This window comes from Hemitrygon akajei, chromosome 5, assembly GCF_048418815.1.
Source record: "Hemitrygon akajei chromosome 5, sHemAka1.3, whole genome shotgun sequence".
NCBI lineage: Eukaryota > Metazoa > Chordata > Chondrichthyes > Myliobatiformes > Dasyatidae > Hemitrygon > Hemitrygon akajei.
Window position 1 is genome coordinate 38,109,961 of NC_133128.1, and position 223,888 is coordinate 38,333,848.

Here is a 223,888-nt window from a genome sequence, read left to right on the forward strand (position 1 = left end):
GATTGGACAAGATAGAGGCAGGAAATATGTTCCAGATGCTGGGAGAGTCCAGTACCAGAGGGCATGGTTTGAGAATAAGGGGTAGGTCATTTAGGACAGAGTTAAGGAAAATCTTCTTCTCCCAGAGAATTGTGGGGGTCTGGAATGAACTGCCTCAGAAGGCAGTGGGGGCCAATTCTCTGGATGCTTTCAAGAAGGAGCTAGATAGGTATCTTATGGATAGGGGAATCAAGGGATATGGGGACAAGGCAGGAACCAGGTATTGATAGTAGATGATCAGCCATGATCTCAGAATGGCGTTGCAGGCTCGAAGGGCCGAATGGTCTACTTCTGCACCTATTGTCTATCTGATCCACATACCTTGTCATACTGAAACCAAACATCGCTTGTTATTCTGATTGACAATAATTTCCTGTTTCTTTTTAATTTCTGTAGTCTTCTGTCATGGCTGGATAAGTGGGCAGTGAGGTGAAGAGGAGGGATCTGTCCCAGCAAGGCTCTAATTTGTCCTAAATGGAAGCAAACAACCTCTACAATGTTTCATTTGGGTACAGAAGCCTGAAGGCACAGACTCAGTGATTCAGTAACAGCTTCTTCCCCTCTGCCATCTGATTCCTAAATGGACATTGAACCCTTGTACGCTACCTCACTTTTTAAATATATATTATTTCTGGCTATTTTGTATGATCTTTCATCTATTAAATATACATGTACTGTAATTGATTTCCTTGTGGTTTTTTTTCTCTTATTTATTATTTATTGTGTTATGTACCCGTGACACGTGACGGTGGTACCCTTGTCACGTGACTGGGGTTGAAGTTATACTGGACTTGAGGTAATGGTTTTGTGATGGTGGAGTGATGTCATTTTTCCGCCAGTAGAGGTCATGTGACAGGTTTTTTTTTTACAGGGTATAAAAGGAAGACCCACCCTGTCAGGTGGGGCAGTTCGTGGCTAGATTTGCCAAGATGACTTCATGTCACTGCGTGATTTAATGTGATGACGCAGTTTAGTTGGAAAATGAAGTTTTATGTAATGCCTAAAGTTTAAAAGGTCATTGCCAGCGGTTTCTTTGCTGATGGAGAGTGAAGATAAAAGTTTGGAAGATAAAAATCGAGGAGAAATCGATTTTCGACGGTGGATTGGTTACGACCTTATTTGATCCTCATTCGGAGGGATTTCGTTGACTATTCTTGCTGTTAATCCCTGGGTTTGACCAGAAAGGATTTGAGAATAGTGTGGAAGGAAGGTCAGTACCTTTAAGCTGTTATATTTTATAAAATTCTTCGTGGGAAAGTTCGACGCCGGGGAATCGAAGGACAACGACGTGGAAGAGAATTTAAATCGCTTTAAAAAGTCTCTCCTTTTAAAAGGACTGTGAGCTTTTGAACTTTCGGCATACCGCTTTAAAGAACTGTTTTTTTTCAATACTGCTTTAAGGACTGTTTGGATTGCAACGCTATTAAGAACTGTTTAAACAGCCGCACAGTAGCTGTTTTCCGGTCACGTTTGAGTTTGTTTACTTTTGAGGGGGTTTGTTTTCAGTGTTTAATAAATGTGTTATTTGTTATAAAAATCCTTGCCTAACTCATATATATTTATTGTTGCCTGAATACGTAACATAATTATGGGGTCTACATCCGGAATTGGATCGTTTGAGTTTAAAATGCTTTTTGAATTTTGAGTGGGTGTTTTGGTAACGGGGAATACTCGATTCTTTTGTTTGATTGGCTTGTGAGTGGTATTCGGCAACGATGAATATTGATGAGTTTCTGGATTCGCCAGCCGCGGATTTGTTAGCGAAGGCGGAAAAAACTGAAGTATCAGATTGCTAATAGATTGCAACTTAAAGGTATTTTGACGACTACATCAAAAGCTGTAATACAGAGAAAAATCGCATCACATTTTGTGGCTTCGGGTGATTTTGATGAATCGATTTTAGAATCGTTTCCAATAAGTAATCTGGAGATGCAGTTGCAAATCGAACAAATGATGTTAGAGAGGTGTAAATTGGAAATTGAACAGAAGCAGAGAGATTTTGAATATGCAATGGCGAAATTAAGGTCTGGGAATCAGTCTTCTGATTCTAAAAAACTGTTTGTTGCTAGCCAAGAAATTAAATTGGTCCCTCCATTTAGTGAAACAGAAGTGGAAAGATATTTTCAATATTTTGAAACTATTGCTCGGATGTCAGACTGGCCGAAAGATAAATGGTCAGTGTTGTTACAGAGTGTGATTAAAGGCAAAGCACAGCAAGTTTACACAGCTTTAACTGCTGCGCAAGCATTAGATTATGATATTGTGAAAACGAATATTCTCAAAGCATATGAATTGGTCCTAGAAGCGTATAGGGAAAGATTCAGAAGTTTGAAAAAGTCTGTGGAAAAGACATGTGGAATTTGCCTATGATAAAGCTATGTGTTTTGAGAGATGGGTTTCTTCTAAAAATGTAAATGAGGACTATGAGACTTTGAGAGAGCTGATTTTAATGGAGGAATTTAAAAGAAGCATTCCTGTTGAAGTAAGGACCTACTTAAATGAGAGGGATACTGATAAATTGCAGGACTGTGCTAGATTAGCTGATGAGTATGTTTTAATCCATAAGAATAAATTTCCTCAGGGTAGAATTTTTAAGAGGAAAAATAATATGGAGACTCAAGGTAAATCAGAAATTAAATCAGAGGTTAATGAGAAAGGTAAGGAGGAAGGAAAACCTGTGAAGGAAAGACAGTTTGGTCTTATTTGTAACTATTGTAAGAAGCCTGGCCATGTAATAGCTAACTGTTTCAAATTGAAAAAGAAAGAGAAGGAAGCAGTTCCAGATGCTTGTGTGCAACATACTGAAGCACCTGTAAAGTTACAGGGTTTGGTAAACACAAATGAGGATTTGTTAGAGTCTGACCAAGTTAGAAAGGGATATGATCATTTTATAACTGAAGGGTTTGTATCCTTGAAAGAAGGATCTACTCTGGTGCCAATAAAAATCCTTAGGGATACTGGAGCTTCTCAATCACTGATGTTAGATAGTGTGTTGAAGTTTAATGAAGAGAGTGATACTGGTGAGGTAAATTACATAAGAGGTGTTGGAAGTGATTTTATGCCTGTACATTTACATCAAGTAAATTTAAAGTCAGGGTTAGTTACAGGATTTGTTAAAGTAGGATTACAGCATAGCTTACCTATGAAGGGTATTTCTTTATTGTTAGGTAATGACTTGGCAGGTGGACAAGTTTTTCCTGAAGTGCATTTGACAATGGAGTCAGAGGAACCAGAGGTGAATTCTAACACAGATTCTTCCTGTGTTGTGACTAGAGCTATGGCTAAAAAAATTGATGTGCAGAATGAGGTTGTTACTCATGACTGTTCAACTCAGGATTCGAGTTTTGAGGATGTGTCAGAGACTTTCTTACCTTCGTTGTTTGAACAAGATTCTGGGAGTAAGTCTGACTATGAAGATTTATCTCTGTCTCGGAAGGAGATGATAGCAGAGCAGAATAGAGACCCTGAGATTATAAAATTAAGGGAACAAGCTTTACTAGGTAGTGAAATTGAGAAGGTGTCAGTAGGATATTATTTGGAAAAAGGAGTGTTGATGAGGAAGTGGAGGTCACCTACAATTCCTGCAAGTGAGGAATGGAATGTTGTTTATCAGGTGGTTGTGCCTAAAGTTTATCGGAATGAAATTTTGACTTTAGCTCATAGTGTGCCTTTAGGTGGACATCAAGGGGTAAGGAAAACTGTGGACAAGATTTTAAAACATTTTTACTGGCCTGGTCTAAGAAAAGATGTGGCGATGTTTTGTAAGACGTGCCATACTTGTCAAATTGTGGGTAAACCAAATCAGGTTACACCAGTAGCTCCATTACAACCTATTCCAGCATTCGGTGAACCGTTTTCTAAAGTTATTGTAGATTGTGTTGGTCCATTACCAAAGACAAAAACTGGTTATCAGTATTTGTTGACTATCATGTGTACTTCGTCTAGGTTTCCAGAGGCAGTACCACTTAGGAATATAAAAGCTAAAACTGTGATGAAGGCTCTTATAAAATTCTTTACTTATTTTGGATTGCCTAAGGAAATACAAACTGATCAAGGCAGTAATTTTATGTCTGGATTGTTTCAACAGATAGTTTATAAATTGGGAGCTAAGCAAATCACTTCGTCTGCATACCATCCAGAATCGCAAGGTGCCTTGGAGAGGTTTCATTCTACTCTCAAGAATATGATTAGGACATATTGTGTGGAAAATGAAAGTGACTGGGATGAGAGTATAAACTTACTTTTATTTGCAGTAAGGGAATCAGTACAGGAATCTTTAGGTTTTAGTCCATTTGAACTTGTGTTTGGGCATAGAGTTAGAGGACCTTTAGCTTTATTGAAAGAACAGTGGATTAGTAAATAAGTGCATACTAATTTGTTGGACTATGTTTTGAAATTTAAGGACAGGTTACATAAAGCTTGTAGTTTAGCCAGGGAAAATTTAAGGTTGGCTGAGGAGAAAATGAAAACTTGGTATGATAAAGAAGCTAGGATGAGGATGTTTAAGCCTGGAGATAAGGTGTTGGTTTTTTTCCCAGTGCAGACAAATCCTTTACAAGCTAGATTTCATGGTCCTTATGAAATTGTGTCTAGAATCAATGATGTGGATTATGTAATAAAAACTCCAGATCGTAGAAGGTCAACACAACTTTGCCACATAAATATGATTAAACCATATTTTGAGAAACAATCTGATACTGTGACTGCTGTGGTTAGTGAGAATGAGTTTGATGTAACTGGGAACATGATAGATGATTCATCTGACTTTCATTCTAAATCTAACATTGTTTCTGTTAGGTTACCTAATTCGACCATTTTGGAAAATATGGATGAGAAATTAGCACATTTACAGCTAGAGCAGAAACAACAGATGAAGGAATTGATTTTTAAGTATAAGGATTTGTTTCCAGATGTTCCGAGAAGGACTACTATAGCTTCACATGATGTAGATGTTGGAGATGCCAAACCTATTAAACAACATCCATATAGGATGAACATGGAAAAATGTGAACTTGCTGAGAAAGAAATTGAATACATGTTAGAGAATGATATTATTAGACATTCTAACTTGAATTGGAGTTCGCCATGTGTTATGGTGCCAAAACCTGATGGTAGTATTAGGTTTTGTATGGACTATAGGAAGGTGAATACTGTAACAAAAACAGATGCATATCCAATTCCTAGAGTAGATGATTGTGTAGATAAGGTTGGAAAAGCAAAGTTCCTTACAAAGATTGATTTATTGAAAGGGTATTGGTGTGTTCCATTAACGGACAGAGGTAGAGAGATTTCTGCATTTGTAACTCCATCTGGGTTATATGAGTATAATGTTCTTCCATTTGGGATGAAGAATGCCCCAGGTACTTTCCAGAGGATGATTAATTCTGTGATTCAGGGATTGAAAGATACTGATGCTTATATTGATGATTTAGTGACAGGAAATGATACTTGGGAAGCACACATAATTGCGGTGGAGAAATTGTTTGAAAAGCTTTCAAAAGCTAACTTAACTATTAATTTAGCCAAGAGTGAATTTGGACATGCCACTCTGACTTACCTTGGTTATGTTGTAGGTCAAGGTAAGGTAGCTCCTGTTCAGGCAAAAGTTCAGGCAATTTTAGAGATTCCCACTCCAATGGCGAAAAAAACTCTCAGAAGATTTTTGGGAATGGTAGGATATTATCGAAAATTTTGTAAGAATTTTGCTAATGTTGCCCTTCCATTAACTAACCTTTTGCAGAAGAATGTGAAGTTTGTGTGGACAGTGCCTTGTCAGGAAGCATTTGAAAAATTGAAAACAATGATATGTCAACAACCTGTGCTTAAGGCACCTGACTTTGGAAAACCTTTTTCATTAGCTGTAGATGCTAGTGATGAAGCTGCAGGAGCAGTATTGATGCAAAGGAATGAGGGTGATGAGGTTGATCATCCAGTAGCTTACTTTTCTAAGAAATTTAATAAGCATCAAAGAAACTATTCGACAATAGAGAAGGAATTGTTATCTCTTGTTTTAGCTTTGGAATATTTTGAGGTATATGTTGGTACAACTCAAAAACCACTTATTGTTTACGCTGATCATAATCCGTTAGTTTTTCTGAGTAAGATGAAAAACAAAAACAGAAGATTGTTAAATTGGAGTTTGATGTTACAAGAGTACAATATTGTGATAACTCATATTAAAGGTAAAGATAATGTGGTTGCTGATTGTCTATCTCGATGTTGAATGTACAATGTAATTTTTTTGGGGGGAGTGGTTTTTTTTATTGTAACACTCCTACTGTATTGTATATTGTGTGTGTTATATAATTTATACATTTGTTTTTCTTGTAAGTAATTGTTAAAATTTTTGTTCTTGTCAGACCAAAAATGTTTTTTTTTGGAGGGAGGTGTTACGTACCCGTGACACATGACGGTGGTACCCTTGTCACGTGACTGGGGTTGAAGTTATACTGGACTTGAGGTAATGGTTTTGTGATGGTGGAGTGACGTCATTTTCCCGCCAGTAGAGGTCATGTGACAGGTTTTTTTTACAGGGTATAAAAGGAAGACCCACCCTGTCAGGTGGGGCAGTTCGTGGCTAGATTTACCAAGATGACTTCATGTCACTGCGTGATTTAATGTGATGACGCAGTTTAGTTGGAAAATGAAGTTTTATGTAATGCCTAAAGTTTAAAAGGTCATTGCCAGTGGTTTCTTTGCTGATGGAGAGTGAAGATAAAAGTTTGGAAGATAAAAATCGAGGAGAAATCGATTTTCGACGGTGGATTGGTTACGACCTTATTTGATCCTCATTCGGAGGGATTTCGTTGACTATTCTTGCTGTTAATCCCTGGGTTTGACCAGAAAGGATTTGAGAATAGTGTGGAAGGAAGGTCAGTACCTTTAAGCCGTTATATTTTATAAAATTCTTCGTGGGAAAGTTCGACGCCGGGAAATCGAAGGACAACGACGTGGAAGAGAATTTAAATCGCTTTAAAAAGTCTCTCCTTTTAAAAGGACTGTGAGCTTTTGAACTTTCGGCATACTGCTTTAAAGAACTGGTTTTTTTCAATACCGCTTTAAGGACTGTTTGGATTGCAACGCTATTAAGAACTGTTTAAACAGCCGCACAGCAGCTGTTTTCCGGTCACGTTTGAGTTTGTTTACTTTTGAGGAGGATTGTTTTCAGTGTTTAATAAACATGTTATTTGCTATAAAAACCCTTGCCTAACTCATATATATTTATTGTTGCCTGAATACGTAACAATTGCATTGCACTGCTGCAGCTAAGTTAACAAATTTCTCGACTCATGCTGGTGATAATAAACCTGATTCTGATTCTGAGAATTGATATTTCTCTAATTCTGTTTCTTTCTAATTGCCTATGGTTGGTTGCCATCCGTCTGTCTCAAAGGACAATGAGTGATGGTGATCATCATCACAAGCCTAGGTGGAAAGTATGGAGATCCTGAGATCTCCACTCATCAAGATCTCTCTCTTGGTCTCACCAGTGCAGCCCAAAGGAAATCTGATGAAGCAAAATGTTTGGCACCAGCTTGGCCGCAAGAGCTGCCAGAAGGATGTTTAGCCGCTTTAGGGGTTCTACTCTGGATTTACTGTCTTGGTTTACTCCCATAGATTTTGTCTTCCCCGAGGGGGTCCTCAAGTCAATTGCATATATACGTGCATTTCTCAGTGAATATTCTACTAAATATGGTAAAATTGCTTCTGTACTTTTCTAGAAATTCATAGTTTCAGTGGAAGGTGTCACACTTTTGACATTTCTTTCATTTTTGAGAAGTACGGTCTGCTTTATGTACAGAGGGAGTTCACTGCAATTATGTTGGTAGCTGTATGTATCACACTCCCCACCAATCCTCCCACCCCAACACAGCAGCTAAAGTTGACGAGGAACTACATGAGATCTACAGTACCATCAGTGACTTTCAAAGAGAACTGGTGATCTTGATCATGCGAACCTAAAGACAGTTCTACCTAAATTCCACCAGCATGTTGATTTAGCTACCAGATGTGAAAATACACCAGACCTGGTTTACACTAACATATTAGCTGATAGGAAATAGTCCCCCAACCCCACATTGGAATCTCAGATCACTGATCTGTAGCGTTATCATTCAAACTGGCGCTGCGTACGGCTGTCGTATTGCGATCTCGTTTCCAACTTTACAATGTATCGCTAATTTCTGCGATTTCCTTCGCATTTCTTGTTCAAGTAGCTGATAGTCACATCTGCTATCATAAGCTGACTCTTTTGAACATCAGGAAGACGCCATGTGATGCGTTTTATGCACTGGGATCCCTGCTTGCGTGATCAATGGCAGGCTAAGTTATTACACAGCCACCACCTTGGAATTGGCGTCGGAGATGATGGAGAATGTCCGGCGTCCTGTTGAGGTTGAGATGGTATGCTAAATGTCGGTTTACTCCTCCATCCAGCCGCTGCCGAAGTACAGGCAGAAGTTGAAACAAGAAGCATCCACAGTTAAAACCGTTCACTGTTGGTCCAACCAATCCGCCTCCATGCTGCAGGTCTACTTTGATGACATCGACTGGAATGTCTTCCATGATGCGGACGTCTCTGAAATCACGGAAGGGGTCTCGAGTTTCATCCAGAAGTGCATCGAGAAAGTTGTCCCCCAGAATTCGGTCAGTGTCTATCTAAACCAAAAACACTGGATCAACATTTACGTGTGAGCAGCGCTTATCGAACGACACAGAGCCTACATTGTCAGAAACCAACAGGAACTCAAGAAATACAGCTACGATCTGCGCAATGTCATCAAGGCAGTGAAACAACAATACAGGGACAAGATCCTGACACAACTCTCCACCAACAGCGCACACAGCTTATGGCAGAGTCTGAACACCATCGCAGTCTTCAAAGCTAAACACATTGGAGTTTCAAAAACCACTGCCTCTTTCCCAGATGAGCTAAATCTCTTTTGTGCTTAATTCGATATTGCCAACACTGAGCCCCTGCGGGGAGCCGCTGAAGTCACCTGCAGCTTAGACATCTCTGCTGAAGTATGCAGGTATTTCCAACGAGTAGACAGTCACAATGCTATGGGAACAAATGGCAATCCAGGGCAGGTACTCAGGATGTTCGCGGCATAAATGGCAGATGTGTTTATAGACATTTTCTATCCCTCCGTCAGAGAAAGCTATTATGTCTGAGCGCCTGGTGTTCTGTTACATTCACCTCAATAATAAGCAAATGTTTTGAGATTACATCTGCAGCCCGCGAACCCACACTGGACTCCCTACAATTCAACATAACCGATCAACAGATGAAACAATAGCCTTCTTATTCTTCTTCTTCAGTTGTCTATCGGAATCCGATGACGACGTCCACTCATTTAACAGCGAGACCTTTAATAACTATACAGTCTTATCCTGGACCGAAAAGTTCTACTGCAAGTGTATGTGTATATGCTGTATGTATATGTGTGTGTATGTATATATACTGTATGTATATACTGCATATATATGTGGTAGTGGTTCTAGTGATGGCAACCATGCCAACATTTCTCCTGACTCTCTTATGCTGTCTTCTGGTTGTTCTTTTCATCTCCAGAAGACGAACCGCGTCCCTACACAGCTGTCGCCAAGTGTTACGGTCAGCAGCAACATCCTCCAGGTCCCCGGGTCTGATCCTGCACTTCGTGAAAGCATTCTTCATCTAATCCCTATAGCGATTCTTCCGCGCACCAGCTGAGCATCAACCATGATGTAACTGTATAACACTCTGTGGGGTAGCCGACATGGGGACAGCCATATATCGTGCCCCACCCACTGCAACTGACGCTGGGTGATCATGGCCTCAATACTTCTGCAGTTGGTCTTTACAGGTATTTCAGTGTGAGGCACCCGCTCACGCCAGGTAATTCCCAGGATGTGCTGAAGGCAGCTTATGTGGAAGCGCACCAGGGACTTGACGTGACGGATGTAGGTTACCAAAGCTTCACAGCTATAAAGGAAGGCAGTTACACAAACTGGAGGGACAACGCCAAAGTCTCCCAAAGGCAGCTGATGCCTGGTTAATGCGGCTTTGAATGTCGTTGTCAATGCCGCTATCCTCAAGAGAATGCTCCCCAGATATTTGATAGATGGCACTACTGGCAGCTTTTCATCACCAATAGTGAAGGCAGGTAGGGTGGGTGGGACACTAGTACTCCATTGGCAAACCACTTCTGTCTTGGTGGTATTGACAGTCAGCCCCATCCTGCTGTGCGCTCTTACCGCAACGGCAAACACAGTCTGAAGATCCTCCGGAGTGTGGGCCACAAGAGCACAGTCGTCTGCATGCTGCAGCTCCAGGACCCGCTCTCTACGGAATTTGTTGGATGTGTGTAGCCTTCCTGATCTTAAAGAGGTTGCCGTCTAATCTGACTTCCAGTGCCACACAGCTGCTGTACTCAATCTCGTTGTGGAGAAGCTTGGTAACCCAAAAGAGGATGATGTTAAAGTGCAATGGCTCTAGCACACAACCCTGCCTCACCCCTGTGCATTCAATGAAGGGCTCGGACTCTTGTCCTCCTATGGTCACCCAAGCAGTCATCCCTTCGTGGAAATGGCGGAGGATGGGAACAAAGTTATTGGGACAGCCAACCCTGGGGAGGACATCCCGTAAGAGCTCTCTTTGCACATGTCGAATGCTTTAGAGAGGTTGTCAAAGACCATAAACAGGTCTTGATGTTATTCCCGGCACTTTTCCTGAAGCTGCCGGGCAGTGAAGATCATGTCAATCGTGCTCCTGTTTTTCCTAATCCACACTGCCATTCAGGCAGCATTGACTCGGTGACGTTGATGATCAGCCTCTGAAGCATCACCTTAGCCAGGACCTTTCCAGCAACAGAATGGAGTGATATGCCACTTCTATTTCCGCAGATGGGTTTGTCACCCATGTTCTTAAAGTGACAACGATGTTTGCATTTCTCCATTGCTGTGAGATGTTCTCATCAGTCCAGGCCTTAGTGATGTACTGGTAGAGGTGAAAAGTACAATAGCCACTGTTCTACACACCATACTTACACATCTGGAGAAGAAGAATGCTTATGTGGGAATGCTGTTCTTGGACTACAGTTCAGCAATCAACACCATAATTCCCTTTAGACTCCACAAGAAGTTCAGAGACCTCAGCCTTCACTCTACCTCGGTAGCTGGATCCGGGACTACCTGTCAGATTACCAGCAGGTTGTAAGAGTGCGTTTGCTCAACTCTGCCCCTCTGACTCTCAAATCAGTTGCCCCTCAGGGCTGGTCCTAAGACCCATCCTTTACTGTCTGTTTACCCATGACTATATCTCCACTCACAGCTCCAATCTGCTAATCAAGTTTGCAGATAATACTACATTGATTGGTCTTATCTCAGTTAATAACGAAGCAGCCTACAGGGAAGAAGTCATCACCCTGACACAGTGGTGTCAAGAAAACAACCTCTCCCTCAAAGTCGCAAAAACAAAGGAGCTGGTTGTGGACTACAGGAGGAACTGAGACGGGCTAATTCCTATTGACATCAATGGATCTGGGGTTGAGAGGGTGAACAGCTTCAAGTTCCTTGCAATACACATCACCGAGGATCTCATGTAGGTTTGTACATACTGCTTGTGTGGTGAAATAAGGAGAACAGCACTTCGTTCAACTCAGGCATTAGAAGAAGTTTGGTACAGGCCCCCAAATTCTAAGAACTTTCAGCTGGGACACAGTTGAGAGCATCCTGACATGGCTGCATCACTGCCTGTTATAAGACCCGTACCTCCGTTAATCGCAGGACTCTGCAGAGAGTGGTGTGGACAGCCAAGCACATCTCCAGTTCTGAACTTCACGTCACTCGGAACATTTACAAAAACAGGTGTGTACAAAGTATCTTTGTGGACCCAACTCACCCAAACCACATACTGTTCCAGCTGCTACCACCCCATAAACAGTACCACAGCATAAAATCCAGGAATAACAGGCTCTGGGACAGCATCTTACACCAGGCCATCAGACTGATTAATTCATGCTGATACAACGGTATTTCTCTGTTATATTAACTGTCCTGTTGTAATATTATTTATTATAAATTGCAAATTAAACATTTAGATGGAGATGTAACGTCACGATTTTTACTCCTCTTTCACATGAAGGATGTAAGTAATTAAGTCAATTCAATTCAATAATTCCAGCATACAAACCAGTGGTCAAATGGGTCAACCTGGTTCTACAGCTGGTGAAAACCTGGCCTGAGGGTGTATGCACTGACTAGTCTCTGCACTGCAGGACAGCGTCGATAATATCAACTGGAGAATATTCAGAGAGCATGTTATATAAGGCAACCTTGTTAACATCGAATAATATGTGGATTCTGTGACCAGCCTCATAGAGACGTTTACTGAGGATTTTACCATCACAAAACAAACACGAGTGATGGCAAATCAGAAACCATGGTCTACTGCAGGGGTCTGTGCACGGCTGAGGGATCGTGATGTTGCTTTCAGACTGGGAGATGCGACATCTCTCAGGGAAGCAAGAATTGTGCGTTCCCGCTCCATGAGGAAGGCAAAATGGCAGCATTCTCAGAGAACTTACAACCACTTCTGCAATACTAGAGTCTCGTGTGACACGTGGCACGGAATTCACAGGATTACGGACTACAAGTCTACTCTGCGCGCCAGTGACCAGGAAGTTTCAGTCGCTGAAAGTCTGCGTGCCTTCTACGCCCGGTTTGATGTACAGAACAAAGTGCTGGCGAGGAAGGCACCCCTTCCCCAGGGGAGCAGAAATTCTGTGCGGCTGCAGCTGAGGTGAGGAAGACCCTGGCCAGTGTCAACTCTCGCAAAGCTGCGGGTCCGTAAATATACCAGGTTGGGTTCTGAAAGACTGCGCACAGCAGCCGACGGATATATTTAAAATCTCTCTAAAACAATCCATTGCCCCTCGGTTTTCAAAGCAGTAAGCATCATTCCAGTGCCAAAGAAGGAGACAGTAACCTGCCTAAATGACCGTCGTTCAGTCACATTAACAACAACCATTATGAAATGCTTTGACCGGCTGGTCACAGAGCACAATAAAGCTTCACTCATGGCTACACTGGGCCCTTACCTCTGCCTCTGCCTCTGCCGTCCATTTACCCTGTCCCACTTGGAAAATGGGGTCTCATATGCCAGACTGCTGTTTATAGAATAGAGTTCAGTGGTCAACACCATCATACCCCAGAACCCAGTGGGGAAACTGTCTTCGCTGGGTCTCAACAGCTCACTCTGCAATTAGATATTGAACTTCTCAACAGTAAGACCACAGTCCATCCTTGTGGGCAGCAATGTCGCTTGTCCCTTTACGCTGAGCACTGGCGGCATTTCCCCAAGGCTGTGTGCTCAGCCCACTGCTGTTCACACTGCTGACGCGTGACTGTGCTACAGGATTCAGCTCAAACCGTGAAATCAAGTTTATGGATACCGCAACGGTGGTTGGCCTCATTAAGAACGTTGACGGGGTGGAGTAGATAGAGGAAGTAAAGCGGCTGGTGGATTGGTGCGAGAAGATTGGCCAAATCCTCAATATGGAGAAAACAAAATAAATCATTGTGGACTTCAGGAAGGTGAAGATAATCCATCCACCTCCGTGGAGAGATTTAAGTGCACCAGGTTCCTGAGAGTTCATATCATGGATTACCTCACCAAATCCCTTAATATCACCTTCATACCATCGCAAGACTCTGGAAACTACACCCCAATGTGTTCATTACAGTATCGGGAGACTTCAACCATGTCTCTGTTTCAACAACACTACCCACATTACATCAGATTATCGAGTGTTATACAAGAGGAAATAAAACTCCTGTTCTCTTGTATGCAAATACTGAAGATGCATAGAGCACCACATCCCCGCCCCCCCCCCCCCCCCCACAACTGAAAGATCAGATCACATTCCGGTTCTCTTCATACCCTTGTATAAGCCTGAAGTACACCAACTGCTACCTATTATCAAGGTAGTAAAGAAATGGTCTCCAGAGGCAATCAAGTCCTTGAAGGGCTGCTTTGAGGTTTCTGTCTGGAATGTGCTTTGTGAACCTTATCCAGAGGACACTAATGGACATAAACGGACTTACTGATTGCATCACTGGCTACATGAACTTCTCTATGGACACTGAAATAACATCAAGGTCTGTTTGCTGCTTCCCCAACAACAAACCATGTGTCAGTAGTGCTCTGAAGGCTCTTCTCAATGACAAAAAAGAGCTTTTAGATCAAGAGCGAGGGAGGGATTGAAACGTGTAGGGAGAGTTGAAGGAGAAGATTAAAGTGACTAACAATCAATACAGGAGAGAGCTGGAGACCACGCTTGGACATAGTAGCAAGGAAAATGTGTGGTTGTGGGTAGCCGTAAACAAAGATCAGCCTTCCCTTTCCTACCCAGCCCCTATCCGATCCACATACCTTGTCATACTGAAACCAAACATCGTTTGTTATTCTGATTGACAGTAATTTCCCGGTTTCTTTTCATTTCTGTACTCTTCTGTCATGGCTGGATAAGTATGCAGTGAGGTGAAGAAGGGGGATCTGTATCAGCAAGAGTCTAATTTGTCCTAAATAGAAGCAAACAACCAATCAAACAATGTTTGATTTGGGTACAGCAACCTTAAGGCACAAACTCAGCGATTCAGAAACAGCTTCTTCCCCGCTGCCGTCTGATTCCTAAACGGACATTGAACCCTTGAATACTACCTCACCTTTTAAATATATATTATTTTATCTATCATCTTTCATCTATTACATGTACGTGTTCTGGAACTGATTTCCTTGTTTTTTATTTGGGTTTTTTCTCTTCTTTATTAAGCATTCTATTGCACTGCGCTGCTTAATTAACAAATTTCACGACTAATACTAGTGATAATAAACCTGATACTGATTCTGAAAATTGATATTTTTCTTCTAACTTAACTTCCCTACGATTGCTTCTGTTTCTTTCTAATTGCATATGTTTGGTTGGCATCCGTCTGTCTCAAAGGAGAATGAGTGATGACAATCATCATCACAAGCCTGGGTGAAAGGTATGGAGATCCTGAGGTACCCAATCGTCAAGATCCCTCTCTCACTGTCTCACCCGTGTAGTCCAAAGGAAACCTTTTGAAGCAATACGTTTGGCACCAGCTTGGCCGCAGGAGCTGCCGGAAGGACGTTTAGCCACTTTAGGGGTTCCACTCCAGATTTACTGTCTTTGTTTACTCCCATCGCCTTCATCTCTCCTGAGGCTGTCCACAAGGCAATTACATATATACGTCAATTTTAAGTGAATATTCCACTAATTATGGCACAATTGCTTCTGGATTTTTCAAGAAAGTCATACTTTCAGTGGAAAGTGTCGGACATTTGACATTTCTTTAATTTTTGTGAAGTACGAGCGGTTGTATGTACAGAGGGAGTTCATTGCAATTATGTTGTTAGCTGTATATATCACCCTCTCCAACCCGCCACACCCCCCCCCCCCCCGCAAATGCTGACGAGACACTGCATGAGGTCTACAGTGCCATCAAAGACTTTCAAAGAAGACTGGATTTTAACCATGCGAATCCAAAGACAGTACTGCCTAAATTCGCAAATTTCTGCGATTTGTTTCGCATTTCTTGATCAGGAAACTGATAGTTACATCGGATATCATAAACTGAATCTTCCAAACATCAGGAAGACGGCATTTACCCACCATGTGATGCATTTTCTTCACTGGGATCCCCACTTGCGCGATCAATGGGAGGCTCAGTTATCACAACGCCACAACCTTGGAATCGGCGTCGGAGGCGAGGGAGAAGGATCGGCGTCCTGGTTAGGTTGGGGTGGCGTGTTAATGGGCTGCCTCTCCCCAGCCTACTCCTGGCTTACATTCATGCCCTGGACAATTATTTGCGCGAACTGAGAGCCAGAATCTCCCATCAGTGGGAAATAAAAGAATATAAAATGATGTACTTCGTGGAGACCTGACTGATGGATGAGATATCTGATCAAGCCACGAGTCCTCTGGGTTTATCCTGTTCCGGGCAGCCAAGTCAAAAAAACCTTTCTCGGAAGAGTAAAGGAGGTGGGGTATGTTTCCTGGTCAATAATGCTTGGTGTGACCCTCAGAACTTGCATGCCCTCAAATCGTTTCTTCCCTGGATCTTCAGTACCTTATGCTACTGTGTAGATAGACCTTTCAGGCTGCCTAGGGAGTTCTCGGCTGTTATTATCACAGCTGTGTACATTCCACAACATGCTGATACTGACATGGTTCTCATGGAACTGTACAAGACCAGCGGCACCCTGAAGACTGCACACCCGGAGGCTGGAATGTCTTCCATGATGGGAATGTCTCTGAGTGCACGGAAGGGGTCACGAGTTTCACACAGAAGTGCATCGAGGATGTTGTCCCCTAGAAATCGTTCAGGGTCGATCCAAACCAAAAACTATGGTTTCACATTTACGTGTGAGCAGCACTTATCGCACGACACGGAGCCTACATTGTCAGTAACCAACAGGAACTCAAGAAATGCAGCTACGATGTGCGCAATGTCATCAAGGCACTGAAACAACAATACAGGCACAAGATCCAGACACAACTCTCCAACAACAGCACACGCAGCTTATGGCAGGGTCTGAACACCGTCGCAGTCTTCAAAGCTAAACGAAGTGGCGTTTCAAAAACTATTGCCTCTTTGCGAGATGAGCTAAATCTCTTTTGTGCTCAATTCGATATTGCCAACACTGAAACCCCGCGGGGAGCCGCTGGAGACACCTGCAGCTTATCCATCTCTGAGGCTAAAGTACGCAGGTGCTTCCAACGAGTAGACAGTCACAAGGCTACTGTTACATTCACCTCAATAATAAGCAAATGCTTTCAGCTTACACCTGCAGCATGCTACGCCACGCTGGACTCCCTACAATTCAACACAACCGATCAACAGAAGACACAATAGCTTCTTCTTCTTCTTCTTCTTCTTCTTCTTCTTCTTCTTCTTCTTCTTCTTCTTCTTCTTCTTCTTCTTCTTCTTCTTCTTCTTCTTCTTCTTCTTCTTCTTCTTCTTCTTCTTCTTCTTTCCATCGGAATTCGATGACAACGTCCACTTATTTAACGGTGAGACCTTTGATGACTATCCAGTCCTATCCTCGACCCACAAGTTCTATTGTAGGTGGGGCATGTATATGTGGTAGTGGTGGTGGTGATGGTAACTCTGGCGGCATTTCTCCTGGCTCTCTTTTGCTGTCTTCTGGTTGTTCTTTCCATTTCCAGAATACGAACTCCGTCCCGACACAGCTGTCGCCAAGTGTTACGGTCGGCAGCAACATCCTCCAGGTCCTCAGGTCTGATCTTGCACTTCCTTAAAGCATTCTTCATCTGATCCTTATAGCGCTTCTTCCGCCCTGCTGCTGAGCGTCGACCGTGATGTAGCGGGACGTATAACACTGCGGGGTAGCCGACATGGGGGCATCCATATCTCCTGCCCCACCCACTGCAGCTGACGCTGGATGATCATGGCCTAAATACTTCTGCAGTTGGTCTTTACAAGTATTTCCGTGTGAGGGACCCGCTCACGCCAGGTAATTCCCAGGATGTGCTCAAGGCAGCTTATGTGGAAGCGCTGCAAGGACTGGATGTGACGACTGTAGGTTACCCAAGCTCCACAGCTATAAAGGAAGGTGGTGACACAGACGCTTAGTATACAAAGACCTTTGTGGAGGGACGAAGTCTTCCTGTTTTGAAAGACTCTACGCCGAAGTTTCCCAAAGGCGGCTGTTTAATGCGGCTTCGGATGTCGTTGTCAATGCCGATATCCTCAAGAGAATGCTCCCCAGATATTTGATAGATGGCACTACTGATAGCTTTTCATCACCAAGTGAAGGCAGGTAGGGTGGGTGGGACACTAGTACTCCATTGGCAAACCATTTCTGTCTTGGTGGTATTGACAGTCAGCCCCATCCTGCTGTGCGCTCTCAACGCCACGGCAAGCACAGTCTGAAGATCCTCCGGAGTATGGACCGCAAAGATCAGTCATCTGCATACTGCAGCTCCAGAACCCGCTCATTACGGGGTTTGGTGGTTGTGTGCAGCCTCCTGATGTTAAAGAGGCTGCCATCTAATCTGACGTCCACTGCCATTCCGCTGCTGTACTCAATCTCGTTGTGGAGAAGCTTGGTAACCCTCACGAGGAAGATGTTATAGAGCAATGGCGCTAGCACACACGCCTGCCTCACCCCTGTACGTACAAACAAGGGCTCGGACTCTTGTCCTCCTATGGTCACCCGAGCAGTCATCCTATCTTGGAACAGGCGGAGGATGGAAACAAATTTATTGGGACAGCCAAACCTGAGGTGGACATCTTATAACAGCTCTCTTTGCACAGTGTCGAATGCTTTGGATAGGTCGACAAAGGCCATAAACAGGTCTTGATGTAACTCCCAGCACTTTTCCGGAAGCCGACGGGCAGTGGAAATCATGTCGATCGTGCTCCTGTTTTTCCTAATTCACACTGCTATTCAGGCAGCATTGACTCGGTGATGTTGATGATGAGCCTCTGAAGCATCACCTTAGTCTGGATCTTTCCAGCAACAGAAAGAAGTGATATGCCCCTACTATTTCTGCAGATGGCTTTGTCACCCATGTTCTTAAAGTGACAATTATGTTTGCATTTCTCCATTGCTGTGGGATGTTCTCATCAGTCCAATATTATTTATTATAAATTGCAAATTAAACATTTAGGTAGAGACGTAACGTCAGGATTTTTACTCCTCTTTCATATGATGGATGTAAGTAATAATGTCAATTCAATTCAATAATTCCAGAATACAAACCAGTGGTCAAATGGATCAACCTAGTTCTAAAGCTGGTGAAAACCTGGCCTGAGGGTACAGCCTCTGCACTGCAGGAATGTTTCAATAATATCAACTGCAGAATATTCAGAGAGCATGTTATATAAGGCAACCTTGTTAACATCGAGCAATATGTGGATTCTGTGACCAGCCTCATAGAGAGGTTTACTGAGGATTTTACCATCACAAAACAAACACGAGTGAGGGCAAATCAGAAACCATGGTTTACTGCAGGGGTCTGTGCATAGCTGAGGAATTGTGATGTTGCTTTCAGACTGGGAGATGCGACATCTCTCAGGGAAGCAAGAATTGTGCGTTCCCGTTCCATCAGGAAGGCAAAATGGCAGCATTCTCAGAGAACTTACAGCCACTTCTGCAATACCAGAGTCTCGTGTGACACGTGGCAGGGAATTCACAGGATTACGGACTACAAGTCTATTCTGCACGCCAGTGACCAGGAAGTTTCAGCTCAAACCGTGTCATCAAGTTTGTGGATGCCGCAACGGTGGTTGGCCTTATCAAGAACGTTGACCGGGTGGAGTAGAGAGAGGAAGTAGAGCGGCTGGTGGATTGGTGCGAGAAGATTGGCCAAATCCTCAATATGGAGAAAACAAAATAAATCATTCTGGACTTCAGGAAGGTGAAGATAATCCATCCACCTCTGTGAGTACATGGCTCCTCAGTGGAGAGAGTTAAGTGCACCAAGTTCCTGAGAGTTCACCTCATGGATTACCTCACCAAATCCCTTAATATCACCTTCATACCATCGCAAGACTCTGGAAACTACACCCCAATGTGTTCATTACAGTATCGGGAGACTTCAACCATGTCTCTGTTTCAACAACCCTACCCACATTTCATCAGATTGTCGAGTGTTATACAAGAGGAAATAAAGCACCTGCTCTCTTGTATGCAAATGCTGAAGATGCATAGAACACCACATCCCCGTCCCCCTACAACTGAAACATCAGATCACATTCCGGTTCTCTTCATGCCCTTGTATAAGCCCGAAGTACACCAACTGCTACCTACTATCAAAGGTAGTAAATAAATGGTCTGCAGTGGCAATCAAGGCCTTGAAGCGCTGCTTTGAGATTGCTGACTGGTATGTGCTTTCTGAACCTTATCCGGAGGACCCCAGTGAATATTAATGGACTTACTGATTGCATCCCTGGCTACATAAATTTCTCTCTGGACACTGAAATACCATTAAGGTCTGTTTGCTGCTTCCCCAACAATAAATCATGGGTCAGCTGTGATCGGAAGGCTGTTCTCAATTACTAAAAACCTTTAGATCACGAGACAGGGGAGGAGTTGAAGCATGTGCAGTGAGAGTTGAAGGAGAAGATTAAAGTGGCTAAAAATCAATACAGGAGAGAGCTGGAGACCACTCTTGGACAGAGTAGCAAGGACAATGTGTGGTTGTGGGTAGCCGTAACCAAAGACCAGCCTTACCTTTCCTACACAACCCCTATCTGATCCACATACCTTGTCATACTGAAACCAAACATCGCTTGTTATTCTCATTGACAGTAATTTCCGTTTTTTTTTTCCATTTCTGTACTCTTCTGTCATGGCTGGATAAGTATGCAGTGAGGTGACGAAGGGGGATCTGTATCAGCAAGAGTCTAATTTGCCCTAAATAGAAGCAAACAACCACTATAATGTTTGATTTGGGTACAGCAACCTGAAGGCACAAACTCAGCGATTCAGAAACAGCTTCTTCCCCGCTGCTGTCTGATTCCTTAATGGACATTAAACCCTTGAATACTACCTCACTTTTTAAATATATATTATTTCTGTTTTTTTTGCATGATCATTCCTCTATTACACGTACGTGTCTGGAACTGATTTCCTTGTTTTTTATTGTTTTTTTCTCTTCTTTATTACGCATTCTGTTGCACTGCGCTGCTTAGTTAACAAATTTCACGACTAATGCTAGTGATAATAAACCTGATTCTGATTCTGAGAATTGATATTTTTCTTCTAACAACTTCCCCACGATTGCTTCTGTTTCTTTCTAATTGCACATGTTTGGTTGGCATCCGTCTGTCTCAAAGGAGAATGAGTGATGACGATCATCATCACAAGCCTGGGTGAAAGGTATGGAGATCTTGAGGTACCCAATCGTCAAGATCCCTCTCTCACTGTCTCACCCGTGCAGTTCAAAGGAAAGCTTATGAAGCAATACGTTTGGCACCAGCTTGGCCGCAGGAGCTGCCGGAAGGATGTTTATCCTCTTTAGGGGTTCCACTCCAGGTTTACTGTCTTGAAATACTCCCATCGCCTTCGTCTCTCCCGAGGCTGTCCACAAGGCAATTGCATATATACGTCAATTTTAAGTGAATATTCCACTAATTATGGCACAATTGCTTCTGGATTTTTCAAGGAAGTCATACATTCAGTGGAAGCTGTCGGACTTTTGACATTTCTTTAATTTTTGTGAAGTACGAGCTGTTTTATGTACAGAGGGAGTTCTTAGCAATTATGTTGTTAGCTGTATATATCACCCTCTCCAACCCGCCACCGCCCCGCTAGGGCTGACGAGACACTGCATGAGGTCTACAGTGCCATCAAAGACTTTCAAAGAAGACTGTTGATTTTAACCATGCGAACCCAAACACAGTTCTGCCTAAATTCGCAAATTTCTGCGATTTCTTTCGCATTTCTTGATCAGGAAACTGATCGTCACATCAGTTATCATAAACTGAATCTTCCGAACATCAGGAAGACGGCATTTACCCACCATGTGATGCCTTTTCTACACTGGGATCCCCACTTGCGCGATCAATGGGAGGCTCAGTTATTAGACCGCCACAACCTTGGAAGCGGCGTCGGAGGCGAGGGAGAAGGGCGGCGTCCTGGTGAGGTTGGGTTGGCGTGCTAATGGGCTGCCGCTCCCCAGCCTACTCCTGGCTTACGTTCACTCCCTGGACAATTATTTGTGCAAACTGAAAACCAGAATCTCCCATCAGTGGGAAATAAAAGAATGTAAAATGTTGTGCTTCGTGGAGGCCTGACTGATGGATGAGATATCTGATCAAGCCACGAGTCCTCTGGGTTCATCATGTTCCGGGCAACCAGGTCAAAAAAACCTTTCTGGGAAGAATAAAGGACTGCACACCCGGAGGCTGGAAGGTCTTCCATGATGAGGATGTCTCTGAGTGCACGGAAGGGGTCACGAGTTTCATCCAGAAGTGCATCGAGGATATTGTCCCCCAGAAATCGGTCACGGTCTATCCAAACCAGAAACCCTGGATCAACATTTACGTGTGAGCAGCACTTATCGAACGACACGGAGCCTACATTGTCAGTAACCAACAGGAACTCAAGAAATGCAGCTACGATCTGCGCAAAGTCATCAAGGCACTGAAACAACAATACAGGGACAAGACCCAGACACAACTCTCCACCGACAGCGCACACAGCTTATGGCAGGTTCTGAACACCATCGCAGCCTTCAAAGCTAAATACATTGGAGTTTCAAAAACCACTGCCTCTTTCCCAGATGAGCTAAATCTCTTTGGTGCTCAATCGGATATTGCCAACGCTGAGCCCCAGTGCAGAGCCACTGAAGACACCTGCTGCTTAGTCATCTCTGAGGCTGAGGTACGCAGGAGTATCCAACGAGTAGACAGTCACAACTCTATGGGATCAGACGGCATCCCAGGGCAGGTACTCAGGATGTTCGCGGCACAAATGGTAGATGTGCTTACAGACATTTTTATTCTCTCCGCCTCCCAGTGTAGAGTGCGCTCCTGCTTCAAAACTTCCACAATTGCTCCTCTTCCTAAAAAATGCAAGGTATTGCCTTTGAGCGTCTGGCGTACTGTGGTACTCCACCTCAATAATAAGCAAATGGTTTCAGATTACATCTGCAGCATGCAACCACCCACACTGGACTCCCAACAATTCAACACAACTGATCAACAGATGACAGGTTTCAGGTTCTTCGGTTGTCCTTCGGAATCCGAAGACGACGTCCACTCCTTTAACGATGAGACCTTTGATGACTATCCAGTCCTATCCTCGACCCACAAGTTCTATTGCAGGTGGGACATATGTGGTAGTGGTGGTGGTGATGGTAACTCTGGCGTCATTTCTCCTGGCTCTCTTTTGTTGTCTTCTGGTTGTTCTTTCCATCTCCAGAATACGAAGTCCGTCCGCACACAGCTTTCCCCAAGTGTTATGGTCGGCAGCAACATCCTCCAGGTCCTCGGATCTGATCTTGCACTCCCTTAAAGCAGTCTTCATCTGATCCTCATAGCGCTTCTTCCGCCATCCAGCTGAGCGTGGACCATAATGTAGCTGGCCGTATAACACTCTACGGGGTAGCCGGCATGCGGGGGTGGGGGGGGGGGGGTGGGAGGGGCATCCTTATCACGTGCCCTAGCCACTACAGCTGACGCTGGGTGATCATGGCCTCAATACATCTGAAGTTGGTCTTTACAAGCATTTCAGTATGAAGCAATCGCTCACGGCAGTTAATACCCAGGATGGGCTGAAGGTAGCTTATGTGGACGCGCACCAAGGACTTGACGTGACGGCTGTAGGTTACCAAAGCTTCACAGCTATAAAGGAAGGCGGTGACACAGACCACTTGGTATACGGCGTTCTTTCTGGAGGGAACATGGCTTCTGTTCTGAAAGACACTACGCCGAAATCTCCCAAAGGCAGCTGATGCCTGTTTAATGCGGCTTTGAATGTCTTTCTCCTCAGAGAGAATGCTCCCCAGATATTCGGAAGATGGCACTACTGACAGCTTTTCATCACCAACAGTGAAGGCAAGTAGGGTGGGTGGGACACTAGTACTCCATTGGCAAACCATCTCTGTCTTGGTGGTATTGACAGTCAGCCCCATCCTGCTGTACGCTCTCACCACCACAGCAAGGACAGTCTGAAGATCCTCTGCAATATTGGCCACAAGTGGGCCATACTGCAGCTCCAGGACCCGTTCTCTATGGCGTTTGGTGCTTGTGTTGAGCATCCTGATATTAAAGAGGTTGCCATCTAATCTGACGTCCAGTGACATACTCAATCTCTTTGTAGTAACACACAAGCGGAAGACGTTAAATAAACTGGCACTAGCACAGACCCCTGCCTCACCCTTGTGCGTACAATAAAGGGCTCGGACTCTTGTCCTCCTATAGTCACCCGAGCAGTCATCCCATTGTGGAACTGGCGGAGGATGGTAACAAATTTAATGGCACAGCCAAACCTGAGGAGGACATCCCATAAGAGCTCTCTTTGCACAGTGTCGAATGCTTTGGAGATGTCGACAAAGGCGGAAAATAGGTCTTGATATGACTCTGGGCACTTTTTCTGAAGTACCCGGTCTGTGAAGACCATGTCGATAGTGCTCCTGTTCTTCCTAAATCCACACTGCTATTCAGGTAGCATTGACTCGGTGATGTTGATGATGACCCCCTGAAGCATCACCTTAGCCAGGACCTTTCCAACAGCAGAAAGGAGCGATATGCCACTACTATTGCCACAAATGGCCTTGTCACCATTGTTCTTTTAATTGACAACGATGTTTGCATCCAACGATGTGGGATGTTCTCATCAGTACAGGCCTTGGTGATGTACTGGTAGAGGTTAAAAGTACAATAGCCACAGTTCTACACACCATACTTACACATCTGGAGAAGAAGAATGCTTATGTGAGAATGCTGTTCTTGGACTACAGTTCAGCATTCAACACCATAATTCCCTCTAGACTCCACATGAAGCTCAGAGACCTCAGCCGTCTCCCTGCTTTGGGCAGCTGGATCCGAGACTACCTGTCAGATTGCCAGCAGGTGGTAAGAGTGGGCTTCCTCAACTCTGCCCCTCTGACTCTCAAAATAGTTGCCCTTCAGGGCTGTGTCCTAAGCCCCATCCTTTACTTTCTGTATACCCATCACTGTGTCGCCACACACAGCACCAATCTGCTAATTAAATTTTCAAATGATACTACATCGATTAGACTTATCTCAATTAATAACGAGGCAGCCTACACAAAAGAAGTGATTGCCCTGTGACAGCAGTGTCAAGAAATCAACCTCTCCCTCAAATTCGCAAAAACAAAGGAGCTGATTGTGGACTACAGGAGGAATGGAGACATGCTAATTCCTATCGACATCAATGGATCTGGGATTGAGAGCGTGAGAAGCTTTAAGTTCCTTGATATACACATCATCGAGGATCTCGTGATTTACACATACTGGCTGTGAGGTGAAAAAAGTACAACAGCACTTCTTTCAACGCCGGCATTTGAAGAAGTTTGGTATGGGTCACCAAATTCTAAGAACTTTCTGCAGGGGTACAGTTGACAGTATCCTGACATGGCTGTATCACTGCCTGGTATGAGAACTGTACCTCCGTTAATCGCAGGACTCTGCAGAGAATGGTGCGGAGAGCCCAACGCATCTGTAGTTGTGAACGTTCCATAATACAGGACATTTGGAAAGACAGGTGTGTAACAAGTATCAACGGGGACGCAAATCAACTCAACTACAAACTGTTCCAGCTGATACCATCCCGAAAACAGTACCGCAGCATAACATCCAGGACCAACATGCTCCGGGACAGCTTCTTCCACCAGGCCATCAGAATGATTAACTCATGCTGATACAACAATATTTCTCTGTTATATTGACTGGTGTAATATTATTTATTATAAATTGCACATTGCATAGGTAAATGGAGATGTAACGACAAGATTTTTACTCGTCCTGTATATGAAGTATGTAAGTAATATAGTGAATTCAATTCAATAATTCCAGCATACAAACCAGTGATCAATGGTTCAAACTAGTTCTAAAGGAGGTGAAAACCTGCCCTGAGGGTGCAGTCTCTGCACTGCAGGACTGCGTCGATAATATCAACTGGAGAATATTCAGGGAGGCTGTTTCCTTTGGCAACCTTGTTAACATCGAGGAATATGTGATTCTCTGACCAGGTACATACAGAAATGTACTGAGAATGTTACCATCACCAAATGCAGACGGGTGAGCGCAAATCAAAACCATGGCTTACTGCAGGGGTCTGTGCATGTCTGAGGGATCGTGTTGTTGCTTTTAGACTGGGATATACGACATCTCTCAGGTAAGCAAGAACTGTGCTTTCCCGCTCCATCAGGAAGGCAAAATGGGAGAATTCCCAGAGAAATTACAACCACTTCTGCAATACCAGTATCTCGTGTGGCACGTGGCAGGGAATTCACAGGATTACGGACTACATGTCTACTCTGCGCGCCAGTGTCCAGTAAGTTTCACTCGCTGAAAGGCTGAGTGTCTTCCACACCCGGTTTGATGTACAGAACAAAGTGCTGGAGAGGAAGGCACCCCTTCCCCAGGGGAGCAGAGATTCTGTCCGGCTGAAGCTGAGGTGAGGAAGACCCTGGCCAGAGACATCCCTCGCAAAGCTGCGGGGCCGATAATATACCAGGTTGGGTTCTGAAAGACGGCGCACCGCAGCTGACATCTCTCTGAAATAGTCCATTGTCCCCGCGGTTTTCAAAGCTTCTCATTCCAGTGCCAAATAAGAGGACAGTAACCTGCCTAAATGATCATCGTTCAGTGGCATTAACATCAACCATTATGAAATGCTTTGACCGGCTGGTCATGGAGCACACATTAAAGCTTTTCTCCTGGCTACACTGGACCCTTACCAATTCGCCTATCACTCAAATTGATCCCCTGATGATGCAATAGCCTCTCCCCTCCATTTTGTGCTGTCCGAGCTGGAAAATGGTGTCTTATAAGCCAGAATGCTGTTTATAGCCTTATGTTCAGCATTCAACTTTATTATCATAGATGATTTTAACCATGCAAACCAAAAGAGAGTTCGGCCTAATTTCCACCAGCATGTAGATTATGATACCAGAGATGAAAATACACTCGACCTGGTTTACAGGAACATACCAAGAGATCGAAAATAGTCTCCCAATCCCCTATCTGTATCTCGGATCATTATCTCTAAATTCCACCACACAAACCAGTAGTCAAACCATTTCTAAAAGTGCTTGATGATATGAACTGAAGCATGTTCAGGGAGGCTGCCGGCTTTGGCAACAATTATAAAATGGAGGGATATATAGATTCTGTGACCAGCTGCATAGAGAAGTGTACGGAGGACGTTACCATCATGAAACACAAATGGCTGAGACCAAATCAGATATATTAAATATCTCTCTGAATCAATGCATTGTCCCCTCGGTTTTCAAAGCAGCGAACATCATTCCACTGTCGAAGAAGGAAAGAGGAGAAAGCTCTCTTTGCACAGTGCCAAATGCTTTGGAGAGGTTGACAAAGGCCATAAACAGGTCTTGACGTTGCTCACGGCATTTCTCCTGAAGGTGCCGGGCTGTGAAGATCATGTTGATCGTGCTCCTGTTCTTCCTAAATCCACACTGCCATTTAAGGCAGTATTGACTCGGTGAGGTTGATAATGAGCCTGTGAAGCATCACCTTCGCCAGGACCTTTCCAGCAAGAGAAAGGAGTGATATGCCCCTACTTTTGTCGCAGATGGGTTTGTCACCCTTTTTCTTAAAATGACAACGATATTTGCATTTCTCCATTGCTGTGGGATGTTCTCATCAGTCCAGGCCTTGGTGATGTACTGGTCGAGGTTAAAAGTACAATAGCCACTGCTCTACACACCATACTTACACATCTGGAGAAGAAGAATGCTTATGTGAGAATGCTGTTCTTGGACTACAGTCCAGCATTCAACACCATAATTCCCTCTAGACTCCACAAGAAGCTCAGGGACCTCAGCCTTCACCCTGCCTTGGGCAGCTGGATCCAGAACTACCTGTCAGATTGCCAACACGTGTTAAGAGTGGGCTTCCTCAACTCTGCCCCTCTGACTCTCAAAATAGTTACCCCTCAGGGCTGTGTCCTAAGCCCCATCCTTTACTCTCTGTATACCCATGACTGTGTCACCACTCACAGCTCCAATCTGCTAATTAAATTGCAGATGATACTACTTTAATTGGTCTGATCTCAATTAATAACGAGGCAGCCTACAGAGAAGAAGTTATCACCCTGACACAGCGGTGTCAAGAAAACAACCTCTCCGTTGATGTCGCAAAAACAAAAGGAGCTGGTTGTGGACTACAGGAGGAATGGAGACAAGCTAATTCCTATTGACATCAGTGGATCTGGGGTTGAGAGGGTGAACAGCTTTAAGTTCCTTGGTATACACATCACCGAGGACCTCGTAATTCGCACATAGTGGCTGTGGTGAAAAAAGTACAACAACACTTCTTTCAACTCAGGCATTTGAAGAATTTGGTACGGGCCACAAAATTCTAAGAACTCTCTGCTGGGGCACAGTTGAGAACATCCTGACATGGCTGTATCACTGCCTGGTATGAGAACTGTACCTCCCTTAATCGCAGGGCTCTGCAGAGAGTGGTGCGGACAGCCCAACACATCTGTAGTTGTGAATGTCCCATGATTCAGGACATTTACAAAGACAGGTGTGTAAAAATTATCTTTGGGAACACATGTCACCCCAGCCACAACCCGTTCCAGCTACTACCACCGTGGAAACAGTACCGCAGCATAATATCCAGGTCCAACAGGATCTGGGGCAGCTTCTTCCACCAGGCTATCAGACTGATTAATTCATGCTGATACAACAATATTTCTCTGTTATATTGACTGTCCTGTTGTAATAGAATTTATTATAAATTGCACATTGCACATTTAGAGGGAGATGTAACTTAAAGATCTTTACTCCTCTTGAATATGAAGGATGTAAGTAATAAAGTCAATTCAATTCAATCATTCCAGCATACAAACCAGTGGTCAAATGGGTCAAATGAGTTCTAAAGGAGCTGAAAACCTGGCCTGAGGGTGCAGTCTCTGCACTGCAGGACAGCGTCGATAATATCAACTGGGGAATATTCAGGGAGGCTGCAACCTTGTTAACATCGAGGAATATGTGATTCTGTTACCCGCTACATAGAGAAGTGTACTGTGGATGCTACCATCACAAAACGCACATGGGTGAGCACAAATTAAAAACCATGGTTTACTGCAGGGGTCTGTGCATGTCTGAGAGATCGTAATGTTGCTGTTAGACTGGTGTTACGTAACCCCGTAACCAGGTAACTTACCAGCAAAGATAGATGGATCAGCTGAGTCGGATGCTACTATTTTCAAACGTTTTATTCAACAAGGGCACAAACGTATGGTTAATACAAAACATTCAGATCATATACATCGTCCAAACTCAATCTAAAACACCGGTGTAACCATAATCAATCAGAAATAAGCTCTACAGTTGTCTAGGGGTAATACTGAGTCCAATTGAAATATAAAGAGTCACTCAGAAGTTTGCAGGCTTTTCCCTTTTGGGAACCGCTGGGGTTTTCACGTTGTAGAGAGAGAGAGTTGATTTAGAAAGGATAAACACTTGCCTGTCGTCTTGGCAGAGCAAATCCTTGGAATCAAGGGAGTAGACTTCCCCGTTGTTAGTTAAAAGCAGTCTTTCGTTGGTTCTAGCCACAGATTCGAAATTCGGAATCTAACGCACGTGGCTTCCTTCAAAATGGCTTCCCGCTCCCACGGGAATCGATATCGTGCTTCCTTGGTGTTTCCTGGGTGCGTCTGAGGGTTCCCCCTCCCCCCAGACCCTCCTTTATACTTCTTCACAGGATCGCAGGTGTCAATCAAGTTGCAGGTAATGCGATCTCTCTCTCAACCAGCCCACTTTGCCCAAGGGCTTTTCACGTGGTCTCCATGAGACAATAGTCAATGTCGCCTTTATTCTGCTTCTTGGGAGAACGTGGTCTCTCTCTCTCTCCCCCATTTTCCTGTGTCTATTCAGCAAGTCTCTTCCTCTTTTGCGTCAGCTGACCCCCCCTTGACTAGGGTTCTTGAGATTCTCACAAATGAGGGGGCCGACGGCATAACACTGGGTTATGCGACATCTCTCATTGAAGGAAGAACTGTGCTTTCCCGCTCCATCAGGAAGGCAAAATGGGAGAATTCCCAGAGAATTTACAACCACTTCTGCAATACCAGAGTCTCGTGTGGCACGGGGCAGGGAATTCACAGGATTATGGACTACAAGTCTGCTCTGCGCGCCAGTGACCAGGCAGTTTCACTCGCTGAAAGTCTGAGTGTCTTCCACGCCCGGTTTGATGTACAGAACAAAGTGCTGGTGAGGAAGGCACCCCTTCCCCAGGTCAGCAGAGATTCTGTCCGGCTGAAGCTGAGGTGAGGAAGACCCTGGCCAGAGACATCCCTCGCAAAGCTGCGGGGCCGATAATATACCAGGTTGGGTTCTGAAAGACTGCGCACTGCAGTTGATGGATAAATTTCACATCTCTCTGAAACAGACCATTGTCCCACACTTTTCAAAGCAGCAACCTTCATTCCAGTGCCAATGAAGGAGACAGTAACCTGCCTAAATGACTGTCGTCCAGTGGCATTAACGTCAACCATTATCAATTACTTTGACCGGCTGGTCATGGAGCACATTAAAGCTTTTGTCCTGGCTACACTGGACCCTTACAAGTTCGCCTATGGCTCAGATTGATCCCCTGAAAATGCAGTAGCCTCTGCCCTCCATTTGTCCTGTCCCACTTGGAAAATGGGGTCTCATATGCCAGGCTGCTGTTTATAGACTAGAGTTTACTGGTCAACACCATCATACGCCAGAAACCGGTGGGGACAATGCCTTCGCTGGGTCTCAACACCCTCCCCCCCGCCCCCCGTGCAATTAGATACTGAACTTCTTAACAGTAAGACCACAGTCCATCCTTGTGGGCAGCAATGTCTCTTGTTCCTTTACGCTGAGCACTGGCGGCATTTCCCCAAGGCTGTGTGCTCAGCCCACTGCTGTTCACACTGCTGACGCGTGACTGTGTCACAGGATTCAGTTCAAACCGTGTCATCAAGTTTGTGGATGCCACAACAGTGGTTGGCCTTATCAAGAACGTTGACGGGGTGGAGTAGAAAGAGGAAGTAGAGCGGCTGGTGGATTGGTGCGAGAAGAATAACTAAATCCTGAATATGGAGAAAACAAAAAAATCATTGTGGACTTCAGGAAGGTGCAGATAATCCATCCACCTCTGTGAGTACATGGCTCCTCCGTGGAGAGAGTTAAGTGCACCAATTTCCTGAGAGTTCACCTCATGGATTACGTCACCAAATCCCTTAATATCACCTTCATACCATCGCAAGACTCTGGAAACTAAACCCCACTGTGTTCATTGCAGTATCAGGAGACTTCAACCATGTCTCTCTTACAACAACCCTACCCACATTCCATCAGATTGTTGAATGTTATACAAAAGGAAATAAAACATCTGCTCTCTTGTATGCAATTCTAAAGATGCATAGAGCACCAGAATCCTCCCATAACTGAAAGATCAGATCTCATTCTGGTTCTCTTCATGCCTTTGCATAAGCCCGAAGTACACCAACTGCTACCTACTATCAAAGGTAGTAAAGAAATGGTCTCCAGAGGCAATCCAGGCGTTGAAGGGCTGCTTTGAGGTTGCTGACTGGAATGTGTTTTGTGAACCTTATCCAGAGGACACCAATGGACATAAACGCACTTACTGATTGCATCCCTGGCTACATGAACTTCTCTTTGGACACTGAAATACCATCAAGGGCTGTTTGCTGCTTCCCCAACAACAAACCATGGGTCAGCAGTGATCTGAAGGCTCTTTTCAATCACAAAAAAAAAGCCTTTTGATCAAGAGCAAACACGAGGAAATATGCAGATGCTGGAAATTCAAGCAACACAGAAAAAATGCTGGTGGAATGCAGCAGACCAGAGAGCATCTATGAAGAGAAGCACTGTCGAAGTTTCAGCCCGAAATGTCGACAGTGCTTCTCCCTATAGATGCTCTCTGGCCTGCTGTGTTCCACCAGCATTTTTTCTGTTTTGCTTTAGATCAAGAGACAGGGAGGAATTGAAACATGTGCATGGAGAGTTGAAGGAGAAGATTAAAGTGGCTAAAAATCAATACAGGAGAGATCTAGAGAACACGCTTGGACAGAGTAGCAAGGAAAATATGCGGTTGTGGGTAGCTGTTAACAAAGACAGGCTTCCCTATCCTACCCAGCCCCTATCTGATCCACATACCTTGTCATTCTGAAACCAAACATCACTTGTTATTCCGATTGACAGTAATTTCCTGTTTCCTTCATCTCTGCAGTCTTCTGTCATGGCTGGATCAGTGGGCAGTGAGGTGAAGGGGAAGGATCTGTACCTGCAAGAGTCTAATTTGTCCTAAATGGAAGCAACTAACCTCTACAATGTTTGATTTGGGTACAGAAGCCAGAAGACACAGACTCTGCGATTCAGGAATATCTTCTTCTCCTCTGCCGTCTGATTCCTAATTGGAATTCCTAACCTAACTTCCCTACGATTGCTTGTGTTTCTTTCTAATTGCATATGTTTGGTTGGCATCTGTCTGTCTCAAAGGAGAATGAGTGATGACGATCATCATCACAAGCCTGGGTGGAAGGTATGGAGATCCTGTGATCCCCACTCGTCAAGATCCCTCTCTCTAAGTCTCACCGGTGTAGTCCAAAGGAAAGCTTATGAAGCAATACGTTTGGCACCAGCTTGGCCGCAGGAGCTGCCGGAAGAACGTTTAGCCACCTTAGGGGTTCCACTCCAGATTTACTGTCTTGGTTTACTCCCATAGCTTTCGTCTCTCCTGAGACTGTCCACAAGACAATTGCATATATACCTGAATTTTTCAGTGAATATTCCAGTAATTATGGTACAGTTGCTTCTGTATTTTTTATTAGAAATTCTTAGTTTTAGTGGAAGGTGTCACACTTTCGACATTTTTTTATGTTTGTGAAGTACAAAGGGAGTTCACTGCAATTATGTTGGTAGCTGTATATATCACCCTCCCCCCACCCCGCACCCCCCCCCCCCCGCTAATGCTGACGAGGCACTGCATGAGGTCTACGGTGCCATCAGTGACTTTCAAATAAAACTGGTGATTTTAACCATGCAAACCTAAAGACAGTTCTGCCTAAATTCCACCAGCATGTTGATTTTGCTACCAGAGGTGAAAATACACTACACCTGGTTTACACTGATATACTAGGTGATAGGAAACAGTCTCCCAACCCCACATTGGAATCTCAAATCACTGATCTGTAACGTTATCATTCAAGATGGCGCTGCGTACGGTGGTCGTATTGCGAGCCCGGTTCCAACTTTACAGTGTACGCTAATTTCTGCGATTTCCTTCGCATTTCCTATTCAGGTAGCTGATAGTCACATCAGATATCATAAACTGACTTTTCTGAACATCAGGAAGACGGCATTTACCCACCATGTGATGCGTTTTCTACACTGGGATCCCTGCTTGCGTGATCAATGGGAAGCTCAGTTACTACACCGCCACCACCTTGGAATCAGCGCCGGAGGCAAGGGAGAAAGTCCGGCGTCCTGGTGAGGTTCAGGTGGCGTGCTAATTGGCTGTGGCTCCTCAGCCTACTCCTGGCTAACGTTCACTCCCTGGACAATAATATGTGCAAACCGAGAGCCGGAATCTCCCATCAGTGGGAAACAAAAGAAAGTAATGTTTTCTGCTTCATGGGGACCTGACTGATGGATGAGATCCCGGATCATGCCATCGAGTCCTCTGGGTTTTTCCTGTTCTGGGTAAGAAGATCTGAAAACCTTTCAGGGAAGAGTAAAGGAGGTGAGGTATGTTTCATGGTCCATACTGCTTGGTGTGACCCCCAGATGTGCATGCCCTCAAATCCTTTGTTCCCTGGATCTGGAGTACCTTCTGCTACTGTGTAGATAGACCTTTCTGGCTGCCTAGGGAGTTCTCGGCTGTTATTATCACAGCTGTGTACATTCCACCACATGCTGATACTGACATGGTTCTCACGAACCTGTAGGAGACCATCAGAACCCTGGAGACTGCACACCCAGAAGCTGCCTTCATCGTCGCTGGTGACTTTAAATGAGTGACCATAAAGTCTCTCTGAAGTTTTGCCAGCATATCCAGGTGAGAACACGGGGAGATAGCATACTTGAGCACTGCTACTCTCCCTTCCACAATGCTTTCAAAGCACTCCTCCACACACTGTTTGGAAAGTTGGATCACTCCTCCATCCGGCTGCTGCTGATGTACAGGCAGCAGTTGAAACAAGAGGCGGCCACAGTTAAAACCATTCACTGTTGGTCCAACCAATCAGCCTCCATGCTACAGGACTGCTTTGATGACATCGACTGGAATGTCTTCCATGATGCGGACGTCTCTGAGCTCACAGAAGGGGTCATGAGTTTCTTCCAGAAGTGCATCGAGGATGTTGTCCCCCAGAAATTGGTCAGGGTCTATCCAAACCAGAAACCCTGGATGAACAGTTATGTGTGAGCAGCACTTATCAAACGACACAGAGCTTACATTGTCAGTAACCAACAGGAACTCAAGGAATGCAGCTGCAATTGTCACAAAGTCATGAAGGCAGTGAAACAACAATACAGGGACAAGATCCAGACACAACTCTCCACCGACAACACACGCAGCTTATGACAGGGTCTGCACACCATCGCAGACTTCACAGCTCAATCCAGTGGAGTTTCAAACTCCACTGCCTTTTTCCCAGATGAGCTAAATCTCTTTCGTGCTCAATTCGATATTGCCAACACTGAGCTCCCGAGGAGAGCCGTTGAAGATACCTGCAGCTTAGTCATCTCTAAGGCTGAAGTATGCAGGTGTTTCCAACAAGTGGACAGTCACAAGTCACATTCCGGTTCTCTTCATGCCCTTGTATAAGCCCAAAGTACTGCAACTGCTAGCTGCTATCAAGGTAGTAAGGAAATGGTCTCCAGAGGCAATAGAGACCTTGAAGAGCTGCTTTAAGGTTACTGACTGGAATGTGCTTTGTGAACCTTATGGGGAGGACATTAATGGACTTACTGATTGCATCACTGGCTACATAAACTCATGTGTGGACACTGAAATGCCATTAAGGACTGTTTGCTGCTTTCCCAACAACAAACCATGGGTCAGCAGTGATCTGAAGGCTCTTCTCAATCACAAACAAAAGCCTTTAGATCAAGATAGATGGAGGAATTGAAATATGTGCAGGGAGTGTTGAAGGAGAAGATTAAAGTGGCTAAAAATCAATACAGGAGAGAGTTGGAGAACAAGCTTGTACAGAGTAGCACATGGGAAGCATGGAGAGGCATGAAGAACATCACTGTCATCAATCAACCTAGCTGTGGAGCCTCAGAATGCAGCATGAATGGGCTAGTGAATTAAACCAATTATTTAGTCGTTGCCCTCCTGTTCACACCTCCTCAGCACACCAGTCCTGGTGCTGAGGCACCCAATTCTCCCTTAGTACCAACACCTCCCCTCCTCCGTCAGTACCAACACTTCCCCTCCTCCCTCCTCCCACTTCCAGTTCAACACATGGATGCACAACACAGGGTACCACTGTCTACATCCCCTCCTTCCCCTGCACCTACCACCCACACCTCCACATACCAATTGCTATTGTCCCATTCTTCACCTCCCCAGCCCCCACCTTCTATCACCCCCCCTCCCCCCGGTCATCATGGACTCACTTTCACTACTAGCAGGTGAGAAGGGCTCTGGGGAAACTCAGACATGGCAAGGCATTGGGAGCAGATGATGTGAACCCCAAGGCTCTGAAGGAGTGTGCTGAGCAGCTGTGTGGAGTTCTCCAACTCATTCTCAATCTGAGTCCCAGCTGTGTGGAAAACATCATGTGTGATCCCAGTACCCAAGCAGGGCTGACCGAAAGTTTCGAATGACCACCATCCGGTGGGCTGACCTCACACATCATGAAGACCCTAGAGAGGCTGGTCCTGGCTGATCTCTGACCCCTGAGCAGATCAACCCTCGATCCCATTCACTTCGTCTACCAGGAGTACATTAGAGTCAACGATACTGTCATCTACCTGCTGAACAGAGCCTACTCCCGTTTGTATAAGCAGGACAGCACTGTGAGGATCATATTTTTTGGATCGTATATAAAGGGAGGACAGGAAGATGAATACAGGGCTCTGGCGCTGGACTTTGTCAAATGGTACAAGCTGAATCATCTGCAGCTCAGCATCAGTATGTCAAAGGAAGACTACGCCTGCCCTGCTCCCTGTTACTATCGATGGTGAGGACGATGATGTGGTGAGGACCTACAGGTACCTGAGGTGCACCTGTGAGCACCCCAGGTACTTGAGGTGATTTTTTTATCTGTTCTTCTTACTTCCCTTCTAATATTGTCTTCAGTGGCATGCAAAAGTTTGGGCACCGCTTGTCAAAATTTCTGTTACTGTGAATAGCTAAGTGAGTAAAAGATGACCTGATTTCCAAAAGGCATAAAATTAAAGATGACACATTTCTTTAATGTTTTAAGCAAGATTACTTTTTTTTTATTTCCATCTTTTACAGTTTCTGTTATGGTCCGGTCTGGAGCCTGCTTTCCAGGTCTTGATCTGGTCTGCGGACTCTGGACTCCGGGTATTGTAGCCGTCCCTCCTTTCAACCTTAAGCTCAGATAGGATCATCTTGGCTTAAGGAGGTGCACCTGAGACCTATCGGCTTGCAGGTGGATATAAGGGGCTCTGGGACTGAGTCTACTTGGGGGTTGTCCTGTACCCACTGTTCTGTCTGGTTTGCCTGGCTACCCTGTTTTGACCCTGGCTTGGAGTACCCACTGTTAATCAGCTAGTTCTGTAAGCCTGTTCTTGTAGTCACCCTGGACTGAGCTCCCTTCTGATCCCTTGTCTCTGTTGGGTAAGCAGGCAGGACTGCTGTTGCCTGGTGGGGGGACTCTGACACTTTCCTACCCCTCTCTTCTGATGGGTTGTGCACTGCATCCTACCCAGGCCCCTGTGTTCCTGCCTGAGAGGCTGGGCCCTGCCCAGATGTAATGTGGCCTACCCAGGGGGCTATCCTCCCAGCATTCCTTGTCCCATAGACCCATCCTTTAGCCTAGCCAGGGTCCTGCCTTTGCCATGAACCCTCTGAACCCCAGGAACACCTTTGCATGCTATGGTCTCCCCATCTTGTTCTATCCTTTAGTTGTTCCTGTCCTGCCCCTAGTACTTCAGTGCCTGTGTCCTGCATTTGGGTCCAGTCTCCATGTCCCCTTATTACAGTTTCAAAATAACAAGGGAAAAGAAGGGCCTGAGGCAAAAGCTTGGGCACCCTGCATAGTCAGTACTGTTACGTATTCAGGCAACAATAAATATAGATGAGTTAGGCAAGGGTTTTCATAACAAATAACACTTTTATTAAACACTGAAAACAAACCCCCTCAAAAGTAAACAAACTCAAACGTCACCGGAAAACAGCAGCTGTGCGGCTGTTTAAACAGTTCTTAATAGCGCTGCAATCCAAACAGTTCTTAAAGCGGTATTGAAAAAAAACAGTTCTTTAAAGCGGTATGCCGAAAGTAAGCAGTTCTTTAAAGCGGTATGCTGAAAGTTCAAAAGCTCACAGTCCTTTTAAAAGGAGAGACTTTTTAAAGCGATTTAAATTCTCTTCCACGTCATTGTCCTTCGATTCCCCGGCGTCGAACTTTCCAACGAAGAATTTTATAAAATATAACGGCTTAAAAGTACTGACCTTCTTCCACACTATTCTCAAATCCTTTCTGGTCATCCCAGGGATTAACAGCGAGAATAGTCAACAAAATCCTTCCGAATGAGGATCAAATAAGGTCGAACTTTTCTACCTTCGAAAATCGGTTCCCCTCGATTTTTACCTTCCAAACTTTTCTTCACTCTCCACCAGCAAAGAAACCGTTGGCAATGACCTTTTAAACTTTAGGCATTATATAGAACTTCATTTTTAACTAAACTGCGTCATCACATTAAATCACGCAGGGACATGAAGTCATCTTGGCAAATTCCGCCACGAACTGCCCCACCTGACAGGGTGGGTCTTCCTTTTATACCCTGTAAAAAAAACCTGTCACATGACCTCTACTGGCGGGAAAATGACATCACTCCACCATCACAAAACCATTACCTCATGTCCAGTATATCTTCAACCCCAGTCACGTGACAAGGGTACGTAACACCTCCCTCCAAAAAAAACATTTTTGGTCTGACAAGAACAAAAATTTTAACAATCACTTACAAGAAAAACAAATGTATAAATTATATAACATACACAATATACAATACAGTAGGAGTGTTACAATAAAAAAAACCACTCCAAAAAAAAAATTACATTGTACATTCAACATCGAGATAGACAATCAGCAACCACATTATCTTTACCTTTAATATGAGTTATCACAATATTGTACTCTTGTAACATCAAACTCCAATTTAACAATCTTCTGTTTTTGTTTTTCATTTTACTCAGAAAAACTAACGGATTATGATCAGTGTAAACAATAAGTGGTTTTTGAGTTGTACCAACATATACCTCAAAATATTCTAAAGCTAAAACAAGAGATAACAATTCTTTCTCTATTGTTGAATAGTTTCTTTGATGCTTATTAAATTTCTTAGAAAAGTAAGCTACTGGATGATCAACCTCATCACCCTCATTCCTTTGCATCAATACTGCTCCCGCAGCTTCATCACTAGCATCTACAGCTAATGAAAAAGGTTTTTCAAAGTCAGGTACCTTAAGCACAGGTTGTTGACATATCATTGTTTTCAATTTTTCAAATGCTTCCTGACAAGGCACTGTCCACACAAACTTTACATTCTTCTGCAGAAGGTTAGTTAATGGAAGGGCAACATTAGCAAAATTCTTACAAAATTTTCGATAATATCCTACCATTCCCAAAAATCTTCTGAGAGTTTTTTTCCCCGTCGGAGTGGGAATCTCTAAAATTGCCTGAACTTTTGCCTGAACAGGAGCTACCTTACCTTGACCCACAACATAACCAAGGTAAGTCACAATGGCATGTCCAAATTCACTCTTGGCTAAATTAATAGTCAAGTTAGCTTTTGAAAGCTTTTCAAACAATTTCTCCACCGCAATTATGTGTGCTTCCCAAGTATCATTTCCTGTCACTAAATCATCAATATAAGCATCAGTATCTTTCAATCCCTGAATCACAGAGTTAACCATCCTCTGGAAAGTACCTGGGGCATTCTTCATCCCAAATGGAAGAACATTATACTCATATAACCCAGATGGAGTTACAAATGCAGAAATCTCTCTACCTCTGTCCGTTAATGGAACACACCAATATCCTTTCAATAAATCAATCTTTGTAAGGAACTTTGCTTTTCCAACCTTATCTACACAATCATCTACTCTAGGAATTGGATATGCATCTGTTTTCATTACAGCATTCACCTTCCTATAGTCCGTACAAAACCTAATACTACCATCAGGTTTTGGCACCATAACACATGGCGAACTCCAATTCGAGTTAGAATGTCTAATAATATCATTCTCTAACATGTATTCAATTTCTTTCTCAGCAAGTTCACATTTTTCCATGTTCATCCTATATGGATGTTGTTTAATAGGTTTGGCATCTCCAACATCTACATCATGTGAAGCTATAGTAGTCCTTCTCGGAACATCTGGAAACAAATCCTTATACTTAAAAATCAATTCCTTCATCTGTTGTTTCTGCTCTAGCTGTCAATGTGCTAATTTTTCATCCATATTTTCCAAAATGGTCGAATTAGGTAACCTAACAGAAACAATGTTAGATTTAGAATGAAAGTCAGATGAATCATCTATCATGTTCCCAGTTAAATCAAACTCATTCTCACTAACCACAACAGTCACAGTATCAGATTGTTTCTCAAAATATGGTTTAATCATATTTATGTGGCAAAGTTGTGTTGACCTTCTGCGATCTGGAGTTTTTATTACGTAATCCACATCATTGATTCTAGACACAATTTCATAAGGACCATGAAATCTAGCTTGAAAAGGATTTGTCTGCACTGGGAAAAGAACCAACACCTTATCTCCAGGCTTAAACATCCTCATCCTAGCTTCCTTATCATACCAAGTTTTCATTTTCTCCTGAGCCAACTTTAAATTTTCCTTGGCTAAACTACAAGCTTTATGTAACCTGTCCTTAAATTTCAAAACATAGTCCAACAAATTAGTATGCACTTCCTTACTAATCCACTGTTCCTTCAATAAAGCTAAAGGTCCTCTAACTCTATGCCCAAACACAAGTTCAAATGGACTAAAACCTAAAGATTCCTGTACTGATTCCCTTACTGCAAATAAAAGTAAGTTTATACTCTCATCCCAGTCACTTTCATTTTCCACACAATATGTCCTAATCATATTCTTGAGAGTAGAATGAAACCTCTCCAAGGCACCTTGCGATTCTGGATGGTATGCAGACGAAGTGATTTGCTTAGCTCCCAATTTATAAACTATCTGTTGAAACAATCCAGACATAAAATTACTACCTTGATCAGTTTGTATTTCCTTAGGCAATCCAAAATAAGTAAAGAATTTTATAAGAGCCTTCGTCACAGTTTTAGCTTTTATATTCCTAAGTGGTACTGCCTCTGGAAACCTAGACGAAGTACACATGATAGTCAACAAATACTGATAACCAGTTTTTGTCTTTGGTAATGACCAACACAATCTACAATAACTTTAGAAAACGGTTCACCGAATGCTGGAATAGGTTGTAATGGAGCTACTGGTGTAACCTGATTTGGTTTACCCACAATTTGACAAGTATGGCACGTCTTACAAAACATCGCCACATCTTTTCTTAAACCAGGCCAGTAAAAATGTTTTCAAATCTTGTCCACAGTTTTCCTTACCCCTTGATGTCCACCTAAAGGCACACTATGAGCTAAAGTCAAAATCTCATTCCGATAAACTTTAGGAACAACCACCTGATAAACAACATTCCATTCCTCACTTGCAGGAATTGTAGGCGACCTCCACTTCCTCATCAACACTCCTTTTTCCAAGTAATATCCTACTGACACCTTCTCAATTTCACTACCTAGTAAAGCTTGTTCCCTTAATTTTATAATCTCAGGATCTCTATTCTGCTCTGCTATCATCTCCTTCCGAGACAGCGATAAATCTTCATAGTCAGACTTACTCCCAGAATCTTGTTCAAACAACGAAGGTAAGAAAGTCTCTGACACATCCTCAAAACTCAAATCCTGAGTCGAACAGTCATGAGTAACAACCTCATTCTGCACATCAATTTTTTTAGCCATAGCTCTAGTCACAACACAGGAAAAATCTGTGTTAGAATTCACCTCTGGTTCCTCTGATTCCATTGTCAAATGCACTTCAGGAAAAACTTGTCCACCTGCCAAGTCATTACCTAACAATAAAGAAATACCCTTCACAGGTAAGCTATGCTGTAATCCTACTTTAACAAATCCTGTAACTAACCCTGACTTTAAATTTACTTTATGTAAATGTACAGGCATAAAATCACTTCCAACACCTCTTATGTAATTTACCTCACCAGTATCACTCTCTTCATTAAACTTCAACACACTATCTAACATCAGTGATTGAGAAGCTCCAGTATCCCTAAGAATTTTTATTGGCACCAGAGTAGATCCTTCTTTCAAGGATACAAACCCTTCAGTTATAAAATGATCATATCCCTTTCTAACTTGGTCAGACTCTAACAAATCCTCATTTGTGTTTACCAAACCCTGTAACTTTACAGGTGCTTCAGTATGTTGCACACAAGCATCTGGAACTGCTTCCTTCTCTTTCTTTTTCAATTTGAAACAGTTAGCTATTACATGGCCAGGCTTCTTACAATAGTTACAAATAAGATCAAACTGTCTTTCCTTCACAGGTTTTCCTTCCTCCTTACCTCTCTCATTAACCTCTGATTTAATTTCTGATTTACCTTGAGTCTCCATATTATTTTTCCTCTTAAAAATTCTACCTTGAGGAAATTTATTCTTATGGATTAAAACATACTCATCAGCTAATCTAGCACAGTCCTGCAATTTATCAGTATCCCTCTCATTTAAGTAGGTCCTTACTTCAACAGGAATGCTTCTTTTAAATTCCTCCATTAAAATCAGCTCTCTCAATGTATCATAGTCCTCATTTACATTTTTAGAAGAAACCCATCTCTCAAAACACATAGCTTTATCATAGGCAAATTCCACATAAGTCTTTTCCACAGACTTTTTCAAACTCCTGAATCTTTCTCTATAAGCTTCTGGGACTAATTTGTATGCTTTGAGAATATTTGTTTTCACAATATCATAATCTAATGCTTGCGCAGCAGTTAAAGCTGTGTAAACTTGTTGTGCTTTGCCTTTAATCACACTCTGTAACAACACTGACCATTTATCTTTCGGCCAGTCTGACATCCGAGCAATAGTTTCAAAATGTTGAAAATATCTTTCCACTTCTGTTTCACTAAATGGAGGAACCAATTTAATTTCTTGGTTAGCAACAAACGGTTTTCTAGAATCAGAAGACTGATTCTCAGACCTTAAATTCTCCATTGCATATTCAAACTCTCTCTTTTTCTGGTCAGATTCCAATTTATAACGCTCCAACTCTGCTTTACTTTGTTCCAACTTCATTTGTTCAATTTGCAACTGCATCTCCAGATTACTTATTGGAAACGATTCTAAAATCGATTCATCAAAATGACCCGAAGCCACAAAATGTGATGCGATTTTTCTCTGTATTACAGCTTTTGATGTAGTCGCCAAAATACCTTTAAGTTGCAATCTCTTAGCAATCTCAGATACTTCAGTTTTTTTCGCCTTCGCTAACAAATCCGCGTCTGGCGAATCCAGAAACTCATCAATATTCATCGTTGCCGAATACCACTCACAAGCCAATCAAACAAAAGAATCGAGTATTCCCCGTTACCAAAACACCGATTCAAAATTCAAAAAGCATTTTAAACTCAAACGATCCAATTCCGGACGAGCCCCCATAATTAATGTTACGTATTCAGGCAACAATAAATATAGATGAGTTAGGCAAGGGTTTTCATAACAAATAACACTTTTATTAAACACTGAAAACAAACCCCCTCAAAAGTAAACAAACTCAAACGTCACCGGAAAACAGCAGCTGTGCGGCTGTTTAAACAGTTCTTAATAGCGCTGCAATTCAAACAGTTCTTAAAGCGGTATTGAAAAAAAAACAGTTCTTTAAAGCGATATGCCGAAAGTTCAAAAGCTCACAGTCCTTTTAAAAGGAGAGACTTTTTAAAGCGATTTAAATTCTCTTCCACGTCGTTGTCCTTCGATTCCCCGGCGTCAAACTTTCCCACGAAGAATTTTATAAAATATAACGGCTTAAAAGTACTGACCTTCTTCCACACTATTCTCAAATCCTTTCTGGTCATCCCAGGGATTAACAGTGAGAATAGTCAACGAAATCCTTCCGAATGAGGATCAAATAAGGTCGAACTTTTCCACCTTCGAAAATCAGTTCCCCTCGATTTTTACCTTCCAAACTTTTCTTCACTCTCCACCAGCAAAGAAACCATTGGCAATGACCTTTTAAACTTTAGGCATTATATAGAACTTCATTTTTAACTAAACTGCATCATCACATTAAATCACGCAGGGACATGAAGTCATCTTGGCAAATTCCGCCACGAACTGCCCCACCTGACAGGGTGGGTCTTCCTTTTATACCCTGTAAAAAAAAACTGTCACATGACCTCTACTGGCGGGAAAATAACATCACTCCACCATCACAAAACCATTACCTCATGTCCAGTATAACTTCAACCCCAGTCACGTGACAAGTGTACGTAACAGTACTTAGTAACACCCTCTTGCAAGTATCAGAGCTTGTAATCTCTTTTTGTAGCCAGCTGAGAGTCTTTTAACTCTTGTTTGGGGGATTTTTGCCCACTCTTCCTTGCAAAAGGCTTCTAGTGCTTTGTGATTCTTGGAGTGTCTTGCATGCACAGCTCTTTTGAGGTCTAGCCACAGATTTTCAATGATGTTTAGGTTGAGGGACTGTGAGGACCATGGTGAAACCTTCAGTTTGCACCTCTTGAGGTAGTCCATTGTGGATTTTGAGGTGTGTTTAGAATCATTATCCTGTTATAGAAGCCATCCTCTTTTTGTCATCTGCTTTTTTACAGATGATGTGATGTTTGCTTCCAGAATTTGCTGGTATTTAATTGAAGTCATTCTTCTCCTTACCAGTGAAATGTTCCCTGTGCCACTGGCTACAACACAAGCCCAAAGCATGATCGATCCACCCCTGTGCTTAACAGTTGGAGAGGTGTTCTCTTCATGAAATACTGCACCCTTTTTTCTCCAAACATACCTTGCTCATTGCCACCAAAATTCAGTGTCAGAAGTTTGCAAAGGAACATCTAGACAAGCCTGATACATTTTGGAAACAAGTCCTGTGGACTGATGAAGTTAAATTAGAATTTTTTGGCCACAATGAGCAATCAATTTCTCCAGCATCAATTTCCAGCAGTCCAATATCCATTCTCACCTTTCTTTTTTTATAATTAAAAAAACTTTTCATATCCCCTTTGATATTTTTGGCTAGCTTACCTTCATATTCCATCTTTTCTCTATAGGTTTTAGTTACATTCTGTTGGTTTTTAACAGCTTCCCAATTCTGTAATTTCCCATTAATTTTTGCTATATTGCAGTTCCTCTCTTTTAATTTTATGCTGTCTTTACTTCTCTTGTCACCCATGGTTGCCTCATGCTCTCTTTAGAATACTTCATCTTTGGGATGAATCTATCCTAAGCCTTCCAAGGTGTCTCCAGAAATTCCAGCCATTGCTGTTCTGCCATCACCTCCTACTAATGTACCCTTTCAATCAACTTTGGCCAGTTCTTCTATCCTACCTCTTTAATTCAATTTGCTCCACTGTAATACTGATACATCTGATTTTATCTTTTCTATCTTGAACTGCATTCTACTATATTACAATCACAGTCTCTCAAGAGTTCCTTTACTTGAAACTCCCTAATCAAATCTAGTTCATTGCACAACACCCAATCCAGAATTGCCTCTTCCTTGTGAGCTCAACCACAAGCTGCCCTAAAAAGCCATTTGAGAGACATTGCACAAATTCCCTCTCTTGCAATTCAGCATCTACCTGATTTTTCTCAAACTACCTGTGTATTTAAATCCCAATGACTACCATAATATTGCCCTTATTACATGCCTTTTCTTTTTCTCACTGAAATTTATATCCCAAATACTGGCTACTGTGGATTCTACATCTTCTGAGACAATGTCACCTCTTTCTATGGATTTGATTTCATTTTATGCCAACAGTGTCACCCCACCCCTTCTGCCAATCGGCCTGTCCTTGTATCCTTGGATGTTAAACTCCCAACTATTATCTTCTTTCGGTTATAATTCAATGATGCTCACAACACCATGCATTTCAATCTCTAACTGCACCACAAGTTCATCTACCTTATCCAAAAACTGCGTGCATTCATATATAACATGTTCAGTCCTGTATTCATCACGCTTTTTGAGTTTTCCCCCAGGTTACATTTTACCTCATCTCACTGACAACAATTTTGCCCTATTATCAGCCTGTCCATCCTCAGTCTTGCTACTCAATGCATATTTCCGATTGAGCAAACTTGCAACAATAATTTCCTTTCGGATAAATGAAGTTTTATCTTATCTACGTATAACATCTGCCCATCCTCAGCCCTATCCCTCCAGCTCCCATTCTCCTGTAAACTTAAATTTAAATCCTCCCCGATGGCTCCGGCAAACCTGCCCGCAACAATGTTGTTTCCCACCAGGTGTAACCCATCCATTTTGTACAGGTCATACTTTCCCCAGAAGAGATCCCAAATCTGAAACCCTGCTCTCTACACCACTTCCTCAGCCAAATATTTATTTGTACCATCATCCTGTTCCTGCTCTGACTAGCACATGACAGTGGGAATAAGCCAGAGATTACCACCATGGAGGTCCTGCTCTTCAGCCTCTTCCCTGACTCCCTATACTCACTGCGCAGGACCTCTTTCCCTTTTCTACCCATGCCATTGGTGCCAATCTGCATCATGGCCTCTTGAAATTCTCTGCAGCCACTCTGAGACATGCTGGACCCCAGCACCTGGGAGGCAACTGCCTTCTCATTCACAGCTGCAGAAACTCCTGTTCACTCCCCTAACTATCGAATCTCCTATCACTATTGTTTTGCCTGACTTTAGAACCATAGAACATTACAGCACAGAAACAGGCCTTCTGGCCCTTCTTGGCTGTGCTAAACCATTTTTCTTGGATTTTCACTTCTGTTATCTTTAAATAAACTGACAATTTGGTAGTTAAACATACTTTGAGGATCTGGTTACAATTTAGAAAATACTTCACATTATTGAGATTTTCTCTTTCTAGTCCCATTGTTTCTAATTGCTTTTTTAAACCTTCTATGACCGATGTAATTTTTAAAGAATGGGATAGATTGGGTATTAAATGCTTCCAGGATCTGTTTGTAGAGGAAGTCTCCTTTCTTTTGAGCAACTGTGAGCTAAATATAGCTTACCAAAAAATCCATTTTTTTCAATATCTACAAATTAGAGACTTTCTGCGATCTCAATTACATAGATTTCCTATGAGTCCTGTTAAGAACCTTTTAGATATAATTTCTAATTTAAAATCTTTTCACAAAGGCTCAATATCCAATATTTATGGTATGTTGTTGGGAATAAGAGAGGCTCCTTTAGACAAAACTAAAAATGCTTGGTTTACAGATTTACAGATTTCAATTTCTGAGGAGACTTGGAATGAATTTTTAAATTGGTTAATACTTCATCACTATGTGTTTGCCACTCCCTCCTACAATTTAAAGTGGTCCACAGAGCCCATATGTCCAAAGACAAGCTATCTTGTTTTTATCTGGATATATCTCCCTATTGCGATAGATGTAACAATGGAGAGGCTTCACTAATCCATATGTTTTGGACATACTCAAGTCTTGAAAAATACTGGAAGGAAGTATTCCAAACCTTTTCTGTACTTTTTAAAGTAAATTTTAAGCCTAACCCTTTGACTGCCTTGTTTGGTATTGTTGGAGAAAAAGGCATAACTTTGGAGACATCTGATTTGCATATATTGGCTTTTATTTCTCGTATAGCTAGGAGGTGGTGTTGCTTAATGGAAGGATGTTGCTCCGCCTACTCACTTTCAAACATTGTGGGGACTATTCTTGAACTACTTACAAAACCTTTGAGTTGGTGTTAAAGTACAAATGTTGTCTAACAACACAAGTCACTATGTGATAAGGATTTTTTTCTGTCTTTCTTTACCAAACAGCTTCGACTTTGGTAGTGAGTTTAGATTTTTTAATAATAAAATTATTACAATTCAAATTACAATTTAATTAATGTATGTGTTTGATTATTAATATAGGGTACTGCGATTGCAAGTGTGATTTAAATATAATGTATTTGGTACTATTTTTTAATTCATAATATATATTATGTACTCTATTATATGTGAAAATTAATAAAAATATTGAAAAAGAAAGAAAGAAAGGAGTGGTTCCGTTAGAAAGATGCAGCATGGATTCAGAAAGGGCAGGTCCTGTTTGACAAACTTACTCGAGTTCTGTGAGGACATAATGAGTGCAGTGGATAGAGGGGAATAGGTGGATGTCATATACTTGGATTTCCAGAAGGCATTGGATAAAGTGTCACACAAAAGACTTATAAATAAGATAAATAAAACACACTCAGGCAGTTTTAGATCTTAAATAACACTACTAAGGTTACAGACAGAATTTTGTTCAAGAGGGCTTTTACCCATTAGAGATTGCCAAAGGAGTCTAGAATCAGATCAAGCTCCTCACCTCACCACTCAGGTGATGCAAAATTTCTTGAAACTGTTTGGGTAAAAGGAAGTTCCCATATTCCTTATCGACCCCAATCCAGTGGAGTTGTTGATCAGATGAACAGGACTTTAAAGACAATGTTAGCTAAAATGGCTACACAGCACAGGACCACCGGAAAAGATAGAGTAACTGAGGGAGAATGGTCATTTTTATAGTATTTATCCTTGAATTTAAACTTTAAAATGGTATAATATTCCATCTATGTATATCTGCTTTTACCTTTGAAATTAATGGCCCATAATTTACCTGTGATAATGTTGAAAGATCCTTTGGCAGGGTTATTCCTAAATATTTTAATGATTTAGCTTCCCACTCAAGATCACATGTATCCTGCAGTTTTTTGGATACTGTAAAATTTAGGGACATAACCTGCATTTTCTTTACATTTATTTTATAACCTGATACTTTCCTGAACTCATCCAACAGTGTAAACAATCCTATAAATGATTTTTCTGGTTCACTCAGATAGACTAAAATGTCATCTGCGAATAACGCCACTTTCTGTTCAATCCCTGCCACCTTAATACCTTTTACAATTTCGCCCTGTCTTATTAGTTGGGCAAGTGGTTCAATGTATAGCGCAAAAAGGAGAGGAGAAATTGGGCATCCCTATTTAGTTCCTCTCTCTAAAATAAAGGAGTCAGAGAGGACCCCATTTGTCTTAATTCAAGCTGTGGGACTGTCATATAAAGTCTGGATTACTTTAATAAACTTTTCTTGAAAGCCAAATCTTCCTAACACTCTATATAGGAATGCCCAACTAACTGAATCAAAATCTTTCTTAGCGTCTAGCCCCACTATCATTGTCTCTGTCCCACTCTTAGTAACCTGTTCTAGTATGTGTAAAGTTCTCCTTATGTTGTCCTGAGTTTTTCTTTGTTGAATAAATCCAGTCTAGTCCAAGTGGATGAGGCCAGGTAAAAACCTTTCCAGTCTGTGCGCTAATATAGATGTAAATAATTTGTAATCCAAATTAAGAACGCTGACTGGCCGGTAATTGCCACATTCTAGTTTATCTTTACCCTCTTTAGGAATAACTGAAATAATCGCTTCTCTCCAGGAAGGTGGAACTTCTCCTCTCTGTAATATCCAATTAAAGGTGTTAAGTAGCAATGGGACTAACTGTGACTTCAGCGATTTGTACCACTCTGAGGTAAATGCATCAGAACCTGGAGACTTTCCGGTCTTTAATCTAGAGATGGCCACATTCAGTTCTTTGACAGTTACTGGTTCTAATAGGCATTTGTTTTGTAAATCTGTGAGCTTGAGTAGATCTAAAGAATTCAGTAAAATGTCTATATAGGGCTCATTTGAGGCCCGGGGTTCAGAGTACAGTTCTCGATAATATGTTTCCAAACTCTCTTGAATTTTCCTTATTGTGCTCTCCACCAGCTTTGTCTTTGGATTCTTTATTTTGTAAATTGTATTATCTGCTTGTTGTTTACGTAATTTATATGCTAACAATCCAGCTGATTTACCTCCTACTTCATAATTCTTTTGACTCAAATAAAGAAAATTTCTTTGAGCTTCCAATGTATAAATATCATCAATTTCACTTTGCAATTTCTTAATTTCCTGTTTTAAATTAGAATTAATTTTATTGCTATCTACAACTTGAAGTTGTTTTAATTTTCCTTGAAGGTCTGCTAATTATTGTGCATTGAATTTTTTCATGTGAGTGGTTATGGAAATAATTTTTCCTCTCAGTACAGCTTTTAATGCATCCCATAAAATCACTGGTGATGTTTCTCCCATGTCATTCAGGTCTAGGTATTCTTTAATTTCTCCCCTTAATCTCTCCATTACTTCCGGATTATTGAGTATATGTGAATTTAATCTCCATAGTGTTTACCTCATTGTCCTTTCCAGGATTAGGGACAGAGAGACTGGGCTATGATCCGACAAATCAATTGTTGCAATATTACAGTCTTTTATCCTGAGTCTATCTATGTTAAATATATAAAAAAGTATTTTCTTGAATAAACTGAATGAGAGAAAGAGTAATGTGTATAATCTTTATTAGTGGGGTGTAATTCCCTCCACACATCTATAATTCCCAACTTCTCTATCAATGAATTCACTTTCCTAGTCAGAGGTTTATTTTGAGTGACTATTCTTGAAGAATCTAATGCAGGATTTAACCTAATATTAAAATCCCCTCCACAGATTACTACTCCTTGAGAATTGACCATTAGGTCAAAAATGTGCCCAGAGAAGGACCATTCACAACCTGGTGGAGCATAAACATTCAGCAATGTTATTTCTGTACCTTCTATTCTTCCTGTAATTTTTACAAATCGTCCATCCTTGTCTTTAGTCTCTGAAATATGTTCAAAATTAAGAGCACTTGATATTAAAATTGCTACCCCTCTCTTGTGGCTCAATTTATATGATGAATAAAATACACGTTTAAAACCCATTCTTTTTAATTTTACATGTTCGGGTTGGCTCATGTGTGTTTCCTGAAGGAAAACTATTTGTGCCCTCTCTTTTTTCAATTTAGATATAATCTTATTTCTCTTAATTGGATTCAAAACCCCATTAACATTATAGGAAATTATTTTTACCAGTGCAGTTTGTATTTTTCTCTAATAAAAAAAATTCTCCTTTTATAACCAAACAGTAAGCAATCCCTTGTCAACAATAAACCAAAACATACAAACACACCCGAGACATTTTTGAACAAATAACATTTGAAATTTTTCCCGACTTCCAACAATGAGGCCTGAGCACCAACCCGCCTCAGTTCAGAGGGAATACCTCTATCTTCACCCTGTGTTAGAGGGCCCTCCGCAGTGTGAATAATCATAGAGAATTCTCTCTTTTTTATGTCTCGACCGTATTGCTATATTCAAGTTATTCCGTCTAGTTTATTTTTAGTTACCAACTTTCACTTTACCTTCAAGTCCGATTTACTCTTTTCTGTCATTTCTCTTAATTAATCTATATTCTCTGTACATTCGTGTCTGGATATTTGCAGCTTTTCCTTGTAATTTGACACTCTGGTTCTCGTGTAGCGTCCTCCCCGCGCTGGCTGCCATGACTTTTGCCGAATCCTCTCCAGTAACGACTCCGGTTGGGTGATAACTTTTATAGGTAGTCCTCAGTCCGCCATGTCCATCGTTGCCTCTTCTACTGTAGCGTAGGTTTTTATCCCTTCATTGTAAAAGACTCTTAACTGAGTGTGGTGAACTACATATACCTGTCTGGACACGCCCCCCTCTGCTGACTGCTCCTGTGGCTCCTCCCACAGACCCCTGTATAAAGGCGATTGGAGGCACTGCTCCTCCCTCAGTCTCCAGGATGTTGTGTGATGGTCTCTTGCTGCTGACAGTGCTCTCTTCCAGAAAAGAAAAGCCTATCTCTCGCCTCACGTCTCCGAGAGTTATTGATGGTGCATCAATTTTATTAGCTGGAATTTTAAAACATGGAGAATATTTTACATCCAGAAAAATTGGACATTGATCCTCAAGCTCCAGAAGTAGCAATTGCCTTTGAACTCTGGCTTGCATTCTTCCAATCGTATCTGGAAGAGATTCCCGTGACTGAGCCTGCTATCATGCACAAAATCCTCCTCTCCAAGGTCAGTCCGAGGGTATACTTCCTCATCAGAGACCTGCCAACCTACCAAGGGGCACTGGACGCCCTCAAAAGACAGTACCTTCGGCCAGTGAACACCGTCTATGCAAGACATCATTTAGCAACGTGGCGGCAGCGGGCCAGAGAGTTGAGCGCCGAGTTTGTCCGGGCCCTACAGACACTCATGCGGGCCTGTGACTGCAGGGGACTGATGGCGGAACAGCATGCGGAGCTCCTGGTACGAGACGCCTTCGTTACGGGGATCAGGTCAGTGTACGTGCACCAGCGGCTGCTGGAAAACGCCGACCTTACCTTACGCTCAGCAATCGAGCTGGCCGACACACTGGAGGCTGCTCTGCACAACACTGACACCGTCCAGCCGCGCGATATCCCACCGGCCCTGTGGACACCGCAGACCCCGTCACCCGGCCAATCGACCTCAGCTGCTGCCACTCATGAGCCTGTGAACTCCCCGCAACCTTCTGACGAATCGACCACAGCTGCTGCCAGTCACAAGTCCGCGCAGTGTTACTTCTGCGGACTCGAAAAGTACCCCCAAAAACACTGCCTGGCCCGAGAAGCTACCTACTCCAGCTGCAGAAAGAAGGGCCATTTCGCCAAGGTCTGTAAGTCTAAACCATGAGCGGGGTCGAGCAGCACCACATGCAAGGCATGGGGTCGCCATCTTAGTCGCCGCCATCTTGCCTGCCCGCCTCGTGCGAGGCATGGGGGCAGCCATCTTTGTCGGCGCCACCTCTCCCCGCCTCTAACCCATGGGTTCTTACCGGGCACAAAGACAGCGATTCAACTCTGGCCTCCATAACCCTCGACCAAAGCGCCCCACATCAGCTTGCAAGGTCAATGATGGACATCCGGGTGGAGGGGCACAGGACTAGCTGCCTGTTTGACACGGGCAGCACTGAGAGTTTTATTCACCCGGACAGAGTGCAATGCTGCAGACTCGTGACACAGCTGGTAAGCCAGGGGGTCACCATGGCTTCTGGGTCGCATTCCACAGGCACCCGGGGGAGGGGGGGTTGTGTAGCGACATTGGTGGTGCAGGACACAGAATATCGGGACTTTGCGCTACTGGTCATGCCTCAACTGTGTGCCCCTGTGCTATTGGGGCTCGACTTCCAGAGCCACCTAAAAAGTGTGACTATGGCATATGACGGGCCCCTCACACCAATCACTGTCAGAAATCCTCAGTTTTGTGAGGTTTCGTCATATACCCTGCTACTGACCACACACACACCGACCCGCACATCCCACCCAGCACCATGCCAACGGCCACGCTACTGACACCACTTGCAGCCTCTCCACCCTCAAGATCCCTCCCCCACTGCTATTCGCCAACCTGACCCCCGACTGTAAACCTGTGACATCTAAAACCAGGAGGTACAGCGCGGGGGACAGGGCCTTCATTCAGTTGAGGTGCAGCGGCTGCTCAGGGAGGGGATCACCGAGCCAAACACAAGTCCTTGGAGGGCCCAGGTGCTTGTTGTTCAGACAGGGCAGAAAAATAGGATGGTCGTGGACTATAGCCAGACCATCAATAGGTTCACCCAGCTTGACGCGTACCCCCTACCCCGCATCGTGGATATGGTCAATCAGATAGCTCAGTACAAGGTGTACTCAACCACAGATCTGAAATCCGCTTACCACCAGCTCCCCATCCGCCCAGAGGACCGCCCCTACACTGCCTTCGAGGCGGGCGGCAGGCTCTATCACTTCCTGCGCGTCCCTTTCAGTGTCACGAATGGTGTTTCTGTCTTCCAGAAGGAAATGGACCAGATAGTGGACCAATGCTAACTGAAGGCCACATTTCCATATCTGGATAACATCACCATCTGCGGTCATGACTGGCAGGATCACAACACCAACCTCCAATGATTTTTCCAAGTGGCCAAAGCTCTGAACCTTACCTATAACAGGGACAAGTGTGTGTTCGGAACCACCCGACTCGCTATCCTTGGGTATGTTGTGGAGAACGGGGTCATTGGCCCTGATCCCGACCGTATGCACCCCCTGTTAGAACTCCCTCTTCCTACCACCCTCAGAGCCCTCAGACGGTGCCTGGGCTTCTTTTCCTATTACGCCCAATGGGTCCCTCACTACACAGACAAGGCCCGCCCCCTGGTCAAGTCCACCGCATTTCCCCTCTCTGCTGAGTCCCGTGCGGCCTTCAGCCGCATTAAAGGTGACATTGCCAAAGCAACAATGCATGCGGTGGACGAGACCATTCCCTTCCAAGTAGAGAGTGATACCTCCGACTTCGCGCTGGCTGCTACCCTCAATCAGGCAGGAAGGCCGGTAGCATTCTTCTCTCATACCCTTCAGGGCCCTGAAATTTGGCACTCCGGGGTGGAGAAAGAAGCCCAGGCCATAGTGGAAGCTATTAGGCACTGGAGGCACTATCTCGCCAGCAAAAGGTTCACCTTGCTGACCGACCAGCGCTCAGTTGCGTTCATGTTTAGCAACCAACAGTGGGGCAAAATCAAAACTGATAAAATTTTGAGGTGGAGAATACAACTATGACATTCTGTACTGGCCTGGAAGGCTCAATGTGTCCCCTGTTGCCCTATCATGGGGAGCGTGTGCCAACGCGCAGCTCGACTGGCTGTACGCCCTCCATGCAGATCTTTGCCACCCAGGGGTCACCCGACTTTACCATTTCATGAAAGCCAGGAACCTGCCTTACTCCCTTGAGGACATCAGGTTAATGACCAGGGACTGCCAAGTCTGCGCTGAGTGCAAACCGCACTTCTACCGTCCTGAAAAGGCGCAACTTATCAAGGCCACCCGCCCCTTTGAGCGACTGAGTGTTGACTTTAAGGGCCCCCTTCCCTCCACTGACCGCAATGTCTAGTTTCTCAACATAATCGACGAGTACTCGCGGTTCCCCTTTGCCATCCCCTGCCCCGATACAACTGCCACGTCCGTCATAAAAGTCCTGCGCATGCTCTTCACTCTGTTTGGATATCCCTGCTATATCCACAGTGATAGAGGGTCCTCCTTTATGAGTGACGAGCTGCTGCAGTACCTGCTGGCTAGGGGCATTGCTACTAGTAGGACCACTATGAACCCTGTACCCACCGAGGTGTATACCCACCAGACACCGCGCACACCAAGCCCTACACAGACTCCTCACGACACTCCCATACTGGGCACCTCGCACACGCATGAGGGATCACTGACGCCTAGTGGGCTGACCCCTCCAGTTAGGCCGGAACCAGCACAACCACCGTCTCCGGTGCAATCACCACCATCACCTGTGCAATCACAGCCGGTGCTACGTAGATCGCAGCAACAGATTCGATCACCTGATAGACTTAACCTGTAAATATACTTGTAAGAAACTTCGCCCCATGGGGACTCTCTTTTAAAACAAAGGGGGGGGGTGAATGTGGTGAACTACATATACCTGTCTGGACACGCCCCCCCCCCCCGCTGACTGTCCCGTACCTCCTCCCACAGACCCCTGTATAAAGGCGATTGGAGGCACAGCTCCTCCCTCAGTCTCCAGGATGTTGTGTGATGGTCTCTTGCTGCTGACAGTGCTCTCTTCCAGCTAATAAAAGCCTATCTCTCACCTCACATCTCCGAGAGTTATTGATGGTGCATCACCGAGCTGGATGCAGGGTCTGGAATCTGATATTGTTTTCCTTCAGGACTCTCCGTGTTTGCGCATATTCCTTCCATCTGGCAAGGATCTCCGGTGTGTAATCGTCATCTAAACTGATTTTACAGTTGCTCAACATGAAACCTTTCTTTTGCCATGCACGTTTAAACACCTCTTCCTTCATTCTGTAGCTGAGGAATCTGACTACAATTGATCTGGGATGGGTGCCTGCTGGGGGCAGAGGAGCTAACGCATGGTGAGCCCTTTCTATCTGTAGGTCTTTTGCATCCGGTATATCAAGATTCTCTCTAAGCAGCTTCTCCACGAAGGGAATCATCAATCCGGGTTTACCCTCAGCTCCTTCGGGAACTCCGTAGATCCTCACATTTTCCCTTCTTGAGCGGCTTTCTTGGTCCCTTAGCTTCCACTGGAGCTGCTCTTGCAGCTTTAGCATTATTTCTATCACTTCCTCTGCTTTTTGCAGCCTCTCCTCAGTTGCTACAATCCTCGCTTCGGCTTCGTCTAACCTCAAATTAGTGTTTACTATTTCTCCTTTAATATCTCCCAACTGTTTGCTGTTATCTTGTCGGAACTCGCGAATCTCTTTGAGAATCAAAGTCAAATTCACTGATTCTTCCTTATTATCTCCGTCTAGGCTAGCCGTGGGGGAGCTAGGCCTGTCGTCTCGCTGCGCCTCTTTGTTTTTATCAACCTTCTGAGCGGACTTTTTACTCTTGTTCTTAGACAACATCCTTGCCCCTTTTATTAATATAGTTATTCAATTTTAAGTATTTGTCTAATTTCAGCTTTGGGGCAGTTTACCTTCTTTTTTGTCGAGAGACCTCTCCCTACACCGCCATTCCCTTGATGACCCGGAAGTCCAGGATCCTAAGTTTTTCTTAAATGTTAAAAGTGAGCCCGCATTTACCACTTCATCTGGCAGCTCATTCCACACTCCCACCACTCTCTCTGTGAAGAAGCCTCCCCTAATGTTCCCTTTAAACTTTTCCCCCTTCACCCTTAATGCATATCCTCTGGTTTTTTTCTACCCTAGCCTCAGTGGAAAAAGCCTGCTTGCATTCACTCTATCTATACCCATCATAATTTTATATACCTCTATCAAGTCTCCGCTCACTCTTCTATGCTCCGGGGAATAAAATCCTAACCTATTCAACCTTTCTCTGTAACCTAGTTTCTCAAGTCCCGGCAACATCCTTGTAAACGGTCTCTGCCTTCTTTCAAGCTTATTAATATCCTTCCTGTAATTCTGTGACCAAAACTGAACACAATACTTCAAATTCAGCCTCACCAATGCCTTATACAACCTCACCATGACACTCCAACTCTTATACTTAATACTTTGATTTATAAAGGCCAATGTATCAAAAGCCCTCTTTACTACTCAATCTACTACTCAATGTGACACCACTTTTAGGGAATTCTGTATCTGTATTCCTAGATCCCTCTGTTCTACTGCACTCCTCAGTGCCCCACCATTTACCTTGTAGGTTCTACCTTGGTTTTTCCTTCCAAAGTGCAATACCTCACACTTGTCTGTATTAAACACCATTTGCCATTTTTCAGCCCATTTTTCCAGCTGGTCCAGATCCCTCTGCAAGCTTTGAAAACCTTCTTCACTGTCCACTACATCTCCAATCTTGGTATCATCAGCAAATATGCTGATCCAATTTACCACATTATCATCCAGATCATTGATGCAGATGACAAATAACAATGGACCCAGCACTGATCCCTGTGGCACACCACTGGTCACCGGCTCCCACTCAGAGAAGCAATCCTCCACTACCACTCTCTGGCTTCTCCCATTGAGCCAATGTCTAATCCAATTTACTACCGCACCATGTATACCTAGCGACTGAATCTTCCTAACTAACCTCCCATGTGGGACCTTGTCAAAGACCTTACTGAAGTCCATGTAGACAACATCCACTGCCTTCCCTTCATCCACTTTCCTTGTAACCTCCTCAAAAAACTCTAATAGATTTGTTGAACATGACCTCCCACGCACAAAGCCGTATTGACTCTCCCTAATAAGTCCCTGTCTATCTAAATACTTGTAGATATTATCTCTTGGTACTCCTTCCAGTGATTTACCTACTACCGACGTCAAACTTGCCGGACTATAATTTCCCGGATTACTTTTAGAGCCTTTTTTAAACAACAGAACAACATGAGCTATCCTCCAATCCTCTGGCACCTCACCCGTGGATACCGACATTTTAAATATATCTGCCAGGGCCGCTGCAATTTCAACACTAGTCTCCTTCAAGGTCCGAGGGAATACCCTGTCAGGCCCTAGGGATTTATCTACTCTGATTTGCCTCAAGATACCAAGCACCTCTTCCTCCTCAATGTATAGGTTCCATGACCTCACTACTTATTTGCCTTATTTCCATAGACTCCATGCCAGTTTCCTTAGTAAGTAAAGACGCAAAAAAAAATTTAAGATCTCCCCCATTTCTTTTGGTTCCATACATAGCCGACCACTCTGATCTTCAAGAGGACCAATTTTATCCCTTACTACCCTTTTGCTCTTAATATACCTGTAGAAGCTCTTTAGATTATCCTTCACCTTGCCAGCCAAAGCTACCTCATGTCTTCTTTTAGCCCTCCTTATTTCTTTCTTAAGTATTTTTTGCACTTTTTATACTTCTCAAGAAACTTATTTGCTCCCTGTTTCCTATACATGTCATACATCTCTCTCTTCTTCTTTATCAGAGTTCCAATATCCCTCGAGAACCAAGGTTCCTTATTCTTATTCACTTTGCCTTTAATCCTGACAGGAACATGCAAACTTTGCACTGTCATGGGAAAACCTAGTTTGAAACGGGGTACAGAATAGACCCTATGAACTGTTCTGCTATTAAGAGAGAGAGAGGGAGGCATCCAGCGCAATGAGAGAGAGACAGACAGAAACTGCTCGAAAGATTGATGTTATGGTTTCTCTGCCAGTGTGTTTACCTTTTCCCCAAGGTCACTTGCCTGCTTGTTAAAGTTCCTGCAGAGAGAGCAGGGCGGAGCAGGTTGATGGACAGCTGGTGTCCAACATGGAGAGATAAAAGCCAGGTCTGGGATTACAGAGACAGACACACCACGAGACACACAGTTCAGACACTGAACGAGCTTTGTCGCACCCACCAAAAGGTGAGGGTTTTAGAAGATCGATTTGGGGAAATGGATCAGTGCCTCACAGTGTGAAAAGGTGCGACCGGTGGGGAATTATTCGTGTGTCCATCCTTGCCTGAGTGATAATTCCACCAGTGAAGAATGGTCGTATGTATCATGGTCATAGTCGGTGACCACAACAGGACTTTGGAAGACAACGGGAAGATCAACGGCATCACCTCTCACCTCTCTCTCTCCAACGTTACTCAACTGACTACCTCAAACTGAACTGAACTCTCTCCATTATTGTAAGACCTAGGTTTACCCCTAGGTTTGAAAGAGCCTAGCGTTGTTCCTATTTCCACACATATATATCTATATATCATTGCTAATCTGTTCAATATATTTGCATTTATATTACTGTATTGCTTAGTTACTAATAAACACTATTAGTTTATAGCAACACCAGACTCCAGTGTGTTTCCCATTTCAGCTCGTTCTTAAACCCGGTCATGGGGTACGTGACAGCGCTCTCAAAATTTCTCCTTTGAAGGCCTCCCACTTACCAACGACATCCTTGCCAGAGAACAACCTGTCCCAATCCACGCTATTTAGATCCTTTCTCATTTCTTCAAATTTGGCCTTTTTCTAGTTTAGAACCTCAGACATGTATAGACATGTGCCCTTGTTACTCAACTTTACCTCACTCCAAATTCCTAGCTGGAATGGAATAAGCCTCCAACATTTTCCAACATTTCCAACATTTTGTTATTGAACAGCTTAACCATTCTGAATTTATAACACGAGAGAGACAAAGAAGGGGGCTTATTAAACTTATGGGATTGGGTTACCCTGTAGGAGTTTGCACTGTAAATACACTAGATATTGTGGAGGTAAACGCTCAGTTGAATTCTCTGAGGCAAGAGATGAAAGAAATTGTAAATCAGGATCTTGAGGACAGGACCTTAGGTAAGCCACAAGAGAATGCAGTTTCAGATACGCTCCATATTTTACAACCCTTGGGAAATACGACAAACCAAATTATTGACAGAGTCAATAATGAAACTACTTGACATGCTAACATGCTGTTTGTACAATCTATACTTCCTGATTACGTTAACATGATACAATTAGAGAACCATACAGTTCCCCATTAGATTTCAGATGTCCAATTAAAGTAATAGGTTGGTACTAACACCAGGATGTCACATTCCGAAATTCATGTTGACAAATCACCTCCTAGGAAATTGTGAAAAAGGATTTTGACTATTGTATGTTGGAGCTGTTATTCCTATACCTTACCATAGTGACAACAGAATGTACACACTCTACATGGTTCATAATGTTGGGAAATATCAAGGAAATTGGATTTCACTTACTAATGCTATTGAGTGGCAAGGATCCACAAAGGGAATAAATTTGGCTTCCTGTCATCAGAAAGGAAAATATTGGGTTTGACTAGATGATTTAGTAAAGAATGTGTCAACACATTGTGAGTTTGTTTAGTTACATCTGGGCAGGGCCAGGAACAATGTCCTAGGGAGATTGTTTGCTAGTGCTGTTGGGGAGGCTTTAAACTAATATGGCAGGGGGATGGGAACCCACGCAGAAAAGAAGAGGGAAGTGATGCAGAGACCAAAGCTAGAGTTAGTGAAGAAAAAAGTAAAAGTATAGTTCACTAGATTCTAAAAGGACAATGAGTATAAGGGCATTTTATCTAAATGCTCGTAGTATTAGAAACAAGGTTAGTGAACTTGCAAATCAGATCAGTACCAAGGCATATGAATTAGTGGCCATTACAGAAACCTGATTGCAATGTGGAGCGGACTGGGAATTTAATATACAAGGGTTTCAGGTAATACGGAAAGATAGGCAGGAAGGCAAAGGAGGTGGGATGGTGCTTTTAATTAAGGATGAGCTCAGGGCCATTGTGATAGACTATTAGATCTACAGAGCAAAATGTTGAGTTCATGTGGGTAGAGATTAGGAAGAGTAAAGGGAAAAAATCACTGGTGGGAGTTGTCTATAGGCCACCTAATAAAAACATTGCAGTGGCAGAGGTGATTAATCAAGACATAACTGAGGCTTGTAAGAATGGAACGGCAGTTGTCATGAGGGATTTTAACTTCCACATAGATTGGGTGAATCAGGTTGGTCAAGGAAGTCTTGAGGAGGGCTTCATAGAATGCATCCATGATGGCTTTCTTGAGCAGCATGTTCGTGAACCTACAAGGGAAAATACTATCTTAGATCTAGTCCTGTGCAATGTAACAGGTAAGATGAATGATCTTGTAGCCAGGGATCCTTTTGGAAAGAGTGATCATAGTATGAATGAATCTTGCATACAGATAGAGAATGAAGTAGTTAGATCTAAAACTAGTGTATTATGCTTGAACAAGGGAGACTACAAAAGGATGAGTGAGGAATAGGCTAATGTGGAATGGGAGCACAGGCTATTTGGTAGGACATTTGAGGAACAGCGGAATACTTTCAAAGAGATTTTTCACAGTGCTCAACAGAAGTATATTCCAGTCATAAGTAAGGACAGTATGTGTGGGGAGAGCCAGCCTTGGATAACTAAGGAAATATAAGTTAGTATCAAATCAAAACCTCATGTGTACAAAGTCACAAAGAGTAGTGGGAGACTGGAGGATTTAGAAAACTTTAAAAAGCAACTAAGAACAACTAAATAAGAAATAATGAAAGGGAAGATAGAGTATGAAAGTAAATTAGCACAAAATATAAAAACAGAGAGCAAAAATTTTTATAAATACATAAAGCGGAAGAGGGTGGTTAAAGTCAACATAGGTCCCTTGGAAGACGAGAATGGGAAATTCATATTGGGTGATAAGGAAATGGCTGAGGCATTGAACAACTATTTTGTGTAGGTTTTCATGGTGGAGGACACGTCTAATATGCCAAAGAATGATGTTATGGACGAAATGGGAGGTGAGGACCTTGATAAAATCACTGTCACTAAAGAGATAGTGATGAGCAAACTAGAGGGCCTGAAGATAGATAAGTCCCCTGGTTCTGATGGAATGCATCCCAGGGTGCTGAGGGAATTGGCGGAGGTTATAGTAGACACGTTTGCAATCATTTACCAAAACTCTCTAGACTCTGGGCAGATCCCAGTGGATTGGAAGACAGCAAATGTCACGCCATTTTTTAAAAAAGGATGTAGGCAAAAGATGGGCAACTATAGGTCAGTTAGCTTAACATCTGTAGTCGGGAAAATGCTTGAAGCTGTCATTAAGGAAGAAATAGTGAAACATTTAGAAAGGAGTGGTTCCATTAGATAGATGCAGCATGAATTCAGAAAGGGAAGGTCCTGTTCGACAAACTTACTGGAATTCTGTGAGGACAGAATGAATACAGTGGATAGAGGGGAACAGGTGGATGTTATATACTTGGATTTCCAGAAGGCGTTCGATAAAGTGCCACACAAGAGACTTATAAATAGATACGGATGCATGGAGTCAGAGGAAGTGTATTGGCATGGATAGTGGATTGGTTAACCAATAGAAGGCAGAGAGTTGGTATAAATGGGTGTTTCTCTGGTTGGCAGTCAGTGGTGAGTGGGGTGCCACAGGGGTTGGTGCTGGGCCCACAGCTGTTTACCATTTACACTGATGATTTGGAAGAGAGGACTGAGTGTAGTGTAACAAAATTTGCTGACGACACTAAACTGAGTGGAAAAGCAAATTGTACAGAGGATGTGGAGAGTATGCTGAGGGATATAGATAGGTTAAGTGAGTGGGCCAAGGTCTGGCAGATGGAATACAATGTTGGTAAATGTGAGACCATCCACTTTGGAAGGAATAATAGAAAAGCAGATTATTATTTAAATAGTGAAAGATTGCAGCATGCTGTTGTGCAAGGGACTTGGGAGTGCTTGTTCAGGAATCGCTAAAAGTTAGCTTGCAGGTACAACAGGTTATTAAGAAGGCAAACAGAATGTTGGCCTTCATTGCTAGAGGGAATGAATTCAAGAGCAGGAAGGTTATGTTGCAACTATACAGGGTACTACTGAGGCTGCACCTGGAGTACTGTGTGCAATTCTGGTCTCCATACTTGAGGAAGGATATACTGGCTTTTTAGGCAGTGCAGAGGATGTTCTCCAGGTTGATTCCAGAGATGAAGGGATTAACCTATGAGGAGAGATTGAGTCGTCTAGGACTGTACTCTCTGGAATTCAGAAGAATAAGAGGAGATCTTATAGAAACATGCAACATTTTGAAAGGGATAGATAAGATAGAAATAGGAAAGTTGTTTCCATTGGTAGTTGAGACTAGAAATAGGGGACATTGCTTCAAGATTCAGGGGAAAAGATTTAGGATGAAGATGAGGAGAAACTGTTTTTCCCAGAGAGTGGTGAATCTGTGGAATTCTCTGCCCAGGGAAGCAGTTGAGGCTTCTTCACTAAATATATTTAAGATACAGTTAGAAAGGTTTTTATTTTATAGGTATCTATTTTGACTCTCAATAACAGGACATGCCTGGAATTTTATTTAGTAAGTATTATATTATGTATTACATTGCTAGTTGAAGCACATATTACAAGAATAGATCTTCAGTTTGCATTTTGATTAACTCTAATGCTGTGGATTCCAGTGTTTTGAGGAACTTAGCTTTAGCTGGGCAAGTATACCCAAACCAATTGTACAACCATCCAGTCAGATGAATGTATATATCAATGATACTGCTGAGGGCTTACTTATATATGTATCTCCTGCTCTTCCAACTGTCACCCATTTTACTGCACAGTGGGATAAAGTTATTAACCATAATAAAGCTATTTTTAGACAATGGGATCCAAGAAGTCATGGAGGGATTGTCTATGGAGTCTCTATGGGTGGAAGTTAGGAACAGGAAGGAGTCAATAACTCTATTGGGTGATTTTTATAGACCACCCAATAGTAACAGGGATATCAAGGAGCAGATAGGGAGATAGATTCTGGAAAGGATTGATAATAACAGGATTGTTGTGGTGGGAGATTTTAATTTCGCAAATATTGATTGGCATCTCCCTAGAGTGAGGGGTTTAGACAGGGTGGAGTTTGTTAGCTGTGTTCAGAAAGGTTTCTTGACACAATACGTAGATAAGCCTACAAGAGGAGAGGCTGTACATGATTTGGTATTGGGAAATGAACCTGGTCAGGTGTCATATCTCTCAGTGGGAGAGCATTTTGGAGATAATGATCGCAATTCTATCTCATTTACCATAGCAATGGAGAGGGATAGGAAGAGACAAGTTAGAAAAGCATTTAATTGCAGTAAGGGGAAATATGAGGCTATCAGGCAGGAACTTGGAAGCATAAATTGGGAACAGATGCTCTCGGAAATATACGGAAGAAATGTGGCAGACGTTCAGGGGATATTTGCATGGACTTCTGATGGACCTGTCAAGTGTGACGAACCAGAGGAAATAGCAGAGGTACTTAATGAATACTTTACTTCAATATTCACTATGGAAAAGGATCTTGGCGATTGTAGGGATGACTTACAGTGGACTGAAAAGCTTGAGCATATAGATATTAGGAAAGAGGATGCGCTGGAGCTTTTGGGAAGCATCAACTTGGATAAGTCACCCGGACCGGATAAGATGTACCCCAGGCTACTGTGGGAGGCAAAGGAGGAGATTGCTGAGCCTTTGGCGATGATTTTTGCATCATCAATGTGGATAGGAGAGGTTCGGGAGGATTGGAGGGTTAAGGATGTTGTTCCCTTATTCAAGAAAGTGAGTAGAGATAGTCCAGAAATTATAGGCCAGTGCATCTTACTTCAATGGTTGGTAAATTGATGGAAAAGATCCTGAGAGGCATGTTTTATGAACATTTGGAGAGGCATAATATGATTAAGAATAGTCAGCATGGCTTTATCAAAGGCAAGCCATGCTTTATGAGCCTGACTGAACTTTTTGAGAATGTAACTAAACACATTGATGAAGGTAGAACAGTAGATGTAGTGTATATGGATTTCAGCAAAGCATTTGGTGGGAGCTTAATATTAAAGGATATACTTTGTATTGAAAAGACAAGCAGGAAGGCATAGGCGCTGGTGTGTCTCTGTTGGTAAGAGGTAGAATTTCATCTTTAGAAAGCAGTAACAAAAGGCCAGAGAATGTCGAATCTTTGTGGGTGGAGTTAAGAAACTGCAAGGGTGAAAAAAACCTATATAGTCCTCCAAATAGTAGCCAAGATATGGGGTTAAGATTGCAAAGGGAGCTGTAACAGGGATATAATCAGGGTAATGATGCAATTGTAATGGGGGACTTCAATATGCAAGGGGATTGGGAAAATCAGATTGGTGTCAGATCACAAGAGAGGGAAATTGTTGAATGCCTATGAGATGGCTTTTTAGAGCAGCTTGTGTTTGAGCCTACTAAGGAAAAGGCCATCTCAGATTGAGTGTTGTGTAATAACCCAGGTCTTATTAGGGAGCTTAAGGTAAAGGAACCCTTGGAGTCAGTGTTCATGATATGATTGAGTTCATACTGCAATTTGAGAGGCAGAAGCATAAGTCACACGTATCAGTATCGCAATGGAATGAAGGGAATTACAGAGGCATGAGAGAGGAGCTTGCACAGGTTGATTGGAGGGGGATACTGGTGAGGATGATGGCAGAGCAAAGACGGCTGAAGTTTCTAGGAATAGTTCACAAGGCACAGGATAGGTATGTCCCATGGATGTCATAAGGGGACAGGAGGCTGGACCCAAGTGCAGGATGTGGGAACAACTAAACAATAGACAAGATGTGGTGACCGTGGTGTGTGTGAGGGACGAGACATTCAAGGTGGTTCTGGGGTTCTGGGAGAGTCTTAGAGTTCAGGGAAGGAAGGATCCCAGAGTTCAGGCAAGGCAGAATCCCAGAGTTCACTGGGCAGGCTCCCAGGCAGGAACACAGAGGCCTGGGCAGGTCACGGGACACCTGGGTAGGTAGTGGGGCACAACCCATCGACGACAAGAGATAGGTAGGTGCAGAGACCTCTGGGTGGGCGGCATAACTCCTAGGCATGGCCCAGACCTCCCAGGCAGGAACACAGGGGCCGGAGCAGGTCACAGGGCTCCTGGGTAGGTTGCAGGGCACAACCCATCAGCAGCAAGGGATGGAAAGGGGCAGAGTCCCCCACTGGGCAACAGCTGTCCAGCCAGGATTGCCCAACAGAGGCAAGGAATAGGAAGGGAACTAGGTCCAGGGTGACTGCCAGACTTACTCAAAGACCTCATCTTTAACAAGGAAAACTCCCCAACTCCACTCAGTCCCACAGCCAACACCACCAGCCGATGGGCATCAGGTGTGCCTCCTTGAGCCCCAACAAGCCATGATGATCCACAGGTGTGACTAATTGGGCTCAAGGGCGAAAGGAGGGATGGCTACAAGTCCCGGAGTCCAGAGTCCACGGACCGGATCAAGAGCTGGAATGCAGGCTCTGGACCGGACCATAACAATGGAAGTTCTCAACTGGCAGGGGACGACAACTATGGCTGACAAGGGAAGTTAAGGACTGCATAAAAACCAAGGGAAAAGCATATACAGTAGCAAAAGTGAGTGGGAAGTTTGATGATTGGGAAACTTTCAAAATCCAACAAAAGGTAACTTTAAAAAAGCTGTAAAAAGGAAGAAGATTAAATATGAGGGCAGACTAACCAATAATATTAAGCTGGATACTAAAAGTTTAGTTGCGTAAAGAGTAAAAGGAAGGTGAATGTTGATATTGGACCACTGGAAAATGATGCTGGTGAGGTAGTAACGGGGGTTCCACAATCCCACCACCCTTTGAGTGAGGAAGTTTCCCCCTTAAACATTTCACTTTGCACCCTTAACCTATGACCTCTAGTTCTAATCTCAACCAACCTCATTGGAAAAAGCCTGCTTACATTTACCCTATCTATACCCCTCATAATTTTGTATACCGCTATCAATTCTCCTCTTATACTTCTGCACTCTAGGGAATCGAGTCCTGACCTATTCAATCTTTCCCGATAACTCGTGCCCTCAAGTCCTGGCAACTTCCTTGTAAATTTCTCTGAAGTCCCATGCTCTGCAGGCACTTTTCTTTCTGGTCCTGCTGGCTCTTCCTCTCTCCAACCCCACACTTCATACACTTTTCCTTTTCTTACTTGCAAAGTATCAAATCCTAGAGCTACTTAAACCCGCTTCTTTCAAAGTCCATTTTACGCTTCATTCATTGCTTGCCTTGCTCTCCCCCCCCCCCCCCATGCCTGTCCACTTCCTTACGGATTGAGCTGTTCCTTCAATACTGCCCTTTCTACAACTTGTCTAGAATCTCTCACAAATGACATTTGCTTCAGCAAGCCAAGATGGGTTGCATCAGATTTGTTTATTATCATGGTGAGGTTAGAGGTGCAATGAAACTTGCTTACAGCAACATCACTGGCATGCTGGTTCAGACACCATAAGTTAAACATAAATTGTACAAGATAGTGAAGAGATAAAACATGTCCAAAACAAGACATTAATGCAAAAAGACTCAATCAAACTCAAGCCAATGATAGTGCAAGAGATACAGGTTTCCACTGCTGTGGTAGAATTTGGTTTATGCAGGATGATACAAGAACCAGGTGATTGTAGGGAAGTAGTTGTTCCTGAACCTGGTGGTGTGGGTCTCCAGTCTTCTGTACCTCCTGACTGATGGAAGCAACGGGAAGAGGTCATGACCCAGATGGTGGGGATCCTGGAGAGATGCTGCTGTCTTGAAATAGCACATCATGTAGATGCTGTCAGTGGTGGGGTGGGCTGTGCTTGTGATGTACTGGGCTTTGCCCACTACCTTCTGCAGCCTATTGTGTTCCTGTGCATTGGAATTGCCATACCAAGCCATGATTTAGTGAGTAAAGAGACTTGCATCAGTGCATCTGTTTTTGGTGTTTGGTATTTGGTGACATGCAAAATCATAAGCTTCTAAGAAAGTAGAGGCATGGCATGATTTCTTCGTGATAGCATCTGCTGGGCCCAGGACATGTGGTCCGAAATATTAATAGCCAGGAATTTGAAGCTGCTTACTCTCACCACCTCTGACCACCCCCCCAATGAGAAGTGGTTTCCTGACTTCCCCTTTCTGATGCCCACAATAATCTCCTTTATTTTCTTAAACTGAGTGTGAGGTTGTTATAGTAACACCACTCAACAACATGCTCCAACTTATTCCTGTACTCCAAAGGGCAACACACTGTTGCTCTTTGGCTGCCTCTATCTCTCCTGAGTTCTTGGCATCTCTTAATCAGTGTTCTGGCCCTGATATACTATGGTATATCCTTGGTAGATTTAATATAGATGTTCTCTGTAATTTAGATTTAGATTTTTTTTGAGGGTCTCCGTCAGTCAGAGTTGACCATGGATATTGCATCCCAGCTTTCCAGATATGCAAGCCAAGGTAGTACAATATGGAGCACAAGTTGTTGCCCATGTAGAAAGCTCCCCCTCTCCATGCATCTGATGAGCCCAAAGGAGCAGCAGAGATCGATACAGTTTGGTACCAGCAGCATCGCAGGAGTTGCCAGTCAGCGTTGAACTCGATGTAGGATTGTCTTAGGGACTCCAGCTCTGGATTTTTCCCTTGGGTTTACTCCTGAAGCTTTCCCCGTGAGTGGATATAGCCACAAGGCAGCGGGGGTTTAAGATCAGAGTTCTCCTACACCTAGATGAGCTGCCAACCAAGGGTAATGAGTCCCATCTGCCCAAATTTTAGTTTTAATGTCTACATTAATGCCCTGACTTTCATATTGATAACCAATTTGTTTTGGAGAAACAAGAAACTGTAGAAGCTGGAATCTAGAGCTACAAACAATTTACTGGAAATACTCAGTGGGTCGAGCAGCAGTTGTCAATGTTTCATTCAAGACCCTGAATCAGAATTCAGAGTAGAGAGCAAGATGGCCAGAATAAAAAGCAAAACGTGTACAGGTGGCCCCCGTTTTTCGAACGTTTGCTTTACGACAACCCACTGTTAGGAAAGACCTACATTAGTACCTGTTTTCACTAACCAAACAGGATTTTCACTTTTACGAAAAAAGGACGCCTGCTTTATACGTGTATTTACCCCGAGAAAGACTACCATGACCATGAAGCCTTGTACGGGCAATTGTGCACGCATGCATGTACATGCGTATCCGTGTACCTGCATAGGCGTGTACGTGCATATGCATGTATGTGCACATGCGTGTACGTGCTGACTTTTTTTCTCCAAATCGATTTTGGCTCGCTGTCTTCCCGATTTTGATAAGTGAAACTACACTGTACATACAATATTTCTACTTTATATAGGCTGTATATTTATCTATATACTATATGTTAGTGTTATTTTAGGTTTTATGTGCTATTTGGTATGATTTGGTAGGTTATTTTTTGGGTCTGGGAACGCTCAAAAAATTTTCCCATATTAATTAATGGTAATTGCTTCTTTGCTTTACGACATTTTGGCTTACAAATGGTTTCCAAGGAACGCACTACCTTCAGATAGCGGGGGGAACCTGTACATTATCCTTAATGTGTACCACACACTCCGTTTAAGAAAACCAGGAAGATAATTGTTGGTTTCAGAAAGGGGAAGTCAGGAAACCACTTCTCATTGGTGAGTCAGATGTGGAGAGAGTAAGCACGCTGATTGACATTATCTGCAAGATGGAAATAAAAACTTGTGTGGAACAGCATCTTAATTTCATTTTAGGGCAGCTTGCTAATGCAACATTAATAGGAAAAATATGTTAATGAAAGATACTAATAACATCTCAACAAGAGCAAACTGGAAAAAGTTCAGATTAAGCAGCAGCTTAACTATCACTTATAAGTAATTACTAAATAATTATGACTAAATGTAATTTGTTGTATTTAGGCACTTCATCTCTTGGTTGATTACCTTAAATTAATTTTACATTATTTTAGTCAAGAACTCATGCAAAGGTGATGAAACAATTGTAACACACTGGAAGGTTTCATGTTAAGGCTACTGTAATGGCTTCTATGTAATGTTCCACTGCTAAGGAAATGGTTTTGCTGTATCAGTATTGTTTGGGTTATGACTGAAGGTAACGGGGCTTTGGAATGCAGTGGTTAGCCAATCAGGAAATGTTGTTCTTTCTTGTGTGTCTGGAAGCCGGGTTTATCACGGGCCTTCGTTGGGGAGCGATGGAGAGAGAGGACACGAATGCAGAGGTTCGGAAGACCACCGGACGGCACGAACTGAGGAGCGAGGGTGTGAGGGCTGGCTATGCTTGGAGGTCGGTGACATTTGGAGGAGGTCGATGGTTGATGAGTAACCATATAAGAGAGCTCCAATGATGCACAATAGACCTTTTTTCTATAGATGTGTGGTGGAAAGTGTACTAACTTATGGGAAAACCAATGCCTTTAAGTGGAAAATCCTACAAAATGGAGTGGATTTGGCCCAATACATCATGAATAAAACCCTCTCAACAACTGAGCACTCTTACATGAAACGTTGCTGTAGAAAAGCAGCAAATCATCAAAATTCCTCATCACCCAGGCCATGCTGTTTTCTTGCTGCAGCCATCAGGTAGAAGGGACAAGAGATATAAGGACTCACACCACCAGGTTCAAGAACAGTTACTATCCCTCAACCATCAGGCTCTTGAACAAAAGGGGATAACTACATTCATTCTACATCTGGTGTTCCCACAATAGATGTTCTCACTTTAAGGATTTTTTAAAATCTTGCTACTTATTGCTGTTTATTTATGTTTTCAGTTGCACAGTTTGTTGTTCATTGATCCTGTTTACAGTTACTGTTCTATAGATTTGCAAAGTATGCCACAGGAAAAAGAGTCTTGGGGATGTATGTGGTGACATATATGTATTCCGATAATAAATTTTACTTTGAACAATGTAAGAAGTATCGTTCACTCCTTTTACTGGCATTGACTTCCCCCACCCCCACCTAAAAACCCACATCCTCCTTTCAAATCTCCTCCACACCGCAACATGTTCCCTCTCCCTCCCAGTCATACACATCATTCTATCCTATGTCACATACCAGTCTGTGGTAATACAGATAATTTATTTAGTGATTTGTACAATCCACACCAGGGTGAGTAAAAAGAACTGCTTTTTAATCAGGATGGCGATCCAGATTTTTAAGACAGAGTCTAACGGCTATTTCTCTGTGTTGAGGAACAACTAATCAGCAAAAGGCAGTCTGTAAAAAGAACTACCTTTCAGTCAGGTCCACGTTTAAAATTTAAAAAGCAGATCTTCAAGCCAGTTTCTTTTTTACCTCAGTTGGAAAATCCATAGCAGGGGTACATGAAAAGAGCTATTTTTTATCAGCCCGATGATCGGGATTTTAAAGGCAGAATTTTGTGGCAGTTTCTCTGTGTTGAGGAGTGACCAGTTGGCAAGAGGGATTCATTAGAACGGGCCAATAAAAATAATTCAAGTACAACCAGAGCGGCCATCCTTTCAGTGGTCATTCTCTACACGTACAACAAGCTGGAGGAACAAAGCAGGTCTGACTGCTTCCTGCACCCATGCTGAGCTTGTCAATTTCATCGACTTTGTCTCTAACTTCCACCCAGCCCTCAAATTCATTTGGTCCTTCCTGGACACTTCTCTCCCCTTTCTTGATCTCTCGGTCTACATCCCTGGAGACAGACTCCACTGACATCTTCTATAAACCCACTGACTCTCATAACTACCTCGACTATACCTCTTCCCACCCTGCCAAATACAAAAATGTTATTCCCTATTCCCAGTTCCTCCGTCTCCGCCGCATCTGCTCCCAGGATGAGGCTTTCTGTTCCAGGACATCTCAAATATCCTGTTTCTTTAAGGATCGTGGTTTCCTTTCTGCTGTCATCAATGATACCCTCACCCACATCTCCTCCATTTCCCGCACTTCAGCCATCACCCCATCCTCCCGTCACCACAACAGGGTCAGTGTTCCCCTTGTCCTCACCTACCACCCCACCAGCCTCCGGATCCAGCATATTATGCTTCGCAACTTCCGCCACCTTCGACAGGACCCCACCACTAAGCACATCTTTCCCTCTCTACCCCTCTCTGCTTTTTGCAGTGATTATTCCCTCCGCGACTGCCTGGTCCACATATCCCTCCCCACAGATCTCCCACCTGGTACTTATCCCCGCAAGCGTAAGTGCTACTCCTGTCCCTACACCTCCTCTCTTACCACCATTCAGGACTCCAGGCAGTCCTTCCAGGTGAGGCAACATTTCACTTGTGAGTCTGTTGGGGTAATCTATTGCATCCGGTGCTCACGGTGCGGCCTCCTCTACATCGGTGAGACCTGATGCAGATTGGCGGAGCACTTCGTCGAGCACCTCCGCTCTGTCCACCACAACCTACAGGATCTCGTGGTTGCCACCCACCAACTCTGCTTCACATTCCCACTCGGATATGTCCATACAATGCCTTCTCTACTGCCAATGATGAGGCCAAACTCAGGTTGGAGGAGCAATGCCTCATATACCGTCTGGATAGTCTCCAGCCCCTTGGCATCAACATTGAATTCTCCAACTTCTTGTAATTCCCTCCCTCTCCCTTTCCCCACACCAGTTTCACTCTGCCTCCTCCTCCACCTGTCAGCTTTCTCATGATTCTGCCTTCTTCTACTACCCATAGTGCTTTCCGCTTACATTCCTTCTTCACCTTTCCTGCCTATCCCCTCCCTGCTTCCCCTCCCCCGCCCATTGATCTTTCAATTTGATTGTTTTTTCACCTGGCACCTAACAGCCTTCTCCTTCTCACCCTGCCCCCTCCCTCTTCAGTCCTGACAAAGGGGGTCGGCCTGAAACGTTGACTGCTCATTTCCACGGATGCTGCCCGATCTGCTGAGTTCCTCCAGCATGTTGTAAGTGTTGATTTGACCACAGCATCTGCAGTGTACTTTGTGTTTACAGTGTTTTGTTCTGTGTGTGGGACTTGGGAAGAATGGGAAACACATCTGCACCAGGCGCACTGAGTTGCAGCTTCTGGGAGAACATATTAAGGAACTGGAGCTGCAGCTTGATGACCTTCGACCCATCAGGGAGAATGAGAAGATGATAGACAGGAGCTACAGGGAGGGAACTACCCTTAGATTGCAGGAGACAGATAACTGTGTGAGTATCAGGACAAAGAGGGGAAATGCACAACCAGAGCAGAATACATCTGTGGCCATTCTCCTCAGCATTGAGAGGGATAAGCAACCGGGGGGAGCAACAGTGACTGGATCTCTGGCACAGAGTATAGTGTTGTGGCACAGAAGAGCTGAGACGTGAAGAGGACTGCAGTGTTGATGGTGGATTCCTTAGTTACAGGATCAGAAATGATGTTCTGAGGGTGCAATAGAGATACAGGTGGTATGTGGATGGGTCATATACTGCATGGAGGTCAGTGACCAGTGGTGTGCCTCACAGATCTATTCTGGGACCCTTACTCTTCGTGATTTTTATAAATGACCTAGATGCAGAAGTGGAGGGATGGGTTAGTAAATTTGCTGATGACACAAGGGTTGGGGGTGTTGTGGATACTGTGGAGGGCTGTCAGAGGTTACAGAAGGACATCGATAGGATGCAAACTGAGCTGAGAAGTGGCAGATGGAGTTCAACCCAGATAAGTGTGAGGTGGTTCATTTGTGTAGGTCAAATATGATGACAGAATATAGTATTCATGGTAAGACTCTTGGCAGTGTGGAGAATCAGAGGGATCTTGGGGTCCAAGTCGATAGGACACTCAAAGCTGCTGCGTAGGTTGGCTCTGTGGTTAAGAAGGCATATGGTGCATTGGCCTTCAGCAATCGTGGGTCTGAGTTTAGGAGCTGAGAGGTAATGTTGCAGTTATATAGGACCCTGGTCAGACCCCACTTGGAGTACTGTACTCACTTCTGTTCGCCTCACTACAGGAAGGATGTGGAAGCCATAGAACGGGTGCAGAGGAGATTTACAAGGATGTTGCCTGGAATAGGGAGCATGCCTTATGATAATAGGTTAAGTGAACTCGGCCTTTTTTCCTTGGAGCAACGGAGGATGAGAGATGACCTGATAGAGGTGAACAAGATGATGAGAGGCATTGATTGTGTGGATAGTCAGAGGTTTTTTCCCAGGACTGAAATGGCTAGCACGAGAGGGCACGGTTTTAAGAAGCTTGGAAGCAGGTACAGAGGAGCTGTCAGGGTTAAGTTTTTTCACTCAGAGAGTGGTGTTTGCGTGGAATGGGCTGCCGCCGATGGTGGTAGAGGCGGATATGATAGTGTCTTTAAGAGACTCCTAGGATAGGTACATGGAGCATAGAAAAATAGATGTCCATGGCTAACCCTAGGTAATTTCTAAGGTAAGGAAATGTTTGGCACAGCTACATGGGCCAAACGGCCTGTATTGTGCTGTAGGTTTTCTATGTTCTATTAAAGATCATGCAAATTTAGCTAATGGGGTTTTGTAGAATCTGCCCTTTTAAAGTTTTTACCTGGGGTTTGAATGTTAGCATACATCCTTGGATCCATATTTTTGCACAGTATTATCGCTCTACTCTTTGTTCTAATGATTATCCAACGTATTTCCATCAGGAGAACTATCCTGCCCAGCATCCAGGACAGCTACAAGTAGCGAAACCTCAAAAAAGGCCGCATCCGTAACATGCCCTCTTTCTATTGCTGCCATCAGGAAGGAGGTACAGGAGCGTGTAGGCACACACTCAATGATTGAGGAATAGCTTTTACCCCTCTCCCATCAGATTTCTGAAAGGGCATTGAATCCATGGACACTCCCTCAGTACTTCTTTTTCTCTTTTTGCACTATTTAGTTAATTTAATGTTTTAGATATATATTGAATGTAATTTACAATTTTTATCATTATGTATTGCAATGTACTTTGAGTATTGTGTACATCAACTGCATTATATCTATTAATTGTTGTTAAATGTCCCAATATATGGCATGGAAATTAATATATTTTTATTGTTTCCATTGAATGCCTATGTACCAATAATACTTTTAAATATGTTGGTGTTTTCATTTTACCTTTTATCTCTGCTTTACAGTCTATGATATTATGTTAGTATCTTTATCAGCATTAATTGAAGTAGCCATGAATGCTGGTATTCCTTTTGTACTCTATTCACTCATACATATAAACAGTAGTATGATACCCAGAATTTTCTCTGGATCAAAAGGGGAAGATGCTGGCCATAAGGATTTAAAATATAGAAGAAAACATCAAACTCGAATGGTTCAAGGACAGTACAAGTAGACAAACCTGGTGTATTTGTTCCTGCCATGCCCTTGAAGGAATGGAGGCTGCCATTCACTTCTATCCCCTCCATCAAGATGGTCCTAAAGCTGTTGGCTTCTTTCTCATTAAAAGAATCACTCAACTCCCCTCCATCACCTCCCTTCTCTGTCAGGCAGAACTTGCCCTCATACTCAACATTTTTTCCTTCAGCTCCTCACACTTTCTGCAGACTCAGGGGTAGCCATGGACACCTACATGGGCCCCAGTTATGTCTGCCACTTCATTGCCTAAATACAAGAGTCCATGTTCCAACCTTCCTCCGTAATGTTCTCCAATTCACCCTTCACTACATTGATAACTGCAGTGACTATAAGACCGTAAGATACGGGAACAGAATTAGGTCATTTGGACCATCGTCTGCTCTGATATTTCATCATGGCTGAGGCACTTCTCCGTCTCAGCCCCAATCTCCTGCCTTCTCCTTGTATCCCTTCATCTCCCGACTAATCAGGAACCTATCAACCTCAGCCTTAAATATACCCAATGGCGTGGCCTCCCCGATACTACAGTGGTGTCAGCACTGGACCAATGGACCCAGTTTCAAATTCAGTCAGCTCCTTGAATGCTTTCCATCCATGCTGGGTTGAGCGTCAAGCTAGCAATTCAGTTTGGTTAAAAACAGACAAATGCTAAGAAAACAGCTAAAAATACTACCCAATGCACCACAAGACACAAAAAAAAGCACAACAATCTGACACCAAATTCACAACTCTCTGGCTAAAGAGATTCCTGCTTGTCTCCTTTCTAAATGGATACCATTCTATTCTGAACATGGGTCCTCTGGTCTTGGATACCCCCACATCCACTCTATTGAGGCCTTTTAACATTCAAAATGTTTCAAAGAGGTCCCCCATCATTTGTCTGAATTCAAGTGAGCACAGGCCCATAGCAATCAAATGCTTTTCATATGATTAGCGTTTGAAATGTCTCCTATGTCAGCACATCCTTTCTTACATAAGGGGCCCAGAACTGCTTGCAATATTCCAAGTGAGGTCTCACCAGTGTTTTATAAAGCCTAAACATTACATCCTTCCTTTCATATTCTGCTCCTTTTGAAATGAATGCAAACAGCACATTTACCTTCCTCACCACACACTCAACCTGAAAATTAACTTTTAAGGAAACTTGTACAAGGACTCCCAAGTCCCTTTGTACCTCAGATTTTTACATTTCCAATCCATTTAGAAAATAGTCTATTGTTATGAAGGATGAACAGTTCTGATGGGCAAAAGAGTGCAGAGTTGCCCATATCCTCCCCCCCCCCCTTCCCAGAGAATCACAAACCATTACTGTTGCTATGCTGCTCATGAGAGAGAGAGACGAAAAGAAAACATGCCAGAACATCTGCTACAGATAAGAGAGGGGAGAGAGTCTTGTTGATTTACCGTATTTTGACTTCTGCGAGGGTTATTTGTCTTATACTATCCTGTTCATTAACATTCCTCAGTGGACAGCCGGAGTGGGCTGGTTTGATGGACACAGCCATTCAAAACTGATTGACAACTGAGACCCCGTGAGTGGGGATAAAAGTCAGGTCTGGAGAGACACCCTTCAGACACACCAGGAGACAGACTAGTGGACACTGATTGAGTGTTGGAACCCAGGGGAAGCTGTGGGGCATCGGAGACCGGACCAGGAGACCGGTCAGTAAAGCTCACAGTGTTACAGCAGGGCCGGTGGGGACTTGTGTGTGTGTCCACTCATGCCAGAGTGACGAGTCCACCACAGAAGAACGGTCTAGCTGAAGGACAGAGGGTTCATAACTGAATGGCCACAACGACACGATGGATCAAGAACACAAAGGAAGGTTTGACTGCTGTAGCTGTTACTTCTCGCTCGCTCTCTCTCTCTCTCCAATGATTACAACACAACAACCAATATCTACCTCAGCACGCATGAACTGAACTGAACTTTATACTTTTCTATGACAATTCATTTACCCCTAGACATCGATAGAGCTTGTTTATTATTGATTATCATTATTCCTACACTTTTAGGTTTATTATTGCTAATGTGTGTTATCTATATATTTGCATTATTGATATTGATTTGCTTATTTTATTAATAAACACTTTTGAATATAGTAACACCAGACTCCAACAGATTCTTCTTTCTCTGCTGGTTAGACACCCAGTTACGGGGTACATAACACTATGTTTTTATTTCTTCTACCAAAGTGCCTGACCATACACTTCCTGACACTGTATTCCATCTGCTACTTCTTTGCCCATTCTCCTTATCTGTTTAAGTCCTTCTGTAGCCTCTCTACTTCCTCAGAATGACTTTCCACTCCACTTATCTACATATCATCCACAAAGCTGCCAGAATGCCATCAATTCTGTTATCCAAGTCATTAACATGTAAAGTAAAAAGAAGTCATCCCAAAACAGACCTCGCTAGAACACCGCTTGTCACTGGCAGCCAACCAAAAACAGGCTCCTTATATTCACACTCTGCCTCCTGCCAATCAGCCAATGCTTTATCCCATGCATGCTGTAATACCATGGACTCTTAACTTGTTCAGCGGTCTCATGTGTGGCACCTTGACAAAGGCCTTCTGAAAAATCCAAGTACACAACATCCACCAATTCTCCTTTCTTTATCCTGCTTGTTATTTCCTCAAAGAATTCCCACAGATTTCTCGGGCAAGATTTTCCCTATTTTATAATGTGCCTCCAAGTACCAGAGAAACCTTATTGTTAACAATTGACTTCAACATCTTCCCAACCTCTGAGGTCAGACCAACTGGCCAATAATTTCCTTTCTTCTGCCTCCCTCCCTTCTTGAAGAGTGAAGTGACGAGATTGAACCTGACAACACCGAACGTAGTGAACTGGATGGTGTCAAAGAGCCTCGAACTGTCAGACCAGAAGTGATTGAACAGCATGACACTGGACTTCTGAGGTTGGACAAGGATACTGGAAATGCAATTCTGCCTGACCAGTGAGAACAGAAATAATAAAGCTGGGTTCGAAGTATTTCCAGAACAGTGAGGGACAAATAACGCTCAATGAACAAAACTTGGTTCAAGCGGAAATTGGAAAATGGTTGTGGTGAGGAAGTGACTCGCTCATGGCTGGTCTATTCCCCTTCTAAAAAGTCTGCACTTTGTATCTGGTGTCTTCCCTATTCCCGGTCAGGCCATCAATCCTCATTGGGGCAGGAAACTGGATTCAACCAGTGGAAAGCACCTGAAAGGATTAGTGTTCATGAAAATGCCAAGAATCATCGGGAATGCTTCACACAGTGGAGAGAAATGGAAAGAAATTTAGCTGGAAACAGAGGAGTTATGGACACGGTATTTCAGTCACAGATTGAGAAGGAAAAGCAGAAGTGGCGTGATATCTTGATGAGAATCCTTCACTGCATAAAATTCCTTGCGACTCAGAACCTGGCTTTGCGAGGACACAGGGAGTCACTTCAGCTAGACAATGACTCCAATGTGAGAAATTTCCTTGGCTTACTGAAACTGCTGGCCATCTTCTCAGAGAAATGGACGAAAGGTTTGCTCGTTTGCACACCAAGTTTGGGTTCCTTTTCGATATTGAGGGACTGTGTTATGGCGCCGACAGTAACGACCTAAAGAAGAAGTGCGAACATCGTACAGCTCTGATGTTGATGGACAGCAGCTATATGAAGAAATTTTGGATTGCAGAATGTTGCTATCAAGGTGGGTCAACATGAAAATATCAAGACCTGAACAGCTTCTTGAATTTATTGTTCAGTATGGAGATGAGAGCGGCATTATAGACCAATTTGCATCAGTGAAAGCAAGAAAGGTGCAGTTATAATAAGTGCCATAATTTGTTAATTAAAAGATTAACGAGCTTGACTTGGATTTTTGAGCTGATATTATGGTAAAGTTATCTAAAAGATGAGTGTCAGATGTTTGGACGGGGACGTAATATCAGTGCTTGCCATAGACGCTATTTTCCGTAGATATGCCCCTGCAGGCAAGGATAAGTACCAAGAGGGAGATCAAGGGAGTGTACAAGGGCAAGGTAGACTTGTAGGAGCGCTTCACCCCTCCCCTTCTCCTGGCTTCATTCAGAACCTGCCACCTTGTATTTCTTCTCCAACCACTCCCCCTCCCCATTCTTACACTGACTGCGCCCCTCCCTTTCCAGTCCTGATGAAGGGTCTTGGCCTGAAATGTTAACTGTTTGCTTTTTTTTTCCATAGATGCTACCTGGCCTGTTGAGATTCTCCAGCATCTTGTGTGTGTTGCTTTGGATTCCCAACATCTGCAGATTTTCTCGTGTTTGTCATAAAAACAGAGCGGCAGTTCAGTGAGCGAAAATGCCTTGTTTTCAGTGAAGATTATGTAAACTGGTTCAAGTTGATAGGAAGGCAACAGTTACTCAACGAGGGAGGGAATTACCGGAAGTTGGAGAATTTGATGTTCAATCGGAAGTTGGAGAATTTGATGAACCATTGAATTTTCCAACTTCTGGTAATTCCCTCACTCTCCCTTCCCCTATCACACTTTCACTCTGCCTCCTCTTCTAGCTGCCTATCACCTCTATTGTTATGAGTGATGAACAGATCTGATGGACAATGAGGTGCAGAGTTACCCATCCTCCCCCCCCCCCCGAGAACCACGAACTATTGCTGTTTTTATGCTGCTCATGATAGGGAGAGACGAAACACAGGCAAGAACATTTGCTACAGATAAGAGGGGAGAGAGAGACTGTTGATTAACTGTATTATGACTCTTCCTGGATTATTTACCTTCCACTACAAGGACTTTACTTTGCTCATTAACATTCCTCAGGAGATAGTAGGAGTGGCCTGATTTGATGAACACTGTCATTCAGAGTTGATGGATAACTGAGACCCCGTGAGTGGGGATAAAAAGACAGGTCTAGAGAGACACCCTTCAGATACGCCAATGGACACTGACTGAGTGTTGGGAACCCACAGAAAGGTGGGGGCTTCGGAGACTGAACCAGGAGATCAGTCGGTAAAGCTCACAGTGTTACAGCAGGGCCGGTGGGAACTTGTGTGTGTGTCCACTCATGCCAGAGTGATGGGTCCACCACAGAAGGACAGTCTAGCTGAAGAACAGAGGGGTCATAACTAAATGACCACAACGATACGACGGATTAAGAAAGCAAAAGAAGGTTTGGCTGCTGTATCTGTTCCTCTCACTCGCTCTCTCTCTCTCTCTCTCTCTCTCTCTCTCTCTCTCTCCAATGATTTCAACACAACAACCATAACTACTTCAGCATTTATGAACTGAACTTTTATACTTTTCTATGACAATTCATTTACCCCTAGACATCGATAGAGCTTGTTTATTATTGATTATTATTATTCCTACACTTTTAGGTTTATTACTGCTAACTTGTTTTATATGTATATTTGCATTTTTGATATTGTATTGTGTAGTTTACTAATAAACACCTTTAGTTTGGTACCACCAGACTCCAACGGATACTTCTATCTTTGCTGCTCTGACACCCAGTTACGGGGTACGTAACACTATCATGATTCTGCCTTCTTCTACTACCCATAGTGCCATCCCCTCATATTCCTGCTTCACCTCTCCGGCCTATCTCCTCCCTTGCTTCCCCTCCCCCACCCCTTGATCTTTCCTCTGATTTGTTTTTCACCTGCGCCTTCCCCCTCCCCCACCTTCTTTATAGGGCCCCTGCCCCCTCCTTCTTCAGTCCTGACAAAGGGTCTTATTGAGAAATATACCTGACATAATCACTATATATACCTGAAATATAACCACTATGTACTAGCTATTTACTACACTATGTAATCACTCCTATGTACTGAATATAACTATGTATTATTTTACTAGACACATTTTGCTATGTATTGTTTTACTGGATACCTTGGATTCTCTTAGCTACATACTGTGGCAGTTAAAGAACACCTGTTTAGCTAGCAGCACTAATTAGCTGAAATGTACTCCATGTATTACACTCAGCCTTTGTTTATTTAGAGATAACGGCGGCGGACAGGATGGTACCAGCAGGAATGTAATGTGAGGGAGGTTAAGGAGGCTGACTGAGAAACAACCTTGGCCAGGAATGAGGCCCAAGATGTGAACTGGAAAGAAATACTGGTGGCGCACCGAGAGCTAGGCAAGAGCGATTGATTAGTTAATGTATAGATGATATGCAACTAAAAATTGATTGGGTATGCTGATGAAACCAAAATGTAACTGAGATAAGAAATTACTATAAAGAATGCTGTACACCGGAGCTCGGTGGGCTTTCGATGACAAGTTCATTGATTGCCTCAGCCTTTGTTTGCAAATAAAGGTTTAAACTTCTCAAAGAATTGTCTGCGTCTCCTGGTCATTTCAAGTAACCACGACAGTCTCGGCCCAAAACTTTGACTGCTCCTTTCAACGGATGCTGCCCGACCTGCTGAGTTCATCCAGCTTGTTTGTCAAGTCAAGTCAACTTTTATTGTCATTTCGACCATCACTGCTGGTACAGTACATAGTAGAAATGAGACAACGTTTTTCAGGACTATGGTGCCACATGACACAATACTAAAAACTAGACTGAACTACGTAATAAAAAAAAAAACACAGAGAAAGCTACATTGGACTACAGACCTACACTGGACTGCATAAAGTGCAGAAAACAGTGCAGGCATTACAATAAATAATAAACAGGACAGTACGTGTTGATTTGACCACAGCATCTGCAGCCTACTTTGTGTTTACTTTATAATCACTATTGTGCCCAGCCCACGACGTATAAGGGAGCTAAATTGATCTGACATTTATTTTAAACCAAATACACTTAGTTTTTTTTTATCTTTGGCAGCCAGTTATCTAAAATTACCCACAGCAGACTCTAGAAATTCCGATCCTCCTCTCCCTACAACTAGAGAGCGTGAAAGGTTGTCCACTGACAATCGCAATTCCTGCTCCCCGTCTTCAAACTCCTTCAGTGCTCTCTCGCATCCTTTGTTGAAAGTAGTTGGGGAAATGCCGAGTTTGCCCTCTCGATCCCGAAAGCAGTTGTCAAATAAAACAAGAAAATAAAAACCAACGAGCAGTTTCACACTAAGCAACACCCCCCATCCCACAGTCCCCTCTAGCGACCACGCCTTTCTAAGTCTGCAGTTTGTAAATTGTATGCCGCCACATTGCCGTCTTTCGATTTAAATTTCTCCAAACGAAACAAAGTTTTCAAAAACCATGCAGTGATATTTTGTAGCAATCTGACAAAATAGACGACTTCAAACTAGCGCAAACCATAAACGTAACAAAGCAATTGGCTCAAAGTGACAGCAAATAGGACTCTTTACCGCAGTGAATTTTGCACTTCCACGTTGGTTCGTCCAGTTCTGTAAGGCTGCCAGGCTGTAAATTGTAACGACGCAGCCGTCGCCGCTTTATTTTTGCTAGTCTTTTCGTTCTCCCGATCCATCCAAGTGTTACTATGTGAAAGAAGAAGTGACCTTTGGCGACAAGATCATCACGGAGGTATTTTGTTTCAACTTAATCCAGTGTTTGTTTTTTTTGTTATTATTGTTTGCTGTTGACAGTAACTTCTCAATGTCGCATCAAAGTACAATGAGACTTAGATATAGATCGAAACACAATTCCGTTTGAGAAAAGCCCTTCATGCGATATATGTTTTAGTTCTTCTGCTTATATGATTGTTGCTGCAAGTAATATTTAACTTTGATATATTATGGTTAGACCGGGTATTACTGGCACCACCCTTCCGGACTTCCATCGTTCTGATTTTGATTTTTGGGTCGAAAACAAAATCAAAAGTTTGCATGACCGCGGTTTAGACTCGAGAAACACCTTTAGACCATAAGACCATAAGGTATAGGAGCAGAATTAGATCATCGATTCTGTTCCGCCATTTCATCATGACTAATTCAATTTTCCTCTCAGCCCCAATCTCCTGCCTTCTCCCGATTTCCCTCAGTCCCTCGGTGAGAAATAGAATTGAAATGGGTGGCCACCGGTTGATCCCGCTTTTTGTGGCGGACGGAATGAAAGTGCTCGGGTCACGTCGATATACAGAGGCCATACCGGGAGCACAGGATACAGTAAATGACCCCAACAGACTCACATGGAACGACTGTTTAGGGACATGAATGGTAATGAGAGAGGCGGTAGCAGTGGCGCATCTAAGGTATGGCACGTGCCCTGGGCGCCACTGAGCAGTTACTATAAAAGTCAGACAAGCCATCCTGGGATAGTGAAAAATGTATATGATTTCTCTTTGATTATCATGGGTGAAAAACACTACGATGGCCTTATTTCAGAGCATTGTGTCTGAAGACCATGAAACGTTTCTTCACGAAGAAAAAGGAAAGTGGAGCTGAAGGATGGAAGAGACGAAAGTTGGGGGTGGAGGAAGCCAAAAAATCGAACAAGTTCTTAAATAGATTTTGGCAGTCCAACCTCCTTCCACTACCAGATGTTTCTCATCTACTCTCCTCTTTCAGAGATTGTTTCCTTTGGAATTTCTGGCTCACTTTTCTGTCTCTGCAATTACTCCTTGGTTTCTCAAATCATTTTGCATGCAATGCAACAGACACAAAATGCTGGAGGAACTCAGCAGGCCAGGCAGCATCTATGGAAAAGGGTAAATAGTCCACGTTTCATGTCAAGACCTTTCACAGACTGGAGAAAGAAAAGATGGGAAGTCAGAGTAAGAAGGTGGGAGGGTATGAGGAAGATACTTTTTCCATTTCAGCCATTTTTCAGTTATCTTAAGGAACCACTACTCTCTCCAGATGAAACTGCCATCCATCTGCATTGCTCAGATATATTGCATTCACTGCTCAGAACATGGTTTCCCACATAGTAATCAAAAAGTCAAGAAATAACCTTGAAAGCTTAAATATAAACAGTTTGGGAAGTACTCAACAGTCAGGCAACTTCTGTGGAGAGTATGAACTCAAGCATGCCCTCAATTTCTTGACCTTTCTTTAAATTTATGTATCTCCATTTTAAATACTTCCAGTGATCTTCTCTCTCCAATGACCTGAGGCGGAGAGTTAAACAGATTCACCACCCTTTGCAAAAAGATATTCCTGTATATCTCAGTTTTAAACAGATGCCTCTTTATCTTCTAGCTATGTCTCCTTGATATATCCAGATTTCTTGAGTTATTTGTCTCTAAGTTATGGAAACCAGTTGATAACTGTCCAACAGAACACCTCTGCTCAGTCTGCTATCACAAAGCTGAGCTTCCAGTTGTCATTCACTGTAAGTCACTACCCCATTCTCAAGCTGATTTCTGTGTTTGGCATCGTACACTGTTGCAACAAACTTCAATGTAAGCTCGAGCAGTAGTAGTTTCCATTTCTGAAAGACACATTATAGCCTTCCAAAACTAACAATGATTTCAACAAAATGCCATTCTAGTCAGCCTCTCACGTTGCCAGCATTCATTTTCACCCCATCTTCCCTCTGGTAATTTCAGTTTTATTCCTTTCCTCCTGTTTAAAGAATTGCAGAACTGTTTCTACTAACCTTTATTATCAAATAAGTACCCACTACATGTATTGTCTCCAATTATTCTTGAAATGAAATGAGCTAGAAATTCTGTAGTTACTGCACATAATGTGATTACACGTGACTGCAATTCTCTGAATTGGCGGACTTTACTTAGGGAAATTGATTAGGCTGGGCTTGTTTTTGCAGAGCAAAGGAAGCAGAGGGGTGACGTGGCAAATGTACATAAGATTATGAGAGGTATAGATAAGATGGGTAGTCAAATCATACTCCCTTTATAGGGGTATCAAAAACAAGATGATATAAGATTAAAGGTAGAGGAAAGAGATCTAAAGAGGATCTGAGGATGTTTTTTTTTTACACAGGGAGTGGTTTGAAAACTTAAATGTGCAATCAAAAAGGTATTGGAATCAGGTACAATTATTATGTTTAAGAAGCATTGAGGCAAATACTTAAATAGGTGAGTGATAAAAGAATACAGAACTGGTGTGAGCAAATTAGATTTGTGTAGATGAGCAAAAAGGTCAGCATTGATGTGGTGGCCTGACATTGAGCTATACAGCTGTACGACTCTTTAAGCATCTCTATTTAGGTTGTGAAGAAATGCACCAGCTGAAACATCATATGTATGGAAACTGCAAATGAACAAAGCCTTCACAGTCTATACATCTGAGTTCTGTTACATCTGCAAAGAGTTTGCTAGAGATAATACTCACATTATCTAACATTCTGCAAAATAGCTGTTCAAGAGACATATTTTCTTCTGAAGGTTTAATACAAACGGTTGATATTTTAGTTAAGGGAAGCTGAATGTACACTTCTATTGAGCACTTCTTAGTCTCCAGACAATCAGTACAATTACATGTAATTATCTGAACCTAAAATCAGATTTTTCCATAAACTTCCAGGCTCTGATTATCTGTACGCCCAAATAATAAGTGAAAACTGGTGTGATGTTGGCAGCAAATCCAATTTTGAATAATTGGATAGTTTGTTGTGAACACCATGTACATCATTTTGTAAATAACTCAGGTTTATACAAAATCAGCACATGTAATAAAATTGTAATATTAATTAAAACACAGGGAACAGTGCTGCATACTTTTGGATCCAGGTTTAACAGCATACCACAATATGCAGACAGTCAAGTAAGTCTCGATATATTTTATAAAGCAATTTATCATACTAATACTACACTTGCAAATATAATGATGCCTGTTCAATGCATTGACTAAATTTCTTTCTCTTTTTTTTGTACAATTGACACCTATAAAATGCCACCACATGTCATATCAAATAGGAAGTGAATGGTTCTTTATTTTGACCAAGTTATTTTGTATGAGTTCATTGCAGAAGGTCGCAACAAAGTAGATATGGAGGTAAAAAATGCTACAGCATATTTGTCTTCATCATTTGAGGTGTTGAGTATAAATGTTGGGAAGGCATCTAGCAGCTTTACGAAAGTTTGGTCACAACATTTAAAATATTGTGTGCAGCTCCGGTTTCCATGTTACAGGAAAGGGGTGGAGGTTTCAGAGGGAGTGCATGAAAAGTTCACCAGGATGTTGCCTGGATTAGAGACTACTCACAAAAAATGAAAGGTTGGGCAAGTGTGTATTGCTTTCTTGAGTCTCAGGGCTGAGATGGCAATCTGACAGAAGTATGTATATAATATTATGAGAAGCATAGATAAGGTATATAGGCAAAATTACCTCTTGCATAACATTTTTCAAAACCTCAGGACATACATACTAAGTTTTTTCACTGTTCATCTGAACAAATAAGTTGTGAACAGCAACATCTTGCAGAAACTAATAGTTTTGTGCAATGTTATCCCAAGAACAATATTAGGCAAAACTTCAGGGGGAGTTCCTGCTTTTTGAATAATAATAGACTTTTTTCCTCCTCCTCTTTAAAGGCTGTATGTAACCTTAGTTTAATGTTCAAAGTACATTTATTATCAAACCATGTATACATTATACAACACTGAGATTAGTCTCCTAACACAGTCACGAAACTAAGAAACCCAGAAGAACCTGTAAGAAAAACGACCATTCTGAACTGAACTCCACAAAGAGAGTCTGAGGTCCATAGTTCAATGCATAGCCGAGTAAACGTCATGGAGCTGCAAGCTGAACTGAACTGGCCCGTCCCTCGCCTCAGGCCCAGACACCCTGACATTTTTAATCTCGCCCAGCACATAAATTAACATCCAAATATCAGGTTCAGCTGCTTCGGTATGCTCTGGTGTCTGGACCCCGCTGCCTCTGTTCAACCTGTACCCAACCTTTACAATTCAGCCCAGTGCTTAAATCAATTGGACCTTGGGTCTTCCTCACTCTCAGCAACGGGTTGGTTGCCTCACCTTGCCTTAGTTCTGCCACATCGAATTGCCTCCCAGTTCAAATCCAAGGGGAAGCTACAGACTACTGCATGTGATAATCATTTGCCATAAGAAGAGTGAGTAACAAAGTATTCAGTTAAAAAAGGATCTAGTGCTTTCCCAATGTAAATGATGAATAAACTCATCTTGGGCTTTAAGCCGGGTAAAGGTATTGATTATAATCTAGGTTTCAATGACAAACTCTGCCATCTTCTTTAACACTGGTCCGTAAGCAACGTCAGGTGAGATCCACCTTGAGGAAAGTGAATGCGAGTAAGGCAGCTGGCCCAGACTGAGTGCCCGGCTGGGTACTGAAACATGTGCCGACCAGCTTGCTGAGGTGTTTACAAGTATATTTAACCTCTCACTGCAACAAGCTGCTGTTCCAACATGACTTAAAACCTCCACCATCATCACAGCACCCAAAAAATCAGCTGTGAAGTGCCTGAATGACTACCACCCTGTAGTGCGGACACCCATAGCCATGAAGTGCTTTGAGAGACTTGTGCTCTCACACATTAAGGGAATAATCCCACCTGATCTGGACAAACGCCAATCTGCCTACCGGGCAAACCGCTCTACAGAGGATGCAATCACAACAGCCCTCCATATGGCTCTGACTCACTTAGAGGAACCGAACACCTATGTGAGGATGTTATTTGTGGACTTCAGTTCAGCATTTAACACAGTCATCCCCCATAAACTGGTCAGCAAACTGAACACTCTTGGCCTTGGTTCCTCCCTGTGCTCATGGGTCATGGACTTTCTCACACAGTGACCACAGCTAATCAGAGTTGGTAAGCACACTTCCACTACCCTCAACTTAAAAATAGGCACCCCGCAGGGCTGTGTGCTGAGCCCTATGCTCTACACACTCTTCACACATGACTGCACCCCCATAATTTAATGCACTTCCAACTCCATAATTAAATTTGCAGACGATACCATAGTGGTTGGCCTGATCTCGGACGAGGATGAAACAGCCTACAGGCTTGAGGTAGATCATCTGACGGAGTGGTGTAAGGACAACGACCTGGTCCTTAACACTTCTGTAACAAAAGAGATGATCATTGACTTCTGGAGATCAAAGGACAGAGTACACAACCCCCTCCATGTACATGGAGAGGTAGTGGAAATTGTGGAAAACCTAAAGTTCCTTGGAGTTATGTTGTCAAAGCAGCTGACGTGGACCACCAACACCTCGCTGCTTGTAAAAAAGACACAATAAAGACTCTTCTTGCTCAGAAAGCTGAAACAAGCCAAACTCCCACAAAAGTGGTTGCTTGACTTCTACAGAAGCACAATTGAAACCACCCTGACCAACAGTGCCACAGTGTGGTATGCTAGCTGCACAGCCGCTGAGCGACAAGACCTGCATCGTGTGGCAAAGGCAGCCCAGTGAATTGTCAGGATGGAGCTCCCAGGACTGGACACTATCTATTCCAGCAGACTCAGGAGGAAAGCAATCAGCATAACCAGAGACACCACACACCCCCGCCACTCCCTGTTTGACTCGCTGCCGTCCAGCAAAAGGTTCAGGACACTAAAAGCCAGAACAAATAGACTGAGGAACAGCTTCTACCCCAGAGCTGTGGCCTCCACCACACCACGCCCACAGAGCAATGACTGAAAATGTGAGCACACACAAGGGCTCAAATACTTGCACTAACGGCACTTTGTGCATTACTGTGATATTCCAGTGCTGCTGCAACTTATTTTCTGCTACTTATCTATTTAATACTGTATTTCTGTTACTGTCTTGTTTTTATCTACCACTTTGTTTGATTGCCTGAGAGGAAGCCAAACAGAGTTTCATTGTACCTATGTATAATGAGAATAAAGATCATTCAATGGTTCAATGGTTCAATTCAATGGTTTTGTAAAGGAACAGAAATCAATTACTTTCTCACGTATCTCATGTTCAGATATGGCCAATTTCTGTACTCTAAAGTTCTACTCCACGTACAACAAGCCATTTGAAAATAGGAGTGGGCTGTTAGCTTTGTGGAGGTAATCATCTCTTCCTAACACAAGCACTATTCCACTAGCGGAAGGCTCCGAGCATTATCTTGTCCTTTGCACTTACTCTGTATTTTGTGAACTATTATGGGGTCAGTTCTCCGTCATTTCTCTCTCTAATTCCCGGGTCTTCGTCTCTCACCCTTCGGAAACCCTGGCTGCTGACTTCCACTCGGTCCTAAACCTCTGAAACCACGCTCGCGGACATCATTCACAGTTTTCTAGACAGTGCCCTTGTAAGGTGAAACGGACTTTTAACCTCACAATTTACAGTACCTTGATTGTCCACACACACGATCTTCTGACTGCGCTGCACTTCCGTTGTAACAGTGATACTCTATTCTGTTGTTACCTTTGCCTCCTGTTGCCTCAGTACACTGTTGTAATGAAATGACCTGCATGGATGGAAGGCAAAACAATAGTTTTTTTAACACAGTAGCTCGATACAAACTTTTTTAGTTTACGTTAACCAATAAACGTTTTTTTCAGCTACCTACACATCGTTCACCACTGGCGAGAGCTGCTGCCGCTGTTGGATAAGCCCTTTTGTCACATAAAGCCCATACCCACTCCTACCGTCTGCTGGCTGCACTCTCCCACCCTCCATTATTCTATTCACGTGAAGCACATCGAAAGCATGTCTAGGTCAGTAAATCCTGACTCTCACTTTCCTTGCCCCGCTGCACTATCTCATAATCTCCATAAATGCTCCTCCTAGATTCCATACTCCTTCGTCAGCCAAATGTTCAACCAGTTTTGGCCGATTATTCAAAGTCTTTTAAATCCTTTCTCCAAGTCTTTCTGTCCACCTGCAGATCAGATCCAAGACACAGCTTTTGTTCTGCCTTCGTAAAATCACACTTAGCTCACTCCCCCCACCGCTTCCCCAACACAGACATTGTGCACTCCTCTGCATATAAGACAAAGTATGTGCTCTGTATGTTTTATGGAGCACAGAAATAGGCCCTACAGCCCAACCAGGGTCCCCCCTCTAACCTAGTCCCACCTGCCCGCGCTTGGCCCATAGCCTTCTACAACAGAGGTTCCCAAGTACGGTCCCCTTGCTTAAAGGTATTGGCCCATGGCATAAAAAATGGTGGGTGCCCCGACTCCAAAACCTTTCCTATCTTAATGTACCTGTTCATGCCTTTTGAATGTGTTTAAATCAATGCAACTGCAGGATTAGAAATACGAGAATATACGCGGAGGCCAGAATTCCAAACCAACACACACACACACACACACACACACACACACACACACACACACACACACACACACACACACACACACACACACACACACACACACACACACACACACACACACACACACACACACACACACACACACACACACACTACTTAAGGAAGTCAACAGTTCAGGCAGCATCTATCGAAATTAATTAACAGTCAATGTTCTGGGCCGAGCCCCTCCTTCAGGGCTGAAAAGGAAGGGAGAAGACGCCAGAATAAAAAGGTGGGGGCGGGTTTAGAAACTGGCAAATGAAGGAGGGAGCGACGCTTGGAGAACTTATTTTTTAGGTTCATCTTGGTGCTGATACATAATGAGAAGCTATACTTAACATGAGTAAAAGGGGGTAATTCTTGCCCAGATAAATACTTTATTCATAAAATATGCAATGAAAAAATCGGGACATTGTGTTACCATCATGCGCTGTGCCGAGCATACCACTATACTTACTCATAATCCTTAGAACAAGTTAGTGGTAGTTAACATTCCCAAACAATCCATCAGCAAAGTATCTGACAAACTGTTGGACAGGCTCCAACTCCATAATAACTATTGCTGGCAGGATAAAAGATGGATAGGGTAGTCAGGGCATTTAGTTGGTTTGCCTTCATAGGCAAGGCAATTGAGTGTAAGATTTGGGATATCATTGGATAAGCTACACTTGGAGTATTGGAATATCATTAGCAGAACTCCTTGTGTCCGCACTTAATTGTTCTGGTTGAAATGTACAGCAGGTACAGAACCCTTTACCCACACAAACTCATGTTCAGAAACAGTTATTACCCTTCAACCATCAGAATCAGGTTTATTATCACCGGCATGTCAACTTAGCAGCAGCAGTTCAAGGCAATACATAATCTAGCAGAGAAAAATTATGAAATAAAGTAGTATAACTAATAATAAAAACAATTACGTATATGGAATAGATTAAAAAATGTGCAAAAACAGAAATACTGTATACTAAGAAAGGGAGGTAGCGTCCAAAGATTCAATGTCCATTTAGGATTTGGATGGCAGAGGGGAAGAAGCTGTTCCTGAATCGCTGAGTATGTGCCTTCAGGCTTCTGTATCTCCTACCTGATGGTAACATTGAGAAAGGGGCATGCCCTGGGTGCTGGAGGTCCTTAATAATGCACGCTGCCTGAGACACCGCTCCCTAAAGATGTCCTGAGTATTTTGTAGGCTAGTACCCAAGATGGAGCTGACAAGATTTACAACCTTCTGCAGCTTCTTTCGGTCCTGTACAGTAATCCCTCCATACCAGGCAGTGATGCAGCCTGTCAGAATGCTCTCCACGGTACAACTATAGAGGTTTTTGAGTGTATTTGCTGACATGCCAAATCTCTTCTAACTCCTAATAAAGTATAGCCGCTGTCTTGCCTTCTTTCTGACTACATCGTTATGTTGGGACCAGGTTAGATCCTCAGAGATCTTGACACCTAGGAACTTGAAGCTGCTCACTCTCTCCACTTCTGATCCCTCTATGAGGATTGGTATGTGTTCCTTCATCTTACCCTTCCTGAAGTCCACAATCAGGCTCTTGAACTAGTGATGATAACTTCATTCACCCCTACTCTGAACTGATTCCACAACTTACAAACTCACTTTCAAGCATACGTTACAACCCACATTCTCAGTATTTTGTTTTTTATTTGCATATTGGTTGTTCGTCAGTTTTTGCTAATGCAGTTTTCTGTAAAGTCCATTGTATTTCATTTTTCCTGTAAATGCCTGCAAGAAAATTAATCCCAATATTGTAATGGTAGCATGCTGTGACATTCTGGGTGGGGCGTGGTCGACAGCCAGCTCCTGCATTTCTAATTAATAGTACTGTTTATCGTTCTTGTGTTAAAATGCTTTTATGGGATTATGGTGGGAAGTTCCAGTTCATTTATTGTTACATTTTAGCTTGGGTTATACAGTTATTTGCTTGTGTATTTGTGGGTCACCCTGACTGTAACCGGGGGGTGTGTGATGGTCACCTCCCCCGTCTGTGTGACGCTGGGTGGGGTTCATTCTAGCTTGGTCATGGTGTCCGGTCTGTTTTTGTGTCTATCACAATGAAACTTTGCACACTGAGTTCGCGGAGAAGGTGTGGAGGAGGATGAAAGGGCTAGTGTCACGGTTCATACACAGCAGCTGCGTAACAGAGGACTCTGCGATCTACGGGCTGTTCGCGGGCACGCACACGGAGACCGGAATCCGGTGCTGCCGGCAGATCATCAAGTCAGTGAAAGACGCTCTTTGGTCAGCCCGAAACTTGATGGTCTACCAGCACAAGGAGATGTCCGTGGGAGAATGCTGCCGAATGGCACATTCTCGGCTGCAGGAGTACGTGCTGACAGACGCACTCAAACCTCAGCGCAAGAGCCCGGTGGGGAAGGACCACGATTTTGAGTTTTTGTCCCGTGGGAGGGGTCGGGTGGCAGGGAGTATACTCCACAACAATGGTGTGTAAAGATGAAACAACGGAGCGCCACGTGAGTAGCTGAAAGTGTGGAAATGTATATCTTCGCTGGACGAGTCGGGGAGAGCAGAAGCGATCTTAGCACCCCAGTGGTCCAGCATCGCCCCACACGCAGCGAGCCTAGGCTTCTGTCATCGAGGCGGAAGAGGAAACTGACGAGGACAGGTACCTGTCTGACGAGGACCTGCCGACCAGCGCCGCCAGCCAGGAAGCAACCTCTGATACCGGTGCGGTGCACGGCTACTAGATTGGCTTTTTTTCTGAGCCAAATTCCAGAAAATTGGCTTTTTCCCCCAATTTGGTTGGCTTCAGAAAATTCATTTGGCTTTTTGGTGCTTTCCTGGCTTTTTTATATGCTAAAATTATCTGCACGAAAACTACATGCCATCCTTTTTCTAAGTTAAGGCAGTGGAGTTGCAAATTGCTGTAAGCGTAACCTGCCATTGTGCAATATGTACAGTTGACCACTTTAGTGAAATCATGATAGCACATGGGCATGGGAGTACAGTGGAGCACATAAAGTTACATAAAACTAAATGTGCATGCTTAATCAAAAACACCACTTTGCCTGCACTGAAAACTGATCTCATTGATGACTTTCAGAACAAGAAATATGCCATCAGTATAGATGAATCTATTGACATTTCAACGCAAAAACACTTGTGCATTTTATTTTGATTTTTAAGTGATAGGACAAAGGAAATTGTAACTGGATTTCTAGGTTTAATTCTGGTACAAGAGGCTACAGGAGAAAACATATTCAATTTGATTGACAAGGAAATCAAAAGATGTGGCCAGAGACTTGCAAATTGCATTGGTTTTGCATCCAATGGTGCATCAAACATTGTTGGGTGCAACAACAGTGTGGTCCAGATTAAAAGATGTGTCTCTTTTCTTTGTGCAACTCAAGTATATTTGTCATTTGCTGGCACCTCCCCACCATGGACCAGCAACGAGCAGGTGAGCGATTCTGTGCTGGCCCGGGTGAAGGAATGGCTGACTGTGGGACGAAGGCCAGACTAGCCAGAGGTCTCCTTCCTGGATCCAGAGACCAAGGCCCAATATTCACAGTGGAGGATGCTGGAGGTCCACAATGGGTTGCTGTTCAGGCAGTGGCAGTTGTCCGACGGTGACAGACTCCCCCGAGGGCTCTGCGCCACGGTGCTGCAGTCGGTGCACGGGCTGGTAGGGGCCGGCCATCTCGGAGTTGCAAAGACATTGGGCAGGCTGCGTGAACACTTCTATTGGCCTGGGTACAGGCAGAATGTGGAGTTGTTTGTGCACGGCTGCGACACCTGCAAGGCGCTGAAGGGACTGGGCCACCAGTCTAAGGTGCCATTGCAGCATTACATGGTGGGGGCCCCAGTATGGGTCTACTGCCCCTCCTGGAAGTAGGGACAATCCCCCAGGCATGGAAGCCACTAGGAGAGGTGCTTGATCGTATCCCTCGGGTGCGGTTACCTGAGCGGTGGAAGGCATTCGTACTTCACTGGGACTGGCTGGCACCGAATCAGCCCTTGGCCACCACTAACCCAGCGAGGCTGAAGGAAGGAAATGACACTCCGAGTGCCCTGGCTCTTGCATCACACAAACAGGTGGCAGTGTCAACGCCCACCGGAACTTTTGGACCTTGCTATGAACTCTGGGTTTGCCGGGGATGGCTGACCCCTTAGGTGGGGGCAATGTGACGTTCTGGGTGGGATGTGGTCGACAGCCTGCCCCTGCATTTCTAATGGCCAGTACTGTTTATTGTTCTTGTGTTAAAATGCTTTTATGGGATTATGGTGGGAAGTTCGAGTTCATTTATTGTTACATTTTAGCTTGGGTTATACAGTTATTTGGTTGTGTATTTGTGGGTCACCCTGACTGTAACCGGGGTGTGTGATGGTCACCTGCCCCCGTCGGTGTGAGACTGGGTGGGGTTTATTCTCCAGATAAAGGAACCATCAGCCTTTGCATCAATCGCAAGCTGGTTCTGATTTGTAAATCCACAACTAAGTTCCAATGCATCTACTTCCTCTTCTGAATCAGAATTAAGCCTATTATCACTGACATATGTTGTGAAAGTTGACGTTTGGTGGTAGCAGTACAGTGCAATATGTATAAAATTACTATAAATCGCAATAAAGTATATAAAAAATAAATAGTGCAGGAAGAGAGCAAAATAGTGAGGTAGTGTTTATGAAGCATTCGGAAATCTAATGGCGGAGTGGACGAAGCAGGCGCAATGATTCCCTTCATGGTGACAGCTGTCTTTGGCTATTTGTCATTTAGTATAAGTGGTCTGGATCACTATTCATCATTATTCAAGCTCCCTGCTTATATTATGCACTCAGTATTCAACAAATGTCTTATTCTGCAGCTGATGTGGGATGTGGAGAACAACCCCTAGATCAGGGTTTCTCAACCAGGATTCCGTGAGAACACTTGGTGTTCTGCAAGCGATTGTGACTAAAATAAAACTGCTAGCACTCGCAGTTGTGGATCGTGGCCGAGCAGCTCCAGTAGCAATCTCAGCCCAGTATAGCAGGGTGCAGTATTCTCAGCTTTTGATGTGAGACAGGAGAATTACCTCCCCCAACTTTCCCTTATGTGCCGCCGACTGACTTATGGGAGCTAACAAACTCTATCAGTGCAGTAGAAAATTGTAAGGAAATTTTCATTCTAAACAAGGTCCAGGCTGGTGATTTTTGAAGAGGAGGTGTGAGATAGAAGAGAAGGATTCTATGCCTGGGCTTATGGACAATTCTGATAGGGTTAATGATGAAGAATTACAATTTTCTGAGTCATTTCACTGCACAAGTGTAACAACAGCCACAAAAAGGTCTGTTTTTTAAACAAAACTATAAAAGTTTATTTACACAACAAATACACAAAGTACAAACATTAAGTATTTCGAACATAGAAATCTATAGCACATTACAGGCCCTTCGGCCCACAATGTTGTGTCGACCATGTAACCTACTCTAGTAACTGCCTAGAGTTTCCCTATCGCATAGCCCTCCGCTTTTCTAAGCTCCATGTACCTATCTAAGAGTCTCTTAAAAGACCCTATTATATCTGCTTCTACCACCGTTACTGGCAGTGCATTCCACGCACCCATCACTCTCTGACATCCCCCTGAATAAATTCAAATTGAAGCTGTCTCTAAAACAGTCTATAAAGTAGTAAATCCCCTTGGGTCATGGGGGCACCGCTCTAGGAAATCCCCCATTGAAACCATTGTGACAGCATGCTCCCTCTCCAAGGACAGTCGGGCAAGAAGGTATCCTTGGAAAAGAGGCAGGCAGTCAGCCCTGGCCGAGCCCTCGACTTTCCACCGCTCGATCCAAGAATGGCCGTCTTGACCAGGTCCTGGAGCAAGCCCACCATTAGATCCTCCTTGTGACCCAACCCCTACCGTAATGGGTGCCCGTATATAAGGAGTGCGGGGCAGAATTGCAACCAGAATCTAAGCAGCAGCTCCTTGAGATGCCCAGATGGGGGCTGCAACCTCTCACACTCCATCGCAGCATAGTACACTGACTCCTCACAACCACAGAATGGACAGGTGGACGAGGTGTCAGTGAACCTGCTTAAAACACCTCTTGCATTGTACTGCCCTATGCAACACCGCACGTCCCAGTGTACAGGGGAAGGGCCCCTGCATAAAGAGATTTCCACTGGGGGCCTCCTCCACTGCCAGATGGTAAAACAAACTGCTAAGATGAGCCTGGTCAGCAAACGAAGGCAAGGAAGTGAAAGGTGTGCAAGAGCAGCCTGTACAAGAAATGCTTTGGAGTGGCACGGAAGGGCACGGTGGGCATCCCCGTGAATGGCTGACGTTATGCGGGACCTTCTCCTGGGGCCTGGGTCTGGCGAGACTCCCGGCCCATCAGGTGCTGGTGTAGTCGGAACCCCTCCATTTCCCCGAGCCCTCTCGACACCCACCTTGATAGGATGGGGACCGGTCCCTCTCGCAGCTCAAGCACCATCCCCCATCAGCACAGGAGCACCCTGTCCGGATGAGACTAGAGCCCATACCATCACCAGCTCTCGGTAAAAGCGGGGAATTCCGTCAAAGCGGTGCGGCTGATGCTGTCTGCTGGAAGGGAGTGTCCCCATTGGAGGGGCGTCGTCAGCACATGGTGTCTTGGAGGGTGGTCGCTATACAGGCATCTCTGAGGCAGAGAGCCGCTGACTGGATGTGGACACAGCAATGACTGACCGTTCTCCGCAATGGAAAGACTCTGGATCTCAGCAGAGACCCAGTGCCTCCCGTTGCTCCAGAAGAAGTCCACCAGCCTCTTCTGGGTCCTGGAGACAAAAGCTATGGGTGCGACTAAAGTAATCACAGGCACCATTTCTTTACAATGAAAGCTACTTGTCAACGGGTTTTACATGGACTGGTGATCTAAGTTGTCCCACCTCATTGCGTCTAGTCCGTGGCAAACTATTTAAAAAGGCAGCAATGGCTCCAGCAAAATTGAAAAGCCACTTAACTACAAATCACAGCAATAAGACATATACAAGTGCTGAATATTTTAATGACTATTGGAATCTCAAAACAAACTGATTAAAGTTTTTAAAACTAAAGTTACAGTCAGTAAAAGGAAAAATGAAGCAAGTTGTTTAGTAGCTTCAATACCAGTTCACTCAAGAATGTTGAAAAAAGTGTGAAAACCTGTACAAAGAGCACACTAATCTCTACTACAGACAGAAATCCGGTGACTTAACAGAGGAGGAGTTCACAACGGGGTATTTGAGTTGAAAGGTGGATTGCAGGAGTACTTTTAAGAAAACAATAGGCCAAATTTTGTTCAGTGCTTTGAAGATGAAGAATGGCTGCAGAAACTAGCCTACTAAGCAGACATTTTTCATCATATGAACCAGTTGAGCAAGTCTCTGCAAGCCCCTGAAGTAAATGTTTTGACTTCAAGTGTCAAGATTCTTGGATTTAAAAGAAAACCAAATCTTTGGAAAAATCATGCTGCTAAAGGAAATCCTGAAAATTTTCCACTACTGCTTGGGCTTGAGAGTGAGGAAGGATATCAAAGTCTCGAGTCTTATTGAAAACCACCTGGAAGAACAGCAGAACAAAATTGAACAGTATTCTTCCTCCCTTTCAGCACAAGTGTATGACTAGGTGAGGGACCTTTTCTCTGAATCTTCTGCTCAGCTTGAGAAGATTCATTGAGAGAAAGGAAGAACTTTGTGAGATCGTGCACTCAAGATGAGATTTGCTGACCTGCCCCTGGTAAGTTCTGTGAAAGAAGAGCATCCTGCTACTCATAGGAAAGCAATGAACATTTTGCTGCAGTTTAAAATGTCTTACATGTGTGAACAAGCCAACAAGTATCTAGTATCAAATGAGATGATAGCAATAATCTCATTGAAGGTGAACTCTGTGTGTGCTTATCTCAAGTTTAACCTGGAATTGAGAAATTTATCATGTTTGCCTTATGAATTTTAAAAATTTATGAAGGGGAAAGAAAGAAATTGATTTCAAGAAAGGTAAACTAAGCTTAACTATCTGTTTCTTTTTTCAAGACAGGTTGGCTAAAAATTCACTCTCTACTCAAAAGAACATTGACAATTATTTTTGGATTATCATATCTACAACTTACTGATCACATTAAGGTACCCTGAGCTGTAGATATAATGTTTTTTTATATAGGGACTCCTGAGACATAAAAATTATTTCAGGGGTTCCTCCAGGGTAAAAAGTTTGAGAAAGGCTGCCCTAGACTATATGCTCCCGGAGCATCCTTGCATACAAAGGTTGATTGTCTATAAACAATGATCACAGTTGGCAATCAGGCTGCATTGCACTGTTTCCAGTTGCTGCATCATTATCTAAATATGGACTTGTTGGCTGGTTACTGCAGAACAACAGCCAACAACTGGAAAGGAAACCATAAACTGTCTGTTCCATATGTTCTTCCTAAGAAATGTTGCTTACTCTGTCTAGAATTATATTTATAGTCACCTCATACAGCTTAAGTACTTTAATTTCCTTAATGAATACTTGTACTGATTCCTCCTTTGCCTTCTTGAGCATTTTAGCAACAATAAATCCCATTACTGCAACTACCACTCTTCAGTAATCTGTTCTCTTAGTCCCACTAGGTCTATTATATCATCCAGCTGCATTTCTTATTCCTGCTATCTCTACTCGGCCATTTCTGGTCCTATTTGTCTTTGGGAACACATTTTTTTTCTGGCAACACCACATTAGACATGTGGAGGCTGTTTAAAGATCAGTTGCACAGAGAACAGGAAAGGTATGCTCCTGTCAGAAGGAAGAATGGGGATAGAAAGAACCTTGGATGTCCAGAGAAGTGATAAATTTATAAGAAGTGATAAAATGAAGATAAAGGAAAAGTATGTAAAGCTTCAAAAATTAGAATCAAAGGAAGCATATGAGGAGTAAAAAGAAGGCAGAAGAGAAGAAAGAAGGGAACTAGGAAATCCAGGAGGGGCCATGAAAAGTCCTTGGCAACTAGGATCAAAGTGAATCCCAAGGCATTCTATGCATAGATCAAGAGCAAGAGAATAAGAGCAAGGGAGCAGTAGTGATAAGGGGCAATGGTCAGAGTACCAGACAGGAGATTCTGTGAACATGAACAGGACACCCGGATGGTATGTGCGTCTCAGGTGTCAGGGTCAGGGACATCTCGGATTGTGTCCCCAGCATTTTAGAGAGGGAGGGAGAGCAGCCAGACATTGAGTTCAAATGTCAAGAGGTTATATGCAAATTCTCTAGTTAGGACATTTCTGCGGTTTTGCATTCAGTTCTACTGGCCCCACTATAGGAAGGATGTTGAGACTTTAGGGAGGGTGCAGAAGAGATTTACCAAGATGCTGCCTAGTTTAGAAAGCAAGTGCTATCACAAGAGGCTGGATAAACTTGTGTTGTTTTTTTTCTGGAATGGCTGAGGCTGAGGGGAGATCTGATAGAGGTTTATAAGATTATGAGAGACATAGATGGAGTAGACAGAGAGTATCTGTTTCCCAGTGTTGAAATGTTTAATACCAGAGAGAATGCATTGTAAGTGACAGGGAGTAGGTTCAAAAGGATGTGAGAACATTAGAACATAAAGTTTTTGACAACATGCCATTTGGGCCAACAAAGCTTGCCAAATTCCTATTCACATAGTGTGTTGAAATAACTATCAAGTTTAGATTTGAAAGTCTCTTAAGGTACTAATCTAAACTACACAACTAGGTAGTTTGTTCCAAGTATCCACGACTTGATGTGTAAAGAAATGCTTCCTGCTGTTAGTCTGAAATATCCCTTTAACCAGTCCCCAGCAATGGTCCCGTATCTTTGAAGATGGATTAATTTTGAAGTAGCAGCTGACATCCACTTTACTTATACCCTTAATCATCTGGAACACCTCTATCATGTTTCCTCCCATTTTGTGTCTAGTTAGGTTAAAAAGGTTTAATTCTTTCAATCTTTCTTCATATCTCATACCCTGCAGACCTGGAATGAGTCTAGTCACCCTTCCCTGTACTCTCTCCAGTGCCTTCTTATCCCTCATACAATGTGGAGACCAAAATTGTACACGGAATTCAAGGCATGTCCTCACAAGTGCATCACGCAGATTAAGGAGAACATCTCTTGACTTGAACTCACATGAGTGCATTATATAGGCCAACATTCTAATAGCCTTCCGAATCGCTTCTGTATATTGTCTAGATGTTGATAGTGATAATGCCCAAATGCCCAGGATGCCCAAATTCTTTACATACAGTACACTTTCTAACTCAACATGCTCCAATGTATATTTATACTGTATCTAATATTTCTACCTCCTATATGTAATACTTCACATTTATTTAATTTCAATTTCATCTGTGATTTATCTGGCCATATCTGGATTTCGGTTAGATCTCACTGTATTGATTCTGCTCCCTGAATGCTATCAACCCACCCCTAATTTTTTTTGTGATCGGCAAACTTTACTAGCATGTTTGTTGTGTGCTTATCCAAATTATTAATGTAAATTAAAACCAACAGTGGTCCCGAACCAATCCTTGAAGAAGCCTCTTCTTGGTGTGAAAATGATCCTCTCACCATAGTTCATTGTTTTCCATTTTTGAGCTAATTCTACACCCATTCACACACTTTACCTCCCTACCTCCTGTAATTTGAGTATTAACCTCTTGTAGGGGACCTTGTCAAATGCCTTCTGAAAGTACAAGTAGATGATACCAACCTCTTTATTGTTATAATTTTTAGTTGCCTCTTTATAGAACTCCAGCATATTAGTAAAACTTGATTTTCCCCTTTCTGAACCCATGCTGGTTTTCTGCTGACATGCCTGTTCTTATCAGCTGCTTTTCCTTCTCATTCTTTGTTATTGTTTCCATTTTCTTGCATGTGATACCCATTAAGCTTACTGGTCTATAGCTACCAGGGCCAGTGCTGTCACCCTTGGGACAACGTTAGCCCACTTCCAGTTCTTAGGGATTTCACCAGTCTTCAATGACTTTTGAAAAATACACATTAGGGGTTTATCTTTATAATCACAGACCTCTTTAAGTACCCTTGGATATTTGTTGTCTGGCCCTGGAGATTTATTAAAGTTCAGCCTTTTCAGCTGAAGCAGGACCTCACTTTCTAAGATCTCTCAGTCACTTAAAACAATCTTATTTTTCTGTACACTTACTGACATATTGCTAACATCTTTGCAGCTGAATACTTTACAAGATATGAGTTAAGTGCATCCGCTATGTCCTTCTCTGCATTATTTAACACCCCACTATTATTCCTAATACACTTCCTCCTTGACTTTACTTTTATTACTAAAGTATTTGAAAAATCTCTTAGAGTCAATCTTGGCATTATCAGCAATGTCCTTCTCAACCTGCCTTTGGTAATCCAAATATTCCTCTTGACTATCGCTCTCATATTTTCATAGGCCCTACGGTTAATATCATTACTATTTTTTCTGTATTCCTTCTATAGTATCTTTAATAATTTTGATGTATATCTTTATTCATCCATGTAGTTGATCTATTGTTTTTATGGCTTCTCATGACGTTGGGTATGAACATTTCCTAAACTGCATACGTTACCTCTTTAAATCAACTCCACTGTTCCTCAACATCAAGCAGATTCTTCTAGTTTACCTCTGAAGTTTTTGCCAATCTGCACCAGCTTTGCATTTCTGAAATTCAATTTAATGACTTTAGATTTTACTGATATACTCTCCCAAAGAACTTTGAGACTTACATGTTCTGATCACGTTCCCAAAGGCTCAACAATTTCCATACTCAAAATTCTATTTTGATTGTTATGGGATATCTAATCTGGACAGGTCTCTCCCCCCGTGTTGGTGTCTTAACATTCTGGGTCAAAAAACAGTCACTCAATAACTCAATGAATTCACGTTCCTGTAATCCATTAGTCACCAGGTTATCCCACTCAATGTTTGGGAAATTAAAGTCTCCCATAAATATAACATGACCCTCAGACCTTGCTTTATTTTAGTATTCTGATAGATTTGTTCATTAAATTCACTATCAGAATTAGGGATGCCTAGAATGCACTGCCTGGTATGGTGGCAGAAGCAAATACATTACAAGTTTTTATCAGAAGCAGAATCAGGTTTATTATTATCGGCATGTGATATGAAATTTGTTAACTTAGCAGCAGCAGCAGTTCAATGCAATACATGATCTAGCAGAGAGAAAAACATAATAATATTACATAAAATAAAACAAAATAATAAATAAATAAATAAATTACATATATTGAATAGAATTTTTAAAATGTGCAAAAACTAAATTACTCTATATTAAAAAAGTGAGGTAGTGTCCAAAAATTCAATGTCCGTTTAGGAATCAGATGGCAGAGGGGAAGAAGCTGTTTCTGAATCACTGAGTGTGTGTCTTCGGGCTTCTGTACCTCTTACCTGATGGTAACAGTGAGAAAAGGACATGCCCTGGGTGCTGGAGGTCCTGAATAATGGACACTGTCTTTCTGAGACACCACTCCCTGAAGATGTCCTGGGTACTTTGTACACTAGTGCCCAATATGGAGCTGATTAGATTTACAACCTTCTTCAGCTTCTTTCGGTCCTGTGCAGTAGCCCCTCCATACTAGACAGTGATGCAGCCTGTCAGAATGCTCTCCACAGTACAACTATAGAAGTTTTTGTTGTATTTGTTAACATACTAAATCACTTCAAACTCCTAACAAAGTATAGCCGCGGTCTTGCCTTCTTTATAGCTACATCGATATGTTGGGACCAGGTTAGATCCTCAGAGATGTTGACACCCAAGAACTTGAAGTTGCTCACTCTCTCCACTTCTGATCCCTCTATGAGGATTGGTATGTGTTCCTTCATCTTACCCTTCCTGAAGTCCACAATCAGCTCTTTCATCTTACTGATGTTGAGTGCAAGGTTGTTGCTGTGACAACGCTCCACTAGTTGGCATATCTCACTCCTGTGCACCCTCTTGTTGCCATCTGAGATTCTACCAACAATGGTTGTAACTTCAGTAAATTTATAGATGGTATTTGAGCTATGCCTAGCCACACAGTCATGAGAGGCACACGGATGTAGGAGGATAGAGGGATATGGACACTGTGTAGGTAGGAGGGATCAGAGTTTGGATGTTTTTGATTTGCTTTTCAGCTGGTTTGACACAGCATTGTGGGCTGAAGGGCCTGTTCCTGTGCTGTTCCCATTGGCAGAAGATGGAATAATTCCTTCACAGGTATAGAGTATCATTCAGTCACATCTGACTCTGTAAGTTTAAGCATCATTTGAATGTGACAGTGACAAGGAACAAGGGGTCATTCTGTCTTCTTTGGGTTAATAAACCCATGATTATCCACTACCTACATTAATATCCTGACACAGGGTGTCAGGCTGGTTAGAAGGAGATAAGTTAGATACAGATCAAGAAATGTTGCTTTCCACACGTTACCATGGTGGGATCTGAAGTCACTGTGAGGCATAATAAATTGCATTTGTGTCTCCCTTTTTTAAAACTCCTGGGAGCCAACCCCAAACACTACAATTCCAGAATATCCAAGTAACATTTTCTGTTCTCACTGCACTATTTGCCCGATCATAAGCTTGGCTCCATCAGTGCAGATGGTTGTATTTCTAGCGTCACCTATGCCTGTCCATAATTTTGTTTCCCACTCCATTTATTCCAACTACCCAGTTCCTCCTAGACATTTGCCCCACTACTATTATGTGGTTCCATGCTCCACCTTTCTGTTCTTTCAGATTCCATCATCTGCAACCCTTTGTTCCCTCCATCTACTAACACCTGGCTTTTGTTGCTACTTCACACAGAGACAAGGCTCCACCTCAGGACAGACCACATCTAGGTCTTGGCTGTTGATTCTCAGACTAGCAGACATCAGGCCTCCTAACTCCAGTCCCTGGTCCAGACTGAACTCTTCCTTGTTGATCACTTCTCCAACCATATCTGCAACTGATCTATAGTATATCCCACTACATCCTTTCAAAATCTTCTTCACTACCCACAATGTCAATTTGTCTGTCATCTGTAAACATACTAATCAGTCCATCTACATTTTCATCCCACTCTTTTATCTAAGATCACAAACAACAGAGGTTCCAGTAACAATCCTAGTTGAACAGTATTCTTTGCATACTGTTAAGGGGGATGACCTATCAGGTGGGGTAGCCACAGTGACTGAGTCTCCGGCACTGAGTCGGGTGCTGTGGCTCAGAAGAGAAGAGAGGTGAAGAGGACTGCAGTAGTGATAGGTGATTCCCTCGTTAAAAGAATAGAGATGAAATCCTGTGGATGTGATGGAGACACACAGATGGTATGTTGCCTCCCAGGTGCCAGGATCAGCGATGTCTCGGATTGGGTCCACAGCATTCTAAAGGAGGAGTAGGAACAGTCAGAAGTCTTAATGCACATTGGCACCAATGGCATATGTCGGAATAGTTAGGAGACGAAAGGACAATGAAGCTTAAACAGTTCTTAAAGCGATGTTGCAAAAACAGTTCTTCAAAGTAGTATTGCAAAAGTTCAAAATGCTTACAGTCCATTTAAGGAGAGACTTTTTAAGACAATTTAAATTCTCTTTCACATCGTGTTGCTTCGGTTCCCAGTCGAACTACTTCCCACGAAGAATTTACGAAGATGGAAAATGAAACAGCTTAAAGGCACTGACCTTTCCTTTACAAAATTGTTCCCAATCCTTTCTGCTATTCACAGGGATTAACACGGGGACAGTCAACGAATTCCTTCCGAATGAGGATCAAACAAGGTCCAGCCTGTTTCACCGTTGAAATCTACTTTCCTCAATCTTTTAACTCCCAAACTCCGATCTTCACTCTCCACTGATTCTCAACTAGCAGTATTATAAAGACACTGCTGGCAATGACCTTTTAAACTTTAGGCATTAAATAAAACTCCATCTTTCAACTAAACTGCATCATAACATTAAATCACGCAGTGGCATGAAGTCAACATGGCAAATTCAGCCACGAACTGCCCCTCCTCACAGGGAGGGGTCCTCCTTTTATACCCTGTAAAAAAAACCTGTCACATGACCTCTACTGGCGGGAAAATGACGTCACTCCACCATCACAAGACCATTACCTCAAGTCCAGTATAGCTTCAACACCTGTCACGTGACAAGTACACCACTGTCACGTGTCACGGGTACGTAACACTACATATGCCATTTGTGCCAATGTGCATTAAGACTTCTGACTGTTCCTACTCCTCCTTTAGAATGCTGTGGACATCGCTGATCCTGGCACCTGGGAGGCAACATACCATCTGTGTGTCTCCATCACATCCACAGGATTTCATCTCTATTCTTTTAACTAGGGAATCACCTATCACTACTGCAGTCCTCTTCACCTCTCTTCTCTTCTGAGCCACAGCACCCGACTCAGTGCCGGAGACTCAGTCACTGTGGCTACCCCACCTGAAAGGTCATCCCCCTTAACAGTATGCAAAGGATACTGTTCCACTAGGATTGTTACTGGAACCTCTGTTGTTCGTGATCTTAGATAAAAGAGTGGGATGAAAATGTAGATGGACTGATTAGTATGTTTACAGATGACAGACAAATTGACATTGTGGGTAGTGAAGAAGATTTTGAAAGGATGTAGTGGGATATACTATAGATCAGTTGCAGATATGGTTGGAGAAGTGCCAGAGTTTACCGAGTGAGACGTTGCCTATTGAGATCAGGTGCAGACAGATTTACAAGATGAGGTAAACAACAGCTTTGTGGGAGAAGCCAGAGAGCGGTAGTAGACAGTTGCCTCTCTGACCGGAGGCAGCGACTAGTGGAGTATCATAGAGAGTGATGCTAAGCCCCTTGTTGCTTGTCATCTATATCAATGATCTGGATGATAGTGTGGTTAACTGGATCAGTAAATTTACAGATCACACCAAGATTGGGGGTGTAGTGGACAGCGAGGAAGATTATCAGAGCTTGCAGTGGCGTCTGGACTGGCTGGAAAAATGGGCTGAAAAATAGCAGATGGAACTTAATGCAGACAAGTGCAAGGTCTTGCAGTTTGGAAGGACCTTACACAGTGAGTGGTAGGGCACTGAGGAGTGTGGTAGATTGAAGCAATCTGAGAATACAGGTGCATAATTAATTGAAAGTTGTGTCACAGGCTGGATTGTAAGGAAAGCATTTGGCACACTGGCCTTCATAAATCAAAGTACTGAGTACAGCAGATGGGATGTTTTGTTGAAGTTGTATAAGGCATTGGTGAGGCCTAATTTGGAATATTGTGTGCCATTTTGGTCACCTACCTATAAGAAAGATGTAAATACGATTGACTAAGTACAGAGAAAATTTACAATCACTTTGCTGGGACTAGAGGACTTGAGCTATAGGGAAGACTGAATAGGTTAGGACTTCATTCCTTGGAATGTAAAAGATTGAGGGGAGATTTGATTGAAGTATACAAAATTATGAATGGTATAGATGGGGTAAATGCAAGCAGGCTTTCTCTACCGAGGATGTGTGAGACTACGACCAGAGGGCATCAGTTAAGGGTGAAAAGATTAAAGGGAACATGAGGGGAAACTTCTTCACTCAAAGGGTGGTGAGAGTGTCGAATGTGTTGCCAGTGCAAGTGGTGCATGCAAGCTTGATTTTAACATTTAAGAGAAGTTTGGATAGGTACATGGATGGTAGGGATATGGAGGGCTATGGTCCTGGTGCAGGTCGATGGGAGTTGAGAGTTTAAATGGTTTGGCACAGACTAGATGGACTGAATGGTCTGTTTCTGTTCTGTACTTTTCTGTGACTGCATCGTTCTAGATGGGATTAGTTTCATTTGGCATCATGGTCAGCAGAGATATCCTAGGCTAAAGGACCTGTGCTGTACAGTTCTATGTATAACAATGAAATCTTAAAGGAAGTAAGAATGAACAAAGAAAGGACAGTTGAATGAAATGCTATTTTGCATCTGTCTTCAATGAAGATGATGCAAATAGCATCTCAGAAACAGCAATAAACTGGGAATGGAAATGAAAGGAAGAACACGGAAAATTACATGCACCAGAGCGGTGATTCAAAGCAAATTTTTGGATCACGATATGGCCAGTCCTCAGATACTGAGAACTAACATCCCAGGTCTTAGAAGAATTGTATATCTGATGTTTGATTTTAATTTTCTATTTTGACAAGATTTGGAAAAAGTTTATTGAGTTGGGAAACAGCAATTTTCTCTTCTTTTAATTGAAAAGCGAGATTAAAAAAAAGGATGAGCAGCTTCAAGTCTTGAGTGTCAACATCTCAGAGAATCTATTCTGGACCCACCCAAAACATTGATGCAATCATAAAGAAAGCATGCCAGCAGTCACCAAAGGCTCTTGCAAATTTCTAGTAGATAGCATACAAAATGCCTGGTTGCATCACAGCCTGGCATGGAGCCCCCAATGCACAGGATCACAAGAAGCCACAGAAGGTTGCAGATTCAGCCAAATCCATCACAAAGCATAAAATATCCACCATCAAGGATATCTTTAAGGGGCGGTGCCTCAAGAAGGGAGCATGCATCATTAAAGATCCCCATCCTTCAGGGCAATTTGCTTGCCTTATTACCTTCAGGGAGGATGTACAGTAACCTGAAGAAACAAACTCAATGTTTTAAGAGCATCTTCTTCCCTCCTCCACCAGATTTCTGAACAATCCATAAACCCATGAACACCACCTCGCTATTCCCTTTTTGCATGACTTCCTTATTTATTAAAAACTATTAGTAATTTTTTTTAAAATGCGCATCAGATTTCACAACATACAGTATGCTAGTTTCAAAGGTTTCAAAGTACATTTAATATCAGAGAAATGTATACAATATACATCCTGAAATGCTTTTCCTTCGCAACCATTCACAAGAACAGAGGAGTGGCCCCAAAGAATAAATGACGGCTAAATGTCAGAGCCCAAAGTCCCCCCCAGCTCCCCTCCCTCCCACACATAAGTGGCAGTAAGCAACAACCCCACCTCCCTCCCACCAGCAAAAAAAAGTACCGGCACCTGCCACCGAACACTCAAGTGTGCAGCAAAAACAACAGCAAAGACACAGACTTGCAGTACCCAAAAGACTACACGTTCACCCGATATTCAACATTCCACAGGTTCTCTCTCTCCCCAATAAGGGAGAAAGAGATGTCTCCGTTTCACAGCGAGAAGGGAGACATAATGAATAAAAAAAGTCTGTTGCGTCGCTTTTTCCAAGCTCTGTGCCCAAAGCTCTCCCAGCTCCCATGACACATCGGTCTGTCAGGACACTGACCTTCAATCCACCCATCTCCAGAACCTCGAGATCCCAAGCCTCTTAGGCCACACACTTGGCATGTCGGATAATGACCAGTCGTGAAGCCCTGAGAGCAGGTCTCATTTCTGCAAAGAACCGAAGTCAGCGTGTGACTCCAGGTCAGGGTCTTCAAAAGAACCCTGAAAGTGAAAAATAGAGATATTAAAGATAGAAACGGAGCTGTATCCGAAGATGCAAGCAAAGGAGTCGCCATTTATTGCCGTTTAATGTTAACTTGATTGTGATTCCAAGTTAAAGATATTGTACCATGGCACTCTTTGGAAAATTCAAAGCAGTGAAGCAAAGACAACATGGTGTGAAAAGGAAGATGTGTTTGATTGATTTATTGGAGTTATTTAAAATAAAATGTCCTAAATTATGTATACTATACCTGGATTTTCCACAAATTATTTGATGAGGTGACACATCAAGAAAGTATAGGGCATCAGAATCACTTTACTGCCAGTATGTGAATCAAGCCAGAATTGATTGTGGTTCAGTGTTAAGCATAAAACACAGGACAATACCATAACAGACAACACAATAGCAACCAACAACTTACAACACAATAGTGCAAACAGTCATGAGCAATCTGCAATTAGCAGAACAGTCATAACTACAAATGTCCACAAACTTAATTAAATATACAGTATTAACATATGAATGGACTCAATGATTATCAGCAGAACAAGGAAAGCAGGAAGGACCATATAACGGACTTTGTACAGGTACAGTTAGGTTACTACACCTGAGTGACTTTTGTTTAGAAGCTTCAGGGATGATGTGCAGCCCTGGTGGTGGTTGATTTGCATTGTCTCGCTGATGGCAATTTGGTGAATAGGTGAGTGCAAGGGTGAGTAGAACTGGCAGAGATTTTTTCAGCTCTTCTCTTCACTCTGGTGATGAACAGGGCTTTTGATATAGATATCTTCTCCGCTGAGTGATCCTGTTGTAGGAGGTAACATATTGGAGTGAACGGTAGATTAACTGATTACTGGAAACATAAAGTTGACATAATGATTTTTTTTTAAATAATATTAAGTGGAAAACCACAGATTGTGGCTGGAATCTCCTCCTTGTATAATTCTTAAGAAATGCTGGCATCAGTAATTGAAAAATAGGAGCTGTACTTTTGGGAGTGTGTACACCTGCAATGTCCAAGAATATCCAATGTTCTAGCAGATGTAGCAATTCAGGAGATAGGGAGTCATAGTTACAAAGTTGCATTGATCTAGAGAATAGATAGGGTGAGAGGGTAAAGTTAGAGTATGGGTAAATGATAAACATTCTGTAAGAGAAAAGCATAGAGTACAACTTTTAAAGCTAATCAGGAGATGAAGCTAGAGGTTATAAAAATAGTTATCATATGATTAAGCTTTTTACTTGGCATGCATCAGCCTTCAAAACAAAACATGTATTTAGGGTGTGAAGGGAAACATTTAAAAAAGACATAATGGACAACTTCATTTTGCAGAGGATGGTGAGTATATGGAATGCGACTGAGAAAGGTTCTTTTCTTTCTTTTTCAATATTTTTATTAATTTTCACATAGAATATATATGAGGATATATATTATGAATCCGAAAAAAGATAAAATAGTACTGAATACATTATATTTAAATCACACTTGCAATCACAGTACCCTATATTCATAATCAAACACATACATTAATTAAATTGTAATTTGAATTGTAATAATTTTATTATAAAAAAAGAATCTAAACCCACTACCAAAGTCAAAGCTCTTTGGTAAAGAAAGAAAGACAGAAAAAGCTCCTTATCACATAGTGATTTATCTTATTAGCCAACATCTGTACTTTAACACCAAACCAAAGGTTTTGAAAGTAGTTCAAAAATGGTCCCCACAATGTTTGAAAGTCTTGGTTGGAATCAGAAATTGAACAACGGATCTTCTCTAAATTTAAGTATGACATAACATCATGTGACCATTGACCGAGAGTAGGTGGAGCAACATCCTTCCATTTAAGCAACACCACCTCCTAGCTATAGGAGAAATAAAAGCCAATATATGCAAATCAGATATCTCCAAAGTTATGCCTTTTTCTCCAACAATATCAAACAAGGCAGTCAAAGGGTTAGGCTTAAAATTTACATTAAAAGGTACAGAAAAAGTCTGGAATACTTCCTTCCAGTATTTTTCAAGACTTGAGTATGTCCAAAACATATGGATTAGTGAAGCCTCTCCATTGTTACATCTATCACAATGGGGAGATATATCCAGATAAAATCAAGATAGCTTGTCTTTAGACATGTGGGCCCTGTGAACCACTTTAAATTGTAGGAGGGAGTGGCGAGCATATAGTGATGAAGTGTTAACCAATTTAAAAATTTCATTCCAAGTCTCCTTAGAAATTGAAATCTGTAAATATTGTTCCCAGGCATATTCAGTTTTGGCTAAAGAAGCCTCTCTTATTCCCAACAATATACCATAAATATTGGATAATGAGTCATTATGAAAAGGTTTCAAATTAGAAATTACATTTAATAAGTTCTTATCAGGACTGATAGGAAATTGAGATCGCCAAAAGTCTCTAATTTGTAGATATCGAAAAAAGTGGGTTTTTGGTAAGTTATATTTAGCTGACAGTTGCTCAAACGAGAAGAGACTTCCTCCAACAAACAGATCCTGGAAGCATTTAATACCCAATCTATCCTATTCTTTAAAAACTACATCGGTCATAAAAGGTTTAAAAAAAGAATTAGAGAAAATGGGACTAGAAAGAGAAAATCTTGATAATCCAAAGTATTTTCTGAATTGTAACCAGATCCTCAAAGTATGTCTAGCTACCAAATTGTCAGTTAGTTTATTTAAAGATAAAGGAATTGAAAGGTTCAATGGTTTTTAAGAAAAACATGCCTGTCTGGGACTTGGAGGGATATGGGCCAAATGCAGAGTATTGGGACAGGATGGGTGGGCAGCATATTTAGCATGAACTCATGAGGCCAAAAGGATTGTATCCATGCTGTATTGACTTATGTCTCTATGACTGTGCCTCTGAGCTGAGAATGCAAATATCAACAGATAAGTATGATCTGAAAACCAGTTCAAATATTGAAGCATGCATATAGAAAGCGCAGAACATTAAGAAAGTTTGCAGGAATGGTTCTGTTAATTAACTTAGAGCAATAGTGAGGGACAACCATGTTTCATAAAGCAAAGAGATGTCCAGAAAAAAGAGATAGCATGGAAGTGGGCCTTTCATGTATACAAGTCCACATAGACCATTGATGATCAAATGGGATGAAGGATCGACATTGTTCATCATATATATTTGCATGTATTGGGCATTTGCTGCAGTATGTTAGTCAGGGTAGTGCTTTCCAGAAGGGTGTTTTTGGAAAAGGCAGACTGCTGGGTGGAGGGTGTCTGCAACTCCAGCCTTGAACTCCAGGCCGGGTCTTCAAATGCTGCGGTTACGACTCCCGTCTCCCCTTCCCTCACCACCACTCTGCAATCTCCTCTCCCTCAGATCCCATCATCAGCTCCTGAGCCCTCAGAAGCTCCATCTTCCTCTCACCCCAACCCTCCCCTCTCCACCAACACCACCATCCTCCCTCCCCCCTCTGATCCCATCTCTCATTCGTGCTGGGTCTTTACCATTCCCTCCGACCTTCAACTCTCTGACGCAGAGTGCTCTGTCCTCAGTAAGGGTCTCAGCTTTGTCCCCCTTCACCCACACCTCAGCGAGTTCCACGTAAGCCATGATGCCAAACTCTTCTGCCGCCGGTTCCATCTCTGAGCTTACTTCTTTGGCAAGGACTCTCCTATCCCCACCGATGACCCCTTTTCCCATCTTCAACCCTCCTCCTCTTCATGGACACCCTGCTCTAGTCTTCTGCCTGCTCTGGATCTCTTTATTGCTAGTTGCTGACGGGACATCAACCATCTCGACTTCACCACACCGTGTTCCAATTCCAACCTCTCTCCTTCCGAACGCTCTGCTCTCCCCTCCCTCCGCACCAATCCCAACCTCACTATAAAACCCGCTGATAAGAGGGGAGCTGTTGTAGTCTGGCGTACTGACCTCTCCCTGGCTGAGGCACAGCAGCAACTCTCTGATACCTCCTCTTATTTACCCCTTGATCATGATCCCACTAAGGAGCACCAGGCCACTGTCTCCTATACCATCACCAACCTTATCAGCTCTGGGGATCTCCCATCCACTGCCACCAACATCATAGTTCCCACACCCCGCACTTCCTGTTTCTACCTCCTACCCAAGATCCACAAATCTGCCTGTCCAGGTAGACCCATTGTCTCAGCTTGCTCCTGCCCCACCAAATTCATTTCTGCATATCTTGACACTGTTTTATCCCCCTTTGTTCAATCCCTTCCTACCTATGTTCGTGACACTTCTCACGCTTTGAACTTTTTCAATAATTTTAAGTTCCCTGGCCCCCACTGCCTTATTTTCACCATGGATGTCCAGACCCTATATACCTCCATCCCCCACCAGGAAGGTCTCAAAGCTCTCCACTTCTTTTTGGATTCCAGACCTAACCAATTCCCCCTACCACTACTCTCCTCTGTCTAGCGGAATTAGTTCTTACTCTCAATAATTTTTCCTTTGGCTCCTTCCACTTCCTTCAAACCAAAGGTGTAGCCATGGGCACCCGCATGGGTCCCAGTTATGCCTGCCGTTTTGCTGCCTTTGTGGAACAGTCCATGTTCCAAACCTATACGGGTATCCGTCCCCCTCTTTTCCTTCGCTACATCGATGACTGCATTGGCGCTGCCTCCTGCACGCATGCTGAGCTCATTGATTTCATTAACTTTGCCTCCAACTTTCAACCTGTCCTCAAATTTACCTGGTCTATTTCTGACACCTCCCTCCCCTTTCTTGATCTTTCTGTCTCCATCTCTGGAGACGGCCTATCTACTGATATCTACCATACGCCTACAGACTCTCAAAGCTACCTGGACTAATACTCTTCCCACCCGGTCACTTGCAAAAATGCTATCTCCTTCTCACAATTCCTCCGTCTCCGCCGCATCTGCTCTCAGGATGAGGCTTTTCATTCCGGGACGAAGGAGGTGTCTTCCTTTTTTAAACAAAGGGGCTTCCCTTCTTCCACCATGAACTCTGCTCTCAAACGCATCTCTCTCATTTCCCGCACATCTGCCCTCACCCCATCCGCCCACCAGCCGACTCAGTATAGGGTCCCCCTTGTCCTTACCTACCACCCCACCAGCCTCCGGATCCAATGTATAACTCTCCGTAACTTCTGTCACCTGCAACGGGATCCCACTAACAAGCACATCTTTCCCTCCCCCCCCCCCCCCACTCCCCCCGGTTCTGCTTTCCGCAGGAATCGCTCCCTATGCGACTTCCTTGTCCATTATTCCCCCCATCCCTTCCCACCGATCTCCCTCCTGGCAGTTATCCTTGCAAACGGAACAAGTGCTACCCATGCCCTTACACTGCCTCCCTCACCACCATTTTCACCTGTGAGTCGGCTGGTGTGGTATACTGCGTCCGGTGCTCCTGGTGTTGCCTTTTATATATTGGTGAGATCCGACGCAGACTGGGAGACCGTTTCGCTGAAAACCTACGCTCGGTCCGCCAGAGAAAGCAGGATCTCCCAGTGGCCACGCATTTTAATTCCACGACCCATTCCCATTCTGATATGTCTATCCATGGCCTCCTCTACTGTCAAGATGAAGCCACACTCAGGTTGGAGGAACAACACCTTACATACCGGCTGGGTAGCCTCCAACCTGATGGCATGAACATTGACTTCTCTAACTACTGTTAATGCCCCTCCTCCCCTTCTTACCCCATCCCTGATATATTTACTTTTTTTTTGTTTTTTTTCCCCTCCCCTTTTTTTTCCTTTCTGTCTCTGCCCATCACTCTGCCTGTTCTCCATCTCCCTCTGGGTCCCCTCCCCCTTTCTATCTCCCTAGGCCTCCCGTCCCATGACCCTTTCCCTTCTCCAGCTCTGTATCCCTTTTGCCAATCACCTTTCTGGCTCTCAGCTTCATCCCACCCCCTCTGGTCTTCTCCTATCATTTTGCATTTTCCCCTCCCCCTCATACTTTCAAATCTCTTACTAAATTTCCTTTCAGTTAGTCCTAACGAAGGGTCTCGGCCCGAAACGTTGACATTGCTTCTCCCTGTATGTGCTGCCTGGCCTGCTGCGTTCCACCAGTATTTTGTGTGTGTTGCTTGAATTTCCAGCATCTGCAGATTTCCTCATGTCTGCAATGATTTTTCCTGCATACAACTCCTGCAATGATGGTAGATGCAGCCAATGACCCTTTCTGCTGATTTGACCATTCACTGTATTTTGTATATCGTGAAAGGATGCTGCACCAAACCAGACAGTTATGGCCAATGTGAGGATGCTCTTTATAATGGTTTGTTGAAGCACACCAGTATGTTCTGGGAAAGGTGGAATTTTATCAACTGCAGCAAGTACATCCTCTGATGAGGCTTCTTGTTGATGAAGGAGATATGGTTCTTTCACATGAGGTCCTGCTCAGGAACCTGAATGTTGAAACGGTGCTAACTGGAAAGCTGTTGATCGTGAGAGGATGGAAAGGAGGAGTCAACATGAATCTCCATGGTTGTGAGGGCAGTCAGCTTCAAGCTGTTGTGATTGCACCAGGATACTAGCTTCTTCACTTCCTGGTGGTACTTGGATTCATGACCTCTGGTGATTGGTTCAGTGACACTGCTGTCATCCGCAAACTTTATCAGTTTAACTGATGAATCACTGAATATGATGTCTAGAAAAAGAGGAGAGTGGAGATAACTTACCCCTGTGATGCCCCCTGTACTAAGTGAGCAGGATATCAAGAACACATACTATGACCTATAATATAACTAATGAGTTGCAGAGAAACGTATCATCAGTCACAAGATGAAGGTGGCTCTGGAAAGAGATCCATCTCAGGTCAAGGGTGAGGAATGGACTCCATCTAACTCCTGCCCACCCTTACTGCCTTATATAAAAATATTTATCTTTTATTTAGCCAGTTATCTGGTAAAAACATTATCTGCATGTGATGTTTTCATAAACTGCATTGAACAGGTTACTATGGACAATGCTGTTTCTTCTGATTTATACTGCACCCTCAGTCAAATCAACAGAAGGCTTCCTGAGCCTGGAGGGATTGTTTCTCTAAAGTACAAGTTAAAGGTTAACAATAAACATCTTGACTCTTAGGCATTTTCTTCTGCTGTGGTAAAAAGATGAGTTTAACAAAAAACATCCTGATCCTAGGTAGTGAATATCCAGCACACTAATTAAGTGAATTAGCATTTTACGTTATGATATCAGTGAGCTCAGTTGTACTGGCAAATACTTGCAGTAACTTACATAATGTAAACAATAGATACATCCCAACAAGAAATTCATTTTATTGGGAGCTTCTACCATCCACAGTTAAATTTAAAAAAATTAAAATATAGCATCAATATTGAAGAAAAAATGTGTAAGCTCACTGGGAAAGTTGGAGGTCCGATGTCTGCAAGTCTAATGGAGGCTGAAAGGCTGGAGGCAGCCTGTCCTGGGGTTGGAGGACTGTATGTACGTGTGAGTGGGTAGGTGGATGTGAGGGAGGAAAGGAGCTTGTTGCTGTTGTTCTGCCGAACATTTGGCATGCTATATTGCCTCGGGAGAGCCTGACAACACTTGTGGGCTGCTTTCAGTACACCTTTAATGCAAATGATGCATTTCACTGAATATTTTGATGTACACGTGAAAAATAAATGAATCTGAATCTAATTATTCGAAGATAGATGACAGATCAGAAAATTGGAAATAAATCACAGTTACTAGCAATGAATGACCGAACAATTCAATAGGAAGGAAAATAAGAGTATGAAAAAGTTTATCAGAAATAGAATTTTAAAAAGTTAAGCTTCTATGGATATTTGTACAAAAATGAGTAATCTTTGTAAAGAAAGGAATTGTAATGAACAGCAAAGACATAGCAGTTGAATGAAACAGCTGTGTTGCAATGCATTTCACAGTCTATAATACTATCCTATAAATAGAGAATTGTAAGAGAGCAAGGAACTCTGGAAAATTACCATCATCAGGGCAATGCTACCAGGGAAATTGTTGGAGCCAATTTTGATCAGTCCTCAGATCCTGACAATTTTCATCTTCGGTCTTAAAAGATTTATATATTTGATGTTTGATTTTAATTTCCCAAAATGATTAGATTTGAAAAATGTTTCCTTAAATTGGAAGGTAGCAAAGTACACTCGTTAATTCAAAAAATGAGTCAGAAAACAGGAAACCCACTGGCCAATTAGTTTAACAACTGTGATTGAAAAGTGTATGAAGCTATTACTTAAATCTAAAAAGTACTAAAAACACCACCAGAGCACTTTGGGATATTCAAGATAGTGAAGCAAAGTCAGCATAGTGTTGTGAAAAGGAAACTGTGTCGATTAATTTATTGGAATTATTTTAAAATGTAGTACATGTACACCATAGCTAGATTTCCAGAAATCATTTGATAAGGTGAAACTTTAAAAGTTTCTGCAAAAAGCTCACGCTGTAGGAAGTAACAAAATGTTATGAATTGCACATTGACAATCATTATATTTTCAAAGAAGGATCAAATTCTTTCCTGGCATAACGAATAAACTTTTCTCGGGCTTCCAGCCAGTTTTAGGTATTAACTAAAACCGACCGAGATTAAGTCGGCAGTTTGTTATCAAACATCAGTTACAATTGATACCTGTACCTGGCTGGAAGCCCAAGAACAGATTATTCATTCATTATGTGTTTGTTTATTTTTTCTTACCACTTTTATTTTTGATAAGATGTATTGTGGGGATAATTTTTTTCAGCTTTTAGTAAGTGATTTAGATGAAGGCAGTGAAGAAAGGGATTCTAAATTTGCTGATCACAAAGTGAAGTGCAAGGTGAAAGGCTGAAATTTTCCTTTTTCAATATGAAAATAAAATAAGCAAATGGCATAAATAGTGAGTATCTACAAAACTTTAAGAGTTGGAGGGATTTGTGTAACCCTAACGTGTAAGCCCGAAGATGTAATGTTAGAAAGCACCACCTATGGAGGGATGAAAATGAGGGTTACCAAATTAATAAAAATAACTTGAAAAAGTAACTATGTGAGAAAGAGGCGCGCTGACAAGGCATGGAGAAGCAACAGAAATGCAGCAAACTGTAGAAAACTAACTAAAGATATAAACTATTAAAAGTCATGATAGTAGTGAGTATCTCTACTCGACTTACTGGAAAACCTCAGGGTGAAACCCCTGGAGGAGACACAATATTGATAAAAGATTTATTGAAGCTATGGTTATAACGAGACAATATCAGCAGAGAATAGTGTCCAGGATCTCTACTGTGTAATAAGGAATTAGTAGTGTTAAATCATACCAAAGGGATTTGGTCAAGTTTTTTTGTGTAAGTATTGTGAATCGACTTTCTGTAGATGACTCACCATTTCATCCTATGAACCAAGAAACAAGATGGCGAGCAACCCAAGATCAAAGAACCAGCGTGGGAACAAAATGTTTCATGACGTAGAGCATTTAATATTGTTGGGTGTATATGTTTATTTTTTATTCAAAGGATCTCAATTTGATTTTCTGGAAGAACTAAGGCTTTGATAAGTTACTGAACGAGATTAACTTTGTTTAAAAGTTGTGATGTTGGGAATTTGTCATGAAAGGTGTTGAGCTGTAAATATATATATTTTGGGGTTGAATTTCAATTTGTAGACATACTGACCTGAAACTGAAACTGAGGTTAACCATAATACTAAAATACAGCAATTCAGTTAGTTTCCTAACTAACTAGGAATAAGCAAAAAGGCAAATGTTGCCTGTAAAAATTTAAATAGAGAATAAGACTAAGTCTAATTAGTTGGAGAATTTGGAGTAATACAGATTATTCTTTTTTTTTGTAATTTATTTTTTTATTGAAGTTCATCATCAAACAAACATTTCCGTAAGATGTATTTCAGACATTGCACATATATATCATATAATCATATATATCACAAATCTCCACAAAGTATTTATCTGAGGTATACACTTATAGAAAAGAGTGGAAAGAAAAAAACAAGCAAAAGGAAAGAACTATGTACAAGTAGGGAGTGATTTTTTTTTACAACAGATTCATTGATTTGTGAGAATAAAATCAGGCCTATGAGGCATTATGTAGTTAAACCATTTTTCCCAGTATGAATCAAATTGTTCCAGCTTATGGTTAACAGATGGTTTAACAGTCCTTAAATCTAGCATCCAACTTATTTGGTGTAAAATCAGAATCATATGCATACCATTTAAGAATTGCAATACCTCCCTCTAGATTATATTCTTTTATAGTAGTTTTCCATATTTTAAGAGTCAATTTCACCCATGGGTTGTCAATAGTATTTATGTACCTTTGCAGGTTGTTATCAGCCAAAATTGCTTGTATGGGGATGGGAAGTACCCACTCCGCAATGTTTTTCCATTGAGCGGGTATCGACTTGCAATTTCTCTTGGTGGGCTATAGTAATATGAAAGTAATTGGGTTTTATCTATGTTGATCTTGTATCCTGATAATTGACCATAGTGTTCAAAGGATTGCATCAATTTAGGTAAAGAGTATGTTGGTTGCCCTAGATAGATCAAAATGTCATCCACGTAACAAGCCAATTTATGCTCTGTCCCTTTAATAGTAATTCCCCTGATATCTTCATTTTGTCCGATGTATTGAGCTAATGGTTCCAGATATAACGCAAAGAGTAGTGGTGACCCTGCACAACCCTGTCTCATGCTCCTTTCTAGGGTAAGACTATTTGACTTCTATAAGACTATTTGATAAATATCCATTGATTTTAATCCTAGCAGTAGGATTGTCATATAGTGTCTGTATAGTTTTAATAATTGTGTCTTGGAAACCAAATCTATGTAAAACTCTGTAAAGAAAATTCCAATTAACTGAATCAAATGCTTTTTCAGCATCCATGCTTATCACTATTGCTTCGATTTTATTTTTTTGTATATGATCCATAATGTGAAGTGTCCTTCGTATATTGTCTTGAGTCTGGCGTTGTTGTATAAAACCTGTCTGATCATTACGTATCATTATGGGTAGAAACTCCTCTAATCGTTTGGCCATGATGGAGGTAAATAACCTATAATCTACATTAAGAATGGATATTGGTCTAAATGACTCGCATTCCATTTTATCCTTGCCTTCGTTCGGTATAGCTGAGATTATCACTTCCTTCCTACTGGGTAATATTTGTGCCTTTTTTAGAGCCCAGTTCAGTGTGGGGAGTAGAACAGGAATTAACTCATTTTTAAATTCTTTGTACCACTCTGCCGTTTACCCATCTGATTCTGGTGACTTGCTTAATTTAAGCCTTGCTTAATTGCAGCTTTTAATTCAACTTCAGTTATGTCAGCAGTTATCCTTCTATTTTGTTCTTCGCTTAAAGTGGGTAACTCTGGAGAATTCAAGAAGGTGTCAATTTGGTTATGCTTCCCCCTAGAACTTTGGAATATAGCGTTTTGTAAAACACTTCAAAAGCTTCTTGAATTTCACTTAGCTTATTTTTTATCATTTTCATTCTTGAGTCCCTAATTCTATGAATTGTATTTTCTGGTATCTTTTTTTTCAGTTTCCATGCCAGTATTTTCATAGATTACGATCCACTTTCATAATGTCTCTGTTTCAGAAACATTACGCTTTTTCCTGATTTATTGCGTAGCCATATTATTTATTTCATTCCTAATTCTTTTAATTTCCCCAAATGTATCCTGTGCCAAATTCAATTTGTGTTTTTTCTCTAGTTCCTTCAGCTTATTTTGTAATTCCTCTTTATTTTTTTCTTATATGAAGATATCGCTATAATTTTCCCTCTTAAGACCGCCTTCAGAGTATCCCATACAATGGGAGGTGAAACCTCTGCATTATCATTAAATTCTAAGTAGAGACCAATTTCTTTTTTAATTTGTTCCGTAAAGTATGGATCATTGAGTAGACTTGAATTTAGTTTTCAAATAGTATTCTTTGGTTTTAGGTCAAAATCAACAGATAAATATATAGGTGCATGGTCACTTACATCTATTGTCCCAATTCCACAGGTTTTTATTTTGTCTTTGTCTTTTCCAAATGTTATGAAATAGTCTATTCTTGTATATACAGAATGTGGAGCAGAATAATGAGTGTAATCCCTTCTGTCAGGGAAAAGGTCCCTCCATATATCAATTAAACCAACATCCTCAAAAAATGTATTAACTTTCTTATGTAAAGATTTTGTTTCATAGGTTTTTCTATTGGAAGAGTCTAAGTTTGGTTGTAATTGTAAATTTAAGTCTCCCCCACATATCAGGAGACCTGTTTCCGTTACCATATTATCAGTAATTTTCTGAAAGAAACCAATATCACTTCCCGGGGGTGCATATATATTCAATAGAGTAACTGAATTGCCATCTATATTCCCCCTTACCAGAATATATCTGCCTTCTTTATCTCCCATTTTGAATATTTTTTCAAAATTTAGCTTACTTGAGATAAGAATAGCAACTCCTCTCCTATGTCCTGATCTATATGAGGAGAAAAACAGACTAGTGAAGCCCATTCTCTTTAGTTTATTAGGCTCATAATCACTTAAATGAGTTTCCTGTAAATATACTATATGGGCTTGTTCTTTTTTTCATTTTGGATAAAATTCTCTTACGTTTGATTGGATTTTATAACCCATTTACATTTTAAAAAATGAATTTTACCTTGTCCTTAGCCATCTGTATTTATCTGTCAATGTATCATTGAAATCAGAATAAAACTTAATCGATCTACTGCCTGAACAAATAAGAACCAAGAAACTCAAATAATAACAAAAATGACAATGAATGTGTGATTCCAAGACTGAGGTCTCTAGTAAATGGCCCTGCGTTGAGCTAGAGGAAATGTCTAGCTGTGGGGGATAACCCCTCCTATTTGTGAGCTGAGGGCCCCCATTGCAGTATTCCATAAAAGTCAGTGAACAAATCCATTACACAGAAAAGATTTCCCTGTGTACTCCTACTATATATCTCTATACACATACACATATATGCTCACATATACATATATATATATATATATATTCTCATTTTGGTGGGGAAAAGGGAGTAAGTGAGAGAATAAAGAATAATAACTAAGTAATATAAAATCCACATTATAGTAAGTATTTCTCGAGATAGGTATATCACCGTGTACATTTGCTTCTGTTTAGCTTCTCAACATTTTTAAAGTTAGCCAAACCTTATGGCTCTACTGAAGGGGGTGAGCACTGTCTTTGGAAAACTCCCAGTCTCTTCCTGATATGTTTCTCTCGGCCTCCTCCCGTCTCCTGCATTCTCGTTTCTCGCACTATTTCCCAAGCCAAGCGGGACAATTCCTCAGCCAGGCTTCCTTTCGTTTTGGTCACGCTGATGGGTAACCCTCTGGCCTTCATGTCTGTAGTCCCCTCTTCCACTGTCTGGTATAACCGTGTCCCGTTGTCATAAAACACTCGAAGTTTAGCAGGGTACGGAGTTTGAAATATAATCTTATTTTGATTTAATACTCACTTTACTTCAGAGTATTCTTTGCATTTCTGGAGGACCGCGAGGGGGGGTAATCTTGGTCGAAATATATTAATTTATCCTCTAAAAACACTCTCTTCTTACCCCAGGCCCTTTGTAGAATCTCCGCCTTGGTGCTGTACTGAAGGAATTTAATTATTATTGAGCGTGGCTTTCTATCCTGGGTAGGTTTTGGGACTAACGCGCAGTGGGCTCTTTCGACTTCCAGCTTCATAGCTGGGGGAAGATCCAGTGCGTCTTGCAGTAACTTCCGACAAACTCCATCATAGACTCCTCCATCATCTGCTCCTCCGGAACGTTGTAGATTCTGATATTTTTCCACCATGATCTTCCCTCCAAGTCAAGCAGTTTACCTTCTTAGTGATGTATTATTTTTATTGTCTTGCTCAGTATCCATTCCACGTTTTGAACGCGATCTTCCACCTTCTCAATTCGAGTCTCTGCCACCGCTATTTTTTGATCAACGCTGGCGAGCTCTGCCTTAATATCATGGAGCTGCTGCTCTATTTCTTTCCAGAACTCCCTTATCTCTTTCAGGATTTTGAAGATATTCACTGCTTCGTCTGAACGAGGCCCAGCGGCCGCCTCGCTAGCACACGGTCGGGTCGGAGAGCCACTCGCTGCACTCTTCTTGGACGCAGGCTCCGCTGTGTCACTTTTTTTATTTCCATTTCTTCTCCCCATTCTTGCCCCTCTTCTCAGTTCAAATATTTTTCAAAAAATATTATATTTGAGGCTTGATACGCGTTTTTCCAGAGGAGCTAGTGACTTAAGTTGCCATTCTCGACGATGACGTCACCGGAAACCTTTCTCTAAATTCTTACTGGATGTTTTCGGATTGCAGGTTTTTAATTCACCCCCAAAACTTGATAGAGCACACAGATCATTAAAGTCTAAACCACTGAAAGAGTTAAAACCACGTCATGTTATTCTGTGGTTTCACTATGTGAGTACGAAGGACCGCTTATTTCGAATTGCTCGTTGTAAAGGAATTATTGAATATCAGAATCTCAAGTTTCGTTTGGTTCACGATTATTGCCCCAAGTTAATGCAAGAAAGAGTGCGTTTTAAAGAAGTCATGTCACAATGTTATCAAAGGAATCTTTGACCCGCTCTGCTGCATCCCGCTTGCTTAAGAGTGGTCTTACCCGATAAATCGTTTAAATGGTTCAAATCAGTGGAAGCTGCAAAACAATTTCTCGAAGAGCGCTCGGATGTTTAATCAATTTTCCGTTTCTATATATCTGTATACATCGGGTGTGTTAGTTAATAATTAGCTTATTTAGTCGGACATTTTAAGTTTGTGAAACCATGGGCTGATGTTTTGGATATTTTGTTTGGGCTCACGTCTGTTTTATATTAAAGATTTCTTCCTTTTCCTTTATTATTTTACACTTTTGTTTTTAATTGTTCGTTTCAGAAAATTATTAAGACTTTTACATGGTGATTAATTACTATGAAGAATGTACTCTGCTTTATTTTTAAGAGCTTGTTTTTTAAAATGGTCTACAAAGGTTTTTTTCACTTGCTCTGTGTTTGGCATCCTTTTCATAAAATTGACAATGGGAGTTTTCTTTCTCGTAAAATTTGGAGACTTTCCATCAAGAAAGATGGGGGTTGGGCAGGTCTTAGATAGCTTCCTGGCTGTCTGTTTGCCAGGTTTCTTGGCTTTGGGGGAGGGGCAGAGTTTTCTGTTACTCTAGGTATTTTCATTTGGGCTGTCTTGAAACTACAAAAATGGCTCTATTGTCGTAACTTCCAGTTACTCTTTAAACTTTTTTCCTCTTCCTGGTTCATGAGTTTCCTCTGCAACTTGGTTAACCCTTTAAATACCATATGGTTTATTTAAGGAAAATGGATAAGATTATTAATTTTGTTTCATGGAACACAAATGGTTTGAATCATCCAATTAAACGGAAGAAGATTTTTAAGGCTTTTCATAGATTCAATGCTCAGATTATACTTTGCGCTGGAGACTCATGTGAGGAAGGAGGATAATCAGCATTTTTTTTTGGTTTTGGAAAGGTCAACAGTTTCACTCTAATTCTTGGACCAAAGTGAAGGGTGTTTCCATTTTTATAGAACCTTCAATCTCATTTGTTTATTATGACATAATTTCAGATCCATTTGGTAGATTTCTATTAATTACTGGTTTACTTTATAACCAAAAAAGTAGTTCTGGCTAATGTTTATGCACCTAATACCGACTATCCTGATTTTTTTAGGCAGCTATTATATCTGTTACCAGTTTAAATCAATATAAGTTAATAATGGATGTAGATTTTAATTGTTGTTTGAATCCTATGTTGGATAGGTCTGCACCCAATCAGGTACCTCCAAATAAATCTGCAACTTTTATTAATTCCTTCTTAGTTGACATGGGAATTTTAGAAATTTGGAGTTTTCTACATCCCAATGATAAAGAATTCTCCTTTTTTCCCATGTTTATCACAATTACTTTAGAATCGATTACTTTTTTATTGACTCTCGTTTAGTTTCGTCCGTCACTACCTGTGAGTCTGATGCAATCACCATTTCCGACCATGCACCTCTGAAATTATCAATTAAATTGAGTGATATAACTTTTAGTACTAGACAATGGCGGTTCAACTCTTTTCCTCCAGGATTTAAATTTTGTTAATTTTATTGAAGAACAGTTTGCATTTTTCTTTTCATCTAATTCAACGGAAGAAATTTCCAGTGGGATATTAAAGCATATATCAGTGGACAAATTATTTCATGTTCCGCTGGATTGAAAAAATGAATTAATAATGAGATACGTGCATTGGCTGATAAGATTAAAGATATTGATAAAAAATATTCTATTGCTCCCAATTTGGAGCTTTATAAAGAGAGAGTTGAACTTCAGATGCAGCATAGTTTGTTATTAACATCTCCGATTGAAAGCCAATTATTTAAATCTAGGAATCATTCTATATACATGGTGATAAATCGAATAAATTGTTGGCTAATCAATTGAAAGCAGCTTTGGCAAAACATCAAATTAATAAAGTTCGTAGACAGGATGGTGTCTTGACAGTTAGTCATGATGAAATTAACAAATCCTTTCAAGAATTTTATACTAATTTATATCAATCAGAATTTCCTGATGATACTACTATAATGAATGAATTTTTAAGGAAACTAAATTTTCCAGAATTACCAGTTGATGAACATTTAGTATTAGATGCACCCATTACTGAAGAGGAAATAAAGAAGGCAATTTTTTCGATAAATTCAAGTAAAGCACCTGGCTAAGCTGAATTTTTAAAAACCTTTTCAGATTTACTCTCTCCCTGGTTATGTAAAGTTTTTAAAGCTGCTTTATTAGTAGGTAAATTACCACAATCCTTTTATGAAGCATCAATGTCCTTAATTCCTAAAAAAGATAAAGATCCCACTGAATGTATATCATATAGGCCCATATATTTGTTGAATGTGGATTTTAAAATCTTTTCCAAAATATTAGCAATTAGATTAGAGAAGGTATTGCCTCAGATTATTTCTGAGGATCAGACAGGATTTATTTTAAAAAATTTATTCACATTTTAGTTTTAGGCATTTAATGAACATTGTATACACTACTTCATCTAATACTTCAGAATGTGTTATTTCACTTGACGCTGAGAAGGCGTTTGATAGACTTGAATGGGAATATTTATCTAATATACATGAGAAATTTAATTTCAGTTCAAAATTTATATCTTGGATTAAACTGTTATATCATACACCCTTCGCTGCCGTATTTACCAATAATCAGAGATCCCCTTTTATTAGGCTTTTTCGAGGTACTAGACAGGGCTACCCTTTAAATCCTTTATTATTTGATATTGCCCTGGAGACCTTGGCAATTGCTATTCGTGATTCACCTGATATATTTGGCATTAATCATGGGACGGGATGCATAAAATATCATTATATGCAGATGACCTGTTATTATATGTTTCTAACCCAGAGAAATCCATTCCTGCAGTAATAACTCTACTTGCCCAGTTTAGTAGTTTTTCTGGGTATAAATTCAATCTTGATAAGAGTATACTTTTCCCATTAAATATGCAAATCCCTATTTATAGACAATCACCATTTAGATTGGCTACTGATTATTTTACTTATTTGGGGGTTAAAATTACTAAGAAGTATAAGGATATATTAAAAGTTAATTTTTTACCTTTAATTGATCATGCTAAACAACTGTTTACTAAATGGTCCCCACTGTCCTTATCTTTGATCGGTAGAATTAATGCTATTAAGATGTTCATTTTACCTAAATTTCTGTATCTATTTCAGGCAGTATCAATTTTTATTCCTAAATCTATTTTTTGATACTATCGATTCTAACATTTCTTCATATATATGGCAATATAGAAATCCCAGGTTAAGTAAGAAATATTTACAGAAATCAAAAAAGGAAGGCGGTTTGGCTTTGCCAAATCTTAGATTTTATTATTGGGCAATTAATAAACGATATTTACCATTTTGGACACAAGAGTTGGATGAAACTCAATGTCCACGATGGATGAACCTCGAGCAGGAGTCTGTACAGGGGTTTTCACTGGCTTCTATTCTAGGAGCTGTGCTTCCCTTTGTATTTACTAAACTGAATAAACAAATGATAAATCCAATAGTTAAACATACAATTTGAATATGGTTTCAATTTTGTAAATATTTGGATTGAATACATTTATCCTGTCAAGCTCTATTATATCTAACTTTTTCTTCCAACCATCTGGAATTGATCAAGCCTTTTTGTTATGGAAAACAAAAGGAATAACATGCTTTTGTGATTTATTTATGGATGATTGTTTTATGTCTTTTGAACAGTTGTCTAATAAATATAATTTGCCTAGATAACACTTTTTCAGATATTTACAGATTAGAAACTTTCTGAATGCTACTTTACCTACCTTTCCAAAATCACATCCAATCAAGGTTACAGAAATTTTTGGGGGTTTAAACCCCTTTCAGAAGAGTTTATTAGCAATTACTTATGATTTAATTATGGAAATACTTCTAGATACTTCTGATAAAATTAAGAATGATTGGGACAGAGAACTTCAAATATCTTTATCTACAGAGAAATGGGAGAAAATTCTTAAACTAGTTAATACTTCTTCAATGTGTGTCAGATACGCTTTGATACAATTTAAGGTGGTTCATAGGGCTTATTTGTTCAAGGACAAGTTAGCACATTTTTACTGTCATATAAACCCTGTTTGTGATTGATGTAATTCTGAAGCAGCTTCTTTGACACATATGTTCTGGTGCTGCCCTCTGTTAAGAAAATATTGGAAAGATATTTTCGATATTATTTCAGCAGTTCTGTGTGTTGATTTACAACCTCATCCTATTCTGCAATCTTTGGACTACCAGTGATAGACTCTAGTCACTTATCCTCATCAGCTTGTCGTTTAATTGCTTTCGTGACATTAATAACCAGAAGATCCATTTTATTTAAATGGAATGATTCCAACCCACCTATCACATTTCAATGGTTTTCCCAAACGATTGCATGTTTAAATTTGGAAAAGATTAGGAGCAGTACTATGGACCCCTGGGTTAAATTTGAAGAAACTTGGAAGCCATTTATTCAATATTTTCATATGATGTAAGTTGACCCTTACTGAATCATTTCTTCAGTAGTTTTTTTATGTATAGCGGAGTGGAGTTAACGACAAAATATAATTTTGCATATATATTTTGCAAATATATTAAAATATAATTCTAATATAATAATGCTGCATCCACAAAGGAAACAGCATTATGAAGGACCCCATGCACCCCTCATACAATCTCTTCTCCCTCCTGCCATCTGGGAAAAGGCTCCGAAGCATTTGGGCTCTCACGACCAGACTATGTAACAGTTTCTTCCCCCAAGCTATCAGACTCCTCAATACCCGAAGCCTGGACTGACACCTTGCCCTATTGTCCTGTTTATTATTTATTGTAATGCCTGCACTGTTTTTGTGCACTTTATGCAGTCCTGTGTAGGTCTGTAGTCTAGTGTAGCTTCCTCTCTGGTTTTTTTTACGTAATTCAGTCTAGTTTTTGTACTGTGTCATGTAACACCATGGTCCTGAAAAAGGTTGTCTCATTTTTACTATGTACTGTACCATCCGTTATGGTCGAAATGACAATAAAAGTGACTTGACTTGACTTGACTTGACTTTTAACCGATGAATTATGGCAGCCCAATCTTTGTTTTTTAGGTTAGTTTGTTTTTTGTTTGTGTTTTTTTTTCTTTTTCACTTTTCAAATAATTATAATTATCTTATTCATGGTTAATTACTAAGAGATTGGGAGGTTAGACTCCATTTGTTACTTGGAATATGTGTTTCTAAATGTTAACCATTACTAATGTATTCCTGATCTCTATGTATTAGTATTAATATTGTTTATTGGAAACTTAATAAAAAGATTGAAAGCGAAAGAAAGATACCTCCTGTGCTGAATAAAGTGGTCACTTAGTGTATGTCCGTGATCTTCTGCTGCTGTAGCCCATCCACTTCAAAGTTCATAGATTCACTTATGCACATCACCGTTCTAGTGTGTGGGTATTTGAATTACTGCCACCTTCCTGTCAGTTTGAATCAGTATGACTGTTTTCCTCAGATCACTCTCATTAGCAAGGCATTTTTACTCACAGAACTGCTCCTCACTAGATTTTTTGTATTGATTTTTGCACCATTTTCTGTAAATTCTGGAGACTGTGTGCATGAAAATCCCAGAAGATCAGCAGTGTCTCAAACCACCCTGTGGCACAAACTATCATTCCACTACTTCTACTCGTATACCAACTGCCCCATCCTCAGCCCTATCACTCCAGTTCCTATTCCCCTGCCAAATTGGTTTAAACCCTCCCCAACAGCTATAGCAATCCTGCCTACAAGCGCATTGGTTCCCTCTGGGGTTCAGATGTAACCTGTCCCTTTTGTACAGGTCATACCTTCCCCAGAAGAGATCCCAGTGATCCAGAAATCTGAAACCCTGTCCCTGCACCAATTCTCCCGCCACACATTGATCTGCCAAATCATCCTATTCTTACCTCACTGGTATGGGGCACAGGCAAATAAACCAAACCAGAATACTCCATACAGATTCTCTTCTTCTCTTTCTCCTATGGTCCACTCTCCTCTCCTATCAGATTATTTCCTCTCCAGCCCTTTACTTTTCCTACACACCTGGCTTCACCTATCCCTTCCCCTCTGGCATCTTCATATTCTGGCATCTTCCCCCTGCCTTTCCAGTCTTGAAGAAGGGTCTCAGCCCAAAATGTCGATTGTTTATTCATTTCCGTAGGTGCCACTTCACCTGCGAAGTTCCTCCAGTATTTTGTGTGTGTTGCTTGGATTTCCAGCACCTTCAGATTTTCTCATGTTTAGTACTAGAAACTTTCTTACTTACTTAAACTTCCGCCTGTGCTTGGCCAAGCCTATACTCACCTAAGCCTGTTGAGGCAAAGCTGGACCACTCTAACAATGCTCCACTTACACCTGTTTTTCATTATTGACCCTGCACTGATTGCCACACACTGAGAAAAAACCCGAAAGCACTCAAACTCTTTTTCAGTCACACACTGCGTCACCAACAATCAACCTCCTGTGCTGATTGCTGCCTGTCGAGAGAAAAACAATACTAACCTGAGTTATGCAGCTGAAGTGATTGCTAACACATCGTAATCTCCGTGATTCTGTCATTGTGTAACCTGCTGTCACCTATACTTCACAATATAGGCATGGCATCTAACTGATATACAATAATGAAACTCACACCTTATCGCCCTTGCTTTTTTGGAATCAACACCGCTATTTAAAAACAAATCACCTGGTCTGCTTTAGGCTTGTCTTATACATCAACATGCATGATGTTATAGTCTTCTGTTGTCCTAATGCATTCTCCAGGGTCACTTTTGATGGCATTTTGATATGATGCAATTCTTTCCCGAGTCCAACAGCTTACTAAAAACTTTTTGATTTCATGTGGTTTAGTTTATATACAGAACAGGTAACTGAAGGACATATAATTTCACCCCCCTATTGTCTCCTTCAGCTGGTTGCTTAGAAATCCGCTGCTTGAACATTTTATTTACTCTCATTGAGTAATCTTTCAATTGACTTGTACAACTTGTTCTCTCTTGACGCATAATATCTCAATTTTTAGAAAAGTGCTTAGCAATTCAGTATTCAAAATCACACATTTTGCCCAAATTTCATTGTGTCAAGTTCAAATGAAACAATGTTTCTGTATCTTTCATTCTTGAAGGTAAACTAATAAACCTTCCTCTCCCCGCCATGAAAGAGTATTGTATGTAAAGCAACATTCCTTGATGCCCTTCCCTACGGAGGCAGACAACCCCTACCAGTTTCTTTGTTGCAACATTGTAGCAATGTACATGGGAACAGTTGGTCACGTGCTACAGTTCTTAAAGTTGTAACAAAATAAAAACCTGGAGTAATGCTAGTGGAGAACACATCTGAGTACACAGACATCATGGAGCAAATGGCCCGCTGTGTGCAGTACTTTTCAATGTTCTGAGTATGGCACAAAAGGCAGAACGGGAAAAAATGCAAGCAAACTCGTTAGCTTATTGTAATTTTGCAACGTTCCTCCCTCCCCACTAATCGCCAACCAGGTACTTAACCCTGCAAGCAGCTTAAGTGCTGCACCTGCCTATTCACCTCCTCTCTCACCTCCATTCAGGCTCCCAAACAGTCCTTCCAGGTGAGGCAACACCTCACCTGTGAATCTGCTGGAGTCGTTTATTGTGTCCAGTGCTCCCGATACGGCCTCCTCTACATTGGTGAGACCCATCGTAAATCGGCAGACCGTTCCATCGAGCACCTCTGCTCCATCCGCCACAAGTATAACTTCCCAGTCGGCAAATATTTTAATTTCCATTCCGATTCCCTTTCTGATGTGTCAGTCCATGGCCTCCTTTTGTGCAAAGATGGGGCCACACTCAGGGTGGAGGAGCAACACCTTATATTCTATCTTGGTGCCCTCGAAGCTAATGGCATGAATATCGATTTCTCCTTCTGGTAACCAAATTCTACCGCTCCCCCCTTCCTCTAATCCCCAGTCTGACCTCATCTGCCTATTACTTTCCCCTAGGTCCCATCCTCCTTCCCTTTCTCCTGTGATCCATTCTCCTCTCCTATCAGATTCTTTCTTCTCCAGCTCTTGACCTTTCCCACCACCTGGTTTCACCTATCACCTTCCAGTTATCTTCTTTCACCTCCCCCCCACCCAACTTTTTACTCTGTTATCTTCCCCCTTCCTTCTCAGTCCTGAAGAAGGGTTTCAGTCTGAAGCATTGATTGTTAGTTTATTTCCATAAATGCTGCCTAACCTGCTGAACTCCTCCAGCATTCTGTGTGAGTCAGCTGAAATATGCTGTCGGGGTGGGTTTGGGAAGTGGTGTCATTTTTACAGGCACACAGCAATGAAGGAATCAGCAGAAATCCTTGTAAAGGATACAAGGAATTTCAGCTATGAGGGAAATTTGGAAAAATTAGGTTTGCACTTGAACAAATACATTTAAGTTGAAGATCTAACCAAAGCTCAATGTAAATTTATTAATTCAAAGTACATAATTGTCACCTTGAGATTAATTTCGGACCTGACTCTGCTTTTCAAGACAGTGAGAGCTATCGATAGAAGAAATGTAACCTTTGGTGGCCCAAGTTAATATATTTAGTTATTGGTATAGAATCTAGAGGAGATGAGGAGAATTTTGTTGGCGTTTGAAATGGCCTACCTGACAAACTGATAGAAAATACTTCCCCTTCAAACATTTGTGGAATAGGGAGGGTACTTCTGCATTGAGAGGTGTAGGTAACGCACAATGTGGAACTGAACATGAACTAAGTAACTAACAGAGGCAAGACAAATGGTCTCCTCTTTATCTATAATTTTGTTATTGAACCGGGGTGGGGGGGGGGGGTTGTGGAATCCTCCTTAAGCTAGCTTTAATGCACACATCTGGTAAATGGATGCTGCATTGCTGGGAATTTTGTGTAAAAGGCTGAATCTTATTTACTGTAATTGCATCCTACTAATGCGAGGTCAATAAGGATCAGACAGCATTTTAAATTATAGTTGATGCTTTCCCAGCAATAGTCATTGCAAAATTAACCTTGTAGAATATTAATTATAAATATGCTTTCCATAGACCACTGCAGAATTAGATTGGAATTACAACATTTGAATAATAAGGATACATTGTGCTAAGAAAAATTCTTGGATTTTGAAATCATAGATTTGTGGCACAGGAGAAGAAAATTCAGCCTTTTTGGCTCATATTGGCTCTGAGGAAAGGAATTTCACCTGTTCTATTTCCCCATTTTCTCCTGGTAGCTATTGAACTAAACATATGATGCTTAATAAATAATCAAAATTTATCAGCCCCATCTCAAGAGTCTATTTACGTGCATGTCAGGAGTAGCAGTAGGAAGGAGCTACTCAAAAGATTTTCCACTGAAATATAAATACAGTAGTCATAAACACACACAATTTTACAGATACCAGAAATCCAGAGCAACAGACACAAAACACTGGAGGAACTCAGCAGGTCAGGCAGCATCTCTGGAAATGAATAAACAGTCATTTAATTCATTTTCATACTTATAATGAAATACTTATAATTTGATACAGAAGATACAGCTACCTATCCCACATGGGTGAATGAATTACCTTTGACGAATTGCATCACTGATAACCATATTTGCTGCCTAATGCAAAACAGTAAGGTTTATTCTTAAATCACTCATTGGCTTCTCAGCTGCTTTCTGTGTTTCCTAGCAATTGAATATGTTTGTCTTTCATCCGGACCCCTGTCCCAGACAAAAATTGAGACTGCATGTGTGCCTTTTGTATTGTCGACAATTCTGTGCTCCACATTCAGTTAACCCTTTAATTTCTATTTGGAAGAATTGGCTTGTCATCATTATATTCCACTTTTATTCTTTCTAGAAACCATTGTGACCATATTTTCTTGCTAGCACTATATATCCTAAAACCATTACAACCCAAGCTATTGCTAAGGCAATTGACTACCTGCAGTATATATTAAATACAATTCTAATCTGGGTTGAATATGAACTGTCAGTCCCCTATTTTAAAATCCTTCCTATCATATTTTATCATAGATTTTCATTTTTTTTGCTTGCTTTCACCTCTGCTTCCTGTCCACTTGATCCACAAAATAATGCATTGTCCGACTACCTTCTAAAAATCACTCTTCAGTTAGAGCCCTTGTATTTACAATTTGATGAGGGATAGGAGCTTCTTTCTGTGGTTCATATTTGTGGGTTAGCTTGGATCTTGTCTGTGGCAATGTTGAAAACTTGATATCCATAATATATGTAGATCATGTGGAATCACTTCAAAGTCAGTGGCAAGAAGGGTGTAGATCAACAACTGGAGTCTGCAATATTACACAAGTCCCTCGTAAATACATGCTCCTGTAATCATGCTGATAAGGTATCTGCAATCGCTCTTATACCCAAGCTGAGTACAGTGATACCATTTGTTAGCAATTTCTAGCATGCACCCATTCACTCAGTTGCACCTGCATTCATTCATACCTCATCTCATTCCCCCACGCTGGGTAACAATTCCCTATAAGAATCAAAACTACTCTTCATTGCATGCTACCAGTGATAGGCCATGCACCACTTTTATCTTCTGTCTGGCAAATGAACCAATGAGGCAATATTCCAGAGATTTGCTTCCCTTCAGACTAGACCATTCTTTTATATCTGCTAGAGCAATGTTAGATACAGCTGCTTGGATGGCTAGTATTATGTACATTACTGTGCAGTGCACTCTTGACCCAATGGATATGCCTTTATCATTAAAGATATAGGCTTTCATGGCATTGAGTTTTTGGCCATATCTCTGTGACTGGTACTCTTATTACAGGTGGTCACCCCCTCTCTACCTCCACTGCTTTGATTTGCACGGGTTTGTGCTACTAGTGAACAACAATCCATTGACTATAAATACTGCAAAGTGTCACCTGCCCTGTTTTACTCCTCTGTATTTCCTCATGTTGCTTCTGCTGCTTTACCAATAACACCTGTAGATAAGGACTCGTACATCCTCGGGTAACTGGACACAGTAGCCAGAGTACAGCCTTACGGTGTATATTAATACAATTGTTCAGTTTAGATAAATAGTACTAGCCCACTCAAGTCAACTCAAGTCACTTTTTATTGTCATTTCGACCATAACTGCTGGTACAGTACACAGTAAAAATGAGACAATATTTTTCAGGTGCATGGTGCTACATGAAACATTACAAAAACTACACTGAACTACGTACAAACAACACAGAAAAAAACTACACTAGACTACCCAGGACTGCATAAAGTGCACAAAACAGTGCAGGCATTACAATAAATAATCAACAAGACAATAGGGAAAGTAGAGGCAGTAAGTTGATGTCAGTCCAGACTCTGGGTATTGAGGAGTCTGATGGCTTGGGGGAAGAAACTGTTACATAGTCTCTGTGGTCCAGACGTCACAATTTGTCAGGATTGTCCCTAAAAGTCATGGTATGCTACAATTGTTTGGAGTGTGGATCTACCATTGCAGTTACAATCAGGTACACCAGTTAAAAGAAAATCAAAGCACACCTGAACTCTTGTAATGGAGTATAAGAAATAAGGTGGATGATCTTGTTGCACTATTATAAATTGTCAGGTATGATGTTGTGGCCATCACTGAATCGTGGCTGAAGGATGGTTGTAGTTGGGAGCTGAATGTTCAAGGTTACACATTGTATTGGAGGGATAGGAAGGTAGGCAGAGAGAGTGGCATGGCTCTACTGGTAAAGAATAGCATCAAAGTAAAAAGAGGTGACATAGGATTGGAAGATGTTGAATCCGTGTGGGTTGAGTTAAGAAACTGCAGGCCACCTGTTACGAACCCCGTAACTGGGTGTGTTACCAGCAAAGATAGAAGTGTCTGTTGGAGTCTGGTGATACTATTTTCCAACAATATTTATTAGCAAAAATATAGAAAATAATATCAATGCAAATATACAGATAATATACGTCAGCAATACTAAACCTAAAAGTGCGGGTATAATAATAATCAATAAGAAACAAGCTCTATCGTTGTCTAGGGGATAATGAATCGTCAGATGGAAATATAAAGTTCAGTTCAGTTCATGCAGGCTGCGGTAGTTGTTGGTCGCTGTGTTTCAATTGTTGGAGAGAGAGAGAGAGAGAATGTGTGAACAGTAACAGCTATTATCTTGCCATCCTTCCTTTATGATGTTGATCCGTCGATGCGTTGTTGTTATGGCCATTCACATATGACCCCTCCATCCTTTAGCTAGACCGTTCCTCCGTGGTGGACTCGTCACTCAGGCAGGGGTGGATACACACACAAGCTCCCACCGGTCTCACTATAAACACCGTGAGTTAAAATTTACCGACCCTTCGTTCGGTCTCCGATGTCCCACACTGTCTCATGGGTTTCTCCTGCTCATTAGCGTTTCTCCTGGTGCGTCTGAGGGGTGTTACCTCAGACCTTACTTTTATCTCCACTCACGGGGTCTCAGGTGTCAATCAGGTTGAGATGATGTAACCATCAAGCCAGCCCACTCTGGTTGCCCCCTGAGGGGTTTCAATGAATAGAACAGTACTAAGTAAACAATCCTTCTCCAAAAGACAATAGCAGTAATCAATGGTTCCACTCTTCTTTTGTTAGCTGTGTCTCTCTCTCATTAACTTTCATGAGCTGTTATCAATAACAACTGCCCTGGCAGATTTCCTTTTGTCTCTCTTACTTCCTTGTTAGCAGCATCAAAATAGTAGCAATTTGCGATTCTCCAAAAGGGGGAGGGGCATGGGCAACTCTGCACCCTTCTGCCCATCAGAGTTGTTCATCCTTCGTAACACACCCAACAGTAGCTGCAGTGTGGATCATAGATTACAACAGGAAATAGAAAAGGCATTTCACAGGGCAATGTTATTGTTGATAATGGACCTCAAGAAAGTGAGTTTGTTGAATGCCTTAGAGATGGCTTTTTAGAACAGTTTGTCGTTGAGCCTACTGGGGATCAGCTATACTGGATTGATGTTATGTAATGAACCGGAGGGGATTAGGGAGCTTAAGGTACTATAACCCTGAGGAACCAGTGATCACAACATGATTGAGTTCAACTTGAAATTTGATAGGGAGAAATTAAAGTCTGAGTTAGCAGTATTTCAGTGGCAGAGGTTTGAGAGAGGAGTTGGCCAAAGTAACTTGGAAGGAGATGCTGGCAGGGATGACAGCAGAGCAACAATGGTGTGAGTTTCTGGAAAAAATGAAGAAGGTGCAGGATAGATGTATTCCAAAAACAAAGAAATACTCAAATGGCAAAATAGTACAGCTGTGGCTTATAGGGAAGTCAAAGCAAATGTAAAAGCTAAAGAAAGAGCATACAACAAAGCAAAAAAATTAGTGGTGAGACAGAGGTTTGGGAAGCATTTAAACACCTACAGTGAACAACAAAAAGAATCATTCTGAGGGAAGAGATAAAATATGAAAGCAAGCTAGCAAACAATATCAAAGAGGATAGGAAAAGCTTTTTCAAGTATGTAAAAAATAAAGGAGAGATGAAGGTTCCGCACCTTTCAAGGTTCCGCACGGAAGGTTCAATGGTTAGGTATTAATATTGAAGTAGTAAAATGGATTCAACAGTGGCTGGATGGGAGACGCCAGAGAGTAGTGATGGATAACTGTTTGTCAGGTTGGAGGCCAGTGACTAGTGGTGTGCCTCATGGATCTGTACTGGGTCCAATGTTGTTTGTCATATACATTAATGATCTGGATGATGGGGTGGTAAATTGGATTAATAAGTATGCAGATGATACTAAGGTAGCTGGCGTTGTGGATAATGAACAAACACAAGGAAATCTGCAGATGCTGGAAATTCAAACAACACACACAAAATGCTGGTGGAACACAGCAGGCCAGGCAGCATCTATAAGGAGAAGCACTGTCGATGTTTTGGGCTGAGACCCTTCATCAGGACTAACTGAAAGGAAAGATAGTAAGAGATTTGAAAGTAGTGGGGGGGGGGGAATGCGAAATGATAGGAAAAGACCAGAGGGAGTGGGATGAAGCTAAGAGCTGGAAAGGTGATTGGCGAAAGTGATACAGAGCTGGAGAAGGGAAAGGATCATGGGACGGGAGGCCTCGGGAGAAAGGAAGGGGGGGAAGCACCAGAGGGAGATGGAAAACAGGCAGAGTGATGGGCAGAGAGTGTTTTCCTTCCCCCTTTCTTTCTCCCGAGACCTCCCGTCCCATGATCCTTTCCCTTCTCTAGCTCTGTATCACTTTCGCCAATCACCTTTCCAGCTCTTAGCTTCATCCCACCCCCTCCGGTCTTCTCCTATCATTTTGCATTTCTCCCTCCCCCCACTACTTTCAAATCTCTTACTATCTTTCCTTTCAGTTAGTCCTGATGAAGGGTCTCAGCCCGAAACGTCGACAGTGCTTCTCCTTATAGATGCTGCCTGGCCTGCTGTGTTCCACCAGCATTTTGTGTCTGTTGTGGATAATAAAATAAGTTTTCAAAGTTTGCAGAGAGATTTAGGCCAGTTAGAAGAGTGCGCTGAGTGATGGCAGATGGAGTTTAATGCTGATAAGTGTGAGGTGCTACATTTTGGTAGGAATAATCCAAATAGGACATACATGGTAAATAGTAGGGCATTGAAGAATGCAGTAGAACAGAGTGATCTAGGAATAATGGTGCATAGTTCCCTGAAGGTGGAATCTCATGTGGATAGGGTGGTGAAAAAAGTTTTTGGTATGTTGGCCTTTATAAATCGGAGCATTGAATATCGGAGTTGGATGTGATGTTAAAATTGTACAAGGTATTGGTAAGGCCGAATTTGGAGTATTGTGTACAGTTCTGGTCACCGAATTATAGGAAAGATGTCAACAAAATAGAGAGAGTACAGAGAAGATTTATTAGAATGTTACCTGGGTTTCAGCACCTAAGTTACAAGGAAAGATTGAACAAATTAGGTCTTTATTCTTTGGAGCATAGAAAGTTGAGGGGAGACTTGATAGAGATATTTAAAATTATGAGGAGAATTGATAGAGTTGACATGGATAGGCTTTTTCCCATTGAGAGCAGGGGAGATTCAAACAAGAGGACATGAGTTGAGACTTAGGGGGAAAAAGTTTAAGGGTAACATGAGGGGGAATTTCTTTACTCAGAGAGTGGTAGCTGTGTGGAACGAGCTTCCAGTAGAAGTGGTAGAGGCAAGTTCAATATTGTCATTTAAAGCAAAATTGGATAGGTATATGGACACGAAAGGAATGGAGGGTTATGGGCTGAGTGCAGGTCAGTGGGATTAGGTGAGAGTAAGCATTCGGCACAGACTAGAAGGGCCGAGATGGCCTGTTTCAGTGCAGTAATTGTTATATGGTTATATGGAATGTGGATATAGAACCGCAAGAAAATGAGGCTGGAAAAATAATATCAGGGAACAAGGAAATGTCAGATGAACTATCTGAGTACTTTGCATCAGTCTTCACCGTGGAAGACAGTAGCACAGTGCCAGATGTTGAAGTGGGTGAGGGAAGAGAATTGAGTGCAGTTACTATTTCAAGGGAGGAGGTGCTTAAAATACTGACAGACCTAAGGGTAAATAAGTCACCCGGACCAGATGAACTGCACCGTAGGGTTCTGAAAGAGGTAGCAGCAGAGATCGTGGAGGCATTAGTAAATATCTTTCAAAAATCATTGGACTCTGGCAGAGTGCCAGAGGACTGGAAAATTACAAATGTCACTCCACTCTTTAAGAAAGGAGGAAGGCAGCAGAAAGGAAATTATAGACCAGTTAGCCTGACCTCAGTAGTTGGGAGGATGTTAGAGTCAATTGCTAAGGATGAGTTGCTGGAGTACTTGGTGACACAGGACAAGATAGGACAAAGTCAGCATGGTTTCCTTCAGGGAAAATCCTGCCAGATGAACCTGTTGGAATTCTTTGAGGAGATTACAAGTTGAATAGATAAAGGGGATGCAATGGATGTTGTATACTTGGACTTTCAGAAGGCCTTTGACAAGGTGCCACAAATGAGGCTGTTTACCAAGTTAGGAGCCCATGGTATTATAGGGAAGTTACTAAGATGGTTAGAGCATTGGCTGATTAGAAGAAGGCAGTGAGTGGGAATAAAAGGACCCTTGTCTGGTTGGTTACCAGTGACTAGTGGTGTTCCTCAGGGGTCAGTGTTGAGACCACTTCCTTTTTATGCTGTATATAAATGATTTAGATGATAAAATAGAAGGCTTTGTTGCCAAGTTTGCAGATGATATGATGATTTGTGGAGGGGCAGATAGTGTTGAGGAAACAGGCAGGATGCAGAAGGACATAGACAGACTAGGAGAATGGACAAGATAGTGGCAAATGAAATATAATGTTGGAAAATGAATGGTCATACACTTTGGTAGTAGAAATAAATGTGTGAACTATTTTCCAAATGGGGAGAAAAACCAAAAATCTGAGATGAAAAGGGCCTTGGGAGTCCTTGTGCAGAACACCCTAAAGGTGAACTTGCAGTTTGAGTCGGTGGTGTGGAAGGCAAATGCAACATTAGCATTCATTTCAAGAGCTCCAGAATACAAGAGCTGGGATGTGATACTGAGGCTTTATAAGGCACTGGTGAGGCCTCACTTGAGTACTGTGAACAGTTTTGGGCTCCTCATCTTGGAAGAGATGTGCTGGCATTGGAGAGGGTCCAGAGGAGGTTCACAAGGATGATTCCAGGATACGAGGAATGTCCCCAGCCCCTTGGTATGCAACATCTCATATACCATCTGGGTAGTCTCCAGCACCTTGGTATGAACATCGAATTCTCCAACTTCTGCTAATTCCCTCCCTCTCCCTTCCCCCATCCCACTTTCACTCTGCACTTCTTCTAGCTGCCTATCACCTCTCATGACTCTGCCTTCCTCTACTACCCATAGTGCTTTCCCCTTAGAATCCTTCTTTACTTCTCCTGCCTATCCCCTCCCTTCTTCCCCTCCCTCACCCTTGATCTTTCCTCTGATTGGTTTTCCACCCTCTCCCCACCTTCTTTATAGGGCCCTGCCCCCTCCTTCTTTAGTACTGACGAAGGGTTTCGACCCGAAACGTTGACTTCTTTTTTCAACAGATGCTGCCCGACCTGCTGAGTTCATCCAGCTTTTTTGTACGTCTTGATCTGACCACAGCATCTGCAGTGTACTTTGTGTTTACAAGGAATGTTTGATGGCTCTGGGTCTGTACTCACTGGAATTTAGAAGGATGATGGGTAATCTCATTGAAACCTTTCAAATGTTGAAAGGACTAGACAGAGTAGATGTGGAAAGGATGTTTCCCACGTGGGAGAGTCTAGGACAAGAGGACACAGCCTCAGGATAGAGAGGCACATCCATTCAAAACAGAGATGCAAAGAAATTTCTTTGGCCAGAGGGTGGTGAATTTGTGGAATTTGTTTCCACGTGCAGCTGCGGAGGCCAGGTTGTTGGGTGTATTTAAGGCAGAGATTGATAGGTTCTTGACTGGACATGGCATCAAAGGGTACGGGGAGACAGCTGGGAAATGGCATTGAGGAGGAGGGAAAAAGGATTAGCTATGATTAAATGGCCGAGCAGACTCAATGGGCCAAATGGCTTAATTCTGCTCCTATGTCTTATGGTCGTAAAGATCAGTTATGCAACTGTCTATGTTTTCCTCTGCACTTGGGCCCACCTGATCTACATCTCTCCTGGTAGTTCATTGGGTAAAAGTACTGAAGCTTTCTATAGCTTCTCCAGTTCAACGCAGCCTGATGATAGATCGGCCTATTGTGCGGCTTGTGGGCTCCCATTATGTTGACAAGTTACTATGATGCCACTAGCAGGACCACGTGGTCTACTGACTTTCACACCTGTGGTGTTTCTAGTCTCACTGAAGCTGAAGTGGGTCCTCGTTTGTTAAAGGTTACTTTCATTGTAGTGTTCTTGCAACAGTTGATCAAAATGTGAATGGAGAGTGACCGTCCCCAGATGCGGTTCTGAGCTCAGTGTTTGAACAAGTCGAGGGTACTCAGCAGCAAATGGAAGCAGGAATTCTCAGTGTTCCATACCATGTAACTGAGATGAGTAGTGTCCACCTACACTTCTTCATAGGCTTCATCCCAAATGTGGTGCACCCCCTTTCCCACACCATACTGGGGTGTAGACTTGCATTAGACACTTGGGCCTAATTGGTAAAATTAATTAGTTAGATCAGCTGAGCCTCCTGAAAAACAGTCATAGTTCTCAATCCATACAGGCGTTTGAGAAGACAAATGCTCACCTCATCCCTGCTAGGAATCCTTGGGCCCCATCTCAGCCTTTTCTTCTCTCTAAGCAAGGATCATCCATCTGAAGTCTTCCAGTCATTTTCTGGCCAAATGCCACATTGTTTTAATGGTCGGGTAACTATATCCTATTAACCTTAGGAATATCTTGTTTGGCCACTGTCATGCTGTCGTCACCGATCTTTTGAAATTAGGAGTATGTCCCTGCTGCCACTGCTAGTTGGCCAAATACCTACACAGGTGCAGAGAGATAATATCAAACCAGTTCTGGGATGATATGTAAGATAGAGAAACAGTGAGATTTGTTGACAAGATAATGCAAATGCCTTTATGATGCAAAAGAGATTCAAAGCTTGAAAAGGAATACTGCAAATACTTCTGGTTCTGACAACAAAGAATATGGAGGCTTTGGAAAGGGTGAAGAAGAATTTCACCACAATGTTATCTGGACAAACTTGAAGTGTTTACTCTGAAATGTCAGAGTTTCCAGGGTGATGTGATAGAGGTTTAAGAAAACCATAAGAAGCATAGATAGGGTAGATACACGGATCTTTATCTGCAGAACAGAAATGTCAAGTTGTAAGCTTTAATGTAAGGTGTAGGAAAGTTGAACAGAGATTTGAGGGTGAGGGTTTTTATAAACAGAGTGGTAGGTGCCTGGAATGTGCTTCCAGAGGAGGTAGTGGAAGCAGATACAACAGCAATGCTTAAGAGGCATTTAGACAGATACACGAGTAAGCCAGAAATCAGAGGGATAGAGTACAAGAAAAGAGGATTAGTTAATGGACCCCGTGGTCACTGCAGACCTGAGGTCCTGTTCCTGTACTGTATTTTTCTATGACAGGGGCCTTGACCAGATCAGATTTGCTTCACACATCATAAAGGCCATTCAGCTCAACCAATGATTCGTACAAAACTTTACAACTCAGAACATAGCTTCTGTGTCCATGTTTTTACAGTTTACCTGAACTTCCTCCCACAGTTCCTTACCTACTGTCAGGGTAACTCTCGATTCTCTGCTCATTCACAAGCTTGTCCAGGCTCTCTTTAAATATAATGATACACCAGCCGTACTCTATAGCAGATTTCACTGTCACACTATTCATTGGGTGAAGAAGTTCCCTATGATCCCTCTCTTGGATGTCTTGGTAACTATCTGGTATTCATGGCCTCTCACTACACTATTCCCCATAAGCCATGATGGCAGCAGGCTGTTTCAATCAGAGCATGACAGGAAGGTGTCTGATTTTCTACTCAACATCTTCAGTGGAAGCTGACACAGAGGCCCTCAGATGGTGCACAATGGTTGTGTCCTCAGATGTGCTAATGGAGTTGGCAACCATTTCCAAACTGGATGGGGCAGGTCCAAGACCTTTGCAAACTACAGATCATAGCTGGTACTGAATGATTTCTGCTTCTCAATATTGGATATAGGTTTTCAGACCAGCCCAATGATTCATCAAACATTTCACTCTCCCTCCTATCAACCACCGTCAGAGCTTATGTGACTGAAATCCTCACCCAAGCTCTTCCCACACAGTTCTCTAAACACCTGGCAACAAATCTTCCTTCTCTCAGCCCCATCTGCAGGAAACTATTGCTCTCCTACCCTGTCTGCAGCATCCCTAGTCCTTGCGATTTTTTTTCATCACACAGCTCAAAGGAATCTGTTGCTTTCATAGAACGACACTTGATTTGCTAATCTCTGGTAAATGCATCAAATCTCAGTGCAGTCAGCAGAGAATGCTGTAAATCTGTTCCAGAGACAGTAAACCCTTTGCCCAAGACAAGGCTTGAGCATGAAAACAAAAAAAAACCTGCAGATACTGGCAATGTACAGGAAACAGGAAAGTAGGAAGTACTCTGGCCGAACCTGTGGGAAGAGAAACAGAAGCAAAGTTTCAGCCGCACACAGAACGTTATACATTTCAATAAGATCATATGTACAGCTTCCAATGTCACTGAAACTCTCTCTAAATAAGGGAACCAAAACTGTACTCAGTACCCCAGATGTGGCCTCACAAACAACTCTGTGCAACAATTCCGTTTTCCCTTTCAAAAAAAGTCACCTGACCAGGCTAGGATATCTGTTCTGTTTTATAAATGCACTTTGGTGGCAGTAACATTGTGCCGAATCATTAGGTCTTGCAGTTAATTGTTCCCTCACAGGAAGAGAGGCATCTCCTGGTCGTTGCATTGCTGGTATGTCTCTGATGGCAGTTAGCACAGTTCTCCTAGACCTTTAGTTAACCTAGATTGCTGAGTAGGAGGAAGCCTCAGGCTACATGAGAACCTGAAAAAAACTTTAGGGCATAAGAAAACAGGACCTGGACTTGGGCTCCTGATCTCTCAAGCCTATGCCTATTCAGTCTGACTATGGCTGATCCGCCGCAGGTCTAATCTCCTCTTTTGTGACAGTCCCCACAGACCACAGTCCCCCAATCTTCAAAAAGATTATCCACTTTCTCTTTAAGAACCACCAGTGATTTAGCCTCCACAATCTCTATCCACCCCACTTGCACAACATCTGGGACTGTGTACTCCACATTTTAAGAAGGCAAAAGCAAGCAAAATACCTGTTGTCACTGCTCCCTTTCCCTTTTCATCATGTCCTCGCTACTGTTATGACTTGTGGAAGGCTATTTCAAGAGCAAAGAAGTAATTCTGAGCAAAGCTGGAGGCAACATCAGACGCACGTCAACTCTGGCAGGGTTTGCAGATCATTACTTCCTAGAAAGCAAAGCCCAACAGCATGAATGGCAGCAATGCTTCACTACCAAATGAGCTGAATGCCTTTTATGTCTGCTTTGAAAGATCAGCTGTGATGATCCTTGCTGCACCTGGTGACCCTGTGATCTCTGTCTCAGAGATCAATGTCGGGCTCTCTTTAAGGAGGGTGAGCTCTTGCAAGTTGGCAGGCTCCAATGGGGTACACGGAAATCTCTGAAAACTCATGCCAACCACCTAGCAGGAGTGTTCAAGAACATTTTCAACCTCTCACTGCTACAGTCAGAAGTTCCCACCTGCTTCAAACAATTATACCAGTGCCTAAGAAGACTGGTGTGAGCTGCCTTAGAACTCACACATCTATGGTGATGAAATGCTTTGTGATGTTAGTCACAGCTACAATCAATTTCTACCTCAGCAAGGAGCTGGTCCCACTGCAATTTGCCTATTGCCACAATAGGTCTATGGCAGATGCAATCTCAATGGCTCTTCACACAGCCTTAGATCAATACAAACACCTATAACCATATAACAATTACAGCATGGAAACAGGCCATCTCGGCCCTTCTAGTCCATGCTGAACACTTACTCTCACCCAGTCCCACTGGCCCGCACTCAGCACATAACCCTCCATTCATTTCCTGTCCATATACCTATCCAATTTTACTTTAAATGATAATACCGAACCTGCCTCTACCACTTCTACTGGAAGCTCATTCCACACAGCTACCACTCTCTGAGTAAAGAAATTCCCCCTCGTGTTACCCTTAAACTTTTGCCCCCCTAACTGTCAACTCATGTCCTCTTGTTTGAATCTCCCCTGCTCTCAATGGAAAAAGCCTATCCACGTCAACTCTATCTATCCCCCTCATAATTTTAAATACCTCTATCAAGTCCCCCCTCAACCTTCTACGCTCCAAAGTATAAAGATGTAACTTGTTCAACCTTTCCTTGTAACTTAGGTGCTGAAACCCAGGTAACATTCTAGTAAATCTTCTCTGTACTCTCTCTATTTTGTTGACATCTTTCCTATAATTCGGTGACCAGAACTGCACACAATACTTCAAATTCGGCCTTATCAATGCCTTGTACAATTTTAACATTACACCCCAACTCCTATACTCAATGCTTTGATTTATAAAGGCCAGCATACCAAAAGCTTTCTTTACCACCCAATCCACGTGAGATTCCACCTTCAGGGAACTATGCACCGCATTCTTCAATGCCCTACCATTTACCACGTATGTCCTATTTGGATTATTCCCACCAAAATGAAGCACCTCACACTTATCAGCATTAAACTCCATCTGCCATCGCTCAGCCCACTCTTCTAACTGGCCTAAATCTCTCTGCAAACTTTGAAAACCTACTTCATTATCCACAATGCCACCTACCTTAGTATCATTTGCATACTTACTAATCCAATGTACCACCCCATCATCCAGATCATTAATGTATATGACAAACAACATTGGACCCAGTACAGATCCCTGAGGCACACCACTAGTCACCGGCCTCCAACCTGACAAACTGTTATTCACCACTACCCTCTGGCATTTCCCATCCAGCCACTGTTGAATCTATTTTACTACTTCAATATTAATACCTAACGATTGAACCTTCCTAACTAACCTTCCTTGCGGAACCTTGTCAAAGGCCTTACTGAAGTCCATATAGACAACATCTACTGCTTTACCCTCGTCAACTTTCCTCGTAACCTCTTCAATAAATTCAATAAGATTTGTCAAACATGATCTTCTATGCACAAATCCACGCTGACTGTTCCTAATCAGACCCTGTCTATCCAGATAATTATATATACCATCTCTAAGAATACTTTCGGTTAATGTACCCACCACTGATGTCAAATTGACAGGCCTATAATTGCTAGGTTTACTCTTAGAACCCTTTTTAAACCATGGAACCACATGAGCAATACGCCAATCCTCCGGCACCATCCCCGTTTCTAATGACATTTGAAATATTTCTGTCAGAGCCCCTGCTATTTCTACACTAACTTCCCTCAAGGACCTAGGGAATATCCTGTCAGGACCCCGAGATTTATCAACTTTTATATTCCTTAATAGCGCCTGTACTTCCTCCTCTTTAATCGTCATAGTTTCCATAACTTCTCTACTTGTTTCCCTTACCTTATACAATTCAATATCCTTCTCCTTAGTGAATACCAAAGAAGTTCAAAATCTCTCCCATCTCTTTCGGCTCCACACATAGCTGTCCACTCTGATTCTCAAAGGGGCCAATTTTATCCCTCACTATCCTTTTGCTATTAATATAACTGTAGAAACCCTTTGGATTTATTTTCACCTTACTTGCCAAAGCAACCTTGTATCTTCTTTTAGCTTTTCTAATTTCTTTCTAAAGATTCTTTTTACATTCTTTATATTCCTCGAGCACCTCATTTACTCCATGCTGCCTTTATTTATTGTAGATATCTCTCTTTTTCCTAACCAAGCTTCCAATATCCCTTGAAAACCATGGCTTTCTCAAACTTTTAACCTTTCCTTTCAACCTAACAAGAACATAAAGATTCTGTACCCTCAAAATTTCACCTTTAAATGACCTCCATTTCTCTATTACATCCTTCCCATAAAACAAATTGTCCCTATCCACTCCTTCTAAATCCTTTCGCATCTCCTCAAAGTTAGCCTTTCTCCAATCAAAAATCTCAACCCTGGCTCCAGTCCTATCCTTCTCCATAATTATATTGAAACTAAAGGCATTGTGAGCACTGGACCCGAAGCACTCCCCAACACATACCTCCATCACTATTCCATTCCCTAACAGAAGATCCAACACTGCCCCTTCTCTAGTCAGTACCTATATGTATTGCTGCAAAAAACTATCCTGCACATACTTTACAAACTCCAAACCATCCATCCTTTTTACAGTATGGGATTCCCATTCTATGTGTGGAAAATTAAAATCTCCCACAATCACAAATCTGTGCTTACTACAAATATCTACTATCTCCTTGCAAATTTGCTCCTCCAGTTCTCGCTCCCCATTAGGTGGTCTATAATACACCCCTATAAGTGTTACTACACCTTTCCCATTCCTCAATTCCACCCAAATAGCTTTCCTAGACCGGCCCTCTAATCTGTCCTGCCAGAGCACCGCTGTAATATTTTCTCTGACAAGCAATGCAACACCTCCCCCTCTTGTCCCTCCGATTCTATCACACCCTTTATATATAAAAAAGGAAGATATGGCAAGATGGAACCTGATTCCATTTTTCAGTCTCAGTTCAAGGATTGAGTCTATTAAAATGAATATACTGCCCAGACTGTTATATCTCTTTCAGACCCTACCAACAGAGATTAATCAAAATCAATTCAATGAATGGAACAAGATGCTATCAAGGTATATTTGGCAGGGTAAAAGGCCTAGAGTTCATCTCAAAACTTTGCAATTAGCAAAGGTAAAGGGGGGATGGGGCCTACCTTATCTTGGAGATTATTATTTCGCAGCACAGTTGAGAGCTGTGATATGTTGGTGCAACCCATCATATGACGCTCAATGGAAAAACATTGAGGAGCGGGTACTTCCCATCCCATATAAGCAATTTCAGCTGATAACAACCTGCAAAGGTACATAAATATTATTGATAACCCATGGGTGAAATTGACTCCTAAAATATGGAAAACTACTATAAAAGAATATAATCTAGAGGGAGATATTGCAATTCTTAAATGGTGTGCATATGACTCGGATTTTACACCAAATAAATTGGACAGCTAAAGGAATAACAGTTCTTTGCAACATAATGAAAGAAGGAACACTGTTCAGTTTTGAACAATTAAGTTTTGAAATACTTAAAGAGAAACACTTATTAGAAAAACAAGATTTTTATCAGTATTTACAGATGCGACAATATGTTAATAAGATGCTTAAAAAGGTAACCAAGGCAACTACATGCTTGATAGAGCTATTCAGAAAAGCATATATTTTAGATAACGGTAGTAGAATCATTTCAAGCATGTATAAGGGGTTGTCAAATCTTAAAACACATTCGACTTCATACATTAAAACAAAATGGGAGAAGGAAGGAGGGATAATTATATCTGAGGAAGAATGGACAACAATATGGAGGTATCAATGGAAGTGTACCAGTGCACAGAAATGGAGGGCATTTGGATGGAAAAACTTGATAAGATATTTTATTACACCCTCTCAGAAATCCCATTATGATAGTAACCTCCCTGTTTGTTGGAGAAATTGTGGAAATCAAAATGCAAATCATTATCATATTTTTTGGGACTGCCCTGTTATCAAAGACTATTGGAGGGGGATACACAATGCCCTACAAGACATCTTTAAATGCAAAATACCCTTAGAGAGTAAGACCATATATTTTGGATATATATACCTCAAGAATGGTTGAAAAGAGATAAATATTTAATGAATATACTGTTGGTGGCTGGTAAAAAGACTCTTACTAGGAAATGGTTATCACAGGAGAGCCCAGCTTTAAATGCATGGATGGAAATTACAATGGACATTTACAAAATGGAGAAGATAACAACATCTGTTAAACATAAGCTGGAACAACTTGATTCATACTGGGAAAAATGGTTGAACTACAAAATGCTTCACAGGCCTGATTTTATTCTCACAAATCAATGGATATGTTGTTAAAAAAAATCACTCCCTACTTGTACATAGTTTTTTTCCTTTTGCTTGTTTTTTCTTTCCACTCTTTTCTATAAGTGTATCCTCAGATAAGTACTATGTGAAGATTTGTGACATATATGATTATATGATATATATGTACAATGTCTGAAATACATCTTATGGAAATGTTTGTTTGATGAACTTCAATAAAAATAAATTACAAAAAAAGGAAAGGAAAATATGAAATCTGAAAGCAAGGTAGAAAACAGTATCAAAGTGGATGCTAAAAGCATTTTCAAACTTGTGAAAAATAAAAGCAAGGTGAGAGTGGACATAAGACCGCTAGAAAATGAGGCCGGAGAAATAATGGCAGTGGACACTCTGGAAGACACTACAGGGTGCCAGAAATTGATGGGTGTGAGGGAAGAGAAGTGAGTGCAGTTACTATTACAAGGGAGAAGGTGCTTAAAAAGCTCAAAGACCTAAAAGTACACAAGTCACCCAGACCAATTAAACTGTATCGTAGAGTTCTGAGAACGGTAGTGGTAGAGATTGTGGAGGCATTAGTAATGATCTTTCAAAAAAATCATTGGACTCTGGCATGGTGCCAGAGGACTGAAAAAATGCAAATGTCACTCCACTCTTTAAGGAAGGAGGAAAGCAGCAGAAAGTAAATTCTAGACCAGCTACCCTGACCTCAGTGGTTGGGAAGATGTTAGATTCAATTGTTAAGGATGAAGTTAAGAAGTACTTGGTGACACAAAACAAGATAGGACAAACTCAGCATGGTTAGTTAAGGGAAAATCTTGCCTGATAAATATGTTGGAATTCTTTGAGGAGATTACAAGATAGATAAAGAGGATGCAGTCGATTTTGGATTTTCAGAAGGCCTTTGACAAGGTGCCACACACAAGGCTGCTTACCAAGTTAAGAGTCCATGGTATTACAGTAAACTTACTGTCATGGTTAGAACACTGGGTGATTGGTAGGAGGCAGTGAGTGGGAATAAAAGGATCCTTTGCTGGTTGGCTGCCAGTGACTAGTGGTGTTCTGCAGTGGTCAGTGTTGGGATCACTTCTATTTATGCTGTATATCAATGATTTAGATGATAGAATAGATAGTTTTGTTGCCAAATTTGCAGATGATATGAAGATTGGTGGAGGGGCAGGTAGTGTTGAGGAAACAGGAAGGCTGCAGGAAGACTTTGACAGATTAGGAGAATGGGCAAGAAAGTGGCAAATGAAATACAATGTTGGAAAATGCATGGTGGTGCACTTTGGTAGAAGAAACAAATGTGCAGGCTACTTTCTAAATGGGGAGAAAATCCAAACATCTGAGCTGCAAAGGGACTTGAGAGTCCTTGTGCAAGAACACCATAAAGCTTGATGCAGCTAGAGTCAATGTGGAGTAAGGCAAATGCCATGTTAGCATTCACTTCAAGAGGCCTAGAATACGAGAACAGGGATGTGATGCTGAAGTTTTATAAAATGCTGGTGAGGACTCACCTTGAGTGTTGTGGCAGTTTTGGGCTCCTCATCTAAGAACAGATGTGCTGGCATTGGAGACAATTCAGACGAGGTTCACAAGGATGATTCTGGAAATGAAGGGGTTATCATACGTGGGATATTTGATAGCTCTGGGTCTGTACTCGCTGGAATTTAGAAGGATGAGGGGGAATCCCATTGAACCTTTCAAATGTTGAAAAGCCTGGACAGAGTAGAGGTGGAAAGAATACTTCCTATGGTGAAGGAGTCTAGGACAAGAGGGCACAGCCTCAGGTTAGAAGGGCGTCCATTTTAAAAAGAGATGCAGAGAATTTTCTTTAGCCAGAGGGTACTGAGTTTGTGGAATTTATTGCTACAGGCAGCTGAGGAAGCCAAGTCGTTTTGTGTACTTAAGGCAGAGCTTTGAGAAGTTCCCGATTGGACATGGCAACAAAGGTTACAGGGAGAAAGCCGGGGAGTGGGCTGAGGAGGGGGAAAGGGATCAGCCATGATTAACTGGCAAAGCAAACTCAATGGGCCAAAGGACCTAATTCTGCTCCTGTGTCTTATGGTCTTATGGACACAGCCTCGGAATACAGGGGTGTCATTTTAGAACAGAGATGAGGAGGAATTTCTTTAGCCAGAGAGTGGAGAATCTGTGGAATTCTTTGCCACGGGCAGCTGTGGAGGCCAAGTCTTTATGTATATTTAAGGCAGAGACAGACAGATTCTTGACTGGTCAGGGCGTGAAGGGATAGGGGAAGAAGGCAGGGGATTGGGGCTGAGGAGAAAATTGGATCAGCTATGATGAAATGGCAGAACAGACTCAATAAGCCAAATGGACTAATTCTGCTCCTGGATCTTATGATCTTATTTGCTTATAGGCACATGGGTCAAAGAGAAATGAAGGGCTGTGTGGGAGAGAAGGTTTAAATTGATGTTGGAGTAGATTAAAAGGGTAACACAACATTATGAGCCAAAGGGCATGTACTGTGCTGGACCTATATTTTCCAGGGTACTTCAGACCTTGGCATAGTTAATGAAGATGTCTTGGAGATAGCCTGCATTACAGCAAAGGAAGTACTGAATGTCTTAAAACACTTGAAGGAAGATCCTGACCAGTTATTTCAAAAAAGACTGGGAAGTTGAGAAGAAATTGTGGAAGCCCTGGAAGAGGGATTGGGGAAATCCACATAACCTACTGACTAAACATTTGTATTTTTAACATTGTCCCCCAACCTTGAACAAATTGATCTGTTGATATCTGCACAAAGGAAATGAGAACTTGTGTTGCGGTTTGTTGGGTTAGAGTGTAAAATTGTTATTTTCTTATATTTGTCTTCTAGTTTAACTTTGCTATGCTTGTTTATTTACTCCATTGCCAATTTATTGGGTACACCTCTAATACAAATATATAATCAACAAATTACGCGGCAGCAACTCATGCATAAAAGCATGCAGACATGGCCAGGAGGTTTAGTTGTTGTTTAGACAAAACAGAATGGGGAAGAAATGTGATCTAAGTAACTGTGTTGGTGCCACACATGGCAGTTTGATATCTCAGAAACTGCTGATCTCCTGGGATTTTCACACACTACACTCTCTAGAGTTTATAGTAAATGGTGCAAAAAAAACACAAAAAATATCCAGTGAGTGGTAGTTTGTGGGTGAAAATGCTGTGTCAATGAGAGAGATCAGAGGAGAATGGCCAGACTGGTTCAAACTGACTGGAAGGGAACAGTAACTCAAATAACCTTGTGCTATAACAGTGGTGTGCAGAAGAGCATCTCTGAATGCACAACGTTTCGAATCACGGAGTGAATGGGCTGCAACAGCAGAAGATCTCAAACATGCACACAGTGGCCACTTTATCAGATCCAGAAGGTACCTAATAACCTAGCATTGAGTGTATTTTTATATAATCACCTATATGTGTGTAAATGTTCAATAAAGCTTCAGTAATTGGAATATAGCTGATTCTGTATTTGGCTGGAAGTTTCCCTGCAGCATCTGTCATGCCACTAAATCAGATTATAGGTTGTTTCTTATCATTGGAATGTGCTTTAGCTTTCTAGTCTGAGCTAGTTTTTAGCATAAGACAACCACAGCTGCTTTGTTCCTTTCTTTCCCTTTGAATTCCTCCACCGTCTCCCTCTCTATCTCTGTCTCACAGCCCCCAGTAATCACAAATCAGGCTTCATTTCCCAATGCTGTCTGTAAGGAGTTTGCACGTTCTCCCCTTGAGCGTGTGGCTCTCCTACAGCTGCTCCGGTTTCCTCTCACATTTCAGATCCATGTGGTTAGGGTCACTGAGTTGTGGGCACACTCCATTATGATGACAGCATGGTGACACTTGCCGGCTGCCCCCAGCACAATCCTTGGACCATGTCAGTCACTGACACAAACAAGACATTTCACTGTATGAAAGCGTAAGTTGATTATCATTATTTTAATCATTATGAACATCTAATGAAATAGCTGTAATAACAAAATTTATCTCTCATTCTTGAACCTTCTGAACATCTCCAGATCAAACAACAGAACAACATTTTCATACCTTCTTCTCGAGGCAGCTCGCTAGTGCAACATTTAAATTAACATTTGCCAATGCTCCTCTCTTTAAGAAGAGAGAGAGGCAAAAGACAGGGAAATCTAGGCCAGTTAACCTAATTTCAGTGATTGGCAAAATATTAGAGTTCATTATTGAGGATGAGGTTTTCAGATACTCAGAGATTCAGTATGTGATAAAATAGCCCAATATTAATCAAGTCAAGTCATCAACTTTTATTGTCATTTCGACCATAACTGCTGGTACAGTGCATAGTAAAAATGAGACAACGTGTTTCAGGACCATGGTGTTACATGACACAGTACAAAAAACTAGACCGAGCTACATAATAAAAAAAACGCAGAGAAAGCTACACTAGACTACAGACCTACACTGGACTGCATAAAGTGCACAAAAACAGTGCAGGCATTACAATAAATAATAAACAGGACAATAGGGCAAGGTGTCAGTCCAGGCTTTGGGTATTGAGGAATCTGATAGCTTGGGGCAGAAACGGTTACATAGTCTGGTCATGAGAGCCCGAATGCTTTGGTGCCTTTTCCCAGACGGCAGGAGAGAGAAGAGATTGTATGAGGGGTGCGTGGGGTCCTTCATAATGCTGTTTAATTTGCGGATGCAGCGTGTAGTGTAAATGTCCGTGATGGCAGGAAGAGAGACCCCGATGAACTTCTCAGCTGACCTCACTATCCGCTGCAGGGTCTTGCAATCTGAGATGGTGCAATTTCCGAACCAGGCAGTGATGCAGCTGCTCAGGATGCTCTCAATACAACCCCTGTAGAATGTGATAAGGATGGGGGGGTGGGAGATGGATTTTCCTCAGCCTTCGCAAAAAGTAGAGATGCTGCTGGGCTTTCTTTGCTATGGAGCTGGTGTTGAGGGTCCAGGTGAGATTCTCCGTCAGGTGAACACCAAGAAATTTGGTGCTCTTTACGATCTCTACCGAGGAGCCATCGATGTTCAGTGGGGAGTGGTCGCTCCATACCCTCCTGAGGTCAACAACCATCTCTTTTGTTTTGTTCACATTAAGAGACAGGTTGTTGGCTCTGCACCAGTCCGTTAGCCGCTGCACCTCCTCTCTGTAAGCTGATTGGTCATTCTTGCTAATGAGACCCACCACGGTCATGTCATCGGCAAACTTGATGATATGGTTCGAGCTGTGTGTTCCAGCACAATCGTGGGTCAGCAGAGTGAACAGCAGTGGACTGAGCACGCAACCCTGTGGAGCCCACGTGCTTAGTGTGATGGTGTTGGAGATGCTGCTCCCGATCCGGACTGACTGAGGTCTCCCAGTCAGGAAGTCTAGGATCTAGTTGCAGAGGGAGGTGTTCAGGCCCGGTAGGCTCAGCTTTCCAATCAGTTTCTGATGGATGATTGTGTTGAATGCTGAACTGAAGTCTATGAACAGCATCCGAACGTATGTGTCTTTTTTGTCCAGGTGGGTTAGGGCCAAGTGGAGGGTGGTGGCAATGGCGTCATCTGTTGAGCGGTTGGGACGGTACGCAAACTGCAGGGGGTCCAGTGAGGGGGGCAGCAGGGTCTTGATATGCCTCATGATGAGCCTCTCGAAACACTTCATGATGACGGATGTAAGTGCAACGGGACGGTAGTCATTGACACAGGACACTGAAGACTTCTTCGGCACGGGGACGATGGTGGCGGCCTTGAAGCACGTTGGAATGGTGGCGCTGATCAGGGAGATGTTGAAGATGTCAGTGAGAATATCTGCTAGCTGGTCTGTATATCCTCTGAGCACTCTACCAGGGATGTTGTCTGGTCCAGCAGCCTTCCGTGGGTTGACCCTGCACAGGGTTCTTCTCACATCGACCATGGTGAGACACAGCACCTGGTCATTTGTAGGAGAGGTGGACTTCCTCGCTGCCACGTCATTCTCCACCTCAAACCGGGCGTAGATGTTATTCAGTGCATTTGGGAGGGAGGCATCACCTGCACAGTCAGGTGATGTTGTCTTGTAATTGGTGATGTCCTGGATGCCCTTCCACATGCGCCGCGTGACGCCGCTGTCCTGCGTTGCTGGTTCCCATGGTTAAAATCACCGGCGACAATAAACAGACCATCAGGGTGTGTGTTCCGCAGTTCGCTAATAGCCCCGTACAGTTCACAGAGCGCCTCCTTAGCATTAGCGCTGTGGGGAATGTAAACACCGAATACAAGGACAGAGGTGAATTCCCGTGGCAAATAAAATGGTCTGCATCGAACTGCCACTAACTCCACTAACGATGAGCAGTGTCTGGAAACCAGCACAGTGTTCTTCCACCATTCCGTGTTGATGTAAACACACAAGCCACCACCGCGAGCCTTACCGGAGACAGTTGCATCTCTGTCGTAACGAAACAAAGCTAGCCCGTCTAGCTGGATGGCAGCGTCCGAAATCCCATCAATGAGCCATGTCTCTGTGAAGACATACGCGGAGCAAACTCTGTACTCCCGCCGAGTATTACGTTGGAGTCGGATGTAGTCCATTTTATTGTCCAGGGAGCGGACATTGAAGAGCAGAATGGACGGGAGAGCCGGCCGGCTAGGGTTTGCTTTTAGCCTGGAATGGACCCCTGCCCGTTTGCCTCACTTCTGCTTCCTCGCACATCGCTTTCAACATCTCCATCTCCGGCTACCAGCATCAGGCAAGTCTGAGGAATGTAGGCCCGTTCCCCTCAGCAAGCCGACGTTGCGTAATTCAGCCAGCAGGTCTTTGTGGAGGTTTGTTTTTGAGCGATCTCTGTATTGTAGTAGTATCTGGCGATGGTAGATAGCCGCTCTGTTATCAAACTTCAAATAGAAAATTAAATTAAAGTAATACCAGTGTAGTTTCCTTAAAGGAAAACATTGTCTGACAAATCTGTCGGAATTCTTTGAGGAAGTAACAGGAAGTATAGACAAAGGACAGTCAGTGGATAATTTTTTCTTGAATTTTGAAAGGTTTTTGACAAGATGCCCAGATGAGGCTGCTAAACATGATAAGAGCCCATGGTATTACAGGAGGTCCTGGGTAATGCTATTACCCGAGTAATCAAATTGTCAACAAATAAGCTTTTCTCAGGCTTCCAGCTAGATATGGCCATCGATTTTAAATGACATTTCGATAACAAACTCTGTTTTTCATTGAAACATTGGTTAAAACTGATAACTGCACCCGGCTGTAAGCCCAAGAAGGGTTTATATACATATACACTGGGAAAGCACTAGATCCTTCGTCACATTGTCAAGTTCGTTGATGACACAACAGTGGTGAGACTCTTCACAAACAACAATGAAACTGCCTACGAAGAGGAGGTGGAAGAGCTTGAGGCCTGGTGCAGGCAAATAACCTCTTTCTCAATGTCAACAGGACAAAGGAGATGGTTATCAACTTCAGGAGAACTCGCAACACTCACACCCCTCTTTACATCGGCAGCACAGCAGTGGAAACTGTGAGCAGTTTTAACCTCCTGGGAGTGCACATCTCACACAACTTCTCATGGTCCCAGAAGACATGCCTCACAATCAGGAGAGCTCACAACTGCCTCTACTTTCTGAAGAGGCTGAAGAGAGCTGGACTATGCACATCTATATGCATATCATTCTACAGATGTGCAGTAGAGAGCATCCTAGGATGGTGGATCACTACACAAGGCATAAGCTGCAGTGCAGCAGACAGGAGGGCTGTATGACGGGTAGTCAAAACTGCCTAAGGTATCACCAGCACCAGCCTGCCCACCATCAAGGACATATTTTCAAACACATGCCTGAAAAGGGTCAGTAACATCATGAAGGACCCCGCCCATTTGGACCATTTGCCCCACTCCCATCAGGGAGGAGGCTACATAGCATCTATGCCAGGACCACCAGACTCAAAGAAGAGTTATTTTCCCCAAGCAGTAAAACGGATTTCCACCTCCACCCATTAACCAACCCCCACACCCACCCCAGCAGCACTATATCATTTCCTGTCAGAGTCACCTTATATACGGACACTCCTGTGCCTCGGGTCTCTCTGTGGACATAGAATTAATATATGTATGTAACACTTACCCAACAGGCTGGTATATGTCTAGGGGAAAAGGAGATCCAGCCACTCACCAACCCCACCTCCCGTACACGCAGGTGCTGTGAGAATCAAGTTTATGCCGCGCGCACACACACCATATCAATCTCACACCAGATACCGTTATGGAATACACTTTAAAGATTTTACTAAAAGAGTACTATGCAATACAGTATATATGAAGGAAAAGAAAATAAAGTAAAAGGCGCCAACTTATCAAAGTTCAGTCAGTTTAGTGCACATCGTTGGAGCTCAACCATCGAACCATTCGACCCCTCGTCACTTTCCTCCGACCTCCACGTCCTCGCACCTGGGACCAGCCTGGTGGTCAACCGAGCAGTGTAGCGCACGTCCACCTTCCTCAGCGTCTTCTTCCCGACTCCCCTGAAAAGACCACGAAAACCCCCAAGCTTTGAGCCCCACAAGACAAAATAACATTCCCCCATTGGTTAACAAATGAATACAACCCCGATATCTGCAAGTCTAAAGCTAAACGACTGCGAGAGAAAGCACTTATCATACAAAGAAGCATTCCTTCTCTTAACAGAGAAGCCATTTTGATTAACATACACAGTACATTGTACATGTGTAATTATCTTATATACATTTACTGTCTTTTTATTATTTTTGTGCTCTTCATCTAATTGAGTTTTTATTTGTTTACATATCGTTTTGTTCTCCTCTACGCTCGTGTACTGGAAATGACATTAAACAATCTGGTACTTGAAAGATATTAACATGGATTGAAGATTGGCTGACTGGCACAGAATGGGAATGAGGATCTTTTGTGGCTGGCTGCCAGTGACTGGTGTTGTTTCCCAGGGGTCAGTGCCAGGTCTGCTACTTTTCACATTATACAGTAATGCTTTGGGTGATGAAATTGATGGCTTCATGGCCAAATCTGCAGTCGATACAAAGAAAGTTAGATGCTCACAGATGTTTAAAGAAAGCTAGATGTTCACACATAGAGTGGTGGGTGCGTGGAATGTATTGCCAGCGACGATGGTGCAGGCGGACACAATAAAATCTTTTAAGGGTCTCTTAGATAGGTACATGCAGCTTAGAAAAAATAGAAGGCTATGCACTAGGGAAATTCTGGGCAGTTTCCAGAGTAGGTTACATGGTCGGCACAACATTGTGAGTCGAAGGGCCTGTAATATGCTGTAGATTTCTATGTTTCTACGTTTTTATGTATTAAATTTTATGTCTTTATTACTTACATCCTTCATATACATGAGGAGTAAAAAATCTTTACGTTACATCTCTGTCTATATGTGCAATGTGCAATTTATTATAAATAGAATGCGCCACAGAACAGTCAATATAACATAGAAATACAGTTGTGTCAGCAAGAATCAATTGTCACTGAATTACTACACGGTGAAGCCTCTTCCAGGGATGCCCACCTTGAATAAGATTAAATCTTCCAAGAGGGTTTTTAGCCCCAAACATCGACTGTACTCTTATCCGTAGATGCTGCTAGGCTTGTTGAGTTCCTCCAGCATTTTATGGAGATTCTCTGCAGATTTTCTCCTGTTTACAATATGTTTGAGTTCAGCTTGAAATCTGGTAAGCAGAAAGTCAAGTCTGACTAGTAGTTTTTCAGTGGAGTAATGGAAATTACATTGGTATGAGAGAGGAGTTGGCCAAAGTAAATAAGAAGGAGGTGCTGGCAGGGATGACAGCAGACAAGCAATGGCTTGAGTTTCTGGGGAATATTTGGAATTTAAGATAGATGTATTCCAAAAAAGAAATTCTCAAATGGCAAAATAATACGACCATGGCTGACAAGGGAAGTCAAAGTTAATGTAAAAGCCAAAAAGAAGGCCATTCAACAAAGCAAAAATTAATGCAAAGACAGAGGATTGGGAAACCTTTAAAACCCTACAGAAAGCTACTTAAAGAATCATTAGAAGGGAAAATATGAAATCTGAAAGCAAGGTAGAAAACAATATCAAAGTGGATACTAAAAGCATTTTCAAATTTGTGAAAAATAAAAGCGAGGTGAGAATGGACATAGGACCGCCAGAAAATAAGGCCAGATAAATAATAACGGTGGACACTCTGGAAGAAACTACAGGGTGCCGGAAATTGACGGGAGTGAGGGAAGAGAAGTGAGTGTGGTTACTATTACAAGGGAGAAGGTGCTCAAAAAGCTCAAAGACCTAAAGGTACACAAGTCACCCAGACTAATTAAACTGTACCGTAGAGTTCTGAAAAAGGTAGTGGTAGAGATTGTGCTGGCATTAGCAATGATCTTTCAAAAAATCTTTGGACTCTGGCATGGTGGCAGAAGACTGAAACAATGCAAATATCACTCCACTCTTTAAGGAAGGAGGAAGGCAGCAGAAAGGAAATTATAGACCAATTAGCCTGACCTCAGTGGTTTGGAAGACGTTGCAGTCAATTGTTCAGGATTTGGTTATAGAGTATTTGGTGACACAGGACAAGATAGGACCAAGTCAGCATGGTTTCCTTCAGGGAAAATCGTGCCTGACGAACCTGTTGGAATTCTTTCAGGATATTACAAGTAGGATTGATAAAAGGGATGCAGTTGTATTGTTGAATATTTGGACTTACAGAAGGCCTTTGACAAGGTGCCACAAATGAAGCTGCTTACGAAGTTAGGAGCCCATGGTATTACAGGAAGGTTACTGGCATGCTTCATGTATTTGGCTGATTGGTAGGAGACAGTGAGTGGGAATAAAAGCATCCTTTTCTGGTTGGCTGCCAGTCACTTGTGGTGTTCCACAGGGGTTGGTGTTGGGACTGCTTCTTTTTATGCTATATATCAATGATTTAGATGATGGAATAGATGACTTTGTTGCCAAGTTTGCAGATGATATGAAGATTAGTAGAGGGACAGGTAGTGTTCAGGAAACAGGTAGGATGCAGATGGACTTAGACAGATTAGGGAAATGGGCAAGAAAGTGGCAAATGAAATACAATGCTGCTCAGAGATAGTGTCACTGCTGCAGAAAAGGAAGAAGTCATGGAGGGGTTGTCTATGGAGTCTCTGTGGGTGGAAGTTAGGAATAGGAAAGGTTCAATAACTCTACTGGGTGTTTTTAACAGACCACCCAATAGTAACAGGGGCATCGAGGAGCAGATAAGCAGACAGATTCTGGAAAGGAGTAGTAATAACAGGGTTGTTGTGGTGGTAGATTTTAGTTTCCCAAATATTGATTGGCATCTCCCCAGAGTGAGGGTTTTAGATGGGGTGGAGTTTGATAGGTGTGTTCAGGAAGTTTTCTTGACACAATATGTAGATAAGCCTACAAGAGGAGAGGCTATATTGATCTGGAATTGAGGAAAGAACCTGGTCAGGTGAAAGGTCTATCAGTGGGAGAACATTTTGGAGATAGTGATTATAATTCTATCTCCTTTACGATAGCATTGGAGAGGGATAGGAACAGACAAGTTAGGGGACTTTTTAATAGGAGTAAGGGGAAATATGAGGCTATCAGGCAGGAAGCTGGAAGCATAAATTGGAAACACATGTTGTCAGGGAAACGTACAGAAGAAATTTGGCAAATGTTCAGGGAATACAGGTGTCTCCCCCTTTACAAAGGTACAGCGTTCCTATGAAACCTTTCTTAAGCCAAAATGGCGTAAAGCGAAGAACCGTCAATTTATATGGGAAAAATCTTCTTAAAAGTGAAAATCATTATTGTAATGCGAAAACAGGTGACTAATGAAGGTCTCTTGTAAAAGCGAAGTGGCATAAAGCGAACATTCGTAAAGCGGGGACACCTGTATTTTTTGTGGGGTTCTGTGTAGATACGTTCTACACAGGATATAAGGTACAGGAAAAGGATGGTATTGTACAGGAAATGTGGTGTACAAAGTCTGTTGTAAATCTAGTCAAGAAGAAAAGAAGAGCTTATGAAAGGTTCAAAAAACTTGGTAATGATAGAGATCTAGAAGATTATAAGGCTAGCAGGAAGGAGCTTTGAATGAAATTAGGAGAGCCAGAAGGACCAATGAGAAGGCCTTGGTGGACGGGATTAAGGAAAACCCCAAGGTATTCTACAAATATGAAGAACAAGAGGATAAGACATAAGAGAATAGGACCAATCAAGTGTGACAGTGGAAAAGTGGGTACGGATCCGGAGGAGATGGAAAAGGTACTTAATGAATATTTTGCTTTAGTATTCACTATGGAGAAGGACCTTGGCGATTGTAGGGATGACTTGCAGCGGACTTGAGCATGTCGATATTAAGGAAGATAATGTGCTGGAGCTTTTGGAAAGCATCAAGTTGGATAAGTCACCGGGACCGGACAGGATGTACCCCAGGCTACTGTGGGAAATGAGGGAGGAGATTGCTGAGCCTCTGGCAATGATATTTGCATCATCAATGAGGATGGGAGAGTTTCCAGAGGATTGAAGGGTTGCAGATTTTGTTCCCTTATTCAAGAAAGGGAGTAGAGATAGTGCAGGAAATTATAGACCAGTAAGTCCTACTTCAGTGGTTGTTAAGTTGATGGAAAAGATCCTGAGATGCAGGATTAATGAACATTTGGAGAGGCAGAATATGATTAGGAATAGTCAACATGGCTTTGTCAAAGGCAGATCATGCCTTACAAGCCTGATTGAAATTTTTGAGAATGTGACTGCACACATTGATGAAGGTAGAGCTGTAGATGTAGTGTATATGGATTTTCGCAAGGCATTTGATAAGGTACCCCATGCAAGGCTTATTAGGAAAGTAAGGAGGCTTGGGATCGAAGGGAACATTGCTTTGTGGATCCAGAACTGGCTTGCCCATAGAAGGCAATGAGTGGTTGTAGGTGGGTCATTTTCTGCATTGAGGTCGGTGTCCAGTGGTGTGACTCAGGGATCTGTCCTGGGACCCCTATTCTTCATGATTTTTATAAATGACATTCTGGAGGAACGTTGTCTCATTTTTTAACTGCATTGCATTTGTGGTTTCTAAATGACAATAAACTGAAACTGAATTGGATGAGGAAATGGAGGGATGGGTTTGTAAATTTGCTGATGACATAAAGGTTGTGGATGTTGTGGATAGTGTGGAGGGCTGTCAGAGGTTACAGCGGGACATTGATAGGATGCAAAACTGGGCTGAGATGCGGCAGATGGAGTTCAACCCAGATAACTGTGAGGTGGTTCAGTTTGGTAGGTCAAATATGATGGCAGAATATCACATCAATGGCAAAACTCTTGGCAGTGTGGAGGATCAGAGGGATCTTGGAGTCTGATTCCATAGGACACTCAAAGCTGCTACGCAGGTTGATTCTGTGGTTAAGAAGGCATATGGAGCATTGGCTTTCATTAGTTCTGTGATTGAGTTTAAGAGCTGAGAGGTAATGTTGCAGCTATATAGGACCCTGGTCAGACCCCACTTGGAGTGCTGTGCTGAATTCTGGTCGTCTCATTACAGGAAGGATGTGGAAACCATAGAAAGGGTGCAGAGGAGAGTTACAAGGATATTGCCTGGATTGGGGAGCATGCCTTATGAGAATAGGTTGAGTGAACTCGGCCTTTTATCCAAGGAGCGACGGAGGATGAGAGGTGACCTGATAGAGGTGTTCAAGAGAATGAAAGGCATTGATTGTGTGGATAGTCAGAGGCTTTTTCCCAGGGCTGGGAAAAACATCCTGAGCAGCTGTATCATTGCCTGGTTTGGAAATTGCACATCTTGGATCACAAGACCCTGCAGCAGATAGTGAGGTCAGCTGAGAAGATCATCGGGGTCTCTCTTCCCGCCGTCATGGACATTTACACTACACGCTGCATCCGCAAAGGATACAGCATTATGAAGGACCCCATGCACCCCTCATACAGTCTCTTCTCCCTCCTGCCATCTGGGAAAAGGCTCCAAAGCATTCGGGCTCTCACGACCAGACTATGTAACAGTTTCTTTCCCCAAGCTATCAGACTCCTCAATACCCAGAGCCTGGACTGACACCTTGTGCTATTGTCCTGTTTATTATTTATTGTAATGCCTGCACTGTTTTGTGCACTTTACACAGTCCTGTGTAGGTCTGTAGTCCAGTGTAGCTTTCTCTGTGTTGTTTTTTTTTACGTAGTTCAATCTAGTTTTTGTACTGTGTCATGTAACACCATGGTCCTGAAAAACGTTGTCTCATTTTTACTATGTACTGTACCAGCAGTTATGGTCGAAATGTCAGTAAAAGTGAGTTGACTTGAAATGGCTAGCAGAAGAGGGCATAGTTTTAAGGTGCTTGGAAGTAGGTACAGAGGAAATGTCAGGGGTACATTTTTTACACAGAGAGTGGTGAGTGCGTGGAATGGGTGCTGTCAGCAGTGGAGGAGGTTTTTTTAGAGATTGCAAAATGGATGGATGGAGTACGATGGGTAAACCTAGGTAATTTCTAAAGTAAGTACATGTTCGGCACAGCTTTGTGGGCCGAAGGGCCTGTATTGTGCTGTAGGTTTTCTATGTTTCTGTGTTGGAAAATGCATGGTCATGTACCTTGGTAGAAGAAATAAATGTGCAGACTATTTTATAAATGGGAGAAAATCCAAAACTCTGAGATACAAAGGGACTTGGAGTCCTAAAGGTTAACTTGCAAGTTGCGTTAGTAGTGAGGAAGGCAAATGCCATGTAAGCATTCATTTCAAGAGGTCTAGAATACAAAAGCAGGGATGTGATGCCGAAGGTTTATAATAATGGTCGCCAACTCGTTGATCGCGATCGACTAGTCGATCTTGGAGACTTTCCCAGTAGATCTCGAAAAAAAAGAAAAATAAATACATAAATACTGTTGAGAGACTGTTTCCGGGTTGTGGGGTTTTAGTTCCGTTCTTTCCGACCAGTGCGCATGCGTGTAGCTCCCCCACCCCCACACTACACAGTGGTCCCCAACCTCCGGGCCGGAGGAAACAATATGAGTCAGCTGCTCCTTTCCTCATTCCCTGTCATGCCCACTGTTGAACTTGAATACACGCGAGGTCATTACCCAAGCGAGTCAGAGATCACTGGTTGGCCTCGGGTAAACGGCTGGTGAGAAGTGCCTATGCTACCGGCCCGGAGTGCGGACAGATGGGCACCGTCTCGGAACCTGTTTAGCCCTCTGAATGTTCGTGGGGAACCCGGTACTAAAATATTCACAGACCTCATTCAGACTCAGGGTTTCATATGCAGCAGAGCAGCTACCTCGCTGCGATCTACTGAAACAAACTTTTGTCGGCCAATAGATCCTACAAGGGGGGCGGGTGCGCATCCGAATGCACTCCTCGCTCGGTCGGTCGGTCGCTCTTTCTCCGGACTGTGATCGCCGCAGCCCCGGTACAGGAACAGACACACCTGACCAAGGCGGCGGGCGAGCGGGCGGGAGGCTGTCTAATGAGGCAATGAAGCCCTCAAAACTGCTTCGGTACCTTGAGTCCAAGCACCCCGCACTGAAAGACAAACCCATTGAGTTTTTTTTCCAGTGGAAAAAACGTGAACAAACGGAACAGGAGCTGAGAGCCGCGTCAACTAAATTGCAGAATAGACTGGACATAAGGAGCGTGCTTCGAGTATTGCTGTATTCCCATCGCGTTTAACACCCACCCCTGCCCCCCCCCCCGTCAGCCGGTCATGAGAATATTGTCAATATTAAACCGGTCTGCGGTGCAAAAGAAATGGGTGGTGACCCCTGGTGTTTATACATTATTTCTACTTCTGGATTGTGGGGTTTTACTTCCGGTCTTTTCTGCCCCAGTGTGCATGCGTGAAACTAATAGATTTGGAGTCGATCTTGCATTCACTATGGCTGAGGCAGGGGATCTTGGGCTTATAAAGGTTGGTGACCATTAGTTTATAAGGCACTAGTGAGGCCTCACCTTGATTTTTTGATTAAATGTTTCCATCATCTAAGAAAAGATTTGCTGGCATTGGAGAGGGTTCAGAGGCGGTTCACAGGATGATTCTGGGAATTAAAAGTTATCATACGAGGAACATTTGACAGCTCTAGGTCTGTACTTGCTGGAATTTAGCAGGATGATGGAGATCTCATTGAAACCTTTCAAATGTTAACAGGCCTAGACAGTGTAGATTTGGAAAGGGTGTTTCCTGTGGTTGGGGAGTCTAGGACAAGAGGGTACAGCCTCAGAACAGAGGGGTATCCATTTGAAATGATGGGAAGAAATTTCTTTAGCCAGAAGGTGGTGAATTCATGGAATTTATTACCAGAAGCAGCTGTGGAGGCCAGATTATTGGGTGTATTTAAGACAGCTTGATAGGTTCTTGATTGGCCACAGCTTCAAAGGTTACATGGAGAAGAACGGGGGCTGCAGCTGAGGAGGGGGAGAAAAAGGATCAACCATGAGACAATGTTGGAAAATGCATGGTCATTCACTTTGGCAGAAGAAATAAATGTGCAGGGTATTTTCTAAACGGGGAGAAAATCTAAAAATATGAGATACAATGGGATTTGGGAATCCTTGTGCAGTAGACCCAAATGGCCCAATTCTTCTCCTATGTCTTACCTCTAGCCAGCTAATGAAGTTGATGTTATCATTTGTTAAGGTACTCACTTGATACCAATTCCATAACCAGATTAAACTGTATTTAAAAATTACTATTGCATAATCTTAACACTCTGGTTCATTTATGGAACTTTAACCTATAACTTTTATCCAATGCAAGGATCACTACATAATTGAGTAATGTACTAACTGCTTACTGCTACCATTAATCGTGTACAATCCTGAGAAAATTGTTGGTTATTTCAGCAACTGTGCTATTAAAAAGTCAGCTCCCCCAATGTTTACTTCAAATACAATGTTCTTTACTGATAATTTTCATCCAATGCCAGTGTCACTAGATAAGGTTACTTCCAACAATGTGCAGTGCAAGTAAGTAAGTTTGATGTCTTATCTGATTTTGCAGTTACATCCTGTTCTCATCTACTATAAAGAAAACTTTGGGTATTATGGCTTTCTTTCATCTCTTATCATAATAGCAGCACTACTTTAATCCTACCTCCATTCAACGACTTATTGAATAATTTATTAACTGCCTACCCCTCCCACTCTGTAAATTAAACCATATCTTATAGCAATTGTCTATAATTCTGAGATAAATTGTGCTTATTTCAGCAACGGCCTTTTTAATAAGTCAACTCCTTCCATGTTTAAGACCATAAGGTATAGGAGTAGAATTAGGCCATTTGGCCCGTTGAGTCTGCTCCACCATTTCATCATGGCTGATGACTATTCCTCTCAGCCCCAATTTCCTGCCTTCTCCCCGTATCCTACATGCCCTGACCAGTGAAGAATCTATCAACCTCTGCCTTAAATATATATAAAGAATTGGCGTTCTCAGCTGCTTGTGACAACAAATTCCACAGATTCATCACTTTCTGGCTAAAGAAATTCCTCATCGAGGGGTTCCGGTGATGTCATGGTCCAGAATGGCAGCATAAGTCAATAGCTCCTCCAGAAAAATGCATATTTTGCCCCGTTAATCCATCAAATATAAGATCTTTCAAAAATATCTGAATTGATAAAGGGGGCAAGAATGAGGAAAAAGAATGGAGATAAAAAAGTGTCACTGTGGAGCCTATGGATGAGATGAAACAGCAACTAAATTATATCAAGTCAGAGCTCACCAACATCAATCAAAAAATAGCGGTGGCAGAGACATGAATTGAGAAGGTGGAAGATCACATGCAAAACATGGAACAGATACTAAGTAAGATGCTAAAAATATTAAATCAACAAGAAAGTAAACTGCTTGACCTGGAGGGAAGATCACAACGGAAAAATATCAGGATATACAATGTTCCCGAAGGAGCGGAGGGTTTGTCCGTGATGGAAATTTACAAAAGTTGCTGCAGGACACGCTACAGATTCCTTTGACTATGGAGCTTGAAACTGAGAGGGCACATCGTGCGCTCGCCCTGTGGCCTACTGGAGACAGAGAAGATAAGCCACGCTCAATAGTAATTAGATTCCTTCAAGACAATACCAAGGCACAGATTCTACAAAAGGCCTGAGGAAAGAAATGGGTGTTTTTGGATGGGAAATTGATATACTTTGATCAAAGTTACCCCCTGGTGGTCCTGCAGAGATGTAAAGAATACTGTGAAGTAAATTGAATATTAAAGCAAGGGAAGCTTAGATTCCAAACCCTGTACCCTGCTAAACTGCGGGTGTTTTATGAAGATGGGATGCAACTATATCGGACAGTGGAAGAGGTGAGTACAGACGTAAAGGCCAGAGAGTTGCCTGTTAGTGGGATCAAACCAAAGGAAAGCCTAGCTGAGCAGTTATCCCGATCTGCTTGGGAAATAGTGAGAGAATTGAGAAAGCAGGGGACGGGAGGAGGGCGAGAAAAGTATATCAGGAAGAGACTGTGAGTTTTCCGAAGACAGCACTCACTCCCTCCAGAAGAGCCGTAAGGTTTGGCTAACTTTAAAAGTGTTGAGAAGCTAAACGGAAGCAAAAATAGATGGTGATATACCTATCTGGAGAAATACTTATTACAATGTGGATTTTATATTACTCAATTATTCATTTTTATTCATTCATTCACTCCTTTTATTCCCACCCAAATGAAAATATATATATGACAGGAATACACTGGGAAGTCTTTTCTGTGTAATGGATATAAATTTGTTCACTTACTTTTATGGGTACTGCAATGGGGGCCCTCAACTCACAGGTTGGAGGGGCTATCCCCCACAACTAGATGTTTCTTATAGCTCAACACAGGGTCATCTACTGGAGACTTCAGCCTTGGAATAACTCCTTCGTTGCCTTTTTTTAATTATTCGCATTTCTTGGTTCTTATTTGTTCAGGGAGTAGATCGATTAAGTTTTATTCTGCTAATTTAAATGATATATTGACAGATAAATACCCATGGCTAAGGACGAAGTAAAATTCATTTTTTAATGTTAATGGGCTATTAAATCCAATCAAATGTAGTAGAATTCTATCCAAGATGAAAAAAGAACAAGCCCATGTAGTATATTTACAGGAAACTCACTTAAGTGATAATGAGTATGGAAAACTAAAGAGAATGGGCTTCACTAATTTGTTTTTCTCCTCATATAAATCAGGACATAGGAGAGAAGTTGCTATTCTTATCTCAAGCAAGCTAAATTTTGAAGAAGTATTTGAAATGGGCGATAAGGAGGGCAGATATATTCTGGTAAGGGGGAATATAGACGGAAATTCAGTTACTCTATTGAATATATATGCACCCCCGGGAAGTGATATTAGTTTCTTTCAGAAAATTACTAATATTATAGTAACAGAAACAGAAGGTCTCCTGATATGTGGGAGAGACTTCAATTTACAATTACAACCAAAGTTAGACTCTTCAAATAGCAAAACCTATGAAACAAAGTCCTTACATAAGAAAGTTAATACACTTTTGAGGGTGTTGGTCTAATTGATATATGGAGGGACCTCTTCCCCAACAGAAGGGATTACACTCATTCTTCTGCCCCCACATTCTGTATATACAAGAATAGACTATTTGGAAAAGACAAAGACAAAATAAACACCTGTGGAATTGGGACAATAGATGTAAGTGACCATGCACCTATATATTTATCTGTTGATTTTGACCTGCAACTAAAGAATACTATTTGGAAACTAAATTCAAGTCTACTCAATAATCCCTACTTTAAGGAACAAATTAAAAAAGAAATTGGTTTTTACTTAGAATTCAATGATAATGGAAAGGTTTCACCTCCCATTCTATGGGATACTCTGAAGGCTATTTTAAGAGGGAAAATTATAGCGATATTTTCATTTAAGAAAAAAAAGGAATAAAACATCAGAGGAATTACAAAATAGACTGAAGGAACTAGAAAAAAACACTAGAACTAGAAAAAAAAGTTGAATTTGGCACAGGATACACTAGAGGAAATTTTAAAAATTAGGAATGAAATTAATAGTTTGGCTACACAAGAAATCAGGAAAAATTTTAACATTTCTGAAACAGAGACATTATGAAAGTGGATCGAAATCTATGAAAATACTGGTGTGGAAACTGAAAAAAAAGCAGAAAATACAATTCATAGAATTAGGGACCCAAGAACAAAAGTGATAAAAGATAAGCTAAGTGAAATTCAAGAAGCTTTTGAAGTGTTTTACAAAACTCTGAATTCTACAGTTCCAGGGGGAAGCATAACCCAAATTGACACCTTCCTGAATTCTCTAGAGTTACCCACTTTAAGCAAAGAACAAAATAGAATGATGACTGCTGACATAACTGAAGTTGAGCTAAAAGCTGCAATTAGTATGCTTAAAATAAGCAAATCACCAGGATCAGATGGGTATAGAGCAGAGTGGTACAAAGAATTTAAACATTAGTTAATTCCTGTCTTACTCCCCACACTGAACTGGGCTCTAAAAAAGGCACAAATGCCAACCAGCTGGAAGGAAGCGATAATCTCAGCTATAATGAAAGAAGGCAAGGATAAAATGGAATGTGGGTCAGTTAGACCAATATCCGTTCTTAATGTAGATTTAGAAATTTAGATTATTTACCTCCATCATGGCCAAACGATTAGAAGAGTTTCTACCCGTACTGATACATAACAATCAGACAGGTTTTATACAATAATGCCAAACACAAGACATGAAGGACACGTCACATTAAGGATCATATACAAAAAAATAAAATCAAAGCAATAGTGATAAGAGTGGACACAGAAAAGGCATTTGATTTGGTTAATTGGAATTTTCTTTACAGAGTTTTACATAGATTTGGTTTCCATGACACAATTATTAAAACTATACAGACACTATATGACAACCCTACTGCTAGGATTAAAATCAATGGATATTTATTAAATAGTCTTAACCTAGAAAGGGGCATGAGACAGGGCTATGCATGGTCACTGCTACTGTTCGCATTATATCTGGAACCATTAGCTCAATACATCAGTCAAAATGAAGATATCAGCCGAATTACTATTAAAGCGGCAGAGTATAAATTGGCTTGTTACACAGATGACATTTTGATCTATCTAGGGCAATCAACATACTCTTCATATTACTATAACCCACCAAGAGAAATCGGAAGTAGATATCCCTGGGCATGGCAAACAGAGTCTTTCAAATACTTGGGCATTATTATGCCAAAAGATTTGGCAAAATTATCAGAATGCAATTATCAGCATTTATATAAAAAAAAAGATTAAGGAAGATATAACAAGATGGAACCTAATTCCTTTTTTTAGTCTCAGTTCAAGGATTGAATCTGTTAAAATGAATATACTGCCCAGACTATTATATCTCTTTCAGATCATACCAATAGAGATTAATCAAAATCAATCCAATGAATGGAGCAAAATGTTATCAAGGTATATATATAGGTATAGGACTTATAAATCATAAGGCTACCCAGTGCTGTGTCACTCTCATCATTATCAGATTTTTATCAACAGCATGCTGATTAGTGCTGTTGTTGAAACTGCAACTTGACATTTTATCTTTATGTCTTCACTGTGCAGTCCATATATTTTTGTCAGCCCAAAATATTCTTCCTATTTTATTTAATTTCTGCAAGTTTTGCCTTTAAACCTGCATCTGTTTGTTGTAAGCTAACACAATTGTTCAACCAGGCAGATTTCTGTTTAGGTGTTGCAATTTTGCTCACACTCAATTCCATTCCTGTTTGTAACTCAGTTGTGTCTCTCACTGCTATTTCTATTGATACATTGATTCCAACTGCTCTTTTAAATGTGAGTTCTTCTTCAGTTAGGAGCATTTAAGAATGCTTTCTTGTAAGACTACACAAACTATACAATATCTTTGTGCATCATTAAGCCCATCACTGAACTGACAATGCTCTGACAATCTCTTCAATTCAGCCTAGTAAGTTGAAATATACTCCTCTTCCTTTTGATTCCTCTTACGAAACCTGAAGCATTCTACAATCAACAATGGTTTTGTTCCCGCATGATATTAGCAAAGCATATTTCAGCTAGTTCTGTTGGAGCAGTTAAACTTCAAAGCAAACTGTATATTTTTCCACCTATTGTATGCAGCAAAACTGGCATTTGCTTTTCATCGGCTATTTCATTCACTTCAAAAATATTACTCAGCTTGTTCAGTATACATTATCCATTTATCTGTTGTGCAATCAAACACGTCTTTCTTTATGATGCAGCCAGCCACTTCTACTTTATTTATTTATTATTTTTATTATCATCCAGTACTCACTGTTTATGAACCCATGAATTTTGTCCATTTTATGCCTATTTTTTAACTCGACCATCTTTCTCCCCATCCAAAGACATATATGCATACTATTTTAAACTCTAACATCACTCCCTCTCCTTCTCCTTCTGAAGAATGAAACATAGGTGGTAACCTTGGGCTCATTTTAAAACTACCCTGTTGCCATCATTATGTTTTGTAATTCCAAAAACTAATCAAAAGAAAAACACAGGAGTCCAGGGATAACATGTCTACTTTGTTTTATTTTAGTGGGTGTGCACATACAACAGGGTGGCATAATGACGTATGCCATTCACACTCCTCTTACAGATAACCAATAATGTATAACATATAAAATTATGTATAACAAAGAATGCTAAATCAAACAATATATTTACAATATTACTTAAATGTTACTGATATATTAAATACACAACATATCCTGCCTGTTATTTCCTCAATGATTTCCAACAGATTTGTCAGTCAAGATTTCCCATTAAGGAAACCATGATGACTTTGGCCTATTTTATTATGTGCCTGCAAATATGAAGAGAGAGAGAGAGGGAGAGGGAGAGGGAGAGGGAGAGGGAGAGGGAGAGAGAGAGAGAGAGAGAGAGAGAGAGAGTGTGCAGGATTAGACCATGTGAGATATTGAAGGACACAAGGAATAAACAGAGTATGGGATTCAACAATCAAATGTTGCAAATGTTGAAAATCCAAAATAATAACAGAAATGCTTGGATTCATTTGAGGAAAGTCAAGAGTATTCGTGGATGACAAAATTGTTTGAATGTTTGTTTTTAATGGTGCTGCCAATTAAAATGAAAATTTGCATATGAATTACCGTTATAGCGTTGTCAGACTGGGTTTCAATGTTTGTTCTGTGCTATTGCAGATTTAAGCTCCAGAAGTGATTACTAACACAAGCTCACTGTGAGCTCCAAACATGGAAGATCAACACTCAAAAAAGTCCACCCTCTTTTGTTCACCTTTCCGTTGGGGTTTTGTCCTGTTGTTACTCATTGGATTGATGGCGATGGTTCTAAATTTTCAATGGATGAAGGTGTGTAGAATAAATGCAACAATATGTTCATGATGTAGATAGATGAAACAAAAATTTGACGTGTTGAGTATAACAATGCAATGTTTATGTATGGTGACTTCTTGCTGCAATCTGAATATTTGACTTTGTGTTAAACCTTTTCATTGGAATATCTGATTTAATTACACATACTGTTTCTACAACTTAATATCTGATTGAAATGTGTTACCTGTCTTTTGCCCATATTTCTTTATATCTCTCTCTGTTCACCTATGCAAATTCCAAATTTGCATACTTGATTTTCCGAAATTCACATGGTCTGTGCCTTCTTTCTGCTTCCACTTCCCCGAAATTACTGTATCACTAAAACATATTTGCTTAAAGTTCTCTGGATTTAGAATTCAGAATGTAATATTCTCATTTCCTTTTTTTAAAGTCTTTGGAAATCCACTGGTCTACAGAATACACCCTTCTTTACTATAACTGGCCCAGATTCTTCAGTTGTACTGATGCAATTTTCCATACTTCCACAGTGAAATGGTGAGCACCTTCAGGATATCTGCTCATGAACTTGACTTGACAATCCTGAAGTTTCAGCCAAAGGCTTATTGTTTCTCAGTAGATTATGCTCTTTTGAATCTTTCTCCACTGTAATCAAAAGAAAAATAATCTGAATTGTCAAAAAAGAAGTCTTTATGAGCCATTTGCTGTAAAATATCCTGAACATTTTAGGTGCTTGTTGTGAGGTCTCAGAATTTAAATGCTATAAGAGCAACAGGCTTTCTTCTTACAGAAACATCCGCATGATGCTAAGCTAGAACACATCATCAGTGATATTACCTGGGGTCGTCAGGTGTTTCGGGTCTTTCAACATCATACACCCTCACCCAGTCGACCCGACCGGGGTTAATCAGATCCCAGCCTGTGCCCCAGCGGATCTGCCCTCTTTATCCAGAGCCATCTTGACGCTTTCTCTGCTGCGTCTGTGGTGGTAGAAATGGCTCCTCTTCTTGTCTCTCCCATGATTCCAAGTGCAGTGTATACTTTGCAGAGCGACTTTAATTACTGCTTACAGTGAGACGCTATGTATGTAATTTCTTCACACAAATAGCTATAAAGACAAAAATTGTAAGGTTGGCTGTATTTAAGCTTTTATGATACAAATATTCAGTTTTAATTAAGTGCTCCTTTAAATATTTAAAATATCAGTTTCCTTTCCTTCTTCGTTGATCCCTGTCTATGAGAATTCTTTCATGTGTTTGGCTGTTCAGCTGTTTTTCGCCTGAAGTCGATTGTGTGAACATGAAGAAAAATTGTAAAAGGTCAAAGTTAGAGTTCTTTGCTTAAATGCACCAATACTTTGTAACAAGTTAAGTAAACTGATGGCAGAAACAAGCATAAATATGAATGAATAGATATTACAGAAACAAGATAGCAAGATGACAAAGCTGGATACTGAACATTTTGGATAATTTGACAATTTTGAAGAATATGCCAAAATAAAAAGGAAGTTGCGAGCTTCTGTTAACAATGAATGACGGTGCAGGAGTGAAAAATTATGGTCGTTTGGAAGATCAAGTTGTAGAGTCACTTCAAGTGAGAGTGAAAAATAGCAAGGGAAAGCAGCTACTGGTGGCTATGTTCTATAGACTCTCTAGGGCAGAACATAAATCAAGCAATTGCAGGAACGGTAAGAAAAGTTATGGCAATAATTGTGGGTGTATTTAATCTTCATATATGTCAATCAATTGGCAAGATAAACATGGTGTGATGTAACTTTACAAAGTGTTCATGATTCCTCGTACAATGCATTGTGGAACAATCCTGGTATGAAATATTTTAGATCTGCAAATATTCTATATACTTTATAATGAGACAGAATCAGTGATAGTTGCTTAGTAAAGAGTCTTCATAGAGAGAAAAGGATTTCATTTTCATTTTGAGAATAATAAAATTTGTTCTAAAACTAATGATTTAAAATTGAAATAAATTTACAAAGGTGTAAGGTAAAATTGCCTAAAATAGACTGGGAAAATAATTAAAATAATAAGGAGGGGCAAGCATTCACATAACATCTCAATGAAGGTGTATAAAATGAGGTACAAGGAGGATGATCAATCCATGACTAAGTAAAGAATCAGAATCAGGTTTATTATCACTGGCATGTGGCATGAAATTTGTTAACTTAGCAGCAGCAGTTCAGTGCAAAACATAATCTAGCAGAGAGAGAGAGAAAAAAAATGTAATAATAAATAAACAAGTAAATCAATTACATATATTGAATAGTTTATAAAAATGTGCAAAAACAGAAATACTGTACATTAAAATAAGTGAAGTAGTGTCCAAAGCTTCAATGCCCATTTAGGAATTGGATGGCAAATGGGAAGAAGCTGTTCCTGAATCGCTGTGTGTGTGCCTTCAGGCTTCTGTACCTCCTACCTGATGGTAACAGTGAGAAAAGGACATGCTCTGGGTGCTGGAGGTCCTTAATAATGGATGCTGCTTTTCTGAGACACCGCTCCCTGAAGATATCCTGGGTACTTTGTAGGCTAGTACCCAAGATGGGGCTGACTAGGTTTACAACCTTCTGCAGCTTCTTTTGGTCCTGTGCAGTAGCCCCTCCATACCAGATAGTGATGCAGCCTGTCAGAATGCTCTCCACAGTACATCTATAGATTAGATTAGATTAGATTTAGATTACATTAGATTCAACTTTATTGTCATTGTGCTGAGTACAGATACAAAGCCAAATGAAATGCAGTTAGCATCTAACTAGAAATACAAAGAATTGTGTTACTAACAAAATAACTGTGAATAAAAAGTAAGTGCTACAGCACACAAATATAGAAGTACTGAGACAGTACAATATGGGTGCAATACTGCTTAGTTCTGTGATGTGAGGGTCAGCAGGGTCACAGCCTCAGGGAAGAAGCTCTTCCTGTGCCTGCTGGTGTGGGAGCAGAGGCTCCTGTAACACCTACCGGATGGGAGGAGAGTAAAAAGTCCATGGTTAGTGTGAGATGCATCATTGATAATCTGTTTCACCCTGCCCAGGCAGCATTTATGGTAGATGTTCTCAATGGTGGTCAATTGGGTGCCGATAATCCACTGGGCAGTTTTCACCACACGCTGGAGTTCTTTGTGGTCTGATATGGGACAATTGCCATACCACACTGAGATGTAGTTGGTGAGTATGCTCTCAATGGTACAGCGGTAAAATTCCGTCAGTATCCTGGGACAGGGGTGAGCTTTCTTGATGCTCCGCTGGAAATAAAGGCGCTGTTGCGCTTTTTTGATCAGGATGGAGGAGTTCAGGGACCAGGTGAGATCCTCGGAAATGTGGACACCAAGGAATATAGAAGTTTTTGATTGTATTTGTTGACATGCCAAAACTCTTCAGACCCCTAATAAAATATAACTGCTGTCTTGCCTTCTTTATGACTACATCGATGTGTTGGGACCAGGTTAGATCCTCAGAGATCTTGACACCCAGGAACTTGAAGCTGCTCACTCTCTCCACTTCTGATCCCTCTATGAGGATTGGTACATGTTCCTTAAAGTCACAATCAGCTCTTTTGTCTTCGTGATGTTGAGTGCCAGGTTGTTGCTGTGGCACCACTCCACTAAGTTGGCATATCTCACTCCTGTACACCCTCTCGTCGCTATCTGAGATTCTACCAACAATGGTTGTATCATCAGAAATTTTGTAGATGTTAAGAATTGTGTTGAATTGACTGGAAGAGCTCATATTTGAAAGTGTACTGTGAGCGAGTTGATGTGGTAAATCTTGAAAAATTGTGTAGAATGGCTAACAAAAGTAAAACAAAATGAGGATGTAAATGTGTGTGTGAATAAACCAGCAAGAAATATAACAATGGACAGCAAGAGTTTCTCCAAGAACACATACAAAAGAGTGCAGATAAAGTAAGCTGGTCCATTGCGGAATGAGACTGTTGAATCAATAACAAGAAATAGGAAATGACAGAGACATTGAACAAATATTTTGTATCCGTTTTCATGCCAGTAGACACAGAAGGCATAGCAATAATGGTAGAAAATGAGGTTGCATTAGTTGGACTGTAAGTTAATGCAATCATTCTCACTAGAAAAAAGATTCCATGAAAACTATTAGCACTGAAGTGTAAAATGGCAGATGCTGAGAATCAGCAAAAAATGAGACAATATGAGAAATACTCAACAGGTTGGGCAATATCTATGGAAAGATAAATAGAGTCAGTGTTCCTGGTTAATTGCCTTCAAGATGATAAGGCGAGAAAAAAAATTGTAATTTGGGTTGGGAGAGTTGGGAGGATCGAGAAAAAGACAATAAAAGCTTAAAGTTCTGAAGATAGCAAATGCTTTTGACATCAGTTAGAGAGAAATATTAAACAGGATATCACAAGGTAATAGAAATTATCAGGCAGATAGGAAAAGATTCAAGGTTATTTTCAAAGTCTCCCAGAATAATATAAAATTTCTTCTGCCTCCTGGAAATTTCTAGTCTGCTTAAAAAGGAGAAGGTGCATTTAAGACTGAGAACCACATCCATGCACAGGAGGATGTATAGGGCAGAGGGAGCAAACTACCTTACAGCTTCCCACGTGCCCATCTCATCAGTCATCATCTGTCCCATCTGTGAAAGAGTCTGCAGGTTCCACAATTACCTTAATATCCATTTCAGAATCTTCAAGCCCAGAGTGAAATAAGTTGTCCTTGACCACAAGCATGAGCCTAAGGAGAAGAATTCTATGTACCTTTCTTATGCAATACATGTGCATATAGTCAAATTTGCATTTGTATCTAAATGAGATTATGTTTCTCTTCACTTGGTTTTTGGACTTTACACCCTAATCTTTAGTGTAAGGTTTTGTGCTCATATATTTCTCCAGCCTGGTTTAATGTATTTAGTGGAGTAAGCTTCACTGGCAAGTCTAATGTTTATTGTCTATCTCTAATTAGACCCTGTGTTACATCAGTAGGGAGTTAAATCAATCGCAAAATGCCATATAAAACAGAACACATAAGGACAACAGATAATTTCTGAAGGATGTTATTAAACAATGGGTTTGTACACCAATCTGGTATATGAGAATATTGGAAAAACCAGCCTCTTAAGCTGCATTTAATTTACTGAATGTAAATTTTTGTGCTGCCATGATGGCATTTTTTAATCAAACTTTGTCCATTAGAGTTGTTTTGCTGAAATACAGTATTTGCCGACTGTTCACAACAGGAACAGTGCAATGATTGGAACAAAATATCAACTTTTTACAATAACTGAACAAGTGTTCAAACAAGTGGTTACCTAAACCAGTTTGTTTCCTAAAATATAGCTGAGCAAATACAGTCAGCTAGGGCAGTCAAAGAACATGTTCATTTGATTTCTGGGTACCCTAGACAGTAGTTGAATTGGAATCGGTTTATTATTGCTGCATGTACTGAGATACAGTGAAAGGCTTGTCTTACATACTGTTCATACAGATAAAATCATTACACGGTGCATTTAGACAGAGCAAATTGGAACAAAAAGTGCTGAATAAAGTGTAGCAGGTAAAGCGAAAGTGCAGTGCAGGTAAGCAATAAGGTGCAAGATCTGAACAAGGTATTTTTGTGGTCAAACAGTTCATCTTACCATATCAGGGAATCATTTAATAGACAGTGGAGTAGAAGCTGTCCTCGACCCTGATGGTACATGCTATCAATTTTTTTTAATCTACTTACACACCACCCTGTATTGGTATTGAGTTTTCTGACCGTGAAGTTCTAAACTCAAACTAAGATCTTAAGCCCTATCCAATATAGCTATGGTACACTCACAAAAGGGAGGTATTAGAGTAGCCCCTTACACTTTAAAGTCTAGATCACATCCCTGTTTATCCTCCACTGTGGGCTTAGCTGCCAACACCCACTATTTGAGCAGTGGATCACCCCTCCCTACCAAGGAGCATCTACTTCCAGTGAACAAAGTCGTTTAAACACAGTTCATTAATTTTAGGGATTAATTTTAAATCCAGACAAACTCTTAAGACACATTTAAAACTCACAGAGATTTTCTATCTCATAAAAGATTCCTAAAACACAAAACAATTCCAAAACGCAGGTAAAATTCCTATAGGTTAAGCAGACTTCAACTCATTTTAATGAGTTGCAGATGAATAAGTCATCCATCGCAGATGTTGAATGTAGAGGAATGATTTTTTGTTCCTTGTATTTCTGTCATTCTTCTTGATGTTACTTGATCATTCCTAACAGGTCTGACTGCACTGTAACATTTATACTGGGTTTTTTTTGTTTTCCTCTTTGGATAACTTCTTACACATATAATATCTTTGCATTTACCTTTCACACTGATGATAGAAACATGGAAAGCCTACAACATAATATAGGCCCTTTGGCCCCCAATGCTGTGCGGAACATGTACTTGTCACGTACCCTGTGACTGGGTTACCAAACCAGCAGAAATGGAATGATACGTTCGAGTCTGGTGGTACTGTAACTAAAGGTGTTTATTAGTAAACTAAGTAATACAGTATCAAAAATGCAAATATACATATAAAACAGGTTAGCAATGATAAATATAGAAGTGTAGGAATAAGAATCAAAACCAAGCTCTATCATAGTCTAGGGGTAAATGAATAGTCTTAAGATAATGCAGAGTTCAGTTCAGTTCAGTTTGGGTTGAGGTAGTTGCTGTTGTGACGTTGGAGAGAGAGAGAGAGAGAGAGAGATGAGCAGGTGCAGCAGGCAAACCTTCCATTGTCTTCTTGTTCCATTGTACCGTTGTGGTCACCGATTATGATCCCTCTGTTCCAAGCCAGACCGTTCTTCAGTGGTGGACTCGTCACCCAGGCGAGGATGGACACACACACAAGCCCCCACCGGCCTGGTTTCACACACTGTGAGCCTCTGACCGATTCCCCTGAATTGATCCTCCAAACCCCCACCTTCCACAACACTCTTTCAGTGTCCAGTGGCGTGTCTGCTTGTGTCTCAGCAGACTCGTCTTTTATCTCCCCAGCCGGGGTACCAGCCATCCATCAACTGATCAAGTCCATCAAACTGGCCACTCCCTCCTGTCTCAGCAGGCACTTGGCATCACTCTGCTGTGTCAGCAAGGATTCACACAAGCAGGCAAAGTCCTTGAAAGTAAAGTCAATAATCAGCGAAGAAGCCATAATTTTAAATCCTTGTGTCTCTCTCATTATCGGCATGTGCAGCATGGCGCCTCTCCCCCTCTTTATCTCTCTCTCGTTAGCAGCATAGTTCATGGTGGTCAACTCTGGACCCCATCTCCCCATGGTTTGCTCATCACACATAACATACTTAATTAGAAATAAGATACATAGAAACATATAAAATCTACAGCACAATACAGGTCCTTTGGCCCACAAAGCGGTGCCGAACATGTCCTTACCTTAGAACTACCTAGGCTTATCCGTAGCCCTCTATTTTTCTAAGCTCCATATATCCATCCAGGAGTCTCTTAAAAGACCCTATCATTTCCACCTCCACCACCATCGCCGGCAGCCAATTCCACGCACTCACCACTCTCTGCGTAAAACATTTACCCCTGACATCCCCTCTGTACCTGCTTCCAAGCACCTTAAAACTATGGCCTCTCATGCTAGCCATTTCAGCCCTGGGAAAAAGCCTCTGACTATCCACACAGTCAACGCCTCTCATTATCTTGTACACCTCTATCAGGTCAACTCTCATCCTCCATCGCTCCAAGGAGAAAAGGCTGAGTTCACTCAACCTATTCTCATAAGGCATGCTCCCCAATCCAGGCAACATCTTTGTAAATTTCCTCTGCACCCTTTCTATGGTTTCCACGTCCTTCCTGTACTGAGGCAACCAGAGTTCAGCACAGCACTCCAAGTGAGGTCTGACCAGGATCCTATATAGCTTCAACATTACCTCTCAGCTCTTAAACTCAATCCCACGATTGGTGAAGGACAATGCATCATATGCCTTCTGAACCACAGAGTCGACCTGCATAGCAGATTTGAGTGTCCTATGGACTCAGACTCCAAGATCTCTCTGATCCTCAACACTGCCAAGAGTCTTGCATTAATGCTGTATTCTGCCATCATTTTTGACCGACCAAAAATAACCACCTCACACTTATCTGGGTTGAACTCCATCTGCCACTTCTCAGCCCAGTTTTGCATCCCATCAATGTCCTGTTGTAACCTGTGACAGTACTCCACACTACCCACAACACCCCCAACCTTTGTGTCATCAGCATATTTACTAACCCATCCCTCCACTTCCTCATCCATGTCATGCATAAAAATCACAAAGAGTAGGGGTCCCAGAACAGATCCCTGAGGCACACCACTGGTCACTGGCCTCCATGCAGAATATGACCCATCTACAACCACTCTTTGCCTTCTGTGGGCAAGCCTGTTCCGGATCCACAAAGCAAGGTCCCCTTGGATCCCATGCTTCCTTACTTTCTCAATAAGCCTTGCATGGGGTACCTTATCAAATGCTTTCCTGAAATCCATATACACTGCATCTACGGCTCTATCTTCATCAATGTGTTTAGTCACATCCTCAAAAAATTCATTCAGGCTCGTAAGGCACGACTTGCCTTTGACAAACCATGCTGACTATTTCTAATCATATTACGCCTGTCCAATGCTCATAAATCTTTCATCTCAGGATCTTCTCCATAAGCTTACCAATCACTGAAGTAAGACTCACTGGTTTATAATTTCCTGGGCTATCCCTACTTCCTTTCCTGAATAAGGGAACAACATCCACAACCCTCCAGTCCCCTAGAACCTCTACCATCCTCATTGATGATGCAAAGATCATTGCCAGAGGCTCAGCAATCTCCTCCCTCATTTCCCACAGCAGCCTTGGGTACATCCCGTCCAGTCCCAATGACTTATCCAACTTGATGCTTTCCAAAATATCTAGCACATCCTCTTCCTTAATATCCATATGCTTAAGCTTTTCAGTCCATTGCAAGTCGTCCCTACAATCACCAAGATCCTTTTCCATAGTGAATACTGAAGCAAAGTATTCATTAAGTACCTCTGCCATCTCTTCCGGTTCCATACACACTTTTCCACTGTCACACTTGATTGGTTCTATTCTCCTGTCTGCTCCTTGATGTCCCTGTTACTATTGGATTGTCTATGAAAAACACCCAGTAGAGCTATTCCTAACTTCCACCCACAGAGACTCCGTAGGCAATCCCTCCATGATTTCCTCCTTTTCTGCAGCCGTGACACTATCTCTGATCAACAGTGCCATGCCCCCACCTCCTTTGCCTTCCTCCCTGTCCTTTCTGAAACATCCAAAGCCTGTCACTTGAAATTACCTAGGGTTATCTATACCCCTCTTTTTTCAAGCTCCGTGTATCTATCCAAGAGTTTCTGAAGATATCCTATCATATCTGCCTCCACCACCATCGCTGGCAGCCCATTCCATGCACTCACCACTCTCTGTGTAAAAAAACTTACCCTTGCCATCTCCTCTGTACTTACTTCCAAGCACCTTAAAACTGTGTCCTCTCGTGATGGCCGTTTCAGCCCTAGGAAAAAGCCTCTGACTATCGACACAATCAATGCCTCTCATCATCTTATACACCTCTCATCCTGCGCCGCTCCAAGGAGAAAAGGCCAAGTTCACTCAATCTGTTCTCATAAAGCACGCTCCCCAATCCAGGCAACGTCCTTGTAAATCTCCTCTGCACCCTTTCCATAGCTTCAAATTTTTTAATGTCTTTTATTACCTCACAGCTCTTAAACTCAAACCCATGGTTGATGAAGACCAATGCTCCATATGCCGCCTCAACCACATAGTCAACTTGCGCGGCAACCTTGAGTATCCTATGGACTTGGATCCCAAGATCCCTCTGATTCTCCAAACTGTCAAGAGTCTTACCATTAATACTGTATTCTGCCATTATACTTGACCTACCAAAATGAACCACCTCACACTTATCTGGTTTGAACAACATCTGCAACTTCTCAGCCCAGTTTTACATCCTATCATTGTCCTGCTATAACCTCTGACAGCCCTCCACACTATCCACAACACCCCCAACCTTTGTGTCATCAGCAGATTTACTAACCCATCCCTCCACTTCCTCATCCAGGTCATTTATAAAAATCACAAAGAGAAGGGGTACCATAGAACCATCGAACACTGCAGCACAGTACAAGCCCTTCAGCCCTCCATGTTGTGCTGACCCATATAATCCTTTAAAAAGTACTAAACCCACACTACCCCATAACCCTCCATTTTTCTTTCATCCATGTGCCTGTCCAAGAGGCTCTTAAATACCCCTAATGTTTTAGCCTCCACCACCATCCCTGGCAAGTCATTCCAGGCAATCACAACCCTCTGTGTAAAAAACTTACCCCTGATGTTTCCCCTAAACTTCCCTCCCTTAATTTTGTGCATATGCCCTCTGGTGTTTGCTGTTTGTGCCCTGGGAAACAGGTACTGACTATCTACCCTATCTATGCCTCTCGTAATCTTGTAGACCTCTATCAAGTCCCCTCTCATTCTTTTACACTCCAAAGAGCAAAGTCCCAGCTCTGCTAACCTTTCTTCATATGACTTGTTCTCAAAGCCAGGCAATATCCTGTAAATCTCCTCTGCACCCTCTCCATAGCTTCCACACCCTTCCTATAATTAGGTGACCAGAATTGAACACAATACTCTAAGTGCGGTCTCACCAGAGATTTGTAGAGTTGCAACATGACCTCTCTACTCTTGAACTCAATCCCCCTGTTAATGAAGCCTAGCATCCCATAGGCCTTCTTAACTACCCTATCAACCTATGCAGCGACCTTGAGGGATGTATGGATTTGAACCCCAAGGTCCCTTTGTTCATCCACACTCTTAAGTAACTGACCATAAATCCTGTATTCAGTCTTCCAGTTTGTCCTTCCAAAATGCATCACCTCACAGTTTTCTGGTTTGAACTCCATCTGCCATTTTTCTGCCCAACTCTGCACCCTGTCTATATCCTCTTGTAACCTTCAACAACCTACAGCTCCATCCACAACTCCTCCAATCTTCGTGTCATCTGCAAACTTACTCACCCATCCTTCCACCTCTATATCCAGGTCATTTATAGAAAACACAAATAGCAGGGGTCCCAGGACAGATCCCTGCAACACTCCACTAGTCACTGACCTCCAGGCAGAATACTTTCCTTCCACAGCTACCCTCTGCTTTCTTCCTTTAAGCCGATTTTTTATCCAAACAGCCAAGGTTCCACTTATCCCATGCCTCGTGACTTTCTGGATGAATCTCTCGTGAGGGACCTTGTCGAATGCTTTGGTAAAGTCCATGTAGACCACATCCACTGCTATAACCTCATCAATTTCTTTTGCTACCTCTTCAAAAAACTCAATCAGGCTCTTGAGGCACAATCTTCCCTTCACAAAGCCATGTTGACTATCCATGAGTAGACTGCATTCTCCAAATGCTCGTAGATCCTATCCTTAAGAATCCTTTCCAGAAGTTTGCAGACCACCAACGTAAGACTCACCAGTCTATAGTTCCCAGGTTTCTCTCTATTACCTTTTTTAAACAAGGGAACTACATTTGTCATTCTCCAGTCCTCCGACACTTCCCCTGTAGCCAAAGAGGATTCAAAGATCACAGCTAATGCTCCTGTGATTTCTTCTCTCAATTCCCACAACAGCCTGGGGTGTATCATATCCGGCCCTGGGGATTTATCAGTCTTAATGTTTTTAAGAAGATCCAGCACTTCTTCTTCCTTAATCTCCACACTGTCCAGCACACAGGCCCGCTCTACTTCAACCTCATCCTGATCACGATCCTTTTCACTTGTGAATACTGAAGTAAAGTACCAGAATAGATCCCTGAGGCACACCACTGGTCACTGATCTCCATGCAGAATATAATCTGTCTACAACCACTTCTGTGGGCAGGCCATTTCTGGATCCACAAAGCAAGGTCCCCTTGGATCCCATGCCTCCTTACTTTCTCAATAAGCCTTGCAAGGAGTACCTTATCAAATGCCTTACTGAAATCCATTTACACTACATCTACTGTTCTACCTTCATCAATGTGTTTAGTCACATCCTCAAAAAATTCAGTCAGGCTCGTAAGGCATGACCTGCCCTTGACAAAGCCATGCTGACTATTCCTAATCATATTATGCCTCTCCAAACGTTCATAAATTTTGCCTCTCAGGATCTTTTCCATCAATTTACCAACCATTGAAGACTCACTGGTCTATAATTTTCTGGGCTATCTCTACTCCCTTTCTTGAATAAGGGAATAACATCTGCAACCCTCCAATACTCTGGAACCTCTCCCGTCCCCATTGATGATGCAAAGATCATTGCCGGAGGCTCAGCAATCTCCTGCCTCGCCTCCCACAGTAGCCTAGGGTACATCTTGTCCCATATCGGTGACTTATCCAAGTTGATGCTTTCCAATAGCTCCAGCACATCCTGTTTCGTAATGTCTATATGCTCAAGCTTTTCAATCTGTTGTAAGGCATCCCTTCAATTGCCAGGATCCTTTTCTGTAGTGAATGCTGAAGCAGCTGATCTGAAAGCTTCTGGGGACAGAGTTCCTAGGTACCCATAATTAATGCTGGGAATTCTGACTCTGAGTACACAACCCTTCCAACTATTGACAGATCAGTTATGTGATGTGCTAAGTGATGATATCAATCTGGTCTGCAGGCTTCCTTTCTAAGCAAATTCCTTGTCTGGTTCAATCCAAGTTCAATTAGTACAACATCTTTGACTTCTACTACATCTAGCCCAGTTCTGGGGGCCAGCATCCTGTGTTCGACAGTGCTGTTTTATTTGGAAAGTAGTCCTTTTAACTTCAAACCAATTATTGCTTGCTACTTACTTCAAAAACCAAAGACAGGTTCTTGTTTAAGACAAGAAGCTGAACAATGAATATTGATTAGAAATTTAACTTACTCAGAACAACTCTTTGATCTCTAGAAGCTCACAGCTGCAAGGTTAGAAAGCTGAAGTTGGCAAAAAGGCTGACTGGCCCTGGACAGTGATTATACATCACAAAACAATGTCACTTTATATGCATACAGTTTATGTATATAACAGCACTTGTACATTATGTTTACCGGATTGTTTTTATTTTTATATATCATGTCTTTTAGTTTGTTATTTTTGTGTTCTTTATGTTATTTATGCTGCATCAGACCCAGAGTAATGAACATTTAATTCTCCTTTACATTTGTGTACTGAGGAATGACATTAAACATTCTTGGATCTTAAATCTTCCATCTGATGGAAGAGAGGAGAAGAGAAATTACTTGGGCTGTGTGGGGTCTTTGATTATGCTGGCTACTTTACTGTGGCAGCAAAGTGTACAGAGAGAGTCAGTGGAGGGGAGGCTGGTTTATATGTTGTGCTGAGCTGCATCCACATCTCTGTAGCTTCTTGTTGTCATGGGCAGAGCAGCTGCCCCATTAAGCATCCATACAGGATGTTTCTCGTGGGGTTAAATTGATAAGGGCTGATGGGGATGTGTTAGGTTGAAAGGAAAGGTTAAAGGTTTGAAAGCTCCATGGTTTTCAAGGGATATTAGAAACTTGGTTCGGAAAAAGAGGGATGTCTACAATAGATATAGGCAGTATGGAGTAAAGGAATTGCTCGAGGAATATAAAGAATGTAAAAGGAATCTTAAGAAAGAGATTAGAAAAGCTAAAAGAAGATATGAGTTTGGTTTGGCAAATAAGGTGGAAGTAAATCTGAAAGGTTTCTACAGTTATATTAAAAGCAAGAGGATAGTGAGGGATAAAATTGGTCCCTTAGAGAATCAAGGTGGTCAGCTATGTGTGGAGCAGAGGGAGATGGGAGAGATTTTGAACGATTTCTTCTCTTCGGTATTCACTAAGGAGAAGGATATTGAATTGTGTAAGGTGTGGGAAACAAGTACGGAAGTTATGGAACCTATGACAATTAAAGAGGTGGAAGTACTGGCACTTTTAAGAAATTTAAAAGTGGATAAATCTCCAGGTCCTGACAGGATATTCCCCAGGACCTTGAGGGAAGTTTGTGTAGAGATAGCAGGAGCTCTGACGGAGATCTTTCAGATGTCATTAGAAACGGGGATTGTGCCGGAGGATTGGTGTATTGCTCATGTGGTTCCATTGTTTAAAAAGGGTTCTAGAAGTAAGCCTAGCAATTATAGACCTGTCAGTTTGACATCAGTGGTGGGTAAATTAATGGAAAGTATTCTTAGAGATAGTATTTATAATTATCTGGATAGACAGGATCTGATTAGGAGTAGCCAGCATGGATTTGTGCGTGGAAGGCCATGTTTGACAAACCTTATTGAATTTTTTGAAGTAGTTACGAGGAATGTTGACGAGGGTAAGGCAGTGGATGTAGTCTATATGGACTTCAGCAAGGCCTTTGACAAAGTTCCACATGGAAGGTTAGTTAAGAAGGTTCAGTCGTTAGGTATTAATGCTGGAGTAATAAAATGGATTCAACAGTGGCTAAATGGGAGATGCCAGAGAGTAGTGGTGGATAATTGTTTATCGGGATGGAGGCCGGTGACTAGCGGGGTGCCTCAGGGATCTGTTTTGGGCCCAATGTTGTGTGTAATATACATAAATGATCTGGATGATGGGGTGGTAAATTGGATTAGTAAGTATGCCGATGATACTAAGGTAGGAGGTGTTGTGGATAATGAGGTGGGTTTTCAAAGCTTGCAGGGAGATTTATGCCCATTAGAAGAATGGGCTGAACGTTGGCAGATGGAGTTTAATGCTGAGAAGTGTGAGGTTCTACATTTTGGCAGGAATAATCCAAATAGAACATACAGGGTGAATGGTAGGGCATTGAGGAATGCAGTGGAACAGAGAGATCTAGGAATAACAGTGCATAGTTCCCTGAAGGTGGAGTCTCATGTAGATACGGTGGTGAAGAAGGCTTTTGGAATGCTGGCTTTTATAAATCAGAGCATTGAGTACAGAAGTTGGGATGTAATGTTAAAATTGTACAAGGCATTGGTAAGGCCAAATTTGGAATATTGTGTACAGTTCTGGTCACCGAATTATAGGAAAGATATCAATAAATTAAAGAGAGTGCAGAGACGATTTACTAGGATGTTACCTGGGTTTCAGCACTTAAGTTACAGAGAAAGGTTGAACAAGTTAGGTCTCTATTCATTGGAGCGTAGAAGGTTGAGGGGGGATTTGATGGAGGTATTTAAAATGTTGAGAGGGATAGATAGAGTTGACGTGAATAGGCTGTTTCCATTGAGAGTAGGGGAGATTCAAACGAGAGGACATGATTTGAGAGTTAGGGGGCAAAAGTTTAAGGGAAACACGAGGGGGTATTTCTTTACTCAGAGAGTGATAGCTGTGTGGAATGAGCTTCCTGTAGAAATAGTAGAGGCCAGTTCAGTTGTGTCATTTAAGGTAAAATTGGATAGGTATATGGACAGGAAAGGAGTGGAGGGTTATGGGCTGAGTGCGGGTAGGTGGGACTAGGTGAGATTAAGAGTTCGGCACAGACTAGGAGGGCCGAGATGGCCTGTTTCCGTGCTGTGATTGTTATATGGTTATATGGTCAAATTCTTCTTGCTTCTTGAGGATATCAAGGAATTGTTGAGCTTTCTTGGCCATGGTGTCTACATGGTTGATTCAGGACAGGCCATTTGTGATATTCACTCTCTGGAATCTGAAACTCTCAACCCACTTGACACCACTGATATAGGTAGGACTTCGGTCACTTACCCCTTCCTAAAGTCAATGACCAACTCTTTTGTTTTGCTGACACTACAGGAAAGATCATTGTCAGGACACCATGTCACTAAACACTATACCTCCTTCCTGTACTCCAACTCTTTGCTATTTGAGATACAACCCACTATGGTGGTATCATCTGCAAAGTTGTCAATGAAGTTAGAACAGAACCTGGCCATAGAGTCATGTGTGCACAGGGAGTATAAGAAGGGGCTGAGGACACAACCTTAAGGAGCAACAGTCTTTAGAATAATTGTGGTAGAGATGTGTCTGCCTATCTCTACTAACTGAAGGTGGAGCAGTAGTTAATAAACTACAATCTGACAAAGGTGTATTTATTGTCCAGATACTCCTGAGATGAATGTAGTATAGGAGATGTTATCCACTGTTAACCTGCGTTGGCAGTGGGTAAATTGTAATGGGTTGAGGTTGTAGGGAAAGCTTGACTTAATAAATACCATGACCAGCCTCTCAGAGCATCTATGATAGTGGATATTAGAATTACTGAGTGGTAGTCATTAAGCATATTGCCATGTATTTCTTGGATTCATGGTTGATAATGGCCTTCTTAAAGCAGGTGGGAACAACAGAAAGAAGCAGGGGAGGTTAAAAATGTTTGCAAATACCCCCACCAGCTGTCTGCACAGGATCTAAGTACACATCCAGGGACACCATTTGGGCCAAATGCTTTCTGCAGGTTCACTCTCCAGATAGCTAATCTAATACCTGCAATGGTGAATGTGGGTTCAGCTGCACTGTCAAGATGTGTGGTGATGTACTCATTCCCTTCTGTCCAAAACAAGCACAGAATGTGTTCTAAACACATCAGGAAGGGAAATGCTGTTGTCAGCAATGCTGTCCGATCTAATTTTGTTGCCTTTTAAGCATGTAGGCCCTGCCATAATTGACAGCTGTGTTGGAACTCGGTTTTTGTCTGGTGCAGTTACTTGTCATCTTTAATAGCTTTTCAGAGGGCATATTTTGGTTTCTTGTAAAGGTCAGGTTTAGTTGATTTGAATACGGCAGAGCTGAACTTTAGTAGGGTTGTATCTCCCAGTTCATTTGTGGATTTTGGTTTATCCTTTTTGGTACAGTCCTTAACATGGTGTGTGAAGGAAGAGAAGCTGGTGCAGTTACTATTACAAGAGAGAAGGTGCTCAAAATGCTTAAAGACTTAAAGGTACATAAGTAACCCAGACCAGATGAACTGCACCCTAGGGCTCAAAGGTAGCATTAGAGATTGTTATGGCATTAGAAATGATCTTTCAAAAATCATTGGACTCAGGCATAGTGCCAGAGGACTGCAAAATTACAAATGTCACTCCACTCTTTAAGAAGGGAGGAAGGCAGCAGAAAGGAAATTATAGACCAGTTAGCCTGACCTCAGTAGTTGGGAGGATGTTAGAGTCAATTGTTAAGGACGAGGTACTGGAGTACTTGGTGACACAGGACAAGATAGGACAAAGTCAGCATGGTTTCCTTCAGGGAAAATCCTGCCAGATGAACCTGTTGGAATTCTTTGAGGAGATTACAAGTAGGATAGATAAAGGGGATGCAGTGGATGTTGTATATTTGGACTTTCAGAAGGCCTTTGACAAGGTGCCACACATGAGGCTGCCTACCAGTGACTAGTGGTGTTCCACAGGGGTCGGTGTTGAGTCCACTTCTTTTTATGCTGTATATAAATGATTTAGATGATGAAATAGAAGGCTTTGTTGCCAAGTTTGCAGATGATATGAAGATTTGTGGAGGGGCAGATAGTGTTGAGGAAACAGGCAGGATGCAGAAGGACTTAGACGGTCTAGGAGAATGGACCAGGTAGTGGCAAATGAAATATAACGTTGGAAAATGTATGGCCGTGCCCTTTAGTAGTAGAAATAGATGCACAGACTATTTTCTAAATTGGGGAGAAAATCCAAAAATCTGAGATGCAGGAGGCCTTGGGAGTCCTTGTGCAGAACACCCTAAAGGTTAACCTGCAGCTTGAGTCAGTGGTGAGGAAGGCAAATGCAACTTTAGTATTCATTTCAAGAGATCTAGAATACAAGAGCAGGGATCTGATGCTGAGGCTTTATAAGGCACTGGTGAGGCCTCACGAGTATTGTGAACAGTTTTGGGCTCCTCATCTTGGAAGAGATGTGCTGGCATTGGAGAGGGTCTAGAGGAGGTTCACAACGATGATTCCAGGATACGAGGAATGTTTGATGGCTCTGGGTCTGTACTCACTGGAATTCAGAAGGATGAGGGGTGATCTCATTGAAACCTTTCAAATGTTGAAAGAACTAGACAGAGTAGATGTGGAAAGGATGTTTCCCATGTGGGAGAGTCTAGGACAAGAGGACACAGCCTCAGGATAGAGAGCCACGTCCATTCAAAACAGAGATGCGAAGAAATTTCTTTGGCCAGAGGATGGTGAATTTGTGGAATTTGTTGCCACATGCAGCTGTGGAGGCCAGGTTGTTGGGTGTATTTAAGGCAGAGATTGATAGGTTCTTGATTGGACATAGCATCGAAGGTTACGGGGAGAAGGCAGGGAAATGGCATTGAGGAGGAGAGAAAAAGGATTAGCTATGATCAAATGGCAGAGCAGACTCAATGGGCCAAATGGCCTAATTCTGCTCCTATGCCTTAAGGTCTTAAAAATCGGTTATGCAACTGTCTATGTTCTCTGCACTTGGGCCCACTTGACACAATATGTAGATAAGCCTACGAGAGGAGAGGCTGTACTTGATCTGGCATTCGGAATTGAACCTGGTTAGGTGTCAGATCTCTCAGTGGGAGATCATTTTGGAGATAGTGATTATAATTCTATCTCCTTTAGCATAGCATTGGAAAGAGATGGAACAGACAAGTTAGGAAAGCATTTAATTGGAAGTAAAGGGTAATATGAGACTATCAGGAAAGAACTTGGAAGCATAAATTGGGAACAGATGTTCTCAGGGAAATACATGGAAGAAACGTGGCAAATGTTCAGGGGATATTTGCCTAGAGTTCTGCACAGGTACGTTCCAATGAGACAGGGAAAGGATGGTAGGGTACAGGAACCGTAGTGTACAAAGGCTATTGTAAATCTAGTCAAGATGAAAAGAAGAGCTTACAAAAGGTTCAAAAAACTAGGCAATGATAGAGATCTAGAAGATTATAAGGCTAGCAGGAAGGAGTTTAAGAAAGAAATTAGGAGAGCCAGAAGGGGTCAAAAGAAGGCTTTGGTGGACAGGATTAAGGAAAACCCCAAGACATTCTACAAGGATGTGAAGAGCAAGAGGACAAGATGTCAGAGAATAGGAGTGGCAATCAAGAGTGACAGTGGAAAAGTGTGTATGGAACTGGAAGAGATAGTACAGGTACTTAAAGAATACTTTGCTTCAGTATTCACTAAGGAAAAGAATCTTGGTGATTGTAGAGATGACTTACAGTGGACTGAAAAGCTTGAGCATGTAGATATTAAGAAAGAGGATGCGCTGGAGCATTTGGAAAGCATCAAGTTGGATAAGTCACCGGGACTTGATGAGATGTACCCCAGGCTAATGTGGAAGGTGAGGGAAAAGATTCTGAGCTTCTGGCGATGATCTTTGCATCATCAATGGGGATGGGAGAGGTTCCAGAGAATTGGAGGGTTGCAGGTGTTGTTCTATTATTCGAGAAAGGGAGTTCAGATAGCCCAGGAAATTAAAGACAAGTGATTCTTACTTCAGTGGTAGGTAAGATGATGGAGAAGATCCTGAGAGGCAAGATTTATGAACATTTGGAGAGGCATAATATGCTTAGGAATAGTCAGCATGGCTGTGTCAAAGGCAGGTTGTGCCTTATGAGCCATTGAATTTTCTGAGGATGTGACTAAACACATTGCTGAAGGTAGAGCAGTAGATGTAGTGTATATGGATTTCAGCTAGGCATTTGATCAGGTACCCCATGCAAGGCTTATTGAGAAAGTAAGGAGGCATGGGATCCAAGGGGATCTTGCTTTGTGGATCCAGAAATGGCTTGCCCACAGAAGGCAAAGAGTGGTTGTAGATGGGTCATATTCTGCAAGGAAGTCAGTGACCAGTGCTGTGCCTCAGGGATCTGTTCTGGGACCGTTACTCTTTGTGATTTTTATACGTGACCTGGAAAAGGAAGTGGAGGGATCGGTTAGTAAATTTGCTCATGACAAAAAGGTTGGGGGTGTTGTGAGTAATGTAGACGACTGTCAGAGTTTACAGCGGGACATCAATAGGATGCACACTGGACTGAGAAGTGACAGATGGAGTTCAACCCAGATAAGTGTGAGGTGGTTTATTTTAGGAGGTCAAATATGATGGCAAAATATAGTATTAATGGTAAGACTCTTGGCAGTGTGGAGGATCAGAGGGATCTTGGTGTCCGAGTCCATAGGACACTCAAAGCTGCTGTACAAGTTGACTCTGTGGTTAAGAAAGCATACGGAGCTTTGGCCTGCATCAATTGTGGGATTGAATTTAGTAGCTGAGAGGTAATGTTGCAGCTGTATAGGACCCTGGTCAGACCCCACTTGGGGTACTGTGCTCAGTTCTGGTCACCTCACTATAGAAAGGATGTGGAAACCATAGAAAGGGTGCAGAGAAGATTTACAAGGACATTGCCTGAATTGGGGAGCGTGCCTTATGAGAATAGGTTGAGTGAACTCAGCCATTTTTCCTTGGAGCAACAGAGGATGAGAGGTGTATAAGGTGATGAGAGGCATTGATCGTGTGGATAGTCAGAGGCTTTTTCCCAGGGCTGAAATGGCTAGCACGAGAGGGCACAGTTTTAAGTTGCTTGGAAGTAGGTACAGAGGGGTAAGTTTTTTATGGAGAGAGTGGTGAGTGCGTGGAATGGGCTGCCAGTGACAGTGATGGAGGCAGATATGATAGGGTCTTTTAAGAGACTCCTGGACAGGTACATGGAGCTTAGAAAAAGAGAGGGCTATGGGTAACCCTAGGTAATTTCTAAGGTAAGGACATGTTCGGCACAGCTTTGTGGGCCGAAGGGCCTGTATTGTGCTGTAGGTTTTCTATGTTTCTAAGCCTTGGTTAGTAAGTTTTCAGATGACACTAAAATGTGTGTTATCATAGATAGTAAAGATAGCTATCTAGAATTAGATGGTATCTTGGTCAGCTGGGTAAGCAGGCTGGGGAATGGCAAATGGTTTCGTTCAGATAGGTGAAAAATATTGTCTTTTGCGAGGACAAAGGAGGGTAGGACTCTCACAATGAATGGTAGAGCCTCCAGGAGTGTAGTAGGACAAAGAGTCCTCAGATTTCAAGTACATCACTATCCATCTACATCTCTTCTCTGTAATATGATTTTACATCTATACTCTGAGATTACTTTCAAAGTTCAGTTCTTTCCTTCATTTTTGACCTTCTATCTTCCCATCTGGCAAGATTCTGAACAACTCCCTTAGGGTATTAAAATGCCTGCATTTTCTGAGGCTTCAATTTGGTAAGTTAAGAAGATGAACCTTATGTACAAATATAGTTATTTTACTAAAATATTCCATTCTACAGTTTGGAGATGAAACAGATGGAACATGGAAGAAATATCCAGATCCAAAGTTTAATCACACAGCAGAGCAGCTAAAGGAAGAAACACCGTCATCTTGGACTGACAGACTTTTAAAATGTGGCTATCAGAATCACAGCTTCACCCCTGAAGAAAGATCAGAGGGTGCAGCTCTGATCAAAATGATTGAATGGCCAAAGCCTCCCAGACCTAATGTGCCTTTTCAGAAAAGCAGTGACCCATCACATGCATATTTTGTTATTTTAAATTCTGGAAAGACTTTCTATGTTGGAGATCAGTTACAGGTGATGGTGCGTATGTACGATTTTGAAGGAAATCCGAAGCAATACGGGGGTGACTATCTCCAAGCCCGGATCCACACTCCAGAGTTGAAAGCCGGTTCAGCAGGAACGGTTATAGATCATCAAAATGGAACTTATCACATCAATTTTACCTTATTCTGGCCAGGAGAAGTCCACGTGTCTGTTTCTTTGGTTCATCCCAGTGAAGGGGTTCAAGCCCTTAAAAGAATACGGAAGGAAAACCCAGACAGAGTGTATTTTAAAAGCACTTTCAAATTGGGGAATACCTTGCAGATCATTGTATGCAATTTCTGTTTGTCTCAAACTAAACCACTTTGTAACTTTACTGATCTCAGGACTGGGGAGCCCTGGTTCTGTTACAGACCAGAGAAGCTTCCCTGCTCATCTCGTGTCAACCATGCGATGGGAGGTTATATGAAGAACCTCTTAATTGGAGAAGAATTTCATTATTTTCAAAGGTATGGTAATCATTCTCATTAGATACTGGCATTCATTTTCTTCACATCTATAAACTTGTTTCATAAACTAATCAAATTAATTTATTTAAAAGAGCAGTGTGAATCATCTCTGTAAGCTGAAGCCATGCATCTGGCTGAAATTCTCATTGAGCTTAAGGAATACAAGGGGTGGCAGGTGCTGTAGAGATATTGAACTGTCGATGCTGATGCAGGGTCTTGGCCTGAAACGTTGACTAGCCCTCTGCCTCCACAAATGCTGCTTGGCATGCCCACATCCTCCAGCTGTTTGGTTTTTGCTTTCTTTTATCCCTTCTGAGAATGGGAGATTATTGTTGATCTGGAAGTATAAGCACTTTAATACGGGAAACCTCCAAAACCTGGTGGTATTGGGCATGATCACACTCAGATCACGCCAATCTGCCTACTGTCTGACCTGTTGCAAGATTCCTGTAGTCTGAAACCCGAGCAAGACTTGGTTCCATTGCCAGCCTTTGGGCATTGGTAGTTAGGTTATTCGTAAATAGATGTGTCTTAGCAGAAGTACCCATGACCCCTTTGATCACAATTGACGATTCACAGAATAAAAAACTGACAGTGTAGTAAATCACATACATGTGATTCTGCAGATGCTGGAAATCCAGAGTAACACGCACAGAATGCTGGGAGAACACAGCAGGTCAGACAGCATCTATGGAGTGGAGTAAACAGTCATCATTTCAGGCTGAGACCATTTATCAGGACTTCCTATCCCTGTCCAATGCCTTGGTAAAGCTCATGAAGTTGTGGTCACTGACTCTGAATTGTTTTCCCACTGAGAGATCTCCCACCTGACCAAATCTAGTATGGCCTCCTCTATCAGCCTGTATATATAATATGCAAGCAGTCCTTTCTGGACGCATCTAACAAAGTCCACCTTATCTAAGCACTAAGGTGCTGTCAATTAATATTAGGAAAGTTGAAATCACCCATGACAACAACCATGCTACTTTTGCAATTTTCAAAAATCTCTCTCCTGATCTAGACTTAGTATCTGTAGTGTTATTGGACGGCCTATGAATGCTCCTAGTAGAGTGATTGCTCCCTTCAAATTCCTTACTTCCACCCACACTGACTCAGTGGACATCCTCCCTTTCTGCAGCTTTGAAACTATCCTTGATTAGCAATGCTATTCCCCATCTCTTTTACCTTCCTCCCTTTTGAAACAGCTAATTTCTGGAACATTCAGTAGCCATTTCTGACCTTTTGACAGCCAAGTCTCTGTAATGGCCTTAACATTGTAGCCCCATGTATTAATCCATGCTCTAAGTTCATTACCCTTGTTCCTCATATTTCTGTCACTAAAATAGACACATTTCAATCCATCCAACAGACTGCATTAATACCCTATTCACTGCCTATCCTTCCTCACAATCGCTCTGCACACTGAATCTACCTTTACAACAACTGCCCCATCCTCTAACTTATCATTCAGTTTCCCATCCCCCTACCAAACTCGTTTCAACCCTCTCCAACTGCTCTAGCAAACCTGTCTGCAAGGATATTGGTCCTCCTCGAGTTCAGAAGTAACCTTTCCTTTTCATACAGCTCATACCTTCCCCTGAAGAGAACCCATGGTCCACAAGTCTGAAACCCTGTTCCCTACACTAGTTCTTCAGCCACATACTTATTTGCCAAATCATCCTACTTTTACCCTCACTGACACATGGCAGAGGCAGCAATCTAGAGATTGTCATCCTTGAGGTCCTGCTTTTCAAGTTCTTCCTTAGCTCCTCATATTATTTCTTCAGGACCTTATCCCTTTTCTTAGTTATGTCATTGGTACCACAACTTCTGGCTTTCACCCACCCCCTTGAATTAACAATCAGTTGTTGCTGGCTCTGTCTTTAGGTAACAATATGTTCAAATGATAAACTATCCTCTTTTATCTCTATGCTTCCTACAAAATTAAACATTTATATGTCACATTTCATGGGTGCAGTAGATTAAGAAATAATAATATATTTTCAGTCAGAAAAATATCAAGAGGCCAATATTACCCAAAGATCAAGGTTATGTAATTGTAAAGCCTTCACCTCATTCAGGTAAGATAATACTAATATACTGACTTAACAAATTAGAGATTTGTGTACGAGGGATTATGTTAGTAATGTTGGGAGTAGTTCTTCCATGCTGAAGATTCTCTTATATCCTAAACTGAATTTAATACCTTACATAGATTTTTATTAATTTTAGGAACATATTAGAAACTAATACTGTATTTTGTTTGTTTCAACATGAATTTACTTGGTTGTTCAATACAAATAGGATTGTGTAGATGAATTTGCTTTTCTTAATGTGGAAATTTCTCAAGTGCTTGAAGCTCCACATGTTATCCTGATCCTAATTTTTAATTTAAATAAGTTGTCTGAATATCTATGCTGTCTATGAAGTATGAAGGAATACTGCACTTTTGCAGATGCTATGCATTAAACTGGGGCTGGCTCTATCTCCTCAAGCAATTTTGGCATCCCAAAGCATATGTTCAAAGAAGAGGAGGGGAATGGTAGTTCAGACACTTTCAGCCAGCATTACTCTGACAGATTGTCTGGTCATTATTAGAAAACATTTGTTGGCCTTTGCGAAATTAACTCCCAAATTTCTCATTTTACAATGGTGATTCCACCCTTTTTAAAGTCCCTACATTGGCTTTAGATTGCTCTGAGAGACACTGAAGTGAACATGAAAGATGCATTTGAAATTCATGTCATTTTTTTTACTACATTGGCATATCAAGCACAATTTTTAGGATCTTGTTTACTTTCTATGTTATTGCATCTAAATCATTTCATTTCATTCCCCACATGTTGCCATTGCTTATATTCCTTCTGGGTAGCCCCCAACTTGACGGTATAAAGATCGAGGTCTCAAATCTCCGGTAATTGCTCCCCCTTCACCATTCCCATTTTCTGTTTCCATTTCTCACCTTCTCACCTTGTCTCCTTACCTGCTCATCATCTCCTTCTGATGCTCCTCCCCCTTACCTTTCTTCCATAGTCTTCTATAGTCTTCTATCAGAGCCCTTTATCTCGTTCACCAATCAACTTCCCAGCTTTTCATTGCACCCCTCCCCTTCTCCTGGCTTCACCCATCACCTACCACCATGTACTTTTTCCTCCCCCCTCCCCACTTTCTTACACTGACTTCTCCCCTTCCTTTCTAGTCCTGAAGAAGAGTCTCAGCCTGAAACATAGACTGTTTACTCTTTTCCATAGAAGCTGCCTGCCCTGCTGAGTTCCTCCAGCATATTGTGTGTGTGTGTTGGTTTGGATTTCCAGCATCTGCAGATTTTCACATGATTTTCATTACTAATTTTCTGTCTAATATTCTCTTGAAATTTGACATTAATGCTTTTAAACAGTGGATTATAAATCAAAGGCATTGTACTTAAATTTCTCTCTCCTAATTTTTAGGCAAAAATCCCAGTGAATGTCTCCCTGGCAAGCCATTCCTTTCACCAGCTGGATTTTATTATCAGGATAAATGGATATCAAAGACCTGTAGACTTCAAAACTTTGACACGCCAGCAAATGTTATCAACTGTCTTCATGGGAAAGTTGTTTATATTTTTGGAGATTCCACTATACGCCAGTGGTTTGAGTATTTGATACATTTTGTACCAGGTCAGGATTCCCATTTCTCATTATTCATTGTAGTCTAATGCTTTAAGCTTTATATTTACTCCAATTCATAATCAAATCTGTGTTCTTCTCGTGCAACTTACACTTTCTTGCACATGAACATTTTATGCTTCTTGAGGATGAATAGCGTTACCATTTCTCCATAAAACACCTAAGCTGCAAGGACACGTACAATCTCTGAATTATACAAAATAGGCAATAATACTTCCACACAGAAAAAAAACCTGACAAATATTATAATAAAATCCACCAGTTAAAGGTAGACAATTGGAAACTTTGGGTGTGCATGCAAAGACGGCTCATCATGAACCCACCAATCTCAGACTTGCACAGTGGAAGGAAAAGCTGTAATAATTCATGGAATTCAAAGTGCTGACAATTATGAGGTATTTTTTCAATAAAAGAAATGTCTTCAGTTTGAGCTTCTCCAAGGACAACCATATTTTTTGCCTGTCCAAATTACATCAATAGATCTTATTTGGGTCTAGCCGGGTAATAACTCCCAGAAATACTTACAAACATCTTAATATATGATCAGTTGAGAACAATGCTTGAATCAAGTCAATTATGTTCTGCTTGCTAAATATACCAATCACAATATCTGGGCTAACAGTAGTAGAAAGTAGCAAAGCCTACAAAAAAGTATTGGAAGGAGTGGATATGGCCCAGTCCATCACATGAAATGACTTTTCACCACTGTGCACATCTACACAGAGTGCTGTTGAGGGAAAGCAGCTTCCATCATCAAGGAACCCCACCATCCAGGTCATGCACTCTTTTCACTGCTGCCATCAGGAAGAAAATACAGGAGCCTCAGGACCCACACCAACAGGTTCAGAAACAGTTCTTACTCCTCAACTTGAGAGGATAACTTAACTCAACTTCACTCACCCCATCATTGAACTGGTCCCATAACCTCTGGACTCATTTTCAAGGCCTTTCCATTTCATGTTCTCAATATTTACTTATTATTATTATTATTTATTTTTGCTTTCCTTTTGTGTTTGCACTGTTTGTTGTCTTTTGTATATTGGTTATTTGTCCGTCCTGTTAGATGCGCCCTTTCATTGATTCTATTGTGTCTCTTGTAGAGGGGTTAGTGGTGGGATGCATTCCAAGAAGATAATCCATCTCACAGTTTTCCATAGCATGAAGCTGTGACCACCTGCACATGCATCAAGAACCTACATTGGAAAATAATGTATTTATTTATTTAGTGCCTTCCCTAAATAAATTCCATGAGAGCAAATTTCCTACTGTACCTCAAAATATTGAATTGTGATTCATAAAGTCTATAAAGACAAATTTACATTATTCAATGGTTGTAACATGGAGGTCACCTGTGTACTTGGAATTAGAAGAAGGAAAAGTGGTACAAATCATGATTGAAAGCTCTTCATCAGAATGTACGCATCATTCATAACAAGTGATTCAGCAACAGAGATTCAACTAAATGGGAACCATCTAATAACTTTTACCGAAAGATGATTGTAAAATGATCATTGTTTTTAAATATTCCATGATGCTTAACTTTGAGAGGAGAGAGGCAAAATGTTAAAGATAAAAGAACTCAGAGGAATGGAATAAAGGCAGTAGTGGTGAGGAATTATAAATCAGAAAATAAAGTAAATTTAGTTTTGATGGGAAAAAAAAGTGGGAGGAAACGTTTTGGGTTGAAATGTCATGAAGTCATGATGTCTCCCACAGATGCTGTTCAGACCACTAAGTTCCCCCAGCAGATAGTTTGTTGGAAATGATAATGTAGGGTATTAAATAAATTAGGAAATTGGAGACAGGAAATTGTGACAAAGTCAATACAATAATCATAGGTGACTTTACATATAGACTAGATTTATCAAATTAACAATATAGTATCAGGATGAATTCATAGAGTACAGAACAGATGTCTTCCCACAGCAGTGCAATAAGGAGTCAGTGAAGGAACAGAAACTTTTAAATATACTGTAACACTAAGTATCTAGTGATTCAGTAAGCAATTTTAATGCCCTGGTTAAGATTTCTCCTGCTGTGCTTTGAGGTATTTCATTTTACTATTTATCTGTAAAACTAGTATGTCCTGCTGGTAGAATGTTTTAGTTTCAGCTAAAGACAAGGAGCCATATTGTTCAACTTAGAAATGTTGTGTCAGCCAATCAGGATGGTAGGATTGGGAGAAGGTTCTAGGGAGAGCTAGAATGAGAGAGATTTGTGATGGACAGTGGTGGGGTTTGTGGTCTTTTGGCGGGAGATGCAGAGAAGAGAAGATCGGGAAGAGGTGATTGGAAGGAGTGTTTTGTGAGATGGAGTCCAAGATGGGAAGCTGTACTGGTGACTGGTGATGAGAATGCAGTGCTGTGAGTAATGGTTATACCCAGCTTTTGGAAGAGATGGGCTTCAACAGTCATGTGCACATTTAGATCTGTCTAACTGTAAAGGGCCCTTTAATTTTATTCTTTATTTTCTTTTTCTTAATAACTGTTTGATAAAGCTGAAATTGGTAACATACTTTAATATTTTATGCTAGTGTGTGATTTGTCATTTCTTGGTGATGGTTAATTCTGTATGGGCAGTATTTATGCAGTTTTTGCTCATGTCAGGGTTTTGTTAATCAGAATATCCCAACTCCCCTGTTTGGTTAGGCTCCAATCATACAGACTCTAGATTTATATTGTTATAAAGGTGGCCTCTTCACTGCTGACTCACATGGCAGTTAGCAGAGTTAGTTATCACACCAAATTTGTATATGAGCCCAGTGAGAGGGTTACATTTGTGGGAGCTTGTCCAGGATTCGGTGAATAACATGTGAATGCTGTTTAAGTATTGATTAAGTGGTTTGTGTATTTAAGCCTGTGTCAGTGAAAGTGATGAAGGTACTTTATTATAGACGCCACAGGAATTAAGATATGTTGTGATTTGGAGAGATTATCCACAAATAATACTTGTGTTCTGAGCAGGGTGGATATTCAAAGTCCTGATGAACTGCTAATTAGAGTACGGAGTTCTGTAAAAGTATTGAGGAAAGTCACATTGGTTGAATGGCAGTTAGATCAATTGGCTGGTAAGAATGTCATGTTAATCCAGACTAGTAGTGACGTAACTGAAGTTGCACTGCCTGGAGAGGGCCATCCTTACTTTTAGAGAAGTGGCCATGTAGCTGAGGGTAAAAACGTTAAAGATGAATTGTAAGTGGCTGAGAGTGAAGACTTTAAAGACAAGTTGATCTCGTTTCTGCAAAGTGAGAGAAAGAAGTTGTCTGATGTGAAAGGTGTAATAGGTCCTTCAGCAGCTGAATTAAATTCTGAGCTGGTTTCAACAATTACTATTGATAAATGCAACACATACCTGTGGAGACTCAAAGACCATAGGTTGAGAGTGTTTTCTGGAGTCAGGCCACACAGATGGGAGTTTTGCAGAATGGAGTGAAAAACCTGCAAACTGAGGTTTCTTGGTTGATGTCGGCTAGTGCTGCCACCAAGCTTGACAAGTCCAATAAGAAAGTGAACCCACCAGTAGGATGTACTAAGCAGAGAGCTGCTGCTGACAGGGGCGCTGAGCAAGGGAAGCGACCAGTATTATACGTTACCATTGTGGTGAGGATGGACATTTCAAGGAGGAGTGTAAAGGACAAGAAAACCTTTGGAAAATAACTTTAAAGTTGTTCAAACAGAAAAGGAAGTCAGGAAGCTTCAGAGAGACCCAGTAAGGGAACAACCTGGCACCTTGAAGAATGGGAGTGCCTCTAGTGTTAAAGCAATGTGTGCGTTTTCCACAGTGAGGAAATCAGAGGCAAGACTATGGCAGGATAGAGCTGTGGCTCGTTTGGGAGCTTCTGGTTGTGCTATTCCACAGGGATATTGCAACTTAACTGCTCTGCATACAAAGCAGTTGCCTGCCTTGAGTCCTGTGGAATTGGCAGCAGCCCAACCCTTGTACAGTAAAGGTGCCATTTAGTCATCTGTTGCCAAAGGGGGTATGGCCCAACTTAAAAAGACAAAACACCCTACCAGTGAGAGAATGGAGCAAGATGGAGTTGAGGAACCAAGTTTTATACGGGGTCATATACCCTCCAGATAATCCTTGGCATTCTCAGTGGTTTCAGGTAAAGATACGGAGCTGTGTTGTTCAACTTAGGAATGGTTAGTCAACCAATCAGGTTGGTGGGATTGGGAGAAAGTTCTAGAGAGCTGGGCAGAGAGAGATTTATGATGGACAGTGGTGGGGTTCATGGTCTTCTGGTGGGAAATGCGGAGGAGAAGATAAGGAAGAGGCTATTGCAAGGAGTGCTTCACGAGATGGAGTCCAAGATGGGAAGTTCTGTCAGAGATTAGTGATGAGAATTCAAAGCTGTGAGTAATGGCCATACCCAACTTTTGAAGGAGATGAGGCTCCAATGGTTTTGTGCACATTTAGACTGGTCTAACTGAAATGGGGCTATTATTTTTGTTCTTCCTTTTCTTTCTCTCATTATCTGTTTGATAAAACTGAAATTGGTAAATATACTTTCTTTATAATTTTATGCTGGTGTGTCATTTCTTGGTGATGGGTAATTCTGTAAGGGCAGCATTCACTCAAATCAAGGTTCCGTTAATTGGAACATCCCAACTTTCCTGTTTTGTTGAACCCCAAATCATACTGACCCTAGATGTATATTGTTATAAAGGTGGCCTTCTCACCACTGAGTCACATGGCTGTTTACAGAGTTAGCTACTGAGCCAGGTTTGCATCTGATCCTGGTGAGAGGGTTACACAATGATCATAATATAGAATTTTATATAAAGATCGAAAGTGATTGAACACAATTGGAAGCTGTCTTCTAGCTGAATATAGCAAACTGAACAGAGTCAAGGAAATGTTGGGAAAGGGCTTCACTGACTATTATAGGTTGTCCATGGCAAGAGAAAAATAATAAACACAAGCGATTTTGCAAATGCTGAATATTCAGAGCAACACACACAAATGGTTGGGTGAACTAGCAGGTCTATGGAGGAGAAAGCAGTCGATATTTCAGGTTGAGTCTCTTTATCAAGACTGCAATCGAAGGGAAGAAGCCTTTTTACTGAGAAAGAATTTGCTGCAATGTCTACTTAGGCTGCAAGTAAAGTATTATTTATAAAGAAACAATGGCTAACTTTAAAAAGTATCGGAAATAGCTGACAAGTAATATACAAATATTGAGACAAATAAGCTAGGACAGTGGTAAAGCTTTGGCATGTAAAGGTAATATCGATTCAAATGAAAAGTGTACCCTGCTGAAAAGCAGTAAGTCTGAAGACTGGGGACATTTCAGAAACCTGCAGAACAATACAGATGGAAAGGAAAAGAGTGTGAGGACTTCCATGTAAAAGTAAAAATGAAAAGATTATCCAAAAGTAATGTGGTTCCTTTATAAATTGAGACGTAAAATATTATACCAGGCATAATGGTGAACTGTAAGGAAGTTAAACAAATATCATGAAATAATGCAAGAGTAGACTCATTTTCATGAATTCTACAGAGCCCCAATGAGACTTTGTGTAGGAAATAGTGTGCGGAGGAAGAAGATACTTGTGTGAGATGGAGTTTAGTGAAGATTCACAATTGATTTCTGGGAGCTTGGATCTGTCATAATAAGAAAGATCATGTTGATTAAACCATACTTTTCTGAGTTTAGTAGAATGCATGGCTCTGTCATGGCAACACAGAAAATTCTTAGGGACAGTCAGGGTAATTTCAGTGGAGTGTCCATAACCAGAAGTTACTGTCTCAAAACATGGGGCTGGCCATTCAGGACTGAGATGAGAAAACATTTGGTCACCTGGCAGACAGTGAATCTTTGGTTCTCACAAATAGGCTACCCAGAAGAGCTGCAACTCCTCAGATGAAGTGTGTTTTCAAGAAAAAGACCATAAGACATAAGAGCAGAATGAGGCCATTTGGCTGTTAGTGTCCCTTTCCAATCATCTTTGGCCAGCTCCCCTCTCATGCCTCTTTCATCCTTCTACTCCACTGTAATACTGATACATTTGACTTTAGCTGCTCCCTCTCAAATAGCAGGACGATTTCTGTCATATTATGATTACCTTTCTTCCGAGTGCTCCTCACTTTAAGCTCCCTAAGCAAATCCAGCTCATTATGCAACACTCAGTCCAGAACAACTGATCCCCTATTGGGCTCAATCACAAACTGCTCTAAAAGCCATCTCGTAGGTATTCTACAAATTGTCAATTGTTGATCCTTTTCACACCTTGGGCAGTATGTTTTGCCATTTCCATAAGACCATAAGACATAGGAGCAGAATCAGGCCATTTGGCTCATTGAGTCTACTCCACCATTCAGTCATGGCTTATCCTTTACTTTTCCCTCTTCAGCCCCACTCCCCCACCTTCTCCACTTAACCTTTGATGCTGTGTCCAATCAAGAACCTATGAATCTCCATCTAAAATACACCCAGTGACCTGGCCTCTACAGCCGCCTGTGGTAATAAATTCCACAAATTCATCAACCTCTGGCTAAAGAAATTTCTCTGCATCTCTGCTTTAAGTAGACGCCCCTCTATCTATGTTGTCCAAGATTGCCCCACCATGGGAGAAATCCTTTCCACATCAACTTTGTCTAGGCCTTCCAACATTCTTAAGGTTTCAGTGAGATCCCCCCTCATCCTTCTAAGTTCCAGTGAGTACAGACCCAGAGCTGTCAAACATTCCTCATATGTTAACACTTTCATTCCCGGAATCATTCTTGTGAAAACCCTCTGAACCCTCTTCAATACCCTCATATCTTTTCTTAGATGTAGAGCCCAAATCAGTTCACAATACTCAAGGTGAGGCCTCACCAGTGCCTTATAAAGCCTCAGCATCACATCCCTCCTCTTGTATTCTAGACCTCCTGAAATGAAAACAAAAAAAAAGGATGCTTTCATCCCCACCCACTGTCAATGCTCTAACCATGCCAGTAACTTTCCGATAATACCATGGCTCCTAACTTGGTAAGCAGCCTCATGTGTGGCACCTTGTTAAAGGCCTTCTGAAAGTCCAAATATACAACATCTACTACATCCCCTTTATCTATCCTACTCAAAGAACTCCAACAGATTCAACAGGCAATATTTTCCCTTGAGGAAAGCATGCTGATTTTGTCCTATCTTGTCCTGTGTCACCAAGTATTCCATCCCCTCATCCTTAACAATTGACTCCAACATCATTCCAACCACTGAGGTCAGGATAACTGGTCTATAATTTCATTCCTGCTGCCTTCATCCTTTCTTTAAGAGTGGAGTGACACTTGCAGTTTTACAGTCCTATGGCACCATGCAATAGTCCAAAGATATTTGAAAGGTCATTACTCATGCCTCCACAATCTCTACCACTACCTCTTTCAGAACCCTAGAGTGCAGTTCATCTGGTCTAGGTGACTTATGTACACTTAGGCCTTTCAGCTTTTTGAGCCGTCGTTGTCATGACTATCCCTCGAGGTCAAGGATGATGATCTTCATTCCATTGATCTATTGTGGCCCACAGAGTGAAGACACCTGTGCGTGTATTTGTTTAATGTGTACTTGATGTTGCACTCCAAGAAGAACACGATACTTCACAGATCAATCAAATGATTCCAATGGCATGGAAACCACGACGATTGGAGCTGATGAATTTGTTGCAGCCTTCATCTGCCCTCACAGCCATTGAGTTGGAAATAACTTCATCCGTCTGTTCCACCATTGAGGTCTTGGTTGGATTGTTCCTTGTCAGGGACCTCACCCTCGACCTTACCACCATGGGTGACCCTACCAGGAGCGTAGCTCCAGTCGGCATCGCTCTCAGAATCTCAGGACCACACAAACTTCTCCACCACGACAAGGTGGCAATCCTTGGAGAAGCTTTTTGAGCATCTTCTCCCTTATAATAATAACTGCAATCACTTCTCTTCCTCACCCACTTCAACATCTGGCATACTGCTAGTGTCTTTCACAGTGAAGACGGATACAAAATACTCATTTAGTTCATCTGCCATCTCCTTGTCCCCCATTATTATTTCTCCTGTCTCATTTTCTAGCAGTCCTATATCCACTCTCATCTTTCTTTTATTTTTTACATACATGGCATGCAAATGTTTGGAAACCCCAGTCAAAATTTCTGTTACTGTGAATAGTTAAGTGAGCAGAAGATGAACTGATCTCCAAAAGTCATAAAGATGAAACATTCTTTTCAACATTTTAAGCAAGATTAGTGTATTATTTTTGTTTTGTACAATTTTAGAGTGAAAAAATGGAAAGGAGCACCATGCAAAAGTTTGGGCACCCCAGGAGATTTGAGCTCTCAAATAACTTATACCAAGGTCTCAGACCTTAATTAGTTTGTTAGGGCTATGGTTTGTTCACAGTCATTGTTAGGAAAGGCCAGGTGATGCAAATTTCAAAGCTTTAAAAATACCCTGACTCCTCAAACCTTTTCCCAAAAAGCAGCAGACATGGGCTCCTCTAAGCGGCTGCCTAGCACTCTGAAAATTAAAATAAATGATGCCCACAAAGTAGGAGAAGGCTGTAAGAAGATAGCAAAGTGCTTCAGGTAGCCGTTTCCTCAGTTCGTAATGTAAATAAGAAATGGCAGTTAACAGGAACGGTGGAGATCAGATTGAGGTTCTGGAAAACCAAGAAAATTTTCGGAGAGAACTGCTCATAGGAATGCTAGAAAGGCAAATCAAAACCCTCGTTTGACTGCAAAAGACCTTCAGGAAGATTTAGCAGACTCTGGAGTGGTGGTGCAGTGTTCTACTGTTATTTTAAAACTGTAAAAGATGGAAATAAAAAAAGTAATCTTGCTTAAAATATTAAAGAAATGTGTCATCTTTAACCTCATGCCTTTTGAAAATCAGGTCATCTTTTACTCACTTAACTATTCACAATAACAGAAATTTTGACCGGGGTGTCCAAACGTTTACATGCCACTGTACTTGAAAAAGCTTTTACTATCTACTTTGATCTTGTTGCTAGCTTGCTTTCAGATTTCATCTTTTCCCTCTAATAATTCTTTTAGTTGCCCTCCAAGGTTTTTAAAAGCTTCCCAATCCTCTGTCTTCTGGCTAATTGTTACTTTGTTATATGCCCTCTCATTCATTTTACTTCCCTTGTCAACCACAGTTGTACTATTTTGCCATTTCAGTATATCTTTATTTTTGGAATACATCTATCCTCTACCTTCCTCATTTTCCCCAGAAACTCACACCATTGTTGCTCTGCTGTCATCACTGCCAGCATCTCCTTCCAATTTACTTTGGCCAACTCCTCTCTCAAACCTCTGCCACTGAAATACTGCTATGTCAGACATTACTTACACCCTATCAAATTTCAAGTTGAACACAATCATATTATGATCATTGTCTCCCAGGGTTCTTTTACCTTAAGTTTCCTAATTGCCACCAGTCCATTACATAACACCTAATCTAGTATAGCTGATCCCCTAGTAGGCTCAATGACAAACTGTTCTAAAAGGCCATCTCGTAGGCATTCAACAAACTCACTCTCTTGAGATCCATTACCAACCTGATTTTCCCAATCGACCTGCATGTTAAAATCTCTTATGACTATCATAACATTGCCCTTTTGACATACCTTTTTATTTCCCATTGTAATCTGTGGTCCACATCCCATCTACTGATGGGGTTCTTTTACCTTTGCAGTTTCTTAACTCAACCCCCAAAGACTGTACATTTTCCAATCCTATATCACACCTTTCTTCTGCTTTCATTCCGTTCTTCATCAGCAGAGCCATGCACCCCCTCTACCTACCTTCCTATCCCTCTGATACAACGTGTAACTGTGGACATTCTGCTCCTGACAACAACCATCCTTCAGCCATGATTCAGTGATGGCCACAACAGTATACCTGACAATTTGTAAAAGTGCAACAAGATCATCCACTTTATTTCTTATACCGTATTTGCTACCCTTTTTAATTCTGCATCCCTCATGCACTGATACTCACACTACTGGCTTCAATTTTCTCCTATGCTCTGCCTGCCCTTCCAGACAGTCTGACTGTATGCTATCTTTGTTATTTCACCATCCGTCCAATCCTGAGTCCCTTCACTCTGATTCCTATTCCCCTGCCAAATTAATTTAAACACTCCCCAACAGCTGTAACAAACCTGCCCATGAGTATATTGGTCCCCCTGACCCTTCAGGTGCAACCCGTCCTTTTTGTACAGCTCATACCTCTCCCAGAAGAGATCCCAATGATCCAAGAATCTGAAGCACTGCCCCTGCACCAGCTTCTCAGCCACACATTTATCTGTCAAATCATCCTTTTTCTACCCTCACTGGTGTGTGGCACAGGCAGCAATCCAGAAAGTACTACCCTGGAGGTCCTGTTTCTCAGCCTTCTGCCTGGTGCTCTAAATTCTCTCTTCAGGACCTCTTCTTTTCCTTCCTATGTCATTGGTACCAAGATATCTGGCTGCTCTCCCTCCCCCTCCAAAATGCAGTGGGTGCGATCCAAGATGTCCCTGACTCTGGCACCTGGGAGGCAACATAGCATCCGGGTGTCCCGTTCACATCCACAGAATCTTCTGACTGTTCCTCTGACTATTGAGTCCCCTCTCACTACCGCTCCCCTCTTCACCCTCTTTGCCTTCTGCACCACAGACACATGCTCAGACCCAGTAACCTAGTCTCCATGGCATTCCTCTGGGAGGTCATCCCCCAACACATTATCCAAAACAGTATACTCATTATTGAAGGTCATGGCCATAGGGGTGCCCGACACTAGCCGCCTATTCACATTTCCATTTCTCTTAACAGTCACTCAGCTACCCAGCTCCTGCAACTTAGGGGTGACTACTTCCCTATAATGATCTCCTCGATGATCTCCTCACTCTCCGGTAAAAGCCGAAGGTCATCCAGCTGCTGCTTCAGATCCCTAACATGGTCTTCAAGCAGCTGCAGCTGGATGCACTTCACACAGATGTAGTTTCCTGGGAGACTCTGGGTCTCTCAGGACTCCAACATCCGGCATGAAGAACACACAACAGCCATTTACTACACTCAGTACAGTAAGAGAAAAAAAGACTATGATGCTTAGATATGAGTGGATTTGGAGATGGTACTGGAAATAGGAATTGGGGTTACCCATGATTTTATTGGATGAGAAAACAATAATATAACATTAAATGGCCTACTCCTGCTCACTTTCTTATTTTAGGAGTTTCCTTCCAGTGGCTTGGCTGGCTCTATGCCTCTTCTGCCACAGCAGAACACTGCAACATGACAGGATCATTATTGCTCCAGGAGAGAAGCATTGACTTGCATGATGGTCTTCATATGGATCAAACATAGTGTGAACATTGAGGGGCTCATTGCAGGGAGGAGTACCTCTCAACACAACACACAGACAAATGGCCATTTTCAGTGAGATCAGTCAAAATCTTATTGAATGACCGAGCAGACTCAAGGTGCCAAGTGGTTGAGTCCAGCTTTGATTTATTATGTTCTTTGTTTCCTGCAGGGAAGACTTCACATCACAGGGTAAATGGTTTATGCAGCAGCCTGGAGAAATAAATTAACCAGTAACTGACCTGTAGGGAGTCGATTCCTTTAAATGGTACAGGTAGAGATCCCTTCCTCCTGTTGAGCAAGTGTTGCTCTACATGTGGTTAAAGTTTAAGCCAGAACTTGAATTTCAGTTGAACAGTGCTGTAATCATGCTGGTAAATGGCATGTTCTGCTAATTCAATAAACATACTTCCAGCAGACATTCATTGCTGCCCAACAACTTCAACCTGACCGCATCTTCAGCTGTTCTGCCTGGAAATAGTTATGCTCACTGCCTCTTCCATTCTGAGAATCTAAGACCTCTCAAAAGCAGATGTAAAAATCTGAATTTTACATGACAGAATTCCATGAGATGCATGCAAAGTTTAGCATCAGAACATTGTATTATTTCAATGCACTAAGTATTACCACAAACAGAAGGTAACAAATGGTTGAAATTATTTTGAATTTGGTTCAAATTAATTACTCATCAATGACATCCTCTCTAAAAGTTGCCATGGTTGATTATCCGTTCTCAGTCATCTCAATCTATGTATAGTTTTTGACAATGTATTTCACTCCTTAATTTATCCTAGCCATGTCTCATCCTTGGCAATCCAACCATAGCCAGAGTACTTACAACACTGCAGTTTCTCTTTAAGTAACAACTATATAATTGTGGAATCTTTCATATCACTGTCATTGACCATCTTTGTCTTCAACACGAGGTACATTGGTGAAATTTTCTGAAGAGGTTACATGAAGTTTAACATCACTGCTGAAGACCAATGCTTTCAGCCTCTCCACTACTGGACATAGAATGAAAGATGTACACAACTGTGCAAAAGTCTTAGGCATGTATATATAGCTAGGGAGCCTAAGATTTTTGCACAGTACAGTATACAATGTCTTTCCAGTTACTAAATAGCACTTACTACCACTGAGCTAATATAAAGATAAGTACTCTTATCCCAGTTCTCCAACCATCCTTCTATGTTAAACAATATACAATACTTTGCAGAAGTCCAAGGCACCCTAGGTATATATTTAAGCCTAAGACATTTGCACAGTACTGTAGCTCTAGTTTGACACATTGATCTTTTAAAGGTTATGCTGGTAAAATATTGTTTTAGTTATCACTTAATAAATTATTACTCAGAATTGTTTAAATCATTTTCTCTTCAGGCCTCAGAAAGTTCGATCTGGGCCACTCATTGAAAACTGGACCCCATCTTGCTCTGGATGTGGACAACAAGATCAAGATAGATTATTTTGCGCATGGGAAACCAATACGCATCCAGCCCATATCGATTCAGGACCTGCAATTCATTGCAAATAAATTGGATGACATTCAAGGAGGAAAGAACACAGTTATAGCCTTCACTATCTGGTGCCATTTCAATACTTTTCCGGTGGAGCATTACATCCGACGACTACAGAACATTCGGAGGTCAATTCTACGCTTGCTGGGTAGAAGTCCTGATACAGTAATTGTAATAAAGACAGCCAATGTCCAGGCCCTTTCACAAGGGATTAGTCTCTATAATAGTGACTGGTTCTCCTACCAGCTTGATTTAGTGATGAGAAGGATGTTTGAGGGCATCAATGTGGCATTTGTGGATGCATGGGAGATGACTATAGCCCACTATCTGCCACATGAACTACACCCCAAGGGAATCATCATCAAGAATGAAGTATCTGTGTTCCTTTCATATGTGTGTCCTTTGAAAAAGCGTTAAATGCTACCTGAACCTTTTTCATCCTGAGAATGCTATATGTTTATAATTTGAATTCCAAGAACAATTTTTTTTTAAATTATGTCATTCTGGTCCTTTGAAATAATCAAAAAAATTGTAAACTCCTCCCTTTCTGTTCTGATTTTAAAATTAATCATTTTCCACATTATGATCAGGACTTAGGTGAAATAATAGGAGTATGGTACTGTGAATCTATTGGGAAAAAGCAGCTGAATCAAGTCAATACAGAATGGAAGCAGAATCAGGATAAGGTTTATTATTACTGAATCATGATGTGAAATTTATTGTTCTGTAGCAGCGGTACAGTGCAAAGACATTATTTTATAAATTGCAAAATAAATAAATATTGTAAAAAGAATAATGAGGTTATGATCAAAGACTGGATGAGCGTGGCTCTTTTGGCTTCTGTACAGTACTGGGTAGAAAATCTTAAGCACATATATATTGCTAAGGGGCCTTTTGCACAGTACTGTATTTCTCAATGAGGAGCATTGTTAATCTGGCGGGAGCAAAACATGTCGGGAATGGCAAAGGTGGAGTCCCACAGGAGAGGTGTGGGACAGGTGGCAGAGAAGGAGTTCCGGGGGCGTTGGTGCAGGTGCAGACACACACAGACCTGAGACACCAGGCAAAGTCATTTGATTCCAAACAATTGTTTTATTGATCATCATAAAATGTCTTTCTGGTGCTTCCTGCTCCCTCCCTTTTCCCTTCTCTTTTTCCCAACCACGATTCCCCTCTCCCTGTCACCTTCCCACTCTCAGTCCACAATAGAGACCCATATCAGAATCAGGTTTATCAGCATTCACACGTGTTATGATTTTTTTATGTGTGGCAGTAGTAGAGTGAAATACATGAAATTACTAGAATACTGTATAAAAGTCTTAGGCACCCTAGCAATATATAAGACCATAAAACCAAAAGATATAGGGAAAGAATTAGGCCATTTGGCCCATTGAGTCTGATCTGTTATTTCAACATGGCTGATTCATTTCCCTCTCAGCCCCAATCTCCTGCTTTTTCCTTTCCTTGTATCCCTTCATGCTCTGACTAATCAAGAATCTATCAACCTTTTCCTTAAATATACTCAATGATTTGGCCTCCACAGCCACCTGTGGCAATGAATTCCACAAATTCACCACCCTGTGGCAAAAGAAATTCTTCTTCATCTCCATTCTAAAAGGAAGTCCCTCTATTCTGAGACTGTGTCCTTTTGTCTTGGACTCCCCCATCATCCTCTCCACATCCACTCTATCGAGGCCTTTTAACATTCGATGAATTTCATAGAGATCCCCCATCATTCCTCTGAATTCCAGTGAGTACAGGCGCAAATCCATCAAAAGCTCCTCATACAATTGGCCTTTCAATCTAGGAATCATTTTGATGGATCTTTCTTGTATATCTTCTTTCTTATATAATGGGCCAGTTAATGCTCAAACAACAAAGACAAGGTTTTTGTTCACTTAAACAACTTTACTTTCATCGACAACTTCTAATAGGGGCACCATTTTTATACCCACAATACCTCCTTTCCCCATCGTGTGCATGCCCATAACAGGGAAAGTGCACATGCCTACTTAATACTTAGATAGCCAAAATGAACAGAACTCAACAATCTCCTATCCCTTTTCGTATATTCTTTTTTTAAAAATTAAAAACAATTTAAAAATAATTCAAATGTCCATTAGGACATGAGATCTAGTTCTAGCCCTTGATGTTGATACAATTCCTGAGGTGACAAGTGTCTTCACTAAGTGCCTTTAACGGCACAAGAGCTGGTTCTCCCTTCTTTGTGAGACGGTCAGCAAGTTTTCCTTTGTAGTTGACTATAGTGCATGAGAGATTTTCTATGTTTAGACAAGTTCTTTGATGCTGCTCATCTCTTGCCAAAACCTCTTTTCTGTAACTGACTGGGTGGATTTGATGGTAAAGAGTAGTTGTCTATGACACAAGTTATTTGTAGACCGTCCTTTGGTTCACCATGGAAAGGCTCAGAAGAGAGTGTGGCCAGATAAACAGTATTGTTAATACCTTCGGATTTTGTGAAGGTTTCTCCTGCCAGTGTACTACTGTTCCTACAACTCTTTCAGTCCTTTTTGATTGTTAACAATCTTCCCTCTTCTCCCATCAGTACAATAAAATGTCCCCTTGAGTCCCTCCATCTGGAAGACTCCCAAGCAAGAAGCACTGAAGACCATGAGCCTCAGTGAGCTATCTTTTCCAAGCTGTTGCAACTTCAAGACTACTTTTTCAGATTGAATTCTGCACATTACTTTGTTTGCCTCGTGTGAAGTTTGCACTGTGGCATTTTTGTGCTGGATGTCAAGTTGCAGGCATCAAAGATGATGTCAGGTCTGCTCTGACTTGCCGTCCAAGGAATCTGACCCATCTTTGACTTAAGTTGCTCAGCTTTAGCTTCAACGTATGGCATGAGAGGATTCCATGCGGATTGTATGAAGATTCCTTCTTGGTGCAGTTGTACTGTTCTTTCATAGCAAGGATGTCTATCCCCACATAGCATATCATGTTCCTCATGTCCAACCTAAAAGGCGGACTTTAGCTGAGAGATACCTGTTGTGGCAAAGTTTTCTGAGCCTCCCCATATGAAGTTATCTATATGACAGGCAAGTACTCCAATCACATGACATTCTGAATCTCAACACTAAAAACCAGCCAGATCTACTTGTGGCATCCTTCCTCCTGTTTTCAACATTATTTCCTTGATCTTTTTATACAAGCAGAGTGACGCATCTGCTAGACCATATACACACTTTTTGAGTTTCCACAGTGTTCTTTCACTTCTGGCTTCACGTAGGGGTTGAATGTAAATATCATTTGACAGACCATTCCCTATAAGAATGCAGATTCTATGTCCATGCAATGGGGTTGCCAATGCTTTTGATGTATCACTGAGAGAAGTACACAGAGAGACTCTGTTGCACATGTCTGTGAGTCTTTTCAGAGTTCTTTTATGTTCAGTTCCTCAAAACCACTAGCCACCAAGCTAGTGTAATTCCTGTTGGAGTCGCTATCAGGGTGCACACCCATCTTGTAGACATTGTCTTTTGAATCTGGCTTCCTCAAACACTCCATTACTTCTGTAACTACTGATTTCATCCTGTTTTGCAGATTCAAGCAACACCTCATTAGTGCATGCAGTGCTGAAGTATGTTTCCCAACCTATTCACTCCCTGTAGGGCCCTCTAGAGTAGGTGGCCTGTCAACCAGTACAGTGGGAACATTACTGCAAGAACTGTATGCTATTGTTGTCTTTGTTTCAATGTTAAAGTTCTCTGCTGTATTTCTGAATTCATCATTGTTAAATTCACCGCTGTTATCACTGAATACTTTCCAAGGTGGGCCTTGCACACTTGTCCAAGAATGGATGAAGTTGTTTTAACTATATCTGAGGTCAAACCCATTGCAATCTTTGCAAAGATTATCTTTTAGATTGGAAGAATATGGGAAAGTATCAGGGTATAAAGTAAATTGGGATAAAAGTGAAATTTTACCCCTTACCAAAGGAAATTATAATCAATGTCGATTAGCAACTCAATTTCGATGGTCAATAAATGGGATAAAATATTTAGGTATTAGAGTTGATAATGATGTAAAAAAATTATATAAACAAAATTATTTGCCATTATGAAAAAAAATAAAAGAGGATCTTGATAAATGGATGATGTTACCAATAACATTAATAGGTAGAGTTAATGCTGTAAAAATGAATATATTTCCTAGATTGCAATATTTATTTCAAACTTTACCAATACAATTACCTCAGAAGTTTTTTCAAGAACTGAATAAATATGTAAGGAAATTTCTTTGGAAAGGAAAGATGTCAAGAATATCATTGGAAAAATTGACATGTAAATTTGATTTAGGAGGGTTACAACTTCCAAATTTTAAGAATTATTATAAAACAAATCAACTTAGATTTATTGCATCTTTTTTTGATGAAGAAAAACCGGCATGGATTAGAATAGAATTAGATAAGATAGGAGAAAACATACCAGAAGATTTTATATATAAATGGGAATCCAAATGGATATGGGAAAAAAAAAGAATCTCCTATATTAAGACACTTGATTGATTTATGGAATAAGGTAAATATGGACGATGAGATAAAGAAATCTTTATAAGCAAAAAGAACTTTAATTCAAAATAGGCTCATTCCTTTTACAATGGATAATAAACTTTTACATAATTGGTTCCAAAAGGGGATTAAATATATAGGTGATTGTTTTGAAGGAGGTATATTGATGTCGATTGATCAATTAAAAAATAAATATCAAATATCAAATAACACTCTTTTCTGTTATTTTCAATTAAAAGCCTATTTACGAGAAAAGCTGGGTCAAACAATGTTGATACCAAAACCTAGTGAAATAGAAATATTAATTCAGAAAGGAAAAATTTAAAAATTTACATCTTGTATGTATAATTTGATTCAAAAACAGACAAATTAGGAATTCATAAATCAAGACAAAAATGGGGATCTGATTTGAATATTAAAATTGATGAAAAAACTGGTCAAGATTATGTTCTGATAGTATGAGAAATACAATAAATGTTCGACTTAGATTAATACAATATAATTTTTTACATCAATTATATATAACACCACAGAAAATAAATAGATTAAATTCAAATATGTCTGACCAATGTTTTCGATGTAATCAAGAAATTGGTATTTTTTAAAATTCTACTTGGTCTTGTTTTAAAATTCAACCATTTTGGATAAATTTAAGACTTTTATTGGAACAAATTACTGGAGTACAACTCCCACATAGTCCACTATTATTTTTATTAGGAGACATTGAAGGGACAATACCGAAACTTAAATTGAATAAGTATCAGAAAAAATTTATTAAAATTGCATTGGCAGTAGCCAAAAAAGTTATTGCAGTTACTTGGAAATCTGATTTATATTTAACTATGGATCATTGGAATAATGAAATACATAGTTGTATTCCACTTGAAAAAATTACGTATAATCTAAGAAATTAATATGATATATTTTTGAAAATTTGGTTCCCATACTTACAAAAGATAGGATTAAATACATAGGTCCTTTGAAGATAAAATTATAAAGTAATTGGGGAAAGTAAAAATAAATACCAAAATTATTTTGAACTCCATGGAGCATGTGGGGATCCTCCGATATCCAGGCAATCTTTCTCTTCTTTCCTTTTTTTCTTTCTTTAGATAAGGGTTAAGGGGGGGAGGGTTAAGGGGAGGGGGAGGGTTAATATTATTTTTCTTACTATTTTATCATCACATTTATTCTTTGTAATTTCTAAAATTTAATAAATAAATAATATTTATTTTTTTTAAACTATATCTGAGGTTACAATGCTACCAGCACTGAAACGTGTGAACTCATCAATGATGTGGAGATACTACACTCCCTGCTCCAGTTCATGTAGGTCTATGGCTCCTGTTTCATCGTATTCAGATGCTGGTGGCAGACCAACCTCAGGCTTGATCTTTCCAAACTTTTGGCATGTCTGATAGCTTTAGAATGGAAACATACTCTACATTTTTTATCTCCTGAAGTGCATTAGTCGAAGTCTGTCCAAACTGCTTGTGAAGTTTGAAAACAGTTTGCATTTCTCATCTACGTTCATGTTTTCTGTGACAGTACTTCATTTTCACATTGATTCTCAGTAATGCCTTTATCTTGAATGATCACACAGTAATGTCCAGGGCTCGTGAGCTCAAGAAACACTGGTTGTTAAGTCTCTTCAATTTGCCAGACCTGGCCATTACTTGCTTGCTCATTCTCCATATCCAGGACTGCCCCTGCATTCTTTGGGGAGAATTTACTCTAGAACAATGGAACGTTTACTGGTACCACCTTTGTTTCGATGTAACATTTTGTATGCCTTATTTTTGTGGGAATTTTCACTCTTTCGGTGGAATGTATATTCTTTCCATCTCTAAATTAGAATGCTTTGTTACTAAGTGTATCTGTGTTCAATAGTTTCTGCACTTCATTCTGGTTTAGTTCACTTACTTAGCTTTCAAGCCATTTTTCTCCACACACTGTGCATGTGTATGCAATATCAATATTAGAGACTCTATCATCAAAATCTCTGCCTCAGATTTCTCTGTAGTGTAAGTGATTCCTTTGTGATATGGCACTCTTCTACATCTTCACATCTGCTATTTTCTTCAGTTAGCCTAAATTGTCTATCCTGTGCAGAGAATTTCTTGCCCAGTGGTAAATACTTTGATATACCACACAATTTGAACTTCTGCCATACTTGTTTATTAGACTTGTGCCAGGTAATGGTGCCCTTGTCTGGTCCCTCTGGGACCTACGCTTGCTATACTCTCGTTTCTATTCAGTGAAGTTTGTCGTTTCTGGACTCAAACCAATTCTGACTGTTGTCTTGGCAGACTTTTCTCCAAAAAAATTCTCTTCAATGCCGACTTCAGAGATAAAAATATAAGTTCTGTACATGCAGTTAACACTAGCTGTCTGTCCTTTATGTCTAGGCATGCAGTATCCAACAATTTAAAAGCAATACAGTGTCAGGAAGTTCCATTTGTATTTACGCATGCAACTGGACTTTAGTTCAAAATCAATAATATAATCAACCATATTTTTAGAATTGTCTCTAAGTTGTCTTAAAGTCTAAATATGCCTCATAAATCTGATCCTTTTCTTCCTTCAAAAAAACATAGTTGAGTATATTTATTAGCATATTCATACCTTCATCTTTGTTCAAGTCTTCCACCAAAATTCTCATCCTGGTCGCTTTTGTTCTTCCCAAAAGCAACAGCACAACGGTAAGGGCCTGCTTGTTCTTTTTGAGCTTCGTAACAAGAGTCCATATTCCAATTTAATTTCTTCAGCTTTTCGAATGCCGGCAGGATCCTCGAATTGGAAACCATACTCTGCTACCACTGTTAACGCTCAAACAATAAAGACAAGGTTTTCTTTCACTTAAACAACTTACTGTCATCGACAACCTCCAATACATGAGGGCTGGCATCCTTTATACTCACATTACCCCGCCTCCCCCCTCACGTGCACGCACATAACAGGGAAAGTGTACATGTCTACTAAGTACTTACATAGCCCAAATGAACAGAACTCAACACAAAACTGTTCACAATACTCCAAATGAGGCTTCACTAGTGCCTCATAAAGTCTCAACATTACATCTTTGCTTTTATATATTAGTCTTCTTAAAATGAATGGTAACATGGTATCTGCCTTCCTCATCACAGAGTCTACCTAAACATTAGCCTTTAAGGAATCCTGCACAAGGACTTCCAAGTCCCTTTGTGCCTCAGATTTTCCAATTTTCTCACCATTTAGCAAATAGACTACCCTTTCATTTCTTCTACCAATGTCCATGACCATACACTTCCCCACACCATATTCTTTCTGCCATTTTTTTTTTGCCCATTCTCCCTAACTGTCCTTTTGAAAACTCCCTACTTCCTCAACATTACCTGTCCCTCCATCTATCTTCATATTATCCCCAAACTTGGCCACAAAGCCATCAGTTCCATCATCCAAATCATTGATATATAATGTAAAAAGAAGGGGTCCCAATACAGACCCCTATGGAACACCACTAGTCACTGGCAGCCAACTAGAAAAGGCTCCCTTCATTTCCCCTCTTTGCCTTCTGCCTATCTGCCACTGCTTTATCCATGCTAGTATCATTCCTGTAATACCATGGGCTCTTAGCCTTCATGTGTGGCACTTTGTCAAAGGCCTTCTGAAAATCACAACATCCACTGATTTTCATTTGTCTATCCTGAGTGTTATTTCTTCACAGAATTCCAACAGATTTGTCAGGCAAGATTTTCCCTTAAGGAAACCATGCTCTTCAGCATACTTTATCACATGCCCTGAAACCACATCCTGACGATCAACAACATCTGCCTAACCACTGAGATCAGACTAACTGGAGTATTATTTCATTTCTTCTGCCTCTCTCCCTTCTTGGAGTTACATTTGTAATTTACCAATCCTCTGGAACCATTCCAGATCTATTGATTCTTGAAAGATTATTATTAATGCCTCTGCAATCTCTTTAGCCACCTCTTTCAGACCATCTGGTTCAGGTGACTTATCTACCTTCAGACCTTTCAGCTTCCCAAGCACCTTCTCCCTAGTAATGGCTACCTCATTCACATCTGCTTCCTAATGCTCTCGAACTTCTGGAATACTGATACTGTCTTCCACCGTGAAGGCTGATGCAAGATACTTATTCAGTTTGTTAGCCATTTTGTTGTCCACTATTACTACCTCTCCACCATCATTTTCCAGTAGTTCAATTTCTACTCTCACCTCTCTTACATGACATATATCTGAAGAAGCTAGGTATACTCTTTAATATTATCATCTCGATTACCTTCGTAGTCCTTCCTACCTTCTTTATGACTTTTTAGTTGGCTTCTCTTGGGGAAAGAAATGGGCAGCCAGTAAAGGGTACCCCACTGGCTGTTCCTCTGAATGATAAGTATACCATTTTGGATACTACTGGGGGAGGAAATAACCCACTTGTGGGAAGTGACAGTGATCGGCTCTCTGCCACAGAGTCTGGCACTGTGGCTCAGAAGGGAGGGGTGAAGAAGAGAACTGCAGTAGTGATAGTGATTCCATAGTTACGACTAGACACAAGATTCAGTGGACACGACAGAGACAGCCGGATGATATGTTGCCTCACAGGTGTCAGGGTCAGGGGTGCCTCAGATCACGTCTACACATTCTAAAGCAGGAAGGTGAGCAGCTGGAAATCTTGGTACATATTGGCAACAATGACAGAATAGGAAAAGGGAGGAAGTCCTGAAGAGAGACTTTAGGGAACTAGATAGAAAGCCAAAAGCAGGATCTTCAGGGTAATAATCTCTGGATTGCTGCCTGTGCCACATGCCAGTGAGAATAAGAATAGGATGATTTGGCAGATGGAAGTGTGGCTGAGGAACTGATGCAAGGGGCAAGATTTTAGAATGCTGGATCATTGGAATTTTTTCTGGGGAAATATTACATGTACAAAGGGAACAGGTTACACCCCAACCCAAGGGAACCTACACCCTTGCAGGCAGGTTTGCTAGAACTATTGGGGAGAGTTTAAACTAATTTGTCAGGGGGATGAGACACTGAAGGATAGGGCTAAGAATGGGGTAATCAATATTCAAGCAAAGGAAGTGTCTAGTGAGACTGACAAGAAGGACAGACAGATGATATGTCAAAATTTCAGTCAGTGGGACAAAATTGAAAAAGGGTGATGAACACATGACTGAATGTGCTATATTTGAAAGCACACAGCGCAAGCAATAAGGTAGATGATCTTGTAGCCCAGGTGAATATTGGCAGCTATGATGTGGGCATCACTGGGTCGTGGCTGAAGGAAGATTATTGTTGGGAGCTTAACATCCAATGACACACCTTGCATCAAAAAGGAGAGGCAGGTTGGCAGAGGGGGCAGGGTAACTCTGTTAGTAAACAATGAAATCAAATCCTTAGAAAGAGATGACATCGGACTGCAAAATGTAGAATCCTTGTGGGTAGAGTTAAGGAACTGTAACAGTAAAGAGACCCTGATGGGAGTTATATACAGCCCTCTGAACAGTAGCAATAATGTGAACAAAAAATTACAAAGGAAGATAGGAAATGCATGTCGAAAGGGCAAAGTTATGATAGTCATAGGAGATTTCAATATGCAAGTAGATTGGGAAAATCAGGTTGGTGATCGGCATTGTTAAAAACAGTCAAATGCTACGGAAATTCCGGTGGCCTCATCAGTGGCAGGAGCAGTGTACAGTGAGGAGGCTTCTCACAGATCAGTGGCGCTCATTTAAAAGGAGAGCTTTGCGAGTGTTCGGTGTCGTTCCAGCAGCCCAATCAGCAGTGGGGGCAGCACACAGTGAGAAGGTTTCTCGGAGGTCAGCGGGAGCAGCGCAGAGCGGAGTAAATTAAAGTACAGTGGGGACAAGTGGAGTGGCCATTGTTGGGAGTGGGCCAGAGTGAGAGTGGAAGTGTCAGGCTTTGACTCAGAAGAGGCGTTGACTCAGGGCAAGTTGTCCAGGTAAGCTTGTTAAGTCTCCCTTTTATCTTACTGAGCCAGGGTACTTAATGTAGTTTAAATGGCCATAATGTGTTCTTCAAACAGATGTTGTAGTCCTCGGAGAATCACAGACTCCAAGGGAACAATTGTGTGGTACATCCAGCTGCAGCTCCTAGAAGGACATGTTAGGGATCTGGAGCAGCAACTGGATGACCTTCAGAGTGAGGAGATCCTCGATCGGAGTTGCAGCGAAGTAGTCGTCCCTAAGTTGCAGGAGGCGGGTAGCTGGGTGACTGTCAGAAGAAGAAATAGGGAGGTGAATAGGTAGTTAGTGCAGAGCACCCTTGTGGCTATTCCCCTCAATAATGAGTATACTGTTATGAGGAATGACCTCCCAGAGGAATGCCATGGAGACCAGGTTACTCGGACTGAGCATGAACATTTTTGGGTTCCTTATCTAGGAAAAGATTTGCTGGCATTGGAGATGGTTCAGAGGAGGTTCACAAGGATGATTCCAGGAATGAAAGGGTTATCACATGAGGATCGTTTGATGGCTCTGGGCCTGTACTTTGCTGAAATTTTGCAGGTTGAGGGGAGTATCTCATTGAAACCTTTTGGACATTGAAAGGCCTAGACAGAGCAGATGCGGAAAATATTTTTCTCATGGAGGATGAGTCTTGGACAAGAGGGCACAGCCTCAGGATAGAGGGGTGTCCACTTAAAACAGAGATGCAGAGAAATTTCTTTAGCCAGAGGGTGATGAATTTGTGGAATTTATTACCACAGGCAGCTATAGAAGATTCAGAAACTTTCAAAAGCCAAGAGAAGGCAACAAAAAAAGTCATGAGGATAGTAAAGATGAAATATTAAGTTAAGCTAGCCAATAATATCAAAGAGGATACCAATGTTTTTTCCAGATACATTAAAGAGTAAAAGGGAAGCAGCAGTCGATGTCAGACCATTGGAAAATGACACTGGAGAGTAGTAATGGGGGACAAGGAAATGGCAGATGAACTGAATAAGTATTTTGCATCAGTCTTCACTGTGGAAGATACTAGCATCATGCTGGAAGTTTGAGAGTGCCGGGTGTAGAAGTGGGTGAGTTACTATTATTCAGGATAAGGTGCTTTGGAAGCAGAACGGTCTGAAGGTAGATAAGTCAACTGGACAAGATGGACAGCAACCCAGGTACTGAAAGAGACAGCTGAAGGCATTAGTAATGATCTTTCAAGAATCAATAGATTCTTACATGGTTCTAGAGGACAGGAAATTGCAAATAACACTCCACTCTTCAAGAGGGAGGGAGCCTGAAGAAAGAAAATTATAGGCCAGTTAATCTGACCTCAGTGAACTGGATGAATTCAGGATCAGGAAGTAGGAAACTGGGTGACAGTCAGGAAGGGGAAAGGGGGTTAAAGAGCCAGTGCAGCGTACCACTGTGGCCATCCCGCTCAACAACAGGTATATCACTTTGGATATTGTTGGGGGTGATGACCCAGCAGAGCAAAGTCAGATTGGTCAGGTCTCTGGTACTGAGTCTGGCTCTGCGACTCAGAAGGGAAGAGGGGAGAAGAGAACGCTGTAGTGATACGGGATTCATTAGTTAGGGGAACAGACAAGAGGTTCTGTGGGTGAGAATGAGATTACCAAATGATATGTTGCCTCCCAGATGCCAAGGTCCAGGACATCTTGGATAAGCTCAGGGTATGCATCAACACCTGGAATTATGACATTGTAGCCATTAGTGAGACTTCGTTGCAGGAGGGGCAGGACTAGCAGCTCAATATTCTGGACTTCTGTTGTTTTAGACATGACAGAGTGGGACGGATTAGAGGAGGGATGTTACTAGTCAGGGAAAATGTCATGGCAGTGTTCCATCAGAACAGACTGGATACCTCGACTGGTGAGGCATTATGGGTGGAACTGAGAAATAGGAAAGATATGACCAAGTTAATGGGGCTATATTACAGACCACCCAACAAATTTGTAGAGAGATTGCAGACAGTTGCAAGAAACATGAGGTTGTTATAGTAGGTGATTGAACTATCCACATATTGACTGGAACTCCCATACTGTAAAAGGACTAGATAGGATAGAATTTGTCAAATGTGTTTGAGGAAAGTTTCCTTAATCAGTAGATAGAAGTCCCAGCGAGAGGGTGGGTGATACTGGATCTGCTGTTAGGGAATGAGACAGGGCAGGTGACAGAAGTTTGTGTAGGGAACACTTTGCATCTAGTGATCACAATGCCATAGCTTCAAAGTAAATATGGAAAATAATAAGTCTGGCCCCTGTGTTGAAATTTTAATTTGGAGAAGAGACAATTTTGATGGTATTGGAAATGATCTGGCAAGTGTGGAAAGGGACAGGTTGTTTTCTAGCAAAGATACATTTGCTGAGTGGGAGGCCTTCAAAAACAAAATTTTGAGAGGACAAAGCTTGTGTGTGCCTGTCAGAATAAAAGGTAAAGCTAACAAGTTACAAGACAGCATAATACCAGACAGTACACCATATGCAATTAAATGATTGAACTTCATGAATCTTAATCTGAATATAGCATTAGTAATGAAAATAAAAAAAGGGCCCAATTCAAGGAAAAGTTAACAGTGCACAATGGAGCTCACTCAATTGCCATTCTTCAACCATCGATCTCCGCCGAGCATCACCAACCTTCGGACCCTCAGATCCCAGTCCACTCTATCTGGTCGTCTACCAGCTCTCTCCACACTTGTCTTCCCTCTTCATCTCTCCTTGACAAAGACCGTGAAAAACATCCTTCCAGGTTCACAAGACAGAGCAACGATCTCTGATTGGCCAACATGCATAAAACAGTCCTGTTATCTCCAGCCATAACCCAAACATTGCTGCTACAGTGAAACTGTTACCTAGCAGTGAACATTACAGTGAAGCCATTACATTAGCAGTGAATCCTTACAGCGCGTACAGCAGGAAAACACAAATGAGGTGCTTATGGGATATGTGAAATGCAAGAGAACACTTAAAAAAGAAATCAGGAGGACTAAAAGAATTCATGAAGTTGCTCTGGCAGATAAGGTAAAGCAGAATCCCAAGTGATTCTACAGATATGTTAAGAGCAAAAAGATTGCAAAGGGCAATATTGGTCCTCTGGTAAATCAGAATCATAATCCATGTGTGGAGCCAAACTGATGTGGGAACTCTTAATTTTTTTGCATCTGTATTTACTCAGGGGATGGACACAAGAATGTATAGGAGTGAGACAAAGTGGCATCAACTTCATGGACCCTGTTCAGATTACAAAGAAGATGCTTGCTACCCTGAGGCAAATCAGGGTGGGTAAATCCCCAAGGACTCTCAAGGTGTTCTTTCAAGCCCTATGGGAGGCAAATGCAGAAATTGCAGGGGCCGTAGCAGAGATATTTAAATCATCATTAGTGACAGGAAGGGTACAAGAGGATTGGAGGATAACCAATGTTGTTCCACTGTTTAAGAAAGGCTTTAAAAAGAAACCAGGAAATTATAGGCTGGTGAGTCTGACATCAGTTGTGGGAAAGCTATTGGAATGTGTTCTAAGGGACCGGATATATAAGTATTTGGATAGACATGGACTGATCAATCTTGATTGGTCAAGACATGAAGGGATATGGGGAGAAGACAGGAGTTGGGGCCGAGAGGAAAATTGGATCAGCCATGACGAAATGGTGGAGCAGACATGATGGGTCAAATGAACTATTTCTGCTCCTATATGTAATGGTCTTATG

General features: G+C 41.8%; 1 protein-coding gene across 6 annotated transcripts; it reads left to right on the top strand.

Annotated features, from left to right (window-relative positions):
* Positions 1 to 81,316: 81,316 nt before the first annotated feature.
* Positions 81,317 to 210,454, top strand: LOC140727645 (NXPE family member 3-like). 6 transcript variants are annotated; one of them, XM_073045260.1, is made up of 7 exons: positions 81,317 to 81,690; positions 84,774 to 84,836; positions 171,006 to 171,173; positions 192,402 to 193,177; positions 195,185 to 195,258; positions 196,627 to 196,836; positions 209,540 to 210,454. In XM_073045260.1, exons 3-7 carry the CDS (start codon positions 171,057 to 171,059, stop codon positions 210,091 to 210,093), a joined length of 1,731 nt encoding a protein of 576 aa, XP_072901361.1. In that variant the 5' UTR covers positions 81,317 to 81,690; positions 84,774 to 84,836; positions 171,006 to 171,056; the 3' UTR covers positions 210,094 to 210,454. The 6 variants fall into 6 exon arrangements, with proteins under 6 accessions (XP_072901361.1, XP_072901360.1, XP_072901363.1 ...); XM_073045259.1 differs by lacking the exon at positions 84,774 to 84,836 and adding an exon at positions 166,993 to 167,084; XM_073045262.1 differs by lacking the exons at positions 84,774 to 84,836; positions 171,006 to 171,173 and adding an exon at positions 151,118 to 151,232.
* Positions 210,455 to 223,888: the final 13,434 nt, after the last annotated feature.

Coding starts and splice junctions, on each gene's coding strand:
- LOC140727645 (XM_073045260.1), top strand. CDS start 171,057: ATGGAAGATCAACACTCAAAAAAGTCCACCCTCTTTTGTTCACCTTTC. Junction 171,174..192,401: donor TAAATTTTCAATGGATGAAG/GTGTGTAGAATA, acceptor TCCATTCTACAG/TTTGGAGATGAAACAGATGG. Junction 195,259..196,626: donor AAAGCCTTCACCTCATTCAG/GTAAGATAATAC, acceptor CCTAATTTTTAG/GCAAAAATCCCAGTGAATGT.